Source organism: Zootermopsis nevadensis, unplaced genomic scaffold (assembly GCF_977971745.1).
Source record: "Zootermopsis nevadensis isolate Lab colony 2312 unplaced genomic scaffold, Znev_1.0 Znev_ptg000022l, whole genome shotgun sequence".
Taxonomy (NCBI): domain Eukaryota; kingdom Metazoa; phylum Arthropoda; class Insecta; order Blattodea; family Termopsidae; genus Zootermopsis; species Zootermopsis nevadensis.
In genome coordinates, this window is record NW_028259154.1 from 7,821,083 (window position 1) to 8,046,074 (window position 224,992).

Below are 224,992 nucleotides of genomic sequence, written 5' to 3' on the forward strand. Positions count from 1 at the left end.
CCATCTCAACAATTAATTTACAGCGTTTGATCAAAGGGTTAAATATCTGGAACTGCATTTTGCAAGAAGCTGTTAGTGGATAATTATAACACTAATATAGGGGGCGTGTTTGTGCGGGTTTTGGAGGGGGGCCGGCCGTACGGTTGGCCGTGGGGGGAGGAGCGTATGGGAAATGAATTGCAAGGGCTTCCGAGGACGATAACGTTCAGTAGTAGCACGCGCGTGGCGACTTCACAAGCACACATCACGCACCAGTGCGGCCAGACGTCATGGTTATACTGTGAGTAAAATTCCGAAGGCTGTGCTAATTGTTTACGGTGATATGTCACACGCTTTGACCTAATTATCTCGCACTCTTCTCAGTTCGTGAGATAACTATTATACAAACGTAGTTTTATTCAAGCACTTAACCGAGTTAGGGGACAAAATAGGTGTAATACTTTATTATTAAAAGTGATTTAATTTCTAGAAGGTAGTAAATTCTTTCGGCCTAAACCGCATGCAAGTCAACCGGATTACTAATTACAGGAGTAGCTATCGGATTCCCAGTACGTACGACTTGTGATGACGTGATTAATGCCATAGTTTAAGAATTTAGTCAAATAGGCTAAGTACCTTTTTATGAACGTAATAATTATTTTGCAGACAGTGATTTATCATTATCATTTCCTGTTATTGTTGTCCATCTTTGAATGTCAAAGTGACTTGCAAAGATTTATTGCTGAAGCACCCAATAACTGATTTTATTTAAACTGCAAATTGTTTGCAGAATTATATCATAAATGTTTGTCATATTTAGTTTCACTATCAAAATCTAAATTCCGGAAAATCTGACTTTATTCAACGAAGACAAAAATAACCGAGTAAATTATTGATCACCTTTTTTGTAAAACGAAGTCTAATTTGTAATTCAGTTCATGTGTGTGATACTAAATGTTACTAGAAAAAGAACCAATTACAGTCTGTCTATGAACCAGTCAAATGACCAAGTTATCCATTTGAATCAACAAGTAGCCTCCAATAATATTACCAACTTCACAGACGAGTGGTTAGCACTCCTGCTTCGTACTACAGAGGTTCCGGGTTTATGTCTCGGCCTAAAGGCTGGTTACACTGACAGACTATTTCGTAATTTTCCTCAGTACCTCCAGGTAAATATAGAAATAGTTCCTAAAATTAAGCCACGACCGCTTCCTCCAACATTCATTGCAATTCATTATTAATTTACCAGGATATATTCTGTGATATAGCATATGACACCTTATTTAAAAATCCATAAACAAAAAGTATATTATCAATCATATAAATTGTTTAGAATATGTTAGTTCTGTCAACCGGATCTTCATAAACAGATGTGTGGCTTCATAAGTTAAACCTTTCTCTCTACGACACCCAGAGAAGAGTAGTTGTTGCAGGTAGGAAATTCGGAATAAGACATTTTTGTAAGATATCAGGTTCTAAAGGCTGCGAGTATTGTTTCATTATCTTACGGGATCTTGCGGAGTGTAGTCTCATAGAAATTGACCGGTGATCGTCGCCCTATTGATGGAGACAGTAGGCATCTCTGAAACGTCGGTTAATTTCTACGAGACTACATATTTTAATAGCGCCTAGCATTTACCTAACATTGTTCGTGGGATAGGATACCCTTTGCCGATAACAAGCAGAGTACGGTGAGGTCATCAGCTGGAGATGAGCTTCCTAGTTCGTTCACCTGAGAGAATATTCTTTAGCCACATACGCTCCTATTACGTCAGACGCCCACACACACTCAATTATTAGGCCCTACTGTGGGTTAGTAGTGACGTCAAAGAGACGGTGAAGATAAAATTTCATCTAGGTACTGGGTTAGTGGGGTATTTAGCAACGCCACAGACTTATTATCAGCGGTGAATGAAAAATGACGATAAGATGAATTTTTAAGACCAGGTGGCGGTAGTAGCCTATTTGAATAATAAAAAGTACCAGAAACTGAGGAGAACCACTAAATGAGAAATCAAACTGCTTTGTACACGAAATTTCTCGGGATCGATATTCGGACTCAAAATTGTCTATTTGGACTGAGGAGTGTTTCTTGATTTTCCTCAGTCTCCCCAGACAAGTCTCGGTGTAGAATGAATGCCTCATAGAATGACAAATCCCTGCCTTCTCAAATTCATCAATCAATTAATTCTCCCATCTGTAGCTACATAAAATATTGGACTAAGAAAGTGTAATTTAATTAACAAGCAAAACCATAACTTATGCAATCAGAAAGTCCATTTCTCGATCAAGATTCGAATCCAGTTTCCTGGACAAGATGGTTAACCGTAAAATGGACCAATGACCCATTTCATACTGGCATATCGCAGGCTCTGATCCCAACTGATGTTTAATCTCATTCCGTCTGTAGCGAACCATTGTTCTCCTGAGTCTAAAAGAAACTGGTTTCTGATCAATTCTAGATAAGATAATTCTTCCGAGGATTTGCATTGTAGTCACACTACAACTGTGGTATGAGTAAGGGTCAGAAATTCAGACACTATCAGCATTTAGTCTCGTGGCACCAGACCGCTTGCAGTTGCTATGGGAACGGATAAACCACTCCAGTAAATCTGACTGTATGAACACGCCCAAGGTAACAAAACAAAAATGTGGCGTCTAAATGTCTAGCATAAACTAACGTAACCTAAGCTTACAACCAAGCCTAACTTGACCTGACCTAACCTAACCTAACCTGACGTAACCTGGCACGATGAAGTTCGACGTTGAAGGTAAGAAGACCGAAGTTACGAAGAATCATTATAGGCCATAACTTACAACATGTTGTAGGCCTTTACTTTTCAAGTCCCTGCCCGCAGCGAATCCTAAGCTGAAAATTAGTCAACACTCACAGCTGAATGACGATCTAAATTTTCCGTCGCCGGAGATCGATCTGGACACCTTCAGACTATTTCTCTCTCAGCATTCGTCTTTATTTATTACATTAACTTATATAATATTCATGTTCATTCCAATAATTACTCTTTTTACTATGGGAACAAATCCCCCGTCCAAGAAGTCTTGCCAATTAACTCTCGGATTCAGGTCAGACGGCCTAATCTGTTATTCTTTAAAGAATAACCAACAAATACATTTTCACATCATCTTATTCTGTTCTTACTCTGCATCATCTTACCTTGGTTTTTCATCTTGTGAATTTCTTTACTTCCCTTAACACATCTACGCCACATTCAACTCGTTTTGAGCTTCATTATAGACCTAAACACCTTCTCATAGTCTTACTCAATCTTTGTGCCTTACCTGTCTCCTAATAATCTTCATATTTTAATCTCCTTACACGTCATAACATTTCTTATTGTTTTAATTTTGTCATCTAAATTAATTGTTTCGCTTAGCATTAATCTTCTCTTTTATTTCATCTTTGGCTTTATTCGTCTAGATTTAATCCAATGTCTTCATATCCCTTCCTTCATTCTTATTTATCTTCATGTTTATTCTTATTAAAGCTGGATGCTTTTCTCACTTTCGCTTCCTCCGTTTCTCCTTCCCCCTCAAAGTACCGTGTAATTAGCCACAATTTCAGGTGACAGTCGTATCTTTTTGTGAAGCTTCTGCTGAGACCGGTTTCCAGAGTTGCGCAGTTTGTGCAGTGGGGAATGTTGAGTGTCTGAGTGGCTGCACCCTGAGGCACATAGACACACATCTCAAATCAGATCAATCTCTATTCCTACAGTTCAACTAGCAGTAACTGTATTTTGGAACTTTTTGCCCGGCATCTTGGGAGATAGGCAAACCTACAAAAAATTGCTTCCAGTTTTAAAACTAGCAGGACCACGTCTTCATTCCGTATAAACACGTCACCCAAGAATTTGCGGTGTCACTGCGAGTTACACTGATGCTATTTTGTTCCTTGTTTCATGCCTTATCAGGATAAATATGGGTATCTCCCTCGGTTATACTCGCCGCCGTGAGAAACTAAAGCATAAATTTTATCAAAATATTTTCAGTTTAAAAATACATAACCGGTGCTTATTTAATCTGTAAGACCCGAATTGTGTACGCCTCTCATCAGTGCTGTCTTATTTATTTAGTACAAGTTATTTACGGTTTATTTATCGATGCTGTGAATAACTCAGATTATAAAGCTTCGGCTAATCGTCCAATTAACGTAACTTAACACTTCAAGTCGATCTATCTGCACAAACCTCTTTAGTGCGTTGAATACAATAGAGTTTAAAAGAAATTAATGCTACAGCAACAAGACTCGATATAGACTGATTCCCGGAAGGCTGGATATAATTTCTATTTCTTAACTAATCATAACCCGTAAGTTTAATTAAAAATGTCCTTTATGAAAGGACATTACTTTGAACATCACGTGTAGACCGACTCTAGTCTCGTTTGGCTACGACCCTCTAGACTTGTTAATTTATGTTTTTTGGACTGAAGGTTGGTCTTTAAATACACAGCCATGGACTAATTTGGTATTATTTTTTATGGAAATAACAAAGCAATAGTCTGTATTGATTTTACTCTAAAAATTTATAGTAGTAAAAATGTAAATAACAGGCTACCTAATAACAGCTTGTTCTGTTGATCGGTACCTGCTGACGAAGGAAGACACAATCATTTACTTTCACTTTTGAGTTACTTAAACAGTTCGGAATGTAAAGCGAATCCAATTAAAATAATTTTAGCTGTCGCTCACAACTACAAAAACTAGCAACGACTCGATTCGACTTGTCTGAAGGAACCGCTGAGATACTTGGTTCGATTTCAAGTCCCACTACACAAACACACAGGGATTCCCCGAAAGTAGTTCCAAAGCAATTGCCACAGTAGTATGTAGAATATACCTACCTGCGCATTTCGAAAATGAACAGACATATTTTTCAGTTCATTACTTGTTAGTCAATTTAAAATTGTTAGCATAGGTGAGATGGGTGCGAAACATGGTCTTTGACATAGATTGCAGGTGTTTGAGAACAGGGTGTTGAGGAGGACATTTGGGCCTAGGAGAGAAGATGAGGGGCATGGAGAAAACTGCATAATGATGAACTTAAGAATTGTACTCCTCTCCCAATATTGTCAGGGTGATTAAGTCGAGAAGAATGAGATGGGCGGGGCATGTAGCGCGCATGGATGGGACAAGAGGTGTGCACCGGGTACTAGTTGGGAAACCTGAAGGGAAGAGACCGCTGGGGCGACCTAGACGTAGATGGGAGGATAATATCAAGCAGGATCTGTGTGATAGGACTTCAAGGAGATTGGATTTTGTTGGCTTAGAACAGAGTCCGGTGGAGAGCTTTGGTTAATTCGGTGATGAACATTCGGGTTTCATAAGTCATCTAGTTAGTTCTGTGGTTCTCACGGCGACGAGTATGAAGACGGTCATTGTTTCAGAGGACCTCACCGCCTCAATTATCAGGGTGATGAGTGACATACGTTAAAACATAGAAGTGTCATGTGCTTAAGGATCGCATCATGAAGGCGTATGGAAAAGATAAGTTAAAGCCAATTTCTTTCTTAACCTCGGCACAAGATAAAGATGAATGTAAAGAACTACCTGAGCCCGTTCGGTACGACAGTGGGTAAACCAAAGAATTGGTCTCAAAACCGAGGTGCAAAGAAAAATCCCTTCCATATCGGGAATAAAACTCGCTTCACAAAGTTCAGCGGCTCAGTTTATAAATAGCAATAATACAAATAATATCGCCCAGAACGTGAAAAAAAATATACATTCTGTGGTAGTAACGATACACTTTCTTAGACACCTGGTCCGTTCCACGCCTTGCCCCCAGACACTGTAACGTAAATTGAAACAATGGAAAATCGTTATATAGCTGTAACCACGGTGTTCATATTATAGGCTCTTCCAGACATTCGACAGTTAATGGCTTTTATCTCCAGTGGTGACAAACTAAGGGGAATTTAGATTCGTTACCGGACAGAATCGACATTCCGTGACAAATCCTAAGGAATAAAAGAACAGTATGGACGTAGTCTACAAGAGCAGAGCGCGAACCTAACCTGACAAATAAGTTTCATAGGCCAGCAATGCAGTGGCTACCAGCAACAGAGCCCAAGCTCTACAAAAGTGCCACACAGTTTGTAGACAGGATGCAGATACGAATATAAGCATAGAGACTGTGAATAGTGTCCAGGCTTGACACAGTACCCAAACGTTAAAACAGACGTTGTAGGCACAAACCTTCCTCAAATAGACAATCAATTACCGGGAATAACATGGAACTCGGAAACATTGACCAGGTCTCCATATAAGGATACTAAAACAGAATTTTAAAATCATCCGGCCACTAGCTGGTATGAATTCTGCCACATATCAGATAGTATCGGGGCTTTTGTCATAGAAATTATAAACAGCAGCCAAATCTGAAATTTTTCCGGGAATTTTCAAAACATTACAATAGGGTGACGTGTGGTCAGCACGACGAACCCTCAGCCATTGCTAATTTTCCTGTAAATAAGCAATAAAAACGACCTTCCTTAATCTATTCTTTATACTTCACCACCCTACTATACGTTTAATCATTTAACCTGATGCAAGCTGTCGATAAAACGTCATAACTTATACATGAATTTTAACATGATTGGTTTCGTAAGATACTTAGGCCTATTAAGGTAGTTTAGTGTAGCCTGCGTGTAGACATTTAGTCTGATGGTTGTTATGAACGGTGAGATAAAAGTAACAATTGTGGCCCATTTTAGCGTGTTATTTTTATAAACCCCTAACAGTACTAAGAACAAGCCTGTCATTAGACCAACAGCTCAGCCTAATTTAAATCCAGTAGACCTGTTTTCGAACAGAAATCAGACACATTATCGCTAATCTATTGACTCAAGACGGAGACATAGTGTCTACTACCACTGTTTCTGGAAATAGTGGTGGGTAATCAGACTTGCATTCAAGAGGTGCCCAATTTGATTACCGTGCTGGGGATACTGGCTGTCCGATGTTTTCATTATTGGTTATCTTACCGGGAAAGAAAAACTTTTCACATTCGCCTTCAAATATCGCTTCAATCTGTACCCAAACCCAGCAGCTGATGAAAAATAACCTAACAACAAATCTACTAACTAAAACCAACTGCTTTGAGCAGAGTAGGCCTGTTTGTCGGGAAGCTGACAATCGTTCATGTAATTAAGATATTTCCCGCCTTTTATAGAACACGAAGGTGCATTACTGTATTCAACTTACTACAAATAGGCCTATATGAGGCCTGTGGAGACTGTTATCATGTGGGCCTATGCAGATGATAATGATCTTGTAAAACGGTAAATATCAGGAAGGAAGTTGTCGTCACTAGAAGAGGCTGGTTAAAACAAGTCGCAAAGACAGGCCTAGCTTTCGGAAACGATTACACTTACAATATTTAATAAATTTAGTGACACAACAAGAAATTTAATTACCACTAACAAATTATAGGCACAGGTCTGTTGCTTATAAATCCGATTTGAAAATTGCGGTCCCAGTTTTGAATTTTCACGGTCCCTCCTTCATACCTTAAACTACGCAACGACAACAATATTCCACTTTCTTCCAAGTTGACTATTTTTAATCATAACGCAATTCATAGTCAGTCCTACACAATCGTGGCAACATGAATCGAGAAAGTTTCTGCGTTGATTTGCCAAATCTGACCGAGATCCGTCCGTCGCGAGTCCTCGTTTAGATATCGGTCGCGTTCAATTGCACACGGAACACATTTTTGCCACCGACTCCCACTCCAGCAGCTGTTCCGCTATTGGGTCCCACGCCCTCTTCCTCCCCCTGTCCAATCGGAGCCAACTTCCTCGTTGGCTGCTACTGGCTGACTACAGCGCAAGCGTCTCAGCTAATGGTAATCTAAATGAGACTCCTAGAGTGACATATGGTAATTAAGTCTCAATTTTGTTGGCTAAATTTTAAATACGGACAGTCGAGCGTAGCTGTTGAGCCATGACACTATTTGCAGTGACCTCGTGTGACCTCGTAGATTATAGTGATTGGTATTCTTCGTGGGCGATTTCAAAAGAAACGAAGCCTGATGGAATTTCGGCAACCACGAAGCAAAGATAATGACAAGTTAATTATGAAACAGTGAATCTTACTTAAACCTCAGTTACTACACTGGCAACTATTCCATGACAAATAGACTTCGGCTAATTTCGTGTCCACTTGTATCAACTACCAACATTATCCGGTTGTTTAGGTATTGTGTTCGATATTCCGGGAATTTTCGTGGTTCCTTCTCATTCGTCATCATCATGGAAGCGGGCCAAGTGTACTGGCAAGAAAAGGGACGATAATAATGACCAAGGACTTAATACCCTTTAAAGCCCAGTGGGGACTCCACAATTTGTACTAATGAATTTCGTAAGATTCTCACTTTAAACAGGGATTATTTCCGTGAACAGCGTTAACCAGTTGACCTTTGTAATAGTGATGTGTGGTGTTTTCTTTAAGGTACGGACTCAATTACATTAAATATTGTTTAGGCGAGCTTTGACTTCAAATGGACCAAGTGCATAAACACATCCTGTGATCTTAATCAGCAGTTTAAGTAGTGATGTCCAAGAAAGAGTGAGTTGACTTATATGAAGGCCACTTACAAGTCTGGTCATTTAATTTACACATTATCGGGGACAACTTTTTATATAACGTTGCCCAAGGAAAAAGGCTGAAACAAGACTGGCATCATTTGAGGGAAAAGTGATAAGAAAACTTTCTTCTGGTATGTTCAAATATTACGACACGGCCTGAAGAACGCACGGAGCTCCCATCCAGTTTTGGAGCAACAGTGAAGCCAACGACACACTAAGTTGCGCTGTTTCTAGTTCAAATATAGGCCTACAAAACTTTTAACTTACATATTGAACTTCTACAAACAGTGAAATTGGAGGCTTAGCAAGAATTAAAGATCTTAGGTAAGCATCACGCTCCATCTTTCTTCACTATCTGAGGAATCTTTTCTGACAAGCAGTTTAAGGTTAATCTGAAAATTGATATGACAGTGATTGAGAAGTGCCTCATTAAAACTATGTGTCTGGAATCGAACCACAGACCGTGGTGATTACGAATATCTTAAGTGGGGTCCTGTACTCCAGTCCCTTCTATGCCAAAGTTGTCCGGACAATATATCGATTTTAATGACAACTTCCCGATGGCTCCCGTCAGCTCATGTGAAAGCCGATTAAAAATCTATGACCAGTTTATACTCAACTGATTTCTATTTACAGTCTTCCTGCCAAACAATACAGGTTAGGCACTCGTAACGCTCTAAACGTGCATTCTAAAGGTATCCGATTCGAATCACGACGAATTATAGGCTATCCTGACGTTTGTCGTGGTTTTATCCAGTTACTCCATGATAATTTCTAGAATAGCAGCCTACCATAAAACATTAAAATCCCCTCCTTCCAAATCCCCACCTATAGATCAACTTAATTACAAAAATAATCTTTTCGTTTTATTAGACACCATAAAATAGCACAGTTAGAACAGTGTCGTTATATAGGTCTTGCCTAAGCAGCATTCATAACCACAGTCGTTCTTAACAGATCTTTAAACAGAAAGATGTAGAGACTAAAGCCAGGAAAAACTACATTTTCCAGAGTCGGTAAGCGTATGATGTCTGTCTTCTGGGTTGTAGCGCCATGTGGTCTGGTAAACTTGTACACGACTACACGGCGCAACAACCCAGAAGACAGACGTCTACCGACTCACCACCGTGAAGACCTCAAATCCTACTCAGTAAGCCTAGTCCGCGTTCATTGATTATTGAAAAGGCTGATATGCAACACCGCAAAGAGCTCTTGATACGCGTGCAGCCAGCAAGAAGGGCCTCGACCATCCAAGACGATCACCACTGGTTCAGGTGACATAAGCATGAACGGCTACTAACAGCAATTATGAAGTACTAATTGGGAAGTGTGGTGTAGTCTGAGATCGTAACCTTCTTCATGGTTCTGAAGAAAATGAAGAACAAAGACAAAGCATTTTCCTTCGTCGCCTTGGCCCTAAATCTGAGTCCTGGAGTCAAGCTAAGCGCCTCTTGGCCGTGCAGTGTCACATGCATTAGACGCGCGAATTAATTACCGTCGAACATGTCTACGCAATGCGAAGGGACTTCCATCATAGGCCTATCTGTTAATCAAGGCTAGCCTACTTACTACTTTGGTTCAAATTCAATTTTAGCAGGTCTAAGACGTAGTTTAAGCATCGAAAGAAGCGGAGGTACTGGGTTGAGACCTAGACCAGGGAATCGTTTCCATCAGTACCTCTAGGCAAATTCTAGGATAGAACTTTACACCTACGCCATCCTTTCCAATTCATCACTAAGCATCATCGCAATATCCGGAATTTAGGTCTAATTAAACAACTGATATTTTAAAAGCGTCGCTAAATTTATGGAATTATAAACGTTTGTGATCAAGGAAGAAGCGTCTTTGCAGAAAGTAGTGTAATTGGCTTCTGAACTGAGTAGCCTAGTGAAAAAGGAGTTGTGAATTATTTTCTTTTAAAGGGCCGATGACCGTCCGATGAAGCGTCTTGAGGGAAAAAGACGCCTTGTAAAATGTTTAAAAAAACTATCAATTTGGCCATTAATGAGTCATTCGGACATTACATCAACTCTGAGTAGTATTTCCAGGTTGTTAACACTAACCTCGGCCTACGTGTGATGTATACTCAAGTAGTGAGCCTATATAGATCCTAGGCAAGGAACTAATTGGCTAAGTAAAAGAAGTATCAACTTTTCTCCTGCCTGCTTCGTCCAAACAGTAAAATTTGAGGACTGTGTTCACAACTACTTGTCACATAATTGATAAGAAAACCGGTCTTAACTTTCTGTAGACTACTATTAACTTTTTTCTTGTTTGCATAGTCCTATAAATTGTAGTTATACCATCATTGTAATTACATGCCAAAGTCAACAACATGTTGACGGTCGTAGTAGGCAACCAACTCTCACCCGCAGTATTTATTAATTTCAAAATTAAATAGCGCTTACTGAAGTTTTTGTAAAGTTTAAGACTCGCGAGGACTGACTATAGAGACGCATGAAAGAGTTAACTTTGATGTACTTTATTTTAGGTGTGTAAGCTTTCGCAAGTCCGTATAACGATATCTAATTCGATAGATTCTTATGGCAGTTTTTCGTTTATGATATTTTTTTATCTGTGTCTCTACAACCCAGTGCGGGTTTTGGCCGCCTCCTTTCGGATGTTTCTTGATCTATTTAGACATTTGGACGAGTGATCAGCCCATTGCAAGACCTACATTTTGCTTACGAAAGACCTCGTTCATGCTCGTAAGGTGAGGCTTTACATTCCCTCCGAAGGAAGTCGTGCTACGGATTTTTATTGACCTTAAAATTCCATCGACCTCGGCCGGATTTGAACCATCAACCTTGGGTCCAATGGCGAGTACGCTAGTCCTAGTCCACCGAGGGCGACAGGATAAAAATTACTTTCTCAAAAAAGTCAGGAACTTATTTTTCATTACATACTGAAGTTCACTATTGAATATATTTATAGATTTCCATCTATTGTTAAATATTATGGCCCTATTTCTGTTCTCCACAAATTTAAACGGCCACATCTGAAGGCATGGCAATTTTTATTACTAGATTTCGTGAAATACGTATCACAACGTCGCTGATCCAACGTAGCATTACCAGTAAACCGAGTTTCATAGAAGTCGCATTCCTCTTTCGCGCTATAGATGCACGCTAGAATAATTTTCTGTAGGATACTTTAAAAAAATGTCTATAGCTAGGTTTTTGTGTAATTAGGGTAAGAACTCACGACTCGGAACGCAAACATTCGGCAGCGCCCATCAAGAAGGAAGCTGCATTCGCGTTTTCATCGGAAGTTATTCACGATTCATTCATACGGTAGCTGTAGTAACATTAACCGGTTTCCCAGATGTGTGTCCACTCCGTTCTATAGCTCTCTTTTTGTGCTGGAATCCCCGTAAGAGATGGTCCCCTTACAAAGGCAACCCATCTGCCACATGTCCTCGGCGGCTCTGCCTACACATCAGGTGTCATAAAGATTTCCTAATGTGTCCTCTTGACATAATAGTATATCTTATTATTTACATATTCTGCTTGGCAAAAAAAGTGTTATGTTAGAACCACTATTGTGACCCGTGAACGGCCAGTCTGCAGTCACTGCCACATTCTTTGGCTTTAGAGGGTTGGCTATGATCTACTGTAAAATAAAACGAAAATCTACTGATTATAAATAATGATTTGCAAGTAGGCGACAATAGTCTATTGAAGGATAGGGACTGAGATTGCAGAATTTTTTACAGACTGAGGAGAATTATGAAAGTCTCGTGAACAGTGGATAGGGAAGTGGAAGGGAGCTGTCGTGGCCCACTTAAGGTACACTACCAGCCCAGGATTTCCTGGAGGGACTGAGTAAAACCACAAGAATCTCATTCAGTGTGATGGTTTGGAAACAGGCGGTCATGATCTATTAAGAGGTACTATTGCATCACTTATATAATACTGAAGAAAACCACGACATCACAGCCAGAAAACTGGTAGAGTTTCAACGCCGTGCTTTCGGAACACATCTCTAGAGCGTTGTCGTCATCTACAATATTCGTTTCTTTGTGAGAGAAATTACCAAAATAATTACAGTAAACCCTCTCCAACGCGGGTTTCTTTAAAGCGTATTCGATTACACACATTAAAATAAACGCTGAACGCGGAAAATTCCATTTTACGCGGTCTGCCAAACACGCTTTAGCAGAATACTGCTGTTTAGAAAGATTAAGACGGGTTAGCTTTTGCGTGGGCCTGTGTATTTGCATAATAAACTTGGTTTGTTTTATTCAGCGTATGTAAAAGTGTAAATACTCAGATCAACTGTCATTCAGCGATTTCTTCTTCCCATATCATCAATATCATTACAATGCATTTAAGATTTCTTGTTTATTTACTCTGACTTTCCACGGCCGCGTTCGCATATCACCATTAATCCCATACAATATTACGAACTTCCAACGCGGATTTACCGAAAACGCGCTTTCGAGGAACGTGTCCCCCGCATTGGACCTGGGATGTACTATATTAGTTAAAGAGGGGGTGGGGGATCATGCAGCTGCTAGTACACGATAAATGTTTTGAAGTTCAAGAGTTTCACGAGTCTGAGGATACTCGCATAGGCGGACGAAGAACACTAAAGACTGGTTTGTTGCCACAGGAGCAGGAGGGACCCCGGTTCGCCGCCGGCTATGAGCAACTCGCACTGCAGACTGGCGCCCTCTGGAGTTCCCCCCAGACACCACATCGCGGACTGGGACATCAACGACTCCAGCATTCCAAGGGTGAGGGACTTCCCCGAATACCATTTTCATAGAATGGGTAAAATCAGACGCTTTGTAGTAACGTAGAATAATTTTGTCGCAGTCACAGATGATAATTTCATAAACGACGTACCAACAGCCACATAAGTTCCACGTTGCCAATTTCTTAATCATGTTGCTGTGAAGAAATTCTCAGGAGGAGGCCAAACCAAAAGGAGTTCGATTTGTTTCAGCCAAACAGGAAACGAATCAAGCTCATGCCAAAGGAAAAGAAAAAATCTACGTGAATGAAACTCATAAAACAAAGAAGATTAAATTCTGTGTACAAAAAGAAAAGAACACAAACAAAAGACAACAAAATCAATGTAAGACTGAGAAATGATAATTCAGATGTAACTTCTTCTTCTGCTATGGCTCTCCGGTCCGTATTCGGTCCAGGGCCTCCTCAATTCTCCTCTTCCGTTCGGTCCTCTGTTAGGTCCGTCTGTCCGAGGCTTTGATTGAGGTTTCGAAACATCTTCCTTTTTATGGTGCAAGGTTGTTAGCCTCTGCATCCAGACCAGTTCTGGGGCCCACCCAGCCTCCTATTCAATGAGTACCAAGGTCCTTTCCCCGGGGGTAAAGGACGGCCCGGGCGTGACACTAACCACTCACCCCCACCTAGTGCCGAGGTTAAGGATGAGTAGAATCTAAACCTCTACTCACCCCCAAGTGCCTATATGGCGTAAAGTGGGGCAGCTTTAGAATACAAATACCATCCGGAATAAGAGTAGCCTACGGACGGGTATTTTATCGTATATTTTGGCATCGCTGTTCTCATTACCAGATATTAACAACGTTTTTACTGGTATAAATTTCAGAGGTTCTTGCAGCCTCCATCAACAGAGCACATCTTGTCAGTTAACTTCAACATCCCAGAAGACAATTACCTTCATATTCGCCGCCGTGAGAACCTGAAATCTCGCAAAATACGGCCCTCAAGACAGAATCGGACAGCTAATAAAAATTATTAAGTTACGTGGCAATGCTCAGATGATATTAAAAATAATCTACTAATTTATGATTATTTACTTTTAGCATATTACAGAAAGTATTTTACACTCAAAAATGAATTAATGTACTTAAGTGCAAATTTTGAAGAAAATTAAATTTTTGAGAGATTTAGAATAAGTTTTTTTTTACTTTCTTTTTTCAGAAAAATAAAAATGAAAGTTCATATTTGACGCAGGTTCAGTTATTCTCCTTATTATTAGAGGTTACACAAGTAAAGCTTAAGTGAGGACTTCTGTGATATATCGGTCGAAATGTACAGATTTTGACGGCATTTAATTGTGAGTCGCCATTATCGTTTGGTTCATGGAGAATATTTTGTGACTTATCTCGTCGTGATAAGGCCAGTGTTCTAATTTGTATTTACTTGTTAAAGAGCTGTTGCCTAACAGATAAGACTACAAAAGTTTCAGAGGAATTGCTTCCAATTATCTACTTTAAAATCACCCATTGCAATGGAATCCCCCTTAAATAAAATCACATGGTGTATGGTGGCGTGGCTGTAGGTCCATATATCTCCTAGCATTCTTAACATTGTCGCCTTTGCACTGTGGTCATTTTAAAAACCGAAAGAATCTTCAATAGACATTCATTAGGCATACTGAAGCGGTTATGGCCACAGTTACACGAAGTGCATTCAAAAATCCGTTGCGCAGGTGAGCGAGTACAACCGTTGGGAAGAGTGGACGGACGGCCACTGCCGGCTGGTGTACCCAGCGTCGAGCGAGGAGGCAAAGCGTCACGCTTCTGGCTGGGCGATGCGCAACACAAACAACCATAACGTGCACATACTCAAGAAGTCGTGTCTGGGAGTGCTGGTGTGCTCCATGCGCTGCTCCCTGCCCAACGGCGAGAAAGTTCACCTGCGGCCAGCCATATGCGACAAGGCACGCAAGAAGCAACAAGGTAGGCTACGTGACCTATCGAACTCTGCGCCGGTGTTCATAGTAAATGCACAAATTGTATAGCACAGTGAGCTGATTTTGTCCTATATTATGTGTTTTTTGCTACACGCGAGAGAGCTTTATGGACTGGTACTGTCTGTCCAGTCGATTCAAGTGGAGTACCACTGGACGGATTCAGATTAAATTTCATGTGAATGTCGTGCTATTCTGCATAACATAAAAATCGTATTCCCTTATGTGTATTCCGCTAGTTCTAATTTAACACGTTAATGTACCACTAACCAAATTCGTTCAGGAAAAACTCATTTGCGCCAAAATTTCTTTTGATTTCCTTACATAGTTCGCGTACCACTAGTGGTACGCGTACCATAGATTGATAAATGCTGTGCTAAAGAATACACTATCCGAGCTTGCTTCAGGTGATAGAAATTACCACTACGTAAAATTAACAGGACATGACCACAAAACTTGGCATTGTTACTACAATTATTATTTTCATGGGCGACCATAACGCTGCGAAGCGTCAATTAAAATCGTTCTGGCAGTCAGATTGTCCGTCCGTCCATCCGTATGCATAAAACAACTCGGAAACGGATGTACCGACAGCAATAAAATTTGATATTGAAGAATTTGGCAAAAACTGTCTAGCCTTTTCCATGTTAATTTATGTAGAACAATTTTAAGGACCTTTTACATCGGAGCATGGGACGTTTTATGTAATTCACGCCTGCACAGGTCATCTGGACTTAATCGAGTTGCGGATATGACGGAGTGCCGGCAGCATGAACAAAGCGCTTGTAATATTAAACTGGTTATCTCCTGATCTTGATCTAATCTCATTCACTGCTTCGCTTTGTCATCACCTTTCTTCATTTCAGTGCTTCTATTCTTAGTTTGCTCAGCAACCTCATACGGTCTGAAATCTAAGACTTGGAGCAAATGGGTTCAGCAGCAGCGAGCCTCAATTGTATTCATATTCCGAGCACGAGCAGGTGTTGAGTCGTGAAAGAGCCGAACAGTCATTTGTTTTGTGTTTACCAGAATTATGCATGGCTTCGGCGTCCATTTATCGTCACTGAGCCCTAGTCGAATTTTAACACACTTTTCATAAATAGCTCAAATAGGACGAAAAATATTAAACTTAACATATAACCATTTATGTCTGAAGACTTCTGTAGTCTAGTTCAGTGGTATTCAACCTGGGGTACTCGTACCCCGGGGATACGCGAACCCATCTTAGGTGGTACGTGAAATTTAAAAAAAAAGTATTATTTTATGATAAACACCGAATAATCAGTAATGCAATTTATTTAATTTATTTTAGATGTAGATTATATACTATGTATAACTTGAATTATACTCTAACAACTTTGGGGGTACAAAGTTGAAGAGAAATTATATCTGGGGGTATGCGAACAAAAAAGGTTTAACACCACTGGTCTAGTTAATCGCAGATAAATATGATTTAAAGAAGTAAACTTGAATGAACAGACAGGATCAATGGTGACAGAAAAACACACCTTTGCGGCGCCTAGATTCTTTACAGCCAATATTGTCCCGTTCTATGTAAAAATAGAAAGCAAGACGTGAAGGGGTTGTGGAACACAGAGGAAATAAGAAATGCTACAAAATTGGAAAACCGCAGGTGATGAGATCATTTTGAAGTAAATCGTTAGTAAATGGGAGGATAATGTCAAAACGTGTGGGATGTAAATTTGCTGCGAAGATGCGTCCTGAGTTAATCTATCTCAGGACAGTATCCAAACACGTGATCTGGTGATGAATCTTCGAAGTCTATAAAATTCAAGGAGACTCCTGATGGCTGAATAACTACTACAGGAGACCCATCATTCAGCAGCCCACCTTCAGACTAGTAGGCCTACAGACAATCGTGTTTCCGTTTCAGGCAAGCCATGCCCCAACCGCCAATGCTCTGGGCGTCTCGAGATACTGGCCTGTCGCGGCCACTGTGGATACCCGGTCACGCATTTCTGGAGACACACAGACCACGCCATCTTCTTCCAGGTGAGGAATTACACATACGGCGAATGATGGCATGAAACACAGGTGACCAGCAAAGAACACAGGTTGTGCTAGTAAATGAACGGGAGCGCGCAATGAGGAGGTGACAAACACCTGAAGTGTTTTAGGTGGAAAGCCTGAATGGGAGAGACCACTCAAGAACATCTGGTCATAGGCCTAGACGGAAGATTAACATTAAAATAAATCTTAGGGAAATAGAGTTGGAACGTGTAGATTAAATTCATCTGGCAGGCCATTGTGAACATGGTAATGAACCTTAGGGTTCCACAAAAGAAGACTATACTCCATTCACTCTTATTTCAAACTGGGTAGAAACAAAATATCACCGAGTAAGTGATATTCTTCAGCAATACTCTGTTGTGACTGGTATATTGCTGATATGCATTTTCAAACTGTATAAGTTAGGGTAAACAGCATTTTTTCGTGTGTTTTACAAAGCCGTTTATAGGACAAATGCACCTTAAAATGGGACTACTCCATGACTTACAATAGTGTTCTTCGGCCAGGAGCCAATAGAATTATTTTGGAATCAAGCTATTTTGTTTACACCCGGTTCGAAGTAAGGGTGAAACCTGTCGTTATGAAGTCGAGTCGAAAGAGGCAACGAGTTTGTTGCTCGTTCCTGAAACAATTAATTATTATTATTTGCGTATTATGCCTTAGGCAAAGGGCGTACATGACCACCCTCGACCTGAAGCCAAGTCCACGTCAGAAGCGCGGCGCAGTCTAGGGGCGGGACGTCGGGTAAGGGGCCTAGCGGTGCTGCTGGCAAGAGAGGCAGCTCTTGGCTCCAAGGTAACTGCACGTCCTTCTCGAATGTTTGCGTAAGACTCTCTTCAGGGCTATGATCGCCATTTAACTGAGATTATATTCTCATAAATGTTTACCTATTCATCTGTTTCGTGAAGAACGATAAAAATATAAATAAATCCGAAACGTCTGTATGACAGAGAGGTATAAGACAAATTTATGCATGATGCTCACTACTATAATTCCATCTATGCGTAAGTTATCGGATATAAACTATTCTCAAAATGTCGCTTCGTCGTTATGTTTGCTATATATCGGCCATTCTAAGCAAAAATGTGTATATGTACATGTGTCCTATTCTGAACGGTTTCTGAGATAGAGCTATTTTACTGTACAGTGGTTTGGATATGGCGCCCAATATTGTCCTTCCCTATTGGATGTTATCCCCCGCATAAAGGAACGTCAAGGTGTCCTCACACGAGTTGCAAAGTGCATTGATGTTGACGGTGGAATTTCCGAAAATGTATTATATTAGGTAAGCTCTACCAACTTTGTCACTAGAAACAGTACGTAATATCTCTTTCTTATCAAAAATTTTGTAACTATACAGTGAAATAGCTCTACCTTGGAAACCGTTCGGAATAGGACACATGTACATAAACACTTTTTTGATTAGAATGACCGATACTATGACCTCCCAAAATATTGACCTTTCCTCCTGAGACACCCTGTATAAGTAAATGTACGCACAGCGTAACACTTTTGGGAAATTCGTCAGACAATCAACCCACAAGTTGAAAAGTGCTTCGACTATCTCCATATTAATTAATATATTGGATACAATTACCATATTTTCATGAAACGTAGTAAAGTCGTATATTATCTATGGAGCAGTAATTTAAACATTTAAAAGTCATTTATTGACCTATTAAGTATGCAGGAATAGTAACCCTCCCTGTTTTCAATTTAAGTATAGTGTTTTATGGGTTTTCTGTCAAATAAAGCTGCCGAAAAAGCCATTTCATTGGAAAGGGCACTTGCAGTGGTTGGGACAAAATCGTGCATTCCAAATCCGTCAGAAGTAAAAGCCAATGTGATCAGAGGGTGGGAGGGGTAGCAGATAAAGAAGCTGTAAATACTATATTATTAAAAATTATTTCCCAGCGGCAGAGCTTTGTAAGTCGCTGCCTCTGTCCCTACGTTGGTAATGCCTTTAGTTTACGTAGCATGTGCATTTCATTTTCCTTCTACTCGCAAGTTATTAGCGTGTCAAAATGGTCGCGACCACTGCACATTACTCCGACTGGCTTTCTTGTACAATAGATCTAACTCAACTGTCTAGACCAGCGTTTCTCATCATTTTACCCTTGCGGAACCCTTGAAATAATATTCATGTCTCAGGGAACCCCTATATAAAAATTATTGTATATCATTATTAATATCTTTCTTTCTCTTCTATAAACTTAAAGTTCATAAGGAAAACATAATATATTTTTTCTGATAGCTGGTTTAAGCAAAAAATAACTTACGTGTTTCTCGAGTTTATTGGGGAAAAAGAAACTGAAATCGAACTGCCTGTTCAAGAGACCTCATACGGAGGTTTTCATTCACACAAAAAATAAACATAAATAACCAATATCGTATATATCACACACAAACAAAACGAAAACAGATAATAACTACTACAATAACTAAATAGTTTATTGACAATGTTGAAAAAGCATAAGGTAAATCAAAGTAAAATGTCATATGAACAAATATATGTGTCAAGGAAATGTTATTTTTGAGGCCAATTTAAATAATAAAATTTACTTCAGTCAATCGATGATACGTGAATCCGCCACGTATAGACGTCGCTAAATATATTTCTTATGATCATTATATTTCTAAATGACATAACAGGTTGAAGACTTTATTATAATAAACAAAAATTATCCGAGAATATGTCGTACGTGTATAGTAAAATTACGAATATAAAATTAAACATAAAAATGACTCAAAAATACATTTACATATGATTAGCCTATTCATCACTATTTCTCGCGGAACCCTAAGGTTCCGGGGAACCCCTGTTGAGAAACGCTGGTCTAGATATTCTAATTCCCACCTAAAGCGTACCGCTCATGTCACTCAGACTTTCCACGGATCGTTCAAGAATTGCTACATTGTGTACGTGTAATTCGTACGTCTTTAGCCCATAACTCAAGTCGTATTCCACCTTCGGCATTTCTTTCGATACATCAATCGTTATTTTTTCCAGAACACGCATGAGCCTCGAAAACTTTTTCTCCACCTTGACTGTGCACCATACAAGCGTCATAAAACGTCCGAATTAACTACAATTACATTGCTTAACGTTCTCCCTGATCGACTAACGATGGAGTTACGAAATATGAAATTATCGATTATAAATCGACTGCAACTTAGTCCGTTGTACATATGCAACACGATTTTCGATAAAAGCGAAGTTCACTGATGAATTATTCCTCAAGCAAGGAACTTTATTGCGTGCCATTAACAAAGCAGGCTGAACTCAAGACCACTACTTTCCTATTATTTATGCTCTATCCATCATATTCTTAATTTATATTGCACTTAATAAGACGTTATAAAATCATTCAAGATGTAAGCCCCAGTATGTACGTTATCCGGTAATCATTGCAATACCAATGTGTTTTCTTAATACTGAAGTGTTCAAAATATATTCACGAACATTGATCAAAAATAGTAAGCAATATTCTAGGTCATATTTACATAACATAAAAGAAACAAATTCTTCAGTATATACATCCTGAACTACATTAAAATAAAATGGAAAAGCTACACTAACTCTTTAACCCAGTTTTTATTTAATGTCTCAGGCAGGATTCACACAGAAGCGACTACTAAGCAATAGGAGATAGGCCATACGCAATACATGACAGGCTATACGTATCAAAAGCAGCTTTTCTGCCTAACCACATTTATCGACCAGCGCTATGGGCCTCAATGAATCATGCAATGGACCATCTTGGTGCAGGGTATCACAGCAGAACTATTAAGTTGGTACGGAACAATCATTTCATTCACGGACATTTTAACAAATTAACAAATTGATAGCTAGCTGTATTGTAAATTGTAAGAAGGCGATATGATATACGAGTAGTATCGCCTGTCGCATGTTGCTGGCTGCTTCGGTGTAAATCCTTCCTTGCAAGAGATGTGTTTTGGTCGACCAGGTGCAGCAGACACAGTCGTTTCACTGCCCTCTACAGCGCACCCGATGCTTGTACGAAACTGAAGGAAAGTTTGAAAATATCATACAGAAAAACAACGATCAGGTGATCAAGGATTTGAACTTTGAAGATATTTTGTCGAAGCCAGCACGACACAAAGCCATTGCGAAGATTTTATGATCATATCGACAAAAGAGTCTTGCTTCTAGTTGATTCGCGGGCTGGCCACAAAAGTCACGTAAAAATGTGTTTGTATTACTCATTCCCCAGAGCAGGGCTGTGGAGTCGGTACTAAAACCTCCGACTCCGTCTAATGGTTATTGCAGAAATCGGTTGATTTGTAGACAGTTTGTATTCTAAGGCACCAGAGCCAAAGTTACAAAGCATTATTCCCCACACCACGTCGCTCAACGCGTCATTGAATCACCCTAAGCGTAAGGTTCACACGGTAGCGAAAGTGTTCTTAAGATTTTATAACGAGGTCTTAGTCAGTACATTTTTACCGATTCCAACTCCACAGCCCTGCTCCAGAGAACATCAATATAAAATTTACATACAACGGACTGAAGATCACGTAGTCTCAATAAAATCTTATCGGGCAATCAGCCGCGTCAACTGGTTACCGTAGTAAACCGACGTTTCGGGAACCAACTCTGTCCCCATCATCAGGGTTCTGACGCGGCTGATTACCCGAGAAGATTTTATTAATTGTACTCGCCGCGAAAGTCTCAAATCCTATATCACGTAGTCTGCTTACGATCGCAACTTCATAACAAAAATTAAGTCGTTGATTTGTAATGAGTTAAGAGTACCACCTTATAACTTACTGTTTTATGCCTGGAAGACACCTGGTTATGCTATCCGCAAAACATGTGACGCATTTGTAAATACGACTGCATTCAACATCACTGAGACATGTTTCAATGGGTGGTTCACCTTTTCGCCTTATTTGTCGTTCTTATTGTATGTATTCGATTTTATTGTTTCGAACATTTTATCCCCTCACTTGTACTTCAACGCTGATCATGCCAACCTCATGTGCAACAGTGACCTTCAACTGCACTGATCATTTTGAATAAGCTTTCCCGATATTACTTTTTGCGCTGTAATTGATCTCACTCAGACATTTATTCGACGCTACGTCCTTTGGGTGCTTAAGATAGCGCGAAAGTGACTTGACACGCAAAAGCCAATCATCACCGCTGCACTCTGTGGCCCACAATTCGTCAAACGCACACACTTTCTTCTGAAACTGCGTGGTTGACCAAACATATCTCCCTTCTAAAAGGTACTGCATTTATTAAAAGCAACTGACAACCACATATTTTCCAACGATTCCTCATATTTATAACTTTGGAGTTTGGACCTTGACATAGTGACAACAGTTCTTTAGACAATGAAAATAAATGATATTACAATGAAGAAACTGAACACAATTTTCAATAAAAATGGTATCTTCAGCGTCACGTTCTTTAACACACTTATGAAAAAGTACAAGGATAACATGAAGTACTTACATTACGCCGGTTACTTCTTCATACAGAAAACTTAACAGTCCAGACGATCTGAAGGTTACATAAAAACGTATGTTGTTATTTGTTCACTTAAACTTTGCGTGGATCATTTATGAATTTTCACATTGATTTACACCACTTGTGGCCACAGTCCCACTTCGGCTGCCATTTTCATGATAACATCATACTTCACATCAGGCAGCACACGAATAGCACTATCGATTATTGATCGATTGAAACACAAGTGCCATCTTCTGTTGTAGATATCTACCGTTCCATGACACTCGCAAAACCCTCGAAGAGGCCGGATTTGTTGTACTTCATATCATCTGTCCAGTCCCAGAAGATCAGAACTCAAACTGACATAAACGGTTTCTGTTGCAGTTGCTGTCACTACGAGAAGGAAAGCAGCCTAGTGAACTTGATGCAGATACAAACCCAAGGTCTTTACTCTGTCCTTTGGACCCACCTCCACCTCTAATTTCAGATGTTGAGAAAGGTAAGTGTGCCAGCACAGCGTCCCTGCCACTTCTAGGGCTCTGAGGAATAGGATATGTGGCTTAATTCAAGCCTGCTAATAAATACACAAAATAGGGCTGGCATACCACTAAGAAGAAACATTCGTTCAAGGCTTGAGCTTGGAGAAGAGATGGACTGGATTTGTAGGCTGTACTAAGGAAACAACAAATGCATAGAATATTTAGTTAGAAACCTAGAAATAGTTAGGATAATATTAAATTTGATCTTAGAAAATTAGGTTGTGAAGATATGAAATGCTTCAGGGTTAAGTGCAAGGATGGGCTTTTATGATGATGATTTGATGATAATGATTAACCTGTAGGTTCCATAACAATGAACTTAATCAGACTATTAACTGTTGAGGGAAAATCTTATACGACACTACTTGAAGTTATGGTTATGTAACTTATTGAATTATCTATTACTTTGTATTATTAATGGACATCAATGGAAATAGAAATGCAACCAGCAAAGAATTTATGTAATATTATTAAATTTAGTGAACTGGAATGCATCCACCATCATTACACTGACTTCATTATTTAAATTCATGTTCGCAATTGATTATTTAACATCTGAAAACAAATTGGTGATAATGGCATATTTTATTGCAGGTTTTTCATGCTCCTGTCCGCCATTTGAGTGCATCTGCAACAGGTCACCAACAAGTCAATCCCAGTTGCATCATGGCACACAGTACCAACACCCTCATCTGGACCCCTCATACTGGCTGCAGGAACACCTACAGATCAACGCATTCCCATACCATCAGGATGACTCTTCCACGGCCACCAACAGTTACTTCGAGGATACAAATACAGGCACAAATGTGTGCCCTCAGCAATATGATTTTCTGCCACTAGGAGGTGAGCTCTTCCAGCCTGAGGAAATTTTCCAGTTGGACCAGCCCCTAAAATCGCAGGGTTATGCTCCTATACTGCAACAGGATCACAACCAGAACTCAGATATTGCCAGATCCCCTCCGATGCTGCTTGACCTAGGGAGCGGAACTATCCATCGAAGTCCAGTCAAACCAGAGCCAGAGTCAGCATACTGGATGCTGCCTCCCTCCACAATCACCACTGACGAGAGCAACAGTAATTCCAGCAGGTTTCCCACCTGTTCCCCGGACACAACAAGCACGACCATAGTCACAAACCCCATGGAAGACATGAGCAGGAGCATCGGTTTTATGTCACAATGTGATCCTCTGCCACCGCTCCAGTGTGGGACACCACAGGATGACGCCATGAAGATCCAGTGCGCCATTGCATCCAAGCAGACAGCGGGTCTGATGGAATATGGAATGGAGAGTGACAGGGTCAAGCTACAAGCACCTACTAATGATGAACAATCCAGGCTATTGTACTACGCAGCAGTGAACGAGTCCAGAACAGACATGCATGAAGTCGAGTCAAACACAGTCAATAGTTACCAGTACGATGATTCTTACAAGTTGCAGAATGCACAGAGCCTAAGTGAAACAGTTGGCTGTGATTCTAAGAGTGAGACAAACTACAGGTTTAACTGTATAGGAAATGAAACCGTTCTTGACACGAGACTCCACATCAAAGACTCAAACTTCAACGCTCAGTGTCATAACGAAACAGGAACTCCAATGTCTGACATTCATTATGAATACCCTATAGTAGGGATGTACTGTGGGGATGCCCCAATGGGTATAAACTCCGCCGAGACAGCCATCAGAATGCAGGACCCTCTGGGGGAGTTCAGACTACAATGTGGTGAGGGGGGATACCACTCAGCCACACAGTTTGCCCATTTTCAGCACTAAGCACTCACTCTGTATGGTGTTTTGAGATGTATTTTATGTTCCTACCAGCATTGTTTGAGTTGACTAATTGCCAATTAAACATTGCCCACTGTTCAAAATTTCTTCTGTATTTACTCTAGCAGTGCAGAGAAATCAAAATTGTTTCAAATCTGTGGAGAAGAGACCAAACACAATATTAAATTCTGACATGGACTAAATGTAACCCTTTGATTCATGGTCACTATTTACACGGACAATTTTTTCACACTTTTTAGTTTTAACAATCAAAAGAGGTTTGGTACACAGCACACACTATTCCTGCTGGAATGAAATTTTCACATTTTTCAGTGTAAAATTTAAAAGTTTCATTGTTGTCATTACAGCTAGCTAACTCCATGCAACAAGGTCCTTCTTGAGGAGTTAACAGTGTCCTCAGGTAGACAAGAAATCCCTGCATTTTATGGATCCCCTTAGTTCTTTACCAAGTTTACAAGAGCGTGTCACTGGTTCCCAACCTGAGCCTCATGAATACTATCCACACTCCCAAACCTTATATCCTTAAGATCCATCTCAAAATTATCCTCCCAAATATCATTTAGTCTTTTGAGTGGTCCCTTCCTTTCAGGCTTCCCAACCAATTTTCTTGCACATTTCTCATCTCCCCCATTTGTGATATATGTCCCCACTCATCTCATCTTCCTCAGTTTAATCAACGTAATAATATCTGGTGAAGAGTATGAACTACAAAGCTCCTCACTTTTCATATTTAAGGAAATAAAATAATGTGGCACTCTTAAAAAACATTTATACATGAGACATAGATTCCGTCAGAGTCGAGGTTTCTTAGCATGGTCCAAATTTGGACTGTGGTAATCTGAATGCTGATGCCATGTTGTCTGCCTCATTCTCCCCTGAAGATGGAGGCAATTCGTTCCTCCAAAATGCTGGTCCTTACATTTAAATTTATATTTCTTTTGGCATGGAATTTCTCTACAGAAACAAGCATTAAACACATTAGGCATTTGGTATGGTGCATTTATGCCAACCAAATAATTTCTAAACAAAATATTATAATTTATCTGTAATATATATATATGAAAACTGGGATAGCTCAGTCAGTATAGTGATTAGCTGCAGGTTGGATGTCTGGGGTTCAATCCCTGATGGGAGCAGAGGATTTTTCCTCTAGCCTCTACATCAGACTGGCTCTGGGGCTCACCCAGCCTCCTGTCCAATGGATACTGGGGTCTTTCCTGTGAGTAAAGTATGGCTGGGGCGTGATGCTGACCACTCACCCCCATCTAGTGCCAAGGTCAAGAAAGAGTAGGAGCTATCCACTCCCCCCAAGCGCCTGCATAGGCATAAAGCAAGACGTAAAAAAAGAAATACACACGCACACACACACACGATGGAGTGAGTAAGCACCTCTGAAACATCAGTCAATTTCTACCAGACTACATAGAGTGTCACGGAAGAGTAATCCTCATACTCTTTGCAGTGAGAACCTGAAATATTACAAGAAATGAAAACAAGAACCAAAAGAATGACATACTAACTTGCCTGTTGTTATTACCAACACTCATGACTGTTCAATGTATCTGATCTCTGTGCCTGTCTATGCAGCACTGAAGCAGCCAATTTCTGTGGTGAACTGGTCTACCATTATGTTACCCCAATGGTAGGAAGAACGCCTGTGAACTGCAATGTTAGCATGATATTCCTTATATCTACACAGTTTTATCAGTTTAAGATCCGAGGGAAAGGAAAGGCATGAACATCAGTAGTGGGGCAGTTCGCGTGGTCTTGAACCTGACACCTTTGGTACAGAACACCATCATCCCCATCATTCATCCTATTAAGCCAGTAATCAACTGAGCAACTTCAATTGTAAAGAAGAAAAGATACATTACTAAAATATAGTTTTGACCACATAAAATCTGCATTTGCGTAACTAACCAGTCCCAATCGAAGTCTGAATTCGCGTAAGGAGTAAGAACCACAGACAGCAATATTTTATTATTTAGTGGAGAAAATTGCAGTACTACCAAATAAAAAACTTTTATTTTACACTACATTTGTACAGATGAATTGCTGCAGACATTACAATATATTTCACATCTCAGCCACACTTTGTCATTAGTATAAAACCTCACTTTGGACACACACTTTTGTACCTCCAGTAACAAAACCTATTAGGAACGTACAGACTTTCACTCAATAAATATTTTAAGGACTTATCGAACTGCATCGTTTTCAAGAAACAAACAACTTTTAGATAAATATCACCTGTCTTTATCCAACCTTTACTGAGATTAATATAAACAGAGCAATCATTCTCACAGTCACAACTTAAGATCAAAGGACAAGTGTCTGGAGGTATTGTCTAGGCACAATATGTTTAAACACTGCTCGTTCAAGGTGGGGACTGCTTTGATGCCTAGCTCGTACAAATACCGTAACAGAAAAAGTTCACATCAGCAAATCCATTTATCTCATAATGAAATAAATATAAGAATCCTCATCAAAGGAAAGAAGCCGTCAAACATAAGGGGAACACTTCATAATCCTACATGGTCTTAAATACGTATGAAAAAATATATTAGTATAAATATTTGTATTTACACAGGCATGCAGTCACACACGTGTGCTTGCTGTCTGACCTTATAAGTATCATATTGCACAATTATATTTACAAAGCTCAGTTATGGGAACTTCAGAGATTGTGCCAAGCTTATTAAACTGGTTTATATCTAAATCATCATGAGGGCGCTTGATGATCCCAATATAAAAACTGAAACTGTCTGTCATCCGCCCATGAAAAGGTAGAACCCTTGGTGGAGTGTGGAGGGGGGCCAAAACTATAACAACATTGTAACATACTGAAAGATGACAAGATTAATAAGCCAAGTCTAAAAAATGGTCTGAATAGCCACGACTTTCTAGAATAAAAACACCACAACTATGTGCCAAGGCTCGAGAACTCATTAGTCTAATACAGGTCGATTTGATTCAGTGTTTCACTCCGTGACAGGGCTGCCTGTATTTGTCAACACACACAAAAAGCACTTCATACAATGTCTGTACAAACATTTACAGTCCATTATGCCAATTTTTAACATTCAGCAATAATAGTTCATTGATAACTATTCTTTGTTCATGAAACCTATAAAGTGGATAAAAATGTGGACATGGCAATGGGTGAAGGGGTTATAAAATTCTGATTTCCACTTACCACAACTGACAACCAGCTAGTGACCCATTAATATTATAACTCATACATGGTATCATTGTGTGTATACTCTGTTATTTTACTGATTTCCTGTCGGTTTTGCTGCTAAAAGGAACAGACATAAAGCGTGAACTTTGCTTTTTGTAACTTCCCAATCTGGTGGTCATTAGAAGGCCTGTATTATGTTGATACCTGCCCTGTCCACAGCCAATGTGAGCAAAATATAGTATCACAACCAGCAAGTCAAATTGTTGATAATGGTAATCAATACAAAGCAGAGGGTCAGATTAAATATGCAAACAGATAAATATGGCATCCCACATCATATCATGTGCATTAAGTGCAAAGAACATAAATAGCCTATATTTCATGTGGTTTTATATCTTTTCAAAATTTGTCACTGAATAACATTTCAGACAGTGAGTCTACTCAAATTTTAAAAGACAAACATCACCATTTGCATAATGCTAGGGTGACCACCTGAATTTATGATCATATATTATAAACTGCAGAATAAGAAAAGCAACAGGAACAATTTTTGAGACTTGGAAAGCAACTTAACAAATAACAGTACGAGAGCTCTAAAGAAGGTTTTGAATAAGAAATAAGAATAAGATGGAAAATGTAGGAGAATTGACAGTTTGTATGTCATGTCTTGTATGCAATATGAAGAATGCCAAAGATCTCTTCCTTGAGAAATGAAATGTTTCCCATAAATTTTAGTGTAGACATAAATAACAATCTTAAAATCCATTCAACAGCTCCAAAATGAATGTGCAGATGGATAAACAGACATGATATTCCCATTTTATGTTAATTTTATGCACTTTATGCAAAGAACACATAAAAATACCTATGTTCATTGTCTTGCAGACCTCTGATTCTCCTTTTTTCATCATTACATTTACATTCAACTTAAATCACTTCATGAGTAGATCCAACAAAACACAACCCCGAAAATCATGCACAAATAGTACTAGTCACAGTTAAGACATTGGGATGTCAACTACGCCCAATTCATTTGTGCCAGTCTGCAGAGTGCAAACATGTTTGCTTTACAAGCCTTGGCTTTTACATCACACTCTAGAAAAAATAGTTCCTGGTCAGTGACAGAAATTAAGAAAAACCATTACAAGAGCAAGGAAAAATATCCTCTCAATAAAAATATACTACACAGCATCAATAAAGCTCTAAGTATCTTCTATGAAGTGTCATCTCCTTTGTTCAATTTGTGTTCCAGGGATGCAGCATTCACTTAATCCTCAATTAAAAACATGATGGTAAAAATCCATTCTGTGTGATAAAGTTGTGATTGTGATGTTTCATGTCTAACTCAATTATTCTAAACTGATCTAACTATTCCTACTCACTCCCTCATAAGAGGAAACAGAAATGGCCAGAATAAAGTTGTCATGCACAAACATCTTGAAGAGAAGTGTCTATTCCAACTCGATTCCAGATTTCCATACAAAGAAGTTACAATGAAAATTGAAGTTACAGCACTAGAAAGTGGGGCAACTATTTACTATGGAACACTGGCTTATATTACAAATATGAGTAAAACTTCCAATTTAAAATCTTCCTTTGGTATTTACATAAGTTGAAAGAAGCAGAAGACAAGGCAGGACAGAACAGCGTGCAGTACTGCAATTACCTATTACTTTTTAGAAAAAAAGGAATCTGAACCAAGAGGCAGCCACTGGAACACCCCCTTCTACCAAGAGATCTTGAAGTAACAGTATATCTGCCTCCACTCAAGCACTAAAAGTTTCGAACTACCACTTGCAAATTTCAAAACAAAAAAACTATCACATAAGTTGCCATCATGAGTGACAAATTAACTAGAATATAAGTGACCACATTATTGAAGAAGTCTGATGGGAAACAAAATACCTCTCACAAAGGTATTTTAACCATTTCCCCACGACCAATTTTCTTTTGGGTTAAAAATCCTATTCATATGATGATTCAAAAATATTTTATTCAAAGGTATACAGAAGGTACTGTAAATTTCTTACCCTCGAATGTGATTAATAATAAAAAAGTAGGTACCACGATTCACTCAACACTTGGACTTCTCATCTGCCATAACCACTGCACTGCTGTCCTCCTGCTGTGAGCATACCAGCTGCTGCTGGGACTGAGTCATTGACTGTTGACTGTGCAAATGATGATGGCGGTGATGGTGTTGGCTTCGTACTAATGAAGAATCCTTCTGCAATGGCTGTACTTGTACTCGATAGAATTTTGTTCCCTTTGGCACTCGGTAGCGGTTCTCTGACTGCAAGGCATCAATAAGTATGTTACCTCTTTCAGCAAAGACTGAATACTCTGAATTTTCACTAAAAGCTCATCAAAAGGCAATCAATGCAAATATAGTGAAATCTCAATTTTGGTGGTGATGGTGGGGGGGAAGTGAATTTAACAAACAGCAAGTGTGAAAAAAACTTCACATATTTCTTGCAGCTTCAAACTCACTGGTGATGATGAGAAACTGCACACACTGTGTTCATGTGAACAATGAACTGGGGTCCAGGTTTCATGTATGCAGCTGAATTTCATTCCTTCAATGGGGATAATGCGCTACATTGACACTGACAAACACTAAACTGGGGCACATATTGTACTGTATTATAAGGAGCTGTGGCTGAGATCACAAAGAATGAAAGCTAAATGTGGGAAAACCTTGGATCTAGAAACCTTACATCAGGATTTCACTGTAATGTAGGAAGTTATTTAGTCACGTTAAATCCACTTTCACAGTCCTACGTTAGTTATCACAATAAGTAAATAACTATTAAACCAACTAGTGTCCGAAAGTGATAAAAGTTTAGTAAATTTTATGATGAGGTAGGATAAATTACAAATGTTCAGAAATTATTATCCAACAACAAGTAGTGCAGCCACTACACTCAATGGTATGCACCAGCTTACTGATTGTCACGTCAAGTTAGGTTACATGGGATTAAACTGTTCAACAATGAATGAATGGGTTGGGCACAGTAAGGCTAACTCAGGGTGATTTTTGTTGGGAAAACTGATGAAACTATCTCTAGATCACAGTCATGGCCTGTTTGTAGGTAAATGGTAAATAAGCAATTCATTATCTTGTTAAAGATGCCACCTGAACTACTTACTGTAACCACATAAATATCACAATACTGACAGATGTATGCCTTTAAAATGATCATATGATTGACTCAGTTTGTTATGATTACACCATCATATTTGTGTATCTTACACTCTGTGATAATTTCTTTACGTTAAAATATGGTGATAATTTCTAATTAAACAGTACAAAATGGAGCCACGCTGGCACTGTGGCCACTTCTCCAAAGATCAAAACAGAAACCATTTCAGGAGTTCTGTGAATGTTCCCTGGCAACTTCACAACTTAGGAACAGAAAACAATACAGAAAATTTCTTATTCTGTCTGGTTAACTTAAGTTACAAGACATAACCAAAAAATATGTAATAAGATTTCTTATCGGCTCTCTAGCCCTGAGTTCGGTGACAAACACCACAAATTTCTTTTAGGAATATTGACAAATTTGAGGAATGCATGAAACTTTTCTCACAGTTCCCCAAATACCAATTGCTGAAGTGACAAACAATGCAACAAAATACAAATTTTGCTCAAATTCTAAACTTTAACAGCAAACCATGTAAATCCTTACATTCATGTTCATCTCATATAGCAAATGGGTAAACTTAGCACAAATGCCACATCCACTGCCAAATGTGATACCACAAACCTCACAAATGGAACATACTAAAGTAACTAACATAGAATATGTAACTGCATAAATAGTGATTAACTAATGCATAAATTAATAAAGAAATCTAACTTTATACCAAAAATATATAAGCTTACTAAAGGAATAAAATCTGAATACACAAGTTATTTGAAATCAAATTATGCTTTGATAAACTCATTTCACAATTTTCCACCTCCTCAAAACATTATGCAAATCTGTAAATAGATTACCATTCTATTCAACCAAAGTTAGTTCTACATTGAGTCCTTATATTCACTTGTGTCTATACAAATCTCTGATATTTTTGTTCTTACTGTTTGTTTCAAATCTATTGTTTTCATTTACATATTTCTTTTTGATTCTAATTGTTCTTACACATAATTAAAATATCAAAACAAAACTGTGCATATACAAATATTCATCATTTAACAAAGCTGAACATTTCTATAAGGTATGAAAACATTATGAACAGCAGAGGTCACAATGGAAGGACCACAAAATCACAAACACACATGCCTCTTTCAAACATTTCTATCCTTTCAGGAAACATGGCTACAAAGCAAATCTCTTTTAAGAACTCCACGTGACACTTACTTTCCTGGCATAGCAATATTCCTTGTCAGTAACTTCACCTGTGCTGTACAGCCGTCTTGGTGAACCATCTGTCAAAAGAAATCACACACAAAAGGTGACAAAAACAGCAAAATATTAGTGATGGTATCAAGAATGAAAACATCAGGCTTTATTAGAATTACAACATGCAGCAAATATGACTGAAACTCAGAATGGATGCAGGCTTCTCAGAGTATACGTAATATGAATGAAGCTTTGATAGAATGCCCGTGAGATACTCAATGATGGGAACAAGTTATGTATCTGGCAAGTTGTAGGATTTGAGGTTTTCATGGCAGTGAGTATGTAGATTGCTGTCTTCTGGGTTGTTGCACCATGTAGTCTGGTAGAAATATATTGACGTTTCAGAGGTCCTTGCTGCCTACATCATCAGGGCACAGTTTAATTTTTTATTATTTTATGATTATGTTGTATAAAAAATGTCTGATGAGATTTTATAAGGTGTACTGTGTGAAGTATGCGAACATCATGGTATATTAACACTTATAGTTGAAAAAGGACAAACTGTTCATAACTGCTATTTATCATCCACTGATCCCTACGAGTAAAGGGAAAGAAAGAACAGAAGGCATCCTCTGCCTTTTGACAAAGCTGGCGAGTGAAGTGGCCAGAGATAGAGCACCTAATAGGCACATACAAAGAGTGGACACAAAGCTCAACAAATTCTTATCCTTGGCACTAAATGGAGGTAAGAAGTTGCCTTCACACCCTGACTGCTTCATTGACAGGGGAAAAGCTCGTCGTACTCACTGGACAGGATGCAGAGCCACATTGGACTGGGTGCCCTTGTTGCAGTCTGCACCAGGTGTGAAAAATATTAATACCACATTTTCTTGATTTTAAAATGCCACTGCTTGTAGGATGCACCCTTAATTTAGTAATAGGTTTTCAGGAAAAAAAGACACTATACTGATTCTTAGATTCCATCAAATGTAAGAAACACCCTGATTTCAGAAATTTTAAAATGTGAAAAAAATTGTCTTAATATCAAGGTTTTATGGTCTCCATATTTCTAGTGTTCAGGAAATGTTCAATGCCAAAATCCATACTACATCTTGATCATGAGTCCAGCGAGAACAGAAATAACCACTGATAAATTTCCAATAGTAAAATAAAACCAGAGGAACAAACCAGATCCAGGGCAAAGTCCAAGTGTATCCAAGCAGTCCGAGTGTAAGAAGTAGAGTGTAGCCGTCTCCTGCAGGATTGTGTAGTTGCGATGCTCCTCATCCCACACCACCAGAACTGAATCACCAATGTTGCACCTGAAATCCCACACTTATCATAAGCAACATTAATCTTCCAACAATCAAATGGCAAAGAACCACTCTACAGAATAAAGTTAAGGTACAGTTACATCTTTGCCTAGCCACTACTCCAAGGACAGTGGAGGCAAAGCTCCACACATTTTTAGCCTTGACAGTAAATGAAGGCAAGCTGTCAGATTCATGCTCCAACTACTTTACACACACACAAGGATACTGCTCCCAGTGTTGGCTAAGCCTCCTTGGAACTAAATCCTGTCATACAGCCTACAGTAACTTTACTAACAAGTAAACAAGATTAATCTGCCAGCATTTTCTAGTAATAATGGGTGAACTACGTAAGAATGACTGAAGTTGATCATAACCATATCCACTGGCAAACCTATATTAATAAAGTTGAACCTTCAGTTTGAAATCAGAAAGCTAGCTCCCTTAAGAAATTGAACATTTTGTTCTATTTATTTTGTAATCAGAAACTATAAAAATCAGAAATCATCAAATGATGAAAAGCAACAACTCTGAATATATACAAAAATAAAATAATTAATTATAAGAGTACATCTCAAAGCAAACTCAAAAGAACATACATGTACAATCATGAAGATGACATCCTTCTGAGATATTGTGCCATGAAGTCTCACACAAGTAGATTGACATTACAAAGGTATGTGCTGTTTTCATCATCAGGGTGATAATCAACTTATTCTTTCCTGACGATGGAGGCAGCATGTACCTCTGAAAAGTTGGTCAACTCTGAGACTGCATTGTGCACTACCCCAGAAAGCTGTCATCATACTCGCTGCCATAAGAACTTGAAATCTTAAATGTACATTCATGCTCTATATAGCCCTCTTTCATTTATGCACATCCTCATTATAGCGTTAATGTAACAAGATTGGTTCTTTTATTTTGCTTCACTTTTAATAACAATCATGTTCATTTCCAATTTTTAGGCTTTGTTACTTCTCATGTTACAGTATTCCTCTCAAACATTGGAACAGAACTTAAGTGTTAACCCTGTATTTTATATTAAATGCATACAAATGTGTGGAAGTAGGTATGTAAATAGACTGGACTTCTGTGCCACATAACTCAAAGTACAATGACGATCAGCAAAATCAAGTTCCTTTATCTCATCAGTTTTCTACTCCCTCACCATGACTAGGTCACCCATGTTAAGCTGCAGGTCCATTCTGCCAGCTATTATCATAATTATTCTGTCAGTAAATGTTTTTAAATCTGTCTCATTGGTGTTCCCGCATCACAAATTCCTTCACCACTGCCAGGGAAGAAGAAACAGTCCATAACAAGGAGCATCTGCTACAACTAATAAATGGGAATATACTCACGATGAAATGCTGATCTTCCCTTGCTGAATGAGAGATGTTGTGCTCTGTGTCTGCAACAAGATACACAATTGTTAACACCAGTTCAAGTACAGAGATACAGAACATTTTCTGGTTCTCATGTAACTCTACTTCAGTATCACCTACCACTTTGAATTACTACCCTTATGCAAATATAAGATGAGATTTATTTTCACACTTATCATTTTTAAGTACACAGATAAATTATGTCCATATACTTTGTGGCATCTTTTAAACGTCTGCATATATAACAAAAACCTAATCATAAATTTAAGTATAAATAATTTCTGGGGATAAGTAACTAAAAGCAGTTAACTTACTACACACTCAGATATTGCAGACAGGACTAAGAAATAATAAGAATATAAATGAAAGAAAAAAGATCATAAAACATTAAATGGGAAACTTTGTTATTACTTCTTATCACTGCTCTATGAATTTTGAAAGTGTCTGACTGACTGACTAACCAACTGACAAACCATCCAACTTCAAGGAGCAGAGTTAGTTATTATTGAGAAGCCTTTTATGTGACCTAAACGTTCATCACTTTGTCCACAACAGCATGCCACTAGTCTGTATCCTGAGTCTCACAAATCCAATCCACAACCTACAACCCTATTTCCCTAAGACCAATTTTAATATTTTACTCTCAGCTGTGCCTAGGTCTTCTGAGTGGCCTCTTCCCTTCTGGCTTTACAATCTTCTTGATTTGATCATCCCAATCATACATGGTAAAGAGTACAATTTACAGAGCTCCTCACTGTGTGTATGTCTAAGTACACCTGAATCTGCAGTACAATGAAAATGTTCGTACATATTTTCAGGTCTTTTGTTAGCATGTCACAATCAACAGCCTCTATTCAAATGACACTCACCAACTTCTCCTGTAAACGATGTTGTGAAGGGTCAGGACTTGTAGCTGCATCTCGACTGCTGACCCTTTGCCTGTCAACAAATATCACACTTCTAATTCATACCATGCTTAAACTGCAAGTGGCAATAACATAAATGCTCTAGCATGATGGTAACTGCAAGAAGAACAAGTAAATCTTGTTTACTGGATAGTTTTCTCAGTAGCGTGGGGATTCAGAACTAATGAGGAACAGTTTTACTTCAAGCATATAGCCAAATACATTTCCATTAAAGTTCTGTAAAATTTTGTAGCCACGTACAGCATACCACAACTTCTTTGATTTCACTATCCTAACCGGATGACCTAAAACATATGACCTAAACATTCTTAGAATCTAAAGAAAACATGGGATGCATTATATTCATGGACTAAGATTAGTCACTGGAGCAGTAATGCAATTACTAGGGTGTGTTAAACCTTAAATGAAATGGGACATTTAAACTCCCTACTCAATCCTGGGGGCAAGATATTAAAACATGAAAGCTAGAAATTCAATATTTCACTTCAACTATAACACATCTTCAAGAAATAATTATTTTCTTCTAATTTTTAAACTACATTCAGAAGTACACAAAATGAGGACATCAGAACAAAACAATTTTAAAATTTATGCATAATAAGTTCATAAAATTTATAGAATAGTAATCTTTAAAAAAGATCCACACATAGTTCGTTACATGCATATATGTAGTGTCCTCCTATGCTTCTGACAAACAGCACCATATTTCTGTCTTGCCTCCTTTTCACATGGCAGAAGCATAATTACAAATGTCTTCTCTTAGCTGTGGCACTATGTTGTCTGAATAATGTTGTACTGGCACTCTATGTCCCACATCATTAGCTCACTTCAAACACAGTCAGGCCATCAACTAATAGAATTCTGAATAGTAGGATTTGAGGCTTTCACAGTGGTGAGTCTGGAGATGGATGTCTTCTGGGCTGTTGTGCCATGTAGTCTGGTAGAAGTTTACCAACATTTCAGAGGCAGCAAGGACCTCTAAGCATCAGTAAACTTCTACCAGATTACACAGTGCAACAACCCAGAAGACATCCATATTGAATTTTGAATATCAACAATTAGTTTTATTCCCAATGTTATTTCTGTATATTACCATGTAACTCATAATTAAGGTGTTCAGAAACCTATAAATAGATTCATATACCATTTTTCATCATCCTTCTCTCAAATAATAGTACAGTAGTTGGTCTACCAAGTCAACCTCATTAATGCATTCAATTTTAATCCAACAATAAAATTAGCTCGATTATTCTTTTATTGAAACAATCCTGGCTGGTGTGAAGACCATGAAAAGTGGGAACCATAATGATCCTTTTGCCACCCACTTTATGAGAGAAAGAGGTCTGCTTTCACATAACCTCTTTCCTATTTAGTTTCCTCCTTTTTGGGAACAGCATTTTTGGTTGATATCAGTGCCTCAAACTATTCTATTTTTCAAATGCTAACAGGGTTTCTCAGCATGCATTAGGATGCCTCAGTGCAACACTCGCTTGCCTTCTTACACAGAAAATGCTCCATTTAAAAAATTTCTTGTTTCTCACTTGATGTAATAACTAATGCAACTTGCACAAATGATGTCTACTGCTGCATCTTGTATATTCCTACATGTAGTACTATGCTACTGATATAAAAACCTTGAATACGTTGTGCATCTGTTTTATATGTAAACATTTTATTAAAAAGGTGTATGGTATCTGGATAAATATACAGTGAAACCTCGATGCATCGTTTTCGGCGGGGGTGGGAAATAAAAACGATGAATGCGGGAAAACGATAGATGCGGGAAAGCATTAAAAATTTAAAAAAAAACAATGTTTCTCTTTCAAAGTTACTTCTTTTTACCAAAAAAGTCTTTAATGGACAACTGGTTTGTCGAAACTTTACGTTTTAGGCAAAACAGAGCCCTTTCCACGTTCAAAATGTTTTCTTCGTCACGTTCACTAATATTATGCGCATAAAAGAACGACTTCACTTTTGCCAATGCAGCGTGTGCTTCGGCAAAACTCGGCAAAGTTCGGGCTCGCATTCGTCGTTTCTCCCTCTTCCTCACCGCTCCCTCAACCTTCGCGGACTATAACAAGAAAAATGGAAGTACCAGTACTGCCGAACTCAACGAAACGTAGCTGTAGAAGACACGATATGAACCAGAAGAATGAAAAAGTTTCGCTCGCCTTTCCTTTGTACTTATAATAAAAGCATTTGTGAAGAAATTCACACTGCACATGCCATCTGGCATCGCTGGAACGAAATATGAGTGCACCCAAATTAAAATCGTAAAATTTCTGACAATGGGCACCGCCATTCACTCCAACTATCACCCCTGCACCGCTGACCCCTCATTCCAAAAGAATCTGTGCTGGTTGGGCGACATAACAGGTTACCGCTACTGTGTATTCCAAAAACATTGTGCGTCTTTCGGTATTAATTTATCTCAAAAATCTGCATTTTAAATTCTCAGAAACGATCATTGCGGGAAAATTGTGGGCCGGGACTAAGATTTTTGAACGATCGATGCGATAAAACGATAGTTCGAGGAACGATAGAAGCGGGAAAATGTAACATTATTTTATATGGGATGTATTCGGGACCGAACAAAACGGACGATGCATCCGGGAAAACGATAGTTCCGGGAACGATGGATAGAGGTTTCACTGTAGTATTAAAATGGAGATTACTGAAATGTAGTCTGAGGGGAAAACTAGACTGAAATGGCTTAGGATCACGTCCAATGACAAGTTTCAATCAATTGATCAATTTCTAGAACACTTAAAGATACTTTAACAGCTGCAGTGTTAAATAAAATGGTGAGAGGCGATAAGTGAAAAGCAGATACATAACTGGTACAAGGCAGTCATGACCAATTTGCAGGTAACATTCACCTAGAAACTAAGTGTAAAACACAAAAGAAAGCAACCCTCAGTGAGGATAACAGGAAAACCAGTTAAACTATAAACCACTTCAATATAAATTTACAGCATTACCACTACAGCAACCTACTTGCTGACACTCTTGATACTCGAAGTATCTGAGCTTCAGGTTCTGTTACCAGAGATTTAGAAAGATGGATGGATAGCTAACCACAAGAATATAAGTCAGAAAAAGTCTGTGACTCACTGCACAACAGCTACTGAGGTATTCATCTCTGCTGCCTTCTTCTCATGCTCCTCTGCCATCTGGGCCTGCTGAAGAACCTTGTGCGCTTCTAGCACATCCACACGATCCAGAAGGGGCCACACTGCTGATCCAGCACTGGAGTCAGGACCATAACCACTGCAATGAAATAGGGTACAATTCAAAGATGTTTACATAACAATACTTTCATTACAGAAATAAATGACAAAACCACATAAACACACTAACAGAATTAGAATCCAAACCTTATATAAAAATATGAAAGTATGATACTATTCCAACATTAATGGCTACTCAGTCATCACTATAAGACAGGCACTTTATACAAGACCTTGGGAAAGGAGGAAAGAAAATATAAATGTCTCCATGTTTGAGACTTAGGAAAAAATATAATTGCCATTTTCTTACATTTTCAATCTTTTCAATCGTGAAATTCTTGCAATAATTTCTTTGCCTTGAAAAATAAAAACTAATTCTTGGGCTGTTCTTTTATCTACAACTTGATAAATAAAGTTATAATTTGCAAGAGAAGCTAACTGGACTGATTCTCTTTCCATAGATCCAAAATAAACTCTAGTACCACATATCAGAACTGACAATTATTTAACTGATGCATTCAAAGGGTTAAGAAACTGTTAAAAATTAATCAATCTTCATGTGAATTTGCAGCTCTGATTAAATAAGAATTCCCTAAAACCAAATTTTCAAATTTCAGTAGGAGCAAAGTGCAAGTTTTCTACCATCTAGGACCAAATTCTTAAAGACTCAGCACAATTTTGACATTATTCCACTGCCCTTGTTTCATCTTACTATAAAAATTTGTGATTCCTCGTTGTCATCAAAAAATGACGTCATCAACAATGTCAACTTATGTTTTTTATACTCGGCATTGTTGTGGAACACAACAATGCCGAGTACAACACAACAATGCCGAGAAAACAAATAACGCTTAGTACCAAGCCAGTCGCATTATCACTGCTCTACAAGCAGCACGTCGCATTCTTGAATATTGACTGACAGTTGGCCTAAAACATCAGGAAAGTGAAAGAAGACGTTATCAACTATTTGAAGTATCAACTCTAACAACTCCAACAAGGTAAACTGATACTCATTCGATATATTACGATTAAGAAAGTATTATGAAAACTGACTTTATGATTACGAAAGTATTATGAAAACTGACTTTTGATCGATATTACGACGAAGATTTGCTAGGGTGGGGCTGGACGTAATAAGTTGACTGAACAAGAACTGTTGGCCTCTAAACAGCGATGTAAAGAACTACAACAGACCTATTTCAGAAATAAAGAAAAGCGAAAGAAGACTTAATTGATAAACGAGACCATATTAAGAACACATGTAGAAAACTTATTCAACAAAAACAGAAGAGCAAAAAACAAACAAACGAAGATTTGCAAGAGTGGGGTTGGACGCAGAAAGTTGACTGATCAAGAACAGTTGGCCTCTGATCAGCGAGGTAAAGAACTAAAACATCAGACCTATTTAACAAATAAAGAAAAGCGAAGGTAGACTTACATTGATAAACGCAGAAAATCTTATTCAACAAGAACAGAAGAGCAAAAAACAAACAAACGAAGATTTGCAAGAGTGGGGTTGGACGTAGAAAGTTGACTGATCAAGAACAGTTGGCCTCTGATCAGCGACGTAAAGAACTAAAACATCAGACCTATTTAACAAATAAAGAAAAGCGAAGGGAGACTTACATTGATAAAAGAAGAAGAACGTATTCAACAAGAACAGAAGAGCAGAAGAAAACAAACGAAAACTTGCAAGGGTTGGTTTGGAAGTAGATAGTTGACTAACCAAGAACAGTTGGCCTCTGAACAGCGACGTAAAAAACTAAAACATAAGACCTACTTAACAAATAAAGAAAAGCGAAGGGGGAATTACTTGCAAGGTTAAGGTTGGGGTTGGACGTAGATAGTTGACTAACCAAGAACAGTTGGCCTCTGATCAGCGACGTAAAGAAGTAAAATATCAGATTACAAGAAGCGCTCCGAAAGGATTAGTCGTCGTTTTCGTCAAAAAATGACGTCATCAACACTATCACCTTATATTTGTTTATACACGGAATTGTTGTGGAACAACAATGCCGTGTACATAACAATGCAGAGTAAAGAAATAACGCTTAGTACCAAGCCAGTCGCATTATCACTGCTCTATATCGTCTCCGAACAGCGGCATTAGACTATTTAAGAAATGAAGAAAAGTAAAAGAAGACGTTACAACACCAAAAAGGTAATCTGATAATAATAATAATATTCATCCAAGTCATACTGTTCTTCAAGGGTTAAAACATTTGAATAAGACACTAAATTAACACCCCGAAGGGGGTTAGTTTAGTGTCTTACTCAAGATTTTAAAACGCATGGGGAGTTAGTCAAGTGTTTTAAACCCCCATTCGTGAGTGAGGGTTAATTTAGTTTCTTACTCAATGGTTGAAACACTTGAATGAGACTTAAACTAACCCTTCCGAAGGGGGGTTAGTTTAGTGTCTTACTCAAGAATTTAAAACGCAACCAACCCACCCGGAGGGAGGATCGTCAAATATTTTAACCACCATTCGGGGGGGGGGGGGGGGGGGGTTTAGTTTAGTTTCTTACTCAAGTGATAAAACACTTGAATGAGACACTTAACTAACCCCCCGAAGGGCAGCTAATTTAGCATGTTACTTAAGATTTCGAAACGCAACCAACCCCCTATTGTTTTAACCCTCAATTCGAGGCGGTTAGTTTAGTTTCTTACACAAGGTTGGTTGCGTTTTACACACTTGACCAACCCCCCCCCCCCCCCGTAGGAGCTCCGAAAGGAGCGCCCTGCTCTAGTATTTAAAATCTGATCCTGCATGAAAATATACAGGGGCTTGGAGGTAAAGTTTCATGTATCCTGACAAATGCACTAATACAGATGAGAGGACACCTTTAAACTGCCTGTCAGTCTGCATGTGGTGGTGAAGAGAAAAAAGCCAATCATCGGACCCACAATCAATTAAATATATCACAGGCGAGCAATTTCATGTGTGTGAAAATGGACATATATTGATGTGACTGTAGGCCAGAGGGTCTTGCAAGAAAAACTCAGTACTTCAAAAATAGTTATACATGCTGATTCACCATCATTTATAGTTTATCAAACTGCATAAAAACTGCACTATTAAGTGATCACAATATACTCCACAACTCATACGTATGGTATTCTTTAAGCATCTGTAGTCCAAATTCACTTTCAGAGTGAAACTGAACACTGCATCAGGGTGGATGAAACAGTGTCCAGAACAGCATTCAAAATGTGATACATCTGTATAAAGGGGCAGTGAACATGACTGGTGGTATTCAAAAAAGAAAATGAAGATGGCTGTCTTCTGGATTGTTGTACTACATAGTCTGATAAAAGTTTACTGATTAGGATTTGAGGTTTTCATGGTGGTGAGTCTGAAGATGGCTGTCTTCTGGATTGGTGCACTGTGTAGTCTGGTAGAAGTTTATCATTGTTTCAGAGGTCCTTGCTGCCTCGATTAATAGGGTGATGCAAATATGCAGAAGATAGCCATCTTCCAGTTTACTGATGTTTTATAGGAGCTTGTTGCCTCCATCATTGCTCTGATGATGGAGGCAGCAAGCACCCCTAAAACATTGGTAAACTTTACTAGACTACAATGTGCAACAACCCATAGGATAGCCACCTTCATACTCACCACCACAAGAACCTGAAATCTCAAAGAAGAAAGCATTTACAAAGAAATATGCTAAATGTTAAGAAAGCAAGTCACTATACATGCATAATAGTGACATAGTGAAACTTGAGGCACCTTTAAAAAGTAGCCAAATCTGTAGTAAATAGAACAAGTCAGTACCTTTGTGGACCACAGTCTCTACTGTCTGTCAGGAGTCGGATTGTTTGCTGGTGACGCTGACATTCCTCAACCAGTGAGGCTTCACGCATCCGCAGGATTCCCAGCTGCCGTTCTTTGTCGTCCAGCACACGCCGCATTGTCTCATTGAACCACACCTAGTGATGAGCACAGCCACAATACAAATTATAGGACAGCTGTTACTTCAACGATTACACTTTCTGAATGCAGTCTCTATATGCTTATTGTTTTTAAATGTACAAATCTTAACCTTGTCTCTGCCAGTAAACTAAATGAAGTTGCCTTACAAGTTTACAAGTTTGCTAGGCCTATCATGATCATACATTCTTGATGTTTAGAGGCTGGTATTATATAGCATGTACATTAAATATTTCACGTTCTGCTTTTATTGATTTAAGGGTATCAAGGGCTGCCAAACTGACCTGTCTTTCTGCCTCAGAGCGTACACGAGCTTGCTTGAGCTCCTGCTCAAGCCTGGCCTCCCAGCGTGCTCGCTCCTGCTCCACCGCTTTTCTCACCGATGCCTCCCGTTCTGTTGCAAGATCCTCACGTATCTGAGCTACAATAGCTTCATGATTAACCAGCTCAATCAGTTCGCACCTCTGTCAACAACCAAAAGTGCAATGACATGACACATATTTCAGTCCCATCACAACCAAAACACTGAGCAATTTCATTAAAGCATTAAGAAGCTAAGTTTTATGGACTATGCCATAATGCTTCAGATTTGGATAGATTCTTATAAGCAATAAGTATATTCGTAATGCATTTTCACAAATACCCAATGCCTTTGCACAACCAGTACATAGTTTATGATGTGAATTTGTGAAATATTAAAGAATATATGTCAAGCATAAGTGTATATGATACAGTGTTTTAAAATTTGAACACAATGTCCTTCATTTATTTCTGCTACAGCCTTATTATTGAAAGGATCTTACATCCTGCAACAGGAAGATGACATGCAGTAATGTCTCAACTATGTTACTAACTTGCCATTCAAATGCTATTTGGTAAGATTTAAGGTTCTCACGACAGCAAGTATGAAGGTCACTGGTTGTCTTCTAGGTTGTTGTACCATGTAGTCTCCACAAAGGAGACAGCAAACAACTCTGAAATTCAGTTAACTTCTTCTACCACGCTACACATTGCAACAACCCAGAAGACAGCCATATTCAAATACTACCTCCTCAAATCTAACACAAAACTGTAGAATATGAAAACTAACATCAACATATGTGAAGTCTGTTAATTTTTCACTTTTTTACACACACTTCCTAAATGTTCATCAAACTACGTGTTTTGGATGTGCCAATCTTCAGGTTCAATGTGTCTACATTTCTGAAACATGTGGTTTGATCAACACTTACGAAGAATGTATAAAAATTAACAAGTGAATAAACATCAAGTATCTGAAAAATATACACCAGGATGCTGCACTACAAAAGTGTACATATGTTCTTCCAAAGTCAACCACGCTAATATTATACTTTCAGCACAACTTTAACCAATTTATACAAACATCCTGCCTTTGCAACATCACTGTCAGTCTTACAGGGAAATGACTTCAACCACACTTCTGCTTTTGAAGACTTTTTTACCTTCTTCTGATGCATGCATATGAAAGCTGTCTAAATCAAGCACACTACAGACATAAGAACTCCTTCCTTCTGCCGCATTCACTTGATGCAATCCAGGATAAGAGTATGATCCAGTCATCCTATCCAAGATTTGAAACATTCATGGCAAATGAATATTATAAAATCCTCTCACGTGATCAGCGTTGAAAACCAATGTTCTGGAAACTGTTTCTGTCTCCGTCATCAGGCTGACAATGGTTTTTAACTCAGCATTGACACGGCTGTTTATTTGAGAGGGTTTTATTACATCCATTCACCCTGCCTGGATGATCACACCTTTTATCCAGACCGTTGGTAAATGGCTTTCCTTTTAGGACAATGCATACATTAGCAGTTTTCAGTTACGAGGTGCGATCGGAAAGTTTCAAGACTGTGTCAATAGAGGGCGAACCGGATGTAGTACGAGCTCCTGCCGCTAGGGGGTGCGGCCTACATTCATAGTGAATCAGTGTGCCAGCCGGCATCATCGAATTAGCATTTGTTTCTTAGTTACGGGTGTTTTGGTAGTGCATTACACCAACCCTCCTGCGATTTCGGAATGGCGGATTTTCATGAACAAATCAAATTTTGCCAAAGACTTGCCAAAACAGCTACGGAAACCTATGAAATGCTAAAGCAAGCATTTGGGGAGTCCGCAATGGGTCGTGCACAAACTTTTGTGTGGCATTCACGTTTTAAAAATGGCCGAACCTCTGTCGATGATGACGAGCGTTCTGGACGACCATCTTTGAGCACAACGCCCGAAAATGTTACGAAGATTCTGCAGGCCATTCACAAAGATAGACGTCGTACCATCAACGACTTGTGCGACATTGTTGGGATAGGCTATGGGACCTGTCAGCTGATTCTAAAGGAAGAACTCCACATGCGATGCATCGCAGCCAAGTTTGTGCCAAGGCTTCTGTCTGAGGACCAGAAGCAGAATCGACTTCTCGTTTGTCAGGAGCTCAAAGATCTTGCCGGATCGCCCGATTTAGCTCCGTGTGACTTCTTCCTCTTCCCAAAGATGAAAATTCAGCTAAAGGGAAGGAGATTTGAGACGATAGAAGAGATTCAGGCAGAATCGCAGATGGTGCTTGACAGGCTGACAAAGAAAGATTTTCAGGGATGCTTCCAGGCTTGGCAGCGGCGCTGGGATCGTTGTGTTCACTCCCAGAGGAACTACTTCGAGGGTGATGGATGAATTTAATACCTGAGATAAGTGTACGGGTTTTTATAGGCGCAGTCTTGAAACTTTCCGATCGCACCTCGTATGTAGCACAAGTTTACATTGGCTGTTGTTTTCCATTGCCACCAATACTTAGTATAACACACAAACAGGGGCTTGATCAGCAACATTTTGGAAAAAAAGTGTAAGAATACCGCTTCCATTACTTGATAACACACTTTTTAAAACAATACTTATTCTTCATGTGTATCTGGAAGCCACCAGTCACTTATCTTCTTCCAATATACAAATTATTTCTTGCAAAAAAAAAAACCACACACATCCCTTACTTGCCTCGAAACCTTGGGTTCCACAACTTTCTCCAGTGCTAAGGCCCTTATTTGACACATTTTGGTGGATGCTGTGTATCTAAACTGCACAAATTTCACTTGCCCATTCACAAAGCTTTTCTTCTACTTCAGGATAAGCCCTTTGACTACCACTGATTTGCATTATCAGTTCTTCCTTCTTTCCACAATATCTTAAACAACTTTTAATAATGTCATATTTTCTTCTAGCAGCACAATTTACAATTTCCTCTACTTCTCAAATTATTTTCAGCTTTTCACAAATTGTAAAAGATGAAAAACACATTTCTTTAGTATTCATGTTTAGCAGAACATGCATGCAGTACCTTACAAATATGAACGATCTCAGTGTGACGTTTCCTTTGTGTCACTCTGTACTTCCTTATTTTCCTTCGTGTCACCCTGTTCTTAACCTTAGGGTAAGGGCGCTCTGCACGCGTTTTGCTTGGAGGTTCATGGGTAGCGGAATGCATATTGGGTGGCGGGATGCGGGTGACTGTCCGCACTGCACTTCGTGGGCAGCTTGCTATGTGCAGTGCGTGCAAGTAGGAAGGGCATTTAATGAGACCATATTCAGCAAGAAACCTGGATGACAAGAAACCTTTCTTTAATTACCGGTTGTCTAGTGCTCGAAGAAGTGTAGAATGTGCTTTTGGAACAATTTGTACTAAATGGCGAATTTTGCTTAAATGTATTGAGACAGATGAACATAATGCAACTTCAATTGTGAAAGCTATATGTATTCTTCATAATTTTGTTCTGGAACATGAGGGACCTGACTCAAGTTACTTAAAAGTTACTAACAGTGTGGGATCTGTGCCATGGCAAAATGATTATTCTTTGCCGGAATATATTCTGCAACACCACAATACAATATAAATGTAACTAATTCGGAACGTATGGAAATTTTATGCAAACGAACTCGATAACATATATGCTATTTAATAAAATTTCAACTAAACATCCTTTCCTATTTCTTCAGCAACTTCTTCCCACTCTCTCCTCAACAGAGCAGTATGTTCATGTAAATCATGATTTGGATCCCACCGTGGCCTTCTACGGAACACAGCGCTGATCAAAAGTCTTTCATTGTCATAGTTACACTCAAGATAAGTTACACAAGGCTACACACTGCTGATTGTGATTGTATCCTGCTAGGTAGTGAACGATTTTAACCGACAGGTTCATTCTGCTAGCGGGGAGGGTAGCGGTTAGCTTCGAGGTAGGTGGGTCAGTGCGGCCGCCTACATAAGGTTTCTGTTGTTGGTTACAATCGCGTTCCCGCCAAGCGGCTTGCTACCCTCCAACCTCCAAGTGAAACGCGTGCAGTGCAGCCGTACCCTTACTCTTTTCCCGTCAGTGTGCCCTGGTCTCTTCCAGCTTTGCTGTACAGGCAACTCTCAGTTTACGAACGAGTTCCGTTCCAAGACGTTGTTCGTTATACGATGTTGTTCGTTATATGTATCTTGCATTCTTGAGCTTTTACGATACATATCATGTTCATAACTAGAACGTTCGTAAACTGAGAGTTGCCTGTATTATAAGGGAACTGGGGTGGATGAGTTTCTGCTCGGTGATTGGACATGTAACGTCTCCTCCATTTTCAGACCAAAACTACTTCAGGGGGTGGGCTCTCTCCTAATTTCGAAAGGGGCAGAGAACTGACACAGGTTTCTGGGGGGCTTTGCAATCCATCATCTCATCGCTGTGTTACTTGTTTGTATCTATATATATCCAGTATATAATTTTGTTAACAAATAATATCTATGATGTCATTTTGCTAATAAATAATAACAAAAAGAGGGTTGTGGGCCAGTGTGTTTCATCTGAGATTAATACTACAACTGTGTATGCCTTAGCACACTGATATGCAACATGAGAATCACACTTGAAATGAGTAGTGTTGCCAAACTCAATCATGAATAAGTTGTGCCCCATCTCCCCAACTTTTTTATTGTACGTTCTTCAGACAGAAGCAAGCAGAGCATCTTAGAAAATATGGTAATCTGTACTGGTAAATGAAGGAAATAATAAATCCAAATAAGTGTCCAATTAATTAACTTATTGATTAAATAATAAGCTTTTATACCAAATAGCTCACTCCATAGTCCAAGATGTTCCTACCACAGCTTTCTTACTCATCTAATCAATAAATTACTTGCTATTAAGAAACCTAACAGAGCATCTCTGTGTTCATAAAAAGTCTGCCTTTGGATCATATTTTGAGTCAATTCAATCATGTTCACATCACTGCAACTTATTTCTTTGAGATTCTTTTCAATATTATCCTCTCAAACTATACTCACATTTCCCAATGGTGAGTTCTTATCAATGTTTAAAGCCAAAACATTGTATTCATTTATTGTCTTCATGAATACTATGTTTTCTAATGTTCTACCTTAACAATACTCGGTGAACGTACTGTCACCTCATTATGTAATTTTCTCCATTCTCCCATTATTTTGTCTACTTTAAAAATAAAATAACTCCTTCATGAAAATTTAAGGATCTTCTGTTGTATAACTTGGTGGAACCTCTATTCTAACAGAACAAATTTTAGCTACTAGTTATACAACTTGTCACTATCTTACTGCATGGCATACCTCTATCTTTTCAAGACTGCCATCACTGGGACTTCGCTCCATAGAAGTGGTTGCCATGAGCCTGAAACGAGATCGGAGCCCCTCAAGTTCTGTCTTATAGCTGTGAGTCAGTTGATCAGAGAGATCTTTGAGTGCTGTCTGCTTGTTGGCCTCTGCTCTTTCCAGCTGCCCCTGCAAACCACTGCACTGTTCCCTCATCTCTGACAGCTTAAGCTCTAAATTCTGTACTGCTTCTTGCCGGACATGCACTTCCTCCTCCAACCGCTCCTCCATCCTTGCTTGCAAGGATGCCAATTCTTCTTCCTTCATTACATTGGTCTAGAAACACAAAATAAAATCTCTCACCAGTGAACCAGTACGACAAACTGAATGAAAAATAGAAGTATATTAAGAGTTCAAACATCATAAAATCACCCGAAGACCTGAGATTCATAAATGTTTCCATCTCAGATCAGAAAAACTGAAGGGCAGTTTCCTTGAACCAGTGTTCATAAGCCATGAGAAGAAGTGATTTAAATATCTGTTATGTATTATGTTTTAATATAATGGATTTCCTTGACTTTTTAAACATTTTAAAATTTCTGAAATTGGGAAGCACCTTACATTTGATGGTGTTTAATAATCGATATACCATCTTTCTCCCTAAAACCCTATTACTGAATCAAGGGCGCATATTACAATCAATTGCATCTTAGTTTTGGTATAATCTACTGTACTTTTCTGTAAGTTTTCATGACTGGAGTTCAATGTATAACTTTGACTTAAGAATTGATGTGACTCTCACCCAAAAGCTGCTACTATGCTACATGCGGCAAAAATAAACAGCAAAATTAGTAAGTTAAAAATCATTGTATATTTGACACTGAATGTAGTATAAATCCATGGTAATTAATTTATTGACAAAAACGTATCAGTCAAATCATTAGTTTTACAGAACACTTTTGAGTTTTTATCATCTAAAATTCAGACTTTGATTAAACTACTCACAGGTGTATAAAAAGGTAACTACATCTGTCTGTTAAATCTGTGTGCCTAAGTGTAAGCAGGCAACTCTGAAGAATGTATAATGAGGAACTGTAATTTATAAAGGTCACAAACTATTGGTAAGGTATAGAAATTAAGATATGTAATTATAGATTTGACACATAGCTTATATTGGACAAAAAAAATGCATACAGAATTTTAGCAGAAAAGCATTTGCAAGAGTGGCACTTGGAATAATGAGGTGAAGGAAGAATAACATCAAACTGGATTTAAGAGAAACTGTGATGCTTGAAGATGAACAGAACTGGCTCAGGATTATGCCCAATGGCAGGCTTTGGTAACAGTAGCATCAAACCTTCTGGCTGTAATACCAGAGAGATAATTACTTAACAAAGATATTAATTACAAAATGTTTACATATCAAACCTGCTTCAGTATTCGAATCTCCTCATCATTTGTCTCAACTGCAGTTCTGACATCTTTCCTGAGAGAATCCATCTCCAGCTCATGGTCTACAGTGAGGCGCTGTAATTGTTCCTGCCGAAGCACTTTCTCAGATGCCACGGCAGCTTCATATTGCTGTCCCAGTGCTGCCAAGAGATGAACCTGCAGTCTGCCAAATTCAACCTGCTCCTGCTGGACATGAGCCCGCAAGCCAGCCAAATCAGCCCGCAGTCTACTGACCATGTCACATGTGACATATGCACAGGCACTGAGCTGCTCACGCAACCGTTCCACTTCGCTGCGGGTGTTGCCCAAATTCTCCTGAAAACCACCCACACCAATATTTGATAACTGAGATCTCAGGTTCTATTGGCAGTAAGTATGAAGATGACTGCTGAGATGTTGCACCATGGAGTCCCATAGAAATTTACTGACATTTCAGAGATGCTTACTGGCTCTATCGTTAGGGCAAAATGCCCTGGTGATTGAGGCAACAAGCTCCCCTGAAATGTCAGTCAATTTCTGCGAGACTACATAGCACAACATCCAAGAATATGCATTGCTGCTCCTAAGGTGCACTAACCAGTAAAGAAAATCTTCACAGTTCATAAAATATATATATATAAAAAAACATTTTCACTGCACTGGCTGATTACGATATGGAATGTTTGGCTTTGACAGTTCTATTACCAAAAAAGTAAGAGTGAGAGGAACAGAAGAAAATCATGTAAAACATAATAAGTATCTCTTAAATATGGCATGTCATAAAAGACAAATAATTTTTTACACCCTGAAATAAATCTGTGAAATAGGCATAATTAATTTCTTTGTAGTCTGTGTGGGCAAAACACTTCCATTATTACATAAAAAATTTCTTTCACTCCATTCCTTACAAAGACAATTCCAATTAATGGTACAGAGACTGTGCCTTTTTTTATCATTATGAGGAACAAGATTTTGTTCATAAATAATGATGATCACAAATCCATAATTCAAGCTGTCTTAAAGCCTCTCCTATTTTAATGCCAACCTTACCATGATCTGTGCACTCTACAACAATGAGGCTCTGGTGATAAAGATATGATAGTATAAACATAACTCTGGTATGCAAGAAATACCACTATCAAAATTTACTTATATTAACTTATTTTTAAGACTGAGTTCCATTTATTTAATTTGTTAAGTCTCAAATAACAAATGCAACAAAGTCAACTTTAAACCAACTAATCACATAGTAATTTCTTCTCAGTATTTTGCTTAGAGCTGTTAAAATGCAAATACTGATAGTACTTGCACAAAAAAATTCATTATCAGCTATAAAACTAGTAAAGAAATATGCAAATGTGTGTAGTCCACTTACAACCAATTTCCCAACACAGTAACTTCACAACAAAAATACATCACATCTGACCACAAATATTCTCCATGATCTGCTACAGAAACTGTAAAATCAATTAAAAACTGTGTTAAAAATGGTCTTCATCTAATACAGAAAACATGAAAAACATTACAATGGGTCATCAGGTGGATAAGAGGTGGGGTTGGGAAGAACTGGGGACAGTGACTGATCAAGGCCCAAAGCTAGCAAACAGAAACTATGAATCACTATGCACAGCCAGAACCAAATCCCATTTAGAGACAAAGAAACACTGAGAAAATAATAAGATTTCAAAGCAGAAATACAATGAAGACAGAAGACATTTCCTTTTCATGTTAACTTTAGGCTGGAATACTTACCGCTCTATGTGGGTCAATTTATACGACCTGTATTCAATAAACTATATCATAAAGGTGAATAAGAATGGACTCGCCTCAACACCTACAACCAACATAACCACTTGATGGATGCACAAACATGAACCCCAGCCACTCAGATTAGGATTTACCATTGATAAAATTTACATTTAGAGGACATACAGTTACAAGTCACTATCAGTTCTAGCCTTATTACTCATGGTATGCAAATACCATATATATGTACATTAACAAGATAACAATCTAGAAAAAGGTGCATTAAAAGCACTTTAACCCCCCTGATTAATATTCATCTACATTACATGAACCTGAAACAGAGTTCAATAAAAATGCACATATGTGAATGTTCTACAACTCTTCCTGCTGGGCTTTTAAATTCAGTCCTCACTTTAAATGCGAGGGTTTAAATCTCAGGGATGGAATTTTCAACTGTCTAAAGAAAATATATATTGCAAATTTCAGGAACTTTACATTGCCTTTAGTAGAGTCTGAGCAAAATTCATAATGCAAACTCCACAAAGAGCACAAAAAAATCTTGTTTCCCCTTTTGATGTTCTTTTCCAGACACACACTGCAACATCTTGTCAGGACCGCATCACATTTGGTGATGAAAAATTTAATGAGTCCGTGGTTTCTCATTTTTCTGCCAAGTCAACATTCACCTCTGCTGGCAGAAAACAAGTTTGTGCTGTTTCATTTTCACACCTAGTCAACATTCTAAGACATCAGCGGGGGAAAAAATGCACCACAATCAGGTGGTTTAATGTTTCATTGACATCAGAAATGTTTTCTTTGGCCTCCTGTTAAGTATGTTATGAAAGAGACTACCGCAGAAGATAAAAAAGAACACTTTCTTCAGTTAATCATTAATCATATCACTACATAATAAGAAGGATACCGATCATCAGAGCATATATATATATATATATATATATATATATATATATATGCATTAAAATTAATTAATGAAGCTCCTTGTTGGTAGCACTAGAAATCTTGAAAGAAATTGGAATCCAGAGCTTCAGCACAAACTGAGGCTTCTTACAGAAGTTTTTAAATAAAATTGTGTTAGACCTTACAAAGATAGAAATCAATGGAGTGAAATAGATGCAGCTAGGTCAGGATAGAGTCTGGTGACAGAATTTTGTGAACACAGTGAAGAAACATAAAGAAAGTGAACTGTTCTTTGAAAATCTGAGTATACAACTGACTTTTCACATTTCCTGCACCATAGAGTGAGTGAATGTTAGACAGCAAAACATATAGCACAATGGCCTCCTGATGCAGACAAAGAAAAACCACTAGTATAAGTCTGGGTTACTGATGAGGAAGAAATCAAAGATTTAGGCTTCTGACGATGGTGTGACAATGTATACATTTTTTTTTAACTTTATCAGCCATTATGCATGCTTGTGTATACTTCTAGAGTGGGACTAGTTACATTAACAAAATTTATCAGTTTTTAGTTTCTAGTATTAGTTTCATTCAATGAATAAGCTTTTCTTAAAAACCTGAGGCTTGTATTTTATTTGATGGGGGCTTGTGTTATTCAGACACATATCAAGTGTTCTCAACGCAAAGCCTATGTGCCATATGAGGCCTACCATGCAATTGTATGGGTCATGTACATTTTTTACAATACTGTCTCTCTCTGTATAATGAAAAATACTTATATATCAGAAAACATGCTTTGTTAATGCTATCAATATTTGGCAATACCTTTTACCATGAGAAACTCTAGACTCAGAGTTTAAAGAAGAACATCAAATAAAGAACTAGGATGTGTCTTACTGTTGAAAATTTGGAGGGATGGATATGAATCATGACAGATATTAAGCCTAATATTGAAAGAGCAGCATAAAAATCTCACTAATTTAAAAAAAAAATACTGAGTAATATGCAAGTAGCATTTTTAATAAAGTTCTAAAAAGTCAGTAAGAAAGAATGAATGTGGCCGTAGGTATGGAAATGGTTGAGGACTCCTACAGTACTTGGTGAGATTTCAGATTCTCACAGTGGCAAGTATGATGACTTATCTTCTGAGATATTGCGTCCCGTAGTCTTACAGAAACTGATGGACATTTCAGAGGTGCTCACTACATCCATCATGAGGGCAGTAATGATGGCAGACAGTGAGCACCTTTGAAATGTCAGTCAGTTTCTATTAAACTACACAGTTCAACATCCCAGACAGCAGTGTCATCTTCTTCAACAGTACATGATCTGCTTTAAAAGTATCACGACTGGGATCTTTTTCCTTCTACTTCGTGGCCAAAAGCTTTCCTTGAGTAATAAGGCTTTCCACAACCATTCTCCTTCAATTGTCACATATCTCCTGTAACTAAGTCTAGAATCTGACAGCTATTGTTAAAGTCTGTACCAGTCTAAAGTTAGCCTGAAAACATCAATGTGTGCCTAATCACAATGTTCAAAATCACCAAAAGTAGTTCAGCAAGTTGCTAAAAGAAAAGACTGCTGGCTTGGTTGCAAGTGAGCGATCAGGGCCTGGTGTTCTGTACCTGAAGAAGAGTAACAAGAGTGTTCATGTCTTCCAGCTGGCGGGTCAGTTCTGGCGCTGCCTGATGGTGGGATCTTGCACTGTTACTCTCCGTGTAGCTTGACGGCATTGACTCATCAATGTAAAAGTCAGCAGTGGTAAATTCAGAATGGGACTGCAGCAGCAGAGATGGCTGTTGGTGAGGAAGCAGCGGGGACGAGGAAGGGGGAGAGGAAGAGTCAGCCCTGCTGCCACAGACACCAACCTCCAGCGTGGTGAGAACACATGGTGCCCTGTCCTGCTCCTGCACCTGCTCCGTCACCTGGCCTGAGATGCATACGCTGCTTGTCGATGGTTTGGAGTCAAAAACCAACTCTACTGGGCTCTGACCCACCTTCTCAAACTCCTCTGTGTCAGTTTCAGATTCAAAGCCCCTGCAACAGAAAAAAGTGAAATGAAAGAGAAGTTCTATTCCCAGTGACAGTCCTCGGAAAGTTCTGGTCTATTTAGATAAGCAAATAAACTCTGCTGACCATATGGAAAGAGCCTAAAGTGAATGCTACAATAAAATGCACTTTGGTAGAGAGTGGAGATCCCGTACACTATAAAACACTCTCCGATACAGAGAAATTGTTCTCCTAGCTACAATAAAGCTCTGAAAAGTGAAGTAAGTTTTGTTTGAAGATGGCTGTCTTTTGGGATGCACAGGGCGGGTCACAGGTGGCGGATAGTGAATGACCCTCAGATATGAGGGTTAGCTGTGAATAAGGGGAGACCCAAATAAGCAGTCCCGGACCAAGGCAGCAAGACTGGAGAGCGTGGGAGCGTAGCTGGTGGCAGGGATACGCCCATAAAATACCACATGAGCTCAGTGAAGGTCCTGTGACCTGGCGAGTAAGCACCGCCAGTAAGTAACTGCTGCCCCCACTGCCTTGTGGGTAGGGGAGGGATCCCCAAAGGCTAAGGGAAGGAAAACCCTGACAGAAAATGAAGGGGTAGAAGGGGCTCCATAGGTGTAGAGAAACCAATCCTTCTAAGGGAAAGAACCCTGAAAAAACTTCCGGTCCTCCAGAAAGATGGGGGTTGGACATTGGGCTAACAACCCAATTCTGGAAAAAGCTGACATTCAGACACTGTTGAGATGAGGCCTCGGAAACATGACCCCCTTTGGTAGACGACATGGAAAACGGAAAAAGGACATGATTTTGGCTACATGGAACATCAGAAGCTTACGAAAACCGGGCACTTTGGCAAGGCTCAAGGAAGAACTAGGTAAATATAAAGTTGATATTGCTGCAGTGCAAGAGATGAGGTGGAAACGAAGTGGCATCATGGACTCTGGCGAGTATACAGTTTGCTACAGTGGGCAGGAAACAAGAGCAGAGTTTGGAACTGGTTTCTTGGTACACAGAAGTATTAAAAACAGAATCATTGACTTCATACCAGTAAATGAGAGAATGTGTACATTAAGAATCAGAGGAAGATTTTTGAACTCAACCTTAATCTGCGTTCATGCTCCCACAGAAGACAAGCAGGAAGAGCAAAAGAATTATTTCTATGTAAAACTAAATAACATCCATATGAAGGCCCCAAAAAGTGACATAAAATTAGTTATCGGTGACTTCAACGCTCAAGTAGGGAAAGACCATGCAATGACCCCAAACGTAGGAAAGTATACCCTACATGAGGAAACCAATGATAATGGTTGGAGGATGATAGACTTTGCAACCACTAGAAATATGACCGTCAGTAGCAGCCTCTTCCCTCATAAGAGAATACATTTAGAAACATGGATCTCACCAGATGCACAATCTCACAACCAAATAGACCATGTGCTGATACATGCCCAACATGCCTCTGATGTCTTGGATGAAAGGACATATAGAGGAGCGGACTGCGATAGCGATCATAATATGGTGAAAGTGAGGATGAGACAACGGATCTCCAGTGCCAGTTGTACAAAAGGACATAGCAGTAAAAAATTTGACACTGATAAACTAAAAGACAGCCTTATAGCAAGGGAATATAAAATAGAATTGGAATCCACCTTGGAGATAGCAGTGGAAACAGAGGAGGAATATGGGGTTAAAAGGAGGTGGAACAAGATAAAGAATGCAGTACAAGTAGTAGCTGAAAACACGCTGGGAATATACAAACAAAAGAAAAGGAATAACTGGTATGATGACAATTGTCGAATAGCCCGGGAAAAGAGAAAAGAAGCACGTAAAAAGATGTTACAAAGAAGTACAAGATCAAATGTACAGGCATACAAGGAAGCAAGGAAACAGGCAAAGAACTTATGCAGAAGGAAGAAACGTCAATATGAAGAGGAACGACTAGAAGAAGCACAAAACAGGTTCAGAAGAGGCAAGGTACGAAAGTTTTATGAAAGTGTAAGACAGATGAGAGGCGGCTTCCAACCATGAACATCTATGTGCAGAAACAAGGATGGAGAATTGGTAGGGGATGAAGTGAGTGTCCTTAATATTTGGAAGGAGTACTTTGAGAAGCTGCTTAACCCAGGAGAAGGAGCACCAACGCAAGAAGAAGGAAAAATATGCTGTGGACCAGAAAGGGAAATCACTCCACCTTCTTTACAAGTAACTGCAACAATAAGAGCGTTGAAATTAAATCATTCTCCTGGGGAAGAGTCTATCTCAGCCGAGTTGATTAAATATGGTGCTAGAACGCTGTGGAAGCACATACAATCTTTATGTGAATTGGAGTGGAAGACGGAGACCATGCCTGAAGAATGGCATACAGCAATTATCTGCCCAATACACAAAAAAGGCAACAAGTTAGAATGCAAGAATTACCGAGGGATCTCACTCCTCAATGTCACCTATAAAATATTTGCAGCAGTATTATCGAAGCGCCTGGAGCTTTATGTTGAAGATTGTTTAGGAGACTACCAGTGTGGTTTTAGGAAAAACCGATCAACAATTGGCCAGATTCACTGCCTTAGAAGACATGCGAACGAAACATCGAAGTGCATCAACTATATATCGACTTCAAACAGGCCTACGATAGCATAGATAGAAATCAACTAATAGAAATAATGAGAGAATCTGGATTTCCAGTTAGTAAGATTGGTGAAAATGACCCTGACAAATACTTGCAATAAGGTGAAAATACAAGATAGGGTCTCTAACAGCTTTGAAACAGTGGCGGGCTTACAACAGCTATTTAACATTTGTCTAGAAAGGTCATTAGAGCAATCAAAACAAACCCTGGAGGACACATCTTTAATAGAATCTGTCAGATACTCGCATACACAGATGATTTGGTGGCGCTGGGAAGAAGCATGAAGTACCTCACAGAACCAATGGAAGAGATAATTACTGCAGCCAAGAAAGTAGGCCTAGAGATTAACAACACCAAAAGCAAGCACATGCTGAACAAGACGAGCGGAGCCAATGAGCCTGGGGTTGTAGAGATTGCTGGGAGGGAATTTGAAGGGGTGGAGTCTTTCAAATATCTAGGCTCCTTGATCACAAGCTGTAATGACATCCTCACAGAAATAAAAGCAAGAATTACTGCGGGTAACAAATACTACTACGCTCTAGGCCAAGTTCTCAGGAAAAGGTATATCCACCAAAACCTTAAACTGCGGTTGTACACTACTATAATACGACCTATAGTATTGTGTGGATCTGAATGCTGGACCTTAACATCTCTAGCTGAAAGAATGCTTATGTCCTGGGAAAGGAAAATTTTAAGGCAGATTTTTGGTCCAAATATGTGACAATGGCCTATGGAGAATTAGAAAGAGTATCGAGCTGGAGAGGCTGTTCAAAAGCTCAGATATTGTAGCTGTAATAAAGGCAAGGAGGATAGAATGGCTTGGACATATACTCCAAATGAGTGATGATACAGGATGTAAGATGATCATCAATAGTAAACCTCCTGGCAAATTAAAAGGAAGACCGAAACTCTGGTGGATCGAAGATGTGGAGTCTGATCTTAAACAGATGGGTGTAAGAGGCTGGAGAAGAAAAAAACAAAATAGGGAAGACTGGGCAGCGATCTCAAGAGAAGCCAAGGCTATACTGAAAGGGCCGTAGCGCTAGAGAAGAAGTCTTTTGGGATGTTGTATTGTATACTTTGGTAGATACTGACCAACATTTAAGAGGAGCCTACTGCTTTTTAAATCAAGAAGAACAAAATGAATGGGACAAAAGGCACACACAGTGAAACAGGATATGCATACAATATTGATTGAAAACCTCAAGAAAGAAAGCACTTGGGGCAGTATGCACAGAAAAAGAGTAATATTAAAAAAAGATGTGAGGATGTAAACTGAGCTAAATTCCCTCAGAGCTGGCTCTAATGGTGTCCTTATATAAACATAGAGATGAATCTTCAGGTTCTGTAAGGTGACAAAGATGTCTCCAGTGCTTAATTAAGCACTCTTCCATGCAGATATATGGGGAAATGCGAGACAGTTCCATGTCTTATTAACCTAGCACTAGATGATGTAGACAAGCATCCAACTTCATGCCCTGGCTGTTTTATCAGGTTCTGTCAAAGATGAAAATTTCTTGACCATTTGAATAACTATCCATTTTCCAACAAAGACCCTGATTCATGTAGTCAGTCCTTCAGCTCCATAGTTTTAAGCACAAGACAACGTTCAATTTGTTCAATTTGAACGTACAAACTTGCAACTTTCCAGTTATGTGCATTACATATAGAAGAGACAAACCTGTCATGATCTCTAGGGGGAGCATTGCCCTGTAAAGAAATGGGACTGGGACTCTGACCGAGACCAGGGGCATCAGGATCAGCTGGCTGCAGCAGTGTTGGATCCAGGTGGCTCGCTAGACCTGCATTTGTCACCACTCTCACCTGTAACACAAACCACTTAGCAAGATGACTGCTATACAATCTGAAAGGGATACAGAAAAGACTATTAACTGTTTATTTTTAGGCACAACAAAGTTGCAAAAATGTACCATGCATGTCTGTCCACAGGTAACAACTCAAGAACCAATGAACACATTTTCTTAAAATTATGGTGGGCAATTCTACTAGAATCTGTAAATATATTCCAATTTAGGTTAAATCGGACAAAAGTAAAAGACAATTTGCATGAAGATCCACATGTGCTCCTGCACACATCTTGAGCATGACTTATTTAAACTTCCTTTCCTTAGCACTAAGTTAAAGTGCTAAGTTCATAAAACAAATATATACAGAGTGAGTCAAAAGTAAAGAATAATTAAACACACATTTTATTTCCAATACATGTTTTCTTTTTGCAATCTTATGGTTTTTTCTGGGTAGATTAACAAAAAAAGATTTTTATACTGCCATCTCAGAAAGTGAAAATCATTAGACTGGCTTTAATTAAATTTATATTGACAAAGTCCTAGCTCATCCACACCGCATATTGTATGCAGAGCATTAGAAGTAAAAGTTGACATTCATGAAATGAAAATACAGAGGCAAAAACAAAGAAAAGACACCAGAATTGTTGATGTATGCATATTTCCTAACTCATGATACAGCAACATCAAAAAAAAAAATAGGTAAAATAAATAAGACAAAGTACAGAAATTCTTTATGGTGATCACTAAATAACAATAAATTATTTTTGGTGGTGATGATGATCACGAATAGTACCCTATTATTGCAGATTTCCATACAGAAGTCAGTGGTCATGGATGCTACTACTGCTCACTAAAAACTCTCAGAAGAATTGTATGTTTTAAGAAGACATGGCTGTCAAAGTAAGAAAAGAGTTATGATGAAGCAACTAAGTCCATATCTTAACATGGCAAGAACAGAGTCATGCAATGTTAAACACTGTTATAAACAGGCACAAAACACACCTGTCTCTAGACTTAAGCACAAAATCAGTCTCACCAGTCTGTCCTCCAGGGCTGCAGTTTCCTCCCTATCCTCTGTCTTCAGAGTTCCTGTCACAGACTTGATAAGGAAGAACTGGGTGATTGTTTCCAGATCAGGACCAGACACTGAGAATGTCAGTTCTGGAAGCTGTGCATGCAGCCAGTCTATGTCTTCTATTGTAATCTGAAAGTAAGTAGCAGCCATATTACAATATGACAGACATAGCAGAACTCAGGACAGGTTAACAACAAAAGAGCCTGAGTCATACCTGGGGTAGATCTAAGTCAAAAGGTACAGGTGCTTGTGTGGCGAATGAAGGAGGCAGGTCCTCCATGCCTGGGAAAAGATTTCTCATAAAGTGACCTTCAAACTGGCTCTGGAATTCCCTGCGCCTAGCCACCTCCTCGTTGTGAACAGCCAGCAATTGACATGCCAGGTCACTAGCCCACTAAATAACAAAAGAAATGTTTGCTTTGATGAGATGTCATGTCCTGTCACAAAAATAATATTTTATATACAAGCAGTTTTTATAGTTTCTTTCAAAATGGACACTTGAGATTTGAAGTATTACAATGTTTGTTTCACCATCAACAATATTACTTTAAAAACTGCACTATGTAGCTGGCTTTATTTCATTAATTGTTTTAAAAGGAGCAATTTATTACAAACTTTGCGTTGTTTATCAGTCTTCTGAGTTAAAACACCACACATTCTTCCAAATTGGTACTACCTTAAGTCTACATGGTGCTACCACCCATATAACCAATATTGACATCTTCACCACCATGAAAACCTCAAATCAAGCTTTGTATTGTTTTCTGAATAAACATATCAAAACAAGTTAAGATTTTATACGACATTAAAAATTAAAATTCATTAATTAGTGTCACAACAGTGATCTTTTACTCTGCATTTGGACTCAGGAGAAGCAAACCTACCTTCTTTAAACACAAACATTAATCATACAATTGCATATTTCAATAAAATGGTGAATTATTGAAGCTTGTCCTATCAGATCTTAAATCTGACAGTCTTTCAGAAAGGAGTTTATATCAGTAACAGTATACTTAATGACTTAATACAGAATATGTAAACACATCTACTTGGTAACATACATCAAAATGTTAGAAAATGTTTCTGTGGCCATAATGTTTAAACATCATTATCTACATACATTACAAAAATACAGCATGTACCACCAAATTTTCCTTGGAGAAGTTAAGACCTTTGCTTCTGCTACCATGTCAACTTTAGCACTGGCATCATAACAGGTATTGCATATAATAATTCTACAATTTGCATCCTACACTTTTATTAGAAAGTTTCAGGTAACAGTGGAGAAATATAATGCTAATGGTAACAAAACCAATTCACACAGCAGTGATAGCAGCAGTGAAATAAACCAGTAATTGTAAATATGTTATCAGCAATTACAAATTTTTCAAGCTGTTGCAATTTTGTCAGCAATCATACATGCATGTGCAGATTTCTACAGCTGCACAAACCACATCACTTTTACATTTTACTTTTCAATCTTCAGTAATATTTTCATCCACATAATATTTGGATAAATACACTACTTTGGTTCCGGAAGTGTCTTGTACATTATGAAGTGCACAAGTTGAACAGTTGATCATGTGACACTATCCAATATGCATCATGAGATTTAACACCACATACGTCATCTACAAATGAATTTATAGAGACCATTTTAAAGCACAGGTTATAAATAATGAATGTGTAAGTAATTCAACTGACCACAAGAAAAGCCTGAGAGAAGGTCCGTCGCCGTACAACTTCTCCGACAGCATTGATGTACATCTGTGCAGATATGTGAATCTGCTGGATAATGACAAAATGTCGATGCATGCGCTTTAGCTTCTCATGGTACATCATGAGCCGGTTGCCTACATCACTAATCATATTCTCCACACACATGACCCATCTGAGACGCACGTGCAAGTTACGACACAGCTCCTCCTTGGCTCGGGTACAACGAGCTCGAATATCCAGCAAGTGTTCATGGTTTTTTAACATCACCAGCAGTTGACGTCGATGGGATGCACAGAGGTCCGGCAAGATAGAGGCATCACCCAGAACATTCGCCCAAGTCTGGTTTGACAGAAATGACTACAAAGCAGAACCACATTATTACTATGACACTTAAGTCTGGTTTCATACAAACACAGATCAAACAGTACACAATATTTTCCATGCAACACAACTAGAGTTTTAGAGCTCTTCTTTCAAAATGTAATTTAGAAAACATCTTTTTTCAGACAATATTTTTAGTTCTGTGTGTGCATACCTTCTAACAGATTGAAATATTATGATTTACAAATCAGTATAAGTACATCATTTCCAGATCTAAGTTTATGAATTCACAACACAAAATCTTCACCAGAAAGCAGAAACAATTTACAAATTATAATTTGAATTGCAATCTAATAATTATTAGATTGCAATTCAGCCTGGATTCAGTAAATATGGGTGGAATAACATGCAACTATATAGAGAAAGTCCAAAGGAGCCATGTAACTAACTAATCTCTGACAGCAAATGAAAAGTGAACCCACATTTTTCAGTTCAGTAACAACACTTTCATTCCCGTGCCATAGCCGTGCGGTCTGAGGCATCATGCTTCGGACCGGCGATACAGAATGAGCGCTGGTTCGAGTCTCAGGGAGAAGAAATTTCTCATGAGCTTTCGACCAGTGTATGGGACCGGTGCCAACCCAGCATCGTGAGGAAATTGGGAAGCTACAATGAGTAGCGTAATCCGATCAGGAAAGCTAACAATGGCTGGGGGTTCGTCATGCTGACCACACATCACTTTATATCTGGTTGGATGATCGTTCACCTCTGCTTAGGCATGTGAACGTGAGGCCAACAGTCAAGCTAGTCGGCTATGGCTCTCTAGAGCTGTTACACCACGGATTTAAACAACACTTTCAATTAGGATTAAAGTTATAACAAAGTCTATATCATCGCATATTTTAATCTCCACTTTTATCCATTTGTAACTAACAAAAAAGCACTGGCTTCTTTTGAAAAGGGAAATGTCTGATCATAAGGAAAGTCTGTACTCCAATATGGAGCCACCATAATTACATAATTTGACAGTATTTAAAATAAAGAAAAAATAATCTTATTTGTGAAAAAAAGTAACGTTATGTAATAAGAAATACTGCAATTCCTAAAATGCTTAAAAACTGCACAGATAGACATAGCCAAAGCGAACAAGCACAGATCAAATATGCAACCAAATCAGCATGGTCTGTCACAGCCTTCTGCATCTGATACACTATGTCTTCTTTGTTTTCCAGTGTTTCAAACAATGTATAAAAGCATGGTAAAAGCCGAGAATCAACTGCCTTAGTTGTCACAGGACAATATAAAGTTAAATATCTGGATCTATGAAAGAGTGTTGGTCAGTGGGTACTGATTTATAGATTGGATGTCTCAAAAGTGATCACTTTAATAAAAGTTCTTTAATGGATCACAAAAACAAGAGTTTTGTAAGTAGAAACAATCTGAGAGAAATTGGTAAAATTTAGAGTAGAGGCATACCTCGTTTTATTGCGCTTCGCAGATATTGCGTTGTTTACAAATTGAAGGTTTGTGGCAACCCTGCGTCGAGCAAGTCTATCGGCGCCATTTTTCCAACAGCATGTGCTCACTTCGTCTCTCTGCGTCACATTTTTTAGCAATAAAGTATTTTTTATTTAAGTGATGTATATTGTTTCTTTTACACATAATGCTATTGCACACTTAATAGACTACAGTATTGTGTAAACGTAACTTTTATATGCACTGGGAAACCAAAAAATTCATGTGACTCACTTTATTGCGGTGGTCTGAAACCAAACCCGCAATATCTCCAAGGTATGCCTGTATAATGATATGGACATATTCCAAAAAAGTGAAAACAGCATTCCTGCAATAGCATACAAAGTGATGATGTCAATGAGGGACATTAAATTGAGAAGCTACACAAAATATATTAAATAAAGAATAAACACATCAAGAAGGTTATGTAGTAAGATGAGCAACCATCATGGAAATGTCAATGGACAATGGTGATGGAAAAGTGTTGGCATAACTGGTGTAACCAACAGTCCAGTGTCAAGTATCAGATAACAGATCAGGATATATTACTGCATAGACAACCACTAAGATTATGCAGCACCTCGAACTCTTTTTTATTTCTGTGTTCTAGTACAAAATGGGAGTTCAGTGGGACCGTACATCAATTATTTATAGATTTCAAAAAAGCCTATGATTCTGTGAAGAGAAAAGTGCTATATAATATTCTTATTGAATTTGGTATACCAAAGAAGCTAGTGAGTTTAATAAAAATGTGCTTGAATGAAACCTGTAGCAAAATTTGAGTAGGTAAATATGTATCTGAGACATTCTTCATCAAGAACGGTCTAAAACAAGGAGATGCTTTGTCTCCCTTGCTCTTTAACTTTGCGCTAGAATATGCCATCAGGAAAGTCCAAGATAGGCAGGAGGGTTTGCAGTTGAATGGGACACATCAGCTACTGGCACATGCTCATGATGTTAATTTATTGGGTTACGATATAAATACAATAAAGAGGAATGCACAAGTTTTACTAAAGGCTAGTAGACAGGTGGGATAAGAAGTAAATTCAGGAAAAAACTAAGTGCGTGTTAGTATCTCGTCAGCAGCAGACAGGCGGGCAGAATTATCTTAGGGTGGCTAATTAATCCTTTGAAAGTATTACAAAGTTCAAATATTTGGGAACAACAATAACAAATCAAAATGATACTCATGAGGAAGTTAGGAGGAGACTAAATTCTGGAAATGCTTGCTACTTCTCAGTTCAAAATATTTTGTCTTCCTGTCTGATTTCTAAGAACCTGAAAATTAAAGTATACAAAACAATAATTTTGCCTGTTGTTTTGTATGGGTGCAAAACATGGTCTCTCACTCAGAGGGAGGAACACAGTTTGCAGGTGTTTGAGAATAGGGTGTTGAGGAGGATATTTGGGCCTAGGAGAGAAGATGATGGGGCATGGAGAAAACTGCGTAATGATGAGCTTAAAAATCTGTACTCCTCCCCCAGTATTGTCAGGGTGATTAAGGCAAGAAGAATGAGATAGGCGGGGCATGTAGCGCACATGGATGGGACAAGAGGTGTGCACCGAGTATTGGTTGGGAAGCCTGAGGGGGAGAGAGTGCTGGGGAGACCTAGACGTTGATGGGAGGATAATGTCAGGAGGGACCTATGGGAGATAGGAGTTGAAGGAGGCTGCATTTTGGTGGCCCAGGACAGGGTCCGGTGGAGGGCTTTGGTTAATTTGATGATGAACCTTCGGGTTCGGTAAGCCATTTAGTTAGTTAATTAGTTAATTAGTTAGTTAGTTAGCTAGTTAGTTAGTTCTAATATTCTAATCCAAATTAACTTTTCAAAACCTCTTTCTGCAAAAATACTGACACATAAATAGTTTGTTTCAAAGCAACTCCTATCAAGTGAATATGAAGATCATGACTGACAAATGTTCTTGAGAACAAACAAGTGTGCATGATATAATGGCAGACATCCAGATCAGAATAAATACTGCAGCACAATTAAACACATAGGCTGCCTTGACAATGGACTTGGCAAAACAAAACGTGGTGTCAAGTCCACCATGCTGTTGGACTTAAAGATAACGTGTACCTGAGTCAGATCATTCTGTTCCTGCACAATCTTCTTGGTTTCAACCATGAGCTGCTCCAGTCCACACAGCCGTTCTTCCAAGCCCTTGATCTCCTTCATCTCTATCCGAAATGCATGACTCAGAGTATGCTTCACCTCTGTCTTCAGAGACTCAATTGCCTGGTCATCAAACTATGCAGACAATAAACAGCTCTTTTAAACTAAACCTGAATGGCTTTGATGATGATGTGGCAATGGCATGTTGTCATAAACATTATTAATACTTTTTAGACTGCCTGTATCTGTCAACATGTAGCAAGGGAGGAAGTTTCCTACTCAAACTGACTGATAGATAGAGCTAGTTTTGATTCTTGGGTGTACAGAATGAGTCCACCTGAACAGGAAACTTCTTCTCTGCTATCTGATAACACAGAGCCAGTTTACAAAACATAAAATTAAAAAAAACTTATGTTGGACAACGTCCAAAAATTAGTAATCATGTTTATCATAACTCTCTTAAACTTTACCAAATACACATCATTTACCGAAGGATACATGCAGTATCAGAAAATTGATGAAATTCATTATCTTCAAGCACATTTCCTAACTTCTAATTATGTGCATTGTAGCACTAAGATTTATCAAATACCAATATTAGAAGGGCACCATTTAATCTTTAGATTGTACTGGAGTGTCAAGTTGTGACATTATTAAATACTAATTATTACTGATGGCTTCACACAACAGACTGGTCATAAATACATGTACAGCACACTTATGTATTTATATATGTCTTGTCTTAATCTATCATAACATGTTTAGAGCTAATTGTCCATCTTCAGACTCAATGACTAGCAATTACTTGGTTATGTCTTCAAATGCTATGATAACACGTGTAATAACATATTACAGCATGAGTAATATGCGTAATTATGCCAAAATTTATTCTGTGTTGAAGACATGAAAATAATGAAGAAAATTCAAATTGGTAGCACTATTTGAACAAAGAATGAAAAGATTTTCTTATATTTACTTGTACTTACATGGATAAGCCTGTTTAAGAAACCAGAAATTTTATCTCATACTTGTGTTTCATATTTTTTTGGCTTAATCTTATATCCTATAGTCAGTCTGACTAACTTTCAAATCCATGGAATGTATACATGTATGTATTACTTTCATAGCTGATTAGAATGTTCTTTAAAGTGAAAGTCCTGCCAACAATTTGCTATAGTACCACCAACATTAACATTCGGCCCATATTACCTGCACATACATGTGTGAAAATGAACACATCGTCTTCTATGGACTTTGCTTGACTGATGTAATGTGAAGAATTCCAGCCAACATCTACATACATGCACTATACTACAGGCTAATTTCAAGCACCATGAGTGGAATAGCCTGCTCATTTATCACAGAATAATTTAACATATTTTGTATGTTATTCAAAATTATGAATAATGTTGAATAAAAACTATGCCAACTTCTGGTGCTGCTCTTTTGACATCAAACTTTGTACTGAACACTAAGCACTTCATTTCACTGTCATAACTGGGATAACTCACACAACACAAAGCACAATAGTAGAATACTTTTAAACTCCCATGCATTAGCCAATCAACACGAAACAATGCAATTAACAAATGTTGCTCTGAAGTCACAATGGATATTAGTCAACAACTGACCCAAACATCATTTAAACATGTGTGTTATAGGAAGAGATCTACGTTCCTCCATCCATGACATGGTATCATGATCTAGAACAATTACACTGCCCCCGTTACACTTTGCTCTTGTCAGGATGCCAAACAGGATAAAGATATATAAATATTACTCCCATTATGTTATTTGTAATCAAGTTACCAGCATCATGTCAAAGAGCAGGATGACCAACTGGCAACAGGCAACACGAAAAGCATCTGAGAGAAACAGTGTACCTGAGTTGCAAAAATCAACAACTGAATTCTGTTCCATGACTAAGCGCATTATCTGAAATTTGGAGGGGTACACTGTCACAGATTTTCAACCACTCAGGAAGAGGCACAAAGGTGGTACCTTTATGAACTGCCAAATATAAAAAGCTTCAGAATCAAAATTGCAAATACAGTTGGTGTGAAAAAATTTGCAACTAATTACAAGTTGCTAGTCATGAAGATGCCAGAAAGAAACCCTCATTTTGTGACATTTTCCTTACATTCACAAATTAATGGCGCAAATGGTTTTTCTTCCTGTCGCTCATTCTCTGAACAGGCTTTACTCATTCTGTTACAGTTCTACTGTAGTTAAAAATGTATAGCGCTGCAATCCAGTCCAATGTGTATTACAAAAGACTGGAAAAATTTGTAATCTTAACTCTCAGCCATCTGCAATACCTGTCACAAACCAATCCTGGTGAAGAACACTATCATGACCATAAAATAAAATCCACTTTCTATTTCAGCACGGAAATCTTTTGCTGGGCACATTGTTGTGATTCAAGTCAAAAATAAAGTTCTACTTGGTTTAGATAAAGAGTGATAGCTCAGATCATTTATACTCTAAAAAATGTCAATGTCTTCTGAAGTAATTTAATGGACAGGTGACCAAATGTAAGCAAGCATGATGCAAATGCTTTACTAATGTGCAAAATTTACCAAATACACCTGCAATTGTGACACATATGGCAAAAAATTTACAAACAGAATTACCAGGATTCATATCACAAATTTTGATTGGTAACACCAAGTTCTGTAATGAAATTACATACCGTTCTCATGTCTTTTACACATGACTGAACAACTTGGTATACGTTGCTCTGGTTGTTGGCACAGACCCACTGCATGAGATTCATCTGCCCATCATTTTGCTGCACCTGAAGACTACAGCCAGCCTCTCGTCCCATAACATCCAACTGCTGGACACCTTCCCTGACACTTCTAAACACCTCCCCTTGCTCCTGCAATGGTGATGTTCTTATAGAATCTGACACCAGTCCCATGGCTAATCCAGTAGCCTCATCCTCTGCAGTTGCCAGGAGTGCAGGGATCACTGGGATCTTCATCAGCAAGTCTATATCATCTTGCAAACTGCAATAAATGCATGGAACTTTAGTTTTTCTTCAGTTCTAAAATACATTATAATTTTATGGCCCAAATAACATAATATAAAATTGAGATTTCATATTCCTACAGTGGTGAGAATGAAAATGGCTGCCTTCTGGGTTGCTGCACAATGTAGTCTGGTAGAAGATTACTGATGTTTAAGACGTGCTTGCTGCTTCCATCATCAAGGGAATAAATGAGTCCTGATGATGGAGGCAGTAAGCTCCTCTAAAATGTCAGTAAACCTCTACCATAATGCACAGAACAACAACCCAGAAGACAGCCACCTTCTTCATACGAAATGTTAACAGTTCATTCTTATTAGCAACAGCATAAGTAAAGTTGTCTGTGTGTAGGGGTTTGCCTAATGATGAGAGCTATTTTTATAAATGGGGCCCCACCAAGCTGTTACCATTCCCTTTTCCTACAATCACAGAACCAGAAACCTCCTCCAAAATGTCATACATCCATTTTGCCCCACATCATGGACAATGTACAAAGACAATCTTAAAAACAAACCACAAATAAGTTTTCCATTCATCACTCAATTTCAGCTTCAATTAACATATAAAGGACATATTCACATTTTTTAACTTTGTAAGCATTTGAATTAATTTAAAACAGTTTAACAAATAATTTTATCATTATTTCTTGACACTGGAGGGTGAAAATACCATTCCCAGTGTAATGACATAATGACAGGGAATTAAACCTGATGATGGCCACACTGGACAAAAACATGCTGTTCTAGCAAATGAACAGTGAAATGAATGATGAACAAGAAAAACCCAAGAATGGAATATAATCTGGAAACACATTTTACAATGAAAAGACCTATGACAACACAGAACTGTTTTATGGAATATGCTAATAAGAAGAGGAAGTTCTTGAAACATATAACTATAGAAATTCAGAGTTTATCAAACAATAAAAATGTTAGTACCTTCAAACAGAAACGGTACACAGAAAAGTGTTACAAACAAGGGTATATGATAAGAATATAGTCTATCACCAGGGCTTTCTAATATATGTATGAATGACATTTTGAGGACATGGAAAATGAAAACTGATTATGGAATAAGAATTATAAAGAATATATTTTAATCCTATTTATTCAAATGCTCAGGTGATCATATAAAACAATAAAAATTATCTTCTGAGATATATTAATGAATTGCATAATTAGCAAATTTTAAAACATTTAAGAAGAAAACTAAGGTTATGACATGCCAGAAAATATCCTGTCTAAACAAACATTATACTAGAAAATACAATTATAGAAGTTTCACATTCAAACTACTTGTGTGTGATGTGTCACATGCATATGATAAAGACATAAATAATAAAATACATAAAAATCAATATATGACATTACTGGAAGGGCTCTCCAACAAAAAGCAATAAGACAAAATTAAGAATTTACAAGGTTTTAGCAGTATCCACATTATTATATGGTAGTGAAATCTGTCGTCTAAGAGAGGCAAAATCAGTATATAAGCTGCTGAGAAGATGCTTCTAAGAAACATTAACAGCTCTACTCATTTGCATAGGATGGGAAATGACATAAGTAGAGATATATGGGCATATCTGCGATCAAGAATAAATCTGAATCACATATAAAAACTGAGTACAACATACTCAGAGAATACCAGAACAGGCCATTAGAAAAATTCTTAATCATCATCTACAACCAAACATTGCAGCCAATAACATTACTGCTTCATGATGAAAGATTCTCGGGTTACAAGCCACATCAGGTGACTGAACAGTGAGTAAATCATTTTGAAACATTGGCAGAAGATATGGTTTACTCACCATTCAGCCACCTAATGCAGCTTGTAACCTGGGAATCTTTCATCAACTTCAGTTGCCGTGAAAGCTTCATTTTATACATTACTGCTTCATATTTGGGAGGTCCCAGATTCAAATCTTAGTCCAGAGACCAGATATCCTGACTGGCATTTTTCAAGGATTTTCCTCAGTCCTCCCAGGTAAATTCTAAGGCAGTACCTTCACTTAGGCCACAACTGCTTCCATCCATATCTCTTCTAAATCATTATTTATTAATCAATCCATCATCTGACACCAGTCAGAGGTACTAACAGCATAACTCAATTAAACACAAATCATCCATAAGGAAGAAGACACTGCTCATCCCCAAAAACAGTGAAGTTGGAACAGGCTCTTAGCCTAACCTTGAGTGGCAGAAGACTAATCCCAAGGAAAACTAAAGTTTGGCAGCAAATGAAACTGCTGAAATTATTGGCATTTTGAGCTCTTTGCAAAGATGGGAAAAAACACACAATTCTGCCATCTCAGATTGATGATAAGACCAAAAACACAAGTTTCTATTGGCTTTGGGCTAACTTGAAGTCTGTAACATATCTCAGCACCAAACATTATTCTACTACATGGTGCAAAACTGTTACCATGACATCAAAAGACTTACTAAATGTCAGACAGGCCATGGAGGCCTGAAATTAGCCTACAGGTGATCAATAACATGCATTGTAACAGTTGCTAGAATCCTTAATTATACCATTTTTTAAATGTTATCCCTTCCTTATACACAAATGCAGAATATATATTAAGGTGTGGCAATGAATGCTCATCACTTTTATATTAAACTTGTGACTTACTTATCCAACAGCTGCACATACTCTGCCTTCATCTCCAGATAATGGCTGAAGCTCTGTTCAAACTGTTCTGCTCGATTTCTGAAAGACTGGGTGGTGTCTTCCATGTTGGCCAAAACTGCTGCCCATCCTACATTATAAAACATTCGGATGTTTATACTTCATAAAAACTGTTCTAAAACCTATCACAAGAGCATGTGACTTACCAGCTATGTGGTTCATATATTATTAACAACATTAAATAAACTTACGAGACTCTGAAGCTGCAAAAACTAACTGTTGGTAGTAATATGCAAACTGTTCAAAATTTTGAGTCAAGTTTAAAAAAAACTCGGCTCAACTAGAATGAATGAAAATGTTCGAAAAATCGAGTTCCGACGCATTTTCTTCGCAATCAATAAAGCAACCACCAACTTTCAGCTCATAGTGTTATCAATAGTGCATAATGAGCATCAATCCCTTACTCTACACATATTTTGATTGAATATATGCGTGTGCGCGGGAGGCGGGACCACCAATAAGGCGGGACTGTTCTGTCTTCGGTGTATCAGCTCATAAAATGCAGTGCGCATCACCGACGGAAGCCAATTTCAGCCGATCTCATGTTTATGGTTTGCCATCTTTAAAATCAAACTCTTTAAGCAAAACAAAAACATATGTTGTCAAAAACAATGAAACACTTTGTATAAATAACACTCCAAACAAGCCTCAAAACTAAACAGGACTACTTATCGCTGCTAACAAGCACTAAAAGTGAGGCATTGCTTGAATTCCACTTATTAGTGAAACACATGTTATATTTTTTTTTTACTGGTTCAGGGTTCATGTAAATGTTCCCTCCTTAAACGTTTTGTGAAGTGCGGGTGCCATTGTTATTAAGGAAGTTGAGAACTGTTACGTCTGTCACTAGCAATTATTATTAGTTCCTTTGCAGTGTAACAAGCTTAGTAATCTGTGAACAACTTCTTTCAATAATATTGTTACCCCATTAATTAATAAAATCAGAAATGTTTAAATATTCAGGGACTGAAAAAACTCAAAAAGGTTCACTTGTGTGGAATTTTTTTACCAACATATCAGCGATGCACAGTGCAAACTTTTGCTCAAAATACCTACTGGAAGCACAACAACATCGACTCAACATTTGGCCAAACATCCGCATCAGACTAGAGAATACTGGAAGCAAAAAGAAATGAATAGCCAGTAGAAGGGAACAACTAAAACTTCTAGACAGTGGCTTTGTGAAAGCAGTGAAAATGAATCCTTCTGAGCTTCGAGCAAAAGCAATTACCTTGGCTACTGGTCAAATGATAGTATTGGATTATCAGCTGTATTCAGTGGTGGAAGAGTCCAAGAGTTGCTGCATACAATGGAACCTAGATATCAAGTACCTTCAAGAACTGTATTCTTAGAAGTGTTATACATGAAATGCATTCCATCTGCAAGTCAGAAATCAAACAAAATTTTCCAAAGACTTAAATTCTGCTTCATCACTATCACTCACTTGAGATATTTGGACATCCCGAGTAGAAGACAGCTAGCCATATCTCTCTTACTTGTCATTATATGTCTTGTGATTTTGTAATGAAATGATACATTCTAGCTAACTCATACTTTCCTGGACATCACACATGATCTGCAGTGCATGAAGAACTGAAAACTTTTAGAGGAATGGAATTTTAAAGCATACACAATACCAATACACATTGTTACTGATAATGCCAGAACATGGTATCAGCATTGTCTGCAACAGAATGGATTTCTACACTGTCTTGCCCACACAATGTAATTGGCTATAAAAAAATTAAATCCGTGGCGTAACAGCCCTCTGAGAGCCAAAGCTGGCTGCTGGCCTCACATTCACATGTCTAAGCAGCGATGAATGATCATCCAACCAGATATAGGGTGACGTGTGGTCAGCATGACGAACCCCCAGCCATTGCTAGCTTTCCTGACCAGATTACGCTACTCATTGTAGCTCCCCAATTTCCTCACGATGCTGGGTTGGCACTGGTCCCATACACTGGTCGAAAGCTCATGAGAAAATTTCTTTTCCCCCAAGAAACTGGCTATAAATGATGCAAAGAAATTGACATCAGACTTCAGTGAACTGTGACAAGAAGGAAGATCAATTCTTGGACATTATCATCATAGAGTGTAAGCACAAGAAAGATTTGGTCCTAGCAAAAGAAGACGGGAAAACCTGAACGCAGTCTCATTCAGGATGTTGATGCTCAATAGAACACAGAGTATCACGTGTTTGGTAGACTTGATGAACAAAGGGACCAGTTTCTGAGTTAGCTGATAGTAGCAAAGTGGAATATTTTATTCAAGCTGAAAGGCAAATGGTAGGTGAAATGGTCAACATTTTACAACCTATCAACCAAGCATGCAAAGAATTAAGCCGAAAATCATATCCAACCCTCTCCGTGATAATTTCTCTAATAATCAGCATACAAACACTGCTGGAGAATTATATAAAAACTAAAGGAAAAGGGAGTGGCTTGGCATTTGCAAAACAATTAACAATAGCTTTCAATAGCTTTTTCCCAATAACAGCGAAATTAAACCAAATACTCTAGCAATGTTTATGGATCCTAGATTTAAAGCTATACTGTTGTCAGAAGATGAGGTCAAGTTGGCAATAAATTTAATTAAGAAATAAATCAATGAATATATTCCAGATCCACAGTAACAAGAGAAAGAAGTACAAGAAAGCTCTGAACCATCCAGCTCACTATGGAGTTATTTTGACAAACTTGCTAAAATGAACAAACCTACTGAAAATAAACAGCATGCCAAGGATCCAATCAGCAAATACTTAAGCATGAAGACCCTTGTGTGTGGTAAAAAGATAATCCTTGCAGTACCAATATCTTCAACCTCTGGCTCAACATTATTTACCCATACCAGCCACAACAGATGCTAGTGAGAGACTTTTCTCTTCTGCAGGAGCCACTGTGACCGTATGTAGAGCAAATCTGAACCCGGAACATGTGGAGCAACTGGTGTTTCTTCACCACAACATGAAGTATAGTACCAGTTTTTAAACACGACACTTATGTAGCTAGTTTCTTTAAATGGATCTCTTACCACTAATCTGAATTCTTAACTGTTCCTAAAAAGTTATGCTAATTATCAAATTGTATACATAAATGTGGTTGTGAAAATAAAAGTGATATGCTGTTACAGAGAAAGGTAAGTTTCTTGTTTTTGAAGATTTGTTCTAATAACTTATGTAGGCCTAGTTGGTACCAGAAATGTACCTGCTATGTAGTGTATATCTAGTGAAATGTATTGTTTGGTGTCTAACAAAATGGGCCTAATAAAAGGTGATTTCTTACTTAAACTTCAACTCAACTTTAAAAAAACTGTTCACACATCACTAATTGTTGGTAACAAAACCTGAAGGTTCAACACACCTGATACAAAAACTCTTCATGTCTAATTCCATTCACACCCTCACAACCCACTTCCCTACTTTTCTAGTTTCCAAAATTATTAAGTTTCACAGGGTTTCTACTCCAAAATTCAGCATGGATGTCTTGTTACACATGTTAGAGGTACATGTTCAGCCCAAAATAACTCACTTGACTACCTTAATAATACTAAGTCTCTAAGGCCCATATTTTTTTTTAAGAAACTGTATTTCATACAATTTCAATTTATGTCCTTCCCTCAACGTATGTCCAAAGTTCAACACTACACAAAACATGTAGTTAAATTATTATTAGCCATGTTCCAAGTCCTCCTTTCCCCTACTATGTCAATCTAGGAATGACACAACTGTTACAATTCTTAAGATGTACCTTGTTGCTGGAGATGCTGATCATGGACCAAATTCTCACAGGCCCGAGTCTGTTCACGAGCATGCTCATAAAATTGCTGTGCCAGCTGGACCCTTGCCACAACAGTTGTGTAAGTATCAGGCATGCTGTGGGTGGCATCTACTTGGTCCTTCAGAGCAACATCTGTAACAAGCAAGACAAACTATAAAGAAACACATCTTGCGAAACATAACACTTTGCAGTAACATGTGAAGGGACACACTGTTGTTTAATAAACATCAGTGAATGAATGATAACATTGTTGTTCATAAATTTCACAAAATTTTTGTGTCTAAAAAATTATATTAATCTCATATAACAAAGCTTTTAAAATTATAATTATTCTATAAGGGTGTACGAGGTGCGATCGGAAAGTTTCCAGACTGCGCCTATAAAAACCCGTACACTTATCTCAGGTATTAAATTCATCCATCACCCTCGAAGTAGTTCCCCTGGGAGTGAACACAACAATCCCAGCGCCGCTGCCAAGCCTGGAAGCATCCCTGGAAATCTTTCTTTGTCAGCCTGTCAAGCACCATCTGCGATTCTGCCTGAATCTCTTCTATCGTCTCAAATCTCCTTCCCTTTTGCTGAATCTTCATCTTTGGGAAGAGGAAGAAGTCACACAGAGCTAAATCTTGCAAATAAGGAGGGTGCGGGATGATGGCCATGGTGTTTGTGGCCAAAAACTGCCAAACTTTGAGGGCGGTGTGCGCTGGCGCGTTGTCATGATGCGTCGCATGTGGAGTTCTTCCTTTAGAATCAGCTGACAGGTCCCATAGCCTATCCCAACAATGTCGCACAAGTCGTTGATGGTACGACGTCGATCTTCGTGAATGGCCTGCTGAATCTTCGTAACATTTTCGGGCGTTGTGCTCGAAGATGGTCGTCCAGAACGCTCGTCATTATCGACAGAGGTTCGGCCATTTTTAAAACGTGAATGCCACACAAACGTTTGTGCACGACCCATTGCGGACTCCCCAAATGCTTGCTTTAGCATTTCATAGGTTTCCGTAGCCGTTTTGGTGAGTCTTTGGCAAATTTTAATTTGTTCATGAAAATCCGCCATTCTGAAATCGCAGGAGGGTCGGTGTAATGCACTACCAAAACGCCCGTAACTAAGAAACAAATGCTAATTCGATGATGCCGGCTGGCACACTGATTCACTATGAATGTAGGCCGCACCCCCTAGCGGCAGAAGCTCGTACTACATCCGGTTCGCCCTCTATTGACACAGTCTTGAAACTTTCCGATCGCACCTCGTATGTGTTCTATAAAGTATGAAGTATTGAGAAAATTTGTGCAAATATAAGGCCCATCACATTTTTTATCTAACAGCAAAATTATATTAATTCTTACTTATCTATTTACGTTATAATTGCATAAGAAAATATTGTAACAAAATATTTTTAAAAGTTCATGTTTTAACCATAGACCTACGTGCAGAATGTTCTATATTTGTTTTATAATTCACACTTTAAATATTAATAGATCATAAACCACACACAGATCAATATAAACCTTAAGTGCCACCTGAATATGACCTACATTAAACCAAAACACCTAGTTGTACTGTGAAAAAGCATAAGACATAAAAATAAAAGCTGTATAGATAGATATTATTTGTATCAGAATTCCGTGTCATCGGACATCAGAAATAAGTGATGTTGGGTCCAGACAGTGACAGAGACTTTCACTGGAGATCAATTTTGGGTTTACTAACTGATTTGATGATCACTACATTACAATATTGGAACTGGAGAGATATCCTGTGCAATAAGAGATGATGATACAAGCTTGTGGGGAATTCATGGTAACTATCAAAGACTCGCCTTTCTCTTGTATCAGAACTGGATTTTGTCAACACTTTTAACAACTCCCTCGAAAGCTGAACATCACATACTATTACAAGTTATAAAACATGAAATAGAATTTCCCTCTGCAGCCTGTTTTACAGTAATGTTTCTGTATCTGTACCAGAACTGAGTGTGTACTGGAGATAAGACGAATTAATGTATACAGTTATGTACTTGGATGTTTTTAAAAATGAATGTGATGCCCAGACCTGAACATATTCAAATGTTATCTCATTCACATTCATGTAGACAGTCACAAAATGACATCATGTTCAGTAATTTGCACAAAGGAAGATTCTAGACTACAAAGAAAAGTAGCTGCAACACGTACATTTACAGGAGACTTGTAACTAGCCACCTATGTGGTGCAGTCATTCTTGTAATGTTAACAGCTAACCTGCTGGTCAAGAAACACACTTTTATGGAACATGAAGGTTCATTATCATGTTCTCAAAAGACTCCCGCCTGAACCTATCATCAGCCAGATGAATCCAGTCCACAGTCTAACCTAACCAAATCTAAACTATATCTCTAAGATCCATTGTAATATTAGCCTTCCACCTATGCACATTTCTGAAATAGTCTCTTCTCTAGAGGTTGTGAATCAAATGTACAAATTCCTCATTTCCTCAGGCATGTGACATGCCCCACCCACTGCAACCCCCTAAATCCCCCTCATCTTATTAAGTTAATAAAAAATACAAATTGTGAAGCTCTTTGTTATATAAATTTCTCCATCTTTATATTGTTTCTCTTTCTTAGATCCAAATATTCCTCTCAGGTGCTGCTTAAGTATGCTAAAGAATCTGTCCAAATCCAATATCTTGTATGACATCAATAATGTTCCTAAAAGATTATAGAGGTAGTTTTAGAAGGGCCAAGAAATACATCAAAAGTTGCAATAGATCACTGATTTACATCTTAAAATAAAATATTACACAATACCTGGAACAAAGTCCATGCTGACAGAAGGTGGAGTCAGGCCTTCTATAGTACTTTTGCTGAATAGGTAGATGGGGTTGGTGTCAGTCCCAGCGGAGTAGCTGCACACACGAGCTGTTGGATCCAAACTCTCCCCACCACTTACTAAGAGCACCTGCTTGTCAGCGGGGATGCCACAGCTTCTCTCAATCACATCACTCAGCTGTTTGACACTGGAATTGCACATTTATTAAAGTAAAATACAGCAGTTTAGATGAATTTATACAGGCACAATAAGAAGCAACACTTCATCAGGTATAAATTCAGTGTCACTGTTTAAATGTACTAGCTTCTAACCCTAACAGATCAGTTATTTCAAAACCTTTAAGCGCAGTGGAACTTACTAGGAAGCCACAGAGGACCACCAATGGACCCTGCGTGTCCTACTTCAGGAAACAACCTGCAGGTGTTCAAATTCCAATTCAAAAAACCAACAGAAACTACAATGTAAGTAAAGGTAAAGTTTGTCCCACTATACGCCATGTAGGCGTTTGGGGTGAGTGGAGGCATAGCTCCTCTCTTCCTTGACCTCGGCACTATATGGGGTGAGTGGTCAGCATCACGCCCCGGCCGGCTTTACCCCCGGGAAAGAACCCCGGTACCCATTGTAGAGGAGGCTGGGTGGACCCCAGAACCGGTCTGGACGCAGAGGCTAGAGGAAAAATCCTCTGGCCCCGTCGGGGATCGAACCCCGGCCGTCCAGCCCGCAGCTAGTCACTAAACTGACTGAGCTATCCCGGCTCATAACAGAAACTACAATGTTCATAGAATAAATCAAATGCAAGAATAAACTGATTACATATTTCATTTGTTTTATAAAAAAATATTACACAGTAAAATTCTTGTGCTAAAAGACTCTAATATTTTTAATGCATTAAAGAAGTCACACAAAACCAAGTTTTACATTTTTGGCCATAATTTTTATGATCTTTTCAAAATATTGCTTATGTTAGCTTTGCTTGCTTTGAAACAGCCAGTAAAATATTATTATCCAAATGCATGTATAAGTCTGGTCTAATGTTTGATGAACTTCAGCTTGCAGAGGTATGACAACCCAAACAATTACATTATTTGAGCTTAAGACCATAATGAAATTGTTTCTCTGGAAGAATACAGCAGACACTCCTTGTTTATGGGTCTGCACAACAAGGTCTTGCATATTCATGGATAAACTACTGTGGTGATATTTTTTGCATCACAGTATAGGTCCCTTGCTTTTTGCCAGTTACTCTTTCACAGAGTAATGCTTAACAGCCTGCATTTGCCTGCCTATCTCAGTAGCTACACAGACATTATGCCACACCAGGTGTACTTCAACTGTACCTTTTACAATTTTTAAAACTGGTTGTTACCTGTACATTTGATCACACTGACAATTTCACTATGTTCTATGGTATTAGGCACAGCAAACTTAATTACTTATTCCATGTTATTTGGTGCTCCTTCAACAGCTGAAACATATTCAAATCCTGGAATACAAGACAAAACTCACCACTCCAAGGCCAGGTTCATTTCATAAATCATCATCTTGCCTGTGTCCACATGGAATATGTACAACATTCTGCCCACTCTTGCTTCACTCCCAAAGGAGGACCTGCTATGAGCTAGGATCCTGCTTGTTGTACTTCATATGCAGTGTTCACCTCTGTCTGCAGTGTGAAGGGGTGTGCCTGTAACAGCCACATTCATTACTAAAAAAATAAATTGCAACTGTGTGCGTTATTTCCGTCCATCTCAAGCCAAGAGCAGAAAGGTGTATTCCAATGGAGTACATGTCTTACACACACATTCTTTGCTATTTTGTATACCTCATTGACCTTGAGGCTCATTTATGCAGATACAAAGCTACTGTTGCATTCCACTACATTTTTCAAACTTTGTATTTTCTATAAATACAGCATATGAACACATGTCTTAAATAAGACTTCTAGGGTGTAAAGAGATCAATATTTGATGACATAGGATAATTATTTTATAATATACCACTTTTTAGAAATTTAGTGAAGTTCAATTTGAGCTTCATCTAAAGCAGGGGTTATCATTGCCAATGGCATCACAAAATTAAGTAAGCCTAACAACCCTTAGCATAGACCACCAATACCAAATTTCATAAAAATCTGTCAAGTAGTTTTGTAGATAAAACAGGCAAACATACATGCAACCCCACATTTTTTCTATCCGTTTCAAAAACGTTTGCCTTGTAGACAGCTGTCTTCTTGGTTGTTAGAGCATGTATTCTGAAAGTTTATAGACATTTCAGAGAAGCTTGCTGACTCCACATCAAGGCACTCATTGCCCTAATGATGGGCAACACAATAGCCTGACAAGAGTTAACATTCTGAAACAGCAAACATGCTACATTGCACTGACCAGGCCATGCCAAGCACACCCATCTACTGCTCTAGGGGGCTCAGCTAGCAAGTAATTTGGTTCAAGCAGTATGTACACATGAGAAGAATATAACTAAATCTGAGACTGACTTCAAAAATATTTCTTTAATTGGGCAAAACCACATTCAGCATACTCAAAAACAGTGTTAAGGGGATGTAGTCTGCAGTATCATCAGATAATATGCCCATAGCTTTGTAAGTTATTTACAAATACCATATTGACTTTAAGATTATTAATAAGTAATGATTATACAGTAAATCAGATAAAACTGGAGACAAACAACTGTCAAGTATTCCAAAGTAACTTATTCTGGCATTTATGCAAAGGATAGACATGCATTTCTGCTGAGTTAACTTGCTCACCATTATTGAATGTTTGCATTGCTTGTTTACTTAATATTTGTTACCACCAGCAGTGATCACTATCACAACTAGGAACTCTAAAACATTTTACATCAAGCATAATTATTGTTGACACTACAACCCAGAAGACAACAATCATATTTTACTGTTGCCTTCTATCACAATATGTGATCAGTCTGGCCGTGTCTGCTCTGCTGATCAGAAGTCAAAGCGCATTTGGGTTTTGTGATGTGAGAACATTATACTCTTGATGATTAGATTTGTTTAGTGAAGTTTATTGCCCAGAACCCAATATCAATACAAGCTTCATTTTAACTTTCATTCTAAACTGTACTTTTGAAAACAACTCCCCCCCCCCCCCCCCCCCCATACATTTGTATTACAATCTGCTAACAAATTTTCAAGTTGTAATTGGGAACTGATTAAATCTATGATCTAGTTTATCATAAATGAACAACTGTCTGCTAGTGCAGTACTACCCATATCCCATCTGACCTAGATGTCCAGTAATTGTAATTTATACTTCTTGTGCTACTGTTTTCAGTAAACATTTCCTATGGACTCGTCATTCCAAATTCCAAAAGTCATATTCATTTTCCATTGTTTATATTACTCCAAAGAATCTGTTCACATCCAAGGCCCAGTTGAATATTTCATAACATCCAAAAATGAATGATAATAGCCACTTAATCATTCCAGCATTTCACAGCTCCATATAATTTAAAGCCAGAAATTATTATTTTCTACACATTTACAGCCAACATTTTTGGAGCTAAGTTTATGGAAATACAGACAGCATTACAAATCTAATTACCTGGTAATTAGAACAGCTGATGCAACTTTTTACACAAACTGTAAAATGCCAAAATTATTACAGAACACACTTATTCTTGTCTCACTTAACAATGCTGTTTCAACTACAGAGACGTTAAATGAGAAGGAAATAAAATCTTCATTGGTTAGTACGTGAAAAACCTGGCCTGGCCTATTTGAAGATAACTACCCTGGCATTTGCCTGGAGTAACTGAGAAAGAACCAGAGAAAACTCCAGTCAAGATTGCCAGTAACCTGGTCAAGATTCAAACTGGGTACCTTAAACATACAAAATTACAATTTTACAGCTATTCCAACCTACTTGGTGTTAACTCATTAATGAGGAATGACTGCAATGTAAACAAACATTTCTTCCAGGATCCACTGTATTCTTGCCCTAAGCCACGACATTTAACAATGACCACAACTGCTTTCATTTTTTGTAAATATATTAATAATATCACAAAAATCTGTTTACTATTAAAGTCTTTATACTAACAGCTATTAAAATCATTCAAACTTCTGCAATATTTGATACTTTGTATCATTACTGTCCAACTAGTCAAAAGCATAGGTTATTCTATTTCAGAGTTTGGAAAACTTCCAATTGGGTCAAACTAATTTTGCTAGATACTGGAACTTCCGTAAACAGTCTGATACCATGCTCTTTAACCCTTTCAGTATTACTGAAGAAGAAATGTTAGTAGCCATGTTAGTAAATATTAACACTGTATAAATTTGAACATAAATATAATATGTGCTTCTTTTCCATGATACAGAAATCACCATCAATGGGAGTTTCTACCTTTCCAAAATATCTTCCTGATTTCAAGGAATAAACATAAAAGTTTAGTGGAAATCAGAACATCTGTTCTCAAGCTAAAAGCAAACATAGACACAAACATAACCACATTTTCAGATTCATATTTAAGATTATTCTCCCACATGTGTTTAGGTTAACTAGTAGTGTCTTCCTTTGAGATTTTCCAAACAAAATTTGTTGTTTCTCATCTCTCCATATACATGTCCTGCCAACCTCACCCTACAACTCCCTGTTTAATCATTCTAACATGATGCAAAGTATAAAAATTAGGTTTTCTTAATAATACATCAATGCCTCAATGGTTTTATGTAATTACACAATTAAAACAAAAAAGTGGAACAGTTTTCATGATATCAGTTCCCAACTTCCCCTTGTGAACAAAGACAGAAACATGTAGATGATGACAGGTCAGCTTCTCATTTAATCAACAGTAATAATAGTAGTTTATTTTACACAGATTACACAAATTTTTCAGAATGTTACAATGAAAATTACTAGTCTCAAAAATTTCAAGCTGCCATGTTAGTTAGAAGGAACAGATTTAAAAAGGTGCCAAGATGACCTCAGACAAGGTCTTCATTAAGTTCCTTAAAACAACTAAGTGGTTAAGAGCTATTACAGGGAACAGACAGCGTCCACCAGCCTTTTAAGCAGTTTTCCAAATATGTCTAATTGATGGAAAAAAGTCAACTTGACATGAAAATTGTGCAATTTGGAATGTGCACATAAAATATGCATATGCATATGCAAAACAGCAGTATCTAATGATTTTACTATTTGCTATGTAACAAAACCAAATGTTCCAGCCAAGGGATTTATACATCACATTCAGGTTCAAATACTGGTCTGGTGACCCTCTATGTATATAATCGATGTTTGACATTTCTAAGACCAAAACACAACATTAACCAGCTGATCTTTGTAATGGAAAAATGTTGCATTTCTTTGAACTATACTACCAACTCTGAAATATTATTTAGCCATACTTCAGTTTAACAGGAAGTGTTCAACACACATGAAAAATTTGGGATTCATCTTACTTGTACATATACACCACCTATAAGTACTGATGGCATTCTCTTCTATTTTCTGTGGTCATTCCTTGGACTTCTTTGATGCCATGTTTGTTTACTTACTTGTCATGCCTGCATTTGTGATCTATTTAATGATGTCAATAGCCTGGACTATACAGGATTAGATGATAAATAAACAATGAATTAGAAGTAGTCATGGCCTAACTTAAGGTACTATTCAAGCATTTTCCTGGAAGGACTAAGGAATTCCACAAAAAGTCACTTCAATGTGAGATCTAAACCCAGAACCTCCCAAATAGAAATCACGAATGCTAACGACTCAACCAAGACACTCAGTAAGACAAGTACACAAGAACTTTTTCAGAAACTTTCCAACTGTAGCTTGTAGCACAAAGTTACCTACTCTGGATGCATACTCACATCAGTAAATTATATTACACTTGTTCATGTGAGGCTGAAGTATCATAGTTAAGCACATTACAAAACATGATATAAAGCTAATATGCAGAAACAATGAAAAATACAGGACAAATAATGGATGGGGTAATTTAAGAAGTCCTGATGACAGTTTGATTACATCTTAGTACTCCATGCACAAAATTTTTAGACAATGTTAATTCCACATATCATTTAATTATTTATTTCAAAATTAAACTGCAATCACTTCACCCACAATAATATTATGAGTAACATCCACAAATTAAAACAAATTTTGTTCCAAACTATAAGTGCAGAACTAATATGTGGTATTTTCTGGCTAGCACCCGAAATTCCTAACATAAAATTATCAATATCAGTAAATTACCAAACAAATTCTGTAGGATCTCATAAATTCAAAATGGTCCAGCCTAACAACACAATCCCACAAAACACCAGGTTAGGTTATATCGTTTTCACATCATACAGTTAAAAGCAATTTCATTGTATTTCCACGCTTACATTCGTTTTCTACGTCTCATCAAAGCAATCTGTGAGTTCTCATGTCACTTTCAAGCACTCCTTCGGACAATAACGAGTAAAACAAATTCGTGCATTCTAATAAACAATGTCATTTCTGTTCCTATTCTCAGTGTCATGTGAAGGGAAAAGAGTAGAATGAAGGAACTATATTCCCTGATATTATACTTACGTGCTGCATGTTCACGCTGTATGTTCCACTTACCGTTCAAAGCACAAAACAAATAACATTTCTCGTTATGACTCAATCTTGCGTTAGCAACAAAGAAATCAAAGTCCCTGACGATTTCTTTAAATATTTAATAAAACTAACATTGTAACTAATCTATTGGACATAAAAGTCACATATAGCAAATATCATAAAATTTCAAATATAGGGCCACCTATCCTGAATAATACTACCAAAACTTTACCTATGACATTTATTGCTCAGTTTGGCCCCACGATAAAACAAAACAAGACACTGTCGAACAAAGAACAAGGCTGTAACTTTCTGCATATCACGGCAGTAATCATTTGAACAAAATATTATAGTTTTCAGTTTTCATGTATTCACTTATGGCTGTAAAAATAAAATGAAACATTGGTAAATCGACGTTAACATACCCTTTCCCAATGTTTTTAGCAGACGTCCTTCCATTTTACAAGCTGCCATTAGTGGCATAACCACAGCTGTTTACCGCTCGGAATGACGGGAACTCTTAGAATCATACGAATATATTACACTACGGTAAACCAACGGATCAGAACTTTTAGATTTATAGTTCAGAGTAAGAATATAGTTTGACTGTGTAATAAATATAAAATAATTCATTCTAAATATATATTCCTCTCGATGTAGACCCTCTGCTCAGTTTTTCTTAAATATTCAACAACTAGAGAAACATATTAAACGCATTTATGAAGTGCAGTGTCTTCATATTAAGTCAAACCGGAAACAGCTGAAGGCCTTCACTCCCGCGAATCCTGTGATCATATCCCAAATTTGTGAGCATTGACACAAGGTCATCATAGTTCGACACGTGACAAGAATGGTGTAAATAAGGAGTAATTCTGATGCACAGCTGATGTTTGCTGTGTAGGACAGCAGTGCTCCCCGCAAGAAAGTACTTCAACTATGCCAGTTTATGATCATCTTACTGCGCCTGTGCAACAAGCTACCACCCCACCAAATCTTTACGTTTTTTGTTCATTTAAGCGTATGTAACATTTTTAATATTGCATCAAATTCTATAATTTTATTATGTTAACACAATCACGAATTAGTGATTACATGACTAGTCACAATTTGAAAATCTTATACATAATGACAGAATAAAGTATTCCTCCACGTTCTGCATTCTCAGCAAAAACAGGCTTACCACTATATAAGAGTACTGCGTACGATGTCACCACCTATAAAGCAACAAATCATTCGGGTTATGACCAAGAATAGCACTGCTGTATCGCAAAAAAACAGATGCAGGGTTTTGCAGTATAACTGCTGAAAAAGTTGGAGAATTTGAAAGACTGTTGCGCTAAAAAGGACATTTCCCAAAATTGTGTCCATTAGAACAAAATACAATAGTGATATAATTACATTTTAAAATGCGCTATACAAAAACTTGATTATAAAGGCGCGCACTGACATGCCAAAGGTGTTTATCACATCAGGTAGGTTGCTGGTTCCTACTCCAAGAAACCCAACAGTTAAAAAATCAGCCTAACCACGCCCAGATATGTCCGGAAGAAAATGTGTACTGATATTCAAACGGGTAGAGCAACCTAACGAATACTCTCCCGGGCAGGTGTAGACGAATACACCAAAGCCAACCAGACACCGAATCTGACTACGACGTCGAAATCATCTTGAAAACTGAATTCAATATTGACACGTGAGACTTAAAGGCAAATGTGTCCCTGTGCTTAATTAAGCTCCACCCCATTCCTGAACACAACGCCATTAAGATGTATGGATGGCGAGGTGAAGTATGGTTGCGCACATTTGTTAGCTTGACGCTAGATAGGGTGGATGGTTAGTTTAACGTCCCGGACACTTTATCTCTGGCAAAGCAGCCCTCCGCACCGGTTAGATATTACCTTTGCTGAGACATGCGCGTGAGGGAGGGTAAGGACGCTGTATGCTAACGGTAGTGGGGCACGTAGGGGAACAGCTTTCTCTGTATGTATGTGTAAAAATGGGCCAATGTTATTGAAATGGAATTCAACGCACGAAGTAAACTCGGTCATAGCTCGCTTATAACTGAGCTCCTCTTATACCCCACCCACTGTTCGAGATGAAGATACACTGCACATCTCTCAGCAAACGTGTAATACGAGGTTTGTTGGGCCTCAGAGCTGTGCTGGACACAAATAAAAATCCCTGCCCTTGTCAGGGATCACATCGCAGTCTAGTTAAGCAGTTCTTAGCGCGCGTGCATAAGTCCTCTTTTTCGGTACGCCAAGACTACATGTTATACGAAATCAGGGGAGACGCTGGTAAACCTGGAGAGAGGGGTACTCAGAGTATACAGAGAGGAAAGGGGCTGTGGGGAACGACAGCAAAATCAAAGCCAAGGCACAGTAAAAGCGGAAGTTTTTCCTTTGCGACTCCTATACACCATAACATGGAAGAGTTATGTAAGATTTGAGGTTTTCACAGCGGTGAGTATGATGATTTCTGTCTTCATGGAAGAGTTAGTAATTCACCATCAGAAAAACTCGAACAAATTCTGAGCAGCCAGTAAATATCCACATGCAACACACACTAATAAAACACATGCATTGCAGCGATGGTAGTGTGATAATCTCAGCATGACAGTCTAAACGCGTAGAAAATGCTAATTAAATGCTTCGTGCGCAGGAAATAACAGCAACATTGCGTCACAGATAACACGTGAAGGACATTTTTGCCGAACATAAAATGCGAAATATCAATCTCAGGCATATCTCTGTAGACAAGAAAGTGACTTTCGGTTTTGCGACGCTTTTATAAAATATTTTTGCCATAATATGCTGTTTATACAAGCAGATATTTTCAATTCTTGTTCTTTTAGCCCACCTATTGAACCATAAACGAAATAATTAAATCAAAGCAGAACCGTTATGGAAATATAAAGTATAGCAGATACTGAAGATAACCAAAAAAATGTTGTCTCAAGAGACAGACTATAAATGGTACGTCCCGAATGCACATCGAGGGTTCTAAAACTATATTATTATGCTCGGTACAATCAGGGCAAAAAATATCTGGTACCTATAAAGCACTGGGCGGTCTGAACTTATCAGGCAACACAGAAACACCTTCCCCATGCCAGAAATCAAACTTTGGTCCTTTAGTCTTGTAAAGTTATATGGAAGGTAGATGAATATGACTGTACTCTCGATTGATGCACCGCGTAGTTTGGTTTGCCCTGACTGCATGATGCAATAACCCAGCAGTCATTATCATACTCGCCGCCGTGAGAACTTGATATCTCACCTTCTTAAACGTTGTTTAGTTCGTCGTTGGTACCTTGAAATGAGCTACGACCTCTTCTTCCTGTCCTTATCCTCTGCGGTACACTCCACTTTTTCTGAGAATATATCCCTGTGAAAAAGGGGAGAGCATTATCTTATTCCTCAACATCAAAATTCCGCCTTAATATATCCCCCCATGTTAACACCAAATTTCACGACATGCCGCCCTCCGGAGGCAAATAAAAATTTCAAGTTCTGATTGAATGCAGTATGCTCCCTGATCAACTTCGACCTTCATTTACCAGGACGAACGGACACGGTCTGGAAACCTTTATTGTCATAAATTTACGTCTGTTCCAGACCCACCTTCAACTTAGCATCACTCACTGCTCCACACTTTATCTTCTGTATTCTCACTCATTTATTCATTCTGCTTCAAAAAGTTAACCCACTTAATGCGTGGTCAATATTCTTCTGTGGCTATCAGCTGTGTAATTAGGGCGTTATACCCAGCGTTTCGGAGATTGTCTCTATCTATATCATAAGGTTAATCCCCCGAGAAAACTTCACTGCATTCAGTAGCCATGAAAGCTTCAAATATTATCGAATCTCTGGACTTAGTACAGCGATATTAAATAAATTAACCATTACTTATAAACCTATCTAAAACATCAACAAATCTACCGATGCACTGATTTTACTATCCATCAAAGCGAGCAACCAAATAATTAGTATCACCGACATCATTATTTCAGAATATTTGATGACAGTGTATGAGACTCTGGGTTTTCTCTTGTGATCTTCCGGTAAGGGACTGCGTGTGGTTACTGAAGGAGGTTACCAAAGTTTCGAAGAAAAGTATGGCCTCCATCTACAGATCCACACTGAAGGTCACAGAATGTCCTTCCGCACTCAAATAATTGGTTACACTTGTATGTAAAACCTGTGAATCTACAGTGTTCAAAATATTATCAGTTTCTTAGCTGCATATAATATTTCAGGTGAAAATTCAATTAATACTAACCATAATAAATAAACCACAAGTTGCTTTCAGCTTCATATCTTACCTGGACACCAAGAACTGCTGAAATGCTTCCGTCCTCGAAGGGACAGGCTGCCCTATTAGTAATCTCTACCTGAAGACGAGAAATAAATGGGTTGCCCGCTCTTTGCTTGGAAATTCTTGCAACGAAAGGGACAAATAACGGACCGAACTTTTGGCTACAAAGCCTAGTTTACACGGAGACACCAGATTTCGCAGTTTCATAAACTTAGGTTTCGAGAAACTAAACAAACACATGGTGGCATTAGTGTACGTAGCAGTTTCCAGACATTTGTAAAATTTAATCACGAGTGTGACTTTAAGAATGGATTTTCAAGTTGTGGCAGTCGCAAGTGATGGATGTCATCATTTTGTGCCTGAAAACTGAACATAATAGGAAGAAACATATTGGGACCCGGGAATAAACAAAGAGAAAGTCGCATTGGAGCGTGGAACCTTGTTGAAAGGAACTGTTTCAGGAGACTCCAAAATATACTTTCATTAGTTTTTAATTCGTCGATACTAAATCCATGAATATTTATTTTACTGTAAATTGTTGCTAGTGCAGCAAAGCGTTTTGTTGTGGTTTTAAAGTTCTTGTCGTAGTCACACAACTACTGTTGCTGGCGTAAATATTCAGAAATCCAACAATTTCTTCATTTCCCCGCTTCATAACAACAGCTTTCATGGCTTCAAAGAGAACAAAATAATTATAACACATTGACCACTTGGCCTTAACCTCAAAATAACATTAACCTATGGGTTTCGTGTTACAAAAGCTGGAAGCAACGGAAAGTGAGTAGTTCCGTTATGCAGTCAGACAGGGGCAGAATGCAGTAGTCGGTGGCAAACATCCTGTTACAATACGCGCCCTGTATCCGATGAACTACGTAGGAAACATTTTCACTTGGCGTTACTGCCGGGTATATAAACTGCTGTACATCAACTGTAGTACAAAAGATGTAATACAAGTGTAACAGAAAAATCAATTTTTTCGGCGTGGAAGCTGGGAAAAGTACATTTCAGAACAAATGTGAATTACGGGATTCGAACTCTGAAGTTGCATCCCTGCAGCATATAAAGAAACAATATGGTCCATACATTTTATCTCCCCAGATAGGAGAGGGGATGTAGCCCTAAGGGATACACTACTCATTACGCCGATATTCTGAAAATAATATATTCGGTCATACTATAAAACTAGAAATTCTAGCTTTGTAGGGACATAGAACATGGGGCCGTATACTGAACAAAGTATTGTGTGGTCAAGATACTTCTCATCACCGATTAAAATCATTTTACAATGTCTCTTTTCAGATCTAAAGAGAATTATACAGTTGCAGCCTACATCCATTGTCTTGACAAAACATTTTTAAAAAATATCAGTATTAATTAATATGATTTTAACGAGTACTTTTATTACTACTTATATTTAGTAACATTCTTTGGGAGGAAGGGCTGCAAAATAACGCAGAGAACATTGCGAACGACGTCTGTAATCTGACGAGGGCGCATTACAATATAGATTATTGAATTTCTGGACTTTATCCTTCGCTTACTATTTTAAAAACACAATGTTACGAAAACAGGGACTATTTTCGTCCTTATGTTCAGGGAAGAGGGGCACCTACTCATTTGGGTTCTGGTAAATGATACCAGTGACTGAGGTTAGCTCTATACAAGACAGGTCTAAATATCTGGTCGAAGAATATAAAGAAGAATTACAATATTATATTACAAATGTCCTATATTTTCATTTAATTCTTCACAGTCAAGAACTTATCAGAAGCTCCTAAACCGCGTTTCCATGCCTACTCTTTACATTTGTGCATCTTAATTCAGTTTAAAATATACACAATTCCTTTAGATTAGACATCTACATCCTCTTAATTTGCCAGAGCTGGACACGGCTGCTCAAAACAAAATAACAACTGTAGTTAGTCACTTATACAAATTTAATTTCTACATAATTACATTTATATAAACTTATAACCAAGTAACCAAAGTGTCTCTTTCATCATCCAAGCAAGGTTCATATACAGCCAAAGACACAAATTCAAACACAACAAACTATCGTAACTGAAAGAAAGCTTTTTTCTTAACGAAACACAAAATTTAAGTGTCTAATATTATTTGCGACGGACTATATTACTGAATATTATCATTTTTGTGTCCTTGACTGTACTGTAACATTACCCACATTTCTCATCAAAGAAACATACACACAAAAGCGGTTCATGCACGTAATAAAATCATGTTGTTTTGGGTTAAGTGGTACACAACGACGTTTCGCCTTTTTACAGATTCGTAATAACTTTTAAACGCTAGAATGCTAAACAGGAATGCCAAAAGCAAAGGTAAAGAGGTCTGGACAGACTGTGTGGTCCTACACAACATTTCGGACTCTAATTATACTTTCGTCTTCATGTGATGTTCGACTACATAACCCTACCCCCGCTGCGTTCTTAGTATAAAAATATTTCAGATAACAACGCAAAGTTCTAATTACCACGGACATCTTCAACTGCAAAAATATTACCGTTTTTCTCATATCTCGTCAAGCATCAAATATATGAATAGTAGTGATTTTAAACCAGGTATCTCGGACATATCAAGGAAAGGGCTAATAACCCGAATGTAATTTTGATTCATTGTACCAAGGGTTTACGTGACGGCCAAAATACCTTTTTAACGTGTTTCAATCGATACTCACTACATTGAATGAAATAAATTTCTCACATCGACGAGTTTTTCGTAAGATGCCGTTTTTAGATACAATAACCTCACTCTTTTATTTTTTAAAAAATTATGACGATGCTGTGAAGCTATTGTACCTGCATTGTTTTTGAACTTACCGTAAATATTTTACCCACAGTCTCCCAAGTTTTCCACAGATAATTAAACAATTTTATAGTAATATCTTTCTATCCAAACACATTCAATTTCCTTAAATTTATCACATGGGCCTGTTAGCAATAAGAACACCTAGTTGTTGCAAGTTCTGAAACAGGCATGAAATGTTATCCTGTTTCTGTTTTAACGTGTGATATAATTAGGCTTATACCTTTTTCGAGAAACCCCTTTATTGACGGAACATTAGTGGCATAAAGTTCAATTGACATTTCCAATGCAATGTGTACATATCATTATGGTATCAAATAAAATACGTCGGCTGCAATGTTATTCCAGACAAATCTCCAGTTACAGGACATAGTGACGTAAAGTCCTTGGTTACTTCAAAAGCTATTTATCCTAAACAATTTAATTTCGCAAATACACAGATGCTACGTGGTAGAGTAGATTTGTTCTTATATACTAGAGGCGCTGAAGGAATTACATATTTTTAATAATTGTAATATGTGGGCAGTATTGAGAAAATAAAAGAAAAAAGTGATATTGTGCTTACTTTATAATATGAAATGTCTCAACATTTGAGTGAAAATTTTAAGAAATACTATTTTTACATTCCAATTCAATTAACCTACCAACGTTAGATTTCGAATGGAACCTAACATCTGAGCCTAAAAATTTGCAATACAATTAGGACGAACCATCGAGTATTTCTGAGGTTAAATCTACTTATTTGACTCAAAAAAGTTGCGACAAGGACACAAATCTCTGTCATAAGGCCTCATATGTTCATTCCCACGGTTTCAGGAACAAAGGTCTTATACACACTTTATTGTGGGTACAAAATTAACATCTCATGTGTTTATCAGACTTCTGTATGTTAACATCCCATTTTCAGTTCAAAATGATTTATTTTTAGAGAAGGTACTGTATTCTAAACGCTACTGAAAGACATTTCGCTGAACAGCAAAGTTCTAGAATTACATCATTGTAATCCCAGTCCTGAAATTCTTACAAGTACTATACTTCAAGCTTCAGAACTTCTGAATGTTTCTTAAAAATATGAAAATTTTCATTGACAAAAACCAACTTAATTACCATAATTGTGATCTATCAGTTTATTGAAAGAACACTTCCGGCGCAGACAAATGATAAAGTACCGGAATCTCACTTAACATACTGATACCACTATTGAAATGTCTTTTGGTTTTATTGTGACTGATCAAACTGCATCAGCAGAATGAACAAAATATTCTTTTAAACAAATTTATATATTATGGCTGTGGAATTTTGCTGGGGAGTAAATAAAATGTTTGAATAACATCATAATTAACCTTTCTTTCAAATGTAACTGAAACATATTACAGTCGTCACTCACGGGGAATAAAATATAACAAAGAGTGTACTTAAATTCTTATTGAAAAATGAAGATTTGCAACTTTCTGATTTCCTAATCTGTATTCATAACACGCACTAAAATGTTTTTCATGAAAACAGCGCTCAACGACTTGAGTAATGCAACAAAACAGAGCTTATGTTTCTCCTGAAGCCTCTAACACGTTTGAATATGTAATTTATCCTCGGTATAACCAAATATGTCAAAAGAATAAATTGCATTACAGATCATATTTAACTGTTTGTCTCGGTATAATTCACGGACAACGCTAAAGAATTATTATAACATTCTATCAATCAGACATCCACAAGTCTTACTGAATTATATATCAAAAGTTAACATTTTATACCTTATTTAAATATGTGTAAAGAGATTGAAAATACGTCTTGGGCATATGTGAAATATCCCCCAATTATGATGTCTGTAAGTCTTAACAGCATCAATTCCTTCAAAAGGATTCATTCACAGCCCATGATCACCCTGGAAACTTACAGATGAAATCAGCCCCAACCACAAGATATTCTTACGATAAAGAAGTGTGATAATGTCAATTATCACATCCTCTTAACGTTGGGATGGGGATAACGTTGGTACTTACAATTACAATAACTCTAATAATTACTACATTAATAATAATAGCAGAGGTATCAATTAAGTAATGACAGTAATAATAACACAGACACGCAACTGATGATTCACGGCTAGGAGTCAAATTATTTTAATTGTTTGGCATCTAGTTAACTACCAGACATAATCCTTTTGCCACAACCGTATACTCTGCTTGACAAATACTGGCATCAGTGGCATGATTTTAAATTTTAATCTCAGCATATGAAACAGCTGAACAGAAATATAAGGCCTTTCTCAAAATCACAATGACCGAGTTCAGGACACCAAAATTGAGAGACTCTACAGTCAAATTATCAAATGCTGGTGTTAGAAATAATCGATTTAACATTTCCCTGAATCTCTGCTTGTAAATCATAGTGACATCCGCTTGATAATGTGGGTAATGTTACCAAAGCCGGACTTATTGTACTAAAAGTAATGTCATGCAGACGCATAGTGGCAGTTAGGGAAAAATAACAAATCCCATAAACAAGTTCAAGTTCAATATTATTGTCCCAGAAGTTCACATTAAAAAGAGGGAAAGAGCATTTTATCGAACAAATATATATCTCTCGTTCACAGAGCACTGTAGATTCAATCACTCGGAACAAACGTACGCTCTAGTAAAACTTTGCAGTCAGACAGGACTGGAAAAAAGGCAGAACCTCCGATTTTCTCTTTGCCTAACTTAAGACTTTGGGCAGCAAAACAGTCCGACAAATAATGCGACTTGGGCCTATGTAGGAGTGACTACAACTCTTATTCAGTGGGATCAGGTTTACTTTCAAGCGTCTGTTCTTGCTTAAATAAAAAAATTGAACATTAACATCAACAAATCTTATTCAGTACTGAAGACATTGTACAGCACTCTGCACTCTAAAACACAAGGCGTAGATGTAATAATCATACTTTCGTGCTCTGAAGAGGGAATAGAAATTATAAGTGGAAGCAGCCCTTGAACTGGGTGAAACACAAAAATTATATCCACTGAAAAGGAAAATCAACTAAACTAGGGATCGCAGAAATTTCATGAGAAAGGAACATGGCAATTGCAAACAGGATAATAGTAGAGATGAAACTAATGAAAATGTTTCCTGTCAGGAACTCAGCAACAGTCCTACCAACCTAACCTAAACCTGCAACTTCATATATTACAATTATATCCTGCAAGAGTAATTTGGCAAGATAAGAAACAATTTAATTACACAAATTTATTTCGTCTGTTCTGTGCAGGTAACAAAAACGAAGCAAGCATAATAAACAACTGATTCAAAAACAAGGACTTGATAACAATAATTTACATACTAAGCAATACACAATGAGTAAATAATAGACTATATGTCTAGAAAACATTTTGTTTTGATTTAGCAAGTAGAAAAAGATGGAGTTTTTCATTATAATTTTTCTGAAAATAGGATCACCCTATCTACAGTCTAAATTTTCAGTTATTAATGACTTGATAAACAATTTAAGAAAAAGGCACGCAATACTTCTGTCTCCAATATAGACAAAATAATAACAATAGACGATCGCTGAAACAGAGAATCGTTTGATATGCTTTATACAGTTCAATATCTCAAAAATCTAACTCATGAAGAAGTTAGCCTACGTCTTACGTAGGCCTACAAGTTGCCACCCCAAGTGGAACAATATTATTTACAAGTAGTATCATTTAAAAAGTCTAAACAAACTACATAGTAATTACCCCACGCACTCCACAGGTTTTTATAAAAAAATAATAAAAACATGTGATCAATCCTAAGATGTAGGGCGAGAGAGAATGAACTTTCCCAATCAGTTCTGAATCTTCCTTAATCTATGCCAAGTAAAAAAGGCTTTAAGACAACACAGATCCTCATATTACATCGTCTCACAGGAGATTTGCCATTTCGTTTGATCCCTTCGATTCATTCCCTGGCAAGCGGGCAGTTCGCCAAATAAGGGGCGACACTTTTTCACTGAGAGTTATATAGAAAATTGGTACATAATTACATTATACATAACTCTATAATATATCACGAGACTGTGTTCGGTTTATTTGCTTCATGCTTCGTTTCGAGAAGAAGAAGAAGAAGAAGAAGAATGACAAAAACGAAACGATTGATGTGAAAATATGCGCCGCGCGGCAGTCGACGCCAGTGTGATACTTATCTTTAATATGTCTCCAAATCATCAGGTGATTTTGCTAGTTCGGTAGAGTGGTTGTGGGAAAGGAGGGAGGGATCCTCACTTTCACTAGCCCTAACCAGCAGAGTCCATAGCAAATAATAACAGCCGTTACTATGTGAGAAGCTTGAAGAACATGATGGCCAGGGAGATGTTGATAAAGAGTACAAGCATCACCAGCTGCTGTCTCGAGAACCAGTCCTGCAAACACGAGAAAAACAGCTAGAGTCAGCATTCGCCATGTTAGAACGAGATATCTCGATAAGAAATAACACAAATTTCAGCTGAATTTAATAATATGAAATAAAACACTCGTCCAGCGCGGTGGATACGCTCCTCGAAAGCGGCGCGTTCTGTAAATCCGCGTTCGACGAACTTATTACAACATGTAAATAAACAAAAAATATAAAATTTACTGTAATGATATTTATTTATGAACAAACTACGTAATATAATCAAGTGTCGTCGGAGAGTTATGCATTAAAGTAAAAAATCAGCGGAAAGTTAGACCAACTGTTGCCGCGCTCATACCACCGCGCAACTTAATCTGGAGTCTTTATTTTCTCATCTAGTGTCATGACCTTACAATGTTTATTTGCTTCATTATCACATTTGCGCTTATGTCTTCTGGGGTGTAGCGCCGTGTAGTCTGGTAAAAGTTTACCAACGTTTCAGAGGCCCTTGCTACTTCCATCATCGTCTTACTTAACAGCCTTTTATATCATCGAATGACAGTGTCATTATAGATGATGACTTGGGACAGACTGTGAGGCAAGTTGTCGTGAATTATCGTGACGTATGGGGTAGCACTCTTTTGTTTTCTTCTGCCAAAAATAGTTTTTCCGTTAGACCCAAGGGCCAAGAAGAACCTCCTGCCATTACTCTGGAAAACTAATAACCGGTTATCCTTAACAATATTTATTCATAAATGACAAATTGAGGAAGCATATGCTGGAAAAAATTAAATTCATTGTGAACACATTACTTACACTCACATATTATTTGAATTTTTTTTCATTCAACAGCTTGAATCTGACACACTTTTACTTCGAAAAAAATACATTACACTGTAGAGTTTTAAAGTCAGTAGCAAGTGGTACCTTTACGTAAAGCAGCAGACGAGATAAGAATCGCAGTTTTTTCATAATGATAGAGGAAAGGAAGTGTTTGAGCTTGCAGTAACTGGTCACAAATTAGGAAATAATTTCGCGGGCTATGTTAGTAGTTGACTCTCCTCAATACTTCTTCGTTGGTCACTCGATCCGTCCACCTGATCTTCTCTATTCTTCTCCAACACCACATTTCAAAACTCTCCAGGTATTTCTGTTCCTTCTTCCTGAGTGTCCAAGTCTCTGCTCCATACAGCGCGACACTCTATACGTAACACTTCACTAGAGTCAACGAGCAAAGAAGCATTCTGCAGGCGATTACACGAAGGAAAGCTAACTGGCTGGGACATATTATGAGAAGGAATGGATTAATGAGTGATATCATCGAAGGCCAGGTTGAAGGAAAGCGAGGACTGGGAAGAAGACTGATACAGCTAACCGACGACCTTAAACAAGGAAAGAAGATGACGTTCCAGGAATTAAAGCGAGAAGCCGAGAATAGGGATAACTGGAGAGCTCTTTTTGGGCAGAGCAATGGACCTGTCGTAAGACAGAACACTTAATAATAATAATGTTAGTAGTGATCTTGGGCCCTAAGTGGCCCGTGGGCCGCCAGATTCAGCACGCTGGTGTGAATATTACCACAACCAGGATATGTACGAATGGCTTTATCCAGACAACAGAGAGTCGCACTTAAACACAGCTTGACGACAAATCGCCCAGTCGATATAAGACTTGTGGGCTGGCATCTTATGAAGACGGATTCGAAGATGGCTGTCTTCTAGGACGCTGCGCCGTGTAATTTGGTATAAAAAAATAATACTACTGTGGGAGGAGTCCCTGTATCTTAAAGAAACCTTAAATTCCGACCGTTACGATCGATTAATTCTGATCATTCTTCAGCGAATTAACAAAAGACAAAACATAGTCTCCGTATATCTCAAGGCTGCAGCCCGACTGCGTCCCGCGTGGAAATTGTAGGAATGAGGTTATGAGATAGTTTAAACGTATAAAGTCGCATGCTTCACAAGCATTATTCCTCCTCTCTATTCAAATAATTAAACCTAACCTAACATGAACTTAACTGACTTGTGGGGGTAACAGAAGGCCAAGCCCCAAACGGAGCAAATCCGAACAAGGAAATAAAGCAAGCATATTCAACCAGGGACCCAATTCGATCACGGATATTAAAAAATTAATGACCGCGGGGAACTAATCGGAAATCCCCGACCAAAAGACAGCGCATAAGTGAACAATTAACTTATTCTTCAAAACTGAAAGACAGTGCTCTGAGATAAAGTGTTAATATTTCAAGACATTTGTCGAAAAATACTTTCAGTGGTAAGAGGTCTGCTTATAAGCAGGTCAGCATTTCGTAAATCTGCTTTTAAACGATGTAAGTTGAATTGCATAATTATACCCATTTTTCTACTTGCACAAAACGTCGGGAAAGCAGAATCTAGGCTTCAGGACTTCAATGGGCCACCTTGCATAAAAATCCCGGTTAGGAAAGGAAGCAGAACAATCCTATGTCATTCTGGTTCCGAAAGAACAGGACATGTTAAAAAAGAAAGCAATTTATAATTGCATCCAAAGCCAAATATACATGCCATAAAATAAGCTACTGTTGATATTTGGTATTAGTGGTCATAAATTCGTGAAATGAACTACACAGATAAATAATTTAACAAACTGATTCGCTGGATATTACAAATATATCCCTGTGTCGGCGTGAACACCACACACACACGCACACAAACATTATTTTTTCTTCTGAATTAAAAAACTTACAGATTTTCTGTTTTCAAAACAATAAAGTCGGGGCCTTCAGTTACATTTCTTAGCCGCTGGGTAGGTGGTTCAGTGCGAGCAACGTAGATGCGTTAGGATGTAAATTTTTATGTACGCAGTAAATAATTTTTAAAAATGCGGAGAAATGCAGTAGAATAATAAAGTGGCATGCTAGATGTATTATAAATACAGGGTTACATTAACAAAGAATTGAATAACAACGTGGTCAAAATATTACAGCAGGTTGAACGGAGAAAGAAGTCTCGCGAAACATTCAACTGAACTGAAACGGTCTGTACTCCGCTGTTGGCGACGCGACCCCGCTCGACTTTGTCGTAACCTTGAAACATCCAATGTCACTACATCTCTGTTAGTTAAAAGTAGTTCTCGCTGGATTTTGTAAGCAAAGATAGGATTTTTCAGCCCATTGCTGTAGGATACTTGGCATATTTTAATGAACACTTGAATAGCGACGAAGAAAAATCAAAAAAGACATTTACGAAAATTGTTAAGATTCATAGTTCACGTAATTATTATCCACATATCCAATTATTACCAAATAATAATTACTTGAACTAGGACACCCAAAACGTTCGTAAACGTCTAATTTTACCTTTATTTATTGCTCCACAATTTCTACTCTTCGCTAAATATTATTAGGATAAATCAATGCGGACAAGATGGAAGGGGCATGTAGCAAGCATGAGGGAATGAGAAATTTTTACAAACTTTAGGTCACTGAGCCTGAGAGGACAGACTACACCACGGTACCGGAGTAGATGGGAATAATATTAAAATGGATGTTACGGAAATTGGGTTGTAGAGTGTGGATTAGATTTTATCTGGCTCTAGACAAGGACAACCGTAGGGTTCCTGTAAACACAGTAACGGACCTTCGGGTTCTATAAAAAAAATGGGGTATTTCTTGACTGCACAAGCTGTGTGTATTTTTATTGGCCTAAACACACCAAGATTCAGTCCCCAGTGTTAGGAAATTCCGTGACAGGTTGCATTACCAACTTCTGAAGGCGACTCCTGTCTGACCTGGGTACCGTACCTTGACGTGAGGACTGATGAGGTACAGCAGTGGGTTGGCCCTCAACCTCTCTGCCTCCTCCGCCTGCCGCCGCACCTCCTCGCGTCGCGCCGAGCTCAGAACTGAGACCTCTTCCCGGGACATGGGGTCCGTCGCCTTGGGCAGTCCCTGAAAGTCGGGCAGACTCTTCTTACGCTGCAGTGGCGTCGGGGCCGGCACGCTCTGCAACACCCGCACCCAGTTAATGCGCAGGTCTTCACAGGGAGAACAGCTGCCCAGAAGTTCATTAATACAGATTGTCCATTTTAACACGCATCCCAAACTTCACAATCCCCGTATCCTGTGTGTGCGACATGGAATTGGTCACCCGACAGGTATACTGGACGCAAAATATCTTCGATCCCATGGTATCACAGGAAGAGGGCAAGGTGTATTGTAAAGGACAACGAAGCTCAGAGATATTTTGTGCTTCGTATGTCCAACAAAAAAGGACTTCAGTGTTGGTGTAACCGTGACCTGGACAACGACTAACGTTCAGTTCAGTGTCCTGTTTTGATCAGGCAAAATGGGTGTTACGTCTGAGCAAAGGAATTTTCGTCCATGAGCATTATTTTGCTAACAAATCGTTTGTATTGTGCCCGCAAGCCTGCACGAAGCTTCTCGAAACGAGACAGTGCCAATTAGAACAACGTGTTGAACCAAAGATGGAGTCGTAGGTCTCCGATCCCTGGCGATGAAACGCTGCAGTCCCTCTCGAAGTCACCGAGGACACGGTCGTAACAGAACACGTCACGTATTACGGATTCGGGTAGCGTTTTAAAATGGTCATTCTGTACATTTTCGAATCGTGTCAGATGGGTATTTGGGCCGTCCGTGCTCTGTCCAGATAAAATGATTTAGAATTTTCAGGGTCATGTCGAAACCTTTACTTACTTTTGTTGACTAATAACTTTCTGTTCGTGGGTGTGTGCTTGCAGGGTAAGAACATGACAGCATTTCCATATCAAGAATTAGCTGTGGTCGAATTGCTTCTAGATTAAGAAGAGGATATACCTAAGTTCTCAACGTTTTAAGACCTTGGACCACACACACACAAGCCGTAAGGATCTAATTGAGGACAGTTTATTACAGCTTCATAGTAATTTATTCAAGACACTACCAACTTACAATCGCAAACAAGTTCACACAGGCATGTTACTCCATTCTCCTTAACGATTGTGATGATTTATTATTTATGTAAACTATTTACTCAAATATTTAGCTTCGGCTGGTACTATTTGTCGTTCATACAGGATGATACAGTACTACAAATATGTACGCGGATCGGTATAAAACATGTTGACGGGCAGCGAAATGATAACCTCTAGGATAGACGCAAATGTCTTAATGAAACATTGAAAGCAATAAAAGATGAAGTGTGAAAAGGCTTTACTTAAATAGATGCAAATGATAAGACTAAATGTTAATATTGTCTCTTTAGAATATCTCAGCATTCATTTAACGTTCACCATAAAACAAACCGTGGAATAAGTATATCACGATTCGTATTGTATACAAACAACCACAGGTCACAATACGTCAGCAGTAAGCACAACATGGCGGTTATTCGCACATAACAGGGTGGTTCGTATCCCTGTCATGTGTAAAATATCATTCTCGACTACAGATGACTCTCGTTATACGCGCTTTCCGTATCCGCGTTTTCATATTTCGACGGTTTTCATTTCAGTAAGGAGTGCAACAATTCAGGGAAATTTACTCGACTCCAGAACAGGGCTAGACCACAAGAGGCAATAAATATCCACGTTCATTAGTTTATGTTTGTACAGTTGATATATTCGTGCCAGTTTTGTTAAAAGACACGCGTGGACGGCAATTTGAGACAAAGCACAGAGTCTAAAGCTGAACGAAATAAATAGCAAAACGTGTAGTCTACCAGCTTTGAAATTCTGCACTTGACAGTTTAAATTTGTTAGCGCAGATGTTGAGTATCACGAGAACAGTTATGTAAAGCGAAAGATACTCTAAAAAAAAGTACAGAACATGAACAGACTTCATTTTGCAACCACTATGACATCTGGGTTACGGAAATACGTCAGTGAAAGATTCACACCAAGCGACATGGAGGAAGAATCGGTTCTTGCAAATGACAAAATAGTTTATAGCAGCCTAACTAACCAGCCAGCCAGTCAGTCATGGCCCGTCTTTGACTGATGAAGCTAAACACAGCAGATTCCCAATAATCCGACCTAAACGGGACCGAAGGACAGTCGGATAATACGGAAGACAAAAATGTGAACAACTGGAAGATGGCAGTCTTCTAGGTTGTAGCGCCGCGTGATCTGGTAGAAGTTTACTAACCTTGTTATCTCCATCATCAGGGCAACTCATCGTAATGAATTCTACAACACTACACAGCGCTACAACCCAGAAGACAGCATCTTCGTACTCACCGCCCTGAAAACCTCAAATCCCAGTAAATATCTACTCAATTTACGATATTAAATTATGAATGACATACAATAAGGCATAAATGAAAAATATAATGTAAATCTGTAAAAGAAAAAGTTAATTTTCTTTAAGAAATTAGTAATGGGCGTTTGTTTCTGAGCCTCCTTCCTTTTCTTTGACGCAAGGTCACGCCAGGGCCGTAACAAGTAGTACGTCTGTAGAAACCCAGTACATAAATGTGGAAGGTGCGTGGTGGGCGAGTGTGATTCATTCCGCTACATGCTGAGTTGATTGTTCATAAAATGGAGCGTTCCGACACGGCACATCAGAAAAAACTGAAATGTCGGATAATATGTATTTTGCTGTAATCAGAAGATCGTGAACAACGTTAAACGATTCTGCAAACCCAATTTAAATTTAAGGAACGTGTGTGCGAGGTTTAACAAAAGACACGAACAATAGCGCTCACATCCTTTGTTATCTACACCAGTGGTATTCAACCTTTTTTGTTCGCGTACCCCCAGATATAATTTCTCTTAAACTTTGTACCCCCAAAGTTGTTGGTGTATAATTCAAGTTATACATAGTATATAATCTACATCTAAAATAAATTAAATAAATTACATTACCGATTATTCAGTGTTTATCATAAACACATTTTTTTTAAATTTCACGTACCACCTAAGATGTCTTCGCGTACCCCCGGGGGTACGCGTACCCCAGGTTGAATACCATTGATCTACACTACGTTTTTCGCCCGAACGAGTCGTAAAGGTTCTGAAGAAGATTCTGCAATGTAGGATTTGAGGTTTTCACAGCGGTGAGTCTGAAGATTGCAGTCTTCTGATTCTGCAATGCTTCAGAAACCCCTCCCCCCCACCAAAAAAAGACGATATGAGTGCCTTAGGCCATGCGGTCACTGAAACTGGCAAAGCGTTTATTACTACAAGTCACGCTTTTACGTTGCAAATTAAACTTTAAACTTGTGCAGACAATGTCATCTTCCACATACAGTTTTCAGTTGGGTTACTTTCTCTGGTTTGGCATGCCACAGCTTATTTATTGAGTTAATAAGAATTAAAGAACCAACTTCTGTACAAGTTAATCTATCAGAAGCAGTTCATGCGCAACGCCAAGTACTGATTTTATAAAAAAAACCCTGCTAAAATCATGCTTATTAGTAATACGGAAGTCATCTGAAAGAGATTCATAAGAAACTCGTTCGACTTTGATTGTGTTGCCGTACTAGTTACAATGTATTATGTGCCCTATACGAATTCAGGCATGAAAACAAATCGAAACACATGTTCGATAAAACTACCAATAACGAACCTGCGTGTATTAACTAACTAACTAACTAACTAGATGGCTTACGGAACCCGAAAGTTTATCAAAGAATTAACCAAAGCCCTCCACCGGCCCCTGTCCTGTGCCAACAAAATCCAGTCTCCTTCAACTCCTATCTCCCATAGATCCCGCCTGACATTGTCCTCCCATCTACGTCTAGGTCTCCCCAGTGGGCTCTTCCCCTCAGGCTTCCCAACCAATACCCGGTGCGCACCTCTTGTCCCATCCATGCGCGCTACATGCCCAGCCCATCTCATTCTTCTCGACTTAATCAACCTGACAATACTGGGGGAGGAGTACAGATTTTTAAGCTCATCATTATGCAGTTTTCTCCATACCCCATCCTCTTCATGAGCCGGGATAGCTCAGTCAGTATAGTGACTAGCTACGGGCTGGACGACCGGGGTTCGATCCCCGACGGGCGCAGAGGATTTTTCCTTTAGCCTCTGCTTCCAGACCGGCTCTGGGGCCCACCCAGCCTCCTCTACAATGGGTACCGGGGTCCTTTCCCGGGGGTAAAGCCGGCCGGGGCGTGATGCTGACCACTCACCCCCATCTAGTGCCGGGGTCAAGGAAGGGAGGAGCTATACCTCCTCTCACCCCAAACGCCTACATGGCGTATAGTGGGACAAACTTTACTTTACTTTACTTTACTTTACTTATCTTCTGAGTTGTAATGCCTTGTAGTCAGGTAGAAATTTCTACCAGACTACTCACTGCCGCGAGAACCTCAAATCCTATTACACCCTGGAATCTGCCTTGAGATCTAACCACTGCGCAGTGACTACCACACAATCTACAAACACGGTTCGTGCGTCAGTAATAGCTTAGAGATATGTAACAGGTAACAGAACATTCCAGCTGCCCTCGTTTGCAATTTTGATTTCGTCCTATGCATTTCATTTCAGCGGCTGTGATTTTGATTTCGTATTTTACTTTAATATTCCATTATCAAGGCTCTAAAGTAACGGAAAATTTCTTATGACAAGTTACTAGCTTGTCAATGCGTAGTGTGGTTAAAAGGCTGCTGTCTTAAAGCATCCAGACAACACACATTTCATCGCATGCCGACAAAATGACTTCGCCAGAGATTTTGTTTGTGAGGAGAAAACGTATCACGTTAGATGACGTTAGCATGTGGACTGTAGAGGCTGTAACCCTTAACCATCAAATCAAAATTCGTACAACTTCTACTATAGATTCCCAGATCTATCTGCATTCAATATGTAGTTAGCTTAAGCCCTTCAAGTGGAAAATGTTTAACAATGAAACATAACAACAACCAAGTACAGCTAGCGGTAATATCGACGGGCAGACTGGGCGGGGCTCCAATCGCGCCACACCTCTTTCGTTCGCTTGGCTCAGAGCCTGACTGTTCCCTGCTGTACGTCTACGGGATGTCTGATATAACACGCTGTTACGTTCCCATACTATTTCTATTAACTTGCTGCATTCTTGTTTTAATTTTTCTGCCTTTATCATTGCTTCTTTTGCTTTGCAAGAATATTCTCTACTTTACCAACTAACTACAAGGATTATGGAACCTCAAGGTTCACCACCGAATTAACCAAAGCCCTCCACCGGTCCCTGTCCTGGGCCAACAAAATCCAGTCTCTTTCAACTGCTATTTCCCATAGATCCCGCCTGACATTATCCTCCCATCTACGTCTAGGTCTCCCCAGCGGTCTCTTCCCCTCAGGCTTCCCGAGTATTGGTCGGGAAGCCTGAGGGAAGAGACCGCTGGGGAGACCTCGGCTTTGTTAACTTTTTCGTAACAATTCAGTTTTTTTACCGTGAAAGGTTTTTAGATTCACGCCCAACCCACAATCTGGAGGATCACCCCTCGTCGGCTGTCCGCTATTTCTTGTTCAATATATTCGCAGCTAACCTCCATAACTGGAGGCTGTTCCTCCATCCGCAACCTGAGGACGCGTAATGCCGTGGTGACAGGGAACCACCGAACATGGAAATTCTCTACTTTCTCTTTGTAATTATTTAACAACTTTATTTCTCCCTTTTTCCATATCTGCTTCGCATGAGTATTATTACCTGAAATAATACTCATGTAATGTTTCAATTATTTCATTAAGTTTTCTTTTTATTGATTATTTGTGTGCGCATAGTATTTTATGAATTAGAATTTTCGTTCACATTTTTCAAAATATCGTAATCATCATTGTCAGTATTATTAATTTATTCTATGATCCTCACTTCTGGTTTCTAATTATTTGATTATTTATTGCTTTATCTATTATATCTTAAGTACTTTTTATCTACAATATTTTTTGACAAACTAGATTTAACAATTGTCATTATCTCTGATAAAACTGTAAAACAAATCTGTAGAAATGACATAAAATAGTTTTAGCTCTGGATATTATTTACCTCTAAAATACCATATGCAAACGGATCCATAACAAATTAAAATAGTTTTAAATGTTTAAAACATACAAATTATGATAAATTTTCCTAAAAATTATAAGCATTAAATGAAACAAAAAATTAACAACTAACTAATGAAATCTGTGCAACCTACAAACAAAAGTTGATTTTTGTAAGAAATATAAAATATGTAGAGGGACATTAAACAAGACTCTAAAGAGTATTGAGATAGGCTATCATTCATATAACCAAATTCCAGCCGTACATGATTTAACTATTTACGCTCAGAATCAAATGCAAAGCTAATTGGTTCCGACGATCGAGTACGGTTCTTAGCGACTAGTGATATCTTTCGTGGGTAGCGTATACTTCATTCAAGCAACTATCCTATTTCAGTTGCCAGTACCAGTTAACCGAAGGGTCAAGAATGATCTTGGAAACTTTTTTGCGTGTTTCTCTGCTTAGAAGTGCTTCCAGCCATGTCGCAGACTTATAGCAGCATACAGAGCGTGGAACGGGCTTTTGAGATGTCCTAACGATAAATTTGTTGCGTATTAAAAGTGTCGGTAAAGACCAGTCCTTCACCAATCACAGGTCTCCTTGCAATTCTTTAGACACGTGGTGCTCGATCGAACAGGTTATCTATGGAGAGAAATCAGCTACCCCGAATGAGGTTTTCCGTGTTTTCCTCAGTTGTAGGGTACAGTTCAAAAGAGACATAGCCTGCCTTCTCCAGTCCTGGAGGCCTTCAACTATCCCCGGCTCCCAAGTCGTAGAGGCCATCAGCCAAAGCGATCCCAATCCTTCTAGGTTCAACTTCCAGACATCTATGCAAGCGAAGTTCCTTTCGTAAAACACAAGTTGGATGTTGGATTACATCATACGAGTAGCAACAGCCACTAGTTTGAATAATTCACAGTTTCCAACTGAATGCAATGACAGAAAAGGAATTTAAGTTTGGTAAAAGTCATTGTTACTAAATATATAAATATACTGATATTCAACTGTTTTAAAAGTAAAGTAAAGTTTGTCCCACTATACGCCATGTAGGCGTTTGGGGTGAGCGGAGGTATAGCTCCTCTCTTCCTTGACCTCGGCACTAGATGGGGGTGAGTGGTCAGCATCACGCCCCGGCCGGCTTTACCCCCGGGAAAGTACCCCGGTACCCATTGTAGAGGAGGCTGGGTGGGCCCCAGAGCCGGTCTGGACGCAGAGGCTAGAGGAAAAATCCTCTGCCCCCGTCGGGGATCGAACCCCGGTCGTCCAGCCCGTAGCTAGTCACTATACTGACTGAGCTATCCCGGCTCATATTCAACTGTTTTACATCTTTTTAATCAAACTTAAATTAAACTACCATGTACCGTGGAACGCAGATCACCGTTAGAATACAAATACAATTATCATTGGTATGGTGCAACTGTTATGAACCGGGGTAACTCAGTGTACGGACTGGACGACCAAGGTGTAAGATTTTTCTTCTAGCCTTTGGGTCCAAACAGTCTCCAGGGTCCACTAACCTCTCATCCGATAGGGACTGTAGGTTCAGACGAAGTTCAAATAAAGGTGATTTTCTATTCGAAAGCATTCGCTTCTCTTACTTGAAAAAACAAAGGTAAGCTAATTATGCGATAGACTTCAAGTTCCAAACAACAACCAAACTCATGCCAATGGTAGAGATTAATCTTGTGTTAATAAAACTTCTAACTTTTTAAAACGCGATTGTACTTAATTTCAACTAAGTGTTGAGAAAAGCAAATTCAGGTTTGTGTTATTTCCCCCCGTATCGTTAATGACAGCACTAGCGGCTATTGTCAACAAAATAATCTTGAACCACTTTGTTTATCTTGGCAGCGACTTTCTACCAGCGAGGCTAGCTTCCCACACTCACATGTTCAATATTTATTCATAATCCATTTATTATCTACGAGCAGCATTTATTTCAAAATCAATGTATTCATTAACTACTGCTATAGCAGTCGTCGCCAAACTGCATGCTTCAAAGTCACAGCAACGTTGCAACACGAACAGAAGAGTGAATACAGTTCAGAACTCGCATTGAAGCAAAGCTACCAGTGCTGTTCTGTTAACTTAAATTAACCTTTGGCGGGGGGGGGGTGTTCCTTCCGTCGCCTTGAGGCATCCAGTTTGGTGATAGTTTATTCTACCTCAAGTTCCATCTTCTCGTATTATTAATATTATTATTTCACTATTAATATCATTGTAACTTCGTATTAATCAGTAACTATATTCATTCGACCGCTGTGACGGCGTGGTGTAAGTACCTCTAATTGGTGTTACTTTCTAATTATAAATTATCTGGAAATTTTTACTTTATTTTTGAACCGAAACCGAAATGCACGTCCATTCCTTGCACACTGTTGGTAGAGTACAGCGACTTTAAAACGCCTACATATATTGGGACTATACTGTTTCATGGAACAATCAAACAATCCACAACATACTGCAATAATTCTAGAGACGTAACCCTCCGCATCTAACACTAATTAAATTCAATTCAGACCTCGAAGGAAACACGTCGCATTTATGTTACCACACCAGTGAGATAATTTTGTAGCCATAACCCCGTTAGTGTTAGCAGGAAAACAGCTCCGCGTGCTAGTTGGTTTAAACACAAAAGCCGACGGACATGTGGCACTGGCTGTAACCACCCCGATCACCGTCACCTCTATGGGAGGCGTGTTGATCCAACTCTCACTCGCCCGGCGCGCCATGAGGGCCGGACTGAATAACAGGTCTTCCTCTTCCTCGTCTTCATTGTACCACATCTTGGCCCTCGGAGGCCCTCACAACACTCGGAATGCTCTACCAAACTGAACCCTGCACAGCTGTGATACTTTTAGCCTTGCTGCCCCCCCCCCCCCCCCCCCCCCCCCCCGACGCGTAGGCCGTCTCCGAGGAGTTGCCAAGATGTTTCGCTCGTTTCTTGTCTGCTTCTCCTCATTCTCCCGGGCCGAGCTGAATCATATACACACTTCAAGGACCGCTTTCACAAGTAGATGGCTCCACAAAGTGGCGAGCAATTGCTTTGATTCAAAAACACACTTGAGCACTGTCGGAATCAAACTAGGAATGCGGAATACTACCAACGCACATCACTGGGCTAGTTAGCTAAGCGAAAACGCTTCTGGACCTTTTTTTAAAGGTACCTGATTATAACTTCGGATGGGGCAAGTGATATTCTGAACGTTTTTTATTTCTTCCTCAGTCCATTAATTCAAACATCGCAATAGTTCCCTCACACATGTCAGCAGAGCCTATCTGGTTCATAATACTTTTTTAAAAAAAATATATGAGACGTTAAACAGACTCTGCTGTTGCTATATATAATTTACGACCAACAAAAACGTAACTCCTACAGGTTAGTGCAATTGTAACCCTTTCATCTGTAATAGGTGTTAATCGTAGTCGTGTTACTAGCTGCACTGGCTGAGAATTTTCGTGGTATTCCTAGTCTCTACAGAAGAATGAAGGAATAACACTTTCAGACAAGATAGCCTCCTTCTAAATTCTTACTCATAATTTTTCTCACTCATTCGACACTGTACAAATTCTCAAGTTGAAGCAACACTGTTAAATAGGGTTACAGGATTCAACACATCGCAGTGTGGGTCATGTCTATAATGTAAGGCTACAGAGAAGTAACACGAAGTCTTGCATTGACATTACCGTGGGCATTAAGTCCACCGAAGTTACGTAGGGGCCTGAACGAAAAAGTTTTAATATAAACATTTAAGGTGGCCAAAACTGTCAGGCTAACTCCGATGTGCCTATGGTTAATTCACTTGCGCGGTACAAAACATTAGAAAAAATGTAAGATAGATTCACAAATACTAATATAAAAGAGACAATGGGCAAATAAACTGTGAAATTTTCAGTTTCTATGATCGTTTGAGATCTCTGAACTGAATCTTTAAAAATAAACCTACATGTGTAATATAACAGATTGTAACACGTCCCACAAACAAAAGATTATAAATTGAATTATATTTGTCCAGCTACACGCCGAGGAGGCGCTTGGAGGGAGAGGTATTACAACTCCAACTCATTCTTAATTTCGGCATTAGATGGGGTAAGTAGTCAGCGGCACGGTCCTGCCGCGCTTTACCCCCACCGGGGAACGAACCCGGTACCAATAGAATATTATGCTTAGTTGGGCCCCAGAGTTCAACCGGAAGCAGAGGCTAGAAGAAAACCCTTTGTCCCTGCCGGGGATCACATCCCGATGTGTAGTCAGAAATTACACTGGCTGCGCTACCCCAGCTATCCAGTGAAATATTATAATCACACAAACATTCGACAGAAAGATGCCGATTAAGACATACGCTAAAAACTTTACTGCATCACGTGAAATAAACAGCCAACAGACGCCTAAGTTTGTGACGGCAGATTTGATGTCGCCGGATTACAGAATTAAGCTAAAATAATCAGTGCCAAGTCATTCATCACTGAAAAAGAAGAAGGAATCAAATCACTGTTAAGCGACCAGCGGCGGATTCAATTTCTCAATGTGGCCCACGGGACAACATGCCCCCTGACAGAAATAAAATTAATAATCTATCATATTGCAGACTCGACGGATAATCTGCAATACGTTGATACTACTCTGTGAGCGCCTTTGGCATTAGCCTACTCCATTTGCAGATATAGGAACACTGGAAAAATGTACTCTTTGGAGCTTAACAAGATTCAATTTCCGATACTGAATGGCATTTTAGCAAATTCAGACTTTAGACTCAAGATACGTTGGCGTAGGCGTACACTATCAAGTTAGGAATTAACATACTGATATTCTAATTTTATTTTTGATTGGGAAAGGAATATTGTGTCGGCAGCTGATAAATTCTTCAAGGACGTCTTGGATCTACAATATACTGGCGACAGACCTCGAATCCAGAACCCAAAGGGAATAAATAACAGTGACATCGAGTCAGGAAAATAAACTCATAAATGGATCTAACGCTGAACGGGTTCATACTATCAGAACAGATCCCCTTAAGATTCACTCGTATATTAGACCCTTTAGCTCCTGTCTTCTCGTGGTATCCCAGGTCCTTCCTTGCAACAACGCAACATAAAGTTTTACCCACACATACCACGCCCAGTCCATCTCTACCTTATTAATTGCCCCAAGATGATGTAAGAATTCAAACAGACAGATTTTGCCTGGACTGCTCAATACTGCTCACAGATGGAGTTTGGATTATTCTAATGAAAAACGTACTAAATTCTGATGCAAAGAAGATTCAAAATTCTTTGGAAGAGGCATTGCTCTGTTACAAACATCTATATGGAATTTAAAGTGGAAAACGCGAAAAAATAATTATATATGAAACGAGATTCGAAACTGTTGTCCCAGAGTTTGGGCTGTTCAAAACTGCTCAACATTTAACTACACTAACGCTAGTAGCAGGATATAGTAGGGGCGAAAAAATATGGATCTGACTAGAGCCACGCTGACAATTATTCCACGCGGCCAGTGACCATGTAACTGAAATAACCGCAATGCGACTAGAACAACTCTCGCAACATAACATTCATAATGTCGTCTTTCAACCATACTCACACACAACAGTTTTAATTAAGACTACAACCGAGTAAATGAAATACCAAACATGTTTTGGAATCATTCATGTTATACACAGGGGTCTATCAAACATCAATTAAAACTCAGTTTTATGTATTCTGTATACGAAACACATAAAATGTGGGGGGTTATTTCTGCCTAACTGCAAGTTTCATCGTTCAAGCCAATTAACAAATATGTGTGAAATTTTGTATTAAGTCTATGCTAAAACCTCGTGCAGGAATTTTGAGTACGCATCGCTAAACTAAAACTGTTGCAAATAATACAGGATATTATAATCAAGTTTATCAAAATAAAATGAGTCGGCCCTACAACTAGAAATATATGCTTTTGAAGTTCCATAATTTACAATTCATATATGTCCGCTCTACTTTAAAGAAACAATTAAACAAACTTTGTGTTATGCTAGATGTAGTGAAGATTACGAGACAAAAATTTTAATTGTGGGCATTCCAAAATTGTAGTAGTGAGTGAGAAGTGTGAGTCAGTCAGTAACACAGAATTTCTGATTATACTCAAGAAAAAATACGTTTCTGTAACCGTAACATTCGTGTCGGACAATTAATGTATTACATCATAAACGAGTTTGATCAGTGGTAGAAATATAAAGACGGAACCTAAAAAATGTATCTGTTCACTGGGAAAAATACAAACTACTTCAACAAACGAATCACACTGCTGGGATACATAAAGTAGATAAAACTAGTCATCCGATTAGGTTCTGCTAACGTAATGAGTGAAAACAAAAAATTAGTAAAAAGATTAGTTAGAATTATTAGAAAAATGATGTCTACTAAGTTACTCTGTCAACAGACAAGGCTATAAACACACATTTCCATGTAATGTCCGTTGAACAAGTTGTAACACAATTGAAGACGCTTTACTAGAACCTAGCGCCCAGATACAGACGCGGCAAAGGGCAAAACTAACACTTGATCAAGAGCCAAGCTAGTTTTTACATATGAGACAGCGTTAGTCAATTACAAGGCACTGCATTTAGCGTCGAGACCTATTGATTATGACTGATTTGCTCTTGGTGAGTCAGGGAGGACAAGATACTGAGCTTGGCGAAGTCACAAGAGTTGTGCAAAGACCGGGGACAGTTGGTACAGGTTGCTCAAAATAAAACTTAACGAAAAAGTTTCACACATACATCTTTCATGCCTATATCCTACATCAATAATGTAATTTAATGCTATTTATCGACGATATTTCAGCTGCAGACTATACGCAGTCTATACATGGTGGAATATTAAAATACAATAGGAAATTATGGAAAGGAATAAAACACGTAATAGAACTAGTTGTGTCGAACATCAGATCAAATATAGCGTCGCTTTGCAATTTAAAAAAAAATTTTTTCCATATCTAAGACTTCAGGTCTGACCTAGAAGAAAATAGATTCAAGCAAACCACGGAAATGCCTATATCAGAAATGAATATTTTTAGCTACAAATGTTAAAAACACTGGGCATTTATCGTAACTATTTAGTATTTAGCGACAGAACTTATGTAGTAAATATATCGAGAGAAAAATATCAATAAATATGTACAGTAAAATGTGAAGGAAGCTGTTATGGAGCAGTAAAAGTGAAAATAATCGAATTCATCTGTAATGACTGAAAAACCTGAAAAAGGAAAGTCTGCTTACCCGTGACTGTGGTCATGACCGGTATTCGAACACTGTATCACCTAATGCAAACGGTACACTAATATCTATTAAGTATTAAATAATTACACAAAGTGTTTACGATAAACCGTAATACAACTGTCACTTACTTACTTTGATACTGGGAACGACCCGTTCTTCAAGGGCCTGAGCACTGCGAGTCCCAACTTTTTTGTGGGCTTTGATCTATAGACATTTGGTAAGACTCCTTGGATGAGGGATCGGCCCGTCGAAAGGCCTCTACCTGTACACAGTACAGCACAACACAAAAAAACGCGGACAAACATCCATGGCTTGAGTGGGATTCGAACCCACGGTCCCAGTGACCAAAGGACACAAGGCCCACGTAATATAACTGTCACAGGGTAACATTTTCATCAGCACCTCTTATCAAAAAATGAGTTGATTTTGTTGTTTTTATAGAATGATACTCGACTCGTATCGGGAAATATTGTAGCTCTTGGCAGTTGGTCGAGAAGTTCCAGCAGGAAGCCGGGAAGTGACAGTTGCGTTTCGGTTTATTAGTGAACGCTATGGACAAAAGGTAAGCGACTGAAGTAAATGGGTTTCCACAACTGTCATCACAACGTAGGAAAATGACATCCAGGGTGAAAACGGGTTTTCCAAAATGCACTAATTTTATACATCGCAGGCAAAGAAACAACAAAGATCCTGAGTCATTTAAGTGACTACCCAGCCATGTCCTGAGTTTGTGCTGAACGTACAGGACGTACGTTTCTCTCGCGTAAATGGGCACGGAGCGTTTGTGGAATAAATACTGAAGATCACAGAGACGGAAAAATAAAATAACCCAAATAAAACCTACAGGGGTGCAATTTTACTTCTTCCATCACAAATCCTACATTCTTGGAATCAAACCCAGGTTTCCGCGGTCAGCAGATGTCTTTTGAGCACCTGACCAAGAGCCTCTCTTATAGTCAAGGACATCACAGAATATAATTTGCAAATATATGTACATAAAATGCGCCATATTCTTTGGGAAACTGGTATCATGGAAGCGGTAAGGTTACGCAAGCATCAGTCTCGACATACGGCATTGTTCGTTATCGGTTCCCATGACCGTGGGAGTTTGGCCGTGGTAAGGCACGCACGCACTCTGGTTATGTAACGGACGGAGTCCAGTAATCGTACAACGAATCATACGCCAACGTTATATCACAACCCACATTTTATTATGTTGTTTCGAAAAGTACTAAGCGGCGACTTGCTTGCAGATTGCTACAGTACTTTAAACAGATAGAAGAATTACTTTTGCCAGATACTGAATGTAACTGGGATTCACGGCGTTAGGTAACGATGGTAACAAATAAAAATTGCATTCAAGAAAATTATTAAGAGCAGATTAAATACAGGTATTCCTGTTAGCATGCAATTGAGAATCGTCTGCCTATCTCAAAATGAAACGATTAAAATATAGAAAACTGCAATGCTACCCGTTGTTTTGTATAGTTGTAAAACTTGTTCTCTCTCGTTAAGGAAAGAACACAGACCGAGGGTGTCAGAACGCGGTTCTGGAGAGTTTGTTTTGACCGAAGAGGGACGCAGTAACTCACAGAGGGGTGAAGAGCTTCGTAATTTATACTCTTCGGCAAGTATTAATAGGATATTCGAACTGAGGAGGAAAAGATGGACGGAGTATATAGTGCTCATGGAAAGGTAATAAATGCACAAACAATTCTGGCTGAAAACAGAATGAAAGGGATCAGTCATTTAACATTAAGACGGATCTTAGGGAAACAGGATAGGAGGATGTGGATTACATTCATCTGGCACATGATACGTACCAGTTAAGTGTCCTTCTGAACACAGTAATGAAGCCTTGGACTACATGAAATGTGGGGAATAAGCAGCTAAGCTTACTATTTGTAGAGGAATTACCGGAAGGCCAAAGAATATTAAATAACTGAGAGGTTTGTAATGTGCAGTCTTCACCAGATATTATTATGGACAATAAATAAAAGAGAATTAGAAGGGTGAGACGCGTGGAAGGAACGGGAGGGAACAGAAATGTAAATGTAAATATATATATGTCGTTCCACTCTGAAACCCTGAAGAAAATCAACATCTAGGGGGACATAGTCAAAAAGGGTCTAAGGAAAATGGGATCTGATAACGTGCACTGCTTCATCTAGCCGAGGAAGGCGACTAGTAGCGGGATCTTTAAACACTGTAATTAACTTTACGGTTCCACAAAATACGGAAATTCCCTGGCTGGTTGGATTAGTTCAGATGGTCTGTTTTCCTTGGTTAAAGAAAAATTAAGTTTCTAATTTCTGTGAGGTGCCATCTTATCGCTCGCGAGCTGTAATCAATTGTCCAAGTTGACCCGAAAAATCGGTAATGATGGGCGTCACATAGGTCTACTGCAAGAATGCCGCTACAAGATAATAAGGGAAATCTGGCGTTGCAGAAAAGCACTTGAGCTTAAGTAAAACATTAACTTAACCCGAAACTTCACCGCGTCAGAGACAGCCACGCCACTCATTTGATTCAATTACCTGTTTCTCAGAGCTCTATACCAGCTTTTCCTAATTAACTCAATACTGGGAATGACTTTGCGTTGAGTTTTCTGACAATTTTAAAAGAATTTCTCTTAAATTTCATCTTAAAAACCGACCACTAACACTTGAGACATTTCATCCAGTAACTGACCCAGCAGCCGATGTGGGTCATGTACATTCAAAATTTATCCACACATTCAAGTTCCACGTATATACACTGTTATCAATAAACAAACCACCTAAAAAAACAACGTTAAGTTATGATAACACACGAACAACGGATCACATACATCGTTTCATTTAATATTATAAAACAAATAAACGTAAAGATTACTATCTTCTGGAATGATGTGGCTTGTAGTCATGTAGATTTTTTTGAGTCACCCCAATAACGTAGAGAGCTCCTCTTAAACGTCGGTCGAGATCTACCAGCCTACACAATGCAACATCCCAGAGGACAAACTGGTTACTTTGAATACCTATTAGACGTATCGCGGGGACAATCTCAATGTCTGGTTGTGTCTCTCATCAAATCAGTGAAAACAAGCAAACAAATCTACTATACATGACGTCTATGGAGTGGATATCAACACATATAAGTCATCGGCTATGAAATGTGGAATACGTGGTTCAAAAGCAGCCGAAATTACAAAATCCCGGACACAAATGGCAAGCAACAATGAGTCATTGCTGCAATGAAGAACGCCGGTGGTAAAATGGCCGATAGGTGGCCAGCGTCTCGCCGCTGTGTTCGCATTCACTCCACAGACTTCATAAATGAAGTATAGAACTGCACCGACCTTGATCGCCTTGCCTCCACTTCCACCACCACCACCACCACCGCCCCCGCCTCCTCCGACACCCCCGCCGCCGCCAGAATTGATAAACAGGGACTCCGTCCTCTTGGGCTGTCCCAGCGAGGGAATGATGTCCTGCCCCAGTGTCCTGTTGCGCAGAACGACGTCCTCGAATGGTCCTTGCTGAGCGGCAGACGAGTTGGTGGGAATGGTGTAGAGAGACGCGCCCACAATGGCCCCGTTGCCCGCGGATGGGGTATTACCGCGGGCCACAGAGGGGCCACGTACCGTGCGGTCCACAGACATCTCTCTACCACCCGGTGCAACGGGAGGTACAGCTTTGTCCACGGAGGACTGTCGCGACCCCAAGCCACCCAGTCGCGAGGCTGCGCGCTGATATCGGTCCACACTAGAGTCTCGGCTGGGTGGCCGCTTGTAGTGGTCGAAACGATCGTTCATTGACTGTTGGTAGCCGAACGCTGGCATTTCCTCGGGGACTGCTGCGGGCTACACAAAATAAAAATCACGCCTCATTCGTTTATAAATTTACTCAGATCACATTAATATGCAGGCAGCATGTCCTGCGTTTCTTAAAATGCAAACTAAAAATTTTTAAAACCAAAGAAGAGCTGTGAAATTGTGTCAAAGATAATATTTTTTACATTCCGAGTAATTTTTACTCGATCTGTTTTAATACTATCCTCTTGTATTCGTCTGTCTCGCAACTGATTTTTTCCTTTCATATTTCCGGATCAAAATACTGAATCGATTTATCATTTCCCTCAAACGTGCTATATGTCCAGTCCATCTCATCCTCCTTGATTTTTCATCCTAACAACATTTTGCGAAGAGTACAAATCATGAAGTTAAACACTTTGGAATTTTCTACAGCCACCTGTTACTTCCTCCATCTTAGGTCCAAATCTCCGCTTAATTCTTAATTTAGGTTTCCCTTTAATTACCTGAAAGACCAAATTTCACAAATATGCCTATATTTGTTTACGTGTTTTACAGAAGACCAAAAAACAAAAATATTCCGAGGAGAATGGTAGCAGGTATTACACGACTTTTTCGTGAATGTACTTTTGATTTTTACGATTGTTCCCAAATATTCTAACACAGTCACATTTTACAAGGATTATCCTGCAGTCTGGTTCCGAGACAGTTGTTTACATATTGCATCGATAGTTGCTTGTTTCCTGGGTGGTCTTTTCAATTTCGGCGTTGGGCGGAGAAGAAGAATGGCAAAATAGAATTTTAATCTTGCAAACCTAAAGGGGCCGGATCACTTGGGAGCACTGGACAAAAACTGAGAGAAATAGGGTATATTGGTTTCATCTAGTTCAGGATGGGGGCCATTGTCTCATCCCCCATGAATGCTGCATGTCTTGTCCATTTAATTTCTATTTAAACGTTCCAGGGTGAAGCCTACAAATCGCGAACCAACTTCGTTATTATGCGTTCTTTGCACGATGTCCGTCTGTCCAGCCAATTCAACTGAAGAACCACTGGACGGATTTAGATAAAATTTCATGTGGAAGTTGTGATATTCTGCACGACCTCAAAATCAAACGTGCGGTGATAACAAAATGACGGATGAGTAAAGTCGTGAGGTGTACGTTCTGGTGGCCAAAGTGGGAACTGTCGAACAATGCAGATTTAAGACCTCTAAATGCACGCTGCAAAAACGCGTGGGGATATTATGCGTATTCCGGCACGGAACACACTTTCCGTGCTTGTTGAAACAAACCTTGATCCTAGAGTTGCGTCTGAGTGAGATGTTGGAGCCCCCTGTGGGGGCTGCAGAGACGCCCAACGACGTGACGTTCGGGTTGTTGACCGAGGAGACCGGCGTGGGGCCCTCTTCATTCTGTGAAGGCAACTGTGGTGACTTAGGGGACCCTGCGGGAACCGCGTTGGGAACTCGGTTCGGTACTTGGTCCACCTTGTTCATGTACGGCTTGCCCGTGTCGGAGTCCGTGGTCACTATACTAGGCATATGCGCAGATTTGACAGACTGCGTGAACTGGGGTTGCTGCTGGTTGGGTTGGTACAACTGCTGGTTTTGTTGATAGCCTGGCTGGTTCTGTTGGTAGGGTTGCTGATTCTGCAAGTGGGACTGCTGGTTATGTTGGTAGGACTGTGGGTTCTGTTGATGGAGCGGTTGGTTTTGTTGGTAGGACTGTTGGTTTTGTTGGTAAGGCTGATGACTCTGCTGGTAAGGCTGTTGGTTTTGTTGGTAGGACTGCTGGTTTTGTTGAACGGGCTGCTGTACTGGTTGTTGCGTTTTCTGCTGCTGCAAGATCGACTGATCGTTGGCTTTTTGAAGAATTGACTTCGCAGGAAGTGCGTCATCCGGTGGAGGCCGGTATTTGATATGTTCTCTGGCACGAAATTTGTCCAACCCTGAATGCATAAGCACGCTACATGAAAATACGCTCCCATATTCTGTACACTAGCAACTGATATTATGGTGAAAGTACTCGAAAATTCAACTCAGTTAACAGAAAAGGCCGCGGCTGAAAAGAATTTTCAGTCAGAGGATGACTGTCTTCTGGGATGTTGCGCCTTATAGTCTTGTAGAATATTAACGACGTTTCAGAGGTGCTTGCTGGAGGCATCCCAGAAGAGAGCCATCTTCATACTCGCCGCCGTGAAGAACCGAATTTACCAATGTTCCAAGCTTCCCTGAAACAGCTACATGTTCAGCCCATCATTGCCTCCGCGACGTCAATAGTGACAATATTTCTCACATGAGGTCGCGTCTCACAAAACAACTGACAAAATGATTTTGTATGTATTTGTGTGCACACGTATGCATGCATGTATGTATACTCTTCAGAGTACCAATTCTTCGCCAACGATTTTCTTAAACACTACTGAAATAATGAGTTACTTACATTTCACAGCACACATCGTTATGAAAATCTTGTTTAATGATTCTGGCTATGTGCAAATTACATTAATTCTTAATATTCATTTTCATATTAAACCCCTTGAAGCCGATGCACGTCTTACTAACATCTGAAAATTCAGTCCTTACAACAAATAAAACACAAAACATAACCATTTAAAAATAAAATTGTACTTACTGCTTACGGAAATAAGCACTGTTAACTCTAAGAATCGTATGAAAACGGTAATTACACTTTGTGGGCAAAACGCAGAATGATTGATTGTAGAAGCTGGCGGTACATACAGTTACCAATAGACTTTAAAGTGTTACTAAATGTCATAAAATCGAGCAACGATAACGAGGCACTTTAACCTCTTAATTAACACGTGGAAATTGCACTGCAAGAGACGAAAACATGACTGATCTTACTTAATCACTAAGAAATAAAAACTCTGACATTACATAATTTGGTGAAAAGATACGTAACAAAAAATGTATTCATTTACGCATTAAAGAACAAACGGTTGCCTCAAGACAAAACATCAGTGGACATAAATGGCTTTATGCAACAAGCCCTATACGGTCTTATAGGAATCTCCATACATAGAGAATGGATGGTAATAGAAACGCAGGAGGATTGTGTGTGGCATGTGAAGCCTACAGGACGAAAACATGCCAAGTAATAACCAAATAAACCAGATCTTGTTCTTTATCAATGACGTCATAATACCATTAACAACAAACGTACTTGAATTTATAATTACTTTGTTGAATTCTTGTACAATCTGCCTCATAGGATATCAATCCAAAAGAAACTCGTTCACTGGCTACGTCACATTTCAGAATTTGTTCGAAATTATATGTATCCATATGACATTATATTTATTTATTTGTGTGATTATCCAAACGTACATTTTAGAACGTTAACACAGTTACAGCTTATTGCAATTTGATAAATTTCATGTATGCAACATATCAAAATCGATTGTATACCGAAAAACATCACGTTACTGAAACGTCATATAAAACATTATAAATTTCGCATTAAACATTTCTCCATTACACCTAATAGAAAATATGTATACAAGAATATATAAAAATTGACATTGTGCTTAAATGAAATACCGTATTTTTTTATTTGATCCAAAACTATAATTTGTTAAAGACTCGCGATATATTAGTTAATAAAAATAAATGTACTTTAAGGTTACTCTTACGCCCAAATATACCGAGAAATGGGCAGTACTACAGTAAAAGATGCCAAACGCGCATACATGAGACAGTCGTTAATGTATCCAAATTTGATAGAAATGTCCTCACATCTTCTGTACCAGTAAACCAGTCGCACGACCAAGGGACTTACCTGGCTGCTGAAAGTCTGGAGCAAATTGTTTGGCTGTGGCCCTCGCAATATCAGAGTCTTCTCGCGCGTGGTCCGCCGCCATGTCTGCCATTTCCGCCTTGCCTCGAGCCGTCGCCGTCCTAAGAACACGACCATAAAAGCCCTGTAATCAACACGAAGCCTTCCTGCTCCACTCCCACCACACAATGAAATAAGAGCTTCTTGGAAAACACACTCTTTCTATGCATAAATATAAAACGTGTGGTCGCACTACGACTTGGTGATCCCTAGAATCAACATTGGCCGACAGTCACGTGTTTGTACGGCACGTTGTCTCCTACTCTGGTTGACAGTGAACCACCTGCCGCTAGACAACATGGGTAGAATTGCTGCCATGTACTCCAAAATCTAGAAGTTTGCGACTGCAGGCTTCGACGTCTGGGGCTAAAATAAAGAGCCGACAATAACTAACTAACTAGATGGCTTACCGAACCCGAAGGTTCATCACCGAATTAACCAAAGCCAGAGACTTGGTTGATTTTTTCGTAACACAGCTTTTTTTTTAAAGGTGAAAGGTTGTTAGCCTTACGCCCAACCCCCCAACATGGAGAACCAGGGTATCACTCTTAGTCTAGCGCATCTCCTTAGACCTGTCCGGCTTGGGTGACCCTACCATGAGCCAAAGCTCCGGCCGGCATAGCCCTAAGGGTCACTTGAGCACTCAAGCCTCCTCACCCGGCAGATTGCCTTCGACAAGGTGGTGATAGGGCTACAATCATTGCCCGAGCTGGCGCTTCCTACATCACATGCAAATGGAATCAGAAATCATTAAATCACGGCGCTGATATAGAATTCTCATTTCTCCAAATTTAATTAAGGTACTGGAAATGATTAACAAAGTCCCATCACAATTTTTATTCGATACGAGTGTCGCTCATAGTGATGTGTTCGGGCAGCTAAGAAGTTTGCATGGTGTAACTGGTTAGAGGTAGTTTAGAATCCTCTGAGCCTTTCTTAAAGAAATTAGACTGAGGCCGCTAGCAAACCCGTTGTCCTCCTCCCCCGCGCCGGTGACTAACCACCTGAACCACTGGACGTCCATAATTTAAGTGTATATTGGTTACATTTATCTTTCTGACAACAAAGGCGACTGGGTGAACAGCTTCGAGCTAGACGTTCGGGGTTCGTTGCCGGGAATGGACAGGAATATTTGTTTTCGGCACCACATCCAGACTCGCTCTAGGGTCCACCCAAACTAACTGATGACTCCATATCTGGAGGTGAAGCGGCTGGAAAGTCACTAATCACTTCCACCTACAACAGCCATTGCCCACGCTCCGCTGTTCGTGTCGCAACATTGTACGATTTGATGGCGTCTACTAAAATGACGAGGAAGCTGAACTAGTCGTTTGCTCACCTCGAGATGGCGATATCAGCCTTCTGAAGAGCGATCTTCGAAGCCCTCTGCGCGGCGTTGACAGCCGCGTCTATCCTCTCACGGAACTTTGCTGACCGGATGAGAAACAAGTGTTTCTTCTTTTGGGACGTGATGAGGACATTGTTCTTGTACTTGCCCTCCTCCTTGGAACCGTCCCTGAACGTGGTAACCCCGTAGCCGTACTTCTTGTTCGCGAACCACTCGCCCTCGTAGCGCAGTCCGTCCGAACGCTCGCTGATGCCGAACCCCGAACGTTTGTCGTTCTTCCACTCGCCCATGTACGTCTCCGTGACGCTCTCGTCCATCTGTTCGTCCTGCAGACACACAGCGTTCAGCATTTCCGTCTTTGTATCTCATTCAACACTAAGCCGTCTCAGTTTGGTCAAATTGCACGTATTTTCCAAATGTATTACGTGTGATTTATACACGAGAACCTCGAACAAATTTAATATTGGTATGGTTCACAGTAAAGGTTGTCGGGGAAAGTAAAATTTGGCCAGTATAGGTCCAACATAAACCACACTATACATGAAGCCAAAGTTAATTTAATGAAATTGCCATAAAGCAGCTCATCATTCGAAACATTAGTACAACTCTTGTTTGAAATATACATCGGTTTGATGAATATCAAACAAACCAGGAAAACAAATAATTGCTGAGTGACAATGCAGATATGCAACGCGATTATTTTCTACAACAGGCTAAGTAAGGTATCAAAAATTGTAAAAAAAACACATTAAGGAAAATATTCAAATATATTAAATATCATATATAATTAAATGTTTTATATATTATAAACGGAGCCCATATTTGATTTGGATAGTAATTTTTTTTTTAAAAAAAATTAGTTTGTCTTTCAACGTTTTGTCATCTGTACTGTTCCTATCACGAATTTCGATAACCAGTAAGATTTTTTAATCGCACTATACTTAAAAATCAAGTGAAGGGACTGTCCAAACGTTTAACAAAATATTTAATGTGACCGATCACACACGAACACTCATAGCCGACTGCAAACTGCTTCGAGCATGGATGACTGTCGGAGTTGCTTTGTGTTACCCTGCTGAAGTAACAGCATCCGATCAGCCGGACTCCCTCGAGAGAAACCAGTCACTGAGATCACATGAGTCAAAGGCTCGAATCGAGTTGTAGCGTCAAAAACGGAAGAAGAAGAAGCAAGACAGGTAAAATAGGCCACGCCATGTCCTTCACGTAAAGCAGCAATCTACTCAGTTCAATTTGAACCAAAATTAAAATAGCATCTCAAAGTACCACACTGAACTAAAATTTAATCTTCTAATTTGAGCCAAATGCTGCTGGGTTAGAGGTAAATTCCCAGTTAAGCACGCAAATTGACAATGACTGTGGAGGTTGTCTATGAAGGAATGATGAAATAATTCCTTGCTTAGAACAATTTTAAATAGACTTATGAGAGAAACTTCGTGCTTTTCCCACTACAAACAACCTCTAGATTGACATTGAATTTAACCCGGGCCCCTGTGGTTAGGAGTCTGTGATATAGCAACGGCGTCTAGGTACCAAGTTTTGTCAGAATACGTCGATCTCACCTCGACGACGAAGCTGGCGTTGGAGTCGGTGTGTACCGAAGCATTGGTCATCCCGGACTGAGAAGACTCCGTGCTGATCCAGGAGGCGTTGGAACTGGTACTCCGAATGCTGGCAGAGTTTCCGCCCCGCTTGTCCAGGTCTCCCGTGCTTCGCTGCTTTCGCATCCTCTGCAACATCCCGTTAAAATCAAAGTGCTCTAACACTGTCTTTTCTTAAATAATTTTGATTCTAGCAAACAAGAACCATCAGCTACTATTTTTAAGACAAGTATATCAAACGAGTGGTAATGGCTTATACCGGTTGCTTGTAAAATACCTGACTGGATTCTCATAACAAAAACAGATTACTTGTTCGAAACCGAATGTTATCCGTTTCGTAAAATCCTCTATTCCATAAGTAGATTACGTCTCGTGAACACAAATATTTTCCTGATAACTTCGTTTCCATACGACTGTAATTTATCTTTTCGTAAGAATAAAATACCATGATCGACTAGATCACAAACATATTTCCATATTATTACAAACCCTGCTTAGGCAATCATAATTTCATTTAGTTAGAATGGCAACACGTACAGACCTGCACATTTCATAAAGCTTCCCTTACATACCATCTTCCTATCCTAACACTTGCATTTTTAAAACGAATCTTACGATTATTATTTAAAAATCTGTACTGCTCCCCCAGTATTGTCAGGGTGATTAAGTCGAGAAGAATGAGATGGGCGGGGCATGTAGCGCGCATGGATGGGACAAGAAGTGTGCACCGAGTATTGGTTGGGAAACCTGAAGGGAAAAGACCGCTGGGGAGACCTAGACGTAGATGGGAGGATAATCTCAGGCGGGATCTATGGGAGATAGGAGTTGAAGGAAACTGGATTTTGTTGGCCCAGGACAGGTTCCGGTGGAGGGATTTGGTTAATTCGATGATGAACCTTCGGGTTCGGTAAGCCATCTAGTTAGTTAGTTAGTCTTACGATTATTTTCAAGCCATTGCTATTTTTAAGGAGTAATGACAGATGGGATTGTACAAGCCAGGATTAGATTCTCAGCAAGGGCGGAGGAACTTTATCTTCACCATGTCAAAGCGGTTATGAGATCCTCAGTGTCCTTTATAGTGGGCAATGAGATGGGCGGAGTAAGGAACTGACAAGTCACACCCCTCTAGCGCCGAAATAAAAAAAAGGCATGGACGGAGATTTGAGAAAAGTTTCCTTCAATTTTAATCACAATCAGTGTTGTGTAAATACTGTAAGCCATTTTAGTCCACAAAGCTGAATGAGATTTGCCTCCGCGTGTCGTGTTTTGTTTCAGGCGTGATTCTTTTGTTAAGGAGCTTCTGTTTTTTGGTTCGGAGAAGCAAAAACTTCACTGTACGCACCGAGAAGATAGACTTGATGTTGGATCCCTTCTCAACGAGGGATCTCCGCCTCGCGGGTGGCTCGTCGCTACGTGCCTTCAGTACAAAGCCGCCCCTGGAGTCGTCCACCCTCCGGTCCCTTTCCGCGGCTGGATCTGCAGCCCCTCCGACAGTGCTGCCACCGCCCGCCTCGGCGCTCCGAAGCGATGTCATAGAAGCACGCACAGCCTTGCTGGGTTTGTAGTGCGATGCCATGCCGAAGGGAGCGCTGGCCCTCACTCCATAGCCGTGTCTCATCCCTCGAAGCCACTGTCCCTGGTATGTACCTGCAAGCAGACACATGAAAATTAAACTACCTTCAAGTACGTTGCTTTGTGATCGGGAGGTCCCTAATTAATTTTTCGGCCCACGAAGCCGATGGGTTTTTATGGCTTGACTGGGTTATTCGAGAGAAATGTTTCGATAAAACAAGCTACGACTCCTTCCAAGTAGGATTAGGTATATGGAGCACTTAACAACCAAAATAAAATGCGATGCATACAAAATGTTCCGGAAACCCATAAGAAAGAGACGTAGGGGTATAATATTAAAATGGATTTTACAAAGGTAAGGTTGACTGACTGAACTATGATGAGGTGTGACGGCGGGCTTTCTTGAACGTGGTAATAGACGTTCGATTTTTATAAAAGCAAGGTTTTATTTATTATTTAGTGTTCTGTCTGACGACAGGTCCATATGAACAGGATCCTTCCATCCTTTTCTCGGACTGGGACCTGTTCATATACGTTCTTGGCAGATGATCCAGAAGTGGTTTGCCATTGCCTTCTTCTGTGTGTGAATGGAGTAATTGTTGGGATGCCACGGAGGAAAACTCCGTGTTGCCTAAACTACTAAGGTAAGGCAAGGTACTAACTTAAAAAGTTACCGCTTATCTCAACTCAAAGGCCCTTCATCATTACACCTTACTTTAAAAGGACGTACTTTACTGTAATTCCAAATGGTTAACGAATAAATCAAAAGAGTTAACGCGCGCCAAATACGAACCTCGAGTGATTCCATCCGTAAACTGACAACAGGAGCCTTGTCAGTCAGTCAGTCAGTCAGTCAGTTAGTTAGTCAGTCAGTCGGTCAGGTTACACCTCGCCCCGAAATAGCTCAGTGGGATGGCCGCCACCACTGCTCCGTGTATTTTGGGCAGCTACGTGAGTCTGTTTGTCTCTCTCCCACACGGTATGCCAGCCCCAGTAACAATGCTCCAGTTCCAGCACACTCGCTGACTAACCAGGTATCTAAATAACTAAATACCTCAATGAATAACTAACGAGGCCTCCCCACGAATAACACTGAATGGCATTTTTCTTGGCAAACAGTCTTCCCGACTAAGGGTACGTTAAGACTGAATCCATGTACATAAACGTTACGTAGCCCACATATGGCAAAATTGCGGTAACATTATCACCGACAAAGCAATTGTATTGGCTGTAATATGAACAAACACATGAACTAAAGCTGAGATGGAAGTAGCAGGGTAACTATTTAAGAGATATAAATTCTCGTATAAAAATGTTGGTCAAACGAGATTTGTGACTTTTTCTAAAACAACGTGGTAGGTTTCTGACCGACTTTCCTTTCTTAGGGATAAAAGCACACAATGTTTTTTTTTCTAACTTTCGAACTAGCTGACCAATGTTAACATCATTTTGTATCAATATTATGACACAAAAATTGATTCCAACATCGTAAATTTTAATCCGTATAATTTGTAATAACAACATGGGGGAACCACGAACTTGTGATTTGGGCGCAACACTAATGCTACTTAACACAGGTAACTGAAATTATTGCATAGTAACATAAGCAGTACGTTTTCTTAATGTCATTACGTGCAGAATGTAGGTTCTACAAATTGTGCTCACATTAGGAGACTTACTAAGGCTGTCACAAAACTTAGAGAGTTTCTCCAAGTAAAAGTATGTACTTTATTAGAGTGGCTCCGTGTACGGTGTCAATCGATATAATTACTGGTGTTTCATAAAGGACGTAAACTACACCATTTAAAAACAAGAAAAGAAAAAATGTAAGCGTGAACAAAAAGTTGGTACAGGGGTTATCAACCTCTTCTAGACCTGGGGCTGCAGTCACAATTTCTAACATACTCGCGGGCCGTTTGTTTAAACGTCACTACAATGTATTAATATGTTACTAAATTAAATCTATTGATGGAAACAGTTTCACATTTTACTCAATAATTTCCTTTAACCAAATGAAACAATTTAATACTGCGTTCTTTCAATATCATGTTTAATTTCGCTTGCTGAAAATTCTCCCTAATATATACGTACAAGCGTCACGGTGTTGCCAAACTTTTGGGAAAAACAGACTGAGAAACATCGCAGAAATGAGGGACAAAGGGAAATAAAGAGTAAAAATGAGGCAACTCCCTGCTCCGCAGACCGGAAGTACTGAAGTGTTGTTTAAGGAACTCAAGAGATTCATCTCCAGAACACAAAATTGCATCTAAATACGAGGTAAAAGCGAAACAGATACATTTGCCCCTGTGACTAAGATACACAGCAAGAATTTACTGAATGTCGAGCCAAGTGGTTAGCACCCGAATTCGGTAGATCCCGGGTTAAAATCACGACCTGGACACCGATTAACGCACGGTTTTTCGTGGTTCCACTCAGCCCCTCCATGCAAATGCCAGGATAGTACTTTGAAGTAGGTCACAACCGCATCCTTCTACAGCCTTTTCCTTTCACTATTCATTATTCATCCTATCATTCGACACTATACAGACTGAGCTAATGACAAAGTCGTTAAATAAACTACAAATAAATCAACAAACAATTTATATAGAAGGCGTGGAGGAAAAATCCACGCAATCTAGAACTTAGCACTACAGATTTATGCTCCTTCTGAACGCACCACTACACTGTTTTCGAAGATGGATGTCTTCTGAATCCTTGCGGCTTGTAGTCTAGCAGAAGTTTACCGATGTTTCAGAGGTGCTTGCTGCCTCCATCACCAGGGCGACAACGCGTTTCAATGGTTCTACAGAGGAACTTAAGTCTAGGGTCCGGTGGAGGGCTTTGGTAATTTCGGTGATGGACCTTCGGGTTCCGTAAGCCATCTAGCTAGTTAAACTACAAGGCGTAACATCACATAAGACAGTCATCTTCATACTCTCCGTCGTGACAACCTGAAATCTCGACTCTTGCACACACTGAACCGTGTGTCCCACCGGAATCGAATTTCTGTCTTACATTCCGCAGCCAGCCTGCTCATACAAATCACGTGATTGGCAAACGGGTTAGAAAATACGAGTTCGTGAGAAAGAATGGATAGTTATAAAACAAAATAAACAGAGGTGGAACGATTATGTGGAGCACTGGAGGAGAAAGATTGGGGGGAAAGAAGAGCGACAGAAAACAATAAACGAGGCAGCACAGACATCTCGGAGGATGACGTTAGTGACAAGTCGATAGGTCGCATGAATAATAAAAAAATCTTAATCAGAACTGACTTTTGGAACGAGACGCAGAGAACAAACCGCGAGTTGGAACTGTCCCAGCCAAACGACCCAGACGAGTGTGATTTGCCCATCGGAAAACCACACAGCGGAAGTAAACTATGTCGAATTCGGGGGGACGAAGATGAGGGCGATATTCAGAGCCAGCGTAAAAATCCCTCGTCCACTTTCACCAGTATAATCTCCAACAAATAAATTCAATAACTAACTGATACCATGGAACAGATTCCATCATGAGAAACTGAAAGTTGCACATCTACTTATTTTATTGTGATAAGAAATATGAGTGGACAAGGGAAGCAAACACAGTTTGCATGGTTAAGGTTTATTAAGAGTGAGAATACTTGAGGGACAATATCCTCTACCTAGGGAGAAAAATAACGCCACAAAAATTCTATTAAAATAGTTTTGAGCAGAAAATGGCTTATTGTTAATGAGTGTGTAGCTCGTAAGAAAATAATAAATGTTCATAATGCAGTAATATTAAGTAGTATTGGAAAAGACTTGCTTAAACTTAGATGTAAATGAAACAATAAATTTAGTAACATATATCTGGAAATAGGGAATGAGGAAGTAGATTTATAGTTATATGAATAAATATTATATAGTAAGATTATAGCGCCACCAGCGCTTAAAGACCAAAAGCAGGTGTGTCCTCATTCAAACCCAAACCTCTTTGTTGCCTTGGCTTTTTAATGATGTATTATAAACTAAATTTGAAAATCAATGTGTACAAAACACCTCGAATTTTAGAAGCATTCTGAGCAGGAAACACACCCGACAAATGTCAACCTGTACCGACCTTACTAAAACTTCCTTTAACCAAATTTTAATTAGCCTAATGGGTTTATGTCGAATTCAACGAGAACGCTGTATAGTACTTTTTACTACGAGATTCACAGTATTTACTTAAGTCTACAAATAGTTAAAGTACTGCCCCACTTTGACCCCCTCCCCAAGTACCTGACGAACGCAGAATATCTGGTCGGTAGTTGATCGCTAGTGTAGGATTACAGTAATTTACAATTTCATCTACGGAACGCAAATAAATATTTAATTCAGGTATTTGTTTGTCAAGGCGTCAGAAAATAAATTCAGAAAATTCATAACAAAAGAAAATTAAATTTATTTTAAATGGGGGAATGTATCACCGCATTTACTCTACATTAATAACTTTAAGTGCTCTTTAAGAAGAGCTTAACTCAGCACAGATTATGTTTGACTAAGACCCTCATATACCCAGCACTAAAGAATTCAAAATTAATATTTTGCTTTTATAAACTGTACATTTATGTAATCGTGCTGCAACATATAAGCTTCTCTTCCTGAATAATTTGTAGTCTTTTCCGTCATTAAATCTCATAAGTACAGGACATTTGCAAAAAAAAATCAACAGTTTCAGGCGTCAATCGCGTAAAACTAAGATATCCCTCAGCAAGAGCTCGTCGTTCGAGAATTAAATTTTGTGTGGTATTTTTATCATCGCTGTCTTGAACAAATAGATTAACCCAATACCTCCCCCTGTTCCTCACATAACCACTCAAGAATCATAACTGCAGCCGTCATCAGGGCGTCATTCATCGCCCTGATGACGGAGGCAGTATGACCTCTGAAACGTTGGTAAACATCGACCAGACTACACAGCAAAACAACTCAGAAGACAGAAATCTTCATACTCATCGCTGTGAAAACCTCAAATCTTACACTGACTAAGAATGTCTATGTCTTATGCGACGTTGCTTTGTCTAACCGTGTCTTATCGTCTCTTGACTAATAGGCGTGCGTCCGGCCTAATGATTTGTTTCAAACTCATTAATATTGTATTTCAGATATTTCCTTTTCTTATCCCTGATATTATATGAGTTTCACGTCTCGCATTGTTTCGGTTGTCTCCATTTATCTAGCTTGAATTCTGCAAACATCACAATTCAACCTGCTCCCCTACGTCTCTCAATTTTGAACATTCTTCTTCAAACAACGATTTCTGATTGTTTAATTCTTAATCACTTAGACCCTTTTTGGTCAAGTCTTAATATTCTCCAAAAATTCTTGCAAGCCTTATAGTTATCACCAATAATCTTTGTTTTCGAAACCTGCAAATCTGTTTGAGATTTTGACTTCATGCTGTTCATTAATTTCCGAATTGTTTAGTTTCTTGAGATAAAATCTTTCACATCAAACGTTTTCTTTACTCGCTTACTGACTGGTAGCCTTTCTCTAACTCCGCAACTATCAAACTGTTATATTACAGTCGTACATCAAGCATAGGCAAATGATTGTCGTCCTCTATCAAGACGTGATCAATCTCATTGTGTGTCTTTCTATCAGAACGAGTCAACGTTTATTTATCAATTTTACTTTGTGCGAACATTATACTCCTGACAATTATATTTTTTTGTGTAACCCCATTACCATTACTAATTTCAAGTAAACTCTTATTCCGAATTTCTAGTTTTAATATGCATTCTAACGAAGTTCGTAATTAGATTACAGAGTTTTTAGACTTTGTCTATCGTCTAGTATTAAAAAGAACATTTCGGAAACTGGACCTGTCTTCGTGAATACATCATGTTTCCACCTCCGCAACCTTTGCGTAAATGGCGCGAATAGCGGCCTAGCAACGAAAATAACCTTAACTCGAGTATGACGGGGGACGTTGGGAGAGTCTAATACGCGGGGGTGGACCAGCTCCTAATTTACCTTTTTACGGATTGCGTTTTAAATGGTATGCACTAAATGAGTGCGTATGTGAAGTACGTATAGGAAAACACAGTAATGTTTAAATGTATGGATTCACACAGAAGACCTAGTATTGTAACAGAAATCAAATCAAATAGTGTTAAGATGTTTGATTGCTGTGTTGTGATTATGAGATTTGAGGTTCTCATGGCGGTCAGGATGAAGACGATGATCTGGATTTTGATTCCATGTAGACTCATAGGGAAACACCAACGTTTCGTTGAAACCTACCGCCTGTATCTTCAGGACTGAAACGTTGACATCTACGTACGCGTCAACAAGGCGTAAACCCCAGAAAAACGTCGTTTAGTTGTTATGGACTTGCAAGAACGTGAGGTGTGTTCCGATGGCATGATTTTCATTCCAAGCCCCATAAAAATCACAACTGTTTTAAATATGTGTAAAAGGTGAAGATAAAAATAATGCAATTACACTGATTCGTTCGACGCTCTTTCATATACGGAGGCAAACCTGTCAAAGGGCATGAGAAATTGTAATGCGTTATTATAAGCTAAGGATTTTGAACGTGGTGGTCGTGACAGTTTGAAAGTACGAAATCACCATTATCTGGCGATACTGAGTAAAGCAACGGAACGTTTCAGTTAGGTTAGCCAGTAAACTGGGCTATGCAATTTAAATACAAGCATGGAGAGTTGCCCCTGCACCAACTTGATATGCAGCGTGCAGTATGCAAACAAACAGCGAGCTGAAGATGACAAGTCTACATACAGTCCACAGACCAGGAGAAAAGCCCTGCTAGGAATTCGATATACGCGCATGCGCAAGATTTCGCGGTGAGTGACGACCGATCCTAAAAGCATTCGTTCCACAACCACTGAATGAACAACAGACGACAGGCTTTCATGTGTTCTAATGGGTACAGCTTTAAGATTACCTCACAGCGGCACAGTGATTTAATCTAGAATATTATCGCAACACCCACAGAACACATTAAAGGTGCACTCACTACACGCTACTCTTAAATGCTCGATGTTTTCAGTCTATGTGTAGTAGCGTAAAACTCTGATGTATCGCACTTCCCACCAATAGCAGCCCTCAGGTAACATTCCCCCCGCACCGCACCAGAAACGACTTCCCCCAGCAGGGTTTTTCTCGTGATCTGTGGACAGTACTCGCCGCCGTGAAAGCCTGAAATCTCACGAAACAGGAAGTTTCTGCACAAAAATGGAAGGATTCGGGGGGTAACGGGAGAGTCAGCCAGATTCCGACTGGCACAAGAGTTTTCTCACGGTTGGAGTTACTCCAGAAGAGATTACATAAATCTCCACTGTAGGCGGGTGTTGGGGGGGGAGCTATCAGAAGGTGCAGCTTAACCCACATTTTTGGTTCAGTTTCTCGAATCTATAATAAACCACACAAAACGGATGTAAATTTCTGTAGAATCTCATATGACTCTCACATTTTAAGAATTTTTAAATACCCCATCAAATACTATTAGCATAAATCGTCAGTAAGAAATCAGGACATATCTCCTAGATGTAAGCAGAATTTCTTCTGCGTTGGATCTTGTGTTTTCACGGCGGTGAGTCTGAAGATGGTTGCCTCCATCATCAGGGCGATGATGATGGAGGCAGGAGGGACCGCTGAAACGTCGGTAAACTTGTACCAGACTACACGGCGCAACAACCCAGGAGACAGCCATCTTCAGAATTTCTTCTGAAGATCAGACATCATCCTGAGGGCATTAACATCGCCGCTTTGTATCCTGAATCCCCTGGCTTGAATATCGCCTTACAGATTGGCAAACCTGATATAAGTAAATTTTTCTCAGTTCTTTCAAGTAAACTCTATGATACTACCTTCGATTCCAGATAGGGAAAGGATTTTTTTCCCTTGACAACCGCGTCCTAAACAGCTATGGGGCCAAAACATTTAAATATCCAATAAGTCGGAGACTCTTTGTGGACACAAAGCGCCCTGGGCACGAAGGTGTCCTCATGGTGTGGTACTTTAAGCATCGGGATAAATTTTATTTTAATGATTTATATAATTCGTTACATAATATTGTGTCACTTGACAGTATTTGGAATAATACGGAGCTCCAGGGTACTTGGTTTGCAACAAGCTAACACAAGTGATGCAGTCCCACTGCTGGTACAATATTTCTGAGGTCCATGCAATGTTGCCAGAACCTCTTAATGTTCCACGTGGCATTTAATGGTTTGGCTATGGCAACAGGCCGACTTGGCATCGCGCCACGGACTCGACTTGGCAAGAATTTCCCGTGTGTACTCTGCTCCTACGGTCCCTAGAAATCAAACTTCCGCAAACTGTCACAGGAGGACCCGACCTAGGGAACCAATTTATGGTCATATTACCAATTTAGGGGCATTTCACATTCACGCAGCTCAACATTTCGAAAAATATTACGATATTTTGACATATCCATCGGCTACTGGGTTGAACTGAAATAAGTCCCTAAAGTAAGTCTTTTTCTATCAAAATACTTCCATGGTAGAGAAAAATTTGTACTATTAAAATAGCTTCAAATGTTTACAGGTGAGAGAATGGTTTCCTTTACCCTTATCCCAGAGAAACAAACAGATCCAGACTATAAAAACCAACGCTTTCAAGCGATATATCACATACATACATGCATGCACGCACGCACAAAGAAACACACACTCACCTTCTTACTTACGTACGCAATGCACACTTGCCTACAGAGGTCAAGGTATCAAACCGGTATCAGGAAAGCAGAGGACATAGATTCGAATATAATATAAACGCGTAATTAAAATTAAAAATATTTTTGGATCATATTGTATCAAATACACAGTGTAAAACTTACTTAATGGCCGTAATAGCTAAATTAATGAAGTTCCCACAGTACCCGAAGCGATGGTTTAGGAACAGCAAGACTTTTGCGGCTGGGAAAAGCGATAGGCTGAGACAGACAAAAAGATAGTACGCGTAAGACGTTTTCCCCTTATAGCAATGCGTATATAACGCCTAAAACATTAAAAATTATCACCATTAAACTGCACTGGTATGATTCTGTACGCCTGTCCTATTGATACATACACTTGCAAACATAACAAACGAATCGTCGGAATTTGCAGTGCTTCGTTAAATTAGACATTTACAAATGTAGCGCACCACTGAAAAAAATATTTATAACTTATTGACAGGAATTTAGTAAACCGAATTACATATTTTAATTTATTCAATATATCACTTCGGATGACCGCCACGGTGGTCTAGCGGTTAGAACGCTGGCCTTGTAATCCTGGGGTCTCGGGTTCGATTCCCGGCGGTGCCCGAATTTATAACTTGTGTTGGGCAAGGCCGTGGTCTAAGCAACACGGAGTTTTCCTCCGGGGGCTTCCCCGGTTTCTCCGTGGCATCCCAACAATTACTCCATTCACACACAGAAGAAGGCAATGGCAAACCAGTTCTGGATCATCTGCCAAGAACGTATATGAACAGGTCCCAGTCCGAGAAAGGGATGGAAGGATCCTGTTCATATGGACCTGTCATCAGACAGAACACTAAATAATAATAATCACTTCGGAATAAATCCATATTAATTTAATTGCACTTAACGTAACATTTACGGCAATCTAAAATAACAATGGAATATTAATTTACTGGGTAAAAGTATAATGACAAACAGAGACGTTCTATTAGAGGCCAGTAATGAAGTTGGTCCACAAGCAAAAATAGAAAAAATAAAGCTATGTTCATGTCTCGTCACTAGACTACAGAACAAAATTATCATATGAAGTCAGCTAACAAATACTTTAAAACTGTGGAAAACTTCAGGCATCTGGGAACGACGTTAACAAATCAAAATTTCATTCACAAGCAAATTAAAAGCCGACTAAATTCGGGGAATGCTTGCTACCACAAAATTCAGAATCGTTTGTCTTCCAATCTACTATCTAAAAACGAAAAAAATAAAATATATAAAATTATAATTTTACCTGTTGTTTTGTATAGGTATGAAACCTGGTCTCTCGTGTTAAAGTAAAAAAAAGGGTTTGAATTTGTTAGTGAATAGTGCACTAAGAAGAATGTTTAAATGTATGAGGGATACAGTAATTGGGGGGGGGGGGAATGCTTCATGAGCAGCTTCATACCTTGTACTCTTCACCCAGTATTATTAAGGCGATCGTATTAATGGAGGGTGAGATGGGCGGGTCATGTAGCGCGCTTGGGGAAGATAAGAAGTACGTACAGGTCTTTGGTTGAAAAACCTGAAGGCAAAGACCACTCGTAAGTCCCAAGCGTAGAGGGTAGGATAATATCAAAATCGACTTTTGGAAAACAGAGTTCAGGTGCCTGGATTAAAGTAGCTTAGGATACGGACCGATGACTGGTCCTTTAAACACGATAATCAACCTTCGGGTTACACAAAGCGTTGGGAATTTTTCACTTGCTAAAAACATTATTAGCTTCTCAATAAATACTTTTCTCCATTGATTTAATTTGTTAGATAGTCAGTTAGTTACTCTGTTAGTTCCGAATAAACTTATTTACTGAAATTCATATTACTGGGATTCTGGGAACGACCCGTTCTTCAAGTGCCTGAGCACTGCGGGTCCCAACTTTTTCGTTGGCTTGATCTATTAGACATTTGGTAGGACTCCTTGGACGAGGGATCGGCCCGTCGCAAGGCCTCTACCTGTACACAGGACAGACATCCATGGCTTGAGTGGGATTCGAACCCACGGTCCCAGCGACCGCGTGGCCACTGCGGACCCAGAAATTCATATTAGAAAGCTAAATTTAATTTTTTCGGCGTGTATGTCTGCAATCTAAGTATATAATGAGATTTGTCAATATTACTGCATTTTACTTATCTTCGCGTGCTTTATTTTCTTGTAGATACTGAGTAAGCCAGAGAGAAATTGAGGCTTGAACGCTGCTTGTACACGACGCAGAAGTGACAACCGCAAAGCTTGCTGGAACATGCAGATATTAATCAGAGAGTTCTCTCTTTCCAGAGACTAAAACGCTCCCATATCTGTGAGGCTACACTGACCCTACGTTTCTTATACGTTATAGCTATTCCCGTATTCTAAGCTACAAACGTCGTTCCGCCTCAAGTGTCGCGTTTAGATAACGCATAACAAATGAGTTGACGTTGTCGCAAGTTTCATGGGAAAACTCTACAACCAAACCGTAAACAGGAACAGAAAGCGATATTTCAGATTGTCACGACAGCTAGTATGAAGACTGTCAGCTGGGTTGCTGAGCTAATCTGGAATATGTTTTACTGACGTTTCAGAGGTGCTTTCTATCTCTATCACCAGAGCGATGCAACTTAAGCAGTCATCGCTGCAGGCGACAGGATTCAACATGATTCAGTCGTGCGGATAATCAACGCGGACATTAGTTTCGAAAATTTTGCACAGCGAATAATAAAGGACCGAAGAGTCGCTCGAACTGCATTGACACTGCACGAATCAAGAATATCGGCTTTATTCTTCATCTAGAAACACTTACAGAACTTAACTCGGACCATTTTCTTATGATCATATCCTCACACGTGAAGACACGGAGCACGTAAGTATGTTAAAGAAAAGAGCAAGAGAACACGACAAGAACAAACGTGGAAGAGAAAGTAAACGAGAAAGACATGACAAATAAGTGCACATGCATATTTTTTTGCATACTCTGTCTGGTAAAATACCAGACGTTATAGGATCCACTACTGGCCCATCCATTATTAACGCCTCCTGAGGTAGTTCCTGCTGACAACTGTGGGCAGTCTGCAGACACTGTCATTGTCCTCTCTCTCTGCAGCCGAACAGTTAGGCCTTTATAGTCTAGTACAGGGGTGGCCAACCCAAATGATCTTTCGGGCCACTTTGGAAATGCATCATAACTCCGCGGGCCACATCAACAATCAACTGTGCGTATCTAGGTATGGTTACTGCGTCACTGAGGGCACTTAAGAGTGAAACATAGAACCTGTTATATTAGATGTTCCAAGATGCACGCGCATCATGAGTTCGCAGAATATAGTTTAATTATTCTGCGAACTCATAACTGTAAACTCATGAATAAAACAGGCAATATCTGTCATATATTCGCAAGAATATTATTTTAAAATCAAAGTTAATTTTTTCTCATAATTTCGACAGATAATTTTTGAATATATGGATGCACAAATAATGTATTTTTTTAATACATTGGTTTTCACTACTTTGGCCATTATAAAATAAATATATTTTGTAAAAGTGTGATGAATCTCGCGGGCCGGAAAAATGTTCAAGGCGGGCCACATGCGGCCCGCGGGTTGGCCACCCCTGGTCTAGTAGTAACTATAGGTCCCATCTGCTGCAACAATTCTTCTTCTTTATTACACCGTCTCCTTTACAGGAGGTTGGCGACATAGTGTGAACAGGATCCTTCCATCCTTTTCTCGGACTGGGATCTGTTCATATATATATATACAGAAGTGGTTTGCCATTGCCTTCTTCTGTGTGTATGGAGTATGGAGTAATTGTTGGGATGCCACGGAGAAACCGGGTAAGCCCCGGAGGAAAACTCCGTGTTGCCTTGCCCAACATAAGTTATAAATTCGGGCACCGCCGGGAATCGAACCCGGGACCCCAGGATTACAAGGCCAGCGTTCTAACCGCCAGACCACCGTGGCGGTCTGCAACAATTACGAAGACTATATTTTTACCTTTGTGTTTTTGCATGACCGTCGCTGTAAAAAGAGGTTATTTATTTAAACAGCGTGTTTTATTTACGGTACAGACTAGATAATTAAATTTTGGCAAGTTTCTGCACATCAAGGGCTCATACAAAGGACACTTTTACGATTTACGGAGATGAGAGAGTTTAGAAATATCGAAAAGCAACAATCCTGGAGCTGTTATCGAAATTCGATTAAAATATTCAGGTTCAAAGGCAACCCATTTCAAAAGCCTTACAATGTGTGTAAGTGCCCCTTCAGAACACAGTCCTCGCACAAACACAAAATTTTGTAAAATCGTCTGTGCATAAGCATTCCTCTCAACGGTAAGCATTCATACTACTAACGAAATTGTAGTTGAGCGTCAGATTTCACAACTACATATTGTAAAGATGATACATTAAGAAGAATAAAATTCTTCTACACATTTCTTCGGCCATCCGAGCTCATATTCGCTCAGCTGATTAACAAATTCCACGTCTTTTATGGGTTCTGTTAGTTTATTCCCGTATTCACAAGAAGCCACGATGACATTTATTCAGACAAAAATCACAAGAATTTCATTTCGAACCTACAAGTTATATCGAAAACCAAAAGAATCAGCAGCTCCACTAACGACCTATTTACGTACATTGTGCAATCACATTTCATGGGATCGAGTCAATGCGCCAAAATTTTCCGCTGTCACAGATGTACGAGGCGCGTCCCAAAAGTAAGTTTCCCACTCGTCCCACAGCTAGCAAACCTTATATTGCGCGAAGCGACTGTGCGTACGTGATAGAGCAATGACGTAGCATGGCGCATGCACTAACGGTACTTCCCGTGTTCTCACAGTAGCATCGTTGCAGCTGTTGAAGATGGAGGTTCTTATTCCAGCTCCCGCCGACTGTTAAGTGCGGTCAGTGATAACGCTAGGCCGCACACGGCTCGACGGACAGCGAGTCTCCTGCAGGAGTTCAGCTGGGAGGTGTTTAATCATTCACCCTACAGCCCGGACCTCGCTCCCAGTGATTTCCATCTTTTCCTACACCTCAAGAAATTCCTGTCCGGTCAGCGTCAGCGTTTAGAGAATGACAGAGAGGCGGAGATGGTTGTCACACAGTGGTTCCAATCCCAGGCGGCAGACTTCTACGACACAGGTATTCAAAAGTTGGTCCCACGGTATGACAAATGTCTCAATTCCGGTGGCGAATATGTTGAAAAATAGCTGGACACTTGCTGTATCTGTTGCAATAAATATTTCCATGAAATTGTGTTTTGTTTCTGTAAACGGCCCCAGGGAAACTTACTTTTGGGACGCGCCTCGTATTTATAAACCTAAAATTGCTGTTTCATATATGGATGTACGCAAATATTCTCATTACTTTTTCAGTCGGAAAAATGTGAAGGTAAGAGACCAATGTGGAGACTTTGGCATTCAAGGGAAGATGATATTAAAATGGAGCTTAAAGGGGTGTAAGGATGTAGATTTCAGTCACATGGCTAAGAACAGGGTCCACTATCGGGCTCTTGTGAAGAGGGTAATAAACATTGGGGAGCCACAGAAGGTGGAGATGTTCTTGGCTAGCTGAGCGACTCTTTATTTCTCAAGAAGGGTTCTGCTCCATTATTCAAGCTACAACTCTTATTCTTAGACGATGACGCAGTAATCTAGTTATATAAACAGACTTTGACCAGCCCCGTAAGTACAAAAGCATTGATTAATTTCAGCATACCCAGAGGCCAAGAGAGCGGAAGAGTATAAACCGTCTATATTATGTATTTTAATTAGCTCTAGTCTATGAACACAATGCAAATCGTAATTTAAATTTCGTTTTATCTTCAAAACCTCCTTCTTTCATAACCGTTTCTCTTGAAAGTGGAATTTTATTACTCAGTTTTATGTACTCCCATTACGACACCCCCAGCACAACCGGATATCAAAATCATTTTCCTGTTTAACCCTTTGACGCCTAAAGATACATATGTATCGCACCTGATTGACAATATACATGTCCGCACTTTTTATGTTTCGTATAATTCTAAATTTAAACAGCTATCACTTCCTCAAACAGCATTAACAAAGTGATCTTCGTAACGGTGAAGTGTTGTACTTTCTTTGAGGTACAGACTGACTTATTAAATAATATCAGAGTGCCCACATTATTACCGATGTACTGAAACTTATCATTAAAGTCTATTCAACTAAGGTTAGGGAAACCTAGGGGTTTCGAATGGCATCTGATAGCTCACGTGCGGCAATTATAGCGTGTTTTGGAAACGTCGCGATGCCCGGTTCCGGTTTTCCACTTACATCCAAGCACATTTAAATAATTCAGCAAATAACAAATTTTGTTTTGTGGCCTTATTTTCATTTTATAGCATCCAGAAGTCTTTATAATAGTTTTATATTCTTCCAAACATCTAACGCCACACAACATTTTAGCAACTGTACTTAATATCCTCAGTAGATTCTCTTATTTTAACCTCAAAAGTTTGTCAAGTTCGTCACGTTGGCATTTCTAAAGTTTCATGCAAACTAGTTAAACATTGTCTGCAATATTGGCATTTATTATGGAATCAAACAACTATTAGACGGAATAACAAAACTAGGTCAGCGAAACCCTAGAAAACATCTCACCTGTCGAGCAAACCTTGCTTCCATCTGTTTAAATATTAGAAAGTCGCAGAGTGCTTATGCTTGCAGCCACTAATTCAGCAGAGAATGCTTCACTGAATGACTCCTTGAGTGGAGTGATGCACGACTACCCCGAGTTTATAAAAACACAGTCACAAAAAGGATTAGAAAGATGCAGTCATATTTTCAAATATATTGTTTGAAATTTTTCATTACTCACTGGCCTTAGAGTTCATTTACTACAGATCAAATATGCTACTGTAAAGCTAATCCAACTGCAGATAGGCCCATCATATTGTAAAGTGTAAAATATTTTACATCATGCATTATTGCCATGACAAGTAAGAGTTGCATTACACCAATACGAAATAAAACTAAATTTTAATGTGCCTTCTAAATATAAAATTCAACATAAATTCTTCCAAACGTTCTTAACTGAAAATATGAACAAACGTGTTTCTACCGCGTGCTTGTGTGTTCATGTCATTCTCTTTGTACGAAGAGCATACTATAATTCAAATGGGTGACGCTGAAAACTTCAAAGGGGGGTTTGTCTTTGGAAGGCATCTCTTTCCATAAAAAAGCATAAAGTGTTCCCTGTGCCTAAACGTTACGCCATGGAGGCTTGTAGGAGTACAGCTTAAACTCCACGTATTCCAACCTCGGTTTTCGTTGGAGCTGATCACTGAGCTTCATGTAACGGAGCAAAAATGTAACTGCAGTAACAAAGACCAACAAAACAACACGGGAAGTATCCTACACGATACAACACCACTGGCTTTAGTATCGATCGTATCTCACTACAGTCGATACTTCGTGGGGTCGATGTCCGAGATATGTGCACATAAAACATTCAAATTTTCGTTGATCACATTTTTTTTCCGTGTGCAGGGCCCAGGAGCCTCAACCACAGCTCCGTTATATTTGGTTCTCGTGTTTGCCATTTATGCGAAATAATTTTGACACTTGTTTGGAAGCGCATACAACGCGGTTTGTTTTTGGAAACTAACATAAATTGCATATGTCTTGAGTATAAAGTGCTCAATAACATATGTTGGACAAAAGAGTGACGAAGTAAGAAAACGATTTATGATATTACATTAAAACGAAGTGTATTATTTATACAGGTCACACTGCAACGATTGAACAAAGTTACATTTGGAGATACTATAGGCGAAGCACGTGACTAGAATGGGGGTATAAGAAATACATACATAATTTTGGCAGCAAAATCTCTTGGAAAATGTTCACATGGAAGACCAATAAGGCGACTGGAACGTAACATTAAAGCGGAATTCAGGTAGACTGATTGTAAAGATGTTAGGTGGACGGAACTAGTTACCAATAGGGTCCAATGTTAGGTTCTTCTGGACATGGCCATGAACCGTCAGGTTTTATAAAATACTACGAAAATCTTGACTAGCTGAGCAACTGTTATCATCTCAAAAAGAACTCTGCTCCACGAAGTTAGTAAGTTAACTGTCACTGACTTTTTAAAGTGCATATGTAATGTCATCAATGTCTTTCAATAAAGTGGGTCAAATTGCTACATTCTAATATAACCTCTTTTCTAACTGTATCATACCCGCAACTTAATTTTCATACAGTTAGTACACTAATTGTCCGCTAACCTCAAATGTCCATAAACTCTCCACTCCTGACCATCCTTTCATCATCTTAAAATGTGTTTTCTTTTCGCTCTCACTGTTTCATCACTCACAATGTTTCACAAGTAGAATTTGAGGTTTTCACTGCGGTGAGTCCGAAGACGGCTTCTGGGTTGTTGCGCCGTGTAGTCTGGCAGAAGATTACCAATGTTTCAGAGGTCCTTGCTGCCTCCATCATCAGGCACTCATCGCCCTGATGATTGATACAATGTTGAGACACACAAGAAGGAGAGGCTCTGTTGTCGTATTTGGTCCAGGTATCTTTGTTAAAAACGCCAAGGTAACGACTGAGGTAACATGTTATAACCAGTAGAGGATGCAGTTGTAAAGATCGGGTTCCTGGAGCAATAGTGTCTCTGACTGTACTATAATGGCCAATAACATCTGCTGCCGCAGTCATTATCAGCCTTTATAACACACTGACCTGGACGAAACACGATTCCCCTTCCCGAGTGACTCAACATTATAGAACATTGTACAACACATCACACATTAATGATAAAAACACAGAACTTTAAAACTATCATGTGTTTGATCGGTATAACTGAGGGTATAGACTTTCTGTGTAGCTGAATTCAACACTATATTTTCAAACTATATTTTAACTTATTTTAACATTCTAGCACACACATATAAAAGGGTTTTATTACGACATCAACCATGTTACACAGTAAATTCCTTTTTTAAAGAATTCCATGTGTTGCAAACACCTTAACGATGACGGGATGAAACATGTAGCTCATAAACATTCAGTAATATCGAGATTTCAGGTTCTCAAGGCTATGAAAACCCCAAATCCTATAGGAATTGAATGAGCCACTAGTTAAGACATTAAAGTGACCAACTGTGGTCTAAACCAGTGGTATTCAACCTTTTTCGTTCGCGTACCCCCAGATATAATCTCTCTTCAACTTTGTACCCCCAAAGTTGTTGGTGTATAATTCAAGTTATACATAGTACATCTAAAATAAATTAAACAAATTACATTACTCATTATTCAGTGTTTATTATACTATAATATTTTTTTTTTAAATTTCACGTACCCCCTAAGATGTCTTCGCGTACCCCCGGGGGTAGACGTACCCCAGGTTGAATACCACTGGTCTAAACGACCGAAGTTCGATTATCAACAAAAGAAATTTTCTACCCCCCCCCTCCCCCCACTACGACCGGAACGGCTCTGTATTTTACTTTTTCCAGTTCAATACTGGCACTGGAAGCTGTTTCAGTGGGGTTAACTCGCCTCTCACTTCGAAGGTCAAAATGCGTGCAATGCCTCTACGTCTCCCATACGTCATCATAAGGCGGTGTCTCGGCAGAGGTAAAACTTAACCTTCTAAATTACAAAGTAAAAAGGTTGCCTACGCTGTGATTGATGACTGGGGAACTTTTCTCCAGCGAATCAGAGACTGCAGAGTCAAATGAAGCATCGGTTTGACACAAGGTCTCTAGTTGAAGTAGTATTATCACATAACACAGAAATAAATCGAGCAGAAACCGGGACCCGAATTCTACCTGGTCTATTTGTTTTTCCAGCCACTTTGTTACTGAAACGTAGGAGTATAAATGGGTTAGGCTTCATTATGGATGAAGTATGTTGCAGCGCCTGGGAACCAGGCAACCAATCACAGCTCCTAATCGGCAGGAAGCTAGTTCACAAGCCACGTCTCAGAATAAAGGTTAATCGTACACGGAAGTAACACATGAATTAAACTGAATATTTCAATAACATTTTACACTTATTTAAAAAATCTATACTCTATACATACTTAACGAAATGAAAAATATTCTAGGCTTCTATAACGTGTACAATCTGATTCCATTTGCAAAGTCCTCACACCTAACTTGAGTAGGTTTGCTTACACTCTCGGTCGTGTTCCCACGTAATTGGCTAATTGCAGTAAACTGAATGAGATGCTTACTATGACACTCAGATAAATTCCGACAACTCAACGAAAGAGAGAGCAATTAACTCAAACTGCGCAGGCGCACGGCTGACCACATTCCTCACAAGTTCCCGGTAGCTACAGTCCATTAGCTTTTCCAGATCAAGTTATATTTGATTTCTATAACACCACTTTATAAATGGAACACGGAAGAAAAGGAAAAAAATTAGGCATTTATAGGCTAAATGACAGGTTAATTAATCGATTCTGAATTTAGAAGCGTGTAGAACAAAGCAACTGTTGTGGACATGTCGTAAATCACTGTCTAAGCTTTCGGACAGATGTATAGAAAATTACGTAAACCTTCTGAAGACGTCCTTGAGACGAGTTTCAAATTCCGCTCTTCCGGAATACGAATCAGGGATATGAACCAACATATTTCTTCCTGTCACTTAATTATGTGTGAACGAGCAACTGCAGTATGACCGTGCGTGAGAAACTGCAGGGTCTTACTTACGTACCTAGTATTTTGCGGGTTGCAATAAAACTATCGACTTTACAAAGGAAACGTTTTTCTAGTTCTTTTATGCAGAGAGAATATTCAATGTCATCGAATGATTTGTTATGCAGTCCCGTACAACGACGGTTATGCACTCCTTGGTAAAAGCAACCACTAGAATTCTTCCTTTCGTTCTTTATTTCATTCTTTTTCCTCCTCCCTGTTTTTCTTCATTTATTTTTTATTCATCCTATGCCTTATTCCATACTTTCATTTCTGAACGTGACTGTACTCCAATACAATATTTTTGCAAAAGCTTCATACGATCAAACCAGAAATTGGCTTTTAGTCGGTTAATGCACAGCAGACATTGCGGTAGCTCTATATTTCCATTGCAAGCGATTGAAAAAAAGACCGGCACAAAGAACTAATAGTCTGTGGGCCTCGATGACAAAAAATCGAAGGCAATGAACAGGAGCCGGGATAGCTCAGTCAGCATAAGGACTGGACGACTGGGGTTCGATCGCCGATGGGGCCAGAGAATTTTTCCTCTAGCACCTGCGTCCAGACCCTTTCTGGGGCCCACCCAGCCTCCCAACTAATGGGTACCGGGGTCCTTTTCCAGGGGTAAAGAGCTGCCGAGGTGTGACGCTGACCACTCACCCCCCCATCTAGTGTCGAAGTCAAGAATGAGTAGGAGCTATACTTCCTCTCCCCCCCCCCCCAAACGACTTCCATGGCGTGGAGCGGGACTGCTTATTTTTTAAAAGGAAGTGTAAGCTACTTGAAAGCATGGGCGTAAACTTGCACTTGCATATAAGCTCAAACATGAATCCGTATTGAAGTTCTGAAGAAGTGCGCCACGAATTCTGGGTTTCGGCAGTATATACGTAGATGGCAGCAGTCAGTGATTCGACGGCCAGCAATCCAGAAGTTTGTTAGGGATTTCCTCAATCATTCGATGCAAATGCAGACATCGATGGTATCATACCAGAAGGGCGTATCAACATATTTGCATTATCGGAAATATGTGGTCTAACAATATAAAAATAGTGGAATGTATGTATGTATGTCACGCCACAAGCACGCAATGCTCATGCCGCTCTACGCAGATATTCAGACAGTTAGTATCGGCGTATGAACACGTTTGTCAAGTCGAAATGAGCCTAAGAATTTAGTATACTGTAACAGACCGTTTTGTTGATACGCCCTTTTGAAATTATACCCTTGACACAGTATCTTAAAATATGCAACGAATGTTCCATTGCGTCTGTCATGTAACGACGTTGACAAAACCTCCTTCAGTTACCACGTAACAACAAAGGGACATGAGATACAAGTCTGTTTCTCCTCCAACTGCTGTCCACCTGATGAGTTGAGCGGATTCCGTATTGGTTGTAGATCACACATTACCTAGTTCGGAACTCGGCCCAATGATTTGTTGAGGTGTTCGTTATTTTTCTCAGCCTCTACAGGCAAGTGCCAGAATAATACCGTGACACAGACCACAATGTTATCTTTCAAAATCCCTACTTGTTCATTATTCGTCAACAACTTCGCATTTCAATCCACGTCATATAAACTACATTACTGAAACAGCATAATTAACAACCTAAGCGTCGGTTAATGTGCCCGGTGATAAGCAGCTTCAACAGTTGATACATCCACGACCTCCCTCAAACCCCAAGTCGCGTGGTCCTCTTTAAGTCCACCCCAGTTGACAGCTGCTATGGGTTACGAGGCGCATCCAATCGATAAACATCCAGTCCGTCCATACCCACGTGCTTGAACGCGGGGGTGGAACCCGTAGTAACCGTGGCAACACTGCACGTGCTACGTCGCGCACATATGGAACGGGAGAACGTCTTGTCGGGGCATTCTTTGAAAAGTAGTCAAAAAGTCAAGACGTTCCCTTCTTTTCGGAACCAAATGTCTCATTACCGTGTTCACAAAACCCTGCTATTGGGGCTCTACCCTAAGTCAACTGAATGCAGCCCACAGCTTCAAAACCTCTTCATATTTATTTTCTAAGTACTATTTTAAAATTGTTGTCCGATCTGCATATAAGTATCGCAAATAGAAGACATAAGAAAAAATAAAGCAAAAGAATGCACTTTAGTTGTTTTAGGTAGAAATGGATGGGACATAAGGCGCGCAAACATAGATTCGATATAAAAGTATATCCTGAAAATGGCTTCAAAATGTTTCAAAAAGGCATTATAAAAACAACAGGCCCATGTCTTATCTAAATACGTTATACACAGTCTACGTAACTAGCTTTCTTTCAGCCATACCAAGATTATGTTTGAATTACAAGGCTGTAGCACTGCAACAAACGCACAGACTGATGTGCCATCTAGCGTATCCTCAGTGCGTCCACAATACGAAAACAGCTGAACTGCTGTGACCCGCATTAATAGAATGGAAGGTCAGCGGACAGAATTGAAGGAAACCCCTTCTAACTACAAGTTCCTGCCGTTGGTCTTTGCATGGGGCCTATAATAAGACGTCGTATATTTCTTGCTTTTTTTTCGGGATATTAAATATGTGAAAAAGATGTCTGTGGAACCACGGTTCCGGAGAATTTGACGTAAATACGTCTATACGGAAAGGAAGTTTATATATTGGCTGTGGTAGCTGAATGTAATGTAATGTAAGGTAGGGTAAGGTAATGTAACGCTTCCTAGGTAACAACAATGCTAAGTAAACAGATGACGTTTCCTAGGTAACAACAATGCCGAGTAAACAGATGACGTTTCCTAGGTAACAAAAATGCTTGAATGCTTAACTTGAATTAGTTACGCTTAAGATGGGTCTGTTGTAGATGAATGTAATGTAAAGTAATGTATTTTAATGTAATGTAACGTTTCCTAGGTAACAACAATGCTAAGTAAACAGATGACGTTTCCTAGGTAACAAAAATGCTTGAATGCTTAACTTGAATTAGTTACGCTTAAGATGGGTCTGTTGTAGATGAATGTAATGTAAAGTAATGTATTTTAATGTATTGTAATGTAACGTTTCCTAGGTAACAACAATGCTAAGTAAAAAGATGACGTTTCCTAGGTAACATAACAATGCATGCAAGCTGACCATTGTTGTCAGTCCATATTTACAAATTGTTGATATTTCCTAGGTACACTTGTTACACTTTTCGTTTCCCTTTTTCGTTACACTTTTTGCCGAATGACCCTTCCTTATAGACATATTTACGTCAAAAAAATAGTGTGATTCAATTTATAACATTTAACGAGGCAAATACCACTTTCGTTCCTCTGAACAGTGTTTTCAAATTTTCGCATAGGTCCTCTATAGCTATTTAATTTCGTAGGCCAACATTAATGGCCTTTCTTAAATTCCTCAAAACCACTTCTGCAGATTTCAGTTTGCCAAAATGACAAAGTCAGCTGACATAATGGAATAGAGAGAAAAAATATTGGGCCAGAGAAATTTATAAAGAGCTGAAAAGGACTAATATTAAGCAAACGAACTGGAATGATGTATTGACTGGAGCAGGGTGTTCCAAACGTTTTGTTCCTTGAAGCCATGAAAAATGTCCCCATTATACCCAAGTGCCAAGAAATCCCACTTGTCAATATTTCTGAAAAAAATATTCAAATATCGTAGACTAATGTTTAACAACGCTTATTCCGAAGTGCCAAACTACTACAATATTTGCTCAAATACACATTTTATTGAAATGAGAAGTGCAAGAATTACTGTTGAGTTATGTATTATTTTAAATTCCCTTCTCTAACAGCGTGTATCTGACAAATATTTACCTGAAAAATTCACACAACACGGTACGTTTTAAAGTCAGTAATCTGCTGCTTTACATGAAGGTACACAACAGGCAACATGACAATCACAATCTTCTTAAATTCTTCAAATAAAATAAAATAAAATAAAATAAACGAGCATGCAGTTCCTAGTAACAAATTAACATATAATTTCGCGGGCCTAGTTACAATTGGTCTCGGGCCGGATGCGATAAGCGGGCTGCCAGTTAAACAATATTAGTCAGGATTACGAGAACTTGAAACTTATGGAATCTGTGCTTTGGTGCCTTCATCATCAGGGCAATAAGCAGCTGAGTATCTCTGATACTTCAGTGAACTTTTATCAGACTACACAGCGCAACAAGAAGACAGCCATCTTCGGACTCGCCGCCACGAAAACCTAAAATCTCACCTACCTTCCTACCTTTTAAAAAACCCACAAAAACCGAAAAGCTTAACTTCAATTTAAAACTGAATTTCGTCTAAAGATAACATTTAATTATTTAGTCCTAACCGCAAAGAAAACACGTCTCCATTACAAAGATAAAATGGTTAATAATGTTTGAAGAAATAGTAGCAGTTTATTTTGAATATCACGCGAAATCAACACGTAACAACACTATGGAGGCCAAATGCAGAGGGCTTTAAAGGGTTAATTGTTTCGAAACAAGTGTAATTAGTTTCTTCTGATGCCTACGATGGCTTCGTCAAAACTGTTTGCATTCAAATGACTGCTTTGTTATTCTATTTATCTTCATTATGTGGAGCTGTTTAGCCACATAATTTGGCAGTCTTCAATCTTAGTGATATTTCAAACATCCAATTTGCTGTGCATTTTCTATTATCTGACATCCAGCTTTAGTAGAGTCCGTCGAAGCGCCAGTACATTATATTAATTGTAACCACGGCAGGCCGACTGCTGAAATTGGATTGTAGACCTCTAAAGGCACGTTACAAAAAACCCATGAATATATTATATGTATTCCGGTACAGAATACACTTTCCGATCGTTTTGTTTCTGAAACATGTCGATTTAAAAAAGGAATTGTTATAATAATGTGTTGTGATTGAAATTTTACATCTACACTCGTCTTTCTTCTGTAACAAAGTACCATAAATACTTAAACAGTGATTCCTACTTATTCGTTGTTTCTTTTTTAAATAATTTCTAGTAATTAAATTTTATTGTCGTGCATTCAAACAAACTTAGTTTCGTGTGGTAGAAATTTCAATTTTACGTTTATTTAAAATGACTGTTTAAAATTTGTGAGCCGTAATTTGTGGCTCATCGTCTATTTCGGTTAGAATAATAAGAATATAAATATTAATTGTCCTCTTAGTGTGACATGAATTATTTGTAACTACACTTTCTCAATTTCTAAAACCTTTTCTATGTAAACAACAAAATACAGATACAGAATGAAATAATCATGGCCAGAGACGCAGACACACGTACATGCAACTTAAGTCTACCAGCCACATAACAGCGAACAGCCTGCGACTCACCACCGTCGGCGTAGGTCTCGGAGCCATAACCGTCCTGCAGTCCGTTAGCCCACGTGCCTTCGTACCGAGCATTCGACGTGGACGACTGCCTCACGCCATAGCGACCTTTGAAGCCCTGCGTCCACTCTCCTCTGTATAGCCACCGGCCTCGCGTCTCCACTCCCAGACCGTGGCGTTTACCATTCTGCCACTGACCCTCGAACGCGCTCCCACTGAAACAAACATGGCTAATTCAATACCAGTTACCTTGTTCCTCGTCGCAGAAATCTGTTATAATTCTGTGTTCTTACAGTCACCGTCCGTTGATGCCAACTTATGGTTGTTGGTCCCATACTTTAGTCTGCAAACACTTCAGAAGATTTCAGGAAACATAATATCGCTGTCAGACAGAAATAACCTGAAAATACTCATTATATATACAGGGTGATTCAAAAGGTTCGGGCCAAACTGAAGGATCGTATAGAGGGACTCAGAGAGAACAACTTTCGAATAGGAATCCATGTCCTCTGAAGTTATCCTGAGTAAGTCGAGGCCATTGAAGGTAGGGAAATCTGGTAACATACCGCTGAAATAATCGTATATATACATATATATATATATATATATATATATATATAAAACTTTTAACACGCAGAAAATTTCAAAATTATTCGTAGAGAGATTTATTGTGCATCGCCATGCCATTTTTAAGATCTTCAAACACAAATTTCCCCTCCTACAGTGGTACCGCTCCAACCTCAGACGTTCTCATAGCCATTATGTTACTATTATTGACGGCAAAACTTACAAATGCGCAGTACTTTCCAAAGGCGAGATGCACAGACACGGCTCCATAAATATTTCTAAGTTGGTTCAAAATTTATTTATTACGTGGGGTAAATTATATGAACTCTATGTTGGAAATTGCCCATTGTCTAAATCATATTTGATATCCGTGTCGTTTCGGAAATAAATTTCTCTCCCGTCTTCAGATGACTGATATTGGTGATACTGATAGTATGTTTTTCCGAATTGTTGGCTCCACCTACAATTCTACAAGGCGCTAAAAGCCAGAAAACATCAAAATCCTGACCGTCGTGAAAACCTCAAATCTCAACTGTTCGTTCGCATTAAGAGGCTACTCCTCGTACCATATGCTGATGTGTAAACGGAGGATAAAGCAAAAGACAAAGGTACCTTTGTAAACACGTGTGTAGGCCTACTGTTCTAATACGTCTGTCCATAAAATTCAAGACCTGTCCTAATACTTAGCAGATATTTATTACCTCTGAGCTCATGTGTTGATCGGTTCTTTTCATTCAGAGAGAAAAATAAGGTCGTGTTGAAATTAAGCGTGCAACCCACACCTTCACAGAGCCACAAAAAGGAAATTACTACAACGCGAACTTGCATCGCATCCGAAATTTAACAGATCACACTTCCAAGCGTTTCTTCTGCGATGAAATGTGTATGTAGATCCTAATACAAATTATTCATATTAAAATGTTGCAGATACAATTTATAGTATTTAATAAGGTGAACACTTTATGATGTTCATTATGTTTATTCCAGACGACGACATCTGGATGCGTTATTCTTTGTTAATGTCTCTAAGGGCAAAATAAATTGCCATTCCATTATGGATGCTGTTGGTATACGTGTGCCGGCGAAGCAAATAGGAGAGCTTTCTACTCTTAGTGTGAGCAGTGCGCTATGACATAGTCCTTCAGCCAGGTGCGTAATCGCTACAAATGACGCATGTAAATCTTTGGACGTATTTAGCATAAACATTGTCTCCTTTGAGGGCACGTTCTCAATAAGGGAAATGATCTAGATAGGTTGTCTTGAAAGATGTTCTAGTTTGGTTATTTATTCCTTGTATTTCTTTAGAGTTTTACAGTTATATTAGTGTTTTTCTAGGTGGATTATTTGCTTTTATTTATATTTCTTCATTTATTTTTCTTTGTGTATAATATTGTTTCTATATCGTGTTTGCCTGTATTTCGCTGTTATATCTAAAAGTGCACAAGTATATGTTTAGTTAATATGTTTGCGTAATTTTTTTCATTATTATTTTATTATTATTGTGTGTATTATCAGTGTTTGTCTGTTACTGGCTTCTTGCTGTTGGCAAACACTTAAAGAAATGAACTGAATTGAATGTTCACATTAGTTTGTTATATTAATTTTAAAATCACTCACTCAACGATATGTACTAACGGGGCAGGCCCCACACAATTACATGGGAAATAAAAAAAATATGGATAAGAAATGAAAAGGCGAGGAAAAGAATCTGAAAGTTAGGAGAAAGACGAGAAGAATAAGATTACCCTTTGGAGCCGAGTGGTGACATTATGTACCGGCTATTTTAACAAACAGTAACTCTACATTTTCTATTTATGGACATCGTAAGATTCTCAGTGTAAACAGAGATTATTTCCTTAAACAGCGTTATCTAGTTGATCTTTGTAATGGTGATGTGTGATGTTTTCTTTACGGTACGGGCTGAATTGTTTAATATTATTTTGACTTTCATGGGTTACAGAGAACGAAGGCAGATTTCTTAGTGTGATCAACCTTTCGATAAACCTTGTAAAGCAGAAAAATTTCAATTCATTTAATTCAATCCTTTATCACAAAGTAAGCACGAGTTAAAAAGGAAAAAGAAGACAATGTCAAAAAAATCAGGGCAATGTGTAACATTCAGCTGATAATTATATCGACACAATAAAAGTTGTAAGTAAGAGGTAAGAAATGAAAAAATAAATATATTTATACTGAATAGGATTAATACAGTACGTTCTTTCATAAAGCTGAATGTAACCATCATTTCCCGGCTGCCGGCCGGAACTGCAGGACTCACCACCAAGCGCTACAAGATTTTCTCAATACGAGCCAAGTATCACTCCATAAAAGCAATATAATCAACTAACTGGTTTTACACAAGTTCGTGCCGGAAACTAGTCACAGCTGCGTCCATCTTATCAGTAAACGCATTGTCTCAAATAAATTGCAAAAAACGATGGTTGTAAAATATGACTGAGAGAGAAAAAATTATTGTATTAAACACACAAACGTTCCAGAAGACATTGCCAGCTGATGGACATTTTTTATTTAAGAGTTGAACATAGAAAAGGCTCTGAGATACCGAATATAGATAATAAGTGACCTGTTCTAAATAAAAAGATCTAGGTATTGCACCCTGGATTGTGGAATGGGCTATTGTAATCACAGACGTTTATCTGAAGCAAAGCAACAAAATAAGCTACATTTTTGTATCGTTATGTAAACGCAATTAAGTTGGTGACCAAATCTACGTTTGCTGCAAACAACACGATTACAAGAAAACACGTGAAACACGTCAAGGCAACCTAGACAAGAGTCCCACATCTGTCGACTAACGAGCTAAATGGAACAAACTGGCTTCACATTTGCTGCTTAATGCATCACGGCGCCTAGAGTGACATGACAAAGTAAAAAGGGGGAGAATAATTCAGTTCTGTAGCAATATGGCTATAGTATATTTAGAATTATTATCAAGAGACATATTCTGTAATTGTATCCAGTGTTACTTTCAACAGCAATTGCTTTTCCTGTCTTCAATTATCCTGCAAACATGACTATTCCGGAAATATAACGAAAGAAATCACTCTTATTCAGATTCGAGTACAGTAAACAAATCATTCAAATCATCTTCGACACTAATGTGAGATGAAAAATGTTCGCTCAGGAAATGAAGGACCGCATATATCGTACGTCCTTCGTGTTGCCCAAAGGCGTTACTTCCATGCTCATTCGGCTTAAAGAAAGGAAACTGTCAGTAGCTTCTAAAACAAATCGGACACTGTTTAGTTGGGTGTCGTGTTGCTTAAAAATTAACACAGAATTTCCTGTTAAGAATATCGGAATGCCAAAAGCAAAGCCAGCATTTCATAACTGGAGCGTAAAAAAATAAATAAAAAAGGGTCCCTATGAGTATTATACTTTATGACCGCATTTTGACTTTGACAAAATTATGTTTTTGTATTATTCAAGGTCTTGTAAGCTGCAACAAGGACATTTGTGCTTATGCAGAACACTTAGTCGTTTATTGTTAGAATAACATAATACAGAAAGTTATAAAGGACTAGACAGGTAGCTACGAGAGACCAAGTAAGAGATGGAAAGACACATATGAGGAAAGTAGGTTGAGATGCTGGACGTGGGCCAGCATTCTGTCCATCGGCGATCTTACGTATTAGCTGTGTTGAATCTTCTGGTTCTATGCCAGTGAGTCGGTAGTTTTGATTTTGATTTTAAGGAAATACTTTCCATCTAATTAATATTAAATTTCTCCTATCCTGACTCCAAACAAAACATTCAATCGACGATGAAAAGTCATAGGGTTAAAATTGTTTAGGAAAATAACGGCAGTTTATTCTTTGAAACAAAGGACACTCACAAATACACTCTGCCCTTTGCCCTTCAATAAAAACTCTGAATGCTGATTCCACCTTACCGTGCAGATATAGGGGAGAAAAGAGCAGAACCGGGTACTTAGTCTTTGGAGGCTTGTGGAAGGGACAATAATAAAGATAAACACATGGAGGAACCTTGTGTTGATTTATAATAATTTATTAGTTTAGTTCTAAGAGTTACAGTTTCTTTTAAATATTAATTTCTTTACAAGAATGTAACTTGCACCATTTTGCCTCGTTCCCGGGGTAAGACGGAGTATGGTTGATATATGTTTGAAAAGTTGCAAGCAATCACAAAGATTATCTAATAATTATAACGTAGGGTATAAAAATGATTTAGTATACAATGTAAATTGTCGAAAATTTATAAATTTGAAATCTACTTAGGCCTAATGCAGACGGCACACATGTGCACCTCTTCATCATCGTTGACTACCAACACCTGCACATGAATTATGGGCCCATTTTAAGCAAGACGAATACCCGATCCACCCTTCAATAAACTGCGAACAGACATCGCTACATAACAGGCACTTGTCATTTGATCCTCTTCTCTGGGTACCCCATTCTGCCCTACCCCATCCTGCCCCGAGTATACTCTTTCAAATTAGGATTTTCCCACCAAAAATGACATCATGAAAATAAATAAAAATATTGTGTTTAAGACTTTCAAGAAAACACTTTGTAACATGCATTATTCAACAAAGTGGATACGAATAATGAATAGGTTTTACCTTCACTGGAAGTTGAGAAAAAATTGTAAAATGTAGAAGTAAAATCCAGCATGGGTGATTATTTCATAAACTGTAATCACAAAATGGCGCTGACTGACATGACATGACCCTGTGTTGCATGCTAATGGTATTTCACCCGGTCCCGATAGATCGCAACGCATTGCAGACGAAATAAAGCCGATACCTTGTTCTGCCCCGTGGCCCCGTTCTGCCCTGGTCACCCCTATACGGTGTAAAAGATACGTAAAATTCAATACCAACAACTGAAAGTCAAAATTACCACATAACAGAAATATTACACGCCCTGTAAATGATACAACGGTCGACAATTCCAAGTCGGAAATAAGACGGATGAGTTTTATAGAGAAACTAAATCGCGATGTATCGATCTCTTTTACCAGCAGAACACAAAGTTTTACTCTAAAGTGCAATAGTTTGTGTACGTTGCCTGCAGGCAGAAGGAGAGGAGGATGTTCTTCCTATGTCAACTTCTATATTGTCACAATGCATGCCACTCCATGACTTCTCCTTAACAATAGCATTATGTGCACTGAGATAGTGAAAGCTGATAAAACAAGCTAAGCCTTCGGCCAGTGCACACGCATGTTTGCACCGAAAATTAACACTGCTTTTGGAGAGAACTGGGCCGACATGTACATTGTGGGACTTGACGTGGGAACCACGAGGAGACTGTTGTGTTCATCGGCAGAACTATGAAGTAACAGAAAAGGAACGCACTAGCACTGTTCATATTATTTTAAAACATTGTTCATTCGAAAAAACACTTAAACTGGCTCAAAAACTACGGAGATTTTAATACACAAGTTTCAGTAATGTTTATGATTTAAATACATAAAAATTTCACATGCTCGCTCTCACTGATAAGTTTTCGCCAACAAACAAAACATTGAATACATTCCGTGTGATCTCTAGTTTATTTCAAATCCTACAAAGAAAATGGATCTTAGCCAAAGTTGGGTGTGCTTCAAAAATCTATCAACACACATCATTTCTGGACACTAAATTCTCTTTAGTGTCGTTTCGATCTTATCTCCACGTTCGCCATGTTAGTATTACAACACAGAAAGTACGGCGGTGACATAAATTCCAATGATATGACGTTAATGACACAGTTGGTCAATTATTAAGTACGGGACAGATACACATAGACACTCCATAATCCTATCTTTCCCTATGAAACAGGGTAACATGCTAAAAATGAATGTCTTTGAATCGAGTTCAAGCTTCGCAGTTGGAATCCAAGTCAGTCAACTAATTAGAATCAGAAACATAAATTACAATAACCTACCCGTCTGATCGTAGCCAAACAAAGTTAAAAAATAGGCCAAGGACCTGACCTATACATTGTCATAAGAAGTGGCCCCCAGTCAAACCTTTTATGATTTATTCGCATACACCTCGGTCCACATCTTGGCAAGAGGCAAGACTACGAAGGATCTCATTTAGAACAATATCAAGGTTCACATTCCACTCCTGTCTTGCAAAACAAAGTTTAATCCTTTTTATACACGACTATTTTTAGTCTTAAATTAACCCTTTCCATGCTATACACGAGATATCGCACTTAGAGACACTGCCCCTTGTGGTGCGTATTTATTTGGTGTTTAAGACAAAGAGAACAGTGTATCCCTAGAATGGTCGAAAACTATTCCGAAATCAAAATGTTCCGAAAGATTTGGAGTAGGTATATTAGGTACATTACAGTAGTCGCCAGCTTCAGCCACGTCACTGCTGTTGGTTCGCGGTCTTCCCTATGACGTGTGTGTATTTACAGCAGTCATCAGGATCGGAGTAATGTTGTGTCCACTGTATACCGAGTTTTGTCCAAATCGGTCCTATAGTTAGACTACTGTTACTTTATAATAGACGGAAGGGCATATATTAACCAGCAGGTGATTTCAGGAAGACGACACACCTAATATTTTTTGTTCATCTATGATTGCTGTCCTGTGTTCTGTCTCACGAGCCATAGCATGATCGTCAGTGACTTCCCAAAATATCACGAGTTATTGATATGTTTTGGTGCCACTACATCCTAACGTGTAGAAGATAAATCCAAATACTTGGAATTTTATGTGTCACGTGTCGACGTTGTATCATCCGCCGAGATTATGCATCGCGAATTAGATTATTATTTTATTATTAATGAATAATAAGTGAAGGGGAAAGAACTCGTTTCAAGCATTATTCGATAAGTTTCCGTGAGGAACTGAATAAAACCATCTAAAACCTTTTAAAAAGGAGAATCTCGACTATATTACACAAAGATTGGCTGGCTCCTGAATACTATCGTGTCTCCTTGCACACACTGTATACTATGGGCCAGAACGTTGCCTTCACGCTATGCGTTGTCTGGCCATAATGAGTCCTATGTTTCCGCGCCAATGTCAGTCGAGCGAAATATAAAATATAACGCATTTACAAAGCCTCCATGTTAAATTGTCTGTGAAATTCTGTGGAACAGATTCAGGAATGGTTCATTCGGCCAAGTTACCATTACAATTGTTTACTTCAGTATTGTTTTAATTCTTGTCAATTATCTCTAAACGCAATGGATAACACTTTTTAATAAGCGAATCTCTCTCTTAATCCTTTGAAGCCAAAGATCGTCTAGGTAACGTTTAAAATATCGGTCCGTACGCAAAGTAAACACAGCACTTCTCCACTACAAAGATAAAGTGGTTAATATTAAGGAAATAATTGGTTACAGTAAGAATCGTTCAAAAGACATAAATACAAACTGCAGAGTTATTGATTGTTGAAGCAGGTGGCACATAAGTGACTACCGCTCTTTGAGATATCAATTTATCAATTCAGGATGTAAAAGTTCATCGTTATCACAATCCCGCCAGTGGATTTTGTTCTGAGTCACTTCAATTTAGTTTACGTATTCACACACCGTTTCTCAAAAATCTGTTCTTGTTAATCACATACCTACCCCTATAGCTATAAGATAGTCGGTTTCGCTGAGGTTTTCATCAAAACTGTATAAATACCTCCGGGAAAGGACCCCGATATCCACTGGACAGGAGGCTGGATGGCCCCCAGAGCCGGAATGGATGATAAGTGATAAGCACAAATGTATTAATTCTTGAACAAATACCGACATATTTCTTGCTGTTTCTTAATACGAAGAATACAACAGTATTCTTCATAACTAAAAATTGCATACGATTTTATAACTTGTTTTGCCTTTAGGGGTTGTACGTAGTGATTTAGTATTTGAGATACGATTTCAGAATTTTCTAGGACGTCCAGGGGAGGAGAACGAAAACCTTCAGTGAGGTTAGTCCATACACTGGGCTAAATTCGAAATCAGGACTTCCCAAAGAATGAACAAGAATGATTGCTCTGCAACGCGACATCTAGACGAAGACAAGCTGACAGTCGCTTGGTCAATTTTGTGGTGGATTCTTAGGTTATTTAACGACACTTTAATGTTCAGATATCTACAGCGTCGGAAGAGAATGGAAAATGATCACAAACTGAGCAGTCAAGTATTTGAAAGGTGGTAATTGGGGCTAGTTTAAGGTCCTAATCCATATTTACACAGAGACAAAAGAGAAACTTCAAATCAACTCAGCAAGAAAGCCAGTAGTGAAACCTAAATTTGAACCGGACACTACTCAAACGCCAGCACACGTTGAAACAAACGCATAGCCTACCATGTGACATAACTCTTCTTCATTCGAATTTGTCCCGCATTTGCAGGGCCTACGTTTTCACCTCTCTTGGAGGTTTATAATTGATCTATTTTTTGGACATTGGTAGAACTCCTTGCCCTATACCATGTGATATAACTAACTTATGTTTATTGGTGACTCTTTAAAGAACTGACGTGTTTCGTCCTCTAGCGGCTTTCATCAATGGTTATCAATATATCACATTACTACACTAGGTATTTAAGCTATCTGGGTTGAGTCACAAACATAAAATAATGGGGAATATGTAACAACGAAATACACTTAGTGAGGCGCAAATAGACTGTGACAATCTGAGGCAATGACAACCCCTGATGACAACCACTAGCGGTCGAAACACTGTCGATCACTTTATGAATTATGATTTAAACATTGTTATATTCGACTGTATATATGTGTTTTCGTTACATGTACAATGCGGCCCCAATATCCATATATAATTGGTTCCTTAAAAGTGGGACAGACACGTAATATTCAATGTTATGTTGAAATGACAATTTCTTCCGGGTAAATCACATAACTGCATAAAACTCGCCTCTTGGTAATTAATCGTGAAATGCAGATTAGTTTAATAATTAATTCAATAGGCTACATACCGAGTGTCCCAAACATATGTATATAAGCATTCAATTAACAAAATAAAGACATTTTAATAAACTATACCACTAAGTGCATCAGCACTGGAACTTAGTGAATTAGTGAATCAAGTGCAGGTTTTCAAAATGACCACCCTTAGTTTCGTACACAGTTGAAAGCCATGAGCAACTAACTGAGTGACAAGAAGCCACTAAAGTTACTGCTATATACATCTTTCTGGGCCATACTGTACATATGTATATAATACAGGTGTTCCAAAAAGATGTATACAGACATTCAATGAATTTGCGTTCCTCGAAACTCAATCGACCCTACACCATTTTGCGTATCTGAATCATGGGAAAAGATATTGCGTCGTCACCTGTTAAGTGTAGAACCGCTAAGTTCCCTTCGTAAAAACAACACATGGAGATCAATAACAAGTTTAATATTCCGTATTATAATGCGCATACATTTTTTTTGGGACATCTGTATATACAGACCTACGTATATATTCCCCTATCGTGGTTCTTAAATGTCAAATAATATCACGAATTACCTTAAAATGACCAGATTGTTCAGATATTAATTTATTTGTATTAGTTTCTACAACCACTGCAGTTAAGCTTGTTTACCTTGATCTAGGTTATAAGCCTAATATATCGGAAAAGTTTAGACATAACAAACCTTCTATAATTACTAACACGAAACGACGTTTATTACGGAAATAGGACGACCCTCAATTGCATGAAGCGAGTTTGTGAGTGAGTATTCGGTTCCAGAAACATTGAACATGTGCCTACTCCCACTTTGCCATTCTGGTTGCTAGGATACACACGGTAGGTACAAAACAACAGAAAGGCAATGCGTGTACTTACTTTCTTGTAAGCTCTCGGAAAATGAATAATGTATATGCCCTTAGGTTAGCACAGCTTAAAAAGCTACATAATCGACCATAAATGACTGAATTCAAATCATGTGGGTCTTGAAATCACACTAATATTGCAGTAACATAACACGAAGGCGCAACGTCAGCAACACCAAAGCCAGCCTCGCATTCTCTCAACCTGTCTACCTATGTTTAGATTATGATCTTCCGTAATAGTCATAAAAGGTTTAGACAAACATGCTGCCTCAAACTTCAGGGTAAATTATACACTGTAATCCCTCAAAATCACAATCTAAATATTCACCATCGCCAAAATCTATCCTCCCAACCACTTCTCGGCATTCCAAGAGACGTCCCGCCAAAATTTCTCTTATCCTAGCCACATGCTCAGCTTATGTAAGGGCCGTTTCACGCCGGCGACCCAGTCGCTGAACGACCAAACGACAGCGCAGACAGAGGCCTCAGCCTCAGTACTTTGGAAGCAGTCAAGCAGTATGGACGTCGAGGAGATCACTATAATGATAAAAATTCGTCAAACAATTCCACAACCTCTTCCCACTGACTTTTTTTCAACTCCCTGTTTGCATAATCGGGACTTGCAAGGTCCGAAATGGCTCTTCGTGACTCTACAGCCGAAATAAATCTTTCAGTATCAAAACGCATGATATACTGATCACTTGATTGACATGAACAAGACGGGAGAAAACAAGAAACAATGGAAATATCACCTCTCTGAGCTCTGGTCGATGACTGAGTCGCCCGCAATGTGACCACGTGATTGCCATCTATGTGTCTCCTGGTCGTTGGTCTCCCGTGCGTCGCTGACTGCTTGTTGGTCGACGGCGGCCATTGGTCGCGGTCGCCCTCGTGTGTAAGCTCGTACTTAGCTTTTCTACCTAGTGGTCGTTCAGCGACTGGTCCCCGGCGACCGGTCGACAGTGTGAAACGGCCCTAAACCTTCAATGCTTAACCACATGAGCAGTAGTTGGTGAACTGTATAGCTCATGACGTTCATACTTTTCAAACTATAATTCTCATAATTTCATTACGAGCCTAGATTTTGTTGTTAATGTTATTTCTGTATATCTCAATTAACAAGAATAATTTTTAAATTGTTCGGGACCTGCAGCTTAAGCAATTTTTCACTAAACCTTCCATTTCCTTTCTATAATTCCGTTGATTTGTTGCTTGTTTGCTAATTTATGTTAACAACTTAACTCATACAGTCGGATGGGAGGAATCTGAAATCGGCCATGGCATATTTCATGTAACTATCCCAGAATTTATTTTGAAAGCACAAACACTCCAGTCAAAAAAAAAAAAAAAATAGCGGAATGCCTCAAGAGAAGCGAGCAACGTAGTTCTGAGAACCCAAGACTTCACCTACACATTTCATGACATATTCTACACTTTCAAACGTCACATCGATTCTTCGACATTCGTTCCGTTTCGCCCGACGTGCCGTGTCGGAACGCTCCATTTTATCATGTTAACTCAGCATGTAGCGGAAGCACACTACCCCACCACGCACCGCTAAAAAATATTTTTGTTTGTGAGATATTTTCATATGATACCGCATTGTATTCTCTTCGCAATTCAATAATATCGTAAACTGAGTCATAAATCGAGCTGATTTTTACCCTCATTATGCTTCCCGTACTATCCGACATTTCAAATTATCCGACCGTCCTTTGGTCCCGTTTAAGTCGGATAATCGGTATTCTATTGTACGAGGTGCGATCGGAAAGTTTCCAGACTGCGCCTATAAAAACCCGTACACTTATCTCAGGTATTAAATTCATCCATCACCCTCGAAGTAGTTCCCCTGGGAGTGAACACAACGATCCCAGCGCCGCTGCCAAGCCTGGAAGCATCCCTGGAAATCTTTCTTTGTCAGCCTGTCAAGCACCATCTGCGATTCTGCCTGAATCTCTTCTATCGTCTCAAATCTCCTTCCCTTTAGCTGAATTTTCATCTTTGGGAAGAGGAAGAAGTCACACGGAGCTAAATCCGGCGATCCGGCAAGATCTTTGAGCTCCTGACAAACGAGAAGTCGATTCTGCTTCTGGTCCTCAGACAGGAGCCTTGGCACAAACTTGGCTGCGATGCGTCGCATGTGGAGTTCTTCCTTTAGAATCAGCTGACAGGTCCCATAGCCTATCCCAACAATGTCGCACAAGTCGTTGATGGTACGACGTCGATCTTCGTAAATGGCCTGCCGAATCTTCGTAACATTTTCGGGCGTTGTGCTCGAAGATGGTCGTCCAGAACGCTCGTCATCATCGACAGAGGTTCGGCCATTTTTAAAACGTGAATGCCACACAAAAGTTTGTGCACGACCCATTGCGGACTCCCCAAATGCTTGCTTTAGCATTTCATAGGTTTCCGTAGCCGTTTTGGCGAGTCTTTGGCAAGAGATTCAGGCAGAATCGCAGATGGTGCTTGACAGGCTGACAAAGAAAGATTTCCAGGGATGCTTCCAGGCTTGGAAGCGTCGCTGGGATCGTTGTGTTCACTCCCAGGGGAACTACTTCGAGGGTGATGGATGAATTTAATACCTGAGATAAGTGTACGGGTTTTTATACGCGCAGTCTGGAAACCTTCCGATCGCACCTCGTACACAGATATTTTCTTATTTTACACCGCTCTTTCAGCCACAAAATTAAATATAAAATAATTGAGAAAAGGAGGTCATGGTGTATTTAATTGCACTACACAGGACTTCCTGCAGAGACTAGGGAGAAATCCACTAATTCTTATATAAAACAGCACTATGTGGATTGGGTGACTTCAGAACCATAGAAATGTAAGCCCCAGACCATTACCCAGGTTGAAATTACATTAACACAAAACTATTCATCGGAATGTCCGACACAGATTTATTCTGTCCTGCATTGGGCTATGGACGGATTTAGTACGTGGTCTGCTAGGTGCCACCAGGACTGTCGTTGCGTGCAGTACCTTTCACAATCGATATTTACTCAGATTTCGATGTCCTGTTCATACGCTGCAAGTTTTCGTCCTCTAGTGGACGAGAATGCAGAAAACAGAAACTGAAGAATTTACATGCCGGATGACAGAGATTCTCAATGCCAGCGAACATTTTTAGTTTCGTGTTATCAAGACTTACAAATTAATTGCGCTCACTAACAGCTACTTATGCCCGCGGTGTCCTCATACCATAATGTTCAATTTGTGATAAAGTTGCGTGTTAAATGTGCACATCCAAATACTTCGGGAGGTACCTAGCTTGAATTTCAACCGGGCTTCAAGTATATGTTGACAAGATTTCCGTCTTCTGGGTTGTTGCGCTGTGTAGTCTGGTCGATGTTAACCAACGTTTCAGAGGTCATACTGCCTCCGTCATCATCGCCCTGATGACGGAGGCAGTATGACCTCTGAAACGTTCGTTAACATCGACCAGACTACACAGCGCAACAACCTAGAAGACAGAAATCTTTATACTCATCGCCCTGATGACGGAGGCAGTATGACCTCTGAAACGTTCGTTAACATCGACCAGACTACACAGCGTAACAACCCAGAAGACAGAAATCTTCATACTCATCGCCCTGATGACGGAGGCAGTATGACCTCTGAAACGTTCGTTAACATCGACCAGACTACACAGCGCAATAACCCAGAAGACAGAAATCTTCATACTCAACCGCTGTGAGAACCTCAAGTCTTACATATGTTGACAAGTTTGTCGCAGTGTTTCTCAGATTCTTAAGACGAACACCAGCATGTTGTCTTCACGTTAACCGCAATAGATTTTCCATCCCATGCGATGCCAAAGCAGTTTTTAAATAAGCTAACAGTAACCATTCAAATTTATATCACCCCACACAATTTGAGCACATCACTGAATAGTAGTTCTTCCCAGTTCTTATTGAAGTTCGTAAAGATGTCATTTCAGAATGTAAAATATTCAGATAAAAAAAACAACTGCCTTAAACAAGGGAAGTCTATGGAGTAATTGGCCTGTCAATATATGACAGCATCACAAACATTTTTGAACATTCGAACAAATGGTTATAAAGTTATGTGGGATACTACCAGTATTACTGCAGAGAAATTCGACAAATGCTTGCATTTCTTATTAGTCTTTATTGCCGAAAAGCTTTTCATAGGTCTGACAATTAGATATATATCACTGAATATCACAGTAAACAATAACCCCAAACTCATTTTCACTTGGTATCGGCACCAGGGCAGATTTTGCGTTTGTTACCTTTGTTCAGATTGTGTCCTTGCCGAAATTAACAATTTTTGTCTATAAGCCATTCTTTCATCATGCTTAGCATCCAAGATACAAAAGCATTCTCACCGGGAGTCGAACCCAGGCAAAACAATTTTGATGATTTTTTATCTTTCTGAGATATCCTTCTGGTCTCAAGAAATAAGCATGTAAAGTTTGGTACAAATCTGTTCGACCGTTCTCGAGCTACAAGTGAACACACACATAATTTCAATTTTATGTATGAGACAGGGTGAAACAAGAGAAGCCTGCCATAAATTTCACCTGGTGGATGGTCTGTTAAACCGGTTAGAGATAAAACTACGTCATTTGCTAAAGGAAAATAAACAGCGGTAACAGAGAAACAAATTATAGTAACCCAAGAAAGAGAAACAGGCAGAGAAGTTCTGGCAACCCACAGCCCGAATCTCTACAGTTGGAAAGATTTCCTCACTCGCAAGAGAACTGAGCTTTTCTGAGATCTGCAATGGCGGCGCGATTCACGCTCTGCTTAAATATAGAGGCAGCCACAGTGAACGAGCGGACAGTCCAGAACAGCAATGGAAATATGCAGTCCACGCGCAACACACATATTTTCCAGCACTACTATTGCGATGTTGCATACGAAATGGCCTTGATGTTTATTTCTTGCACATACATATTAAAATAGTTCTTTCATTCTCTAAAGACGTGTAACAATAATTATTATAATTAATTCATTATAAGTACATTATGTTTCGACATCATCGTCTACTGTTTGGGGTATATTAGATTATACATGAAGTTTCGGGGGTTGACTCTACTCCCGTCTTCAGGTGACTGTTGTCGTTATTATTATTATTCCATTATTCACCACTTCATAGGGTATTTACTTACATGTACCCGAGACCAATCTTGCCCCTAATCCACATAGTGCAGCAGCTATTTCCGAAATACATTTTGTTTTTAATACATGTTGCATGTATTATATTTTATTGTTAGAGATGACTACATATTTTACGACAGCGTCTATCGAATGACGTATGAAGATCCTAAAATGGCAGTTTTCTGCAGTTCCCTGATGTTATGTTCGCCCAGAATGTTGGCCAAATATTTTCTAAGTGATTTGGAAACAGTTCCAGTTGCTCCTATAATTATTGGAATTATTTTTGCTTTCACTTTCCACATTCGCTGTATTTAAATTATTATTATTATTAGCGACTACTATCAGGATCGAACCCGGAAATTTTCGAATGCTAGGTTTGCGGTCTAGTGGTTCGGGTGTAAGCCTAGCGTTTGAAACGGATTCAATCCAAACCTTTGTCAATAACGATGATGAGGATGATAAAAAGTATCAGTATCAAAACAGTCATCTGAAAACGGGAATAAATTTAACTGCCGAAATGTAGTCTACATCAAATATGTCCCAGAGAATGAACGATGTCTAAAACAATGCCTCTATATTTTTTTTAATTTTCTGAAACAAAACTTAGAGGTATTAACAAGTTCTTATGTTCTTTGTAGTGCACATTTTATGACGAACCACATGTGACGTAGGCACTGAACTTGAAAGATTGTAATAACAATTAAATCAACAGTATAACACTTGGTTTACGTTCCCAGAATAAAATTCCGGAGAACGGATATGTCGGCGGATAAACATTCATTACGCGTTCATTTCATCCACTTCGTACAATAAACACAAAAGAAGATTGCTGTCTTCTGGATTGTTGCGCCGTGTAGTCTGATAGATGTCCACCAACGTTTCAGAGGTTATGCTACATCCGCCATCATCGCCCTGATGACGGCGGTAGCATGACCTCTATCAGACTACACGGCGCAAAACCCCAGCAGACAGCAATCTTCAGACTCACCGCTGTGGAAACCTCAAGTCGAACACAAAAGAGTTAATTTTGCAATAAAAAGTGACAAATACGTTATTTCAAATTTATCTCTATACCTACCCTTCATGATCATTTATTACAGATAATTCTACTACCGAATGAACGAAAAAGCGACTAAACATGCATACCTAAAACATTCATGCGCAGTCCCAGATTAGAGTCTATATTAAATCTTCCATTCTGTAGATTACTGAACAACGCTTTATTAGTTCTAAAGTTTATTTTGGCATCGAACGTCATGTAATGAATGTGCTGGGTACGTGAAGCTGTAGCATAGCCAAGAGTGTTCCTTGATGTGTGGGTGTAAATCTTGGTCTCGCCCTAGACCAAGAACAGAAAAATGGAGATGACTGCACGATAAGTACTTTCAGACTGTGTACGCTTCAATGTTACTGGCGGATAAAATCGAGAAAGATGAGACGGCGTACAGGCATGCAACACGTATTGGTAGATGTGAAATTCATGACAAACTTTAGCTGAGTACAGTCAAGGAAGGAGAACACGTTGAATAACTAAACGTGTTTGCAAGGATAATATGGAAACGGTTGTTATAGAAGTCGAATGTGAAAATGTGGAGTGGATTATAACGGCTCAGAACAGGGCTCCATGACTGGCCGTTGTGAACACATCAATAAAATTCGGCTTGCAAAGAGATAAAGACAAAACAGTCACATGACTTCCATCAGGATAACAGGTTCTGTAGATGATACTCGCTATAGAATATAAGCTGTCAGAATCTTCACCACTGAGCTTTCTGCCACGATATAAATCTTTGTATAGCGAGATTAAAATCAATGCTATTTCATTAATATGAGTGACATTTTATTTTCGTTCCCGCTTTTGTATACTTGCGTATGACACGCTCAGTCATGACGCGGAACTCGACCGCGTGAAAGCCTTAGAAATGCAGTTCAACTCTTTTCAGTAAAACAAACCCGTTTCCTAGCCAACTGACGCATTGCGTGGAGTGGACGCTCTGTGTCCGTCAACTGTTTATACGTATTGTAAATTAAATGCGGAATAGAAGTCATGCAATTTTAAAAGAAAGGATACGAACGTAACATAAATTAACTTTATTAGATAAATACTCAGCTATGTAAGTCTCTGTTGGAATAAAAACCAGCTATAACACCCTGCCCTAAGTCACCTGAATGCAGCCCACAACTTTATACCCCAAAAATCCTTTTCAATATTTTCCTTACATTGCATTTCATGTCGGCATGACTTGCTCGTCACTCATATCGAGACTACAGGACGACACTAATTTATTATCAACACAATACTGGGTTATCGGGGTTGAGCCGCATAAAATTTTGAACATTATTCAATGTTTCGACAATGCAGATGCCATCTTCAGGATGAATGTGGTGGTTCGATAAGTTTTGGAGCCTTATATAAGGCATGAAGGATGTGATGGTCCTGATTGGTGAGTTGCCACCTATTGCCGGCCCTACATAAGGTTCCCGAATATGTCCAACTACACATTCACCCTAAAGATAACTGAAAAGTTCTCCGAAAAAATGGGTAGTTTTCAACATTCGACACGACTAATCTCCCAAAGCCGAAGTTCCACATTGAACTGAAGCCATGAAAGCCTAAGGACAAGATGACTGGAATCGTTGAACCTAGAAGGAGACGTGAAAGGAGAAATTACAAAAATTGTTTAACGATAAGCATTAGGGTGGTTAGTCAAGGATGCTGAGACGGTCAAAGAATGTAACATACCAGGAGAAGAAATAAATACATAAGCAAATCTTGGAAAACAGCATGCACAGGTTCCATAACATACCAAATGCACTACGAAGATGATGCTATTTAAATGTATCTCTAAGACTGTTTGTGAAGACGAAAACTAATACAATATTTTAAAAAATCTCGATGTCTGTGAAGGTGGGACTGTGTGTTTGTACCTCAGACCAGGGTCGTCCAGTGGTAGAATCTTATACGTTATTGTAATGAAGTTTAAAGTTTATGGCTTTTATTGAATACCTGAATAACTACACATAAGCCAAGGGAAACATTCATCATGGAGTCGTCAGTGTTCATGTATAAATAGTTTTAATTTTCATTTGATAGATTTTACTTAGGGTCCGCAGTGGCCGCGCGGTCTGAGGCGTTGGCCTTGTGCCGCTTGGTGGCTGGGACCGTGGGTTCGAATCCCACTAAAGCCATGGATGTTTGTCCGCGATTTTCTGTGTTATGCTGTCCTGTGTACAGGTAGAGGCCTTGCGACGGGCCGAACCCTCGTCCAAGGAGTCCTACCAAATATTCATAGATCAAGCCAACGAAAAGTTGGGACCCGTAGTGCTCAAGCACTTGAAGAACGGGTCGTTCCCAGTATCCCAGATTTTACTTTCATTCAGTGTTGTTAACAAAATCATATACTGACTGTAAATACGTAAACTGTAATGGATTAGCTAGAAAAGGGGACAAACCTTCTGATTATATAGAAGCATATTTCTTGACCACGTAAGAAAACCTGTATTATGCAGTGGGTCTGCAGTGAGTAGTATCTAAAACGTACAGGAACATGCGCATATGATCCGCGCCTTGCGCCTGCGGCAACTTCTCAGCCATCTCTGTAAAGCGTGTTATCGAATTGCAGATTCGAAGGGACAAACGTTCCAAAACAACATAATTTCATTTAGAGGTGTTGATTTTTACTCATTTGGTTATAGCAACACACGTTTTGAAACCTGCTACTAAATAATCCTATCTATTAGACCCCGTCTGGAGACAATTCGATCCCAGAAATGAGACCGCAACAAACTGTGCAAGTATATTTGTATTTCAGTAATAACTTTTAAACCACACACACTATTGTTATTTCGCCGGATGGTTATGTGAACTGTTGTGGCAGTCTGTTGTGAAGAAGGCAACGAACTTTCGCGTTCCACAACAGCAAATAATCTCTTGATCGGCTAATAACTACCAATTTTACATGAAATGCCCTGTACTATGGAGTCCATTACTGCTGTAGTTTATTAAACTTACATTATACTGAAAAATGTTCCAAATGAAAGTTGGTCTTAAGAATATTTAATTATATGACAAGTACAACACTTATTAGAATGTCGGTAAGATAAAGCTGAATTTAATGTGAAATAACGTTGTACATATCTGACTACATCAATCTCGAAGATGGCTGTCTTCTGGGTTGCTGCACCGTGTTGTCTGGTGGATGTTTACCGACGTTTCAGAGGTCCTTGCTGCCTCGATCTCTCTTTCAGACTCCCGCTCTGATGATGGAGGCAGCAAGGACATCTAAGTGTCGGTCAAGTCCTATATCAATTTCTATTGCAACGAGATCAGTTAAAACAAGCCGATAGACAGATACAAGACTAATGCACGCTACCACGTATGTTGTTGAAGTTTTAGTGAAATTCTGAGCCTGAAAGTAAAAGGTTCAGGATTAACGAACTGCCACGAAAACTTTGAGACTTCCAGGTCGTATCTAACATCAATCTGGCAGTAGAGATGGGTATTCATGGAGAACGCGGATATCGACAGAACAGTCAAAGAAAAACGTAATTATGTTTTGCACGTGTTCCAATTCCTCTAACCATTTCAAGTCAAATGGTAACTGCATCTCCCATCTCCCATCTCCTTCAACAACACACAACTCTTCGCTTTGTATTTGTGGGTTTCATATGATTCTCATTATAAACAGCGATCATTTCCTCAGAGATCAATAACTAGATGATCATTGTAATGGTGAAAAATTGTGCTATCTTTGCGGGACAGCCTGAATTCTTAAAATTATTTACATGAGCTTCGGTTTCAAATAGTTTTTAATCGCCGTCGAGCGCGGAAAGCCTGTTTCCTCGCAGGTACGGCTGAGAGCCCGTCCGGCTATCTTTGTGCAGTACGATACAGCTGGCGATTTCAGGAACGACAAGTTTCGGAATACACGATTAAATGAATATCGGGCTACAAACGTTGCAGTATTTATCACACACACACACACAGAGAAAAAAAAGTTCTTAATATTCACAAATGTTACACAAAACTGATATTTGAAGATTTGGCGGCAACGAAGATGTCGATTATGGTCTTCCGGGTTATAATGCCACGCATAAGTGTAGTTTAGTTTCTTAGACGTGGCCTCTGAATGCGCCGTAGATTTGGACGAGTCCCATAACATAGGTAAGGATTTAAAATGGCGTGCGACTTACTTTAACTGCAACTTAACTATTTAACTAGCCCACTGCATCTAGAATTTCATCTCCCACTACTCTTCCCCTCACTTCGCCTAACGCGCTGCTCAGTAACCACGTCTAAAAAATTTGACTGTAGGAGAAGTGAGAATTTACATCAGCAGAAACATCGTATTACAAAAAGTAGTCAAACGAAGGTTATGATGGACTCGACCACCGAGCTGTTTAGTTAAAGTGACGTACCCAAACTCTCTATCATGAATCGATACCCTCTACTTAGTAACCAGTCCCCTCAGAAATCCACAAACCTCACGATACTAAGTACAGAACAGGTTCAAGGTGACAGCAACTTTTTATCAGATTAAACAAATAGTCATAACAGTTGGAAGAGAATGCTGAGCTGATAAAGCTGTTGGATGTATTTGCACTAGTAAGTATGACAGTTGAAGGGTTTGATGCAGAAAAGATCTAGCTCCAAAAAGTGCAAACATGTTTGTTATTTGTCTACAGGCTCCAGCATTATGAATTTTAGGTGTTCTTTGTGTTCTATCACATGCAAAGAGCATCCTATGGGTACGTCCTATCCGTCTGTCGCACCGATTAGCCAGTCGATGTGCCATTAGTGGCTAAATGTATTATCTGCGCTGCCATCTGTCAATAGCAATACAAACTACTTCATATCACATCCACTGTAGTTGCGTAAAGCAGTGTATTCAACCTTTATTGTTCGCTTACCCCCAGATATAATTTCTCTTCAACTTTGTACCCCCAAAGTTGTTGGTGTATAATTCAAGTTATAAATATTATATAAACTACATCTAAAATAAATTAAATACATTACATCCAAAATAATGTATTCAATAATATGTTTTAAATGAGAAAAATGAGAATCAAGCTATTAAACAACAAATATATTATTGCCTTTCATATAAAAATTAATAAAGGAACAAAGGTATTTTAGCAAACCAAAATTATATATTTAAACATTTTATCAATTATTAATTGATGTGGTTCAGACCTGTTAATGAGATGATTGAGCTTGTTTCTGGCACGCCAGCCCCTCAAATCGGGGACGAATCTCCGTGAGTGCGAGGATCAGAGATGGTTCTGGGTTCAAGCGGTTCCTGCGTTTCATTTTGATTGATGTCAGAAGCCTTGCTCACACAAATACGTTTATGAGAGTGGCAGGAGGTGTGAAATGGCAGCGTCACTAAGCTCCTTGAACTCTTTGCGAGCAGCAATCCAAAAGTCGCAGATTGACATATTTTCGAATTTTATTTTCAGTGAACCGTCAACGGACATTTCCAGCAGGTTTTCTTTTGATTTTAAGGGACGGTCAGAGGAATTTATGGCGGTGGTATAAAAAGGGTTTATAATCCAATCTTGGGAATTGTCTTCTCTCTCAATGTCTGGAAAGTATTTCAAAAATTGTACCCTGAGATTTTCCAAGTGGCATTTGATTACTTCCAAAACGCCATCAGTAACGCTAACTTCATTTTGTTCAGTAAGTTCAAAAACAGTTGGGAAAACTGCAACATTCCCATTATTAACACAATTAATCCATAACAGAAGTTTCTTATAAAACCCTTTCACCTTCTCACGCGCTTTAAAAATAATGTTGTCAAAGCCTTGGAGTTGAAGATTGAGATCATCAAATTTGTTGAAAATATCTGCCAAATAAGTTAATTGACAAAACCAGCCTTCATCTTCAAAATAAGTAACCAAATCAGATTTCAATTTTGAGAGGAAACACTTCAGTTCAAAAAGGCTAGTCAACATGCGTCCTCGTGACAGCCATCGCACTTTGGTGTGCAACAAGAGTTGAGTGTGTGTGGATCCCATCTACCCGCACATTTTCTTGAAAAGACGGGAGTTCAATGCACGAGACTTGATTAAATTGACCACTTTCACAAAAATGTTCAGTGTTTCGTGTAAATCAGGAGTAATTTTTTCCCGACCAAGCTTTGTCTGTGTATGATGCAGTGTTGCCAGCTGATTCTAGGATTAATTTCGCGAATACGCGCAACAAGACCGCTTTCTGGCCTGTCATTGAAGCAGCCCCATCAGTCGATACACTGACACACCATTCCCACTGCAAATCTAATTCCAACCTTAAGAAATTGTCAAGGATATTAAAAATGTCTTCTCCCTTTGTATGTTCTGGTAATTGTTTACATCCGAGAATTTCATCAACAATAAATAGCTCCTTTCCTAACAACAAAATACCGAATATATACAAGCATCTCGGCTTCATCAATTTGAATTGCAAATCTTTTGACAATTTTAATGTTCTCTGTAATTTGCTCAACAACATCTTGTGTCATGTCATGAATTCTGCGACCTACAGTTGTGTCAGAACTTGGAATCGTTTTTATTGCATTTGCAGATTTTTTGTCTGGCATTTTATCTGCTATAATTAAAGCACCAGGCAGAATGAGAGACTCCACTGCGGTATATGATGATTTATTTTTTGCAGCTAGCAATGCTAATTCAACGATGTCTCTAATGCCACCTTTGATGATTGTGTAAAATTATGTATTACATTTGAAGTTTTACGTACATTTTCTGCTTTGCGTTTGAAAAATTCAGTTAGCTTGTCCTTAAACTCACTGTGATTCGTCACTAAGTGCCGGTGAAGTAGAGATGGTTTCATAGAGTTGTTCGATAGAATTTGGGTGCAAATCACAGAGTGGAAGAGGTGGATCACACAGATTTGAAATAAACCCTTATTTAATGTAGGATTCATTGTAATTCCTGCATTTCACTTTGTCCGCTTTCACATTTTTGGGGGATTTTAGGCTTACTTGCTCACACTAACATCACAGGTTGTAACAGAAACTGTCGCACTTTTCAGTGTTTGTGACTCAACACTATCGCCATTTTCACCTTTTTCATCGATTTCACGCTTCCTTTTTATGGGTTTATCCATGTTGCAATACGGAAAATGAAAATAATGATTACTGCCGTGGTTTCAAGAAGGAACTCAGTGAATGATGACTAATGTGCACTTATAATTGATCCGTGTTTTAACAAGAAGTAAACGAACAGAACCTGCATTTCACAAAAATGATCACACAACACAGGAAGACGTTAGGATGGAACAGCAAAGTCAAGTAAAATTAAATTAACTTAGTAAATTATTAAACACTCATCATTATTCACAGAGCCGGTAACGTACCACATGTATGTATGCTCATATCGCGACTCGACACGTCACTGAGCTTGTAGACATTAACGCCCGACTTAAACTGATCACAGAATCAGATCTGACACGACTTGTTGGAGCTGCGACACTAAACTGAAGAGTATTTTTCAATAATGAAATTGAAAGAGCAAGGCCTGGCAAAATATTTTGCTGTTGTTACGAAAAAGTCATTCGGTATTTCCGAGTCATAAAACCAGCAACCACTTCCCACGTTTCTTTTGCCGGCAGTGGAAATTGTCAAAGAACAAGGTAAAACGAAGGAGTGCATCTGTTTGTTTATTGCCCCATCAATATATTGAAGTAGGTTAATTGCATGGTTAAAAGAAGTGAAAAATAATTCTAGGGAAAACGTTAATCCCGCCAAATACCGTTGAGTCAGGTTCCAAAGGACTATGTGTAATAAAATGAAACCAGCCGCCCAGATAAGAATCGCATAAAGGAGAGAGAGAGAGAGGGAGAGAGAGAGAGAGAGAGAAAATGGCGCTTTCAAATCGAATGTCTTTACGTCCGGTTCTCCTGTGGCTAACCCTAAATCTGGCCCTGATTATTCAGTGCCCATCATAAAATATTTTTTTTAATTTCACGTACCCCCTAAGATGTCTTCGCGTACCCCCGGGGGTACGCGTACCTCAGGTTGAACACCACTGGCGTAAAGAACTAGAATCTTTTGTGTATTCTGCAGAGTACAGTTATGCACTCTTTTTTGTATAAAACGCATGAAGTTTATTCAAGCAATTTTGGTTCGCATTAATCAAATAGAAACCACGGTTCACATAAAGCTCAATTCGAAATTTAACAAAATAAAATCTCGTCGTAAAGAAACTGCTCATAAGATACACATTTGCTTCATATATATAAATTATATTTGAAATTATTTCCGGTATGACGAATATTTAACGAAATATAAGGAAACATAATTTCAGACTCCATGTAGTATGAATGATTCAGAATCGCAGTGTGTCTCAACTGGGGGGTCGAGGGTTCTGCCGGTGAGAAGCTACACTTAAGCTGGTACGAAAATTGTATTTAGCTTTGGTGATTTCAGGTTCTCAATGGCATAAAGATAACTGTCTTATGTGACGTTGCGTCGTGTAGTCTGGTAGATACTGGCAGATGCTTCACCGGAACTCACTGCTTTAATCATCAGGGCTATGCTCCCCAGAAGACAGCCTTCATTATGATTTGCTTTTAATAAGTTTAAACTTCCATAGCTAGAAGTATCGCTATCTTGTAGCTACAAAGCCGTTGCGTTTAACTCGTTACTGAAAAATAGTTTGCCTGAAACATTAATATATGCTTCGTCTTTGCATTTCCCGGAGTTTAATGACTTGAGTTACAAGTGATGAAAATGACGAAGAATTTAAGGGTCGCTGCACCTCTCCGAAATGGTAAACTAAAACCTTATTAAAAGTCCCAGAATTCTGAAAACTTGGAAACCCGTTGGCGCCGAATAACACATGGCGACGGCCGGTCACTGTTACTCGCTTTCGTGGAATGATTTTAATTAGACCTACATATTTCATAACCGGAGTTCTGAGCACCTTACTCAGATTTCTGAAGAGTTATTCGGAAACAAAGAAACGCAATATTTCACTCTTCTGGGTTCCCCACAGAAAGCTTCGTAAAAACAAACTACACAGTGTAGTTCATGTTCGATATTAAGAACTGAATGCGGATCTACGATCCTTCAACATACAGCAACCTTAAATGACAAAACACCAAGAATTTAAAACCCATATTCACCGGCCAACACAATAAACCGAGAAAAAACGTGAGGCAGAATCATGTTTTTAAATATCCTGTAGAATCATCACAAAGAAACAAGCAGAAAAAGACGTAGATGAGAAATGAAATAAACAGCGCGTAGATTCATATTTGGGGATTCCCGTAAAATAAATCATCCAGCAGATGGCAGGACATGTGCCAGTTCAACGTCGCAGTCATCTTGAATTAAAAGAAGAGGAGAGGCAGAGAGTGTGGATGCTCCGAACATGTTCCCATACAGGGACCGAATGTTGTACGCACTGAACACATTTTCGTGCCGCGTTCAATGTACGATCTGTTGAACACATACAGACCTAGAATTGACAATGCCCGTCCGTCGGTCTGTCCGCATCTCTAAAACAGTTGGGCGGATTTTTATTACATTTGATACGAAGATTATGATTTTGAAGGCCACCTAAAACTCGTGTTCAAACTTATCACGTGGATCAAAACTAGCGACACGTAATATGATCTTCAAACAACAGGTGGTAAAATATATTCAAAAAATGTAAAACTTCTAATTAAGCAACATTGTGTAGAATGTAAAACAACGTGGAGGCTGCATGAAATAATCTTTACTTAGTTTTCTGTTTGGTAGTAATTACTAACAAGCTACTGAAACTGTGTATTCCAAATATAGTACCGATATAGATTATAAAAGTTCTATATTACATGTTGTTTATAAAATAAAAAGTTTGGCGTCCCAAAAAAAGATACATACACGTAGATCGGAACATGAAACACGTATGTATACATCTTTTTGGAACACTGTGTATAAACTTCTTCCTTTAATATTCAGAAATTCCGCTGACGCCCATAGATTGTTATATATGGGTTTCATACGATTCTGAATGTAAACAACTGTTATTTCCCTAAACAGCTTTAACAAGCTGATTTTTATAACGGAGACGTGATTTGCCCTTACAATCTGAAGTTTACGATAACAGTGGATTCACTGTAGGAGCACCATGTCGGGCAAGACCCACTGTTACCAAACTTTAGAGAATCATCTGCACTGATCTGAAGAAAGAGCTCCAGTCAGAATATATTAGAATTCTGTGATCAAACTAGCGAAAGATGAGAATCATATGAATGTTTCTCTGCAAGATCTACCCCACTGGTATAGTGGTTACCGTAGTAGTGTGGCATTTAAAAGTTCCCGGGTTTGATTCTGGTAATTGGCCGTACACGAAAGTAGAGATACGAGGTGCGATCGAAAGGTTTCCAGACTGCGAGTATAAAAACCCGTACACTTATCTCAGGTATTAAATTCATCCATCACCCTCGAAGTAGTTCCCCTGGGAGTGAACACAACGATCCCAGCGCCGCTGCCAAGCCTGGAAGCATCCCTGGAAATCTTTCTTTGTCAGCCTGTCAAGCACCATCTGCGATTCTGCCTGAATCTCTTCTATCGTCTCACATCTCCTTCCCTTTAGCTGAATTTTCATCTTTGGGAAGAGGAAGAAGTCACACGGAGCTTAGAAAGGAAGTTGGGGTCGGTTCTTGCAAGATCTTTGAGCTCCTGACAAACGAGAAGTCGATTCTGCTTCTGGTCCTCAGACAGGATGCGTCGCATGTGGAGTTCTTCCTTTAGAATCAGCTGACAGGTCCCATAGCCTATCCCAACAACGTCGCACAAGTCGTTGATGGTACGATGTCGATCTTCGTGAATGACCTGCCAAATCTTCGTAACATTTTCGGGCGTTGTGCTCGAAGATGGTCGTCCAGAACGCTCGTCATCATCGACAGAGGTTCGGCCATTTTTTAAAACGTGAATGCCACACAAAAGTTTGTGCACGACCCATTGCGGACTCCCCAAATGCTTGCTTTAGCATTTCATAGGTTTCTGTAGCCGTTTTGGCGAGTCTTTGGCAAAATTTGATTTGTTCATGAAAATCCGCCATTCCGAAATCGCAGGAGGGTCGGTGTAATGCACTACCAAAACGCCCGTAACTAAGAAACAAATGCTAATTCGATGATGCCGGCTGGCACACTGATTCACTATGAATGTAGGCCGCACCCCCTAGCGACAGAAGCTCGTACTACATCCGGTTCGCCCTCTATTGACACAGTCTGTAAACTTTCCGATCGCACCTCGTAACCCTTGAAACGTTGTGTATCAAACATACCTCAGAAAGTGGACTATGTATGTCCAACACAGCGTTGCTTAGTGTTGTACTATATTGTAAATAAAAACTGGGTGTTTAATTATTTAGATAAATCGGAGAGGTCTTCAGCCAAAGACATCCTAACCCTTCTGGGTTCAAATCCAGACATCCATCTTTTCGTAAAGAACAACTTGTTTTACGAGACCATCCTCCTACCAACTACAATAGCCCCTAGTCTGAACATCCCATTAGCGTAAGCACACTCAAGTTACAAAGTTTAAAACGCACTAATTTCCAATTCCAGCTATGCGGTTCGTAAGTAAAACTCCGCCCTTAATAAGCGTTTTAGTTTCTTGGGATGATATCCCGAAAACGGTTCCCGAAACTCTGATTTCAGAAGTCCACCTGTCCAAGCGGATTTCATTGAGTCATCTCTTTTATAAATATGTTACTCTACTTTACTCAATAACACACATTTGCTTGAAGAATACTCAACCAGTTATTTACTTCTTAAGGGAATCTTTAAATTCCATACATCATTTAAAGTACACAACGGACATTTTAATTTCATTCTGTCATCTCTTTCTAATTCTGTCCGTCTCCCTCTGTACTTCTTAACAGTACAGTAGTACACTGTTGTACATTCTTCGGTGCAGCGATTATTCTGCAGCTAAACTGGCACGTGGGGGGGTGGGGGGTGGGTCGGACCTCTAAGTAAACACAGGTGAATATGATGCATGGGTATGGTGGCTCCTACTGAACTTTAAACTGTCAAAAATATCAACTAAGTGGGAGGAAATCGAAAAAAAATATGTCTGGATGAAAGTGACTGGATTCCAGAAGAAAACTGATAAGAAGACTAGAAGAAAGAGAGAAGGGTAAACAAATATGGGGGGGGGAGAGAGAGGATACGATGAGGTGGGAAAAAAGACAAAAGCGTTGCTGCGCGGCTCCAGTCGATATGAGCTAAGCGATAATCGTGCTAAGTCAATACTCCATTTTATGTATTTATGTATTCCGTTACGTAACATATTCCATGAAGTCACATCAGTTACCCTTTTTTTTATTTTCACGTATAATAATAAACAAGGCTGAGAATAGGATTCGTTGGCGGCTGTTGCAATTGGTGGAGCTAGAACACATTGTTGTCGACAAAAATATCGACCTGAAGATTGTATCAGTGACCTATATTTTTTAGACTGAGAAATGTTTTTCTTCAGAACATTTAAAAACCTGATATGATATTTTAATGCGTTGCTGCTTATGTGTGCCTGAGAGTTCATGGATAACTAGGACGATGAGTTCAAAATTACTATCTCGACTTCATTGTCCAATCCTGTGACAGTCGAGATGCTTCCCTTATTAGATATATGTTATTTGTAACTCTGTCACTTAAGTCTTGACGGCCTATTCCTGGCTGAAACAGGGTCTTTTTCTTTTCGGCACCCCATCATGGGCATCTCTGCGGGTCACCCGAACACTTGTTCAGTATTTCAATATGTAACTCAGATGCTTTCCACAAGGATAAAATAGCCAGAGCATGAAGCTGACCACATACGTCCAAAAGCAGCAAATGGTTAAAATGAGTAGGGCTTCGCGCTAATGTAGAGTTCAATGTTCTTTGCGCAAATTGTATGAAATGAACAAATAATGGAAACTCTTACCCATCAGCATGTTTATTATTCGAAACTACTGAAAATATTTCAATAAAATAAGTTTGTTTGGAAGTTGTATGTCCAATATAACCCACATTTGGAATGTATCTTAAAACAGTACCACCTTAATTAAAAACGGCCGCTCAACAAAAAGTAGCACCGAAAATTACTTATCTTAAAGAGATCCAAAAATTATTTATCTCAATGAAATCTCCAACGTTTATTCAAACCACATTACTGTGCTGTAGGGGAGAAGGTGGCTAGTTGTAACACGGGCAGGTTGTTATATTTTAGTTTTAAAATCACTCACTTGCAGCAGCATCTCCCTTGTGCGCAGTTTTACCCAAGGTATGGTACCTGTAGCTTGTGTATAACGTGAGCTAGGTTAATTTAACTGTTTTTAACAGTAAAAAGTAAAAAATTTCTTCTGACTTTGAACTCACTTCCACGACCGTGTGATAAAGGTAAGTTCTTTAAGATTGTCTTAACTAAAGCTCTTTATATTCAGAGCAATGCGTGTACTTCGTTCTTCACTTCAGTTTAATATTGAAACTGCTTTGACCTTTAAATCAAAATGGCGTACTGTGGGGCCAGTTGTTACACTGGACAATCAACAACTTGTTACAGTGTATCAGCTTGACCCGTACCTTTTGCAATAAACTTGCGTTGGCAAATGACTACATTTTATTTTTTATCAGGAAAGATGGTACGAAAGTACAAAAGGAAGACTAATAGAGGTAACACAAGTTTGAAAACTTTTAAGTTAGCAGCTGATGAAGTCTCTTCTGGAAGAATCTCATATGTTTGAAGTTAATTACTGTAATTAATTGTTAATTGGTATAGTGTCTGTAAGTATATATATATATTTCCGGTTTAACAATGTTTATACATTTTTCCGGTGCCCAAGGTTACATTTGATATTTCACATTTTACGTTCTAATATTTTTTTTTTCCATTCTTGTCTGTCTGCCCACAAATTCTCTTCAATGTGTCTCTCCCTCATTGATGATTGAATTCCCTGTATGCAGGTGTTTGGAGGACGTCCTCTTTTCCTTCTTCCAGGCGGTACCCATTCCATGATCTTCTTCGGTAATCTCTCTTCTGTCATCCTTTTTGTATGTCCATACCATTCTAATTGCTTTTGTTGGATAAAATCAAGAATTGAATTTTGAACATTCATTCTATCTCTAATAGTTTCTTTCCTTACTTTTTCCCGTCTCGACATCCTTGTAGAACGTCTCCAAAAGTCCATCTCAGCTGCCAGTAATTTTTTAAGTAACTGTGATTGCATAGTCCAAACTTCTAAGCCATATGTCATGATACTTCTAACTATTGTTTTAAATATTTTGGTTTTGGTATCCGTTGTTTTCTGTTATTTTTTATCTAATTTCCTTGTCTTGTTTCCCATCATTTGTAATGTTCACCCCTAGATATTTAAATTATTCAACCTGTGTTATTGTTCCCATTCCTTCTTCCAGGACCAAATCTTCATTTATTCCTCCTATTGTCATATATTTTGTTTTATTCAAATTGGCATTTAGTCCCCATATTTTATATTCCTCTATCAATTTTCTAGTCATATATTCTACATCATCATAATCTTCAGCTAGAATCAACTGATCATTAGCAAATTGTAATGAATATACTGTATTATAATTTATTGTAATTCCCATATTCTTACATTTTTCCTTCCAAATCTCTAAAGTTTTTCTGTGTAAATTTTAAATAATGTGGGTAAAATACAGCATCCCTGGCGTAACCCATTGATATTGTCTGTAATTAATTACTTAACAAAGGTCTGAATTGTTCCTTCTGTTTACTAATACAATGTGTTTTAACAATTTTCCCCTTCACTGTAACAACTAGCACCATAACAGGGCACGTTGTTACATACCGCCTTCTCTTAAATAAGCTAGTTTTGTGATGAAACAAAAATTAATAGGCCTTTGAAAAAAATGTTATTAATATATCCGAATAGTAATAGTACATGAAGCCATAAATGCTAACTTTGTAAATTTTATGAATAAATGTACAAAAAATCGTAATTGAAAATTGTAAGAACTAGCCCCCTTCGCCCCTATATATTTAACAGAATACAAGGAGGAATATCTTCAGGGTAAGTGAATTGTGATATCAATATTGTGATTAACTTTAAAACAGTGGTGTTAAGTTTGCATATCCGCTTATCAAGACCAAAGAGCGTGTAAAATCACAAAAGACGCATTTGGTAACGACATGAATGCCACTAAAATTCACTTCTCCATTCGTTACGATTGGTTTAATCCACTTTACTTCCTGTTAAGACGACTGTGTTTTGGAATGTTGCGCCGTGTAGTCTGATAACCCGCACAGCGCAGCATCTCTGAGGACGGTCATCTACAGACTCGCAGCCCTAAGAACCTAAAGTCTCGCCAACTTACTGTTAAATTTTCCCTAAAGTGACATTTGTATTACTAATTACCACTACGCTGTAGTTCCGTTTCCACTTTAAGACACTGAAGATCAAATAGAACTGGCGTATTCTCTTCCATCAGTTGAACAGAGAACTCCGAAAATTAAAATAAGTTGCAGAATGGAAACGAATCTTTTGATAGTCTGTTTGTCTCTGGGCTTTAAAAAAGACACGCATATTTAAGGTTATATCCTGTTGGACTATCCTGCCTTCAAGTTAATGTTTGTGTTGCGTCATATCTTAACATGGCATTGGTGATATGAATTAAACAAATCACCAGCACACGATATGCACCAAAACAAGTTCCATAAATTATAAATAAATAATTTAGTTATTATTATTTGCCCATATTGAACGGTTTAATCATACTTCACACATGGCGCTTAAACCCATTGCAGTTACACGCCATTTATAAAACAGTAAGATTTTATGGTTGATAATGATAATAACTGTGTTCTGTAAGTAGAAATTTTATTTTTTTTAGTCATCCAATGGAATTTCATGATTGCGTAAGAAATATAATTTGTCGAGTTACGTATATCGCCACTGTAAAATAATCTTCTTTTAACAAAAGTGAGGACTTTATCTGCAAAGTAACATTTCAAAATGGTTCCTGCCTCCACAGATACATAACGAATATGTGTTACAAAGTTCGAAATGGTAATTATAGGCGAGATTTTACTATTTACTCTGAGATAAGAACAAAGCATAAATTTCGAATTATGTTAAAAGAGTAGTCGTTGCCACTGCGGTATATAGTTATAGAGTCTGAAGGCGCTTAAAACATGTTTACACTGCAAATCCAACCATCATATACTTCGAGACTATGTTGACTCAAAGGGATATACTGCTTAGAGAAAACAAGTCAAGTTAAATAAAAGTTGTTTTAATAATTGGAGCTCGGAGTACCTGGCATGCCTGAGCAGTGTGTCAGACTGTATGTACGTCAGAGTGTATTATTTTGGTCTCTCCTCCCGCGCCCCGCAAACATCTAACCTACTGTTCCTCCTTGGCTTTACAAAACGAAAAATAACAGACATTCCTTTTGTCCGGCACACGATCGCTTCAATGACGGACCACCGTTTGCGGCCGCATGGCTCATTTTGACCTATTTCCAAGTTTAATTTTCTGGTTTGAGTCTTGTGACATGGTGTGATAATGAAGAACATATGTACACGATTTACAATACATAAGGCAACACACCGAAATCAAACCTTAAACACCGAAGGTTAAAAAATGTATGTAAACATTCATTAAAATTTTGTTTTTCTTCTGATTCTAAACTAATTTCTAAAACGCTCTAACACAATTTATAATTAAGTATACAAATTGAAATATAAAACACATTCTCCTATTTATGCCACTAATTGGAGTTTTCCCCATTTGTATTTACGTAACCTCTCCCCAGGGGTATACATATAGCCCCACCCCGTTCGGGAGTGAAACCTCAGAGACTTTTTAACTTTCAAATTTCGGCCACCTGCTTAATCTTTTATCTTGTTACATTGTTACATAAAAGTACTGTATATACCAAAGATTTACCTGACAGTAACCCAGTCTCCTTCAGCTTTATTATAATAAACACAAAAACATCTGTGGCAGCTCTGCCAGGCTTACTAAATATATTACAGAATATTTCTTTCACGTTAATAGTTAGAAATGTCTATATTGCGAAACTTTAATCTAAAATAGGTCACATTTAACGTTGCCATTAGTTTAATATTATTGCAACACTCATGATATAAATTGAAGCATATGAAGCAAAATTGGCGTGATAACTTCAGTAAAAGTAGAATTTTGGACTTTGGCCATCGTCAATAAAATTACAGAGTTTCGGAAGCTCGATTTTCGTCTGTCTTCAGGCAAAAAGGAAGCTTGAGCTAAACTCCGACCTGGACGCCAGGTCAGCCAACAGCTAGGGTTTCTGCCCTTCCTTTTTTGCCTGAATACAGACGAAGATCCGACTTCCGACACTTCGTAATTTTATTAAAATATAGACGACGGACAAAGACCAAAATTCCACATTTACAGATTATAAAGTACAATCGTAAGAAACCCTTAGCGTTCGTCAGTAATAAGTTCTCCCAAGATCTTGTTAACAAAATTGTTGCGAATTTGATGTCGATGAAATAGAGCAAGACAAATACATATTTCCGGAGTCCATACGCAACACACTGTCCTGTATTATTTTCATCGAAAGAACAAGAAAAATTACCCTTGAAATCGTTGACGCTCTTTTAGACTATATCAGAAACTAATGCAACGCTGCAAAATGAATCTTAAAAACTTACACAAGCCGAAGCTGCCGGTTATGTCAAAGTTATTCGTGGACAGACGTCGATTCGTATGTTCCAGAAGGCATCGCGTTCATAACGTGGCGTGGTTCCGGCCTGTCAAGCCGCTCACCAGATGTCTCGCCGAAAAAGCGTTTATTTTATCCCTTGTTTCCTTTCATTTTCTTCTAATTTTGACATTGCAAATCTTCTGATGTTGCTTAGTTTTCGTAAAGACCACCTCTAAAGAAGTTTGGAAAATTACACACGGATATTTCTATCATTATGAGAATCCAAGTTCTCACGGTGGCGAGTATGAAGATGGCTGTCTTTTGGGATACTGCGCCGTGTAGTCTAGTAGAAGTTAACCACCATTTCAGAGGAGCTTTCAGCCTCCATTATCTGGGCGCCCTGATGTTGGAGACAGGAAGCAGACTACACGGTGCAAAATCCCTGAAGACACTCATCATGAACAGTATCTTTGTGTAAAACGCACGAGAATACAAAAGTCAAATGACCCTCGACCTACAATTGTATTTCTTGCTACCTGATGTTTCATTGCATTCTGGTAAGGTTTCTTCATCAAGTGTAGTTGGCTTCCAATGTCTATGGCAACCAACGCCATCATCCGTACTTTAAAGTATCGTCATACTTTGCTGGTTGTTTCAGCCACGATTAGAATAAAAGATGAAGTCTCTTCGGCATTTTAACGACTTCTTTTATCTACAGATCCATGCAGATGCAGTTTATAGTGTTGGTACTTGAACACTATAACACTAAGTCACGAAGAAGTTGACGTAAAGTACGTGGCTATTTTATACAACTATATATAGTATTCCGGATAAAAGAAACAACCCACAGAGTATCTCGGTTGGAAATGTTATGTCTTTCAGTCGCCATAAAAACGTACGGTAACAGTCTTTCCATTTACTTGGGCCGTAGTTTGATTGAAGGGAAATAGTTTTAAGTTCCTCTTACTGCTTTTCTGACCTAATGAAAATATAATTTTTACATCAATGAGTTTAATATTAATTAATGAAGACCAACGCGTTCGATACGTATACAACATCAAGAACATATTTCTAATTTTCAAGTTAACCCGCTGCAGATCTCCCACAACTTCATAATACAGTCGTACCATTGCACAAAAGCTAAATGTCATGCGGACAAACAATTGCATACTTTAAGAGACGATATATTTGAAGAAGAGAACGCTAAACTCGAAAAAAGTTTAAAATTAATATAAGTCTCCTCGAAATGCATCGTACGAGAATATCCCACTTATACACTCTTTAAGAACACTGACCCAACAAATGTTTCTATTACAAAATGTTATCTCAATGTCTCAGAGGGGCAAACTTCAGAAACGACTGCCATCGAACTACAATCGCAGAACCTAGATCTGCAAAACGCTGGTCTGTATCTTCTCATCACATTCGACGCTAAAACACAAAGAGTTGATACAGCGACGTCATAAGCCAAGTTTTGGCACCGTTGTGAAGCAGCCTCGCGATAAGCCAACAGCCGCACATCCTGGTAGCGGTCTGTCTGCCCGACGGCTGGCTGACGAATCTCAAGTTCCGAAATAGCCGATGAGACGGAAGGAAATTACCCATTCACAAACTTAAGGGATGGAATGCGCCCCCCCCCCCTTCATATTCTCCAGATGAATTACGATGACGCGGCCAGAAGCAGCCAATGAGCCAGACTCTTACCTTATCGCACTCATCACCCATGAAGCTAATGGAAGGAGTCATGACATTTGCCTGTTTTGCCATATTCCCCACGCAACATGTTAGTGTTGTAATAAACTAGTCAGGAGGAGCATGTACTGATAGTGATTTGCTTGAGTGCATGTTCCTGGAATAGGACGGACGTTGCTAGAGCCTGATACGCTTTGAACACTTAACTACTTTTATAAGTAAATGTATCTTACAAAGTTCGATGAAGTCTCCTCGAACAATCAGCCGCGTCAGGTCTCGTTACCATTTGACGTGGCCGGAGAAGCCCTGATTGAATTTAATCGCCTGGAAAGCGTTTCGATTTTAGGGCAACTTTTTCGTCCACTTCCTCGTGCGACGACATACGACATTGTTATTTTTTGTCGACATACCCCATGCGAGTTTTGAGGAATTTACATAAATTTAGAATTGAGGGGCCACAGAACTTCAAAGCAAGGCTTCTCGTGCGTGCCATAGAAACGGTAAAAGTAGGTCACAATCTCTTCCTTCCACGTTTTATCCAATGTTCTATTAATTTATTTATTTATTTTACAATAATCCCCCAGTTGGACCCTATTTTATTTCATCTCGGTGATAAATCGTCAATTAAATCAAGTAAAACATGAGAAGAATAACTAAACAAGTCTGGATATTTTCCATGAAGATTCGTTTTATGTTGTATCCAGGTCGTAAAATAATTTTACGTGACTGGCCAGTAAGATCTCAAGAATAAACAATGACTTCACCTCTCGCTGTCACATAATGATCGTGTTCCAGTGATGATGTTCGATTAGCCTATGTCAAACAAATAAACTTAGAATCAACTGACAAAGGGATGTTTGCAACTAAAAATTCCAACGTAGGCCCACAGGATGGCAAGAGATTCCTGGCTTTGACAAAACTCGAAGGCTAAAATAGTGTTGATAAGTGGATTCTATCCTGTCAATAGCATCTAATCCACACCTTCAAACGCTACCATTTCCATGATAATTTTTAATATTATCGCACCAGCAAAGTTTACATCTAGTTAGTGTTATCGAACTCGGAAGTCTTCCTCTCTTCTCATTCCCATCCCATACTTTGCATGCTACATGTCCCACCTCACTTGCATTAGCTAAAAGTCTATCTTTAAAGCATGGATGTTTATGTAAGACTTGAGGTTCTCACAGCGGTGAGTATGAAGATTTCCGTCTTCTGGGTTGTTGCGCTGTGTAGTCTGGTCGATGTTAACCAACGTTTCAGAGGTCATACTGCCTCCGTCATCGCCCTGATGACGGAGGCAGTATGACCTCTGAAACGTTGGTTAACATCGACCAGACTACACAGCGCAACAACCCAGAAGACGGAAATCCGCATGGATGTTTGTCTGCGTCTTTCTGTGTTGTTCTGTCCTGTGTACAGCGACGGGCTGATCACTCGTCCAAGGAGTCCTACCGAATGTCTAAATAGATCAAGTAACCTCCAAAGAAGCGGTCAAGACCCACACTACTGTAGAGCCAGACAAACACTGTGAAAAGAACGAGTAAGAAGCTTTTGGTGCATTATCGCTTTTCGACACTCCTTCCAATTCATCATTCAGCTCACATAAGCAAAACTGGCAGTGCTCTAGAATATTCGAGGCATTTATTAAACTATTCTGACTGACAGGACCTTGACATGTTCAGATAAGTTAGGTTTTAAATCTTCAGGCTGATGTGAAAAGTTTGTCGGATTAACTTCGTATGTTAAAGTAAAAGTTTTATGCAAATTGGGATACGTCGTCTCGAGTTTGGTGGATTCTGTCAGGCGGTCATTTCTGTTCACTTGGGGTAACGAAGCGAGAGTCGTTCGTGACACCGACACAAGTTTCATAACTATACAGTAACTCCATAGAGTTCAGCAAACGGATAAACATTGCAGCTCGTTAAGGTGTGGGGGTTAGACTTTTTAAGAGAATTTAACAGGATAATGGAGAAAAATAAATAATTCCCAAATTCACATTTTAAACTTTCTGATATCGGGGTGCGTCTTACAATTTATGGCGCCTAAGAATCTATGTTGAAAATTTATATTGTATGACAAAAGCGCAAAGAAATGTTCATAACACTAGTCATGAGACAGTAAACACGAAGATAAAAAAAGATTCCGAAAGTATTATTGCAAAGAAGTTTTATATTTGGATAATGGCAATTCCTAATCTAACACACGGTTTTCTTCTTCTGAAAACCTATTACAAAATCAAGGGTGCTTCTTACAGTCGATAGCGAGTTAAAATCAAGGAAATGTGATACTTGTATCCATTCTACTGGTTTAAACTCATTCATCTTAATGAGTGATAGGTTTTATTGAACCCATTGCTCAGTCTGATAACATACGTAATGAAAAACAGTATAACCCATCCTTGCCCAATGCAAATATATTATTAAAAATCAATATTCAACCTACGTTTGGTGAGACTTCAAGTTCTCATGGCGGTGAGAATAAAGATGTCGGTCTTCTGGGTTGTAGCACCGTGTAGTCTGGTAGACGTTTAGCTTCATTCAGTCTCTGCTGCCTCCATCATCAGGGCGATGAGTGATGAGTCAAACTCATAGCCCTGATTATGGCGGCAGCCATGACCTCTGAAACGTTGATAAACTTCTACCAGACGACACGGCGCTAAAACCCAAAAAAACAGCCATCTTTATAAGGATATGTACTCAATATTCCAATCGCTTTTTACGTTAGGTATTTTACACAATACGTATCATTACGAAAACGAGCATGGCATGATATTACATCTAAACGGCCGTAAACACTGGATATGTGACACTGTAGGCAAGTCTATACATTCATGTTTAACGGGATCAAACTCGTCTATCGCACGTACCGCAGGCCTCATGATACCGACGTACGGCGCGTACACACGTTTCGGATGGAGAAGGCCAACAGATACAGAGGGGAGCTTCGACAGCAGACAGCCAACATGGCTTTGCGCAGCCCAGAAGACAGTCATCATACTTAAACTTGTCGCCATGAAAACCCGAGATCTCACAAACGTTAATTTAACAAACAAGCAAGTCTTGACATAACAATAGTTGATGAAAATGGTTTGCAGATAACAGAAAAGGTCCGATATTTGCATTAGCTCGGCTGATAGGTTGTCTGAGAGTGCCATGTTCTTTCAGTATCTCATATTTAGAGCTAACTGATAAGGACTGCGTTATTTCACAATTTATTTAGTGGCCTTGCGCTGGGTGATTCTAGATTTTTCAACTGATAATTGCATTCTTGTTGAATGAAAATAGTGCGTAAGGTTAACACATGAATCAACTGGGTGAGAGACGCAGGTCCACCCTGTGTCGCTGTTAATGACATGATCATCAGTTTCCTCAGACTTTACCGCCAACATTCACTTTTACAAACGACGGTCTGGAGACAGGACCATGGCTGTATAATTGCTACGCATAATGTGGAGGAAATGCCACAGTTAATGTTTACATCACGTTTAGACTCTTGTTTCATATACTATTTGCATTAAAAATAAGTGCATTAAACGAGCTGTTGGAAAGATTCAGTGTGATGATTCAGAGTGTCTTCATGTTTAATCTTCGAAATTAGTGACTGGATGCTGATAATATTTATTATGTCTACTCTAATAAAATCAGGCAAGAGAATTTAATTTTCGTTCTTATCGTAGCATATAAAGCTTATTTCTCAATGTTATAGTTCATACTAAAAGTTTCTACTTTCTCAGAAACAAATCATCCTAATAATCTGTACTTATAAAATGTGCACAGGTCAAAAAGACATTAAAACATATGCTTCGATGTAATGAGTATCAACGAAATAGGCCTATAATGAAAATAATTTAATTCGTTAGGTTGACAGTCCGCCTACATAATTATTGATTAAAGTTTAAATTGTTTATTAAGAATTCGCTATTTGTTTTGACCTTAATTGTTCATCTTCAGGTGGTTCTCTTAAGTGTTCAAAATTAATAGACATAACTGCTAATTTGTATGCATATTTCACTATAGCCGTCACAGTGGCCGTTTGGTCATTGGGACCGTGGGTTCGAATCCCACTCGAAGCATGATTGTTTGTCCGCGTCTTTCTGTGTTGTGCTGTCCTGTGTACAGCCGATCACTCGTCCAAGGAGTCCTACCAACTGTCTAATAAATCAAAGCCAACGAAAGCTGGGACCCGGAGATGATCGAGGCACTGAAGAACGGGTCGCCTAAGTATCCTAAGTAAGTAACTTCACCATCTAATGGGCCATGTCTTAAGCAGCTTACCCACTTTAGTAGAGTGAGCTAAGAAGGTGCGGTTACCGGTGGAAACTGTAGCTGAATTTGACTCACTGCAATACGATGTCTGTTCTGTTCGTTAGATAACACTGCACGGGCAAGAAACGAATATGATTCTGCTTTTAGTGAACGAAAGTGTTGGGTATCTAAAACATAACCAAGAGATTATGTATTTATACGGACAATCACAGTTTTGAACTATTTATTAATTAGTTCTGGTAAAACGCTTGAAAAATCAACTCATTTGTGTAAGTTATCTATGTAGAAATTTAGCTCTATTTTCCTGTAACCACGACATATAATGCAATGCTTTGTTCACTAGTCGTTATTATAATTATGGGCCTGATTTTACTCATGTACGTATGTGGTCATGCACTGTGAAATTACTTACTATATAGCACAAGTGGTCATGCACTCAACACAATATCCTGATCGCAGTAAGAGGTAATGTAACAATTGGGATATTACAGAACGAATTTTTAGAATTCGTACAGTTCTTCAGTACTGAAAGTGCAATAATAATATTTATTATCCTGCTGCTCTGTCTCATAGATGTTAAAAAATTAAAGTTATTAGAAGTCTCATGTTATGAAGGTACATAAGCTCCCGCACATTTATATACATTTATTCAAACGTTAATATTATTATTAAAATAGAACATATACAAATAAATTTGTAAATGTGTTTTACAGAAGACTCCCGATTATCTGGGTTGGTTGGGAAATATATTTTCCCGGATAATCCACAAAAAACGAAAGAAAAACACGCAAATGGAACAAATACGTAAGTTTATTTACAGACACGCACTACTTAAATTTTTAAAAATTTACTAATAGCAATAAGTATTTTATATAAAATTTAATACAGTATATACAAACTATGTTTTTAAAATAGAATTCTAACAGATAGTAATAAGATTCTAGAACTTCAGGATTTAATAACTGATTTATGATAATACGTTCAATAATATACCGTTGTTTCATTAATTCCTTCTTTAGACGATATAATTTTTACAACACATTTTCTAATTTCATTTTTAATTTTTATTCAAACCAAACAGACCTCGATTAACCCTCAATCCAGATAATCTGCCCCCGGGATAATCGGAAGCCTAATTTATTATCATTTCCTTCAGTTTGATATGTAAAGTAAATATGATTTAATTCTAATTTGTTCATATTTTTAAAAACTTTATTCCACACTACGACATCTCAATGTTTTATTTCTTCTTAGTGTTTTATATTTCAAAATAAATTACCCTTCCATCATGGATACTGTTGGTATTCATGTGCCTACAAGGCACGTAAGAAAATTTTCTGCTTTTAGGGCGAGCAGTGCATTAAGACGTAGCCTTCAGCTAAATGCGTCATTGCTACAAATGACATGAAGATTTTTGGGCATTTGAAGCAAAACCAGTCCTTTGAGGGCACTTCCTCGATACGCGAGTTTACACTAATTACATATTTTGTTTTAACTTATTTTGCTTAATATGTATATTTATTAGCATCTGCCTGTCGTAGGCTTCTTGGTGTTAAATTAAACCATTGCTATGATTATCCTCAGTATCATCTCATTCGTTATTAACTCAGAATTTCTAGTGAATGAACCTATCACCACTGTAAGCCCTTTGGACGAATCAAATTCGAAAGAAACGCGCTTCTCAGGAAGATGACGGATAAGCTGAAGAGAAGTAGGCAAGCAGAGATTGGGCCGGACCAGGGCAGTCTATAATTTTAGCATCGCACTCTGTAGGGGCAAGCTACAGCCTATTTCAAGTATCAGTCCGCCCGGGAGGGGAGGGAGGACTGATACAACGACTAAAGAAAGACGAAAATACAAAAGAAATAAGAAGGGGAAAAGAGGAATGAAACGAAAAAAGAAAAGAAACAAAGAAAAATAAGATAAGTTGCGAAAAAGAACTATGTACCTGCAGTTCCTTGATTAAATGTGAATTTTGAAGATGAATTTTCCGTTGGAGCATGGTGTCCAGGTGGCCTACTTCAAACAGTAGGCGCCGAGGCTCCAGTTTATCATAATTCAAAATTTAGATGTTTGTTTCGAGCATGCTGTGATAATGCAGTGCTAGCAGTACCGAGGCCCCACCTAGTTCGTCTTGTTCTAAATTTAATGTATGCAATGTACGCGATGTTGCCAGCTCGCCCGACTCTAAGTTCTTCAGTTCACGCTCAGAGCTGAAGTCTATTTTACCCCACTTCACGAATTCAAATGCCGCTTCTAATACCAATGAGTATAACCTATGCAGATGTCAACCAAGCGTCTTCCTGGGCGCGTCCACTTGGATTGAGGATGTTTGAGTATAAAGTGCTTAAGACCAAAGTTGAACCAAATAAATTAAAATGCTTGGAGACAATTATACCTACAAGAAGCCTTACTCTGCTTGAGAACAATTACATCACGAAAGACAAATGTAATTTTCTCATCATTCAATGAGATTCTTTCAAACATAGCAGTGAAACAGTGACAAAATAATGAGAAAATTATCATGAATCACGGAGCAGTAAGCTCACAACTTCGAAAGGAGACAGTTGCAGCCTATTTAAAGAAATATACAAGAATTTTCCTGGAGAGACTAAAGAAAATCACAGTAAATGTTATTCGGAATAGCTATTAATCCGTGCGATTTCACGGCAGCGAGATAACATACTTCTGAGATATTGCGCCGTGTAATCTCGTACAAGTTGGCCGACGTTTCAGAGGTGCGTACTGCCACCATCAACAGGGCACTAAGTACGGCAACACCCACCTCTGAAATGTCGGTCAATTTCAATGAGACTACACGACGCAATATCCCAGAAGGTTGTTATCTTCAGCCAGTAATCCGTCCAAAATACAAAAACTGTGCCTTCAGAACAGAGCGTACGTGCTTCTTCATCGTGTTTCGCAAAATGCGAGGAGGCCGATACTACCCTGACACTTTCCAGGCAAAGAGGAACCGAGAAATGCAAACACGAATTTTGTTCGTAAACTTCAGAAGGAAAATACAATGTGGGAGACCTTGGTGTAGGGACAAGCTTCTGTAGACGATGAACCGTGAAAAATAAGTTATATATCGAAACACGCATCAGGAAGCTAGAAAAACTATACGATGGTAGAAAAAATTTCCGTCGTTTCTGCTAATTATCACCCTAACGTCTTCACTCTTAATTCACTTTTTTCCTTACCAGAAGGACGAGCGGGCATTGCCTGGGGACCTTCTAACTAGATGCTCTTTCAGCTCTCCACCCCCTGAAATCTAAGTGTCTCTCACTTCTCCTCCACCAATTTTCTCTTTGCAAATTCTACTCTTCTGTCACCCTTCTTATCCCTCTCGCTCGGAGAAGCGGGGACCAGAAACATCAGGGAGTCTTGTGCAACATTGCAAACTGAACAAAAGACTAATCTTTGTCAAAGCAATGTCAATGTCAACCATTGGGTTCCATTAAAATCGAGGCATCTTTTGATCACTCAGATAACTACAGTCAGTGATAAAGGTCTTAAACCAAACGAATTCCTTTGCGGCCAAGACAGCCCCACAGACGCATGTATTCAAACGATTTGTAATACTCCTAGATTAATAAATTACTGAACGAAGAAAGGCATTTGAATGCTGATTCAGAAATAACGACAAAATAACAGAGATGAATACAAAATATGTAAATAAAACATGAAATCTTATATTCATAACCAGGATAAGATTTGAGGTTCTGACAGCGGTTGTAACGCCATGATGATTAGTAAATACTAATGCTTCGGATGAACGCACTGCCTCAATCTGTTTCTCCACAGGGCGTTAAGCCCAGAAGACCGCCAATGATGACATAAATGTTTGAGGCATTTCTCCTTGTAGAGAATAAGTCGAGATGAGAATTTCACTACTTATCTACAACTGTAGCGTCCCTACAATAGACGTGTCCCCTGGCTGGAATCCGGGTGCAGTACCAAAAGATGAAAACAGTTAATAGAGCGATGAACAATAAATGCTTTGTGAGATTTCAGGTTCTCATGACGGAAAAAATGATGACTACCTTCGAGTTGTTGCACCGTGTAGTCTGGTACAAGTTTACAGATGTTTTACGGATACTTGCTGACTCAATCATCAGGGCTCATCGTCCTGATAATGCAGGCAGCAATTAACCCCTGAATCGTCGGTAATCTTCTACCAGGCTACAAGGCGCAACAACCTAAAGATGCCCATCTTTAAATAATAATTTGTGTAGAGCAACATCTAAAACGTTACACAGAAAAGTTTTCGATTGTGAACTTGTAGGCTATGAGGCAGTGTAGTCTCATAGGTGGTTAACAACAACTTTGAGAGTGGAACTTCTACTTCCAGCAAGACTTTCAGGCGGCAAAATCCACACAGTCCGGAATTTCATCGCCGTTAAAATTTCAAATCTTGCTAGCAAACATTTGCGTAATACGAGAGATATCAGTGAAATTCATATGAAGTAGCCTAATTCAATCTGTTATCACCACTTCAGATATAATGTGAAATAAACTCTCCATGAGGCTGATAATATCAATAGGCTGAAGACCGAAGTTTATCTGAAGTGGCCCTTGATCAGAAAGATATTGTGTTTCCAAGGATGCACAACCTCCTGTAGACCTACATTTCAACTCCTAAAATTATGATTTGTCATACTTTTATAACATTTTAATTAACGTGTAGAAGTCGATGGTAATCTACCGGTATCCTCCGTGTGGACTTCAGAGGAACGCCCAGTCTTCATTTTTAACACTAAGATGGAAGCAAAATGTTCCTCCGAAACGTTGGTATCTACCTATAAGTCCAGGTGGCGTTACTACTCAGAGGACATCTTCACCGCCGTGAGGACGTTACATCTCAAAACATGTAAAATTTCCATGTAACATTCTAAGATATTTACTAGAGTGATCATACTGGCTATAATGTATAATGCGCTTGAACATTCTTTGGCATTAAGTAAGAAAACCAAGAAAGTCTCGTGTTCGAATGCCACAAGACATAGATTATGCGTTATTTATATTGTATTGCGTTGCCCTGTGAGATCCTTGCGATAGGTCATTGCCGTCTACTGAGTCATAAAACATCTGGGATCGAGCATTTCACAGTTAATTCAGAAATCGGAACAAGAAACATGATGACAGGAAAAGAAATTTGGCACGACTCCTAGACCGAGAAACCAGTAAACTGCAAGGCCTCTTTGGTGGTAGAAAAGAATACTCTGGTATTTATGAATAATAACCGGCGATTACACATTTCATTATAACGCTGTTTCGGAACTTTACATGGTCGTCGTTTATTAATCATAATTATTGGTTAATCATTATTATCATAACACCTCCTCTACACGTGACACATTAGATTACTTTGTCAAGCAAAAGACCGAAAGATTACTGTGGCATCTGTACAATTTTGTGTCCATCTACATCTTAATTGACCTGTATTCTTCTGGTTCTTGTGGCTTCTTTATAGTCTATCTTGTTTTCTTTGATTTCCCTATGTTTCTCAAACACAAGGCTTTGTACTGAAAGAGATAACTGCTTCAAAATTCCACACTTTATCTCTAACTTTAAGTTATTTTGTGATATAATGCATATTATTTATCTCATTCCATTATCCAAACAACAGATTAAAATCACATTTCACTAACCTCAAATCTGCATCTGTCCCTCCCCCCCAAATCTATTCAATACAGATAACATGTTACAGTTTTCACAGTTAAAAATTTAATCCCTTTATATATTCATTATCTATATAGATTATTATATCATATTAATTAAGTCACTTTATTTGAGGTTAATGTCTTCTATGTCCACTAAATAATCCCCACCTTTTAAAAATCTTAAACCTATTCACTTCGTTATCCCTTTATAAGGCTAAACCGTAAAGTTCATTATATCCTGAAACCGGTCGTCTGTACACAAGGTCATCGTGTCCTGAAACTGATCGTCTGTATTCAAGGTCATCGTGTCCTGAAACCGGTCGTCTGTATACAAGGCCATCGTGTCCTGAAACTGATCGTCTGTATTCAAGGTCAATACGTCTTGAAACAGAATTCACACCCTTTACTTCATTCTCAGAATGGACAATATGTATGATAATAAATTATTAGTAGTGTCCCCCGGTATTTAACTACACACTATGACATGCATACATATGGTGGAGTTTAGAATATCTCCGCACTAAACGGAGGTGAGTGGTTAGCTTCACGCCACGACCGTTTCACTCCCGATGGTGGAGGCTGTGTGGGCACTACAGTCGGTATGGACATTGTGACGAAGATAAAAATCCTACCCTTGCCCAGAATCGAACCCCGGTCGTCTAGCCTAGTCATTATACTTATACCCCATATAGTCGTTCTACCTATTGATTCGATTAAATTCTTATGAATTAATAATCTATGGGCTACTCCAGTCCAGAGCTATTTATTTTTTAGAGTTTTGTTACTAAATGCTATGTCAATTATTTAGTTTACCTACAGGCCTATCTTATGATAAGTAAAATATTTTATTCTGCGATAATTCAGGAGCCATTAAATTAGTGGTCAATTGCGGCTTATGTGCTGTTCGCACGACGTGCAATAAAATAAACATGTAATTTAGAGGAATCGTTCTGTCTCTGTCACACCAGTCGATAAAACTGGTCAATGGATTAAAATGAAATTTGGTGTTGAAAAGCACATTAACTTGTTCGGGTAAATCAATTTTGATTCATATCGGTCCAATATAACCTACTTCATATAAAGCTCTAATGAATTGAACTTCTCAAGGCGGGCAACTCGTCATACAAAACATCGACACATTACACAAAACATGAATTTTACATCCATTATTACCAACGTTCTTGTAACGTAGGCCTATATGGCTGCCTAAGTACAGAGAACATATATCCTACATTTCTTAGTCCTATAACTGATGTTTGGCTTTAACAACATATTATTAATTGCATTAATCAAGGTGCTAACCCGAACAATGTTACATACCACAAGTAAAAATGGCCCTTGGAATTATTTGTTTCGTATCTACATTCCATACAATTACTTCCTTCCACAATTCGTTTCTTACATTTTATTTCCTTCATTCCTCTCCCCCCCCCCCCCCAACCTTTTCAACTTTGAACAACAATGATAAATGTTAGCAGTACTATGTAATTTAAATGTATTAGTCACCCAAATTAACATTTCTAAAAGTTGCATAATAGTAGCATCACTTGTAGAATAAAACATTTTTTCATCCATCGCCATTACTTAGAACTTTCATGCTTCTGTTGACTGCAAACAAACGTGCATCAACGCAGGCAACACCACCAATATCAAAGCCCGCCACTGGACAAAGCCCTGAGCCAGATTCTTCCACCTCCCATACTTACAATGTATTTCCTTAAACTGCATCCAAGTAAAATTCTTTGATATCACTGCAGTTATCGTAATATGTAACCGGTAAAAATAAAAAAAAAATCCCAATATGTATCTAATGTGTTAAAATGCGTTTCATAAGAAATCGCGTGAAAATTCCAAGCTGTTCCGAGTGTTGAAACATTATACACAGTTTAAGAATGCAACACGCAACGCATAATTGTTCCTGATAAGATATGTTTGCGTGTCTCAAGAAAAAAATTCTAAAATATTTTGAGTCTTCAAAATACAAACAGCTGCAGTGGAGAAATGCTCTACCCATTCCTATTCTGGTACAAAACTGAGTTGTCAGCTTCATGTTCCGGCCAGATTACCCCAGAACCAGGAGGATAAAAGGCTAGGTAAGTTCGAGAGTCATTATAAATCCAACAGCGAAGAAAAAATCGCTTCATGTATCGGGAATCGAATCCCGATAATCCAGTCTATACCTAATCATTATGCTAACTCAGTTAATAACTTATATTCTTCTTGTTAGTCCGTTGAACATGCAGTGAGTGAGTACCACTTCAAAAGCAACCCAACAAAAATTTCGTACTACGACAGAAAAACTAAATCAGAAGTAGGTCTACCCCCGAGAATTACTCTTCCAATCGTACTCTTGACCCTAGAGTCAAGGTCATCCTTGTAGCTAGGCCGCTACTCATCACATCAGTTGTGCAGAAGCTGTACAGGTGCGAAAATACTACATTTACGAGCGAAACGAACATTACTTGGCGTTAAAATCATTTGCTGCTTTTGGTAAAAGCATTTTCTTTCCATTCACAGAAGATTGGCAAGCGATCAGCAGTGTCTAGAGAGAAAATTGTGAGACTGTTGTTTTTGTGACACAATTAACGCGAAATGGTATCAGAATCTTTTGACCCAATCCATTTATCTTTTTAAGGGAAATGAAAGTGATTGCTGGTTTCATCATGATGAGCCGAAGGCCAACTCTGCAAACACAACTAATGCTTTACTGCAAGATTTATTTTTCTAAATGCATTGTTAGTCGAGCCTTTTGACTGCCGCGATCTCCAGACCTCACCCAGCCAGAATTCTTAACGGAAAAATTTACAGAAAAATGGTCTTCTTTCATTCACCCAAGAAACTTGAGAGAAACGAAACAATACTAAATAGACTTCAGCCAAGACACCTAGAAACACTCATTAAAGTAGTACAAACACACTAAAATGATGGATGCTTGCCTTCGAGAAGATGGAGGATATTTTCAGCATGTGCTGACAAATAAAAAGTAAAAGTCTTTTTGCTTCGATGTCACCAGAGCTTACGAATTCTGTTTCAGTGACGGTTGTTTTAAATTAAACACTATGGAGTGTCACATGATATTGAAAGGTACTATGTCTTTAAACATTTATAATGAGAGTAAAGGTAATATGTTAGGGCGTTTATTACCAGTTCTAACTAGTTTCCTGGAGAAGTGCCCATACGTTAAGCATTCACACTGCTAGTCAATACTTAAGATTGATTATAATAATTCTGTGAAGGCTTTGCCCAGATTAACTACATTTATGATTTCGTTACGAATGTTTATATTTAAAAAAACACTAAAAAATTGGAGTTTCGAATGTTGCCAAGACGAAACTTTGTTCTACTTAATGTTTTCTCGTCATGCCAGATGACAATGCAATACAGATGTAACGACAAAGACAGGAAATGTCTGTAGTGGGAAAAATCATCTCCTGAAAGAAACGAAATTTTAAGTTAACTTAAACCTCTGCATAAGTTTTACACACATTTCTTATAATTCAGACTTAGAAGTTAAAATGTACAGTTGCAGCCTCTGAGAAGATTCAGAAGAATGAAATGTCATCTCAGCTGCCCGGTTCCTCTCGATAATTTTCGGAATACAAGGAAAGTGTTTAACACGATTCAGCTCAAGCATCTGAATTTTCAAATGTAGATCAGTATCAGACATTCCCATACCCACACTAATATAATCAAAAAAGTTGATCAATGGCACTCATGTTCAGAGAGATATTTGAAGATCACTGATTTTATCCAAGTACTGACATAACAGCCTAATTAGGCTGGATGGTGTGGTAAGCATTTAAAACTTGCACCACTGAACAATGAAAAACGTTTCAAAGCCGGAGATGGTATGGCCAAGAGTACATTAATGATCTTTCTTCATTTTGCTAGGCAACCGCAGCGTCTCTGGCGCTGTATGGAATCTGAAACTGTGTAACTTGACTCCTTAAAATATCTCTCTCAGTTCAAACTGATCAACAGTCATGTAATTTACATTTGGATCCCACTGTCTTACTTTCCTGCGTGTAACCATAGCATCGGCTGGAAGATCGTTTTCAACATTGAAATTAATCAAAAACCACCTCAGGACCACAATGTTACGAACAATGTTAGCATCATAGATGGCTGTCTTCTGGCATGTTGTGCCGGCCGTGTGGTGTGGTAGAAATTGGCCGACGTTTCCATCCGCGCTGATTATGGAGTCAGCAAACACCTCTGAAACGTCTGTCAGTTTCTACCACACTACACGGCGCAACACCACAGATAGCTGTCTATCCAACTTCATACTCGTAGCCGTAAGAACCTGAAATCTCACCAAACTAGGGCTCGCTCGTCTTAATTTCAATTGAAAGTGGGGAAAATGAGATTCTGACTCCGCAAAATATGCTATGACTTTGTTTACCTTAAGACGCGAAAATGTCAGCTAAAATAAACAGTTTACGTCCATGAAGAACCGATCATTTCAGCTTATACCCTTGTTTACATTTCACATCTGTCTATTTTTAACGCGCCCTACTAAAGTTCCTATGCTCTTGCTATCCACTTCTGTAATCGCATAGCGCGTGTATAAATAATATTCAATAATTGAGCACTTTTGCACTTTCAAATATTTGTGGCTTTTGTGAAGTAAAATAAGCGAAACAAGTGAATCTGTGGGATGGTAAACCTTTCACCAATCTATTAATTTTACTCGCACCATTATTTCCCGTTTCTTCCTAATTTACTTTAACGCATTATATAGCATCAAAATCCAAAAGGGTTACATGCGAAATCTGAAACAGCGTGGAAGGAAGTGATCTTGACCCGTTTTAAGTTAATATCCTAGAATATTAACAGAGAGATTAAAATAACCTCGTAAAATATTTTGATATAGCCGGTCTCTGGATTCAGATTTGAATTTAGTGGACCCAAAATACGAAGAACGCGTTGCACCATAGCGTCAGATTAGTTGCAATTTCTTTGACCACTTTGTTTCGTAGTCAAGCTGTATTTACATCAAGCTATAAGCAGAAATATGAGAATCCAAACAAGTGCCATAACACTGCAACACGTTACTTTTTCAGTCATGCTCGAGAGACTTCTAACTCCATCTTCTTATTTGTGAATGAACTATTAACCTGGTGTCGAGGGCAAGGGCAACCAACCTCTGTCACAGAGCGCTCCCTAATTGCAGGCAACACTACGTACAGCTACAGCTGTGGAAAAGGAATATAAAGCAAAGAAGCTGAGAACATTACGACCATGACGAAAGTAAAGAGACGATACAAATTACGAAAAACGGGAAGATTCAACATTAGGAGTGACGTTAAAAGGTGTATTTCGTTTATGCGTGAAGTCTGTAGGCCTATGTTATTACATAACACGACGGTCTTCTACATTTAAGGTAGTTTCATGCCACTATAAGAAATAATGTCTAAGAAACTTTTATTAAAGACTATTTTTCTATGAAGAGAATATTTTCGAGATAGATGCCATATGTCAAATGTCATCAAGATAAATCTAAAGATGTCCCTGGTGCACCACGCCGTGAAGACGAATGAGTGAGTGAAGGTATAGCTAGACGCGTTCTTAACCTCGACACTACATGAAGGTAAAAGATTAGTTCACGTCTCGGCCACTCCACCTCTCAGGAAAGAACCCTGGTATACACTAGATAGGAGGATGGGTGGGGCCCAAGGCCAATTTGGGCAGATAAAAATCCTGGTCTACTGAGAATCAAACCCTGGTTTCAAAAGATATATGTAAATGTTTCTTTATGCCCTAAGTGAAGTGGGCCATTGCAATTCAATTAAATCAAAGTAAAAACGAATGTTGGTTGTCGCAGAATTTGATCGGTCATGCAGTTTGAGGGCTATTACTGACGTACAGACGGAACTCAGTAGGAAATACGAGTGAAATTACTCGTGTCTAAGATCATGTCTTGAAGACAAATATATCGAAGCTCGCGATGTAGTGACCAGAATTCTCGACTACGAGGTCTCCAGGTTCTAATCTAGGCACGGAGACAGGCTATTCTAACTTTGCCGGGTTTTCTCAGTCCGTCCAGCCAAATTCCGGGCGCAGTCCGAACGGTGTCATTTACTTCCATATCATTTATACAGCATAATGCAAATCACCCTGTCGTTAAACTCCGTATAACGTACGCAGATACGGAAACGAAGTTTATCGACAAATAAAACTTGGAGGCTTATTGCCTATGGTAGTTGAGACGGTAAGGCTACATGCATTATATGCATTTGTACGAGATATAAGCGATCAGTTTCACATCCCGGCAGTAAAACCCTTAGTGGAAGAAAATACTTTATTCATTGAACAAATCAGGGTTATCCTAGAGCAGCTTAAGACATGAAGTGTTGTCAACTACTAGTTTCTCCAATAATAGAAAGAAAAAATATATAAAGAACAGTGAAAAAATTCCGGTTATTTCCCTAGAATCTGACCCCTGCTAATGGCACCAGTGACGTGAGAGTCTGGAGTCGACGACATTTGCGTTGGCAGGGTGTCTAGCACCTGTCTGGCTAGGTGACGTCATCTCGGAGAAACCCCCCCCAACGTGGTTACGTGGCTGAATGGAGATTCCCCACACAGTACTTACACCACACCGGGTATCTTGGCCTTCCGAATGGTCTGCCTTTCCGGATTTCAACCAAAATTCTGTACGCATTTCTCATCTACCGATGCGCGCTCATCTCATCCTCCTATATTTGATCATCCCAATGATATTTGGTGAAGAGTATGACTTTGGAACTCATTATGCAACTTTCTCGCGTCTCTTCATCCCCGTCAGGTCAAAATACTCTTATAAGCAGCCTGACCTCAAACATTCTCAATCGGTGTTCTTCCTGTAACGTCAGGGACTAGGTTTCACGCCCATACAAAACAAGATTTAAAATTATGATATATGATTTGATGGTCTTGTGCAAGTTTTCTCTTCAAGTTTGAAGATGGCAGACAGAAGACAAAAGGAAAGATTTTGAACTTCATAGAAGCAAGAATTCCAGAAATTTAGACTGTTCTTGATTTTCTCGTGACTTCATATCGGATTTGTTACTATCATTCCAAAAATATTAACCTTTTACACATTTTCAAATAATTTATCAGCTGCTTTTCTTGAGAGGTACAATGACAGTCCTGAAGTCTGAATTCCTCGGCACACATGTTGAGGAATAATTATTTAACAAAAGGTAAATAGTACGGTCGGAAACTTAAAATGTAAACACATCAACATGGAAAGAACCGGCGAAAAAACAAACAAACACGAGTTCGATTCCTGTCATGTACAACAAGTGTTGTAGGATCTCGCATTTCACATCTGTTGCTTCGTTCACGTATTGCAATTCGTTATGACGCGAGATGTTTGGTAGAATCGGATAAATAATGCAACAGTCCCGGTCTGCAGCCGTGCAGACAGACGGACAGGTAGGGCCGACTGCCTGGGGTAGTGAGCTATTTAAAGACCGTGTTTCAACTTAGTGCTGATATTGGCCAACAGCTTAAAGAAGACTAGTATTTCCAATATGCTGGTCGTTTACGAATCAATCCACAGTTTACTACACTTAATAAATCTCATACTTCTGACATAAATGCTGGTCCCGTCAACATCAAATTCTTTTATTTTCAACATTAAAGTAAGTAATGACACTCTTCAACTGCATAACTTTAGCGTCATTGTTTACTAACTTCACTTTAGAATAAACCATCCGGAAAATCCAAGAAAAATGAGGAATTTACAGTAAATTGAACACATCAGCTATTTGTCAGTGCTGAGGACATTAATATATTACGCTAAAGCATGAAAACCATCTAGGATACAAACAATTTACTAAAGTGGTCATATCGTCGCCAGACCTCCGGGCAGAATCGAAAGTTGACGTCTTGCAAATACGATAATGAAAAACTTTGCATGACAATGATAATGAAATCACATTTAAGATAAAGTTGTGAGCAGATTACATTCGATAAAATCAGTTCAGAATCTTTTATCGGCACGTGTATGCTAATATAAATTTATCTGTTACTTCGTGCTAATGTAAAATTTGGTCTCTCTCTGTGTGAGATTTAAGATTTTCGCGGCCAGGAGTAAGATGACGTCTGTCTTTTATAGTGTGTTGTGTACTTTGGTAGATAATGACAGATGTTTCATAGGAGATTACTGCCTCCATCAACAGAGTGATAAACCTCTCCTCTCGAATGTTGGTCAATATCTACCTGAGTACAAAAAAGACACACTTCAATGAGATGAAAGGTTCTGGCAGAGGCCTGCATTACAATTTCTTCCTTCTAGGTTGCTGCGCTGTGTGGTCTGGTAGAAGTGTACCAATGCTTGAGAGGTCCTTGCTGCTGCCATAATCAGGGTTACCATGATGGCGGTAGTAAGCACCTATCACGCGCAGGTAAACTTCAACCAGACTACACGGCGCAACAACCCAGAAGACTACCACCTCACTTTCCAGATTGGCAGTGTTTTGGAACAAAGGTTTGAGGAGGAATAGTATAATAAAACCAGCTGTTGTAACGAAGGATTGCATACAACTGTGGAATGATAACCCTCAAAATATGTACCCACTATTCACCTAACATTGTTAAGCTGATTAGATTACGGTTGATATGCTCAGGATACTGGATACTGGGATAGACCCGTTCTTCAAGTGCCTGAGCACTGCAGGTCCCAACTTTTCGTTGGTTTTGATCTATAGACATTCGGTAAGACTCCTTGGACGAGGGATCGGCCCGTCGCAAGGCCTCTACCTATACAAATGACAGCACAACACAGAAAGACGCGGACAAACATCCATGGCTTGAGTGGGATTCGAACCCACGGTCCCAGCGACCAAGCGGTACAAGGCCAACGCCTCAGACCGCGCGGCCACTGCGGACCCCGATATGCTCAGGACGTGGGGAAAATGAGAACTGCATTCAAAACATCTCGGTCTTGGTACAAACCCAGTTGTCGTCTACCTGTCTACTTCAATTCCACAAACTCTGTTTACTCCTTTGGGTATGTTCTGACCGAATATCTGTGTTTACTGGAACTGCAACAACAAGACCCTGTTAACAGCAGTCGAAGAACCATCTTAACCATAATCAGATCAGTTTATTCCAAATTACATCTACACAATTAATTTTAAAGTTTAATATTATTATTATGTTCCCTTCTCCAATTCGGTCTTCTTTCTTCCCATTCGACCACTATGTTCAACGTCACGACATCCTTGTTCTCACTACCCTAGCAATAATACGTGAGCGGTATAAATAATTTCTCTCAGGTACTCTTTTTCATGAACCTATTAAATTTCTCCATTAGAATAAAGTACCAAGTTTCATAACAACTGGTATGATGAAGCGTCATCACTACCAAAACAAGCGAGCCCCAAAGCCAGCCCAATTCGCTTCACATCCTCATAAGCTATTTGCTTCAAATCTACTTCATCTTGCCAACTTTCTTTTACGGTTTAAACAAGAGTCTATAGCCCTAATAGGCACGTACTTTTTAGAACCCCACACACTGATTTAAATATTTAGTACCGCTAGTTAAACATCACAAAGTTGTGATAAGCATTTGTGCTTTGTATTCTGAATATTTTGTTTCGAATCTCGCCTGAACAACCGATCATCCTAACATAATTTTCTAGGTCTTCAGTCATTCTAAGTATCTCAAAATATGTTGCAATCATTTCCTTCCAAGTCCATCCGAGATTATTATTTATCATAACTTCTTTGTAAATCTGTCACTGACGCTAATTAACCTCTGCAGTTGATATATCGCTGTCAAACAAAGAAAACACTAACAGTAGGCCCTACGACTAAATCTCCCTTTTGAGGTTGCAAGTGAACGTTCACGCTCATGCAAAAACAATCAGTTTCTCTCTCGTTCTACGTCATATTAATGCGGATAACACCGATGAAACCGTTCAGAACACGGGAAAATAGGGATTCACACAAAACGCGGTAACTTAGCAACCGAGCACACGCCTTGTTACTAGCAGGAAGCCAAACTTTTGCATACTTCGCCATTCGATCTGCCATTGCTTCCTTTTAAGAGTAAGAGCCGAGTGAGATAGCCCAACGTGTAACAGGAAGGGTCTCACTGGATGTTTCAAAATAAACTTCCCAGTAAGTTTACTGCTCTTTTAGGATTTGAGGTATTCGCAGCAGTGAGTCCGAAGATGGCTGTCTGCTGGGTTGCAGCGCAGACTGGGCTACCAGACTACACGGCGCTACAGCCCAGAGGACGGCCAGCCATCTTTCTACTGCACTTCGTTTCCAGAATATCAAGGCCAATATTTAAATGTAAACATCTTCACTTGGGAGGATGACTATTCGGTCATTTGCCGAACAGCACAGAAGATATCGTAGGTGTGATAAATGATGAAACAATAGAAGCGTATTTCAAGGTATTATCTATAATAACACTGCAGGACCAAAAAACTAAGATTCATCGGGAAACGTCCCGGTTCGAGGCCCGGATTTCGAACACGAGGACTCGTGGTTTTAATTGTCTGCCTAGGTCTTTAACAAGTAAACCCGAACCTCAGGACTGTGCCCGGAATAAGTCACCTCTACTTCCTTACTTCCTCCTGATGACTGCGCATAATCCTTGGCTCTTCCACACAAACTATAATAAATAGAGTTAACAGATTTGTCAAGTAGCATGCACAGCTCATGAAGGTGTATGGATATGTAAGGAGACAACGAACGGAAGAACAGACGGGCAATGTAATACCACAAACTGTTCACTTTACACTCAGAAGGAGGCTAGAGCTCACCCAATAACAACGCCATATTAAAATAGCTAAGAGCCTCGATACCCGTGTAATCAAATTATGCTGCCATTGTGCAGAGTTATCCCAATCGCTCAACTAGTCAAAGTAATTACCCGCCTTTTATGGAACGCAATGGTTCATTGCCATGTTCACAACAGCCGGCAACTGAACCCAACTTCAAGCAAAGTCATTCCAGTCGACATCCGCACATCCCAGTTCTTTCAAATCCATTTTAATATTATCTTACAGTGCACGCTTAGGCCTCCCAAGTGGTCTCTTCCTTTCATGTCTTCCGACTATGTTTCTCAAGCTTTCTCTTCTTCTCTCAGAATACATGCGTGCTACATTCCCCGCCCATCTCACTCTCCTTGATCTGATCACCGTAACATAACATTTAGTGACACGCGCAAATTAGAAAATATGAAACTCGTTACATAGTTCTCTTCAACCTCCTCTTGTTTTCTGTCTCCTTGGCTCACTTGTTTACCTCAGAACCGTTCTCAAAATTAAACCTATGTTTTTATCTGTGTACTACATACTGATTCTCACTCTCACAAAGAATAATAAGTTTACAGGCGACCAAAGATCAGAATCTAAATCTGTTACAAGCGGAAATTACCAGTCCTCTGTGCCGAATTTTCTGCAACTAAACACAGTGAAAAGTCGCCATTTTAAATTATATAATACGAAAACTGATTCAGTTAGTGCAGGAACGACAACTAAATCGACAGGAACGACAATTAAATCGATATGTGATATCGATGGCGTGGAAAACCGTCGTGATAATATTCAGGACAGTATCTACAGGCCTGCTCAACCTATTACAATTAAAAATCGCGAACTAAATATGAGGTTAGCAGTGTCTTGCGTTACACTTGCAGATAAATTGTCACTGGTTATAAATAAATACAAAAACAAATAAATACAAACAACAAATAGCAACATCTCCATTAGCCTCGCTAGGAGTTGGATGTTCTTCAGAGAACGAACGTGTAAAAATAGACAATGACCTCGTTCGACTTTCCCAGAGACCGGCAGCTCGGCTGCTCTGGCTTTCCTCAGTCCCTCCACTTGGTACAATATTCAACAAGATGGTAACTGCTTCCTGTCCGATCCTTACCTGCTTTTGTACTGGAATGTGTGCTATTGAAAATTTTGTGAAATGAACTATGAGACATTATTTAGAATATTGTTCCAAATTCCCATCAAGCTTAACAGTGCCAAAGACAAATCTGGGCGTATCTCTATTTATACTCCGCTTATTTAAAAACGTTTCACCAACTTCATGAGTTATGTAGCATCCTAAAACATGATGACACTGAATGGACAATTGAGTAGAATGTGGAAGCTATATGGGACTACGAAGTTGGAGTTAGAACCAACACAAGCAAAGAGAGTGGTTGAAGATGGTTTACGTAGAACCAATCAGTACTTCCACGCTCATAGCACATGTTCTTCCAGCTTCTATGTCTGTTCAACGTTTACGCTAATAAAATATTGCACAATAATCGCACATATTGCTGTTAAATGATTTATGAAACAAACATAAACCAAATTTTGGAACCAAAAGTATTAAACGTTCCTCACAATATGACGAACATTCTTTAATAAGTTGTCTCTAAATTGCTAAATTTTCAAAGGTGATGGAAATTCGTAGCAAATGTACAAAAAACCAGATCAGAAACCTCCGAAAGGAGGCCCCTATGCTCCACGTAGGACAGAACAGTGAAGAAGAAGAATGAATTGATAATTGCTAAATTCATTCAGCATAGACGGCAAAGTTAATAATAGAAATGTTGTAGTGCTTAGTACTCCTCCTTCATATTCAGGAACCACCTATCCTGCCAGCAATTTCGTAGTTTTACTCATTCGCGTAATGTAAGTGTTACTGGTCTCGACAGCCTCCTTCCCAGTCCACAAACCATTCGTATCATCCTACAACCTAAGGCGATGACAAAGCGTCCTTGTGTAAGGATAAAAACATCCCATAGGTTTGTCCAGATTTGTTCGGTGGGAAATTTGTCTCCACGAACACTGGCGGTGCGCAGTGTCACTTGTCAACAGGTGACCGACCACACTCCTGCTACAGGTCGCCTGCGGAGGTCAACACGAACGCGGACGACAGAAACATTTCGCACTTCCCACATCTACACAATAACCAAGTCTTGTTCTTTGATCGTTTATTGTTAGGGGATTTACGAATATGCGTGTTCTTCTAGACGCCAAAACATAATGGCGATGGCATGCTTTAGTCAACCTCCAAATTGCCTACGTTGGGCGACTTTTCGGACATGCATTTCTTTGAATTGCCGAAATACGTCTACTGTTTATTTAAAACCTTCAACAGACTCTGTATTATTCTTGGCTGACGAGAGTTCAACGAACATCAAATTAAGAACGGGTTTCAAGAACGCTGATGTTGAAGCCCGAATACTCTCATACCTGAAGTACGAGCAATATTTATTTCCAAACAGTTCCTATAAACAAATTCCAAAATAATCGGGAACTGTCGCTCAACAAAATGAGCCATCAGACTAACACCCACATCAACTGCACACTTCATTTCATAGTTCACTTACTCTCTTATCGCCCTATGTACATTCATTGCATACACAAATTTATTCTTGCAAAGTTTATCAGCAAACTCTGCAGGTAACACGCAGCGTGGAAGCCTATTAATCATTTTCCCTGTATTTAATAAATTTATATGTAGTAAAATATTTTAAACAAACGTTATAAATCTTAATGAGGCATGCGCCAACCTTTTACATGATAAACAGGTTTCAAAAATATAGCTACATACACATTTCGATTTACATTTCACTGAAGGGCAGATTTTACTCGAATACGCTTAGTATAAACCACGTTTAATCAAATGAACTGACAATCGAGAGGGCAGACAAAACTTCAAGAATGTTATTCAAATCAAAAGTAAACGGCTCAAGGCACGGGCGAAATATAATGTATTGAACTAAAATGTTTACATATTTGGGCCAGAGTCTGAATAACAAAACTGAAAAACTAACACCAGGTTACGACAGCGATTTGAAATGGTATTAAAGTTAACTACAAGTTCAAAACACGAAGAGACTCGGGTATCACTGATTCACTAGAGGACTTAAAATTCACTTAGTTTGTAACTAACACAACTGTGGCTTCTCTATCAAATACCATCTCCACCTAAATTTTCGCAGTCTTCTAAGTGTAACGGTTGTAGCGTCGTTACAGCCTCTTTATTTAAAAAAGGGATGTACTGCTGGGAAGCTTTATGTGGCGTATCCAATTTCGTAAAGCACAGGAGACGTGACAACAATGACAGGCAACAAGTAATGGAACGAAAGTCCCCGCTAGACAAGAGACGGCTGGTCTAAATTCAGCCCCGCCGAGCAGTGCTTGGATTGTAAATTTAAAGAACGTGCAACGCACGGACTGGACTAGCCCACCGTAGCTGAGACGGAGGGGAGTTCTCGGGCTGCACATTGGGGCAAACTTATTCGTACATTTGTACGTCTGCGAACAGCTGTGTATAAAGAGAATCTTGTTACCACAAAATGGGTCAAAGAAGGGTCCAGAAGCAGGCCAATTAAACGAAGTAATTTGTTAAAGGTCCTGGAGGGACAGAGAAGGGACATGACGGACAACGCTGAGAGAAACCATACGTTCGTGTCTATAGCAGAGATTATGACTGCCTTAATCGAAACTACATGACTGACTGTGTGTACCGAAACGAAAATGGTGAAATGAAGGTTTGGAGTCGTAGCTCATTTAAAAGAAATTTGACTATTCTCTGTGTATTCGCTTGGTGGGAGTGAGCAAAACCGTGAAAAATACTGCTCGAGAATCGAAACGGATATTTCTCGAACATGAATAAAATATTTAGCGCTACCAACATGTTAAACGGATGCAATTCAAGGTACTCCTGCTAGGTTTTCTGGGATACCTGAATACAACCACGAATAATCCCACCAAAGCCAGTCGGTGCTGTAGTCCAGATATGAGATGTGTTCCTCTTCAGAGTGATACTCACCGTGGCTGTGCTGGATGAACGAGGGAAAAGCAGATTTAAACGTGTTAAAAATTGGGACTGACAGTATGTAGCAACATACTAGGAGACGGTCCCTACCTTGGCCAAGTATAGACGCCAGACACTTCAAATCCGTAATGCCAAGAGCCCGAGTAGGCCCCCTGCCCTTTGGGCCCCGTACACACACCATGGCCGTGCGCTTTGCCATCCTCCCAACCTCCGCAGTAAGTGCCCCCGTCATCGAAGTCAAAGCGACCGCCGTTCACCAGGGTCTTTGTGGTGGTAGCAGTGCCAGTAGCCCCGGTGGACGCGGGCGATGGGTTGGGACTCGAAGCACTGTTCACTTGGTTCTCTTGCTGCATTTTATATACCAGAAGATTTTAATTTATACTAAAAAATCTTTTTAAAAAATAACAATTTGAAAAATTAAAACTTGTATAGATCACCGTTTTAAACACGTATGCCTGCCCATATTCGTGGCGGTGACGAATACCACTTTCTCACATGTCACACAAACACGTAAACATCAGCTCGCCATCGGTCGTTTCGCACACTCCGACGCTCCCGGCGGGAGTCACGATTCCAACAGAAACGATACCCCTCCGCATCACGGTTCAACTCGTCCCCCTTTAATAGCCTCGTCCACAGGAACCAATGACAAACTCCTACCTGCGCTAGATTGCAAGAATCGCTGAGACGGCGCTGTCGAGCAACACGTAATAGTTCGTTCGATGTTGTCAAGAGGGCAGCACCAAATTGTTGCAGAGTTTACCGCACGGCGCTACATCACATGCCGCATTATTTTGACGCAGTAGCGCATTATTCACTAGTTAAATGCAACGCCACGAAGCCGAGGACAAGAATCAACAAAGTCCAAAACAATGCACCGTAAGTTAAGCGGGTGCTGAAATCGCGATCATGTCCCCACGTTATGGTTATGACATGAACTAGACCCAAATGATGCAAAGAAACCAATTATCGCCTACAACTCCTGGGAAACGATTGCTACTTGAGCGAACAGGATAAATTCTGTGAAGACAACGCTGAGAGGAAGCAAGAAATGTAACACAATCGCTTTGCACGAGACAAGCTTTCTGTTGACGTAATGCATTTTACAACTACGAAGGACTAAAAAACGACGTCCGAAGGATTACAAGAGGAAGACAATTTTAAACTCTATCGAATGCCAATTAACTACTCCTTACCAGACTATCTTCCCTCTAATCTCTTTCAATGTTCAATAAAAACAAGGTATATTATGAGTAACAAATAATATGAACTTTCATGAATCACCAAATACACGGAAGAGTACCTTGGATTCCGTGAACAAAAACAACATGGCCACGTTGCGAACTTTTGAAGTGGGGACAACTCTAGTCAACACAGTACAGGCTCGTATGACATTTTGAAGAAGAAGAAGAAGATCTTCTTCTTCTTCTTCAAGCACTGAGACTAGCCTATTGCGACTGCATTTTGGTTTATATATTTAATTTTAAGCCCTACTAAATGTTGCAAGTTAATAGAAATTATAAGAAAATAAAACTATAATTAAAATCAACTTTTAGACATGAAAAATAATGACTACTCGAAATATCTAGGTGAAATGATGGAGTTAAATCTCGGCCATCATATTCTTGAAATTTGGCATACAAAAAATATAATTACACTGTTATAATTGGAAGTGAAAGTTGTATGAGAAGTATTGAAACCTATCCGGCCAAGTTCTTGGGACCCCTAAATGCCTCAGGCCACAGACGTGCACTTTTTAAAATAACGCCATATAAATATTTAGATACGCGACCTGGAGATTTCTGCAGACTCAACGCGTTATAATGTGAAATCAATGTAACTGATTCTCGCAATTAATCAGCGAGCAGATAAAATTCTTACGTAGTCGTGACGTGGGAGCAATAACAAAAAGCATCATTAGGCATGACTCGACGAGTCACAAGACGTCACAACCGTACCACAATATTTTACGTCTTGATAGTAAGATGATTTGTTAATAATTTGATTGCAAAATTTTTGTCATTTTTCACTGCATTGATACAGCGTCATTAAATTAAATATAACTAGATCTCGATCATGCACAGGCCGGCATAACAAATGATAATTTCTTCTTAATTTTAGGTGTAGTATAGAGTAGAAGTTCCTTACGGGTAGATCTGTCTTTCCGTGATCGGCTGAACTCTCAGCGAGTGGAACTTGGTCAAATGTAAAAATACAAGAATTAAACAATCTCATTCAGGTATAAACCTACAAATGACAATTTCTGATCGTTTCGGCGAATGAGGACTGCATGATATAATACATTGTTTTTTTGGTTTATTTAACTATGCTTTACCAAATGTATATGTTATAAAGCCTCAAGATGTAAAATATCGAAGTTCGACTTCTGGGTTGGACTTACAGGCAGATACATTTCGGATAAACATACTATCTTCATCTTCAGGGCTAAAGATAGGACAATATGTGTCTCCAAAACGTCCACATGACGTTACAAGCCAGAAGACCAACGATGACATCTTTACCACAGATGGAACCTACGTACAACGTAATTGTAGAATGACTGTAAAACTTGCAAGAACTGGTCGCGGCCTACAACTTCCATTCGATAAGGCACTCAGCATTACATTTGATGTTACTTATGAACGGAGACAGGACAATGGTAAGGTGTGTTTAAAGGCAGAAGGCGTCACAGGTTCTTAGAAGAAGGAAAAAAGAAAGCCATCTGGCCACAAAATAATTTTCACGTTTTAAATAAAGTGACAAACAAAATTTCACAACAGCCCAACATTTCAAGCCGCTAAACTTTTTTATCTCTGCACTATGTGGAGAAGAGTGGAGTGGTTGCTTTTATCCAAAGAAGAAGCCCAGAACGCTCGGTGGGGCATACTGGTGACACAAATCCCTGCCTTAAACTGATTCTAAATTCTAACTGAAGTACCCCAACTAATATTTAATACATCCGGTATTTTATTAAAACAACTACGTCGTACGACAGATACATAATCATACGTTTCAGTGTTTCATATCTATTTTGTTGATGTCACCACCAAAATACGCGTAATTTATAATCACACATTGTTACAAAATAGATGTCTGGAACAATTTTAACAAAAACAAATTAAGAAAGAAAGAAACAAATGTACGAAGAAAGATCTGTAATTTCATGCGTAGTATTACACTACAATACGTAGAGCAACGGAAAAAATCTGAACGCGAGGAAACGTGACCTCTATGAATGAAATTCAGCGCGTTCTAGCTACATCTAACTGCGTAATGATGACGCATGTCTATGCATTTCTTTACTAACAGATTACAATGAGATGATCGCTCTACAGTACTTAAGATTTAATAGCAAAATGTATATGCTATACAATGAATTTGGCAGTGAGCGTGCCCCAGAGCCTGTCCGAACATAGCCATGAAAACCTCTGCCATTCTGGCAGTCCAGTACTTAGCCAAAATTAGCTGGAGAACACGAAAACATTAAACTATTTCATGGTCCTGAAAGATTGAGAAAAACAGTTGTTACATAGCTGGTGTTGAACAATTGTCCTTACTTCCATCTCTGACGGTGATATCTATAATGTGATTATTATCGTCTGCATGGGTCCACAGTCTAAGGCCATTTCAGTCCAGCTAGCTGTCTATTGAGTTACAGCGTCGTGTAGTCTGGTAGTTTACCGACGTTTCGGAGATACTTGCTACTTCCATTATCAAACCCAAGATGATGGAGGCAGCAAGGACCTCTGAATTGTTGGCAAACATCTACCAGACTACACAGCGCTTCAACTCGGAAGACGGCCATCTTCTGGTTTCTTATCTGTTCTTTATCAGTGCAGAATTGTCAGTGTGCAGTATTTTTATAGTGCAATATTCCTTGGAGCTTCCTATTAACCGATGGAAACAGCAATGACATGGCGCGGACTGATTGCTCGTATAATGCGAAGTGGTACATCTGTATTGTCACATATGTTGGCTGATGACGGCTAAAGGAAGATGGCGTTTTGAAGGGGGGATATTCTTTGAAATGACACAGGGAATGGCTATTCCGAGGATTCCGCCAACACATGTATCCATGTTCGTGTTCTTTTTGCGAGGTTATAAACGTGAAATTGCTACATGTTCAAAAACCGCCCAGTTTTTTTTTTCCAAGAATGTTTATCACATCTTCAATTTTTCCACAGGAATAGCCAGGTTATAATAGGTGCTACGAACATTGTAATTTAATTTTATTCTTGCCGATGTAATATTCACGCCGAAACATGTGCAAACCTATATTTAATATGTGAAAAAAGCTGCCTGAGAATAAATACACACAGAGACTGTGTTTATATACGAGTACCTTCGTCAACTTTACCAACACGAAGTCGTTAACGCCGGATTTGCATTTGCTCTCTCTAATTTTTTTGGGTTATCTATGTACGTTCTGCTTACATGCGTTTATGCGCATAAAATATCGTACACAAATCAGGCACGTGTAATATTCGAGTTCATTTTCTGTACCCCGAACTTTAATGTCGCATATCGTCAGACTCTTGTCTCCATTTCAGCATCGCGCCCTTCAGCGTGACTTGACATTTCTCGGCGATGCCAGTCTGTGTCATCTGGCACTTCCAGGCTGAGAAAGGGACATGAAGGCGAAAAGAGAACAGAGCATTCGAAATGTACGTGTTGCATACTAAGTCCAGGAAGACAGTTCACTTGAGGTATGTCGTGGTTTTCTTCGATTTTTCCAGAAAACAGCACGGACATCACCTTATAACATGTCTTCTCAGTTCATAACACATAATCACGCAAACACATTCACCGTCAAATAATGTCTACAGCAAGTACAGCGTCGTTGAATAATAACTATTTCTTACGTTATGCAATGACGCTGTACAGAGAACACAGCACCAAATAAATTGGGAACCTAACCCGACCGAAATTATAACCGGGTACATCCTGAAAGTAAGTCTGAAATGATACCGATACACCAGAAACAAACCAAAATTGAAGGTACGACAGAGTGCTGAGAGGACAAGGCCTACTCGGACCGAAAAGGAATAAACTACTTAAAGTTGGAGAATATTACAAAAACGATCAAACAAAACGCGGCTTTATACTACGCCACTAATAGCGGTCCCGCGTTCGATTCTAATTTTTGGCAGTCAGTCTAGCACATTCTCGAAAAAGGAACGAGATTAGCACTAACGATGCCAATAGAGACGAGAATTTTAGTGTCGATATAAGTTACTACATTGGGAATCAGTCTTGCACAATTTCAGAAGAAGAAGAAGAAGAAGTCACTTATGTGTAGCGAAAGTTCTGTGAATACGTACACACAGTTCATGTGGTTGACATGAAAATGAACTCAGCTCCTCTTGCTGTATAATTTCCTTCTACTTCTCCGTTCATCCTTGTTGTCCCTATCTTTATCTCTCCTTTCCTTTCCTCAGTCTCTACTTTTCCCCGTTCTTCATCGTTTTATGTCCTGAGCCACACAACTGTCCGTTCAGTGTCTCAAAGGGTAACAACACAAAGTTTCTTTTTGCAAAAAATTGAAAATTGTTTTACATGGTGATTTAAATCTTAAACAGTTACAAGCTTAACGACCTAATATAAAACAGCTGGCTGTAACTCAAAGCGTTCGAAACCATAATCAGTATCAGACATGTGACTGCAGTATGTACAATCGTGACCTCTAGCGGGTCAAAGACACTTTGTTCACACTTCTCATCGCCAACGAAACATGCATATGGGACATTTCATTCAATAAACTATGTTTGTACACTACAACCATTTCCACAAAAACCTTTCAAAAACTTGCTAGTCATTCCTTAAAGCTCTGTCTGAAGAATAAACGTGTGACCACAGAAAACGATGCGTCGGACCTATTTTGAGAGCACAGATTTCACTTACAACCCTGACTCTGTAAACGGTTACCTATTTACTAAGTTTATCACCTTTAGTTTTGATATCGATAACCGTTACCGCTTTAGTGTGTATCCAGAAAATTTTTGGTGAGGCCGTGCCACAGCTCAGGGACTTAGTCGAGTTTCTCACAGCTGAGACCCGAGTTTGCGCCCAGGCCAATCAAAATGAACCTGTGGCAGGTTTTTACCTTCGTTGTTATTCCCCCGCTGCTCCATATTCTTTTATACATCATCTGGTGGATGGGCAATGGGCCAGTTAGTGGTCGCAGTTCCATAAAGACAGTCTAAACCCATCACAACAATAAAAAGCAATATTACAATTACTTTTTATTTATTTGACTAATCTGTATCAACTCGGTGTTAAACGTATCTCCACGACATGGTGCGTTCGCAGCTCGTGGGGAGAGGAGACTGTCTCCAGATATGGAGAGTAGCTAAGAATATCGTGAATATGAAGTTACGGACAACCGAAAAGAGGTGATGCTTCAGTTTTCTGGTTGGACGGGGGGACTCACAAATCGCCACCATAAAAGACCAGCAACCAACAAAATGTTACTCTGAACCGCGGAAGTTTTGCTTCTCAAGAATAAATTTGCTCCATTGAGTTTGTTCGAGTGGAAGAAGTGGTCTTTGTACATTCCCCCAGGATTCTGCTAGATGTACCAGAGCTGATCTGTAGTTATTGTTTTGATTGCCAGCAGTGGTCAAGAATTCTGGACCTCGTCACTACTTGCAGGTGCTTACACTCTGGCCGCTTTAGTCCCGGGAAGAGTTCCCGGTTACGTCTGGATAACAGGCTGTGCAGGCCCCTAAGCAGTCTGAGGATCGCGGTGGTAAATTCTTGCTCCTGCCAGGAATTAAACCGCAGATTCTCAAAATTAATGCCAGGGATGACAAACTATTGGCACACATGCCAAGTTTGACAGCGACTGAGAATAAGGCTGGCACCATTTATTAAACGTTATCTGCAAGTCTAAAATGAATTCACTCTGTCACCACAGTCCGTAGATGCAGTGGCTAAATTTACAAAACAAATCTAGACCAAATTTATCGAGATTAAAAAACAAATGTAAATACCGGAGCATGTTAAAAACACAGAAAATGGTACAAGTGCTACAAAAAATCTCACGTTAAACGCCTGAAAACCTTACCAATTATATTTAATCGGCGCTGGAACTGTTGTCATTGTTTCGTTCAACACACTCAACAATACGACATATCAAATTTTACCTAGACCTGACGTCTTGGAGATTAAATGAGTGTCTGCTGTGTTTCTCTTAGAACAACCAAGTACAAACCAAGAACTGAAGAGTTAAGTAAAGACATACAATAGCTAATTCCGTTAGTATAGTCTACTACCAGAACTACATAATCGAGACCGTCTAGCACTACTTCACATTGACAAGTCAGTTTTGGTAAATAATTGGTATCAGGCAGCAAAAACATTGGGCATTCGTGCTTTAGGTACTTCACTGGCTGGTTCTTAAACAACTTAATGAAAAAAATGGATCGATTAACAGTGATAGCTTTACTAAAAATAGCAAATCTTTTAGTGTTATATAATAACAGAGCCTGAATTTTGTGTTTTCCTTTTGTACATGGCAATATGACGACGCAGTTAATCCCGAGACACCCACACATCTTATCATCCGTCACTCTCGCACTTTCTAGCCAAGAGGCAAATCTGATGAAACCGAATAAAAGTTTTAAAAAAACGTCTCGGTTCATCACGTGACAGCAGCCTGATAAATCGGCTCGAGCCTGTAAATTCGTGTTGAAACCGTGACTTCTGGGTACACAAGGGCGGAAAGGTGCTCTCCAGATGCATTCTTCACAGCGTTTTCGTATCTGGTTAGTGCTGACCGTTATCTATTGCTGATGTAAATGTACTATTCTGAAGCTAATTATACGAAGCATACGTCAATTTATTGAGATAAATAAATTTATTTTTCATGCAATTAAATTCACAAATTCAGCGGAGTATTCCTTGAGAAGCTCGCGGTCGACGGCTTTCTTCTGGGTTGTTGCGCCGTGTAGTCTGTCTGAAGTTTACCGACGTTTCAGAGAATCTTGCCCTGAAGATGGAGGCAGAAAGGACCTCTGAAATGACCGTAAACGTCTACCATACTATACGGCGCTACAACCCAGAAGAAAGCCATCTTCGGGGTCACCGTCTCAGTTAAGAAATCCCTCGAATTTATAGCAACCGACATATCTCGCTATATCTCAATTAAAACGCCTCATAACCCGACTGTAAAGGCGGAAATTGTTACTTTCCTCAGCGCATATTTTTTTCCTATTCATGAAAATTTCCAGAAAAATAAAGGACTGTGCTTCAGAACATATCTGATACAACAAAATGACGCACGGACCAGTGAGCTTATCGACAAGGAAAGTTACAAACAAAAACAAAAGCAACTACTTTCTACGTAGCAGACATACCGCAAAACCAATCGAACAATTGCCATAAGATAAACAATAGCGTAAACTTGTTGCTTGCCTGCTTGCTAATATGCTAAATGATGCGAACTTTACGAGAGGCAGAAAATCTATAGCTCACATAGGAAACAAAAAATGCACATTATATTTTGGTTGGAAAAGCTGAAACGAAGGGAAATGCATATGTTATAAGATCAAATTAAAATTGATCTCAGATAAATACGTTATAAAATTTGAGTTCGTTTCAAGAGACTCAAAGTATAATTTAGTGGCGGGATTTTTTAATATGGTGATAAACTTACGGTTTCCATAAAATCTGAGAATCTCTTGTCCTGGAAAAGTAACTTGTACCACGGAGCAAGAGAGGAAGTAGGTGAGTTTGTTACTAAAGTTGTCGGTCAGATATTTTACTGTACTTGGTGAGATAGTCGTTCTGTTATTTAATCCTGTATTAGTTGCCTGCTCAGCCAGTTTATGCTCTCCTTTCCAAACCGGTACATACGTTATTAAAATGTTGCCTCTTCTACCTGCCGTATTATAACTGATCCGATGCTTAGTCTCTCATATTTGACAACTGGACGTTGAGAAGAATATTTGGACTTAATAGAGTGAAAGTGAAAGGATAATGTACAAAATTGCGCAATGAGAAGCTTCATAATCTGCACGGCTTATCATATATTATTAAGGTATGCAAATTAAGGAAGATGTTATACGCAGGGCACGTAGAACGCATAACAGACATTAGAGCAACATTTTAGTAAAAAAATCTGAAGGAAAGTGACCACTTTGAAGACTAAGGCGTAGATGAGAGAAATTATTCAGATGGATCTTAAAGAAATAATATGTGAGGATGTGGACTGGATTCATCAGACTGAAGGCACACTCACGATAGACAATAATTGTATCCCTGTGGCATTAATATCAGAATAAAGAGGAGACTGCCGAGCGCATTTAGCTCTGTCCGGATTGCTGTTTATTCAGAACCCGCTAGACGTCTCCCCCTGCCCATTAAAAAGCTACTTAAACAATTTGAACTGTTTTAACTGCTGCTTTTGAGCAGCGTCTTTACGTGTTTTCCAGTACGAAAAACGTGAATTCAAAATACAGATACATAAAAACTTACTTGTACATCTGGAGACTGTCTGCTGCCCGAATTTAAACTTACGACTGAATAAATGTAATACAATGTGTCACAGAAGGTTAAATTAAGAAATTATAATAATATTTTATTTCACGTTGTGAATTGCCTGAGGCATGTTTGATAAAAACTTTCTGCATGTTAGATAAGGGAATATGATCAATGCAGATAACATGGCCAAGACATAGACATACTTGCACATATTGATACAAATCAGAACTGTTAGGTCAAGAACATTGGCCACAATGTGTTTAGTAAGACTGTCGCCAACTGCGAGGCACTGCGTGTTGTCAGAAGGCATTTAAGTATCAGTATAACAATGTAAACAAGTGTCATTAATTTTCATAAACAACAAATTTATTAATTTGCTTAGAACTTAGCTGAAAGGGAAGTTTCTGTACTTTTATATGGTATAACTGGATTCCGTGTTGGGCGTCCTTTTTGCAGAAATAAACAGGAATATACCACGTAAGAAACTAAACTGATTCATTGTCAAAGATCAATCAAATAAATTCAAAGAATTACTAATTTGATTAGATATTATGGACAAGCCTGAACGCATTTACAATCGCTGACGAAGAAGGATGCAGATTACGTCTCAACAAAAACCCAGGGTACTAGGCCAAAAGGGTTCACATTGGTTCCACGAGCTTGGGGGGAGAACATTCTGCAGTATGCTTCATGCTTCGTATGTTATATATATTGCTTTTATATTTAAGGGAGATTTCTGTTAACCATATTATGAGCTCAAAACAGGTGATATGGCCAAAAGCATGCCTTCCAGAGAAAAAAAATCTTTTTTGGCGCCCATAATAAAAGACAAAAGTCACAAAACTTTTAACGTAGCTAAGTAATCCTATAGTGGTTGTTTACAACGTGTTTGTTTAAAAAAATTAGCATAGTAAAAAGAATAAAGAAGCTTAGTATGGACGTTCAAGTACCTTACACCGTAGACAATGGACAATGTAAATACAAATTAATGGTTCTTATATTGTAATAAATCAACCATCGTCACAAAAAAAGACTCAAAAATAGTAATGTTTAGTGAAGTTAGGACATGTAATGTGTGTACTTAACAGAACAGCATATTATAATGTACTGACTCGAAAACGCATAAATCAATACGTATAATGTTTTTTAAAACGTGGGGAAATTTCGTTCAGTTTTTCCCCCATACAACCGGATCTTGAAAACACGATTCATACTATGTTTCTTTTTTCCTTTTCTGATAAATGGCGATAAGGAAGATAACGAGCAAAATGGAACAAGGTCGTGTGCTATTTGACCTGACGTGTTCCGTCCTCATGAATCGTCTAAGTGTTCTCACCAGGTGATCGAGGAAACTTCTGACATATTGACTGTGTTAAGAGTTACGAGTGGAAAATACAAGTGGCAAGCTTACGAAGTTCTGTTACATGGTAACGAATAACAAGACATATAGCAGGGAACTTACAAGATTGTAAGGGCACATTCTAATTTTTATCACAAACATATAAAAAGAATTAAATGGGGCTTGTATCGTTTCTTTCTATTTTTCGATCAGACTATCGATTCTATTAAAATCTCCTTAATCATTAATTGGTTCGAGCCCATGAACTTCGAAAGTATTTAGGCATATTAACTTTTCTTTTCCAAATGAAATGCTCACAAAAATTCCATATAAAAGAAATGTTATAACTTCTAACAACGTTCAATATTTTATACACAACGGTACTGTTCAAATACAGCTGTAGGCATGCTTCCTACATTATAATATTACATTATATTGTACTATATCAGTTCCCATTAATAACATTAGTTTAAGATTATTCTGCTGTTCTAATTGACATTTACAGCGTTGATCTGTAAGGAATGTGCGTAAATTAATTAGGAAAAGTATGCGTAACGTAACCATCTGTCCAAAGCAACAATGGTAACAAGGTTATGGGGATTCCCCATCCAGTCATCTGCGAGACTTCTCGCAAAGCGTCCGTTACTGTTGTCACATTTTAATTAAAACTGGCCGGTAAACAAATTTTAGTAAGAATTCCCAGTATAGAACTTCAAAAAATCTGTTTGGTTTTTCTCAGTTGTCACATGCGAAAAAAGAGACATGGTAAAGTTAACAGGAACATTTTTGTAACTATTTCTTTCAAACCACCTAGAAAGAGACATGGAAAATAAATAATATTTTTGAGAAACATAATTAGAAAGACGATGGCCATAGCCAAGGATACAAAACAGGCGGCCGTGGCTTATTTCAGACGTATCGGGGGCATTCGCTTGGAAACACTGACAAAAACCACAAAATGACTTGGTCACTATAACCGGCAACCAGAAAAGAATCAGATAACGTTAACATTCACACAAAATTCAAGATACCCCCTCAGGAGGTGCACTCTTTGAAGCCGAACCTCTCTAAATAATATTTAAGAATTCAATCCATATCGAATATAAAACTAAACACTTCACAATTACAAATATCAGCTTGTTAATATTTATTAAGCAAACAATTCCTGCTTACAGTCAGAATTCATGTTAAACTCATTTTTTTCAAAATAAAGATTTGTTAAAGCAGATGACACATATAGTTACAATTGGGAATTAATTGAACATATGAAGGCCAACCGAGTTTCCGCGCCACAGAGTTAGTGATCTCCGACATCTACTTTGTCAGCAATTAAAGTTAAGGCACCATAATGACCCACGCCTAATGCACTTCTATAAACGACCGATTAACAATGTTCAAAACCCAAATAGTTTCTTCAATTGACAGGCGTAAATACGCGTTACATCATTAAAATACACTTATAAACCCAGTTTACTTTGCAACAGTTACTATCCAGAAGACAGCCATCTTCTGTGCATTTGCTGTTGTACAGTGACAAAATATTCCCACTTTTTTACCGACACGCGATGGAGCGCGCTCAATTCAGTGTCCATTCATCTTTTCTTTTGTTTTTTACAAATTGGTTTTCCTGATATCGATCATTTGCATTCACTTCCTTTACGAACGTGTTATTACATTGTGTTAAAAAAGTCAGTCTTTGGAAGCACGAAAATATCAAGGAAGTTCCTACGAAACAACCAGTCTCTTGAATTTAAATCTCCTAACACATGTTCGGTTCGTTGTCATACACGTAATCATTTACAATAACTAAAAATAACTGTCAGAGATTTTTAGCTGTTGGGTTGAGGCGATTTATTTACCATAAGTCCTGATCACTTTTAATTACTAATTCGTCTTTTTCGTTAATTATTTGTAAACACCGTCGACAGGGTTCTAATCTGCTTTTCTACCTTAATAAACAGCTGGTTTATGAGATCACCATACTGGCTCTGTGTGTGTCCTTTTAACCTTTCAACCATTTTTAGCAAAGTTATGGCATTGGAGGCTATCCAAATCTTGTATTTTTAATTCCTTATTATCAAGAAAGCTTAAAGTACATATAGCAGAGCCCTTCATCCCGGTACCGAGCCGTAATGAAGTTTAAATTGCCCTTGTAAAATTAAAACGTTACAAATCTCCAGGCATCGACTCAATTCCAGAGGAATTAATTCATGCACGTGGTAGGAAACTGCACTCAGAGATACATAAACTTATAGTCTCGATTTGGAACCAGGGAGCACTACCAGAATAGTGGAAAGAATCAATTGTTGTCCCTATCCATAAAACAGGGGACAGAACTCAGTGCAGTAACTTCCTAGGTATCTCTCTTTTGTCAACGTCATACAAAATTTTATTGAATATTCTTCTTTCGCGGTTACCGCCATTTATGAATGAAACCGTCGGGGACAATCAATGCGTATTTCGCCGTAATAGGTCTACCATGGACCAGATCTTTTGCATTCGACTAATATTAAAGAAAAAATGGGAGTATACACGAACTATCTGTGGGCTTTAGGATGGCACATGATTCAGTTATAAGAGAGGTACTGTATGGTGTAGCAGCAGTAAACTACATAATATACCACTCAGATCCTTTAGTTCTTATGGTTAAAAACGAGTTAGCAATTTAACCAGTACACAAACACACGTAGAAAGCTTGGCTTTTTGCCTGAAGAACAAACTTGTATAACTCAGCATGTACTAAGTCATGGGAAGACTGGTGGTGATAAGAATTGGTGATAAGCTATTTCCATCGAGTTAAAAAATCTGACGTCAAAGTAACAACAGTGGGGAGGGGTCAGTAACTAAATTATCTTCATAAAGGTTCTTAATGTTTTCCCAGTGATACTTTGTGGTTCCCTGTCAGATTACGATCATGGGTTCAACTCTGA

The 224,992-nt window shown here is 38.9% G+C and overlaps 3 protein-coding genes across 9 annotated transcripts; 1 reads left to right on the forward strand and 2 right to left on the reverse strand.

Annotated features, from left to right (window-relative positions):
- Window positions 1-207: 207 nt before the first annotated feature.
- Window positions 208-28,027, forward strand: gcm (glial cells missing). Of its 2 annotated transcripts, none has more exons than XM_022066860.2 (7): window positions 208-280; window positions 13,201-13,324; window positions 15,010-15,259; window positions 17,165-17,283; window positions 17,965-18,096; window positions 23,165-23,279; window positions 23,914-28,027. In XM_022066860.2, exons 1-7 carry the CDS (start codon window positions 270-272, stop codon window positions 25,092-25,094), a joined length of 1,932 nt encoding a protein of 643 aa, XP_021922552.1. In that variant the 5' UTR covers window positions 208-269; the 3' UTR covers window positions 25,095-28,027. The 2 variants fall into 2 exon arrangements, with proteins under 2 accessions (XP_021922552.1, XP_087209619.1); XM_087353493.1 differs by lacking the exon at window positions 208-280 and adding an exon at window positions 7,947-8,910.
- Window positions 27,116-91,077, reverse strand: LOC110830972 (autophagy-related 17). 5 transcript variants are annotated; one of them, XM_022066438.2, is made up of 22 exons: window positions 88,465-91,077; window positions 80,117-80,294; window positions 78,589-78,797; window positions 75,770-75,931; window positions 71,964-72,090; window positions 68,991-69,309; window positions 66,263-66,433; window positions 62,331-62,702; window positions 60,841-61,020; window positions 60,588-60,755; window positions 59,425-59,567; window positions 54,742-55,153; window positions 50,450-50,788; window positions 49,040-49,357; window positions 43,704-43,883; window positions 43,264-43,418; window positions 39,372-39,527; window positions 36,201-36,270; window positions 35,308-35,357; window positions 33,825-33,958; window positions 32,655-32,722; window positions 27,116-30,583 (listed from the first exon to the last, which is right to left on the reverse strand). In XM_022066438.2, the coding sequence occupies exons 2-22, from the start codon at window positions 80,182-80,184 to the stop codon at window positions 30,365-30,367; spliced, it is 4,020 nt and encodes a 1,339-aa protein (XP_021922130.2). In that variant the 5' UTR covers window positions 80,185-80,294; window positions 88,465-91,077; the 3' UTR covers window positions 27,116-30,364. The 5 variants fall into 5 exon arrangements, with proteins under 5 accessions (XP_021922130.2, XP_021922149.2, XP_021922121.2 ...); XM_022066457.2 differs by lacking the exon at window positions 88,465-91,077 and adding an exon at window positions 85,611-85,751 and having other exon boundaries at window positions 54,985-55,153; XM_022066429.2 differs by lacking the exon at window positions 88,465-91,077 and adding an exon at window positions 85,611-85,751.
- Window positions 91,078-94,827: 3,750 nt separating this feature from the next.
- Window positions 94,828-211,844, reverse strand: jp (junctophilin). Of its 2 annotated transcripts, XM_022066610.2 has the most exons (10): window positions 211,331-211,844; window positions 150,717-150,928; window positions 125,840-126,144; window positions 124,459-124,626; window positions 122,870-123,204; window positions 121,474-121,592; window positions 118,965-119,620; window positions 117,218-117,721; window positions 100,463-100,663; window positions 94,828-96,706 (listed from the first exon to the last, which is right to left on the reverse strand). In XM_022066610.2, the coding sequence occupies exons 1-10, from the start codon at window positions 211,591-211,593 to the stop codon at window positions 96,620-96,622; spliced, it is 2,850 nt and encodes a 949-aa protein (XP_021922302.1). In that variant the 5' UTR covers window positions 211,594-211,844; the 3' UTR covers window positions 94,828-96,619. The 2 variants fall into 2 exon arrangements, with proteins under 2 accessions (XP_021922302.1, XP_087209618.1); XM_087353492.1 differs by lacking the exons at window positions 117,218-117,721; window positions 118,965-119,620; window positions 121,474-121,592; ... (3 more) ...; window positions 150,717-150,928; window positions 211,331-211,844 and adding an exon at window positions 109,306-109,466.
- Between the last annotated feature and the right edge of the window lie 13,148 nt (window positions 211,845-224,992).

Bases quoted from the DNA above. Each gene is read 5' to 3' on its own strand.
- gcm (XM_022066860.2), top strand. The intron at 18,097-23,164 runs GTAACTGCACGT...TTTCTGTTGCAG, and splicing joins AGGCAGCTCTTGGCTCCAAG to TTGCTGTCACTACGAGAAGG. The intron at 23,280-23,913 runs GTAAGTGTGCCA...ATTTTATTGCAG, and splicing joins AATTTCAGATGTTGAGAAAG to GTTTTTCATGCTCCTGTCCG.
- LOC110830972 (XM_022066438.2), bottom strand. From the start codon at position 80,184: ATGTTGTACATATTCCATGTGGACACAGGCAAGATGATGATTTATGAA. The intron at 78,798-80,116 runs GTGAGTTTTGTC...GTGCAATTCCAG, and splicing joins ATGAACCTGGCCTTGGAGTG to TGTCAAACAGCTGAGTGATG. The intron at 55,154-59,424 runs GTTTGTCTCTTC...TTTCTGTTGCAG, and splicing joins CCCCCTAGAGATCATGACAG to GGGCTTTGAATCTGAAACTG.
- jp (XM_022066610.2), bottom strand. From the start codon at position 211,593: ATGCAGCAAGAGAACCAAGTGAACAGTGCTTCGAGTCCCAACCCATCG. The intron at 126,145-150,716 runs GTGAGTCGCAGG...GTCTGCTTGCAG, and splicing joins CGAGACCTACGCCGACGGTG to GTACATACCAGGGACAGTGG. The intron at 121,593-122,869 runs GTGAGCAAACGA...TCGTGTTCTTAG, and splicing joins GCTGATATCGCCATCTCGAG to GACGGCGACGGCTCGAGGCA.